Genomic DNA, 245,457 nt, shown 5'->3' with positions numbered 1-245,457 from the left:
TAATCAAAATTTCAGTAAGTACTAAAAGAGAAATAGAGGGTTCTATAAGATGCTATCATCTTAACTGAAGATTTAAGTGAGTCTGAGATGTTGAGGAAGGCTTTTCTGAGGAATATGTCACCCCAAATATGCTTTTTTTTTGCCTTTTCTAGGGCCGCTCCCTCGGCATATGGAGGTTCCCAGGCTAGGGGTTGAATCGGAGCAGTAACCACTGGCCTATGCCAGAGCCACAGCAATGCCAGATCTGAGCCGCATCTGCAATCTACACCACAGCTCATGGCAAAGCCGGATCCTCAACCCACTGAGCAAGGCCAGGGATTGAACCCGCAACCTCATGGTTCCTAGTCAGATTCGTTAACCACTGCGCCATGACAGGAACTCCCCAAATATACTTTTTTGACATATGAATTATTTTAAGCTGAAGGCAATTAAGAAGGAGCAAATGCAAGAAACACCCTCCTCTCTCCTTATTTGCCTAAAAGTGGGATGTAAATTTTGAAAGTGTCTCTCCTCCCCTCTCTGCCAGGAAAAACAAAGCTTAATCGCTGGTGACAACTTTAGACCCATAGCAACCTAGAAGTGGTACTGGAAAAATCTACACAACAAACTTTACTAACGAGTCTTTGTCTACCATTAATTTTCCCATGTATTTGCCTTCCCACAATTCGCCACCCATAGAAACTTAAGTTTCTTAGAGTTCCCGTCGTGGCTCAGTGGTTAACGAATCTGACTAGGAACCAGGAGGTTGCAGGTACGATCCCTGGCCTCGCTCAGTGGGTTAAGGATCTGGCGTTGCCATGAGCTGTGGTGTAGGTCTCAGACGTGGCTCGGATCCTGTGTTGCTGTGGTGTAGGCTGACAGCTACAGCTCGGATTCGACCCCTAGCCTGGGAACCTCCATATGCCGCGGGAAGCGGCCCTAGAAAAGGAAAAAAAAAGAAAGAAAAGATACTTAAGGTCTTTTTCCTTCACCTCATCACACCTCCAAAAATTTCTTGCTCCTTTGCTAAGACGCAATATAAACTCAAGTTCTAACCAAGCCTTTGAGTTTCTCATCTCTGAGTACTCCCATGTGTTACACATGTAGGTTAATAAACTTCTGTTTGCTTTGCTCTTGTTAATCTGTATTTCATCAATCCAGTTTATAGGGCCCCAGGCAGAGAACCTAAGATGGGTAATGAAAGAGATTTTTCCTCCCCAATGGGAATATTTTGAACAGAAATAATTATAAAGGTATTAGCTAAAGTAACATCAGTGTATATACAATTATATGTAATAGACATGTAGCAGTGTGTTTATATATATACACAATATGCAATGTATATTAGTATATAAATGTATCAATGCAACACATTGTATACTCTAAACTTATGCAATTACTCAATTATATCTCAATTTAAAACACTTTTTGTTTAAAATGTAAGAAGATAAAATAAAAATGTTTCAGGTGAAATGAACCTGTTTCCAAGTGAAATGAATTAGCCAAGGATAAAGCATTTGTACCTAAAACAACCAGAAATTGAAACAAACTAGAGAAATCATCCTTCTTTAAGGCAGAGGAGAGCTACTGAATCAATGAGAAATGGAGAAGCTGAGATACCAGAAAGGGAGAAACGTGGAGAAGGAGGGCTGAATTCTGCAGCTGCTTCATCCAGGAGTTTCATGTTGATTCTGGGCATGAGGCTAAGGCAGATAATCCCAGGCCTCGGACCCATGGAAGACCACTGCTGGGAGACATAGCAGCAAAGTTATAGGAGGAGAGCTATAGAACAGAACATCAATTAAATTCTGGGGATCCATGACTCAAGGGTTCAAAAGACAAAAGCAGAAAGCCTTTTTAAAGCAGAGCAGAGCCTTCTGAAATCTTGTGAAACAAAGATTAAGACTCTGGACTCACCAGGGACGTTTCTCTTGAAAATCCTAAAGAGACAGGAGTAAAACTGAGGTAGCCTGAGCCTTACCAAGGCTGCAACTCAGCCCCAACTCAGCATGGGATAATATTGGATTCAGGTGATCAGCCACTGATTAGAAATAAGATGCTTAATAGAATTAATGTGACTTTAGTTTTATGTGGAGAAACAAAGGGGCAAGAACATCAAAGAATATTCCAGATTCAAAAGGTGTCATGAGAAGAATTTGTCCCAGCAGACACTGAAATGTATTAGAAACCAATTTGAGATCCTTGGTACATAAGGATATCAATAATGAGAAATTTTTTTTTTTTTTTGTCTTTTTAAGGCCCCACCTGCAGCACATGGAAGTTCCCAGGTTAGGGGTGGAATCGGAGCTGCAGCCGCTGGCCTATGCCAGAGCCACAGCACATGGGAATCTGAGCTGCACCTGGAACCTATACCATAGCTCACGGCAATGCCGGATCCTTAACCCATTGAGCAAGGCCAGGGATTGAACCTGTATCCTTATGGATGCTAGTTAGGTTCGTTAACTGCTGAGCCATGATGGGAACCCCTAATGAGAATATTAAAAAGACCCACACTTTCTACCATGCTCTCCAAAAAATTTTAGGTGAATTGAAAGTTAAACACTTAAAAATCAAAACAAATACACTCCCATGTATATGAACAGACAAGCACTAGGGGAAATCACTTTTTGATTGTTGATGGAATAGAAATGAAAAAAAAAAATGGACAGGTTCATTACTTAGATGGAATGCATATCAATCACCAAAGCTGAGATTTAAAAATTCAGAAGAATGGAGAAAATGTTTGCACATCAACACAAAAGTTTAATAACTGAAAAGTATAAAGAGCTCATATAAATGGGCAAAAATACCAACTCTCCATTAAACAAATGATTAAAAGACAGTTCCTAGTAGAAGAAACGTGACCTTAAATCATGATTTTCAAAATATTCACTCAACTTTGTTGGTAAAATAACTGCAAATTAAACCTACTGTGAAGTTTCATTTTGTCCTTAAAAATAGAATTAGAAGGAGTTCCCGTCGTGGCGCAGTGTTTAACGAATCCGACTAGGAACCATGAGGTTGCGGGTTCGATCCCTGGCCTTGCTCAGTGGGTTGACGATCCGGCATTGCCGTGAGCTGTGGTGTAGGTTGCAGACGCGGCTCGGATCCAGCGTTGCTGTGGCCCTGGTTTAGGCCAGCGGCTTCAGCTCTGATTAGACCCCCAGCCTGGGAACTTCCATATGCCGCGGGAGTGGCCCAAGAAATGGCAAAAAAAAAGACAAAAAAAAATAGAATTAGAAGAACTTTTTAAAAGTGATAAAACCCAAAGCCTGCAAGGCTTCAGGAAAGTAGATCTCATGCATTAATGATAGCAATGTAAATGGAGCCAGTCCTTTTGAAACACAAAATGATATTTTATTGAAAGAATCATAAATATGCCTAACACCTAAGTAACAGAATTTATCCTGAGGAAATCAGGTTTAATAAGAAAAAAAAGTGTACATATACAATATTTATTTATTGATAGTAAAACATTAGAAGAAAGCTAAGATCCCAACAATGTCAAAATATAGAAGCTAACTGTAGTATATCAAAATGATCTACTCAAGTAATATACTAAAAATGCGAAGATGATGCAGGAAGTAGAAGACGTTTGGTTAAATCATATGACCTAAAAGGAAGAACAGTGAATTGTGTGTATGCACCCATTATAACTGTCAAAGAACCGTGAGATTCTTTATCGTAAAGATAAAGAAGGCAACAGGACAGGTGGAAGATGTTTCCAGCTGGGTTAAGATCAACAGACTTGGAGTGAATGATTCTGTAGGGTTGTTACAATTACATTTTAAAAGAATTTAATATTGCCCTAGCAAGAGCAGGATTTTCTTTGCAAGATGCTGAATTGACTTACAGAAATGCAGTGAGTTGCTGCCTTCTTGGCTGGATAGATGGAATGATGACGATGTTCTCATTTTTGTTATGTGAACTTTACTGAAGCTATATTTTCATAGAAAGAATAAAAACCCAGAACTAAATGATGGTCAAGTGACTTGCCTGAGTCCAGGGGAATGTTCTGGAGGGGAGGAAAAATAACGTTCCCTCTACCCTTCCGAGTTCTTGGTTAAGATCCCTGTGATAAAAGAGACAAGAGACAAACAGAAGTTCATTATATGTATACCGCACGTACACGTGGGTAATACCTAGGGAGAATGAATAACTACCCAGGTGGCTTGGCTTAGAAACCAGACTTAAATACCATCTTATAGGGAAAGAGAAGGGGGATGTAGGTCACTGAGGGGAGAGTCAATGAATTTTTGAAAAGGTGAATCTTAGAAGAATAGATGGGAAATGTGACAGTGTGTGACAAAGTGTTTCTGGGTGTGGTGTCCACTTCTAGTCTCCTTTTTCTGTGAAAAGAGTTGTATCTTTCCTGGCTGATGAAACCCGTGGGGAGGGGAATTTATGACCCAGTTCCTTATGGAGGAGCTGTCATTAGGCAGATAGGGGGCGTACAGACAAAGCCTTGCCCAGCATTTGCCATTTTCTATGTGCCTACAGCTCAAAATAAACAATATATCAAAGCAGCATATTTGGGGGGTGGCAGGTCCTGAACTCTTACAGTCATATTTTGGGGTAGCCTGTTCTGCTATCCTTTAGTTCTAACTGAGACTGTTAGTAAAGAAGAATGTTTCCTAGTAAGTGGACAGAAAGGAACTATTAGGTCCTCGCTACATGCCAGAAAGTAATTTGAAAAGTGGGACCACAGTGGGTAGAATTGTGTCCCCAAAAGACATGTTGAGGTCCTAACCCCAAACCCATAATTGTAGCATTTGGAAAGAGGGTCTTTGCAGATGGAATCAAGCTAAAATGAATTTATACTGGATTAGAGTAAAGCCTAATCTGATGGCTGGTGTCCTTATAAGAAGATGGAAGGCAGGTACCAGAAAGATACCATGTGACAATGGTGGCAGAGACTGGAATGATGCAGCCGCAAGCCAAGGGATGCCAAGGACCGGGGGCAACCACAGAAGCTAGGAGGGAGGCATGAGTTTGCTCCATCAGAGCCCCCAGGAAGAACCAACCCTGCCAACACCTAGATTTTGGATTTCTGGCTTTAGAATTGTGAGAGAATAAACTTTTCTTTTAAGCTACCCAGTTTGTGGTACTTTGTTTATAGCAGCCCTAAGAAATCAACACAGAAACTAAATGTGTATAGTCCAGTAGAAATACTAATTAAAACAAAAAAACTGACTGCAGCTGACTACCGGCTTCCAAGGCAATGGCAAAATCCATGGTTCATTGCTTTTAGGAAAGCACTTTATGTGGAACTCCTAGCCCTGTCATAGTCAAGGTCAGGGGTTGGTAAACTCTGATCTGCAGACCAAGTCCACTCCACTGCCTCCACGCCAAGAACGGTTTTTACATTTCTAAATGTTGGAGGAAAAATCAAAAGGAATAATTTGTAACATGTAAAGTTAAATAAAATTCAAGTTTCTGTGTCCTATAATAGTTTTATTAAAACACAGCCATACTCCTTTGTTCACGTACATTCTATGACAGCATAAGGGCAAAAATGAATTTAAAAATTAAAAATTACTTCGCTTGGGTGTTACAAAGGGAAGAAATCTCCCTTCTACTTTTTTTTTTTTTTTTTTTTTCCCGCGTCCATGGCATATGGAGGTTCCCAGGCTAGGGATCTAACCAGAGCTACAGCTGCCGGCCTATGCCAGAGTCACAGCAATGCCAGATCTGAGCCTCGTCTGTGACCTACACCACAGCTCATGGCAATGCCGATCCTTAACCCACTGAGTGAGGCCAGGGATCAAAACTGCAACCTCATTCATCCTAGTCAGATTCGTTTCCACTGAGCTGCAACGGGAACTCCTCCCCTCTACTTTCAACTTTAGAAAATTTGCAATTGTTAATTCTTTTTCTGCCCCTTTGAGATGTATATAAAACTTTGGGAAAACTAAAAAAAGGGCTCCTGGTCAGTTTTACAACTTAGTAGTGTTTTCTCAAGGATTTGAAAACCATCTCTTTGAAAGGCAATCATCAAAGAAGGTAAACCCCCATCTCCCAGTTTCCCTAGGAGGGTAGGAACCTAACTTCACCTGCAAGTAGCTCCAGGTTGTAACTACCTACCTGTCTTAGAGATAGGAGAAGTTGTATTTTTCTTTTGGATAAAGGCAATTAGCTAACACAGATGGACACCCCAATTATCAGATGAATTTAGGATGAACCATGTGTAACAAATGCTGTTGTCAAGTCCTCTTACTTGAGGACTAGTTATATTTCTTCAGAGCATGTGTGTCATGGACTGTATCTGCCTAGCTGTATATAAAAGTGAGATTTGTCTTCGCAATCTTTTTAGTGGATTGCCTGTGATGAGTGTCACATTCTAATTTCACACTTAATCAATCATAAAACTATGTTCTTTCTCTTTTTTATTTCCCCAATACATTTTTTTTCTACTGCACAGCGTGGTGGCCCAGTTACACATACATGTATACATTCTTTTTTCTCGCATTATCATGCTCCATCATAAGTGACTAGACATAGTTCCTAGTGCTATATTCTTTCTCTTCTACTTTGTGGAGAGGTTTTGTAGGTTGGCAGAAGATATGCTTTTTAATGATGTTTCCCCAACAGCTGCCTCTGGACCATGACAGCAGAACTGAGTAGTTGTAACAGAGACCATGTGGCCTGCAAAGCTTAAAATATTTACTATCTGGGTCTTAATAGAAAAAGGTTGCTGACCTCTGGTCTAGGTGACTAGGTGTGTGAGCAAGGTACAGGAAAAGTTGAAGTATTTAGTATTGTTAGGTAGGATAGGATAGGGATTTGGACCTGGGTGATTCAAAACAGGCATTTATCATTAGCAAAAACAGGAGGCCTGTGATCAGACAATGAGGACACATGCAGGTACCAGAGGAATGCTCTTCAGAGCATCTCCCTATAACCTTTTTCCCATGCAAATAAGGCATCCTTACCTGAAACCAATCAGAGGATCAAAATTCACCCCCCCCCCCCCCAGAGATCAAAGCAACACATGGAGTAGGCGGGTTTGGACAGGACACTAGTGGGCCTGGGGCAAGAGAATAGGGATTCCCAAGCAGGTCTGAGATATAGGGACATAAGGAAAGAACAAGCTGTAGCCAGGACCAGTCCCTCCCCAAAGGCGGCCCGCTCTCTCTGAGGGTGTAAATAAAACTTGCTGTTCACTGCTGCCTGACTCCTGATTGGGACCTCCAAGGCACCTGGCAGGAGGGATTTTCACTTGGGACAATGGACCAGAAGGGCTCGTTAAAAGACCCCAGGTCAGAGCTGTTACACTGGGGTGTCAGTGTTGGTTTCAGGGGGAAATTTCCTTTGACCCAGAACTGCTCCCATCCTGAGCTCATCTATCCTGCCTGTAGAGACCACCTGCCTCCATCCCTGTATATTAAGACCACTGGGTCTATCCTGGTGCCGCTGCAGCACCTCCTGGGTGAACAACCTCTTGGTGAACCACCTGGTTCCATTTTGGCACGACAAAGCCCGCTGGCTCTATCCTGGCACTGCTACAACGCTTCTCGGCTTGCACCTCCAAATCCTTGTTGTGTGTAGGGCAAGAGAGAGATAGGCAAGGACGTGGGTTTGTGAAGGGTGGGAGGAGCCTAGGAACATGAAGAAGGAGTGGAGGAGGAAGTGGATCTTAGGACAAGGGTTGCAAACTGCAACATCTAGAGGGGCTGGAGGGTCATGTAAGTGAATGATGTGGGCCAAGTGGAATTTTCAGTGAGCAGAAGCCAGAAGTCAGTTGTCCTTGGCTCCACTTGATTGCTGACACATGAGGAAGTAAACCAAGTGTTGGCAAGCTGGCAGTTTTTTCCCAGGAGAAGCTGGAAATCTAAGGTGTAATACTGGAAACTCATACTGTCACAATATTAGCAGCTAACTCAAATTTCTTTTTTTGCTGTTATTATTTTTTAATAGTTATTTCCCCAATACAATTTTTTTCCTACTGTGCAGCATGGCGACCCAGTTACACATACATGTATACATTCTTTTTTCTCACATTATCAGGCTCCACCATAAGTGACTAGACATAGTTCCCAGTGCTACACAGCAGGATCTCATTGCTAATCCATTCCAAAGGCAAGCGTTTGTGTCTATTAACCCCAAGCTCCCCAACCACCCCACTCCCTCCCCCTCCTCCTAGGCAACCACAAGTCTATTCTGCAAGTCCATGATTTTCTTTTCTGTGGAAAGGTTCATTTGTGCTGTATATTAGATTCCAGATATAAGTGATATCATATGGGATTTGTCTTTTTCTGACTTTCTTCACTCAGTATGAAAGTCTCTAGTTCCATCCATATTGCTGCAAATGGCATTATTTCGTTCTTTTTTATGGCTGAGTAGTATTCCATTGTGTAAATATACCACATTTTCCTAATCCAATCATCTCTCGATGGACATTTAGGTTGGTTCCATGTCTTGGCTATTGTGAATAGTGCTGCAATGAACATATGGGTGCATGTGTTTTTTTTTTTTAAGGAAAGTTTTGTGCAGATATATGCTGAAGAGTGGGATTGCTATGTCATATGGTAGTTCTATGTATAGATTTCTAAGGTATCTCTATACTGATCTCCATAGTGGTTGTACCAGCTTACATTCCCACCAACAGTGCAGGAGGGTTCCCTTTTCTCCACACCCCCTCCAGCATTTGTTATTTGTGGACTTATTAATGATGGCCATTCTGACTGATGTGAGGTGGTACCTCATAGTAGTTTTGATTTGCATATCTCTAGTAATCAGTAATGTTGAGCATTTTTTCATGTGCTTGTTGGTAATTCAAATTTCTAAAGCGGGTCTCAGGGCAGGCTTCAGTTGTTCAGTTTAACTGTTAATCCAGATAGTGGGGGAGGACCTCTTCCTGTTAACACTGAGTGAGGAGATGGTTTAGATAGGAAGTGACTGATAAGTTCCTAGAAATACTTAGGAGTGACACTGACCTGGGAATTGATTACTGCACTGAGATGTAACTAGTTCATAACTTCCGTGAATATGCTAGTGATGACTTGGGGGAAAGAAAGGGGATGGTGTCTCTTTTTAGGGCTGCACTCAAGGTATATGGAGACTCCCAGGCTAGGGGTCTAACTGGAGCTTCTGGCCTCTGGCACAGCCATAGCAACACCAGATCCAAGCCACGTCTGTGACCTACACCACAGCTCACAGCAATGCTGGACCCTTAACCCACTGAGCGAGGCCAGGGATCGAACCTGCATCCTCATGGATCTTAGTTGGGTTCGTTAACCACTGAGCCACACAGGAACTCCAAAGAAGCTGATTTCAGTGTGGACTCTGGAGAAATGTAGTCCTCTGTAAAAATCTATATTGCTAAGGGACCTTCCCACATTGCAATGGATAGGGACTTGAGATATTTTATTTGAATATTAAGTGAAGAATAATCCAAAACAGGTCAGGAACTTGGGGACTTAGAGTACCAGCACAGAGTAAACCCTAAATAAATGTTGGCTCCTGTAATTAGCTGTTGTTTTCTGTTATATATATGGAAACAGGATCTCTTGGCCAGGATGCAACATCAGCTAACAAAGAAAAAAAACTCAACGACTTTTCAGCTGAAAAGGAGAAGGTTTGATGTATATAGTGGCTTTAAAACATGGTGAATTCTTAGAAACATTCCTCCTGTGATGAAGTGGAGTCTGCTTCTCCTATACTTGAATGGGAGCTGGCCTGAGTGACTCCCTTCTACTGAATAGAACACTGGAGAAGTGACACTGCATAACTTTTGAGGGCAAAGTCATAAAAAATGGTACAGCATTGGTCTCGCTCCTCTCTTTGTCTCTCTCTCCCTGTCCCTTTCCACATGCCTTCACTGCTGAGCTGCCACTTTAGAAATCCAGCTACCCTGGGAGTTCCCTGGTGGCTCAGTGGGTTAAGGATCTGGCATTGACACTGCTGTGGCTTGAGATGCAGCTGTGACCTGGGTTTGATCTATAGCCCCAGAACTCTGGCTGCAGGTGTAGCCAAAAGAAAAAGAAGTCCAACTGCCATGCTGGAGAGACCACATGGTGAGCCTACATATTGATGGTGATGCCAGAGGAGCCCCAGCTATTCCAGCCCCCAGCTGTTGGAGTTGTCCCGGTCTGGGAACCAGACATGTGTGAATAAAGCAGCCTTTGAGACAACTCCAGCCTCACCAATACTCTGGCTGTGAACACATGAGAGACCATGAGGGAGAGTTCCTATATGATTCCAGTATATTTTTCTTTTTCTTTTTTTTTATGGCCACACTTGCAGCATATGGAAGTTTCTGGGCTAGGGGTTGAATCAGAGCTGCAACTGTGGTCTATACCTCAGCCAATGCAACACCGGATTCGAGCGCCATTTGTGACCTTCGCCACAGTTTGTGGCAACATTGGATCTTTAACCCACTGAGAGAGGCCAGGGATGACACCTGCAGCCTCACAGAGGCAATGTTGGGTCCTTAGCCCCCTGAGCCACAACCAGAATGCCTAAGCCCAAAATCTTGAGAGATAATAGTAATAAGGGATTGTCATTGTTTTATATCTCCATATTTTGGGGAGGGCTGTTAAACAGCAAAAGATAACTAGAATAATGCACTCAGCTCCCACTGTGCCAAGAATTTTTAAAAGTTAGATTCGGAGGTCTCTTGTGGTACAATGGGTTAAGGATCTGGCTTGTCACTGCAGCGGCTCAGGTCACTGCTGTGGGACAGGTTCAATCCCTGGCCCAGGAACTTTCACACTCTGCGGGAGTGACTAAAATAAAATAGAACAAAATAGAAGTTAGGTCTATTGACAGATACAAAAAGAGAGTAATTTATAGTGAAATTTCTTTACATTCATGCTTTGATTTCACTGATAGATTATGGGTATTAGGGGAAAAGTTGATATGTAGGATAGAGATTCAATTAATTTTAATTCAGGCATATGACCGACCTATAGAAACAGAAAAAATTTACCAAATCTCTTCCCTAGAGCAAAGACTTCTAGAATGTCTTGCATATGGACTAACTCATAAAATAGTGGTTTCTGACTGGTGGTAACGTAACATCCAAATATCTCGAATTTGAAACTGCAAGGAGGAAGTCCACTGCTGATTTCTTCAGAAGGGGCTCTGGTTGGGCTGTGAAAGACACATGGATTGAGCAGATGGCCCTTGTTCCCCGTTGCTGATCTGCCCTCATTCAGTGGGATGAAAAGATGTTTTAAAATGTCATACCCAGGGAGATCCCCCTGTGGCGCAGCAGAAACGAGTCTGACTAGTATCCATGAGGGTGTGGATTCAATCCCTGACCTTGCTCGGTGAGTCAGGGATCCCCTGTTGCCGTGAGATGTGGTGTAGCTCGAAGACGCAGTTTGGATCCCGTGCTGCTGGTGGCTGTGGCGTAGGTCTGCAGCTGTAGTTCTCATTCAACCCCTAGCCTGGGAACTTCCATATGCTGTGAGTGTGGCTCAAAAAGCAAGACATAAAATAAAATAATGTCATACCCAGTTATGTTATGGGCTGGTTTCTCCAGAGGTCATATGCTGACATGAAATGTAATATGCAGGTTGTCTCCTAGGGAGTGCCCTTGGGGTCAGCACCTGCACAAGGGAGACAAAAGAAGCTGGATTGAGTGAAGAGCTCAAGCTACAAGGTTGGCTTGAAGACAGCCTCAGGGGACCCCAAGGGGTGCCTGAACACTAAAATGGCCCATCAGAGTTGTCCCATGTTTGCTGGGAAGGCTGGACTTTTATACTCCCACTGAAATCAGTCATTGGATGGTGGCTGCCTCAGAAGGGGGATGCCCTTAGCCAAGGTGGCTCTGCCCCTGATGTAATCCCTAATGGGCCCAGTGCTGAAGTCTGTTGGCTGATAGCACTTCTGGCATCTGAGTCAACAAATCCCTCCTTTAAGCAGACCCTGCGTGATGCAGTGTTATGACCACCTCAACAGAGATTAAAACTGTGGCTGAGTACAGATCATCCATCCTGTTTCTAAGTAATGACCTTGGATGGCAAACTTCTGGATTCCACTCAAGCCAATGAGCTTCAAGTGGAACTGACTGGGCTATAAGAAAAGGAGACTCAAGACCGTGACAGAGTCTCCCTGGAGTTTGGGGGATAATTTTATGAATCTCTGAATTATCCTGAAATTTCTGGCTATGTGGCCAAATTCTGGGCAATGTTGGGTCAGCTCAAATCTATGAATACATTTAGTTTCTGGCTGTGAACTGCATTTTTATGGCTCTCTTTTTGGCTGGGAGTTTGGATTTGACCCCTGCTCACTGGACTTCAGAAAAATATTTAAAGTAAAATTGGGAAGGATATAGGATTTGATAAAAACAGATTTGGATGTTACATTGTTAAGAGTTGATTTTCTTGTACCCTATGACTTATTTAGTTGTAAAAAGCTTGGCATCCCAGGTGACCATATTATACTTCAAGTTACTGCTTTGAAGAACATGGTTTAATCCAACTGATTTGACAGGAACATGCTTGTGCAGAAAAGAGAGTTAATTAACATAGCAAGTCTGAGACTATCTTTGGAAAGGCCTTGCAAGGTTGGCTCCTGGCTGGCATCTGATCTTAGATTCCGGGAGGAATCCCACAATTCCCTTACTGATAAGAAGAGTAGATTACAGAGTATCTGTTTCTACAAACAACACGGTTTGTGCTGAATACCTGCTTTCCTTCAGGGAGTCTCCAGTGTTGGTATGTGCTCAAGAGGTTGCCTGCACCAGCAGCCCCAAATAAAAATCTTGAGCGATGCGTAATAAGCTCCCTCGTAGACAATGCTTCACATGTGTGGTCACAATTCAATGCTTGAGGAAGTCCGTGCATTCCACGTGACCCTAGTGGGAGAAACGCTTGGGCTGTCTTTCCTCCAGGCTCTCCCCATGCACCTTTCCCCACTAACTTTGCCCTGTAGCCTTTCACTGTAACAAGTCACAGCTGTGAGTTTTTTTGTATTCTGAGTCTTGGGAGTGCTCCTAGAGAATGATTGAGGCTGAGGGGTGGTATGGTGACCCCCAATGCAATGTCATTACTATACATGTAATTTTTATTCTTATTTATTTATTTATTTTGCTTTTTAAGGGTCACATCTGCGGCACATGCAGGTTCCCAGGCTAGGGGTCAAATCAGAGCTACAGCTACTGGCCCGTGCCAGATCTGAGCTGCGTCTTCGACCTACACCACAGCTGATGGCAGCGCCGGATCCTTAACCCACTGAGCAAGGCCAGGGATCGAACCCACAACCTCATGTTTCCTAGTCAGATTTGTTTCTGTTGTGCCATTATAGGAACTCCCAATATACATGTACGTAAGTCATATTTTTCTGTTTGATGGTCTACATCTATAAATTATAGTTCTCAATTATGCTTTTTCCTTAATTAAAGCCAGAAGAAGTCCCATTTTCTCATAAAGTTAAGTGAATGAAAGTTTTGTGCATAATACAGAAGACAAAGGATAGATTTTAAGGGTTAAAATTCACTATTAGCTATTTCCATAGAACGGATACAATCTGGGATCAAGAGTCTGTAACCATGTTTTCCAGTCTACTTTCTAAGCAGCCCCAGAAAGAAGCCTTCCCCTCGCCACTCCTCCTCATCCCTCCCTACCTTCTGCCTCAAGCAAAGGGTGGGATGCCACTCAGGCAGAACTCAGTGGGAAAATTATAATATTAATACTTACATTAAAAAAGGAAAGGTCTCATAGCAGCACTATTCACAGTAGCCAAGACATGGAAACAACCTCAAGGTCCATCAACAGATGGATAGATTAAAAAGATATGGTACATATACACAATGGAATACTCTTCAGCCATAAAAAAGAACAAAATAATGCCATCTTCAGCAACATGGATACAACTAGAGATTACCATACTAAGTTAAGTCAGAAAGGGAAAGACAAATACCATATGATATTACTTATATGTGGAATCGAAAATATGGCACAAATGAACCTACCTATAAAACATAAACAGACTTGCAGACATAGGAGACACAAAACATAACCCTTTTGTGGTTTCCAAAGGGGAGAGGGAGAGAGTGGGAAGGACTAGGAGTTTGGGGTTAGTAAATGCAAACTATTACATTTAGAATGGATAAACAATGAGGTCCTGCTCAGGGAATTATATCCAATCTCCTGAGATAGGCCATGATGGAAAACAATATTTAAAAAAAGAATATACGCATATGTAAGACTGAGTCACTTTGTTGTACAGCAGAAATTGGCACATTGTAAATCAACTATACTTTAATAAAGAATAATAAAAGAAAGGTCTTGGAGTTCTCTTGAGTCATTGTTGTGGCGTGGGTTTGATCCCTGGACCAGGAACTTCCACTTGCCCCCGGTGTGGCAAAAAAAAAAAAGGAAAGAAAAGAAAGGTTTCTAGTCAATGGTATAAACTCCTAAAGAAACTAGAAAAATAAGAGCAAGTTAAAACCAAAACAAGCCAAAGCCGATAATAGAGATTAAAGCAGAAATCAATGTAATCAAAATAAAGCTTAGAGAAAAAATCAGTAAGTCTGACAGTTCTTTGAAAATATCAATAAGTCTATAGACTTCTAACAGACATCTCACCAACTCACAAACTATAACAGCATAATTTAAACATGTAAGTCAGGTAGCATTTATCTTTTTACCATAAACAATCCTGAAGGAAAAAAAAAAAAAAAAAACTTTTCCTGGCAAATACTGTTATATAAGTACTTAAACAATAAGTATTAAAAAATAAGTTTTTTGGGGAGTTCCCGTCGTGGCGCAGTGGTTAACGAATCCGATTAGGAACCACGAGGTTGTGGGTTCCGTCCCTGCCCTTGCTCAGTGGGTTAATGATCCGGTGTTGCCCTGAGCTGTGGTGTAGGTTGCAGGCGCGGCTCGGATCCTGCGTTGCTGTGGCTCTGGCGTAGGCTGGCAGCTACAGCTCCAATTGGACCCCTAGCCTGGGAACCTCCATATGCCGCGGGAGCGGCCCAAGAAATAGCAAAAAGACAAAAAAAAAAGTTTTTTTACTTAGATATATTGGCAGCGTCCACTGCTGTGTTGAGAGTCAGGCCTCGAGCTCACAGCTGGGAGTTTGGGGCTTAGAGTCTACTGGCTCTGTTGCTTAATAAGTTTTGTGTTTTTTTTGTATTTTTTGTCTTCATAGGGCCACACCTACTACATATGGAGATTCCCAGGCTAGGGGTGTAATTGGAGCTGTAGTCACTGGCCTACGCCGCAGCCACAGCAACGCCAGATCCGAGCCACGTCTGTGACCTACACCACAGCTCACGGCAGCGCCAGATCCTTAACCCACCGAGCAAGGCCAGGGATCCATCCGGCAACCTCATGGTTCCTAGTCAGATTCGTTAACCACTGAGCCACGGTGGAAACTACAAAAATAAGCTTTTTTTAAAGATGAGAAAACCAAGATTTATTGATTTTGGTTAATTTGCTCAAGGTCACATAGCTAGTAAAATCCAGAATATTCTCCACCATGGGGAAACCATTTGTGGGAGAATTGAGGCAAAGGCAAGGCCAGTGAGGGCTCCTGGTGTGATCTGCCCATAGTCATAGGACCTGCAGCTGGGGAGTGGGTTTATTACCCGGTAGAAGGGATCTGAGAAGAACATGCCTGTGCAAAGCTGGGGTAATGCTGAGCTCTACAGCTTGACCTGTAACCAGCAGTGTGACCCTGGGGTAAGATATTTTACCTTTTTGTGCCTCAGTTTCCTCTTAGTAAAATGGAGGTAATATTAAGTTTCTTATAAGTTCATTCTATTAATTATAACACTTTGTCTTGTTAAACTCCCTTTGTGCTTGTTTTTTGATTTTCATTATACTTTTATTTCTTCCAGGGTGGGTTTCTCAAAAGTAATGAATAGATTCATGACTGTCTTGGTGACTAATCAGCTGTCGGAATGAAAGGACACAATCAGCTTTAAGGTCTCTTTGACCAGGAGAATATTAGTATAATGACTGCACTAAGTTGTGTGGGGGAGGGGTTGCAGTGGGCGGCATGGATCGACTGCTCCATTGGAAACTGCCACCTCTAATGGCAGAAGAGGGTGGTTTTGTGCTGGAGCCCTGGCTCACCAGAACTGATTGTTGCATTTTCAGAATTTTTGTGAGCCCGTTATTAACCACCATTATTTAGAATTACTTTGCATGAACTTGGGGTGGTAAGAGAAAGCGTGGCATGCCCACTTCTGAGGTCATATCTCATTTGGGGGGACCAGGCCAGGAGTTTCAGGAGCAAAGTGGGGCAGAAGCATGAGGGGCTCACAATGTGCTGCTTCAGCACAGATGGAAAAGCCACCCTTTTCCAATATACACACTTCAATGGGAGAAATAGGGAACCTGATGCTGGTTTGTATAGAAATTGAAAGGACTCTGATACCTGGTTATAGAAGTTCATAGAGAAGCTGAAAGGGGAAGTTGGGATGAAGCAGAGAAAGAGAAGTTCAGCCCCCAATGCAGATGTAGGTTGTTCTGTTAAGATGAGCGGTGACTGGAATTCCGGTCATGGCTCAGCGGAAACAAATCTGACTAATATCCACAAGGACACAGGTTCGATCACTGGCCTTGCTCAGTGGGTTAAGGATCGGGCATTGCTGTGAGCTGTGGTGTAGGCTGCAGATGGGGTTTGGATCCGGCGTTGCCATGGCTGTGGCATAGGCCAGCAGCTACAACTCTGATTCTACCCTGAGCCTGGGGACCTCCATATGCCACAGGTGCGGCCCTAAAAAGACAACAAAAACAAAAGATCAGTGGTTATTATGGGGGTGGAAGAGCCATGTCAACATGGCCACCTTTCCCAGGCCCGAGAGGACGCTTGCTTCCTTGGAAAGAAATGAGTTGCTGTAGGCAGATGGCCACTGGAGATAGAGAATTGAGAGTGGATAAGCACAGTGGGAGGGGGGAAGGTTCAACAAGTGAAAAGGGTCAAAACAATTAAGGAGAGAGGACAAACTACTTCAGGGGCTAACAACGGTTAAGATTTGCTCCTTCTAGAACTTTTTTTCCTTGGCTTTCAAGACCTGCCATCCTGACCCTCTGAGAGTTCCTTCCCAATCGACCCAGGAATAATGAGCAGACCATGTGTGTGACAAAGCACATTGCTGATACTTAAATAAATCCTGGAGAGAAATCCAGAAATGGCTAGCTAAAACTTACATAGTTTCAGTTTCACTCTGATTGTTCTTTTTTGTAAAATGATGGTGTGAGGACGAGAATAAACTGTTTGCTCAGTTCTGGACCTCCAAACTGGGGAGGGGAAGGTGCTGACTTAGTTGTGGCTTGGAGTTAAAGGGTGAGAACACCCCGATGAGAAATTCCAGGGTGTGGCTGAGAACTCTGACTGGGCTTTCTGCCTTCTCTCCACTTCCCCTTGCTGGGGTCCAGGGTGGTTTGAACTGATGATAAGCGCCACCTGCAGGAAGAAAGCTGGAGGCAGGAGAAAATACCTAGCTAGTACCCTTAAGCACTATTAGGAACCAAAATACAAGCCCAGGAAACTCTCTTTGGCCCATCTCTGGTTCTCTTCCTGAAATTTAGTTTCATTGTGACTAAGAGATAACAGGTGAGGTCCAGCCCTGCAGGGAGAAGCAGCTCTAATCTGGCAGAGACTAAGAGACTGAAGCACCTCCTTCACAGAGAAAAGACAATCCATCAGAAGAGAATTCTCACACTTACCCATCAGCAGTCATTCAAAATCACCTACTTCTATACCTCATCCCCTGTACCCAGGAGACAGTCCTTGCCAGATCCCTGGTCCTAGCTACCCTCATTTTTTGCCTGAGATGCTACAGTAGCCACCTGACTGGCCTCCTTCCTCTGCTCTGGCTACCACACAGCAGTCCAAGGGATCCTGTGCATGTCACAGGGAACTCCTTCTTCCCAACCCTCCAAGGTTATCCCCAACCACCCTTAGGCTTCAGGTTACAACTTGCCTCTCCATAAACGCTCCAAGCCCCCACACCTGGCCTAAGAGCCCCTCCTAACTTGTTCCAGGAACACCTGTATATTCCTTCCAAAAGCACTTATTCCTGTGTTCTAACTCCTCTGTCCTACAGCTTCTTGAGCCCAGTGAGGGCAGAGACTGTGTCTGTCTTTTGAATCCATTCTGAAGGCATGCACCTAGCAAATATTTCATTAAAAAATCGTTGTGAATGTACTGTTTTCCCCAGCATTTCTAGGCATATCATATTCACAGATCGGGGAACAAAATGCAAAAGGAGGAAAGTAAGGTTAAAAATATGCTAATAAATTGTTGAAAGAAGTCCCCAAATGGGCCCCAAACATTCTAAAGAATCAGTTTGTAAATTGGCCTGTGGCCAAAATGAAGCTATCTTTGTGTGTGCACAGGTCTAGTGACCCAGGGCTGCTGATTTCAGCTGTGGTGTGGGTGAATGGCAAATGGTGCGCTGAGCCGAGGGCCCTCCGTTCGGAAATAAAGGGAGGCTGCAAAGGCGATGCCAGCCTTTGGTGTGGTCCAGAGATGAAGGTGAAGAATTGGGGAGGGGGGGGTCTCTAGTCCAATCTCGGGGCGGCTCTTTACAGCCAAAGCTGAAAACTTAAGGGCAGGAGGAGTTTTCCCGGAAACGAAAGCGAAAGAGGCTTAACTGCCGGGAGTTGGGGAGGGACCGGCAGTCGCAGTTGAACCCGCGAAGGTGAGAATGTCTGAGCCTGGCTCCTTCCCGCTGCTGGTTGAAGGGTCCTGGGGCCCCGACCCACCGAAGAACTTGAGCACCAAGTTGCAGTTGTACTTCCAGAGCCCGAAGAAATCAGGAGGCGGGGAGTGTGAGGTCCTCCAGGAACCGGGGAGCCCATCCCGCTTCCTAGTGCTCTTCTACCCCAATGATGGTGAGGGGGACAAGGGTGCGGGTGAGTGGGGACAGGTGGGCTCGCCTTCTAGGGGAGACCTATGGCTGGGGCACGCTGCCTGCGGGAGAATCCAGCCTGTTCCGGCCGCAGCGTAGCGGGGGCGCGGGGGGCGCAGAATGGACAATGTGCATGCGTCGCGGGCGGTGAGCTTCCAGGCGCTCTTGGAGGCGGCGACGGACCACGCAGGTGAGTTAAATCAACATTTAGCTCCAGGACATAAAGGAGCCTCCTGAGAGCAGGTGCACCCGCCTTATTTTACGAGGCTACCTCGTGTGTTATTGGCAGAGTTGCAATGCCATTGCAATTTTGGACTTCCTCCTATGAAAGCATCAGTTCTGGAATTCCAGAGGTTTCTGGGAACACAGTTTGAAGGGAAGAGAAAGTTTCCAGGGAGAGTCACATCTAAACTGACTCCTGAGAGTGAATTCAGGTCTTGATATGCGAGATGAGATATTGAGCCAGGCTCTTCCGATGGGAACTGCAGTGCTGGAGGCTGGAAAGCGGGGGTGGGGTGGGGGCGGAGAGCGCCTTGCACTGTGGTTTGAGGAGTGAGCCCCCATCTATTCGCTGTGCACGAGTGAGGTCTGGAGACCAGCACTAAAAAAAAAAACAAAAACGTGTGGGTCTGGGAAATTTTATGCGATTATAAAGGGGTCCTTGTATTTAAAAAAGTCTTCGGTCTTCTCTTATTAAACCACCTTTAAAAGAATAAAAGGAAGTGGGGTGGGTGGAGTTCTCTGGTGGCTCATCAGGTTAACTGTCTGCTGTCATTTCTATGATGTAGGTTCAGTCCCTGGTCTGGGGATTTCCACATACCACAGGCATGGCCAACAACAACAACAACAAAAAAAATTAAAAATTAAATAAGTAAGGTGGGGAGTTCCCATCGTGGCACAGCGGAAACAAATCCGACTAGGAACTGTGAGGTTGTGGGTTCGATCCCTGGCCTCGCTTAGTGTTAAGGATCTGGCGTTGCCATGAGCTGTGGTGTAGGTCACAGCCACAGCTCTGATCCGGCATTGCTGTGGCTGTGGTGTAGGCTGGCAGCTACAGCTCTGATTAGACCCCTAGCCTGGGAACCTCCATATGCCATGGGTGCGGCCTTAAAAGGACAAAACACACACAAAAAAGTGAGGTGGAAATTAAGATGAGTAAAATGTTTGGTTGAGATGAAATAGGGCCTTATATGACATGCTAAGGAGTATGAACTTTCCTGCACAGGTAGGCAGGGGAGGGCCATGTCCAAATACACGTTAGGGAGATCAATTTAGTTGGAAATAAGTACATTGATTTCTATTGGGAGAGACCATGGACATCAGACCTTTGAAAAGGGTCATGCAGTGGCCAAGTGAGGGCAAGTGAGGCTTTGAACAAAGAAAGCCAGTGTGGGGGTGGAAAATGCATATTCTGGACTTGGTACCTGATTCTACTGGAAAGGTTGACGTTCCACTTGAGGGAGAGGGAGAGCCCCTGTGCCTTCTCCTACTTTTTTTAGATGGGGAGGTAGGGGTTTCTCCATGGGTCCGGGAGAGTCCCAGTGTTCCTGGGGTCACTTGGGAGAGGCACTACCTAGAATCTCACTGGGTGTAAATATAGAGGCTTCTTGGAGAGGAAAGGCAGGTCCTGTTGATCACCACAACAGTAGCTTTGTCGAGAGTTGGCTGGAACATCTTGATTTGATTTCTGGGTGGTCCTCAGACTGGGGGCGGGGGTGACATTCTGAGTTGATGGAGAGTTAGGAGTTTTGAGCTCTGGGGGGATGTTCCCTCCCTGTAGGCAGTTGAAAAGCTGCTCTTCCTCCTGCTGCTACTGTTAGGCAAGTGGGAGGACAAGTGCCCTCCAGTTTTCTCCTTGCTCAAGGCACCCACCAGGTCTGCACTGAGAGGCACGTACCTGCTATTCCCCAAGTACACACTTTTTCCTTTGGAATCTGGAAGGCAAGGATGTGGACAACCTCCAATCCTGCCTTCCTGTTGCTTGGTTTAGAGAAGCACTGGGATCAGAGGGAAGACAAGGAGGCTTATGAAGCCACTGGAACTGCCGTTGGAATGCTCCAGGGCAGAGATGCCAAAAGGAAAGAGTGAAACCCAAAGGAGAGAGGGGTGCATAGATAAGTGGGCAGGAAGCACAGTGGGCAGGGGACAGGAGACCTGCCCGGCCCAAAGCCTTTGTGAAAACAAACTGCAGAAAGTTTTCTAAGGAATAATTTCACCAAAGAATGCTCAGAAGGGCTTCTGTGCAATGTAAGACATTTCCCCTGGATTTCACTTTTCCTCAAAGGGTTTTACCCCTTTGATTCTGACTGTCAACATCTCCATGGGCCTGTTCCTTAGAGACACTTTTCTTTAGAATCCCGTTATCCTCAAGAGTAGCCCTCACATTGGGGCCACAGACCCCCCGCACCTGAATCACCCCTGATTAAATAGGCGTGTTCCCAGCTCTGTCCTAGAGATTCAGGTCCCCTGAGTGCAGAGGAGTGGGAACTGCCTGTATAACCAGCATCCCAGGTGACCCGGACGAACTAAAATGTGTGACCCCCTGTTGTTTGTTGAGAACCCTAAATGGACAGAAAGGGACATAATGATGGAAAACACAATCCTCGTAAAAATACACACTGCAAAAATATGCTTGTGTGATGATAACCCCATTCTTTTCTTACCCTCAAAGCAGAAATGATTTCAGTCTCCTTGCTGGTTTCTTCCCACCCATCTCCTAGCCCACTTCCTGGCCTGGACTGCTCTAATGCCACTCTTGTGGTTCCTCCAGGACAGAGGCTCAGAGCTTAGTTCAAAGCAAACCTTAGGTGGTCAGAGTTCTTAGAGGGTGGAAAGTCCCCATTCAATTTCGGTTTCCTATCAGAGGAATGGCTTTCTCTGAAACCAGTGGTCAGGAGTTTGCTAACAATAAACAACCTGTCCTGGCACTGCCCCTGGGGCATGAGTTCCATAGGGATGCCCTTTGCCCTCTACAACATGGGGTGGCCCCAGCAGGTGGCGGCCCATGGTGTAACACAACTTGATTCTTTTTTTCAATTGTTGATGTACACTGTTGTGCCAATTTCTGCTGTCCAGCAAAGTGACACACACACATATATATACACATTCCCTTTCTTATATTATCTTCCATCATGGTCTATCCCAAGAGACTGGATATAGTCCCCTGTGCTGTACAGTAGGACCTCATTGCTTATCCATTCTCAGTGTAATAGTTTGCATCTAATAACCCCAAACTCCCAGTCCATCCCAGTCCCTCCTCCTCTCTCCCCCTTGGCAACCACAAGTCTGTTCTCTATGTCTGTGAGTCTGTTTCTGTTTGTAGATAGGTTCATTTGTGCCATATTTTTTATTCCACATATAAGTGATATGCTATGGTATTTGCCTGTCTCTTTCTGACTGACTTCACTTAGTAGGATAATCTCTGGTAGCATCCATGTTGCTGCAAATGGCATTATTTCAAATTTTTTTTTTTATGGCAGGTAGCATTGTATATATGTACCATGTCCTCTTAATCCACTCATCTGTTGATGGGCATTTAGGTTGTTTCCATGTCTTGGCTCTTAGTAACACAACTTGATTATCATTCACATAGTAAGAACGAGGCCAAAAGCACACTTCTCTGTAGAAATTAGTGTACTACTTTAGTATAGCTGTACCCTTTCACATAGTTTGCTGAATTTCTGAAAAGTTAAGATAAATGTACATCCATCATCCTTCTGGTCATAATTTGGCTCTGATTACTGGCAGTTTCTTTGGGATAAGGGAACACATCTTCTCCTTCAATAAAGTTAAATGTGGATGTCTGAGACAGGTGCAGAAGAAAGCCTGTCCATGTGGGTAAGGGTGGTTAGACGTCAGCATTTCAGCTCTTTTTCCTCCCAGATTCAGCTTCTCCTTGTTGCGGATCACTTCCTTACGTTGCTCTTGAAATAGTCGTGTCCATATATATTACACACAATCTCAGAACAGTCTGGCACATTTAGGTGCCTGGATAGGACTGTGCCAAAGTATAGGGAATAATAAAAGGAATGCAACACAGAGGCCCATGCTCTAGAGCTTGGCTTACACAACTTAGCTTGCTCTCTGGGTTCAGGGGTCTGCTGCAGCCCTCAGTCCTCACTCTAGCTTGAGACAGCCTATCAGGATTCCATGCAGAAACATCTGCCCTGCTCACAAGGAGTGGTTAGAGTCTGGCATTCCTTCTCATATTGTCTCTGACGCATGCTTCTGAGGTGACATCCGGTTAAGGCATCACTTCCCTCACCCTCGTCATGGATGGTTGAGGTGGGAAAGCTATTCAAGTCTCTCTTGCTGAAAGATTCTGCCTCTGTCTTTGGCCTCTTCAGGCCATCGTATCAGAATGTAACATGGTAACCCAACATCATGGCAGAGCCACAGCCGTGAGCACAGGGCATTCTCAAAGTTCTCTGTCGCCTTTGCACGATCTGACCATGTTGACCGGGCCGCCTCCTCTAAACTCTCTCACTCCCTTTTCTCCGTGGTCTCAGATATACTGCTTTTCCTTAACTCTCTCTGGCTGCTCCTTCTTCCAATTATAACTTACATTTAAACAGCTCTTGGGAGTTCCCACTGTGGCACAGCAGAAATGAATCTGACTAGTAACCATAACGTTGTGGGTTCTATCCACCGTGGCTGTGGCTGTGGTGTAGGCTGGCAGCTGTAGCTCTGATTAGACCCCTACCCTGGGATCCTCCATATGCTGTGGGTGCGGCCCTAAAAAGCAATAAATAAATAAATAAATAAATAGCTCTTATGGGTGTTAGCAAAATTAATTCACGGAAACAGCTTCAAGTGAGGAAACTGAGACAAAAGAGAAGCTAAGATATTTTCTCAGTGACTCAGCATGTTTGTGGCAGAGTTGGAATTTGAATCCAAGTCTTTGGACTCATGTCCACTGTTCTTTTTTTTTTCTTTTTTTTCCCCCACTACAGCCCAGCTGTCTGATATGTTAATTCCTTTCTTCTTCTTCTTCTTATTGGAAAACTCTTTCCCATCCTTTCTTTCCTACTCTGTTTAATGTGGATCCTTGCTATTCTGCTCATGGTCACCCTAGTCACCTTCCTAAAATCTGGCTTTTACCATGCAAGGTCCTAGCACACTACTCACCGGGAGGGATGCTTTAATTATTTCCCTTCACTGTGGGATAAATATTGCTGCCTTTCTAAGTGCCTAGGGAATATCAGGTACTGTACAAAATTCGTTATAACGTTTCTTTGACCCACATAATACCCATATCAGACAGTCTTCATTAATTACTTATTAATGGACAATAATACTGACACTTTGGAAGGAAGGCTTATTAAAGAACATGTTCGAAGTAAAAAAAAAAATAATAAGTTTAAAGAGATAGCTCGGTTCATGCTTGTTTGCTAAACTTTCCCTGTTTTTACCACATGCACCCTCTCTTGAGAAACTGACAAGGCCCCTGACTGATGATGACGAAGCCTATGGAAATCATAATTTTCTTTTCTTTTCTTTCTTTTTTTTTTTTTTGCTTTTTAGGGTTGTACCCTCGGCATATGGGGGTTCCCAGGCTAGGGGTCGAATCGGAGCTGTAGCTGCCAGCCTACACAACAGCCACAGCAACACAGGATCCGAGCCATGTCTGCGACCTGCACCTCAGCTCACGGCAACGCTGGATCCTTAACCCACTGAGCGAGGCCAGGGATCAAACCTGCATTGTCAAGGATGCTAGTCAAATTCATTTACCACTGAGCCATGGTGGGAATCCTGGAAATCATAATTTTCGGTATAAAGATTGTTTAACTGATGGCTCTTTTTAAATTTCAGTTCGGAAGCAAGTTCTGGAGAGAGAGAAGCACGAGTTAGTGTGGCCAGGAGTAGGAAGATTCACATTATCTGTCCAGTTGCCCACAGCCCCAAATGAAGGCCGTGAGGGGAAAATTCCAACAAATGTAAGTAAACGAGGGAGTGCAAGGGAAGTGGGGTGTCCTCTGGAGGTGTGTGGAGTGAGAGCCACGAGGAGGAAAATAATGGTGGAATGAGGAGCGTGACTCAGATCGGAGTAAGAAAAGCAACCTTCAGGCATGCAGGGAGTGAGAGGAGTGGTGGTAGGGGAGGAGGAATCATGGGGGGGGAGGGGGTGGCGAGAACCACTTTTTGTTTGATTTTAGACATTTTTGGAAAATTCAGGACTGCGGGGTTACCATAAGGGTGGTTTGAGTTGTCAAATCTTGGGTCTCTTGGTCCTGGGTGCTTAATAATCTGGAACTTGCTATACTGGTTTCATGTTCGCATGGGTTTGTGGGGCCAGCGACCCATACTGCATGTAGTATTTCTTCAATTGTACAGTGGGATAGTGAGCGTATTCACCTCTTTGGATTGTTGGATTGTTGTGAGGGTTAAATGAGACAGTAAAGCACATGGCCCACTCCATAAATGTTAAACGGGGAAAAGAACACGAACAAAACCGTCTCTCTGATTTAGGTCTTACCCCAGACACTTGGTGTTCCTTTGGGGTTTCTGTTATGTGTCACTTATTCTTACCAGTGATTTGTATGCTGAGTAAGTGGACATGTCATGACATGTGAGGTGCATTCAACAGCATCATTGCCTGAACTTTTAGTTATCATTTTTGTGGGCCCTACATCTCCAGGCTGGTCCCAGGGACACTTTCCTAATATAAAGAAATTATTAGTAGTTTATTAATGCTACCTTATTGTTTGGGTTTCAGGGATCCAAGACCAAAGAACGTGCCAAAGAATCAGGTAACTTCTCATTCACTGGATAGTTTTGCTTTTGTTAAAGGCTTTGCATTGTGGAGGTCATCCCTCTCTTCCTGAATCACAAGGCAGGGTTGGCTCCGCTGAGAGATGCTTTGGGCTGCATCATCTTCATCTTCTTGGCCATCTGTGCAAGGGCTGCCTCTGGAGCTCTAAGGTCTCAGGTCAGAAGGATGGGACCAGCTCTCTCTGTGTGTGGTACTGGGAGATACCTTGCAATTGATGGCAGGATACAGAGGTACCTGGGAAGTGGATGAACTGACCTTTGGAATCTTCCTGTGTCTAACCAACTGTTGAGAACAAAGGAAATGATGTGACAGTAGTTGCTGTGTGTGGCTAAGTCAGTTAACGCTGCTTTCTGAGCACTGGATGCAGGATGTGGGTGTAGCCCTCCAGACCAGCAGCAGTTCTTCTCCTCCCATCTGCCGTAGGAAACAACTAGCAACCTAAAAGCTGTTATGGATTCTGCTACCTGACTCGTGTCTGGGTGTTGGGCTGTCTTGCCACCTGATTTTTACCAAAGAAGCCACTAGTTTTCCTGGCTAAACATGCTATTATAAAGGGCAGGTAATGATGGACTGGGCTGAATGACCAAGCAAGAGAGAGAAAAAGTGATACATGTATCCAAATCTTAGGGAAAATGAATTCCCCCAAAATGCTGAAATATTGTCCTCTAAAATTGAAATTGTTTTCAGTACATGTGTAGGTTTTTGCAGTTTTCTCTTTATGAAAATGCTACTAGGAGGAGAATTGTCAGTACTTGGCAAAATGACTAGAGAGGGATGTATAGATTATTTTTACCTAACATGAAATGTACTGTTACACTGTAGAAACTAGGTTTTCTTAAGAAGCTCATGATTCTTTTTTTTTTTTTTTGTCTTTTTGCCTTTCCAAGGGCTGCTCCTGCAGCATATGGAGGTTCCCAGGCTAGGGGTCGAATCCGAGCTGTAGCCACCAGCCTACGCCAGAGCCACAGCAACACGGGATCCGAGCCGCGTCTGCAACCTACACCACAGCTCACGGCAACAGGGGATCCTTAACCCACTGAGCCAGGCCAGGGACCAAACCCACCACCTCACGGTTTCTAGTCGGATTTGTTAACCACTGAGCCATGACAGGAACTCCAAGAAGCTCATGATTCTTACAAGACAGGAATTTTTGTTTGTCTCTCTAGACAAAAATTATGTTAGTCTCTTTCTAGAGACTTCTCTAGGAAGTTCTGCTTTCTGTTTTTCAGATATGAGACTGTCCCACCCAACTCCATTGTTCACTGTGACCGCCTAAGCCCTTATCTATTTCTTGGAAGATGCCTTACTGTACTTGTGCTGTACCCACAGGCTCCATTTTGGACCAGGAAGTGATTTTATATTTGTAGTACATTTATATCTGCACCATTTCCCACATCTGGAACTTAAGCCAGTCTGTGTTTCTTCTAGTTTCATAGATTGCGCCCTAACTCTGTCTTAACTGATTTGTTAGCACTATTTCAGATTTGCTTGAAACCCCACGTGTAATCTCAGGGAGAGCCATCCAGCCTCACATCACCCATGAACTTTTCATTGTCCTGGAGATTTTAGGCCCAGGTACGAACATGTTTTAACTGGAGCTCGACTCTAATGGTAGTCACCAGCCAGGAAGTTTGGTAGTCTTCAACAAGATACTTAAGTTGGCCCCTTTAAGAGATGGAAGAGGAGGTCCTTTGTTGCATGGTTGCTCCACACTGAATCATGACAAGGATCCTAAGGCTAGGACTCTTGAAATTAATTGGAATGGTGTAGAGAGTTTTCAGAACTAAGAACAATGAAGATGGTGGATAGTTCCCTAATAGGTTCCCAATTTCAGGGATGAGAGTAGAGGATGCTGCACCATGGATGCCCTAGGCATGTCTGAAAACCAGAGGTTCAAGTTGAACAAACAGTTGACAGAGCAGGGGAAGGTCAGTCAAGGCACATACCAACATCAGGGGATGTGAGCACTTAGCCAGTGGCCTGTTCTAGGCTAAGCTGAGAAGGGTAGAAAGCAGAAGTTGGAAGGAAAGAAAAAGGCAAGAGCAGAGACATACTGGTCATTTATGCAGATTCTCCCTGCACAGTCTGGCTTTTCCAAGTCTGCATGTCGAACCTGGATTCTCTTCTAAATTCCACACCTTGTGTCTGACCTTCCTGTTGGACAACGTGTTGGAGTCAACATGTCTGAAGCCACCCATGTCACGCTCCTCCCCAAACCAGCTTCCTCTTCTGGCTTCCTCATTTCTCTTGAAGTACACAAACAGCCTGCCCATCCTCTGCTAGAAATTTCAGTTCACTCTTTTCTTCCATCTTTCACATATGTTGTCCCAAAGACTTAACAATTTCTGAATGTTTTCCTTATCCATCCCTTTCTCACCCTAGGCCCTCATTATTATCTCATTACATCCAGTGTGGCAGGAACACCCTGCTTGGGCTCTCTGCATCTTCTCCTTAAATCTGACCAGTATGTGTACCATTGCTGACTGTCCTGTCACTCTTTGCACAGAAAACTTCTATGCCAAGTACAAGATAAGGTACAGACCACATGTTGGATGAAGCCAACATCTCTGGCCTCGTTTCTTCCACCTCTGCACAGGTGTTCTTTGAGCTTCACCTGTCAAATCACCATTTCCTAAATAGTTTTGGTGTGGTCCTGGCACTCTGTCTGTACTTCTGTTGCTAATAACACCTCTACCCCACTTTTCTCTACCTGAATTCTGGATAGCCTTCGAGATCTACTCAGCTTCCTCCTTTTCTCTGAAGCTTTTCCAAGACAGCCCAACTCCTTTATCTCTCTTTCTTGGATTCCTGACTTGATTGTTGATGTTCTTTATTTGGCAGTTAACCAAACCTCTCTTGTGATGAAGCTTCTAATAGTCATTCCTTATTGAAATTATAAAACTATATTCCTGAAAATGCTCTTTCCAGTCACTCATTCCAATACTCTAATTTTATAATTAAGAGACCTGGCAAAGGTCACATGGCTAAAGAGGGTAAAGTCAGGGCTTGAACTCATATAGCTCACCCCCAGCCTGCTGGTCCTTCTGGTTTGTCATACCTATCTCACTGAATGCTAATTCATGTTGTTGTCAAAGCCTTAAGCAATTTTTTATTTGGCATGAGTGTGTGTGCAGTGCAACATCCAGCACGTAACAGGAGTATTTGTCAGGGTGCTCAAATTGCTGTAACAAACAACCCCTCCCCCCTAATCATAGTCCCATGGAGTCAGTAGCCAGGGTGGTGGAGAGAGTCTAGACTGTTTTACAGAGTCATTCAGGAATCCAGGCTCTTTCCATCTTTTTGACACCATCATCTTTGATATGTGGCCTCCAAGGTCACTGCAAGGGAGAAGGGAGATTTGATTGGCCAGGTCTGGGAGTGGAATTCACAATTTCTACTCATGTTCACATGAGCTCTGCTGTAGGAACTAAACTATAGGAAGTCTAGGAAATGTTGCCCAAGGAAGAAAACAAAATGGATTTGTTGAGCACGTAGCATTTACTCTGCCATAATGAACATTTACAAATATCAATTCCCTCTCATTTTTTTTGATGCTTCTACTAGAAAATCTGTTAAGTTCCTTATGTAATGTTTTTTATATGTACCCCTCTGTACACATCCAGTGCCTTGAACATAATAAGGGCTCCAGGTGAATACTTGTTCACAGAACGTCTAAAGATTATAACGTACTCCGTGCTTCATTAGACAAGCCTAGAGTGAGACGGACCTTCTGGAGATAGCTGACTCGAACAATGTGGGTTTGAACTGTGTGGGTCCACTTATTTGTAGATTTTTTTCAATAAATCTATTTGAAAATTTTTAGGAAGTTTTTGTGACAATTTGAAAAAAAAACTCACAGATGAGCCGTGTAGCCTGGAAATAGTGAACAAATTAAGAAAAAGGTAGGTAAGTCATGAATGCATAAAATGCATGGTGATGTACACGTAACATACAAAATGTGGGTTAATCAACTGTTTTCAGTAAGGCTTCTGGTCAACAATAGGCTCTTAGTAGTTAGGTTTTTGAGGAGTCAAAAGTTATACTCAGATATTTGTGCAGGGAGTTGGCCCTCCTAACCCCCGTGTTGTTCAAGAGTCAGCTGTATACGTAACTCACTTATAGACAGAGATAAAGAGGAACAGTATGGCTGGAGTGGTTGCTATTCAGTGAGTCTGAGGGGTACACATAATTCTCCAGGCCATTTTATCTTCCATGTGTATTCGCTGTAAGTATCCTTTTTTCTCTTCATTGTAAGTATCCTTCGTCATTCTCTGTAAGTATCCTTTTTTGTCTTCACTGATGAGAAATTATTGCTTTTCAGAGCATAATGTGTTAGATGATGCTCATGTTTGGCCTAAGCAATAAATCTCCAATTCAGCACACATATACTTATCTACAACTGTATACCATGCGCCAGCAATACAAAGATGAATAAATATGTCCCTTGCTTTAGAGAAACTTGGTTCAATGTCTGTAGTATTGTGCTATGATAGAAATATATGTCAAGTGCTATCAAAAATAAGGCAAATTTTTTAGAGAAACAAGGCAGAAAATAGTGTAATAAAATTGAACAAGGAGTTCCCTGGTGACCTAGTGGTTAAGGATCTGATATTGTCACTGTTGTGGCTTGGGTCACTGCTGTGGTGTAGGTTCAGTTCTTAGCCTGGGAACTTCTGCATGCCCTGGGCTTGCCCCCCCGCCTCAAAAAAGGAACATAATCATTATCAGCATCATCATAATAATAATAGACAAATGGTATTTTAAAATTTTTTAATTAAATGAAGCAAAGTCTTCTAAGATATTTTTCTTTTCTTTTTTGTTTTCTTTTCAGGGCCACATCTGTGACATATGGAAGTTCCCAGGCTAGGGGTCAAATCAGAGCTACAGCTGCTGGCCTACACCACAGCCGCAGCAACACCGGATCCGAGCCACATCTGCAAACTTCACCACAGCTCACAGCAATGCTGGATCCTTAACCCACTGAACGAGGCCAGGGATCAAACCCGCATCCTCGGGGCTACTAGTCCCGCTTGTTACCACTGAGCCACAATGGAAACTTCCAAATCTATTTTTATTTGGGTTAACCAAGAGATCAGGAAGGGAAGAGGGCAGTGTATTACCTTATGATAATTTACTTTGCTAAGACCATGGTAGATAAATATAACATCTTGTACCCTTTTTGTCTCCCTAAAAGCAGATGTGTCAGAAGATCTTGATGAACATCTCTCTCTCAGTAAAAGATCAGAAAAAATGGAAGACAGCCCCAAAGAATGTGAAAATAGTTCCTCTTTGGTTGCATTTGAAAATCTCAAGGCAAACGTGAACGATACGATGTTCATCATGTTAGTGGAGAACGTAAGCGGCCTGACTAAGGATGACTTTCAAGTGGAAATAGTACGGGATTTTAATGTTGCTGTGGTTACCTTTCAAAAACATATCGGTAAGATCAAGTGAGCCTCCGTTTGGCAGCCTTCTTAGCACTACACTTTGGGATTTGGGATACGCAGCTATTGGAATGTCTCTGAAAGCTTGGCTCTTTCTCGTAGCTAGTAAGAGAGGACTCCAGGTTAATATAGATGCTTTCCTATTGTTTTGAAGCCAAATTCCGGTATGTTTAATAAATCAAATTTTATTGTATAAGGTGTGTGTGTGAGAGAGAGAGAGACAGAGAGACAGAGACAGAAACAGAGAGAGAAAGACGGAGAGAGGAGTTCCCGTCGTGGTGCAGCGGAAACGAATCTGAATAGGAACCATGAGGTTGTGGGTTTGATCCCTGGTCTCGCTCAGAAGGTCAAGGATCCGGCGTTGCCGTGAGCTGTGGTGTAGGCTGCAGACACAGGGATCGATCCTGTGTGGGTATGGCTGTGGCGTAGGCTGGCAGCTACAGCTCTGATTAGACCCGTAGCCTGGGAACCTCCATATGCCACGGGTGTGGCCCTAAAAAAAAAGACAAAAAGACACACACACAAAAAGTTCTATCCAGTGCAATAAGGTAAGAAAAAGGAACAAAAAGATCATAAAAGAAAAATATTTTTTAAAAACAAGAAAGATGGAGAGAGACAAAAAGACAAAAATAGCACACCCATGTAGAAATCTAAAGTCTCAGGTGGTTATACTCCAAGCAGAAGGTCAGTGTTTTTCCATGTGTTATCTCACTGGGAGGAGTAAATATTGATCTGTGCTATTAAACTGGACTTACTGGAGGGTGATAATAATAATAACAGCAAACACTCTATAGCGTTGCCATGAGCTGTGGTGTAGGTCGCAGACATGGCTCAGATCCCGTGTTACTGTGACTATGGCGTAGGCTGGTAACTGCAGCTCTGATTTGATCCCTAGTCTGGGAACTTCCATATGCCACAGGTGTAGCTGTTAAAAAAAAAAAAAAAAGAAAAGGAAGAAAATGAGTCCTCTTTAAGGGCTGTGTGAGGAGTCTGTGAACAGTTTTTGAGATTGGAAGAGCCATCTCTGGAAGACAAGGACATTTTCCAATTCCCAGCCCTTACTGTTCCAAGGCCAAGGCAGTGGAGTGGTTGACTGAGAGCACAGGTCATAAAGTCAGATCCCAGCTCCTCCATTTAACTAAGTACCTGCAGTTGGCCAAGGTACTACCCTCTGGGTGCTTTACTTTCCTCATCTATAAAATGAGAAGACTAATAACCGTTTCTGCGAGGATCAAATGAGATAGTTTATGAAAAGCCCTTACCATAGGCCTGAGACATGGTAAGGACTCCATCAAGGGAGCTATTCTTTTCTGTATGTGTGTCTTTTTTTTTTTTTTTTTTTTTGCCATTTCTTGGGCCGCCCCCTCGGCATATGGAGGTTCCAAGGCTAGGGGTCGAATCGGAGCTGTAGCTGCCAGCCTATGCCAGAGCCACAGCAACGCGGGATCCGAGCCGCATCTGCAACCTACACCACAGCTCATGGCAACGCCGGATCCTTAACCCACTGAGCAAGGCCAGGGATCTAACCTGCAACCTCATGGTTCCTAGTCGGATTCGCTAACCACTGCGCCATGACGGGAACTCCCAAGGGAGCTATTCTTATTTCAAATTTATGATTATTTCTTATAAAGGTAAAACTAAGTCAACTCATTGATCAAAAATCTTGAATACCTGAGATGTGCTAGGCTCTTATGGAGGTACTGTAGGCACAGAGATGAATCAGCCTTGGTTCCAACTCTTGAGGAACTAATGTGGAGCAGGAAGGAGACCCATAGGCAATGAATAATGAAGATGCAAGAGGAGAAGCTGCAGAGTTCCTGTAGTGGCTTAGTGGTTAATGAATCCAACTAGGAACCATGAGGTTGCAGGTTTAATCCCTGGCCTTGCTAAGTGGGTTAAGGATCCGGCATTGCTGTGAGCTGTGGTGTAGGTCGCAGACGCAGCTCAGATCCCGCATGGCTGTGGCTGTGGTGTAGGCCAACAGCAACAACTCCAATTAGACCCCTACCTGGGAACCTCCATATGCTGTGGGAGCAGCTCAAGAAAAGGCAAAAAAAAAAAAAGGAGAAGCTGCTTCCTCAGCTTTGAACGGCTGGCTACGGGGCGTGGGAGGAAAGGAGACCCAAACAAGTTTGTTTGGTTTTCTGTGAAGTGTATACTCCAGTGGTACCAGGCTATCAGATCTCAGATAGGCTGTGTTGTTATACGCCCCTGCTGGTCCCTCTGCCTGAAATGTTTCCTCCTCTTATCTACCTGGTAAACTCTTCTTCATCCTCCGACACTCAGATCAGTGACTACGTACTCGGGAATCCTTGGCTGACTCCTAGTATTAGTCTTCCTACCTCATTTGATCCCCAAATAGACCATTTGTTTGCTTTCAGGACTTCTTCCCTCCTGGATGGTGAACTTTCAAGGACCCCCATTATATTCATCTCTCTCTCTCCAGTGCCTGGCACATCATGGGCCCACCATTAATATTTATTAACTTAAAAGCGATAGTTGGGAGTTCCCATCGTGGCTCAGTGGTTAACGAATCCGACTAGGAACCAGGAGGTTGCGGGTTTGTTCCTTGGCCTTGCTCAGTGGGTTAAGGATCCGGTGTTGCCGTGAGTTGTGGCGTAGGTTACAGACGTGGCTCTGATCCCATGTTGCTGTGGCTCTGGCGCAGGCCCGCAGCTATGGCTCCGATTCAACCCCTAGCCTGCGAACCTCCATATGCCGTGGAAGTGGCCTCAGAAATGACAAAGAGACACACACACACACAAAAGCGATAGTTGGGCTGAGTCCTGAAGGAGGAATAGGAACAGGATTAAAAAATTGGAGAAGGGTACTTTAGGCACAGGAAATTGCACATACAAAGGCAAAGGAGAATGGAGTTTTCAAAATAATGACTATTTTTTATGGAAATATGGAAAATAACATGAATGGTAGGAAATAAATGAGTTTGGAGTCCAACAGCCAAGCTAAGCAGAAGTTAATAGTGAGCCTGCAGGTAGGTAATGGGGAGCTGGGGAGTGAGAGAAGTGAGAGTTGTATTGTAGAGAGCACTCAGGCAGTGATGTCTAAGAAGGGGTGGAGACGGCTGTGACTAGAGGCACGGACCCAACTCAGTGTCAGCAATCCAGAGAATTGTACATTGTACAATCCAGGAATTGTACATTCCTATGTACATTGTTGTTGGAGACTGGAGGCTTTAGGTGTGTAGATTCTCATGTGGGAATTAAAATCTTGCATTTAAAAATTGAGTGGGAGTTTCCATGTGGCTTGGTGGGTTAAGGATCTGGCGTTGTCACTGCTATGGCTGGAATCACTGCTGTGGCACAAGTTTGACCAAGGAACTTCCTCATGCCAAGGGTGCAGCTGAGAAAGAGAAAGAAAGAAAGACGGGCAGAAAGAGCTTAGCCTCACCTCATCTCAATTAATATTCAGTTTCTTCTGTATAGTATAAAGAGAGAATCATAATTTTTGATCGATTATGGTTTGTAGATGCCAGGAAATTTGTTGATGATTGTGCCAAGCACCATTCAGTGAAAGGACTTCAGCTTTCTGCAAGACTTCTGGAAGTGACAAAAACAGTCCTAGTTGAAAACCTGCCACCTGGTGTTGATCACGATGACTTGAAATGTTTGTTTGAAAATCCTCGGAATGGAGGGGGAAGAGTTGCCAGTATCAAATGTTTTCCTGAAGAGAGTTCAGCTCTGATTGAATTTTTCGACAGAGAAGGTAAGGTCTGTTAGCCTGATTTTGGAAAACTTACCTGGTGTAATCTAAAGCATTTTAGCAGATCTCAACAATGAAGATGACTTCAAACACATCAGCTGAATTCCTATATATTTTATTTTTATTCATATATTTTATTCAAAATCCAATAAGTAATTCTTTATAATTGATGTTTGATGTTGAATGGATCATGCACACTTTAGGGAAGCAATATCAAGTTTTTGAAAGATAGAGCCTTTGTGATGCCATATTTAAAAAGGGGTGATCTGTGTTTTTAGTTATGCCCTTGGTAGAGATTCACACGTTAATTTCAACAAGTTTCGGTAAGGAAATACTCAGAAACACACACAGTTCCTATCTTTACTTCCCTTTTCACCTGTCAGTGTCATCATTCAGAAATTAATAGGGGTGGTTTCACACGATCAGTGAATGCCTGCTGGATTGTTCTTTGCAGTGACCCTGTGAAAAACCACATCCAGCTGAATTCGTAGGGAAACACTTCTGAGGGTTCCGTCTGCATAGATTGCCAGCTCACTGAGGCATGTGCGAGGTCAGCTAGGAGATTCCACTGATGCTCAGGGGTCAAGGCTGAGGAGGAATTAGGGAGCCAGACTTCTTACGGAGGGAAGGAACATTGTGCTTGGGATTAACTGAAGGTGCATGAGACAGGATCATGTGGTCTGTCGCCCACTTAAGATAAACTCTTTCATGTGGGTACTTGGAGGAAGCACCCTTCATCTTTATAAGTTGGGGATATTGCAATGAAGGTACAGTTTGGATTAAAATAGAAAGACCTAGCGTTCCTTGGGCAAAGGGACAAAAGAGGAGCTTCTGTTATATATGCTTTAAATCTCTCTCAGCCTGGCCTTGGGCCCAGGGAGAGAGCAACATAAGGCTGACTGCTGGAGGAGTTAGCCTCCCAGCTCATGGCAGGAGTTGACAGCTACGGGGCTTTCGGGCTTTCGCACATCTTGAGGGTATCGGCCAGTTGGGTGTGTCCTCAGAATGTCTGTGTTGCGTGTGTACAAATAATAATAGGAAGATATGATTCAGGCTTATTTTATGCTAGAGCCACACCTGTGAACATGTGGCACTCTCAAAGGTTGCTCTTTGTCCTGACCTCTTGGCACCACGTGACTGTGTGGACCACAGCTCCTCCTCTAAATGGACCCATTCCCTGTTCCCCATGGTCTGAGATACACTGATTTCCCCTTTGTCCCTGGCTGTGCCTTCTAATGATTATGACTTAAATTTGCATTCTAGCAGAGTGCCACCAAGTACATTCACAGACACTGTTTGACGGGCCTTGCTATTATTGTAATCTCTATTTACAAATGAAGAAACAGAGGCACAGAGAGGTCAAAGTTGACCAGAGTTACACAGTTAGTCAGTGACAGAGCCAGGATTTCAACCTCGGTCGTCTGGCCCCATAATCTATGTTCTTCATTTCTCCACTTTTCCCATCTCTTGTACATCTATAACATTAATTTTTCTTGTAGGATATTTTACCACTTAAAATGAGTCATGAATAATGAGGCAAATGGTTGACAAAACTGTATTAAAAACAATTTACTTACCATATTTCTATAGAGATCATTTGAGAGGAATAAGTTAGATGCTTTACTCTGAAATTATTTGATTCAACTTCACACAATCTGAGTCACACAATCTGAAGGAAGGGAACTCTGAATGCCTGTTGTACATGAGATCTTTTGTTGTGTTTTCTGCTACAGTTTCTCACTGAATCCTCATAAGACCCTGCATGATTATACAGCTACTTTTTTTAACTGAGGAGGAAACAGGATGGAGGACTTAAGCCCCGTTAAAGTGACTGTGCGATGGTTCTTGGGTCAGACAGACCTGAGTTCAAATCCTGGCTTTGATGCTTGCTAGCTTTGTGATCTTGGGGAAGTGACTTTAACCCACCAGGGCCTCTGTTTTCTATCCGTAAAATGGGGCTCATATTACCACTTCCCTCAGAGGAATGTTCTGAGGATCAAGTGAAATTGTACCTGAAGAGTGCTTGGCATATGGCTGTACTCAGTGGGACTGCCCAGGCTCAGAGCCTGTTCCAGGCCATGGTGGGAAGTTGAAGCCACGTGTCTGGGCTTCTGAAGGCCAAGTTCTTTTTGTCAGGACTGGCTCCAGGCCTAGAAGCAATCATGTACAAGGTAAAGTTATTTTTAGCATCTTTTTGCAAGACACTACTTTAATCTGATTTATTATATAGTTTATTCTAATTCCCTTCCTGCTTAGACCCCTTGTATCTGTCTAATAACTAACACAAAGTGATGAAGGGCTTTGGGGAGGACAGTAGCCCCCCCCCCAGACTGTCCCAGTAAAAGTGGCAGGATAAGGATTAGATCAGCTATGAGGGAGGTACAAGACTTAATGAATCAGAGTCTCTGGGGCTGGGTCTCTGAGGACGGTGAGGGTGGTCTTGGTTTGGAAGCCCTGGTAGAGGGGCTAGACCATGGGCTTTGGGGTTAGACAGACACTGGTTTGACTCTTAGCTCAGAAGACATTTACAGTTTTGGGGACCCTATTTGAGTTATCTAACCTTTCCTAGCTTCAGTTTTCTCATTTGTAAATCGGGATGAAAATAATAGTGCTGCTACCGCAAAGCATTGTTGTAAGGGCTACACATATGTAAACCGCTTAGAATCTTGTCTGACACGTGGTAAACTATGATCATTATTATTATGTTCTTCCCCTGAGACGTATTCATGGAATCTAAGTCATCTGTGAAATCTAAAATTGTGTGACTGTACAAGATGAAACAAATAGCATGATTTCCTAGATGAGCTTTGGCTCTGAGCACAAAAATATTCTTCACACTGGAGCAAAATCATCCCTGTGCTTGTGACCAAATGCCTCGCTGTTTCTTAACCTGGTGGTGATTATATCAGTGTTATCAGAAAAACAGCAAATAGAGTTTACTTAACAGAATTTCAGCATAGAGTGTTCTCGGCTGGAAACCAATTATGCCATGAAACAAGAGATACCTATGCAGTGCTAATACATTTCAATTTATATTTGAACTTTCTGGGAGTAGCATGCTTCTTAATAGCATGTTGTAACATCGAAGTTCTGCAAACATTTTTTTCTCTAAAATAGGGAAGTTGTTTTCTTTTTTTTTTTTAAATTGGAGTATAGCTGATTTACAATGTTGTGTTGGTTTCAGGTGTGCAGCAAAGTGATTCAGTTATACATGCCTATGTATCAACTTTTTTCAGATTATTTTCCCTCATAGATTATTACAAAATAACATAGTTATTACTAATAACAATAATTATTATAAATAATATAATATAATAATAAAATTATAATCTTATGTTATAAATATAATAAATATAATATTAATATAATGTTATATTATAACATTATATTAATAGATCCAGTAGATCCATGTTGGTTATCTATTTTCAATGTAGTGATGTGTATCTCTTAACCCCAACTCCTAATTTATCCTCCTTTTCCCCCTTTGGTAACCATAAATTTGTTTTCTCTATGCGGGGGGGTCTATTTCTGTATGTTTGCTTGTTTTTTCATCTCAAACATATTTCACGGGGGTTACTTTATTTTATTTCTTTCTTTGAAGTGTTAGACACCATCATGACCAAGAAACTTGACTTCAATAATATGCCACTCTCTGTGTTCCCGTACTACACCTCTTTGGGCACAGCCTTGTATGGCCAGGAGAAGCCTCTGATCAAGCTTCCAGCACCATTCAGAGAAGCATTGGATCTTTCCTTATGGAAGTTCTTGCAGAAAGAGAGTCACCTGATTGAGGAGATAAATGATGAAGCGAGACGCTGTCACTGTGAACTAACATGGTGTCAGCCCAGTGGTGAAGTGATCATCAGACCTGCAGCCACCTTGGTCGATCAAGGAAGACTGAAAATCAAGTCCTGGCAGGAAGATGCTTCTGCAGTATTCTCTTCCATTAGGTCTAAATATACAGTGACCCCATTGAAAGTGGACCCAGTAGTGTGGGACACCATAAAAGACAATGTAGGAGATGATAGGATTTTGATTGAGCTCAATGAACTCACATGGATTTTAACTTTAGCAGGGAAATCAGAGGATGTACAGAACATTGAGCCACAGATCAAGAATTTAATAGAAAGCACCATTCAAAAAATTAAGAAAGAAGAACAAAGTCTGAAGCAAAAACTGGCCATTTCTCCAGCAAGGTACTCACTTCTCTTGCACAGCGGCATACAGAAGCATCTCCACAGGGAGTGCCCGGAGGTGGAGATGTTTTATGATGAAGCCTCTCAGCACATGTGCTTCAAAGGACTCCGTGCAGATGTGTACAAAGCAAAGTGTGAAATCCAGGAAAAAGTGTACACCATGGCTCAGAAAAACATTCAGTTTCCCCCTGAGATTTTCCAGTTTCTGCAACAGGTTGACTGTGCAGAATTCTCTAAGTCTCTTTTTATAGCACAGAACATTCTTGCAGTTTATGAGCTGGAGGGCACAACTGTTCTCATAACTGGCTCCTCTTCTAAAGTCCTCTTAGAAGCTGAAAAGCAAATGGTCAGTGCCTTACATTATAGGTGCATCGACGTGGAGGACAGAGAAGTTCTTAACAGCAAGAAATGGAAAGGACTAACTCGAAATTTGCAGAAGAAGCACAATTCCTCCTTAAAGACTGTAGCAATCCATGAGGTAACTTCAGAAACCACAACCCAGGTCATCATCGCAGGCTGTGTGAACGAAGTAAAAGAGATCTATGACTTGCTTTTTGCCTTTGTGGAAAAACACACAAAAATAGAGAAACTGATTGAAGTAAAGCCTTTCTTGGTTATTGATTTTTTAAGGACAGAAAAGTCATTCTTGCAAAAGATCAAGAAGATAAATGTGCAGGTAGTTTTCAATCCCGAGGACAAGCAAAAAGGTATCTTACTAACTGGCCCAAAGACCGAAGTCCTGGAGGCAAAGAACATTGTCATGCAAGCCTGGGATTCAGTCTGTGTTAAAAGTCTCCAGATTGATAAGCCAGGAGCCCGCCAGTTCTTCCAGGATAAATCACGGTATTATAAAAGTGAGGTCAAAAGGTTATTTGGTTGTGTTATTGAGCTACAGAAGGATGAAGAAAAGGAGGGAGGCAGCATGGGTGAGCAGAGGTGCTTCTTTCGGACAAATTTGGCCCCTGGAGTCTCGCTGATTGTGCAGCAAGGCGACTTGAGCCAGTTTCCAGTTGAAGTGGTGGTGAATATGACCAGTGAAGACCTCAAGCTCAGTGAGGGCCTGAATGATGCTCTTTTAAAAGCTGCCGGCCTGGAGTACCAAGAAGAATTTTACCAGATAATGAAGAGAGAAAGGGGCAAGGTCTCACCTGGCTGTGCCGTCATCTCGAAAGCAGGAAAGCCCCATGTGATCCACGCAGTAGTGCCCCCATGGAAGAGAAATGAGGCTCAGAAAAGCACATGTCAGTTAAAGATCGCTGTGAAAGAAAGTCTCCAGTTGGCTGTGAAACATAAGTACCAATCCATAGCCTTCCCTTCCAGAGCCCTTGGCTTCCCCTCTCCCCAGTATGTGGAGTCCACTGTTCTGGCAGCCAAGGAAAGGTTCCAAAATAACCAGGATGGATGCACCTTGAAAGAGATTTACATTGTGGATGGAGATGAGAGGACCATGAAGAGTGTTGCTGAAAGTGCAAAAACTATACTTAGAGACACCCTACCTGATACCGCTTCCCGGCTCAGTTTACCAACAGCGGTCCAGTCTGATTTGAGAAAAGATCATGAAAACGAACCAAGTCTGCTCTCCCCGGAGGGGCTGAGGATCCTGTTGGTGAAAGGAGATGTGCAGAATGCTGCGGTGAGTGCCCTTGTTTCTGCAACACCCGCCAAGGTGTTGGGACTCCAGTTAGGCTGTGGCCAAAGGGAGATTAGGATCAAGGGGAGAGTCCCACACTCTCCCTTCCTGCCTCAAAACAGGTTTCCTTAGAAAACTGGGCTGCTTCACCAGGGCATCATTAACAGAGACTGGCCAGTGGTCGGTGCGAGCTGATCATGTTTCCAGGAAATATGAAAGTCCATAGTAATACCTTCCATTTGCAAGGCTCTCTATGCTTCTTCAGTGCCTTCATGCCTGTCATATGTTGGCAAATCTAAGATTAATTTTCTGTCACGTGTACTGATAGCAGATGCAGAAAAATTAGAGCACAAGCTCGGGACAGAGGACTGGAATTATATCAGTGGACTTGGACCAGGGGGTGCTGAGTCGGAGGCACCATCAACACCCAACATCAGTAAGAAAATGCGGGTAGGAAGGTAGAAAGTGGGCCTGGCAAAGGTCTGGGTGATATGTAGGGACAATGCTTGCAAGGCTACCAGGGGGTGACATGATTTTTAAAAATGTATCTAGCTACCTTGCCCACATGGGCTCCAACTAATCAGAACAGCCCTGGAAGCCCCCTGCTGTGCCAGCTGTTGCTTCCTCAGTTGGGGGATTGTGGGCAGTGCTGGGGCAGGTGTTCCTAGGAAAGGCCTCTGCCGTATCTTCTTCAGAGAAACGTTTATTCACATCTTTTGCCCACTTTTAAATTGAGTTATCTTTTTATTACTGAGCTGTTAAGAGTTCTTTATATATTCTACATGCAGGTCCCTTAGCATATGTATGATTTGCAGTATTTTCTTCCATCCTGTGAGTCATTCTCCTTATTGTTCATGTCATTACTTTGTTTAAAAGAGTTTTTGTTTTAGTTTAAAATGTGGAAAGAGATTATAAAAAAAACACCTAGATTCCTACTTACAGTAAGCTTAAATAATAATTACAAGAATAATAGCAAACACTGGCTATTTACTATGTGCCAGGCACTGTACCAAGTGCTTGGCATGTGTTTTCTCATTTAATGCCGTGAGGCAGGTTCCAGGATCATTATTTTTCTCATTTCACAGATGAAGGGATGAGGTTTAGAGGGGTTAAGTTATTTGCCCAAGTCCTGTAGCTAACAAATGATAGAACCAGGATTGGAATGTGCATTGCTCTCTTCCAAAATACTAAAAATAACTGTGTTGCTCATTTAAAAAACCAAACAAATAAACAGAAACCTCTTTTGGCAAAGGCTCAGTAATTGGAATGAGTTCCCACCCTCATCCACCTCGAACACTGAACAGTAAGACTCCTTCCATGCCCTTCACTCCCATAGGTGTTTGGCTTCTGAAGCCACAGTACCTGCTTGTCATTACTCCTCTGCGACCCACGCAGGGCAACTGTGATGATCACTTGGTCACATTCCCCATGCTGTCTTCTCTTGGTGTCTTAGTCAAGCCTGATTCGTCTGCTCACATTACCTGTCCTGCTGAAAGAGCTTCCATGGTTCTCCATTGCTGTAGGAAGTCCAGCTGGCTTGGCCTTTGAGGCCCTCTGCCGTCTACCCCCATTGTAACATTTCTAGCTGCCTGGCACCACTTTGCTGCAGAAGCTGTCTATCAGGCCAAACTCATCTGCTTGCTGCTCACAACCTCCCATGCTGTTGCCCCTCCTGAGTGACTTCCTCGTCTCTCTCTGCAACTATCCCCATTTCTCAGATTCCACATCTCTCACGGTGTCTTCACCAGCCCCTGAAGGCACTTCCTCTGGGCTCCTTAAGGGATCCCATACCATTTATGTATTGCTCTTCGACAGTTCTCTTTTGTCCTTGAGTGTTACTTAAATAAGTATCTAATAACGTTTTGTTTGGGGGTATTTCCGTCTCTGAAAACTTTTATCATCTTTGTTGTCCCCCATTGTGCCAAGCCCAGTGGCTTGAATATAGTAATCCTTGATGAATGCTTTTTCTTAGAATTTGAAACCAATTGTTGATTTTGTCTTTAAGACCGATGTGGTTGTCAACTCCATTCCCTTGGATCTTGAGCTCAGCAGAGGGCCCCTCTCCAAGGCCCTCTTGGAAAAAGCTGGACCAAAACTCCAGGAAGAACTGAAGACAGTCGGACAAGGGGTGGCTGTTGAAATGGGAACAGTTCTCCAAACCAGTGGTTGCAATCTGCCTTGCCAATGTGTGCTTCATGTGGTGGCTCCAGACTGGGGAAATGGCAATGCATCATCACACAAGGTGGGGCCTGCTTTTAAATTCTCTAGGAAATTGGGTAGCTCTTTGGACTCTCCTCTCAGTAAAATGTAGATTGGCCCCTGTCTGATTCTGTTCTGAATAATGTCACATTCTTGGCAGGTTCCATCATTTTGGCCATTTCTTTTAGCCATAGCTGACTTTTCCTGAGAACTAGTAAATAATAGAAATTGATTTTAGTGCTCAAGCATTATTGGGGCTCGGGGGAAAAATTGTTGAAGATAGCACTCCTTAGTGAGGAAGGCAAGGCGAGGGCATGAAGAATGGAAGAGAATGAGAGATTATACCAGTAGTTGTTTGCAGAGTGAGTCTGGGGGATCCCACACATTCTTCTATCCTTTTCCCTGTCTACTCCTCTGATTTTCCTTCCCCTTATGACTGCCTTTTACCTGACTTTTGTTGAAAACAAAAAGGAGTAGGCAGAGGTCACAAAGTTGCTAAATTCTTGAGAGTTCCTTTCGTGGCACAGCAGAAATGAATTTGACTAGAATCCATGAGGATGGGGGTTTGATCCCTGGCCTTGTTCAGTGGATTAAGGATCCGACGTTGCTGTGAGCTGTGGTGTGCGTCACAAACATGGCTCAAATCCCACATTGCTATGGCTCTGGCATAGGCTGGCAGCTGTAGCTCCTATTCGACCCCTAGCCTGGGAACTTCTATGTGCCGTGAGTGGGGCCCTAAAAAGCAAAAGCAAAAAAAAAAAAAGGAAAGTTGCTAAATTCTTGTTCTTTTTGTTCAAACTCCCATTTCTAGGCAAAATGTGTAAGAATGTGTTTTGTGCTTTTCAGATCATGGAAAACATAATCAGAGACTGTTTGGAGATCACAGAGAGTCTGTCCTTAAAATCAATTGCATTTCCAGCAATAGGAACAGGAAATTTGGGGTTTCCTAAAAACGTTTTTGCTGAATTAATCACTTCACAAGTGTTCAAATTCAGTAGCAAGAATCAACCGAAAAGTTTAAAAGAGGTTTGCTTTCTGTTGTACCCAAGTGACCATGGAACTATTCAGGTACAGTCTTATTCATTTCTGGTTATTTTGGCAACTGAGCCCTAATACTTTCAAGTGTCTGCTTGGTCTACAGGAAAGTAAAAGAATAGTGTGGACTAGTTGTAGCATGGCAAATTTCAAGCAAATTTGTGGATATGGAAAAAAATTTTTGACTTCTTAAGAACAATTTCAAACATATACAAAAGTAGACAAAATAGTATATAATGAAGTCCCTTGTACCCATCATTCATCTTCACAATTATCAACGTGTGTCTAACATGTTTCATCTTTGTCTCCTTTTATTTCCATTCTTCCCCTATTTTTTTTATGATGATTTTTACTTTTTCCATTATAGCTGGTTTACAGTGTTTTGTCAATTTTCTACTGTACAGCAAGGTGACCCAGTCACACATACATGTATACATTCTTTTTTCTCACATTATCATGTTACATCATAAGTGACTAGACATACTTCCCAGTGCTATACAGGAGGATCTATTGCTTATCCATTCCAAAGGCGATAGCTTGCATCTATTAACCCCAAATTCCCAGTCCATCCCACACCCTTCCCTTCCCGCTTGGCAACCACAAGTCTGTTCTCCAAGTCCATGAGTTTCTTTTCTGTGGAAAGGTTCGTCTGTGCCGTATATTAGATTCCAGATATAAGTGATATCATATGGTTTTTGTATTTCTCTTCTGACTAACTTCACTTAGTATGACAGTCTCTAGTTCCATCCATGTTGCTGCAAATGGCATTATTTTGTTCTTTTTTATGGCTGAGTAGTATTCCATTGTGTATATATACCACATCTTCCTAATCCAATCATCTGTCGATGGCAATTTGGGTTGTTTCCATGTCTAGGCTATTGTGAATAGAGCTACAATGAACATGCGGGTGCATGTGTCTTTTTCAAAGAAGGTTTTGTCCAGATATATGCCCAAGAGTGGGATTTCTGGGTCATATGGTAATTCTATGTCTAGTTTTCTAAGGTACCTCTGTACTGTTTTCCATAGTGGTTTACCAACTTACATTCCCACCAACAGTGCAAGAGGGTTCCCTTATCTACACACCCTCTCCAAGATCTGTTGTTTATGGACTTATTAATGATGGCCATTCTGACTGGTATGAGGTGGTACCTCATAGTAGTTTTGATTTGCATTTCTCTAATGATCAGTGATGTTGAACATTTTTTTCATGTGATTATTGGCCATCTGTATATCTTCTTTGGAGAAATGTCTATTCAGGTCAATTGCCAATTTTTTTTTTTTTTTTTTGCTTTTTAGGGCCTCACCCTTGGCATATGGAGGTTCCAAGGCTAGGGGCTGAATCAGAGCTACAGCTGCCAGCCTATGCCCACAGCCACAGCAATGCAGAATCCGAGCCATGTCTGTGACCTACACCTCAGCTCACGGCAACGCCAGATCCTTAACCCACTGAGCGAGGGCAGGGGTCAAACCCACAACCTCATGATTCCTAGTCGGATTCATTTCTGCTGCACCATGACGGGAACTCCTTATTGCCCATTTTTCAATTGGGTTGTTAGCTTTTTTGCTGTTGAGTTGTATAAGTTGTTTGTATATTTTAGAGATTAAGCCCTTGTCAGTTGCATTGTTTGGAACTATTTTCTCCCATTCTGTAAGTTGTCTTTTTAAAAATTACTCAATGAATTTATTACATTTATAGTCATACAATGATCATCACAATCCAATTTTATAGGATTTCCATCCCACAACCCCAGCGCATCCCCCCACCCCCCAAACTGTCTCCTTTGGAGACCATAAGTTTTTCAAAGTCTGTGAGTCAGTATATGTTCTGCAAAGTTCAGATTCCACATGTCAGTGAAAGCATTTGATGTTGGTGTCTTATTGTATGGCTGATTTCACTTAGTATGATAATTTCTAGGTCCATCCGTGTTGCTAAAAATGCCAGTATTTCGTTCCTTTTAATGGCTGAGTCATATTCCATTGTGTGTATGTACCACATCTTCTTGATCCATTCCTCTGTCGATTGACATTGAGGTTGTTTCCATGTCTTGACTATTGAACATAGTGCTGCAGTGAACATCGGAGTACTTGTGTCTTTGCGAGTCATGGTTTTCCCTGGATAGATGCCCAGGAGTGGGATTGCTGGACCAAATAATGGTACTTCTATTTTTAGTTTTCTGGGGAATCTCCATACTGTTTTCCACAGTGGTTGTACCAATTTGCAATCCCACCAACAGTCTACTAGGGTTCCTTTTTCTCCACACCCTCTCCAGCATTTATTGTTTATAGACTTTTAGATGTTTGCCATTCTGGCTGGTGTAAGGTGGTACCTCATCGTGGTTTTGATTTGCATTTCTGTAGTAATGAGTGATGTTGAACATCTTTTCCTGTGTTTTTTGGCCATCTGTATGTCTTCTTTGGAGAACTGTCTGTTTAGATCTTCTGCCCATTGTTTGATGGGGTTGTTTGTTTTTTTGGTATGGAGCTGTAGAAGGTGTTTATAAGTTTTGGAGGTTAATCCCTTGTCAGTCGCTTCATTTGCAGAGATTTTCTCCTATTCTGTGGGTTGTCTTTTCGTTTTGTTTAGGGTTTCCTTTGCTGTGCAGAAACTTTTAAGTTTAATTAGGTCCCATTTGTTTATTTTTGTTTTCACTGTCATTACTCTAAGAGGTGGATCTGAGAAGATGTTGCTGTCATTTATGTCAGTGTTTGGCCTATGTTTTCCTCTAAGAGTTTTATAGTGTCTGGTCTTATATCTAGGTGTTTCATCCATTTCGAGTTTCTGTTTGTGTATGGTGTTAGGGAGTGTTCTAATTCCATTCTTTTCCATGTGGTTGTCCAGTTTTCCCAGCACCACTTATGGAAGAGGCTGTCTTTTCTCCCTTGTATATTCTTGTCTCCTTTGTCATAGATTAGTGGGTGGAGGTGCATGGGTTTAATTCTGGGCTTTCTATCCTGTTCCACTGATCTCTATGTCTGTCTTTGTGCCAGTACCATACGGTTTTGATGATTGTAGTTGTCTTTTTTTTTTTTCCTTTGCTATTTGAAAGCTTGTCAGTTTGATTAGGTCCCATTGGTTTATTTTTGCTTTTATTTCTGTTGCTTTCCTCCCATATTATTTTGAAGCAAAGACCATATATACATTTTGCCCATAAACAATTCAGTATTTGTTTTAGACGTTAGGATTCTTTTTATAAAGCAACCAAACTATAATACTGTTTCACATCTAAAAGAAATTCACAATCATTCCTTTATTTCATCAGTTATCAAGTTGATGTTAATATTTCCAACTATTTCATACTTTGTTTTTATAGTTTGTATAAGAATTCCAGTTAGGCCCAAGTATTTCAACGGCGTAGACATGCCCCTTAACAGTATCTTTTTTTTTTTTTGTCTTTTTGTCTTTTTGCCTTTGCTAGAGCTGCTCCTGTGGCATATGGAGGTTCCCAGGCTAGGGGTCAAATCGGAGCTGTAGCCACTGGCCTACACCACAGCCATAGCAATGCGGGATCCGAGCTGCGTCTACGACCTACACCACAGCTCAGGGCAACACCAAATCCTTAACCCACTAAGCAAGGGCAGGGATCGAACCTACAACCTCATGGTTCCTAGTTGGATTCGTTAACCACTGTGCCATGACTGGAACTCCAACACTCTTAAATCTATAGAATTTCCTTCCATATGAACACAGAATTTTTTTTTTTCCCCAGGGCTGCATCTGCTGCATATGGAAGTTCCCAGGATAGGAGGTTGAATCGGAGCTACAGCTGCTGGCCTACACCACAGCCACAGCAATGCAGGATCTGAGCCATGTCTGTGACCCACACCCCAGCTCATCGCAATGCCAGATCCTCAGCCCACTGAGCAAAGTCAGGGATTGAACCCATATCTCCATGGATACTAGTCGCATTTGTGTCCACTGCACCACAACAGAAACTCCAGAAATTTTAATACATAATATAAAAGCACAGCCATGGTCCTATAAATTGGAGGATGTCAGGATGAGATACAACTGAAGGTTTGCTAGAATGAACTCAGCACATCCCTGTAAGAGTAGGAAAGTTGGGATCAGGAATACCAGAGCTATCTTTGGTCATAGGGAGTCCATCAACCAGCTCTCATTTGCTGAGCATCAGCTGTGGGTGAGCTGCTAAACTTGGCATTGTGGGAGAACCTGAGGCATTTAGTAAGAGGCCGTTACTCCTGCCCTCCAGGTCCTTAGAAGTCAGGCCCCTGGAGGTCTTTAAGCCTGAGACCCTTTGTCTATAATCTCGCCTGGTCCCGCTCTCATTTTTCTATCAGCCTTTTAGCCAAGATGTTACTTTTTTTTTTCCCCCAATTCCCTATTTTTCAGGGAAGAAGAAAGTGGTGATTTGGGAGTGTCACTACCAGACAAAGAAATAGAATCCTAGCCTCTTGTTCCAGAAATGCTATTCCCCCAGCCATTCCTCTTCTGCTACAAATAAGTTAAAAGCGGAAGTGTTTGGATCTTTATGATTATCTTTCTTTTAACACTGTATTTTTAACAACATCAAGCTCTTTGCTCTTACTTACTACGAAAGTAATACATGTTCATTGTAGAAATTTTGAACAATACAAAATGCATACATTCTTTTAGTTGTATTTCATCCCAGGCTTCTTCTAAATATGTCGACTTTTTAAAGTGGGACTATATAAAGTAATTTAGCATCATTTTTTGTTTCATTTAATAGTGTAAAATAATCTTTCCATATTTCATTAACTATTTTTGAAAATGTAATTTTTAATGGCTGCTAAATGCTTCAACATACTAAATTTTATTTGTTTTTATTTTTTAAATTTTTAAGTTATAGTTAATTTACAATGTTCTGTCAATTTGTTGTGTACAGCAAAGTGACCCAGTCATACAAATATATATTCTTTTTCTCACATTATCCTCCATCATGTTTCATCATGTGACTAGATATAGTTTCCTTTGCTATACAGCAGGATCTCATTGCTTATCCACTCCAAATACAATAGTTTGCATCTATTAACCCCAAACTCCCAATCCATCCTATTCCCTTCCCCTCCCTCTTGGCAACCACAGGTCTATTCTCCAAGTCCATGAGTTTCTTTTCTGTGGAAAAGTTCATCTGTACCATTATTAGATTCCAGATATAAGTGATATCATATGGTTTTTGTCTTTCTCTTCTGACTGACTTCACTTAGTATGAGAGTATCTAGTTCCATCTATGTTGCTGCAGAGAGCACTATTTTGTTCTTTTTTTATGGCTGAGTAGTATTCCATTGTGTATATATACCACATCTTTTTAATCCATTCATCTGTCCATGGAAATTTAGGTTGTTTCCATGTCTTGGCTATTGTGAATAGTGCTGCAATGAACATGCAGGTTCATGTGTCTTTTTTAAGGAACGTTTTGTCCAGATATATGCCCAAGAGTGGGGTTTCTGGGTCATGTGGTAATTCTATGTATAGTTTTCTAAGGTACCTCCATACTGTTTTCCATAGTGGTTTGAATTTACATTCCCACCAACAGCGAAGGAGGGTATCCTTTTCTTCACAACCTCTCCAGCATTTGCTATTTGTTGATTTGTTAATGAAGGCCATCCTGACCAGTCTGAGGTGGTACCTCATAGTAGTTTTGACTTGCATTTCTCTAATAGTGATGTTGAGCATTTTTTCATGTGCGTTTTAGCCATCTGTATGTCTTCATTGGAGAAATGTCTATTCGGATCTTATGCCCATTTTTTTCTTTTTCTTTCTTTTTTTTTTTTTTTTTTTTTTGGTTTTTAGGGCCACACCTATGGCATATGGAAGTTCCCAGGCTAGGGATCAAATCAAAGCTACAGCTGTTGGCCTAGACCACAGCCACAGCAATGCAGGATCCCAGCCACATCTGCAACTTATGCAACAGCTCATGGCAGCACCGGATCCCCCTCACTGAACGAGGCCAGGGATCAAACCCGAATCCTCATGGATACTAGTTGGATTCTTTCCACTGTGATATGATGGGAACTCCTTCTCATTTTTCAATTGGGTTGCCAGTTTTTTTGCTGTTGAGTTGTATGAGTTGTTTGTATATTTTGGAGATTAAGCCCTTGTTGGTTGCATCAGTTGAAACCATTTTCTCCCATTCCATAGGTTGTGTTTTTGTCTTTTTTTTTTTTATGGTTTCCTTTGCTGTGAAAAAGCTTGTAAGTTTGATTAGGTCCCACTGGTTTATTTTTGTTTTTATTTCTGTTGCCTTGGGAAACTGACCCAAGAGAACATTTGTGTGGTTGATATTAGAGAATGTTTTGCCCATGTTCTCTTCTAGGAGTTTCATAGTGTCTTATCTTATGTTTAAGTCTTTAAGCCATCTTGAGTTTATTTTTATGCATGGTGTGAGTGTGTGTTCTTGTTTTGTTGACTTACATGCAGCTGTCCAGTTTTCCCAGCACCACTTGCTGAAGATACTTTTTCTCATTTTATATTTTTGCTTCCTTTGTCGAAGATTAATTGACCATAGGTGTCTGGGTTTATTTCTGGGTTCTCTATTGTGTTCCACTGGTTTCTATGTCTGTTTTTGTACCAGTACCACACTGCCTTGATTACTGTAGCTTTGTAATATTGTCTGAAGCCTGGGAGAGTTATGCCTCCTGCTTGTTTTGTTTTGTTTTGTTTTTTTCCTTCAGAATTGCTTTGGCAATTCTGAATCTTTTATGGTTCCATATAAATTTTTGGATTGTTTGTTCTAGTTCTGTGAAAAATGTCATGAGTAATTTGGTAGGGATCTCACTGAATCTGTAGATTGCTTTGAGTAGTATGGCCATTTTAACAATATTAATTCTTCCAGTCCAGGAACATGGAATATCTTTCCATTTCTTTGAATCCTCTTTAATTTCCTTGGCTAATGTTTTATAGTTCTCAGCATATAAGTCTTTCACCTCCTTGGTCAGGTTTATTCCTAGGTATTTAATTTTGGGGGGTACAATTTTAGAAGGTATTGTATTTTTATATTCCTTTTCTAATATTTCATTGTTAGTATACAGAAATGCAACCAATTGCTGAATGTTAATCTTGTATACTGTTACTTTGCTGAATTCATTGATCAGTTTGAGTAGTTTTTGTGTGGAGTCCTTAGGGTTTTCTGTATATAGTACATGTCATCTGCATAGAGTGACAATTTTACCTCTTCTCTTCCAATTTGGGTAAATTTATTTCTTTTGCTTGTCTGATTGCTGTGGTTGAATAAAAGTGGTGAGAGCGGGCAGCCTTGTCTTGTTCCAGATTTTAGTGGGAAAGCTTTCAGTTGAGTTTTACATTGGCTATGGGTTTATCATAAACGGCTTTTATTATGCTAAGGTATGTTCCTTCTATACTCACTTTGGTAAGAGTTTTGATCATGAATGGATGTTGGATTTTTTCAAATGCTTTTTCTGCATCTATTGAGATGATCATGTGGTTTTTGACTTTTCTTTTGGTAATGTGGTGTATGACGTTAATTGATCTGCATATGTTGTACCATCCTTGTGAACCTGGGACAAATCCCACTTGGAGGTGGTGTATGATCTTTTTTATATGTTGTTAGATTCAGTTGGCTAAAATTTTGAGAATTTTTTATCTATATTCATCAAAGATACTGACCTATAATTTTCTTTTTTGGTAGTATCTTTGTCTGGTTTTGGTAATAGGGTGATGATGGCTTCATAGAATATCTTTGGGATTATTCCCTCTTCCTCAACCTTTTGGAAAACTTTAAGAAGGATAGGTATAAATTCTTCTTTGTATGTTTAATAGAATTCACCTGTGATGCTATCTGGTCCTGGACTTTGTTGTTGTTGTTATTCATTTGTTTGTTTTTGTTTTTATTTTTTTCTTTTGAGGGCCACACTCATGGCATATGGAAGTTCCCAGGCTAGGGGTTGAATCAGAGCTGCAGCTGCTGGCCTACACCACAGCTGCAGTATCGCAGGATCCAGGCTGTGCCTGCAACCTACAACACAGCTCACAGAAATGCTGGATCCTTGACCCACTGAGCAAGGCCAAGGATTGAACCCACATCCTCGTGGATACTAGTCAGGTTCATTACCACTGAGCCACAATGGGAAATCCTGTTCTTGGACTTCTATTTGTAGGGAATGTTTTTTATTACATATTCAATTTCATTTCTAGCAATTGGTCTGTTCAATTGATCTATTTCTTTTTTTTGTCTTTTTTTTTTTTTGTCTTTTTGCTATTTCTTTGGGCCACTTCCTCGGCACATGGAGGTTCCCAGGCTAGGGGTCGAATTGAAGCTGTAGCCACTGGCCCACGCCAGAGCCACAGCAAGGCGGGATCCGAGCTGCGTCTGCAACCTACACCACAGCTCACGGCAACGCCGGATCCTTAACCCACTGAGCAAGGGCAGGGACCGAACCCGCAACCTCATGTTTCCTAGTCGGATTCATTAACCACTGCGCCACAACGGGAACTCCGAATTGATCTATTTCTTGATTCAGTTTTGGCAAGCTGTATGTCTCTAGAAAGTTGTCCATTTCTTCTAGGTTGTCAAATTTGTTGGCATGTAATTGTTCATAGTATTCTCTTACGTTTTTTTGTATTTCTGCAGTATCCATTGAGATTTATCCTTTTTCCTTTCTTATTTTGTTTATTTTACCTCTTCCTCTCCTCTTCTTGGTAAGTCTGGCCAGAGGTTTGTCAATTTGTTTACCCTTTCAAAGACCAGCTCTTGGTTTTATTGATTTTTTCTATTGTTTTTTTGAATCTCTACTTTATTGATTTCCTCTCTGATCTTTATGAATTCCTTCCTTCTGATGACTTTAGGTTTTTGTTCTTCTTTTCCTCATTCTTTTAGGTAGGTTAAGTTGCTGATTTGATATTTTTCTTCTTTTCTGGGGAAGGCCTGTGTCACTATGAACTTCCCTCTGAGAACTGCTTTTGTGGCATCCCATAGATTTTGAATGGTTGTGTTTTCATTATCATTTGTCCTGAGGTATTTTTTAATTTACCTCTTGATTTCCTCATTGACCCATTGGTTTTTTAGTAGCATGTTGTTTAGTCTCCATGTAATCAGTTTTTTCTCATTTCTTTTCCTGTGGTTGATTTCTGGTTTCATGCCATTGTGGTCAGGAAGATACTTGAAATAATTTCTATCCTCTTAAATTTGTGGAGGTTAGTTTTGTGCCTTGGTGTGTGGTTAGTCCTTGAGAATGTTCCATGTGCACTTGAAAATAATGTATATTCTGATTTTTTTTGGATGTAATGTCCTGAAAATATCAATTACGTCTAACTTTTCTATTGTGTCATTTAGGATCTCTGTTGCCTTATTGATTTTCTGTCTAGAGGATCTGTCCATTGATGTGAGTGGGGTGTTAAAATCTCCTACTATGATTTTATTCCCATCAATTTCTCCTTTTATATCTGTTAGTATTTGTTGTATATATTTGGGGACTCCTATATTATGGACATATATATTGATGATTGTGATATCCTCTTCTTGAATGGATCCTTTTATTATTAAATAGTGTCCTTCTTTGTCTTTCTTTATGGCCTTTATTTTAAAGTCTATTTTGTCTGCTCTGACTATTGCAACTCTTGATTTCCTGTCTTTTCCATTTGCATGAAATATCTTTTTCCATCCCCTTACTTTCAATTTATATGTGTCCTATAAGCACATATAGGTGAGTCTCCTATAGGCAACATATTGCAGGCTCTTGTTTTTTCAATCCAGTCTGCCACTCTGCCACTCAAAAAAATCAATTTGTAATAAAGAAGTTCTTTTGATAGGAACATTCAGTCCATTGGCATTTAAGGTAATTATTGATAAATATGTATTTATTGACATTTTAAACCTAGGAGGTCACTTCTCCCTGGAACTGACCTCTGGAGCCTGAGTCTCAGCACCAAGCCCCTACCCGAGCCTCTCAGGCTGTGGTGTCCAGAAGTGGTGGTATCAATGGTCTGTGTGGCTCTCCCTCTGCTTTGCCCTCCTCAGCTCAACTGCTGCACTTTTCTCTGAGTTTTGAGGTCCCTCTGTCTCAGCTGACCTCCCTGTTTGTTAGGTGGCTTCCCAGGATGTGAGTTCCTTTTCTCTTTCACAGCTCCCTCTCAGGAGTGCTAGTCCTGTCTTAATTTTTCTTTCTCTTTCTTTTTCCTCCTTTTGTTCTACCCAGTTATGTGGAGGGTTTCTTGCCCATTTTGGAGGTTTAAGGTGTTCTGCCAGCATTCAGTAGATGTTCTGTGCAAATCGTTCTACATGTAGTTTTTTTTTTTTTTATGTGTTTGTGGGAGAAGGTGAGCACCACATCTTACTCCTCTGCCATCTTGATCCCTTCCAACATACTAAATTTTATTTAATCATTTTCCTGTTGGATTTTTAAAATGTTATAATTTTTCTCAATTATAAATAGTATTATAATGAACATCCTTATATTTATGTTTTTTAAATTTGATAAATTTTAGTATATATATTTATAGAAATAGAATTTTATGTATTTTTTATAACTCAAAAATTATATAATGAAAATAAATAATACTTTCAGAATTTTCCTCCCCTTAATATTTGTGCATGCATGATCAAAACACCTGATGAATTGAATTCATTCACCTACTAAGGATTATAGTGGTCAAAACTGTTTTTGTATTTCTAGGCATTTTCAGATGAATTTGCCAGAAGGGCTAATGGAAATCTCATCAGTGACAAAATTCCCAAGGCTGGAGATACACAAGGTTTAGTAAAGCTTTTAAATTGAGAAATTTTTTCCAGTTGCTAAATAACTCTTCAGCGATAAGGGGAAAATGACAAGATAATTTTTATGAAAAAATAAGTTTGTGATAAAGAAGATATTAAATTATATTCGATACACCTGAACATGCAAGACACTGGCCATGTTTATTGATCTAAAGTGAAAGAGGAGGCAAGTTCTGCTTCCCCTTCTGTGTGGGCAGCAGTTCCACAATCAATTCCATTCCCAAGGGCTTTGTTGCATAGCTTGGTTCTGCTCCATGTGCACAGGTCCAGTGTGAGCTCAGGGTTGACCCCAGTCATACACACAACAGGGGGTCACCCTCTCACGCTCACCACTCTAGTATTCCCCTTACACTCTCTGACTTGCAGGAGCCCATTTTCCAGTCTTCTCGTCAGAAAGCCAAGGTCCTCTCAGTGTTGAATCTGCCTGTTCTGTTGCCTCATACTTTTTCGTGATCAGAGAGAAAAGAAATGATGGGGGGAGGGTGGGGGGTGGGGGAAGCAAATAAACAAAAACTCTGAGATTTCCCATACAACGCAGATACAGTTTTCAGACCACAAGTCCCTTTGTCCTGATTCTTCTGGACCAAAACACAGCATGTCTCTCAGAGTTTTAGTTCCCTGTGGTGCCGTCATGGAGTTCTGCAACAGGGGCACCTTGGGAGGGGGCTTGGATGTTAAAAGAAAAAATGCAGGAATTAGTGAGGCTTCTCTAGGGAGTTCCTGTCATGGCTCAGCAGAAACGAATCTGACTAGCATCTGTGAAGACACAGGTTCGATCCCTGGCCTTGCTCAGTGGGTTAAGGATCCGGTATTGCCATGAGCTGTGGTGTAGGTCGCAGACGCAGCTTGGCTCCTGCATTGCTGTGGCTGTGGTATAGGCCGGCAGCTATAGCTCTGGTTATACCCGTCCTGGGAACCTCCGTGTGCCATGGGTGTGGCCCTAAAAAGACAAAATAATAAGAATAAAAATAATAACAATGAGGCTTCTCTGCCCTACTCTTCAGCTCACAGGGACCCATTTTCTCTGTCCTCTGACCACAGAGACAGGGATTCTCTAAGGGTTTTGCTGCCTCTTCTCATTGTGTAGTTCTGCAGCCAGGGCCATGCTTGGGTCAAAAATGGGTGAGAAAAAGAGGTGAAATTTCTAAACAAAATGAGAAACTCCCCTCATACAAGCTGTGTCTTCAAGTTTTGACTCCCTTCTCCAATCTGCCTGCTGTTTGTATACTTCTCGGTTTTCAAGGAGTGGCTTTTTGTATTTATACCACATTTTAAGTTATAGTTAGTGGGAGAGAGGGGCTTGAGTGGGCTAATTCACCTCCGCCAGCAGCGGAAGTCCACTTTTGATATGTATTACATTTTATAATCCTTTCTCAGAGTCAGACCATCACTGGGGCTCGGGGCCAGGGCCCTGGCATTAAATGTCGGAGATCACACACACACACAAACACACACACACACATACACACACACACACACACACACACACACACACACACAGTGGGAGGGTGAGAGGTGGTGGTGTATGAGAGCGGCACAGGCAAAGACGAGGAGAGTTAAATCATTCTTGCTGTTGGCGATTTGTGACTGACTCCATTTTTTTTTTCTTTCTCATGTCAGGTTTCCCCAATTTAGGACCACATGAAATGAAGATTGGGCCTATCATTTTCCAGGTAGCCTCTGGAAATATCACCGCAGAGAAAGCCGATGTGATCGTAAATTCAACATCAAAGTCATTTACTCTCAAAGCAGGTACTTGACATGTAGAATTATGACAAGTGTGATATTCCCAGGAGAGCCCATGAAGGAGGGTTTCTAGAGCCAAACTGGTTTCTACAACTTGGCTTATTAATGTTAATTAGTAATTTTAAAATGGTTTCTCATAATTGGTAACAATTCTTTTATGAATTTTTCTTCTTGGTTATCAGAAATACGCAAGTTATAGGACTCCTTTGATGATGGGGAAAGTGTATAGATAATGGGCCAATCATCTTGATTCAATTGTCCTGCAATGACCTTTTTTATTCACGTGTGTAACCATCTTGATTTTCTCACGTAGGGGTCTCCAAAGAAATTTTAAAATGTGCTGGGGAAAGTGTAGAAATGGAATGCTCTCAACAAGGTAAGGCACAAGGCTGTTTTTTGGCCCTACATTTTAAATGGAAGATTGAATGCAAGAGGCTATGGAAGATGGGGAAAATTTTGGGACTGAGGAGACAATATATTGATCTCAAAATCATGCTTTAAAACCACACTTTTACTAAAGAATTCCAGTTGAGAATTAGACGTGAGAAGTCATCTCACGGTTAAAAAGAGAAACAAGAAAAATTCATCAAAGATAGTATTTCAGGAGTTTCTTAATCAGATAAAACATTTTGTTTGCCAATTCAGACATGTTGCTTTTTAAGCAATCAGAGTGGGTTCAGCATCCAATCTTGCATCTTTTTGTCTTGTGTTTCCCAGCTCAACAGGGCCACCATGAATATATAGTTACCGAAGGTGGATTATTGAAGTGCAAGAATATTATCCATGTCATTGGTGGAAATGATGTCAGGAGATCTGTTTCTTGTGTTTTGCAAGAGTGTGAAAAACGGAATTACTCCTCAGTTTGCCTCCCAGCAATTGGGACAGGTTTGTAGCCTCTGGCTGTCAAGGCTAAATCCCAAGGTGGCCTCTTTCCTTTGGGTTTGGCACTGATGGTTAGTGTACTTACTGCTGAGTCTGATGCAGGGAGGCTTCCTCAACCCAGGGCAGCCCCTGAGGGAAGAAGTTAAGGCTATGGGTAGTTTAAGTAAAAGAGAGAGAAACAAAGAAGACTGAGGAGGGTGTTGGGATAGTAGAAATTTTCTTTCTTTCTTTTTGTCTTTTTAGGGCTGCATCCGCGCGGCATATGGAGGTTCCCAGGATAGGGGTCTTATCAGAGCTGTAGCTGCCGGCCTACACCACAGCCACAGCAATGCCAGATCTGAGCCACATCTGTGACCTACACCACAGCTCACAGCAACACCGGATCCTTAACCCACTAAACGAGGCCAGGGATCGAACCCTCGACCTCATAGTTCCTAGTCAGATTCGCTAACCACTGAGCCATGAGGGGAACTGACGTTTGCTTTCCAATATGAAAGGGAAAGGAGGGGAAGAGAAAGCCCATCTCTCATCGCTTTTATCAGCTCCCTTCTCTTTTTCTTCCCCCATAATTTAGTCTTTAAGTTCCCCTCTATCCCCTCTCCAAAGAGACATCAGTGCAGAAAACCCACCTCCCTGTGGCTGACTCCCAGTCAGCATGGCCATCCCTCTTCAATCACCTCCTCAACAGGAGGCTGGTCCTAGGGCATCTCAGCCTCTCTGTCACCAGAACCCAGTGGGTTCTAATGGGTCAGAAATGCAGCTCTGCACTTTCCTCCTTTCAGGCTGCCCACCTCTTTGGAGTTTCTTGTTTTCCTCAAACTACTTACGGATTGTATGATTCGTCATTTATAAGGATGGTGCTTTGGGTTTATCCTTTGTACAGTGATGCTCTTTGAGCTCTTTCCACAGAAATCTGAGTCATGTGCATTGATCAGGAATTCCTGCATGGTCTCCCTTAAGAGAGCTACCTGCTCAAGGGAGACAAACCCTCTCAGGCTTGAAGTGGAATGAGGCTGACTGGACGCCGAGCCCTGGATTGATCATTCTGTGCTTTGTCTTGCTGTCTTTACTTCCTAAACATGTCCTCAGCGCCTACACCCAATTCTTCATTCTGGCCTCCTCTCTTTGTTCAGCTCTTATCTTTTGCCGAAATGTTTATAGTCTCCTATTTAGATCTGGACTTCCTGCTCCAGTGCCTTTCCCACTCCCCCGCATAGCCCTTGGTTTTTCTTTCTCAAAAAAAGATCTGTGCCCCTGAACACATCAGGTTCAATATATTCCACCTGTTACACGGTCCTTTGGGGCATAGCCTTTCCCTCGATTTTCCATACTTCTCCTGTCGAATACCTGTTCATCCCCACATGGCACATCCTCTGTGTCCTGAGTGCCTAGATAATTGAGAGTGATGAATGTATCTGAACACCCATTTAAATTCTACAGTCTTGCAGTGGAGAATTTCTCTCTTTCCCTGATCATCTAATCAAAGAAACTGCATAAATGCTCTAGGTTAGTTTTATGTGGGTATTGTCTACATTCCTACTGTTGTCTCCATAGCCAAGTGAAAGAGGTCTGCTCTCATTTCTGCAGTAAGAGTGGGTACCATCAACAGGCACAATCCAAGTGGCCTCTCATGTCTCATGCCAGGTTGGCCGGGGGACTTTCACATTGCCCCCTTCCCACATCGTGACTGCTATTCATTTGGGACTGCTTCCATGGCTTTTCATGAGCCTTTTCAAGAACTTTTCATGATCTTACCTAGGTGGTAGGCTTGAGAAACAAGATATGGAGCATGCTTAATAGGAAAAGACCTGCTCAGGTGGCAACCTTGAACCCTGCAAGTCAACTAAAATAACACTGCCTATGGGAGGAAAAACTTCTTGGAGGCTCATGGATAACTTGCATGCAAAGAATTATAGATTGTGGCAACTAGTTTATAGCTCCAAGTGTCTCAGAAAATTAGCTCAGATCCCCAAAGACATCTGAGAGAATAAGGATATATGCATCATCAAGAAATGACTGAACAACAACAAAAAATTGTTGTTCTCTATAAAGAGCATGATATATATATATATATTCTCTATAAAGAGCATGATATATATATATATATTCTCTATAAAGAGCATGATATATATATATATTCTCTATAAAGAGCATGATATATATATATATTCTCTATAAAGAGCATGATATATATATATATATATATCAAATTTATGTAAATTTGATATATATGGAGCAGCACATGGAGGTTCCCAGGCTAGGGGTTGAATCAGAGCTGTAGCCACCGGCCTACGCCAGAGCCACACAACGTGGGATCCAAGCCGTGTCTGCGACCTACACCACAGCTCACGGCAATGCCGGATCGTTAACCCACTGAGCAAGGCCAGGAATTGAACCTGCAACCTCACAGTTCCTAGTCGGATTCGTTAACCACGGAGCCAAGACAGTAAATCCCTTTTTAAATTTAATTTATTTTATTTTTTTATCCTCTGCTTTTTAATGGATCTTTTGAGGACACTAGTGAGCCAAGAAAGGTTAATTGTGCTTTGTAACATAGAGAAACAAAGTGAGCTGGGATTAGCTGAGCAGATAACATCAGACACCAAGTTACGCTTTTGGGTCCTTTATTCTTTGTTGAGCTGTTGGCTTTCTGACATTCCGGAACAAAAATTCTCCATTACATGCAAGGACTTCAAAAGTGTTTGCTGATGCATTGTTAGAAAAGTCTATGGTGACAGAGTTGGGGAGTGGAAATTTATTCTGAGAATTGGAATCCCTAATTTATCCCTCAGCCTTTTCCAATTGGGTCTTTAAAAAAAAAAAAATCCAGCTGGGTCTTTTTTTTTTTCCCCAGTCATTTTTATTATTTACCTTTCCAGGAAATGCCGGACAAGACCCAGATAATGTTGCTACAGCCATGATTGATGCCATTGAAGACTTTGTGCAGAAAGGATCAGTTAAGTCTATGAAAAAAGTTAAAGTTGTTATATTTCTGCCTGAAATACTGGACGTGTTTTATGCCAACCTGAAAAAAAGAAGAGAATCTCAGCCTCCTCCCCAGCAGTCCATGATGTCTAAGATTGCATGTGAGTTGTTCATTTGCATGAAAAGCATGTTCTTAAGATTGATGTCACATAAGAAATAGCAACCCTTTTTCCTAACTTCTTTTTGGGATAGTTTACTAGCTTTTTTCCAGGTTTATGGAGATATGATTGACATACATCACTGCATAAGTTTGAGGTGTACAGCATAATGGTTTGACTTATATGGTGAGATGAATGCCACCATAAGTTTAGTTAGCATCCATCATATATAAATATAATAAAAAAGAGAAAACAAACAAAAAAGGATCATTTTCCTTGTGACCAGAACTCTTGGGATTTACTCTCTTTACAACTTTCATATACATCATACAGGAGTATTAACTACAGTCATTAAAGGGTTCTGGACCCAATTCCAATGTGTGTTTAGAGGCCTCCCCATACCTACAAACAATTTTCAGACTGTAGCAGGGTGTCTGAGGATTCAACCCAATACTGACACCATCCACCCAGAGATGGAATCAGATTCTACAGGTCAAGGACTCAGTGCCGCAAGACTGCTCTCCACTTCAGACACCAGTATTTGGTCATCTGAATGACCAAATATATTTTTTTTCTTGTAAATCACAGTATTAGAATCATCATTTTGTACCTGTCATCCCTAGTGTTTATTTATCTTGTAACTAGAAGTTTGTATCTTTTGACCACCTTTCTCCAATCTTCTCCTACCCTTACCCCCCTTTGTGCTATATATTAGATTCCAGTTATAAGTGATATAATATGGTATTTGTCTTTCTCTTTCTGACTGACTTCACTTAGTATGAGAGTATCTAGTTCCATCCACGTTGCTGCAGATAGCACTATTTTGTTCTTTTTCATGGCTGAGTAGTATTCCATTGTGTATATATACCACATCTTCTTAATCCATTCATCTGTCAATGGACATTTAGGTTGTTTCCATGTCTTGGCTATTGTGAATAGTGCTGCAATGAACATACGGGTGCATGTATCTTTTTCAAGGAACGTTTTGTCTGGATATATGCCCAAGAGTGGGATTGCTGGATCATGTGGTAGTTCTATTTTTGGTTTCCTGAAGTACCTCCATACTGTTTTCCATAGTGGTTGTACCAATTTACATTCCCACCAACCGTGCAGGAGGGTTCCCTTTTCTCCACACCCCCTCCAGGATTTGTTATTTGTTGACTTGTTAATGATGGCCATTCTGCCAGGTGTGAGGTACTATCTCATAGTAGTTTTGGTTTGCATTTCTCTAATAATTAGTGATGTTGAGCATTTTTTTTCGTGTGCCTGTTGGCCATCTGAATATCTTCTTTGGAGAAAGGTCTATTCAAGTCTTTTGCCCATTGAAAACTATAAAACATTGATGAAAGAAATTAAAGAAAACACAAATAAATGGAAAGATAGTTCATGATGATGTACTGGATTAATATTGTCAAAATATCCATACTCCTTAAGGCAATCTACAGATTCAATGCAATATTTATTAAAATTCCAATTCATTTATCACAGAAATGAAACAATCCTCAAATATGTATGGAACCACAAAAGACTTTGAATAGCTAAAACAATCTTGAGAAAGACAAACAAAGCTGGAGGCATTGCACTTCCAGCTTTCAAACTATATTACAAAGCTGTAGTAATCTAAACAGTATGATATTGACATAAAACCAGATATACAGATCAATGGAACACCACAGAGAGCCCAAAAATAATTCCATGCGCATATTTCAGTTAATTTACAACAAAGGAGCCAAGAACATACAATGGGGAAAATATAGTCTCTTCAATAATCAGTGTTAGGTACTTGCTTCAGAAGCACATAAATTGGACATCTATATGCAAAAGAATAAAAACTGGACCACTATCTTAAACCATGCACAAAAATTAACTCGTAATGGATTAAAGACTTGAATGTAAGACCTGAAGCCACAAAACTTCTAGAAGAAAACATAAGGGTAAACTCCTTGCCGTTGGCATTGGGAATGATTTTTTTGGATTTGACCCCAAAAGCACAAACAGCAAAAGAAAAAATAAGTAAGTGGAACTACATCAAACTAAAAAGCTTCTGCATAGTAAAAGAAATCACCAACAAAATGAAAAAACAACCCACTGAATAGGAGAAAACATTTGCAAATCATATATCTGTTGAGGTTAAATCCAAAATATGTAAAGAACCCATACAATTCAACAGGCAAAAACTCGAACAATCTGATCTGAATAGATATTTGTTCCAAAAAAGATACACAAACAGCCAAGAAGCACATGAAAATGTATTCAACGTCATTCATCATTAGGGAAATGCTAATCAAAACCATAACGAGTGATCACCTCATGGCTATCATCAAAAAGATAAGTAATAACAAGGGTTGATGAGGATGTGGAGAAAAGGAACACTTGTGCACTAGTTTGGGGAATGTAAATTGGTGCAGCCACTATGAAAAACAGCCTGGAAATTCCTCAAAAGACTAAAATATATAACTCCCATACAATCCAGCAGTTCTACTTTTGGGTATACAACTGAAGTAAATGAAATCACTCTCTTTAATTCATGTTCATTGTAGCATTATTTGCAATAGCCACAACATTGAAGTGTTGAAAGATGAATTGTAAAGAGAATGTGGTGCATACACACACACACACACACACACACACACGTATATATGTGTATATGTATAAAATGGAATTATATACATAATGGAATATTACCCAGCCATAAAAGAAGGAAATTCTGCCGCTTGCAACAACACAGATGGACCCTGAGTTCATTATGCTAAGTGAAATAAGACAAAGACAAATAGTGTATGATAGTACCTGTGTGTGGAATCTTAGAAAAAACAAAAAATGAACTCATATAGAGGACAGATTGGTGATTGCTAAAGGTGGGGTGGGGAGTAGTGGTGGCTGGAGGGGAATGGGATGAAGGTAGACAAAAGGATAAACACATCCAGTTATAAGACAAACAAGTCCTGGCGATGTATAGTATGGTGAGAAAGAAAGAGGTGTGTGTGGGGGGGGGTGCGGAGGGGAGAGAGGGAGAGAGACAGGAAGAAAGAAGAATGGAGCAGGGTGGGAGGAAAGATGAAGGAAAGAAAGAAATAGCTAATCTTCCTTTCTTTTTTAGCATTTTTGGGCTTCTCAAGTAAACCTCCCCCAAAACAGAATCTTTTGGTTTTGGAAAAGAAAACAGAATCAGCCATTTTTCAGGTGTGTGGGGAAAATGTAAAATGCGTGGACCACGCCCTCTCCTGGATACAAGATCTCATTAAAAAGGAACAGTTGCCCTACTACAATGAAGATGAATATATCAGATACTTTGACGTAAAGGAATATCAGGAATTGAATGAGCTTCAGAAGAAGTTAAATATCTCCATTTTCCTGGAGCGTGAAAGACCTTTGGTTGAGGTTTTTGGAATTACCACCGATGTGATACAGGCCAGAAATGCAATTGAAGACATGATCAAGAGAGTTAGATCATCCAAAGAACAAGAATACCTGGCAGATCGTACCTATGATTATGTGGAATGGCAATATCAAGACAGTAACACTTTTCAGAGTTTTGACAAGATAACCAACATGCAACTGGAGGATGCAAAGAAACAAAAGAAAAAGACAATTGATGTCAAAATTAATCATGAGAGCTACACAGTAGACTTGAACACATGCATTGCAACAGACGCAAAGGGAAAGACCTTACTCGTTCAGCGCTATGCAAAGAGTGAAGGTAAATCAAACTTTCATGCTCTTTGTCCATTACTTTTTGCCTGCGTTGTATGTTTTACATACATCAAAATGTTGTCCAAGTGGATAAAATTCAAGTAACCCTTAATGAACAAAATAGACAACTTGGTCTCTATGCTTAAGGAGCTTACATTTTGGCCAGGAAAATAAAGCCTGGGTGCCCCCAACAGCTGATGGTGATTATCTTAAAGGTCATAATGGTCAAATATTGCGCTTCCCCCCCCCCCCATCTCTACAGTTTACAAGCTTCCCAGAGCAGGTTTTGTTGGGGGAGGTAAAGACTGTTTCAGTCAGGAAGGGCCATGGGCTTTAAAGAAAAGTAGCCCAAGACTTTCTAGAACAAAAGGCTGAAGACAGCCATCAGAGAGTGGGCAGACTCTGTGTCTGTAACTGATGACCCAGAGTGGATGGGGAGCCTGTAGGATCTTCTCCCAGAAGTGACTTCCTTCTCTGCCCTGAGGATAAAATGCCTTGACACACATATCAGGAAGTAGCCTTCAAGATTCCCAGGAAGGGAATGCTTGCCTTATGTAGACAGCCATTCCTGCCTTTGGACCACATCAGCACCCCATTCAAAACTACTAAATTGGCTCTCAGTGTATGGAAAGATCAGAGTGAATGACTTCCTCAGACTCTGAGCAACCCTGGGGCAATATCCAGTCAAGTATAGTATTCTGTCTAGCCAGAGGGGAGACAGAGCTGCCACCACAACCTGCCCCACAGCGAAACCTCCCACCCAACTCTTAAGGATGCTGTGAAGAATAATGAAAGAATAGATGCGGAGGGCCTTGTGGTGGTGGTAAGTTCTGGGGAAAAGCCATGAACATTTGTAAATAAAACAGTAGTGACTATTTATGAAAAAATGGTAGGGAAATCATTTCCTGTTAAATTATTAAATTACGACAAAGACTGAACAGAATATGCAGCTGAGTTATACGACACCAACAGTTCTCAAACCTGGGTGTGCTTCAAACATAAGATGCAGGTACCCAGATTTTATTCTCCAGAGATTTTTTTTTTGTCTTTTGTCCTTTTAGGGCAGCACCCATGGCATATGGAGGGTCCCGGGCTAGCAGTCGAATCGGAGCTGTAGCCGCCGGCCTATGCCAGAGCCACAGCAACGTGGGATCTGAGCTGGGTCTGCGACCTACACCACAGCTCACGGCAATGCCGGATCCTTAACCCACTGAGCAAGGCCAGGGATCGAACCCATATCCTCACGGTTCCTAGTCGGGTTCATTTCTGCTTCGCCACGACAAGAACTCCCCCATTCTCCAGAGATTTTGATTCAATAGATCTGAGAGATGATGATGATGATGATGATTTGTCATTCTAGGGCCGCACCCATGGCATATGGAAGTTCCCAGGCCAGCGGTCTAATTGGAGCTGTAGCGGTCGGCCTACACCACAGTCACAGCAACATGGGATCTGAGCCACGTCTGAGACCTACACCACAGCTCACAGCAACGCCGGATCCTTAACCCACTGAGCGAGGCCAGGGATTGAACCCACAACCTCATGGTTCCTAGTTGGATTCGTTAACCACTGAGCCACGACGGGAACTCCTTTTTTTTTTTTCTTTTTAAATAAGCATTACGGTTGGTTCTGATGTCGGTTATCCGTGGTCCACATTTTGAAAAACATTCTTCTAGAAAGATAAGGGGCTTCTTGAACACCTTGAATTCAGAGATTGTAAAGCAAGAGCAAAGATGATATTCAGTTTTTCAAAGCATACCAGGAATGTGAATGACATAGATGAGCCTTCCCAGGTGTGAGGATATTTTCAAACATCTGCTTTGCAGTTGAGATCCCCCCAAACTGGAGTGATATGAAGCAGCAGAATGTCTGTGTGGTTGAACTACAGCGTAACCATCCAGAATACAAAATGGTGGCAAGCAAGTTTAATGAGACCTGCTCAAACTTCACCATAGAGAAGGTAAGCCTTCCACTGACATGGAGCTTTGTACATGGTAGAAATAAAGGGTATCATAGTCTTGGATAAGTAAGTTTCTTTTCACTCACTTTCTATCACATTTTTTTACACAGAAGTAACTATTTTATGGCAATTCAATTTGAAATTCTAGATTCTCCTTGTGTCACCATGATTACTGAGACATTGATATTGTGTCAGTTATTACAATATCATATTAGATGACCATATGGTATTAGAATACTGAAGATATACATTTACTTTGTGAAGGAGGCTAATAGAAATTCCAAGATATGACTCCCAAGCTCGAGGTGATAACTAGCAAGCATGGCAGAGAGATACGCTGAGGTCCCTCCAATCAGGACTATGTGCTTCTGCCCCACCATTCACAGATCAGCAGTGCTCCCTTCCTTGATAATCCAGTGGGCCCTTTCTTTTCTTGTTCATCTCCGTTATTTTGGCATCTTCTGCTTTTAAACATTACTATCGCTTTTTGAAATTGTGTTCCCTTGACTTCTGGGCAATATTATTTTGATGCTCTTTCTCCTCCTTTAATTTTCATTATCCCTGGCATCTGTGTCTCCTCTAAACCCCCAATCCTAGCTTACCATAGATTGATTTAATTTTATTATTTTTTAATTTTTTTATATTTATTTATTTATTTATTTTGGCTTTTTAGGGCCACACCCATGGCATATGGAAGTTCCCAGGCTAGGGGTCAAATTGGAGCTGCAGTGATGGCCTACACCACAGCCATAGCAACTCGGGAGCTGAGCCAAGTCTGTGACCTATACCTCAGCTCATGGCAACGTTGGATCCCCAACCCACTGAGCAAGGCCAGGGATCGAACCCGCATCCTCATGGATACTAGCCAGATTCGTTTCTGCTGTGCCAGAATGGGAACTCCCTTATTTAATTTTATTTTTTAAGTGTGTGTTCCTAGGTGGGCTCAAGCTCACAGGATTTATATTTTGTCTCTGAACTTCACTAGGGAATGGTTTTACTCTTCGTGGCTGCAGCTCTTACTTCAATGTTGGTAGCCCCCAAGTCAACATTACCAACCTGGATCTTTGACTCAAGCTCTAGAACGTGCTCCCAGTGGCCTGTAAAAATCTCCACTCAAATATCTGCCCACTAAGTTGCGGGGAGCTGAGAAAATGCAGGGACTCAAAAAAAGGACCTTGCCTGATGGCAGAAAAACCTGAAGGCAGGTTCTTAACCAAGAAAGGGAGCCCACCCGAACAGTACAAGCCGAAGGTGGGCTTTTGGTCAGGAAAAAAGCTCACCTGAACGGTGCATGCTGAAGGTGGGCCTCTGGTCAGGATGAAAACCTGCCTGCACGGTACAAGCTGAGGGCAGGCCTCAGGTTACACAGCTCTCACTTTGATGTTGATGGGGAAGAATTGGGGCTTTCCTGGAAAACAATTTCCATGTTTGCACTGGAGAATATGGATTGTTTCTTGAGTGACTTAGTCTTTTCTGCTGTTTTATTTGTTATTCAGTTTTCCTCAGTCTTCCCTGATTATTTACTTATTATTCTTATTTCCTATTCTTATTGTCCTATGGTGATTTGTGACTTAACAAAATTATAACAATAGTATAATAAAAATTTTATTCTGAAGGGCTTTTCCCCTATTTAAATCCAACTTAGTTAAAACATATTAACTAGTTATATAGTAACTTTAGAGTTAGGATTTTAATGAGGTCCATAGAAGTTAGCCATATCTTATCCAAAAAACCTAGCTGTGAGTTTTGTCTTTGATTTTAAAAGCTTTTTAGTGATAGCTAGTTTAATTAAGTTGGTTTATATTTACTTACACTGTCTCCCTGCCATAACGCATTGAAGATAAACACCAGTCTACAAAGTTTGTAAATGCCAAATTCTTGTGTTTTATGGCCTCTTCAAAGTACTCACTAAGCTTAGTTAAGATAGAGATCTTAAAACAGGATGCATAGCTGCTACACCATGTAATAGTTAACCAATGTACTTTCAACACTGTAATGTAACCTGCAGTGAAAAACTGTCTATATAATCAACCACTGTTGCCAATAAAGTTTGAGCAGTCCAGCGCCCTGAAAGAAGGGACAAAGAGGCTGTCTCCGTAATTGTACATTCGCCGACGCCACATCCCTCTCCAATCAGGAAGTGCACGCTCCCTGGCCACTGGAGCAGGTCTCCGGCACTAAGTCAACTTCCCCAAAACCTAACTCATCATCTCTTCATTTCCCTTTCCTTTCCGCTTTCTGTCCTTGCTTCCACTACTTTCTGAGTACAGCTAGAGATCTTTGAGTATCTTCCCTTCATCCTTAATAACAAGTATGTCAATAAGGCCTGCATTTTCTTTCTCTGGAAATTTTTTCTATTTGCACTGCTACCACTGTTTATTCATGTAGTTAAGCACCTAATAATTCAAAGAAGATCTGAAGTGTCCTACAAGGATATATATCATACCTTCAGATAACATCAATAAATGAAGAAAATGGACAAAAAGAAAAGAAAGAAGGGTAGGGAAAATAAGATAACATAGAGGTATTGTTAGTTCACAAAAATACATCGCATGAGGTCCTAGATAGTTACTAGAGGAGGCCCTCAAGTTTGTCCCTGAGATTCCTAGTAGACTAAGCAAAGAAGTCAACACTCAGCTAGAAGATTTATAATGTCCATAAATCAAAAAGCAAAAAAGCATTTGATCAGAAGACTCACAGTTTTTCATAATGCTGCAACTGACTCCTGAGGGAATTTTCCAATGAATAAGTATAGAAAGTCCCAGAGAATATTTTCAAAATCATCCTTATAATAAATTCAGTATCATTTTTTTTGGGGGGGGGGATGTGGCATGATGTGGGATCTCAGTTCCCAAACCAGAAATTGAACCTGAGCCACAGTGGTAAAAGCACCAAGTCCTAACCACTAGACCACCAGGGAACTCCCTCAATATCACATTTGATACCATTTTTTTTCCATGTAAGGAGGAGAGGAACAGGTAAGAGATTAAGAGGTTAAAACTTCCATTTGTACAATAGCTGAGTCACAGGTATGAAATGTTCAGTGTGGGGAATATAGCCAATAATCACGTCATATCTTTGTATGGTGGTTGATCATAGCTGGACTCATCGTGGTGACCATTTTGAAATATTCGGAAGTGTTAAATTCCTACGTTATATAATAGGAAGTAGCACAGTGTCGTAGCTCAAGTATACTTCCAAAAAAAAAAAAAAAAACCCAAACAAACTAATTCATAGAAAAAGAGATCAGATCTGTGGTTATCAGAGGCAGGGGGTGCAGGGAGAGAGAAGTGGATGAAAGGTAGGCAAAAGGTACAAACCTGTGGTTATAAGATAAATGAGTACTGGGAATCCAGTGTACAAACATGATAAACATAATTAATACTGCTGTATGTTATATGTAAAAATTGTTGGGAGAGTGGATCCTGGGAGTTCTCATCACAAGGAAAAAGGGTCTTTTTCTATTTCTTTAATTTTGTTTCTATATGAGATGATGGGTGTTCATTGGACTTGTGTTGATCATTTCATGATGTACATAAGTCAGATCCCTATGCTATACATCTTAAACTCTACAGTGCTGTATAATGTAAACTATATCTCAGTAAAACTGGAAGAATAAGTAAACTTTGCTAAATTGATAGAGCGATCCCTCTGTATATACCAGCTGAGCAAAACAATTAGATGTGGTACCAAGAAAATGTAATTCACGTATGCAGCACTTTGGTGGCCTGGTTCTGAGATAAGTATCATTCCAAATACCAATTACAGCCCTCTGGTAGTGGCTGACTGGCACACTGGGATGAGATGCCAGGTCCAGATTGAGCAGGACTGCCCAGCTGACCCGCAATGTCTGCAGTGGGCCCTGGAGGCTTACCATGTATTGGCAGACCTTGGCCAGAGAAACGACTTCATTACCCTTTTGTAGTGGAAAGCCTTTCTTCAAGTTAAATCTTATGTGAAATCCCAATCTATAGCACCAGGAAAAGCAGAGCTAGGTTGTACTTAAGGCATCTCCACAGAGGTATCTAGTAGTGTGAAAATGCCAACATGGAAAATGAGTGGTCTGTCATCTTCCGTGACTGTTAAGTCTTGTTGCTAAGATTTTTGACATTCATAAACTTCCACCTAGATTCAGCAGTTTTGCAATATTTGCTTTTTCCCCTCACTCTCGTTTTGCTGAAACAATTGGAAGGTGCAGATATCCTGACACTCTTATATATTTTAGCATAAAATTGACATTCTCCTAAATAACACAAATAGCATTATCCTATGTAAGAAAATTAACATTAATTCAATGATATCCAGTAGAGAGTCAATATTCAAATTTCCCCAATTGTTCAAAACAGCTTTCTTATAACTTCTCCCCAATCCCTACCCCAATCTGGGCTCACACATTACATTTGGTCATTATATCTCCATCATTTCTTCTCACCTAGAACACTATTCTCCTGCATTTTTAAATATTATTTTTCATGATACTGAAACTGTAGAAGAGTTTAAGCTAGTCATGTTATAGAATGTTCCACCTTCTAGCTCTGCCTTGCCTAGATTTTTTTTAAAAAACCCAAGCAGTTTTCTTCTAGATTCTAGACTTGGCTGATTCTTCATGGTGTCATTTAATTTATTCCTCTATCCTCTTTATTTCTGATAAACTTAGAGTTAGGTTGGAAGGCTTGGGTAAATTCATATAAATATTTTTTGCAAGAATATTTTGTAGGTGATGCATCAAATCAGAAGCTTTTTATTTATAACTATAACGGATTTACAATATTGTGCTAGTTTCAGGTGTATAGCAAAGTGATTCTCATATATATATAATTTTTCTATACATATTTACCCTTTCACCCCACTGCTTTTCAGTCCTTCTTGTACTTCCATGCCTCCATCTGGGGTCATTTTCCTCTAGATGTAGTATTTCTTTAGGGCAGGTCTGGTAGTGATGAATTCTCTCAGTTTTTGTCTAAAAATGTATTTCAACTTCATTCTTTGAATAATATTTTTGATGAGTACAGACTTCTGAATTAGCTGTTATTTATTTTCAAGCACTTTGAATAAGTTATTCTATTATCTTCTGATTTGTTTCACTCTGCACTTCCCTTCTCTCCAAGAACTTAGCCCATCAAATCCTTTCACCTTCAAACTTCTTTCTTACTAGCTCTTCTAGTGGTTGTTGGCAAGAAGATTGGTCTGATAAAAGTAGTTTATCAGGAGTTCCCGTCGTGGCTCAGTGGTTAACGAATCCGACTAGGAACCATGAGGTTGCAGGTTCGATCCCTGGTCTCGCTCAGTGGGTTAAGGATGCGGTGTTGCCATGAGCTGTGGTATAGGTCACAGACGTGGCTTGGATCCCGTGTTGCTGTGGCTGTGGCATAAGCTGGAGGCTACAACTCTGATTTGACCCCTAGCCTGAGAACCTCCATGTGCTGCAGGAGCGGCCCTAGAAAAGACAAAAAGACAAAAAGACAAAAACAAACAACAAAAAAGTAGTTTATCATAGTCAGAAGACTGCTGCTAAAATAAACCTACTAAGTAAGGCTTAAGATTTATTTGCAGGGTTTTTTTTAACCTTAGAATTAATCCCATTAGGAATATAGAATCCGATTACCGTGTTCAAAATTACTTAATTGTTTTCTTTAAGTAGTTATTAAATTTAACTTAAATAGTAAATATAAAATTCTCAGCAGCATATATACTAAAAAGAGTGAGAAATAAGAGTGAAGAGATTAAGAAATTAGGTTTAAGAATAGTTTCCAAACTCTATATGAGGAAAATTTTAAGGCTTGTAAAAATGAATAAAATGAGTAAAATTTAAAGTATATGGAAATTTGGAGTTCCCTTTGTGGTGCAGTGGAAACAAATCAGACTAGGAACAGTGAAGTTGCGGGTTCCATCCCTGGCCTCACTCAGCGGGTTAGGGATCCAGCATTGCTGTGAGCTGTGGTATAGGTCTTGGAAGCGGCTCAGATCTGATGTTGCTGTGGCTGTGGTGGAGGCTGGCAGCTGTAGCTCCAATTGGACCCCTAGCCTGGGAACCTCCATATGCCATGGGTGGGGCCCTAAAAAGCAAATAAATAAATAAAATAAAATAAAAATAAAGTAAATGGAAATTAAATGGAAGTAGACAGTTTAAAGATTGGAAACTTAGTTGTAGGTAAAAGGAAAAATAAAATTCAAAAGTATAAACCAGATCGACAAAATACATGGGAATGCTAAGAATTTAAACTACAGGGCAAATTATATTTTCATTAAAAATGGGAAACCCAGCCAAAGACAGGTAATATTAGGGTCAGACTCAAGAGTTCTCTTGAACTGGAAGAAGATTCTGACCATATGGAATTTTCACTTTGTGCCTCTCCATGAGAGGTCTCCCCCACCCCCTACTCCCCCCCATCCACCCCTCACTCTTTCCCAAGTCAGTTTTATGAAACTGCCACTACTTGAGGATTAGGGGACTGTAGAAACTGATCTGCAGTCCAAGACCAAAGGAGTTTCCACTACCATCCTGGAGGCTGCTGTCCAGAGTATAGTCTAAGCAGGGCTGTTCTGATCTAAAACCAGACCTCTCCCACCAGGATGCATGCCCCACTCTTCTAACTGGTCCAGAGATGAATTTTCACTCATTTCCTTCATGCCTAGACACTCTAGGCTTTCTCCCACTGTTAGAACACAGCTCCATCAACCAGTCTCCCAGAAATGAGGAGGAGAGAGGCAAAGTGACAAATGAGGTAGACAGCAACAGGAATAGTGAGGAGCTGGAGGGCCTTGGCCAGCCAAGTTCATATAATGAGGACTTAATCCAGATCCTAAACATGGTTTGTGCTCATGTGGTACATAGAAGATGTTTAAATTAACATTCTTGCAAAGGCCCATTTCTGTGAAACACTGGATTGAGAAAGATTTCTGAATGCAGAAAGCTGCCATTTGGCATTGAATTTGTGGTTTATTGTAATCTGTACTTGTGAAAATTAATGGTCACATTTTGTGTCCTGTATCTTGACAAAGCCTTTTTGGCCTGAAAGCGAATTTTTCCTTATGGATTTGCAGATTGAGAGGATCCAGAATCCAGATCTCTGGAGACACTACCAGATAAAGAAAAGCAACATGGATGCCAAGAATAGCCAAATAATAAATGAGAAGCTGCTCTTCCACGGGACGGATGTTGACTCAGTGCCATTTGTCAATGGAAATGGCTTTAACCGCAGTTACGCTGGCAAGAATGGTAAGGAAGCAAGTAAATCATCTGGTTGCTCCAAGTGAGCTGTCAGCCACGAGAACCCAAGCTGGCTGGGGACTGTGTGGACGGCATGTTCTCTTATGGTCAGGGGCCATGTTCAGTCAAAGTTTTAGGCTGGACTCACCATGTTTCATCCCAAAGGGACTGACTGGATAGAGGAATGACTTTTTTTTTTTTTTTCAAATTAAACACACAAATGGAGACTTCCTATAGTGGCTCAGTAGAAATGAATCTGACTAGCATCCATGAAGACACAGGTTTGATCCCTGGCCTCCCTCAGTGGGTTAAGGATCCAGCATTGCTATGAGCTGTGGTGTGGGTCACAGGCGTGACTTGGGTCCTGTGTTGCTGTGGTTGTGGTGTAGGCTGGTGGCTATAGCTCCAATTCGACCCCTAGCCTGGGAACCTCCATGTGCCATGGGTGTGGCCCTAAAAAGACCAAAAGAAAAAAAAAAAAAAGAAGAACAACACACACAATTTTTAAAAGAGGCTCTAGAGCGAACTAAACATTATTTTAGCATTATTTGACATACTGGGTCAACATATCAAATTATAGACTTCATCGCAATCCATGATAAATGTTTTGTTTTCTTCTTCACAGCGACTTCATTTGGAAAAGGAACCTATTTTGCTGTCAATTCCATTTATTCTGCCAGGGATACATACTCTAAACCGGATGTGAATGGGAAGAAGTATATGTATTATGTGCGAGTACTTACTGGAACCTACACGCTTGGAAACACGTCATTAATTGTGCCTCCTCTAAAGGACCCTAAAAATCCTACTGACTTGTATGACACTGTCACAGATAATATACAAAAGCCAAACTTGTTTGTGGTATTTTATGACTACCAGGCTTACCCAGAGTATCTCATTACTTTTAAAAAGTAACATTTTGGTATCCTTTGCAAAAGATATTATTCATCTATGTGTATCTAGCTGTTAAACAGGTTGGAGCTTTTTAAAAAACCACGTTTGCTAAGGTCAAAGACCCTTACCACTGACATCAGACTTTGTCTAGCTTCTCTTCTGTAACTGTAATGCCCCTAGCTTGAGAGTAATCAATTTGAGGATTTTTTTAAACAGTTTTTTATTAAAGTATAGTTGATTTACAATGTTGTGTCAATTTCTGCAATACAGCAAAGTGACCCAGTGGTACATATATACATTCTTTTTCTCATATTATCTTCCATCACATTCCATCACAAGAGTTTGGATAGAGTTCCCTGAGCTATACAGTAGGACCTCATTGCTTATCCATTCCAAATGTAACAGTTTGCATCCACTAAGCAATTTGAGAATTTAAACCCAATAACTTAGTTACAACGGTGTGCTCACAACCACGGATATCGAAGCTGTAGAAGTGCAGGTGTGTACGTCTAGAAAGGAGAGAATGACCTCAATCTTAAAGGCAGAGGACACAGTGATGCAAATTCAGCTGCTATGGGGTATCTGTTATCATGTCAGGACTCCACACTGTGGTGGGGAGCACAGTATTACTAAGTGTGCGGGGCTGCTGCCTGCCCAGGCTGTGGGGATGGTGTCTGATTTTTCATCCCTGGGCTGAGGGCTGTGTGTGATATGCAATGAATGCTCCCTAAGTGTTCCATAAACCAATTAAGAATGAAAAAACCCGGTCAGATTCCTACCCAAAGCAGGGGCCAACTCTTCAACATTCTTGACGTCCTGTCACTTTGCCTCACATTGAAGAGACTCCATAGCAGGGAACTTTGTTCTTCACGAACCAGCCTCTGACATGTGGGACAGCTCCAGTCAGGGCTTTGGGACTGCAGTGCCGCAGTGCCCTGCACCATCCAGGGGCTGTGATCTAGCTTGGGGGCCAGGTGAATTGTGTCCCATGGAATTGTGCAGTGAAGCAGCCCTGTCTCCAGCTGGTCTCTTTTTAACGTTCCATTCATGGTTTTCTCCTAAGTTCTTACAAGTTCTGTTCATGGTCTTAGTTTTGCCAAGTGGCGGGGTCAGGGCATGGGCTAATGGCTGCTACATCTTCAGTGTGAAACCCTTCTACTCTTGTTGAGATTAAAGGACTCTAAGGATATTCGTGTATTTTCCCCGGCAGCCTAGCTTTTGATGATTTTAAAGCTTTGTGCGTAAGTGAATCAAAGGAATTAAGGAGTCATATTGCTAGTTTGCTAACTCAGCATCTATTGGATGGTAGTGGAAAGTTTCTTTTGTAATTTCCCCAGGTAAATATCAAACTATTTATTGAGGGCCTAGCTTATACCAGCTAGTGAAATAGGTGCTTTCACGTACAGTATTTATTTGCCCAAACATTCTTGTGAGGTAAGAATTACATCCCCATTTTAAAGTTGAGGAAACTAATGCTCTGAATACGAGAAGCTTCCCTGCCTGAGATCACCTGGGTAACAGCCCTCAGAGGCAGCAACTGAAGCTGGGTCTCTGTGTCATCAAGCCCCTTGCTCTTCCCACTACAGAACATGGCCTCTAGATTCATGTTACTGACTCAGGAACATCTCAGACACACTGTGAATTACCCTCATATTTTCTTGGCCTTGTCCCTTCTGGCTTGTGGTTTTCACGGTAGAGTTTATGTGAAGCTCTGTTTGCCAAGAGGCCAGAGGTATGGTTCTAGAGCAGTGCCCAGATATCTGACTTTTCGGCAAGCACCTCGGATGATTCTGATATCCCTAATATCCAGAGCTGCTTAGGACTTTCCTGGGTCTCTGGAGTTTTGCCTTTGTGGGCCCCTTAACTCTGTGAAAAGTATTAAAAATAGTACTTTGTTATTGCATTGGTATAAACATGAATGTAATCAAAGCTGGATTATATACCTTTTTAAAAATTTTTTAAGAAACTAAAACATTTTTTGCAGACCCTAAAATCTCAGGGACCCTAGCCACTGTGTAAGATATAGGTCGCCAAGCTAATACCTGTATACTGTAATTTTAGGCATAATGCTTCAATTCCTCTGGCCTCTGGAGAGTTAAAGTATTTACTTAATAATCAATTTCACTACTCAGGCATGCTCATCGGAGACATACAAGATGAAATGGGACCCATCTTGGTAGCCGACAACCTCACTGTCTTTTTTTCCCTCTCACACTCTGCTTGGCAGAGAGCCAGGATCTCTTGCTGCATCATAATCTCTACCTCTATAAATATAGGAAATTATCTCCCAACATTTAGTATGCATTCATACCAATGGCTTACTCTCTCCCCAGGTCTCTGATGACAAAGGCTATTACTTCTAACTGAATTCAATACTCGGCCTCAGAACCGCATTCAAACTTTTATGACGCCATCTATCCTAAGACACATTTTATATCAGCTGCCCAATACTCATAGATACAACGGGGGAGCTTTATGAAATACTTACCCTGAAAAAATGTTATTCCTGGACAGGTTCACAAAATGCTATTGCTGTATTTGCAGAGCCTTGACCATCGTCAAGCAAATGGTAAGTGCCGTTACTCTCGAATTCACTGAAATTACCAATTCTAACATTTTTAAAAAATGCAGCTATCAAACAAACCTGATTTGATACCTTGCCCAAAGGGTCACAATCTACAATGTGAAAAGCAATGGTCAAGGGAGTAGGAAAGATTAAAAGAAAATGTTTGGGAGGGAGGGAGAGGGAGCTCTGGGTGAGGGAGAGCATAAACAATATCTGAAGAGAATGGTCTACTTCTGCAAAAGGGATCTGTCTACTACAGGTAAAGGGCATCTTACCTGAGTCACAACATCCTCTGCCTCAATAGTTTTGATAGCGTAGTGCCCAAGGTCTCCTTTCAAAAATGATCCGCTCACACAGTTAACGGCACTTACCATTTGCTTGACGATGGTCAAGGCTCTGCAAATACAGCAATAATCAAAACGAAGTCCAAACCCTCATGCGTTGACATTCTCATTGGGAGATAATGATCACATAAATAAGTAGATAAATAGTGCTCAAATGCTGGTTAAGTGTTAACAGGGATTTTTTCCAGACCTTTCTTTTCCTGGTTACGTTCACCTCCCTCCTTTTCTCCCAGAAAGCACATACTTTTTTTTTGTGGCATATGGAAGTTCCCAGGCCAGGGGTCGAATCAGAGCTTCAGCAGCCGGCCTACACCACAGCCACAGCCATGCCAGATCCGAGCCGCGTCTGTAACCGATACCACAGCTCACGGCAACACCAGATCCCTAATCCGCTGAGCAAGGCCAGGGATCAAACCCGCAACCTCATGGTTACTAGTCGGATTCGTTTCTCCTGTGCCACGACAGGAACCCCCTAGAAAGCACATACTTCCTTTGGATTTTTTGATACCCTCAGTGAAGACTGAGAATCATAGTCAATTCTTCTTAAAAGGTGACTTTGTGTATCTTTTCTGTCATGTTTGTTTCAATCAATAGTTACTGAGATCAATGTTTTCCTAATTTTAAAATTCTTACTCAGACAGTAATAATAATTATCCCCACAGCCTGCAAATGTAATGAGAGTGGGATCAATTTCACCAAAACGTGCTTTTAGTTAGTTTCAGGAGTCAGTCACAGCTGGCCCTTTTTTATTCCCAGGGTTGGTCTTTCTAGATCTCAGTTTCTTCCACAAGGAGGCCTCATATTTAACCCCCAACTGCTTTTCTCCTGATTGGTATTCTGCACTGGTTGATAGGGGTTAACTAGTGAGAATTCTGCAGGTTTGAGAAGCGTGATCACTTCAGATCAAGGCGACAAACTCACCCAATAGATGGATTAGATCGAGAGTTAGCAAACTTTTACTATAAGGAGACATAGTGAGTTGCTTCAGATTTACAAGCCATATAGTCTCTGTGGATACTTAATTCTGCCACAGTAACCCTAAGGTCACCACAGACGATCTGTAAATGAATGGCATGGCTGTGTTCCAATAAAACTTTATTTACAAAAATAAGCGGCAAGCTGACCCCTGCTGGAGGCTGATGGAGAAACTATTTCCTGTTGAGAAACTAGGGGTTTGCATTTGAGATAGGCTGAAGGGATGAGATGGGAGAGGAAAGGCAAAGGCACTGAAGAAAGAGGTATACAAAGAAAACAAAGAGCCAAGTTGGCCAAAGAGTGATGTGTATGCAAGAAGGTGCCCACAGACTAAAATGTGACTAGGTAAGAACAGTACATGTATATGCATGTGCAAATTGACCTTTTCCTGTTCTATCTTTTGTTTTAAAATCCTATTATTTAAAAAGCTCTTAAAATATTATTTAAAAAGTCATTTTCTAGTAGAGTCACAAGCTTCTTCCTTGAATCAGAAGTTGTGCCACTATCCTGGTTACTTGTGGATTCACCAAGCAGTCCAGCAAGTCATCTGTAGAAATGAGTGTTTGGGAAGGGGCCACAGTACAACCTGCAGTGATTGGTTCCACAACTGCATCCTCACATTCATTCATCATGCGCTGCCTTTTGGTATAATGCAGTTTTCCAGAATGTTCTCCATTTTTGCCAGCAGAGTCTTCACCATCGCTTTCAAATATGCCTCCTCTTTCTGAGGTTGGTTCTTGGGAACTTGGTGTCACAGGAACCAGATCAGGGCCGAAGGGACTTGCTGTCTCCTGTCTCACTGTTCCTGAGGTTAAGTTGTGGCTACCAGTTTGTTGTGCCTGCAGGTGGTTGTGCACATTTGATGCTTCCTTTATTGTGTTCTCTCTATTTGTTCTCAGGCCTTGGGTTCCTGCTACCTTTGATGTTTGGTAATGATCCAAAAAAGCAGAAACGGCTCCATTCAAGTAGCGACAGTTGACTTCATGGGATGTTGCCTCAACCTAAGGAAAAAGATTAACACTTGAAAATGGTTATTGGCACTTACATTAATTGGAGAACATGATGAAAGCCAGAAGGGGCCTACCTCAGTTGGGTTTAACCAAGCTCTGGTATTATGTGGATTCTCTGCAGTCTTCAGGGCACACACAAGCATGCGGGTAACGGCCTCCTCCACCCGGGCTTGGTGGTCCTCTTCCTTGGTTGAGGTTAAAAAACAAAGAAGACATATTTTTCATTTGTTTCTTTGTCTCACTGCTGAAAACAAAGAGTAGAGTCTCTTAATTACAAGTTCTGTCCTCTTATTAACATAAGATTTGTTATTAAAGGAATGACTACATTGTTGGCAGAGCGCAATTTTTATGTATTCACTATCCTCTGCCATCTAGAAAGGTTGCAGAATATTTCGGCAACCAAATTTAAGTATGTATCCTGTCTCTAAGACATAGGTCTGAAGTGTGAACCACCTTGTGATGTTTTTTTTTCCTGTATTTGCCATCCTCTGACATGTTTAAAGTTATTTTTTTTAGGAGTTCCTGTGGTGGCTCAGCGGTTAATGAATCTGATTAGGAACCATGAGGTTTCAGGTTCGATCCCTGGCCTCGCTCAGTGGTTAAGGATCCGGCATTGCCGTGAGCTGTGGTGTAGGTCGCAGACGTGGCTTGGATCTGGTATTGCTGTGGCTCTGGCGTAAGCCAGAGGCTACAGCTCCGATTCGACCCCTAGCCTGGGAACATCCATATGCCGCGGGAGCAGCCCTGGAAAAGGCAAAAAAGACCAAAAAAAAAAAAAAATATATATATATATATATATATATATTTTTTAAAGTATTACATACAAAGAAATCATCCCTAGTTTGATAAGCTAATTTTTTTAGGAATGTACAAAAAATATAATAAACACACTCTGCCAACAGAATGAGATGGCCAAACATCTAAATATGTTTTTTAAAGATACAGTAAGTATAAACTATTGCATTTTATTAAAATCAATAACTTTTGTTCATCAAAAGATACCATAAAGGAAAAAAACCCAAGCTAGATGTAACATGTAATTGATGAGATGAATATGCAGAATATATAAAGAATCTACACACATCAATAAGACAAATGACCCAATAATTTTAAATGGGCCAAAATATGAAGACAAACATTTCAAAAAAAGATGGTATGGCCAATTAACACATGAAAATAAGCTTAACCTCGTTAATAATCAGGGAAATGTAAATGGAGAAACCCACAAAACTGTCAAAAGAGAGTCTGGTAATTCCAAATGGTGGAGAAATGTGCATTATGGTAGATGTGCAAACTGATAGAGCTATTTGGAAAACATGTTGGCATTATCCCATAAAACTGAGTATTGATACCCCATAGACCAGCAATCCCATTCCTAGATATATACATACTCTCTCGAGAAACTCCTGCACATGCATATAAGAATCTTCTAATTATAAAAGCGGAAAAAATGGAAACAACTTAATTATCCATCAAGAGATGAGTGAACCAATAAATTGTAGTACATCAACTCAAGAGGGTATTACCCCACAGTGATAATGAAAAGCTACATGTGACAACACAGATGAATCTTAGGAACACAACATTAAATTAAAAAAAAAAAAAAAAAAAGCATGAAGTTCCTGTTGTGGCTCAACAGAAATGAATCTGACCAGGATCCACAAGGATCCACGGCCTTGCTCAGTGGGTTAAGGATCCGGCGTTGCTGTGAGCTGTGGTGTAAGCTGGCAGCTGTAGCTTCAATTAGACCCCTAGCCTGGGAACCTCCATGTGCTGTAGGTGCAGCCCTAAAAAGACAAAAATAAAATAAAATAAAAAAGTAAAAAAAATAAAAAAAATTTAAAAAGCAAATACCCAAGATGAAGCACTACTTCACACCAGGATGGCTATAATAAAAAAGGCTGATAACAATAAGTGTTGGTAAATGCAGAGAATTCAGAACTTTTGTACACTGTTGGGAATGTAAACAGAGCAGCTGCTTTGGAAAACAGCCTGGCAATTCCCTAGAAGGTGAATGTAGAATTACCAGACGGTTGATTGTATAAATCAGGTTGGTTAGGTTACAGTGACCCACTGCATAGTCAAACACTAGATGTTGCTGTGAAGAGATTTTGTAGATGGGATTAACATTTATAATCAGCTGACTTTAAGAAAAGGAGATTATCCTCAGTAATGCTGACTTCATCCAATCAGTTCAAAGGCTTTAAGAGCAAAATTTAAGGTTTCTTAAAGGAGAAGGGATTCTTTTTTTTTCTCTTTTTTTCTTTTTAGGGCTGTACTCGCAGCATATGGAAGTCCAAGCTAGGGGTCTAATCAGAGCTGCAGCTGCCGGTCTACACCACAGCAACGCCAGATCCAAACCGTGTCTGTGACCTACGCCACAGCTCATGGTAATGCCAGACCAGGGATTGAACCTGCATCCTACTAGTCAGATTCGTTTCCACTGTGCCACCGTGGGGACTCCTGGAGAAGGGACTCTGCCTCAAGATTTTAACAGAAAACCTAGGTGAGTTTCCAGCCTGTCATACTGTCTTATATATTTTAGACTCCAGACTGCAACTTCAACTCTGGTCTGAATTTCCATTCCTACTGGCCTGTCTAGGCTAATATACCATACATGACCCAGCAATTCCACTTTTCGGTATACAACCAAGAGAAATGAAAGCCTACAGCCACACAGAAACTTGTGCACAAATTTAACAGTCCATTATTCATAACTGCCAAACGCAGACTCAACCCAGTGTCCATCAACTGATTAGAAGAAAAACAAAACGTGGTATATCTATACAATAAAATATTTTTTAGCCATTAAAAAAGGAAAGAAGTACTAATACATACTATTATATGGATGATTCTTGAAAACATTATGCTGATTGAAAGATGCTAGCCTTAAAGGGTATCCCCTTCAAATATTTAAAAAGAAAAAAATACTCTGTATGGTGTTAGAAGCAATGGGTATGGTTACAAGAAGGCAGATGACATCTCCACAGAGGAATGAGCTACCTTGGGAAGCGAAGCACCTGTCAAGGCTATTACAGATGTGACTTTGGAAGTGGACTCCATGGACTCTATCGTGACATTTGCTCTGACTCCAGTTCAGCATGTGGCAAGCAGAAATTTCTAACAGTGAGTCTACTGATCTCCTGTCATACCTCTCACCCAAGGGTAAACACTCTTTTCTAAGGCCACACAATAGAGCTTCCTGTCACAGTATTCCTGATGCTCCCCCTGTGCCAAAGCCCTCCCCACTACCTGATTGAGGGGAGGATGCTGCAGCCAAAGAGAGGAGAGAGACGCAATCAAGGCTTTGGGTACAGGAAAGGAGGGATGCATTCAAGGCCTCAGGTTAATGAGGACATGGCTGCCATCAAAGCCTTTGGTTAAAGAACGCACAGATGCAATGAAGCCTTAAGTTGAAGAGACAGACTTGAGCCATAATGGTAACTTTTTTTTTTGCTTTTTAGGGCACGTGTGGCATAGGGAAGATCCCAGGCCAGGGGTCTAATCGGACCTCCAGCTGCCAGCTTACGCCACAACCACAGCAACATGGGATCCACGCCCCGTCTGTGACCTACACCACGGCTCTCAGCAATGCTGGATCCTTCACCCACTGAGGGAGGCCAGGGATCAAACCTGTGTCCTCATGGATATTAGATTCATTTCCACTGCACCACAATGGGAACTCCCAATGGTAACCATTCTAATTATCAAGCAAAGCAGGCAACCAGGATTGAGCTTAGCACAATGAAGGGGAAAAGCCTTTGGCAGAAATGTAATGAGAAGAACCTAGCACTGAAAAACTGCTCTGAGAAAATGTGTAAGTCAGGTCTGAGAATTCTGCAATTAGTAATGAGGACCCTGAACCAAGAAGATATTTCCAGCCCATACAGTGTGGGAAGGGACTGCAATGTGGGACATATGCGACAGGTCCAGCCAGGCCTAACACAATTCTCCTAACAACACTGGTCAAGGGAGAAGACCTGGCACACCAACATCAGGGCCTATGAAGTGCTCAAAGAAAGAAAATAGTGTGTCACAAAAATCTGGTTTCCAACCTCACCATCCATCAACACAGCACAGAATAAAGAAGTCAGGGATCAGGAGCTCCTGTCGTGGTGTAGTGGAAACGAATTCGACTAGGAACCATGAGGTTGCAGGTTCGATCCCTGGCCTTGCTCGGTGGGTTAAGGATCCGGTGTGGCCATGAGCTGTGGTGTAGGTTGCAGAGGCAGCTCGGATCCGGCGTTGCTGTGGCTGTGGTGTAGGCCGGTAGCAACAGCTCTGATTTGACCCCTAGCCTGGGAACCTCCATATGTAGCAGGTGCGGCCCTATAAAGGCAAAAAAGACAAAAAAAAAAGTTAGAGATCAAAGTAAAAACAAAAGCAAAACTAATACTGGAGTGTTGGTTAAAATTAATCATCAAGTTCTATAGATAGGTGCTATATATCTTAAAAACAGGGAGATTACATTTTTTTAGAAAAAAAAAAAAAAGTACCAGTTCAATCCATGAGTTTATACTGACAGTGACAGGATCAATGGATTCCACATAATGCCACCAGTGTCTAGGAACAAACAGAACCTGAAACCCAAACAAAAAATGGTTAGCACAAGAACAGGATATTTTATTTTATTTTATTTTATTTTTATTTATTTTATTTATTTTTTGTCTCTTTGCTATTTCTTTGGGCCGCTCCCACGGCATGTGGAGGTTCCCAGGCTAGGGGTCAAATCGGAGCTGTAGCCGCCAGCCTACGCCAGAACCACAGCAATGCAGGATCCGAGCCGCGTCTGCAACCTACACCACAGCTCACGGCAACGCCGGATCGTTAACCACCTGTGCCACGACGGGAACTCCAGGATATTTTATTTTTTATGTCAGAATCAGACCTTGATTGAAGCTGCTAGGAAAGAGAATGAATACAAAAGAGTTTATAGCAATATTGCAATAGGTAAGAGAAATAAAAAAAAACAAAACCCACAATCCATTTATTTTTAATTAACAAGTTTCCATGTTCCACGAGGATATTACCAGCTTCTCTAGTCTCTACTCTCCTTAATCCTGGATGTTCTCCATCTGCATCCATATCTTAGTAAAGGATTCTGAAACTAATTTTTCTCCCTTTCCATCACAAAATATTTTTATGTGTTCTGAGAATGGGCATATATAAAAAAATACAGGCCATAGTTTCTGCCTTCTCACAGTGTAAAATTACACCAATGAAAAAATAATATGAAGAGGAGTTCCTGCTGTGGCGCAACAGGATTGGTCGTGTCTTGGGAGCACTGGGACACAGGTTCGCTCTCTGGCCAAGACCAGTGGGTTAAGGATCCAGTGTTGCCACAGTTGCAGCTTAGGTAAAAACCACAGCTTGGATCTGATCCCTGGCCTGGGACCTCCATATGCTGTGGGATGGCCAAAAAAATAAAGAAAAAAAAATATATATAGAAGGGAAGCATTATATTTAAGTATATAAGGAATAAATCAGCAGAGTGGATACTGGTGCCAGAGAACTTCAGAGATGGGAGAAGCAGCATAGACTAGGGAGTCAGGGGCAACCTGGATGGAGGAAGTGTGATGGAACCAGGATCAGGAGAGAAGGAGGACGTGCCAGGAGGGAGAAGTGGGCAAGCGAGGTGGCACCGTGGAGGGGCAGCCAGAAGACCAGTCTTACTACTGCACAAGGAGTAATGGGAAATAAAGTGAATTCCGAATAAACTATCTAGATTTTATCCTATAGGTATTCTTAGTTGCTGAGAAGTTTTGAGTATGGGGATGTGTTAAAAGAGTGACATCATAGGAAAATCTGGGAAGGACAGATTCTTGCAATGGTCCAATTACTAAACTAAATGTTAAGATTTAAATAGGAAGGGGCTCCACTGTGGCTCAGGGGGATAAGGACCTGATGTCTCCATGACAATGCGGGTTCAATCCCTGGCCTGGCTCCGTGGGGGTAAGGATCTGCCATTGCCACATGCTGTGTCATAGGTGTGGCCATAAAAGAAAAAAAGGGGAAAAAAAGATTTAAATAGGAACGTCCAGGAAACAAAAGCAGTGGGCAGATTCAGTACGTGTTGTACTTGTCTAGACTTAGATTTCCTAGGAAGGCTGAGCAGAGGAGGTGGAGAGGACCTAAATTTTCAGATTTAGGAAAATGGCACTTGCTCTGGACAAGGAGATGGGAAGAGAGATCCTTTTAGGAGAAGGGGCACTAAAAACAGCCACTTTGGCCACTGGATTTAGTCATTAGGAGGTCACAGATGTCCTGTCACAAAGTACACTTTCAGTAAAGTGGTGAGAGAGAGAGAGCCAGGTTATCGTGGATTCAGGAATGAGCATGATGTAAGGAAAACTAATACAATGGACAGAAACAGTCACATCTGGCTATTAAAATAGAAGAGAAGAAAAAAAAGACTTAGCAGAACCTTTCCCTTTACACTGAACGGCCACAGTGAAGATGATTATGATGAGGAGGATAATGGAAAATAACACACCGTGGTGAGTATGGGAAGAAACTCACACAGTGCTGGTGGAAATTTAAGGTGGTACAGCTGCTGTGGAAAAGTTTGGCAATTCCCCCAAAGTTAAACGACGCAGTTATCCCATGACCTAGCAATTCCACTCCTACCTGTATGTCCCAGCGAACTGAAAACATATGCTCATACAAAAACGTGTACACAAATATCCACAGCAGCATTATTTATAATAAACAAAGCATTTTATTTATCCATCAGCTATTCAATGGATAAATAAAATGCATATCCACAGAAAGAAATATACTCAGCCATAAAAAGGAATGAAGTACTGATAACATTCTATAGCATGGGTGAATCTGGAGGATATTACACTTCACGAAAGAAGTCAGACATGAAAGACCACAGACTGTACAATTAAATTTATGTGAGGGAGTTTTCGCTGTGGCGCAGTGGAAATGAATCCAAATAGTAACCATGAGGTTGCAAGTTCGATCCTTGGCCTCGCTCAGTGGGTTAAGGATCTGACGCTGGCATGAGCTGAGGTGTAGGTTGCAGAAGAGGCTTGGATCCCATGTTGTTGTGGCTGTGGGGTAGGCTGGCAGCTGTAGTTCCGACTGGACCCCTAGCCCGGGAACTTCCATATGCCATTTTTTAGGGTGTGGTCCTAAAAAAAGACAAAAGAACCCCTACAACTTATGCGAAATGTCCAGAACAGATAAATCTATACAGAAAGGAAGTAAAGAAGTAGCTGTCAGGACATGGGATGGGTGAATGGGGAGTGACTGCTCATGGGTTGAGGCAATTGAGGCCAACTGTTTGAGCTAGAACGCTTGCAAATAAAGGAAGCAGGAAGAAAGCCAATGAGAAAGGAGCAAAGAGAAGAGGGATAATTGAGGGAATAAAATCTAAAGAGACTACGAAAATCTTACAAATTGTAAATAAAATATCAGACAGCAAAGGCCAGTGTTGTAAGGGTGATTTTCCCCACTGGGTTGCAGTACTTAGTACTAAACCTTTGGAAATGTTTCAGAGACAGTCAGTTCCAAAAGTAATACATATCCTTCCTTAAAAGCAAATTATTATCAACAAATATTATATGTTTTGGAGTTCCCGTCGTGGCGCAGTGGTTAACGAATCCGACTAGGAACCATGAGGTTGAGGGGTTCGATCCCTGGCCTTGCTCAGTGGGTTAAGGATCTGGCGTTGCTGTGAGCTGTGGTGTAGGCTGCAGACATGGCTCAGATCCCTCGTAGCTGTGGCTCTGGTGTAGGCCAGTGGCTACAGTTCCGATTCGACCCCTAGCCGGGGAGCCGCCATATGCCATGGGAGTGGCCCTAGAAAAGGCAAAAAGAGAAAAAACAAAACAAAACAAATGTTCTATATGTGGAATCTAAAAAAAATACGAATGAATCTATATACAAACAGAAACAGACTCAAACACAGGAAAAAAATTATGGTTCAACAAAAGGGAAATGGAGGAGGGGGAGGAATATATTAGGAATATGGGATTAAAAGACATAAACGATTACACATAAACTAGATAAGCAAGAAGGATTTACTATTAGCGCGGGGAACTATATTCAATATCTTAAACTGTAATGGAAAACAATCTGAAAAAATATATCTGTATAACAATCTGAAAAAATATATCTGTATAACTGACTCACTTTGCTATACACCTGAAACTAACATAATATTGGGAATTAACTATACTTCAATTAAAAAAAAAAACCCTCCCCAACACAAAATCATTCTCAGTTCATTCTTCTTCTGTTGGCCCACTAACTGGATATATTTGAATCTGTATTTGTGTGTCTGGATAATAATGTTACAGAAGTGAAAATAAATGTTCCAGAGGTGCTCAAGTACTCATGTCTTGACACTTTCTCTAAACCTGAATAAAAATAACTGAGCTTTTGGATCTTCCTCTACAGTCCATTCTCCTCTTCACCAGCAGGGGGAGCTGTGTTCCCTCTTCCCATCTCCCTCCTTGAGGTGTGCGAAGCCTCCAACTGGGGAAGCTACTTTTCAGCAGCAAAGCAGCAGGGAAGGAACCATTCTTCTTTGTACTGGCAGGGAGGCACATGGCCTAAGGATCTCAAAGAAGCCATGGCCGAGTTGTTCAGTGACAGGTCACCAATATTTTAAAGCTTTCATTACCTGTCCTGGGCTCAGTGTAACCATATGCCTTCGAGCTTTCTGGAACTGAGGGAAACGTTTTAAATCAGGATTGACAACATTAATTTTGCTGAACACACTAGATTCTTCATAAGGGATTCTAGTCGGATAAAGAAAAGGAGTATCTTCAGGAGGAAAGAGATGCCATCTTTTCCTAAATTAAAAAAATAAGATACAAGTTGTTAGTACTCTAAACTGGAGATAAAACATGTAAGAAGGCAGCAGCTAAATGTTCATTTTCCTTCAATCCATAAAGGACCACCTCAGGGGTCACCAGGCCCATCTCGCACCCAGTATCTCCTGTGCAGACACCCACCTGGTGGAGACGGGGCAGCCACTAGTGCGTATCACATGATGATGCCCTGAGTAGTCCCTTTGCAGGGATAGGATCTTGTTTGTAAGATCATTCTTTCTCATCTCAAATCAAAGTCAGCCTCTTCATAAACTGTTTCTATCCCTGAGTCTAGATCTACCCAGAACATCATTCTTTCAAATCTCTATATTCCTTCTTTTTTTTTTTTTTTTGCTTTTTAGGGCTGCATCCATGGCATACGGAAGTTCCTAGACTAGGGGTCTAATTGGAGCTGCAGCTGCCAGATTACGCCACAGCAACAGCAACGCTGGATCTGAGCCATGTCTGCGATCTACACTCTAGCTCACAGCAAGGCTGGATCCCCAACCCATTGTGCAAGGCCAGGGGTGGAACCCACATCCTCTTGGATACCAGCTGGGCTTGTTATCACTGAGCCACAATGGGAACTCCCAAATCTCTGTATTCTTATTTTATCCAGAGTAACCACTCACGCTTCTATCCACTAGTTTCCAAACTTCTGCCTGTTTGGGTCATAAATTACTTACGTTAAACATTTGTTAATCCATTCAGAGAGAGAAATGCACAAATGATGGATGCACATAACTAAAAAGTAGTAAAATATAGGAATTTTCAAAGAGAAAACTGTAAAATGTTTCAGCAATTAAAACATTTTTTGAAAAGTGCAAGCGATAAATCTTAACTCACAAAACACTAGATACACCGATACTCTGAGCCAAGAGGGAGGATGTCGGAGGCAAAAGAGGGGAGAAGTGTGAAAAAGGAAGAGGCACACACAGACAGAAATAAATAGCTCGGGGAGGGGAGGAGAGAGAGAAGGAACCCAGATCTGAGGCAAGCTCTAAAGCCCTCTAGTGACCCCTTACAGTTACAGCAGGCCTGTCATATCCTTTCAAAATATGTCCTTTAAAAATAGCTGACCGCTGTTCTCAAACTAGGAAGTACACACTAAAATCTTCTTTTGCCTTAGAGATGATAAAACTGCTTCATTCCACTGGACCTATGGCTCGTTTGGGAGAATTTTTAGCATTTAGTATATTTGGAATGATAGAGCTAACAGGACTCTTAAGAGGTCAACTCATCTCAACGTTTAAAGACGTGGAAGAGGGAGCCAGGGTTGGCTCGGTGTTGTTCACTGGGCTTGTGTTAGCGGTGGACCCAGTATCAGGTCACAGATCTCCAAACCTCTACACCACAGCTGTGTTTCCCAAAGGAATAGCCATGATGATAACATCCCATACAATTTGCTTGGCTTGGCTTAAAATGTAATATATATGCATCCTTGCCTGGTTAATCAGAAAAGATAATCAATCACCATGTGCTCCAAAAACCTCTCATGGCCTGATGCTAAAAGAACAGAGAATAAGCAGTATTTGCCTGGGCATTGAGATCTTCTGGCTTGGAGTTCCCATTGTGGCTCCGTGGGTTAAGAACCCAACCTAGTGTCTCTGAGGATGCAGGTTCAATGCCTGGTCTCGCTCAGTAGGTTAAAGACCCAGTGTTGACGCGAGCTGTGGCCTAAGTCACAGATGCAGCTCGGATCCCCAGTTGCTGTGGCTGTAGTAGCATAGGCCAGCATGTGCAGATCCGATCCGGCTCCTGGCCCAGGAACTTCCATGTGCCTCAGGTGTGGCTATAAAAATGAAAAAGAAAAGAGACCCTCAGGCTCCATCCAGCCTTTCTCCCCAGTCCCTCTGTCTCTAATGCACGACTCACATGGAGGACTCCCAGGGCCCTCTATACACCCTAGGCTTTCCGAGGGCTCTCTCACACTAGTCCCTCTGCTCCTCCCACCCATGTCGTTTCACCTACCCCTCAAAGCCCATCTCAAAAGGCAGCTTCTCTCTGAAACCTTCCCTAATCTTTCCTAAGAACGTTAAGTTCTCTCTCCTACTTTTCAGTTTCGTGGCTCTAGGAAAACCTTCTCAAGGGTGTGTTCATTCTGCCTATGTATATTTCACAGAAATCTGTGGGCTTGCCCGCACTCTAACTGCACGTCCCTCAGGGCAGAGAGGTGTCTTATTCATGTACCTCTGTTCCCACTGTAACACATGGTACCTGCAAGACAGGATACTCAGTGAGTATTTACTGAATAGTTATTTATTACTCCAGTGTTATATGAGGCCAGAAAATATGGTCTATTTCAAATTAAAACAAAGCTATATTAATTTTGCATCATAGAAAGAACCTAGGTATTTTTTGGTGATGTTTTTCCAACTGCATTTCGTCGGCTTGTTTCCCAATTCAGAACACATGGAAAGCACTATTTAAAAGGATGCCCTCTCTAATGAAGTCTAAGATTCAGACTATTAACTCCAAAAAGGCAGGACCAGGCATACTTGATCCACTGGTGCATCCATCGTCATAATAATGCACCTAGATGGTCTGGGCTGTTTATTAAAGAGCCGATGAATCAAGGAGGACCTACCTCATGCCCTTTTACAGTTTTCAAAGTATTTCACACAGTTTAAGACAGCAGCAGAGGAAGGGCCTGGACTTAGCTCCTCCTACAGACACAACAAATACATGCCTACATATAGATCAATTTCCTCTGAAAAGAACCTGAGATCTAGCTGAGCACCTGCTCCACAACAAAGAAGAAAAAGGACTAACTACATCAAGATGGTATGAGAGGCAGAGAGATGCTCCTGCAAAAACCCCCACCACTGGCATGGTGGCACACAACAGGGAGGGACCTCACCACGCAGATGCTTTCTCCTAGAGTTGGCACCTCAGTTCAGGAGCCTCGGCCCCTGGGACCTACACTGCACAGATGAGCCCCCAAACACCTGGCTTAGAAAACTAACAGGGCAGGAGTTCCCGTCGTGGTGCAGCGGAAATGAATCCGACTAGGAATCATGAGGTTGCGGGTTCAATCTCTGGCCTCCACCAGTGGGTTAAGGATCCGGCGTTGCCGTGAGCTGTGGTGTAGGCTGCAGACAGGGCTCGGATCCTGCGTTGCTGTGGCTCTGGCATAGGCTGGCGGCTACAGCTCCGATTCAACCCCTAGCCTGGGAACCTCCATATGCTGCAAGTGCGGCCCAAGAAAAGACCAAAAAAAAAAAAAAAACAACTAACAGGGCAGATGTTTAAGGGTCCCAAACTGCTATAGGAAATAGACTCCCCTCTCAAAGGGCTGGTATATGATCTCACTTGTCTCAAAACCCAGCAAATTAACAGCAGTTTGGAAAGTGCTGATGAGAGTATATGTGAAGGAACATCATTTAGAATCTGAACGTATCCACCGAAGGGGCAGGGGATGGTAGAAATGCTCCCAGGAGATGGAAGAACCGGCAGATGCCATTGCTATGCTCCCCACCTAACCTGCATGCACAAGTGGACAAGCTTGGGCTTGAGGGTTAGCAGCTGTGGTCCTTCCTTGCTTTAAGGCTGAAGCCAGAGAGCTCCAGTGACTACAGCACCTCCCCATCCCTGGTGGGGGCAGGTGGACACAAATGGTCCCAGCATTCTTCTGCTCCATGGCTAAAGTCTGTAAGGGTGGAAGGCTGCAACACACCCCTGTCCCCTGGCTGGAGCTGGCAAACATGAGCAGTCAGAATATTCTTCTGCTCCCAGACTAAATAAAGTCAACATGCATGCACACAGAAGGCACTCTCTTGCTGCATTGCTGAGCCTATGGGCACGAGCAGTCATTTTCCTGCTGCCCTCCTGAAACAAGAGAGCAAGCCCCACTCTACAGCTACCTAGCTAAAGCAAGCAGGTGTGTGCAATATACACAGGGGACACCTCTTGACTGTATGATTCTGGTGGCCAAGGGGGCTGGTGATTCTGAGCTCCACAGGACTATAATGATTGGAAAAGACGGTTCTTGGCAGGTCATCTCAGTGGGTTAAGGATCCAGTGCTGCCGTGAGCTATGGTATAGGTCACAGACATGGCTCGGATCCCACATGGCTGTGGTTGTGGCATAGGCCAGCAGCTGCAACTCCGATTTGACCCCTAGCCTGGGAAGTTCCATATGCCATAGGTGCAGCCCTAAAAACCAAAAAAAAAAAAAAAAAGAGAGAGAGAGAGAACCATCATATGATGCAGCAATTCTACTTCTGGGTATTTATCTGAAAAAAAAAGATAAAAACACTAATACAAAAGGATTCATGCCCCCTCCCATGTTCACTGCAGCACTATTTACAAAAGCTAATATGTAGAAGCAACCTAAGTGTCCACCGACAGACAAATGGATAAAGAAGACGTGGTGTGTATACACACACATACACACACACGTACATACATACAATGGAACATTACTCAGCCATGAAAAAGAATGAGATTCTGTCATTTGTGATAATGTGGATGATCTAGAGGGTATTCTACTAAGTGAAATAAGTCAGACAAGAAAGACAAATACCATATGATTTCAGTTATGTGTGAAATCTAAAAAACAAACAAACAAAATGGAAACACACTCACAGAGTACAAATTGGTGATTTCTAGAGGAGAGGAGGTAGGAGAAGGAGGTCAAGGGGATTTAGAGGTACAAGCTTCCAGCTATAAAATAAATAAATCATGAGGATGTTTGTGGAGCATAGGGAATATAGGTAATAATACTGTAAAACCTGTATGGTGACAGATGGTAACTAGACTTACGGTGGTCATTTCACAATGTATAAAAATATCCAATTACTATGTTGTACACTTGAAACTAATATAATTATAATCCAATTAAACTATAATCCAATTTAAAAAATCCAAATAACCCAAAACACTTTGCATATGTAATCTATCTACCTACTTATTTACTATTTCTCTTAAGGATCTGGTCACAATCCTTTTTAAATATCTGAGAATTTGGACATGGTCATTTCTGCTTTTCCCTCTGTGCTGTTCTGTAAATGGCCTGAAAGGCCAGAAGAGGAGACTGGGACATTGTTAACTAGGGGAAAATAAGGCTGCACATACAACATCCTAAGTACATCCTCAAGTGACAGAAACAAACTCACATAACTCCTGGAATCAAAAGTATTGGCTGCTTCAGCCCTTAGGTCCCTTAGGGCCCAGAGGCAGATGGAGATAAAAACTTACCCAAGGTAATACGATCCTGCATTATGTCAACACGGAGGCACAAATTAAATTTTAGAGTTGAAAGGAGCCATAAATACCTTCTGTTCCAATAGTTCTCAAACCAGGCTCCCTGGCATCCCCTCAGGGGCTTGCAGGTAAGTAGCTAAGGCTTTTCTTTTCAACAAACTGCTCTGTTCTATTTTATTTAGGTTTGAAGAGAGGGTGTTTCTGTTTTAAAATAAAACTTTGAACACTACTCACAGACTCTTACATTACAGAGCTAGGCAGACAACAGTCTAGCTGAACTGAGAGTGGACTCCTAGCGTGTTAGGATCTGCTTTCTGAGAGTAATCCTGATCATGGCTAAGACACAGTACACAGAAACCACCATCTAAACTGTTCCCCTTACTTTCTAGAGGAGGGTCTGGGCCAGAGGTAAAGAGATCTGCCCTGTCATGAGACAGACTGACGGGATGGAGCAGGGTGCCTTGCCACCTACCAGGTACTCATTCCTCTGCCTGTGCAACACACTCACACACACACACACACACACTCTCTCTCTCTCATGCATGCACACGCACATGCACATTACCTTCCTTGTACCTGGAATACTAGGTTGCAACCATAGGTGTCCAGATGACAGGGTGTATGGGCCCCCATGGAGCCGATCCACAATGTACTTTGCTGTCCATTTCTTCCAGGAAACCCGAAGTCAGACCATTTCACATCCTGTTTTGAAAATAAAGTCACAGCCCATCAAGAACAACCAACTCTGCAGTATAGCAGTGTTACACGGTGCACATCCGGTGTGGGGCACCTGGAACACTTTCTTACAGAAAATGCTATGGTTGGAAGAGGTTAGGTTTCCAGAGCAAATCAAGCAGTGTTTTTAGGAGTTCCTGTCATGGTTCAGCAGAAACAAACCCGACCAATATCCATGAGGATGTGGGTTTGATCCCTGGCCTCGCTCAGTGGGTCAAGGATCCAGCATTGCTGTGAGCTGCTGTGTAGGTTGCAGACACAGCTCGGATCTGGCGTGGCTGTGGCTGTGGCAGAGGCCGGCAGCTGTAGCTCCGATTCGGTCCCTAGCCTGGGAACTTCCATATGCCACACCTACAGCCCTAAAAAAAAAAAATTTATAAAGTCTTTTTAACCAATAACCTATCAGAATCACCTCATTAATAGCAGTTATTTACTGCCTGCCTACAACAGGCCTGGCACTGCTCTAGAAGCATGGGATGAATCAATGAACAAGATGGACAAAAATGCCCATCCAAATGAAGCTTACGTTTTAGAGGTTGGAGACGGACAATAAACACTGACAAAGTAATGCATATACCTAGGGGAAATGGCTCAGGCAGCAGGAACGGTGACTGCAACGGAAATGGAAGTATTTTTTAAAAATCTCTAAAGTTCAACTCAGGAAGCCAAAAAGCCCTATTTAAGCAGTGCAGGCCTTCGGAGGCATAAGTAATGTATTAACTTTTTGCACTTCAAAGACCACATGAAAGAAGCCTTCTCCTAGGTTAGTGGAGTTATTTAAAACTACAGAGGCTGGAGCCTTAGTTCACACCTACTAAATCAGAGTCTCCAGGTGGGGGAGGCAGAACCTATTTTTTGAAATACTTTTGCTATGCTCCTCAAAATCATGAACTCCTTAAGTGTAAAGAACTTTAAAACAGAGACAACACAGTGCTTTGAACTTGGTATTCCTTATGTCTAATTCTGTGGATATATCATGGCCAAGTGTGACACATAAATACCATTTGATCTAACGGTTGTCAAACCAGACTCCCTGGCGCCTCCTTAGGGCCCTGGGAGGAGCAGCAGAGGCTCTTCCTTTCAACAAACGACTCTGCCTGATTTAACTTAAGTTTTAAGAAAGGGTGTTCCTGCTTTTAAATAAAATTTGGAAAACTACAGTATGTAGTTGGGCATAGGCTGAAATCCATGGAATTTAAAATAGGTATAAGCTAGAAAAGAAAAAGAACACATACCAGTGAACCAGACAAGAAGGTATGGCTTTGCTCTTTTTTTTTAAATCATGAATTTTTCCTATTGAGTTTTTAAACAAAAATCACTTCTATGTGCAGAACACCAGTATCTCCAATCTGTACTTTCTATTTTTAGAGGAAAAAACAGTAACAAGTATTCAAAGAGAAGATTCTGGAGAGACATTTTAATGGATGGTTTTGAGGAAAACCAGAAAAAGCATTTTCATTTTTGTTTTGAGTGGATGAAAATAGCGGAGTATGTGCATATAACTAATATCTGTTATAAAAGGAAGAGTTTTTGCAAGGTCAGCACTACTTTCAGTGCACATGGCTCATGTGCAGCAGCTCCAGGGGTGGCAAAAGTCATTTCTCCTTTGGATATGGCCACAAGCTCCATGCAGGGAGCTTACCTCTGTTCTCCCGATGCCTAATGCCTAACAAGATACCCGCTCTGGGTAAGTGCTTAAAACACTGGCTACTTGGGAGGGAAAGAAGAATCCATTTGTTTATTATGGGTAAACAGTTCAGGTCGAGAATATTTCTATTACATACCTGGTATGATGCTGAGTGTTTGGAATATGAAAATTAATACAACACAGGCCCTTCCTTCAAATGTAATGATGTGTGGTGCAGCGGGTTAAGAATCCGACTGCAGTGGCTCAGGTTGCTGGGAGGGCACAGGTTCAATCTCCAGCCCAGGACAGTGGGTTAAAGGATCTGGTGTTGTTGCAGCTGTGGCTTGTTGCAGATGTGGCTTGGATTCAATACCTGGCTGGGGAACTTCCATATGCCATGGGTGCATCCATTAAAAAAAACAAAATCTAATAATGGAAAACAGTCCCATAAATGGACGCTTCCAATACACTGCAGCAAGTGGTCTGACACCAGTAAGCAGAGGGCTCTAAGATCACAGAAGAGGGGCTCCTGGTCCAAGCAGGGAGCTTTGGGAGGCTTCCACTTAACCTGGTCCTTGTTGAACAATTCACCACAAATTTAACTAAAGGCAGTTGAAAGACATTGCAGTATTAAAAACAAAAAAACAGGGACCTGCCTTACCTAAGAAGAGACTGGTTTAAGTGACCCTTAGTCTTCTCACATATACCCTTTTTAGGAATTTAGTGAATGACAACACTTGTTTCCTCGGAGACATACACATATGCACCTTGAGGGAGTCAGGGAATGACCCCAGGAGAGGAACTGTTCTAGAGCACGGCTTCAGAAAGAATCACAGAAGGAAAGGCTTTCTACCGGGCAGTGGGTGACTATATGAAAAACTTAGGAGTTCCTGTCGTGGCGCAGTGGTTAACGAATCCAACTAGGAACCATGAGGGTGCGGGTTCGGTCCCTGACCTTGCTCAGTGGGTTAAGGATCCGGCATTGCCATGAGCTGTCGTGTAGGTTGCGGACATGGCTTGGATCCCGTGTTGCTGTGGCTGTGGCATAAGCTGGAGGCTACAGCTCCAATTCAACCCCTAGCCTGGGAACCTCCATATGCTGTGGGAAGCGGCCCCAGAAAAGGCAAAACAACAACAACAACAACAACAAAAAAAAAAGAAAAAGAAAAAGGAAGAAAAGAAAAAGAGAAAAACTTAAATGAGGCTTCCCTGACTTTTTATCTAACAGAGTAATGACTAAAGAAGGAAACAAAAAATTATTTTGGAATGATGAGATCAGCATGATTTAAACTACCTGAAATTCAGCTGCAACCTAGCTGGGAAAACCAGAGGGGGAAGCATTTGGGGGAAAGAGGCAGAGAGAAAGTCAAAGTAAATTGGTGGGAAAATAGACAGCCCTGAGTGCACCTATTAGACTTCTTTCCCCACAGGCTCTTGAGAGTTGGGACTTTCTGGCCAAGTGAGTTCGCCTACTCACAGGTAGTCAAATGCCTGAAATCAATGCAGGCCCAGGAAGAATCTGCCTAGGGTCTTGCTAGAAAAAAGTGATCCCGTTAGGTTAACAGGTGACCAGTGGGGGTGATCCATCCTGGAGTCTATTCCCACATTCGCCTCAAGAATTGGAAAGTCTTTTTGAAATCACCTCTGTCCATGAAATTCTATCCTATGTGATCCCTGGAAAGAACAAGCAAGTGTCTGGTTGACTACTTACTACAAAATCAGTATTTGCTTTCTTGTAACTTGCAGAACAAAGTCCTAGATTTCTATAAACAACAGGTTTGTTTTCTCTTCTGCCAAAAACTGCTGTCTTTAAATAATCTGAAAAATGGTCATGCCTTCTCCTTGATCATTTTTTTTCCCCAAATACCTAGACTCAGTAGCATTTACTTTTCCTGCCAGTTTCCTCTCCTCTTGACTACCTTTGTCAACAGCCCTCTTAAAGCCTGGCTCCCAGGAGTTCTCAGCGGAAATGAATCTGACTAGCATGCATGAGGACGCAGGTTCGATCCCTGGCCTCACTCAGTGGGTTAAGGATCCGGCATTGCCATGAGCTGTGGTGCAGGTTGCAGACGTGGCTGGGATCTGGCGTTGCTGTGGCTGTGGTGGACAGCTGCAGCTCCAATTCATCCCCTAGGCTGGGAACTTCCATATGCCATGGCTGTGGCCCTAAAAGACAAAAAATAAAATAAATAAATAATTTTAAAATAAAAATAAAAAAAATCAAAGCCAGGCTCCCCAAAAAAACCCCGGACACAGCCTATGTAGCACCTTGCTATGGGTCTCAACATTTGGTGATCTTGACATTATACTAATAATGTACCATCAGATAATGTTTTTTTTTGTTTGTTTTTCTTTTGTTTTTCAGGGCTGCACTACAGCATATGGAAACTCCTGGGGTGGGGGTCAAATAGGAGCTGCAGCTGCCGGCTTACACCACAGCAAGAGCAATGCAGGATCTGAGCTGCATCTATGACCTATACCACAGCTCATGGCAATGCTGGATCCTTAACCCTCTGAGTGAGGCCAGGGGTCACACCTGCATCCTCATGGATACCAGTCAGGTTTATAAGCCTGGGCTACAATGGGAACTCCTTGACTATCTTTCTCTTATGAGCCTAGCCATATCTCTTCATCCCTTTCTGAATCGATTTTAGGAAAAGGCCATGGGACCCTACTTTTACCCCTCTTAAACTGAATCTTAAGTTTCCGCCTGATGTTTTATAATATTTAAATCAACCTATGTACATGACTCCTAAAGCTTCATCGCCAGTCCTAACTTCTATTTATGACTAAAACTTTATTTTCGACTGCTAACAAATTATCACTGTTGGGTTACTGAATCCTTACAGTGGGACAGGCCCTGATATTAACATTTTATGCATCATCTCATTTAATCTTAAAGTGACAGAAGGTAGTTCTATCCACTTCACGCATGCAGAAACTAAGGGCAGTACTGTCGTTTTTAGTACTGCTAAAAAATGTGGAGACATTTTCAGTTGTCATAATGAACACCGGGGAAGTGACCTGGTGTTTAGTGGTTGGGGATCAGCGATGTAGATCAAGACAACAAACAATTCTGTGTCTTGTACGATTTTCAGAATGCTAAAATATCTGATCTTAGTTATCTGAGACTAGAGCTCCAACTCTAATTTCACATACCATCAAAGGATTTTTGCCTGGTTTTAACATATACTGAATTTTCCAGAAACACAATTACTAAATAAGTTGAGAGAGGAATGTCCTTTGGGATTCTGCAGCTTTTATCAAGTTATTCACCATTCTGAAAAATTAAAATCACCAAACTCATGACATATGGGTCAGCAATATTGACACCAATGGCAGTCTGTGTTCATACTGTCTTATCATGATGACTCTATATGGATAGACACAGAGATACTTAGTCTCATTTCAAAATGGTAAATATGTTACCATATTCTATAGAATTTTATCTTAGTTCTTCGAAACTGAACCTTTTGCTTATAGGTAGGGACCAGCATCTCATTATGACATCTCATAATGTCTTTCAGGGCAGTTGCAAGTGAATATTTACACATAAAATCACATATTTCTGCTTAAATTCTCCTGTATATTGGTTGCTTGGTTGTTGTTGCTGTTGTTTTTGTTGTTTGGCCACCCCCGCAGCATGGAGAAGTTCCTACGCAGGGACTGAACCCGAGCCACAGGTGTAACCAGAGCCACACAGTGACAACATCAGATCCTTAACCTGCTGAGCCACGAAGGAACTCCTAGATCTCTCCTGTATGCTATAGCTGGGGTATTTTAATAGCTTTAAAAAACTATGCATGGAGGTGATTACATCACCTGCGAACTGCATTTTAGAACAGAAAAGGCGATGCAGGTTCTGATACGAGACTACTCCTGCACCATCTCTACTGCTCTCCTAGTATGGACCACACCTCCCTGCCTTTGCTCCTGCCGCTCCCTCTGCCTGGCTGGTCCTCACTGCTGTTCCCACACCCCATTTCACATTTCTCTTTCAAGAATCTTGTAATGTCACTTCTTTGAACCCTTCCACCTCTCTATGGAACCTGGTCACTCTGTCTTGGTCTCGCTCCCAAAGAACTTTGATTCTCTGTTGTCTGACCCATCCTCCTCCAAGCAGCAAGAGTGATCTTAAAATATTAAGTCCCGTCCACCCCTTGCTCTGCACTCAGAATTAGAGCAAATGCCCTCTACTGGAGCCTGTACGACCAGGCCCCTCTCGCCTCCCCCACACCTCTAATCCTCTGCATCTCATTGGCCAAGCTTTAGTCACGACGGACTTTTTTCCCCCCCAAAAGGCAAACTTCTCTCTTCTTCAAGGGCTCTGGACGTGTTATTCACTCTGCTTAGAAAGCTCCTGACCCCCTTCACCTGGCTAGCTTCTCATTCTTTAGGAATCAACTTATTAACTATTATCTCCTCAGAGAAAGCTTCCCAACTTACTCTATCTACAAGAGTCCTTCTCCTGTTACCACTGACTTTGGCCCATTTTTGTTTACTTCATAATACTTTTTTTTTTTTTTTGGTCTTTTGTCTTTTTAGGGCTGCACCCGCAGCATACGGAGGTTCTCAGGCTAGGGGTCGAATGGGAGCTACAGCTGCCCAGCCTACGCCACAGCGACAGCAACGCCAGATCCTTAACCCACTGAAAGAGGCCAAGGATGGAATCCACGACCTCATGGTTCCTAATCGGATTGGTTTCCCCTGCGCCACGATGGGAACTCCTATTTCATAATACTTACAATTGGCCATTACTTGTTAGACTCACTTGTGTGACTTCTCCACTAGAATACGAGCGCCCCGAGGAGAGGGGACAAAGGCTGTCTGTTTTGACTCTCCAGCCCTAGCACAGTACCTGAAAAACAGGTGTCTGTGGAATGAATAAATAACCACTTACATTTGACAGTTATTATCTGTCCCTTAAACATGTATTCACCTCACAATGTAGCAGAGGTTTCAGCACACAGCAGAGTTTGAATCTAGTTTCTGCATTTATCTACCCTCAGCTTCGGCACTTTTGCTGCCTCTGTAATTTTCTTCTTGGGCAAATTTAGGCCTGGTGGGGATGGCCCTGGGGTTCCTGGGTCATCCTAGGCCAACACCCAAGTCTAAACAGTTCTCCTAACACAGCAGCAGCTGACCATGGCCATCTGAGACAGTCTCACAGAGAACTCAGCGAGCTCCCTTGGGGTCTGCAACATTGGAGGGGCAGCACCTCAGGCCACAGGGTGCATCAGGGTTGGGCCTGGTTTCTGGACTAGATAGAAGAGCCGTTCAAAACGATGTTATGTTGGTTGGGGGTCTACTTAACTACAAACCTGGACCTGATGACTTTGTTATGTTTCTAATGCAGTCACTGAGCATTAATACATCAAAATATATGCCGTTTATTATAAATCACTTCCTTTAAAATTCTCCTTTACATTATGGGGAATGCATTTTAACAATTTTGAAAAATGACATGTGTAGGTAATTAGATCACCTACAAACTGTATTTCAGGACCATTAAGGGAATGCAACATCTGGGGGAGTTGGGAATCATGCTTATACCACATCTACTTGAACCAACAAACACTGGCTGATAATATATGGGATATGCTTATACGGATAGAGACGCACAAAAAATGTGAGACATAAACATCTCTATTATCAAGAATTTACAATCCAGCTGCAAACAACCCATCTGCGATAACGACATAAATTATTCCCCGCAAATCCACCAGAAGGCAATTTCTATCATGATTACACAACGGTACAATAAATTAAGAAAGAGGTCAAGAATGGTTGATATTTGGAAACTATCGTGTGGTGCAACAGGTTAAGGATCCAGCATTGCTGCAGCAGTGGCCCACGCTGCAACCGTGGCACAGGTTCAATCCCTGGCCCAGGAACTTCCACATGGGAGTGGCGCAAAAAAAAAAAAAAAAAAAAAAAAAAAGTTGATATTTGGCTTTTGCCCTTCTCTGTCGGATCCCTCAACAAGGAACCAATGAACTTAATTAGAGATGTGAACTGGGTTCTTTTCTCTTCCACTGCTTCAGTGAGAAGTATAGCAGGTTGCTAATCTATCAACTTGTCCATTAAATAAAAACACCATCAATCATCCTGCCCCAGGCATTTGGCCATAGGGCCTCCCCTTGAAATTGTTAGCCCTATTGCTGCCTAAGAACTCCTTCTGCTTCAGAAGCCCTTCTTTCCTGTCAGCAAGGACATTTCTGGCCATGCACTACAGATGGCAGTACAGACTCATTCTTGGACCCCTCCCTCTAATGCTGTAATTCTAGTTCCTACACTGGCTGCCTGTAGACACCCTGGAATAATGGTATTTTCCTTTCACTTTGTCAATCTTGCTTCATTTTCCATGTCTTTCCACGAATGGAGTGTGGCTGAAATTGCTCATCTTTCTTAATATCTCATCCCCAATTTTATTCAGAGCGATAACAGGCGCAACCAAAAGACATCCTATTTTCCAGCCTCCCTTGCAGTTAAGTGGGGCCCTGAGACTAAGTTCTAACCATTAAATAGAAGTTTCTGGGTGGGACTTCTGGGAGAGTTCCTTAAAAGAGAGGCAGCGAGCTGAGAGTACACTTTTGCCCTTCCTTCCTCCTTTCTGAAACGCAGTGCGATAGCTCGCTGGAACACAAGGTGGCTTTGAGGATGGAAGCCATATGCTAAAGACAGAGCAGAAAGACAGGAAGAGGTTGAGTTGTTTGGGAGGATAAAGCCTCCATTCCAGCCCTGGCTAGGATACTTCCAAACTTTCCTTACGTGAGGAAAAAAATTACCATTATGCATTTATTAGGCAGCTTCTATTCTGGGGTTTCTGTTGTAAGCAATTAAGCCTGAGCCAAACTGATTCAGGAGGTTAACCCATGGAACCCTGTCTTTCCCCAACAATCCCATTCTGTCAGAGCCTTTATCTCAGGTATGCACTTTATGCTAGTGCTAAATTCTATATCAGAGAAACATATCCTTGAAGAAATACTCCTGCAGACACTATGGGGCATAAGTAGGGAGAGTTCCATGGTACAATTCTTCAAGCGTATTATAAATATTGTAGGCTTCCCTAGGATGGTCTGCAGAACTAACCACCAAGATGTGAATTGTCCCTCCAGGAAAAAAAAGTTCTGAGTCCAAACAACTGATACACAAATAAAATGTGCAGAACACAAACAATGAAAAATGACAAAAGACAACAAAAGAGTAAAAGAGCCAAAATGTCTAGATAATCAACTCTTTAATTAAAGAGTAAGACCATGGTTATTATGGAAGTGCTAATGCAGGGCTGCAGCATTGTAATTTAGGAGTCCATTAGACACTCTAGTGGTTAGGGGTAATTCTAGAAGAAAATAACATCAAATGTTACACCAGTACTTAAAGGAATTAATGAGGAATTCAGTTCAGCTTTTTCATCCTTCCCTCCATCTAAACCCAATGGTTTCCTATCAGCCCCAACCTGGCCTCCTCCTAGATTCTGGGAAATTCATCTGAAGTTTAAAGACACCTAAGAGAAATGGGATGGAGATAAACACATTACAGTGTTTCAGACTGGAAAGAATATAAATATCACACAGTTTCTGTAAAGAATGAGCATTATAAGCAAAATTCATCATTTACTCATAGTTGAAAACTGGCTGGCCAATGAAAATGAACTTGGTTCACAACACAAAAACAGGACAGACACTTTCTTTGTTCTCCTCTTTCCTTTGGATGATCCTGTCTTGTCATGGTGTCCTGAACATATATATAATTTATAAATAATAATGATTTCATTTCTTGTATACATGGCATAGTTCCCAAATAAAAAAACAGGACACAAAGGATGACAAGGCAATTTTGGGGTACTTTTGAAAATAAGAGTTAGTCTGGGGAGTTCCTGTCGTGGCACAGCAGAAACGAACCCGACTAGGAACCATGAGGTTGCGGGTTCCACCCCTGGCCTCTCTCAGCGGGTTAAGGATCCAGCGTTGCCGTGAGCTGTGGTGTAGGTCGCAGATGCAGCCCGGATCCTGCGCTGCTGTCGCTCTGGCGTAGGCCGACGGCTACAGCTCCGATTGGACTCCTAGCCTGGGAACCTCCATATGCCACTCGAAAAGACAAAAAGACAAAAAAAAAAAAAAGAGTTAGTTTGGGAGATACTGCTTAAATACCAACCTAGGGAAATATTTAGAAACATTTTCCACTAATTTCCTATTTTCTGCCTAGTTTTCTTTTTAAATCAATTCTAATGAGGAAAAATTTATATACAATAAAGTGCATCCACTTTTAGACTATAATTCAACAAGTTTTGACAAATGAATATACCGGTGTAACCACCATCATGATCAAGTTAAGGAATAGTTCTGCCACCCCAAAAAGTTCCCTCTTTACTCCGGTGCTTTCAATCTGCCGGCCTCCACCCTTAGCCCCAAGCAACCACTTATTTAACTTCCGTTATTCCCAATATTTTGAAACTGGATTCCTGAAGGCACATGAAACAGCAATGAGGATCAATTTAAAAAACTATTTTATGAAACTATCTCCAACATTTTATTTTTATTTATTTATTTATTTATTTATTTATTTGTCTTTTTGCTATTTCTTGGGCCGCCCCTGCGGCATATGGAGGTTCCCAGGCTAGGGGTCCAATCGGAGCTATAGCCACCGGCCTACGCCAGAGCCACAGCAACGCAGGATCCGAGCCGCATCTTCGACCTACACCACAGCTCACGGCAATGCCGGATCCTTAACCCACTGAGCAAGGGCAGGGACCAAACCCGCAACCTCATGGTTCCTAGTCGGATTCGTTAACCACTGCGCCACGACAGGAACTCCCTCCAACATTTTAAATAAGAGAGTCTAAAAATCTGGTTGTAACTTAAAAAGCTCAAGAAAATGTATATGCTTCAATGTTCTTGATTATGTATGATATTCCAAAACTATTACAATAATTTAAATGATAAAATAATGTTAGAAAAAGTACTAAATTCTAATAGCACATTTTATACTTTTCTGCCTTAAGGCTTGGTTCCACATTCAACTTTAAAGTCCCACGGGTACTAAGTCTTTTATTCAAGTTGGCCTTCCTGGTACCTAACAGAGCACAACAAATGTCCAAAAACTGCTGAGTTGCTGATCTAGGTAACTGGATGTACTATGATGCTGAAACTGAGTAGCTCCTAAACCTGTTCCAATTAACAAGTTAAATAATTGCTGCAGATGCAAACACCATTGTAAAGATGCTCTACAAGTAACCAAATCTTCTACAATTTTACAGTTTTAACCAAATAATTTAAGAAAAACTGGTAAGGTAATATGGGAGAGTGGCTTTTAAAAGCCTACTATTACCAAAAAATAATTCACTCCTAAGTTGTTTAATTCTAAAAGATAGTGTATTTTGAATTAGAGTGTTCTCAGAGCCTAGATTCAGTATGAGCCAGTGTAAGCTCTAAGCTCTAAGAACACCCCAGCTCAAAACTATCTGTTCTTGGAGTTCCTGTTGTGGCTCAGTGGGCTGCAAACTCAACTAGTATCCATGAGGAGGTGGGTTCAATCCCTGGGCCTCGCTCAGTGGGTTGGGGATCTGGAATTGCCATGAGCTGCTGTGTAGGTCTCAGACACGGCTTGGATCCTGCATTTGCTGTGGCTGTGGTGTAGGTTGGCAGCTGCAGCTCTGATTCAACCCCTAGGCTGGGACCTTCCATATGCCACAGGTGCAGCCCTGAAAAGCAAAACAAACAAAAAAACCTATTTGTTCTTTTACCTATACATGTTGTTTGGGTGACTTATGGTCATGGTTAATTTGAGTCTGTCATATTCAAATCACCTCATTCTGGGAGTTTCCTTGTGATGCATCGGGTTAAGGACCTGGCGTTGTCAGTGTAGCAGTTCAAGTTGTAGCTGTGGCATGGGTTCGATCCCTGGCACGGCCAAAAAAATAAAAGTCATCTCATTCTATTTACACTCCATGCCCAGATCATAAATTTAGGAAAACTGAGTCGAACTTACATCTGAGTAAAAAAAGAAAAAAAGGTAAAAATGGAACTTTAAAACAATTAACTATAATTGCTATGTACAACTTATAACAGGATAAATATTTCAAACAGCCTTTTAAATGAACATTATAAATTATTGAGTACTTAAGGTGTTTTTCCGCTTGAGAAAATTATCTTCAATAACATAAACAGAAAAGATGTAGTTAACTCTAGCCACAGACAGGCTTGGATAAATATCCAAATTCTTAGATTCCAATTTGCCTCATCAAAAAGTATCAGTGGCCATCAAATTCCTTTAAACATTACCAAACCACTTGGCTCAATTTCAACATATTCTCATGACTATGTTATAAAGCCCCAAACAAGCTGAACTAATCTTCCATGTGTTGCATTTTGAGATTCTGTGCCCTGGTGACTTAACTAGGCTCCTAACCCCTCAGCAGTCAATCTGAATCACAATAGAAAATGGATACTACCTGGGGAAACATTCTTGGGGCAAATCCCTTTTGCTGTATGTTGATTTTTAAAACATCTTCAAGTAAGATGATACTTGTTAATGATTATAGAATGTGACACCTGTCATTATTACCTTAAGAGTCAGAAATAAAGAAATTTTATGGTATGGTCACAAATTCCCTACCTTCCTTTTAAAGTAGAGAATAAACACCCTCACACCATGCACAAAAACAAACTCAAAATGGCTTAAAGACTTTAACATAAAACAAGACACAGTAAAACTCCTAGGAGAACATAGGCAAAACATTCTCTGCCACCAACCATACAAATGTTTTCTTAAGTCAGTCTCCCAAAGCAACAGAAATAAAAGTAAAAATAAACCAATGGGACCTAAACAAACTTCTAAGCTTTTGCACAGCAAAGGAAACCATTAAAAAAAAAAAAAAAAAAAAAGGACAACATACGGAATGGGAGAAAATACTTTCAAATGATGCAACTGACAAGGGCTTAATCTCCAAAATATACAAACAACTCATACAACTCAACAGCATAAAAACAAACAACCCAATTGAAAAATGGGCAGAAGACCTGAATAGACATTTCTCCAAAGACATACAGATGGCCAACAGACACATGAAAAAATGCTCAACATCACTAATTATAGAGAAATGCAAATCAAAACATACACACCTGGCAGAATGGCCATCATTAACAATTCAACAAATAACAAATGCTGGAGAGGGTGTGGAGAAAAGGGAACCCTCCAACACTGTTGGTGGGAATGTAAATTGGTACAACCACTATGGAAAACAGTATGGAGGTACCTCAGAAAACTAAATATAGAACTACCATATGACCTAGCAATCTCATTCCAGGCGATGTATCTGGACAAAACTTTCATTGAAAAAGATACACATACCCCTATGTTCACTGCAGCACTATTCACAATAGGATGTGGTATATATACACAATGGAATACTACTCAGCTATAAAAAAGAACAAAATAATGTCATTTGAAGCAACATGGGTGGAACTAGAGACTCTTAAATTAAGTGAAATCAGAAAGATAAATACCATTATGATATCATTTATATCTGGAATCTAATTCATGGCACAAATGAACCTATCTACAAAAAAGAAACAAACTCATGGACATGGAGAACACACTTGCAGTTGCCAAGGGGGAAGAAGCAGGGGAGGGAGTGGGATGGACGGGGAGTTTGGGGTTAGTAGATGCAACCTATTGCATTTGGAGTGGATAAGCAATGAGATCCCACCGTATAGAACAGTGAACAATATCTAATCACTTGTGATGGAACATGATGGAAGACAGTGTGAGAAAAATAATGTATATATATGTATAACTGGGTCACTCTGCTGTACAACAGAAATTGACAGAACATTGTAAATCAACTATAATAAAAAATTTTTTTAAAGTAAATAATAAAATGTTCCAAATAAATGCTCTACTAAACCCTAAAAAACAATGAGACATTTCATTTGCCAAACATGAAAGTCAACAATCATGATTTTTGGCTATCTTTAAGGCTAAAGGATATTTTCCAATAATTCCAATATATTTACCAGTGTATTTATCATTACATATTTATCACCGAGTGCATTTAACTTGTGGAAAAAAGTATTGATAGAAACTTTAAGTAAAGACTATAAGTAAAAACCTATAAAACTAGTAGAACCTCAAACAGAGCTAAGAATTTCTTATTAACAAATGCTACAATGATTACTTAGAAGCCACAGAAAACTGGACAAAGGTGAAGCTGGGGTTTAAGCTAAAACACTCTCTGAAGGGCCCTGAAGACCAAACAAAGATCAAAACAAGAAATGCTAAGACTAGGGAAAAAAAATACACTTACGTAATCATTCAAATAGTCATTATGTATTCAGCACTCTATTAGTAGTTGGGGATAATAAAAAATTATAAAACATAGTCCCTATTTCCAAGGAGCTTACAATGTTGTTAGAGGAACAAGACACAGGTAATTCTACGTCATGCATCATTTAAATAACAATCCAAATAAAACATATGGGAATGAAGGCAAGGGATGGATGGGAGTATAAGTGGTTGAGAAGGCTTCACCTTCTGAACTGGTGAGCTGGGCCCTTAAGAGCAGGGGCAAAGGCCAGAAGACGAGAGCGTGCCCAGTGGTCCAGCACTCTGCAAGGAGACGAGACAGGGACTTAGGCAGAGGAGATGAATTGTGTCAGTCACACTGGGGAAAGTCTTGAATGTTATTATCCTTATACAATTTAAAGTCATGGAACGTGAGTAGAATGAACGTATTTCAGTATTTAATCTGGAACATGCCTTCAAATGTATCTTCTTAAGAAACTGTTTTAGAATTAATTAGTGGAGGAGTCAGAACTAGAGCAATAGAGATTCAATTTCAGAAGTAATGATGTAGATCAGAGGGTCTCAAAGTGGCTAACATAGAGCTGCAGAGATCCTTGGGGATCTCTGAGACCCCTTCAGAGAATAAGTGAGGTGGAAATTACTTTATATAACTACTAGGATGCTATTTTCCTATCACCGCGTTGACATTGCATTGACGGCACAAAAACAATGGTGAATAAAACTGCTGCTGTTAAGCTGTGCAACCAAAGTGTACTAGTAGTATTTTATCTATATCTATATCTATATCTATATTTCTCTTTTGTCTTTTTAGGGCAGCACCGGCTAGGAGGTTCCCAGGCTAAGGGTCTAGTCGGAGCTACAGCTGCCAACCTACACCAGAGCCACAGCAACGCCAGATCCGAGCCGCACCTGCAACCTACACCAGAGCTCACGGCAACTCCAGATCCTTATCCCACTGAGAGAGGCCAGGGATCGAACCTGAAATCTCATGGTTCCTAGTCAGATTTGTTTCTGCTGTGCCACACTGGGAGCTCCAGTATTATATTTTTTAAATAGCTTTATTGATGTATAACTGATGTACCATAAACAGCATATATTTAAAATGTAAAATCTGGTGAGTTTTTACATATGTATATAACTCCAAAACCACTAGAACCAAGATGACAACTTGATCATGTCTAAAAGCTTCCCCGCGACCCTCTGTAACCTCTATCCACTTCCCCATTCTCGGACAACTACTGATCTATTTTCTGTCACTACATATTTGTTTGCAAATTCTGCAATTTCCCATAAGTAGAATCATAGAGCAAGCACTCCTTTTTCATGCTAGCACTAGCCAAGGGCAAACTAAACAAAGCAGACTTCAAAGTGGACCTCAGAAGAAGGAAGAGCTCAGCAAAGAGAGGATGATCACATTTTGATAAAAGATCAATGATAATAATCCTAAATGTGTATGAACCTAAACAGTTACTAGTTTCAAAACAACAAAACAAAAGCTGACCAACCTTAACTGAAAAAGAAGCAAATCCACAATTATAGTTGAGAAATTTCAATACCTGTCTCTATATAGCAGGTAGAACAAGGGTACAGAAAATCAGGAAGGAGATAGGAAGGAGACTTGAACAATCAACTTGACTTATTTGACATTTATCAAACACAACAACAGCAGAAAACACATTATTTTCAAGTGCACCTGGGACATTTATCAAACTGACTATATCTGGACCATAAAACAATACATTTAAAAGGACCGAAATCAGAAGTTCCCGTTGTAGCTCAGTGGAAACCAACCCAACTAGTATCCAAGAGGACATTGGTTTGAGCCCTGGCCTCATTCAGTGGGTTAGGGATCTGGCGTTGCAGGTTGCAGACATGGCTCAGCTCCTGCATTGCTGTGGCTGTGGCCAGCAGCTGTAGGCCAGCAGCTGTAACTCTGTTTTGACCCCTAGCCGGTGAATTTCCATATGCTGCAGGTGTGGCCCTAAAAAGAAAAGAAAAAAAAAAAGAAAAGAAAGAAAGAAAGAAAAAGAAAAGGACTAAAGTATATTCTCTGACCACAATGAAATTAAACTGGAAATCAATAACAGAAAGATAGCTGGAAAATCTCCCAATATTTGCAAACTAATTATTATACTTCTAAATAATCAACAAGTCAAAGAATAAATCATAAGGGCAGTTAGAAAATATTTTGAATAGAATAAAAATGAACTTGGAAACTTATAACTTGAAACACATGAGCTTGGAAGCTTCCTAAAACTCAAAAAAAATTTTTTTTTGGCTCATCCATACCACACGGAAGTTCTAGAGCCAAGGACGGAATCTGCGCCACAGCAGCAACCCGAGCCACAGAAGTGACAACACTGACTCCTTAATCTGCTGAGCCACCAGGAAACTCCTCAAGAGACTTTTTTGATGAGAATGGTGATATAAAGAAATGTCACTTTTTTCTAATAATGAAGTATACAAAAACACATCCATGGACTTCCCGTGTGGATCACAACAAAAACACATCCACATTTGGAAAATCTACATAACTTAGTAAACCAATGTGCAAGAGTGACCAATGGATTTTACTATAAGAGTACAAAGGGTTCGTTGATTATGGCTTCATATTCTGTATTACAACAAACGAACCTTTAAGAGACTACCCTAGTGGTAGAAACAGCTCAAATTTGGCAGACTATTAAAAAAAAAACCCTCAATTATCTAGAAAGGCTGTCAAAATGCTCTTTTTCAGCTGCATATGCGTGTGAAGCAAGGTATTCTTAATACGCTTCAAATCAAACAACAAATCGCAACAGGCTGAAGCAGCAGCTAGAAGAAACCAGCTGTCTTCTATTAAGTCAGACATTAAAGAGATTACAAGAATGTAAAACAATGCCCCTACTCTCTTAACATTTAAAACATCGAATACAATCATTTTTGTTAAAATGTCATTTATGCTCACATACAATGAGTTAATTTTATTTTAAATAAATGAAATATTTTAAAATTTTATCAGGTTTAACATTTACCCACCATTTTAAGACATATGGAAGAAAGTTTGAAACAATAAGCAGTAAGACTTAGTGACTGAATGAATTACAGTGGTTGAAGTAAAACAACTTGGGTAACTTTGATGTAAGAAGACTTGGAGCTCAGAAAACTTTGAGATAAAAAATGACATAATCTTAATGGACTCAGCTGTTCATCGCAGACTCGCCTGTTCTAATCCAGAGAACTGATCACCATAATGTGAGCTGACAGAAACCTCGTTCCACGAAAAATATCCGATTTTATAAGGGCTCAATCAGAATTCCAGCACATCACCAAAAGGCTGCCTTTTATGTCCCCACTTAATGAATAGGTTACATGTCTGCACAGTGCTGTCGGGCCTGGGCTGAGTCAGAACAACAGATGGGGTGAGATGAGAGACTCACCCAAGGCAGAGTGAGCCTGGATTCCACACAGACGGAAGTCCTTCATGCCATGAGCTGCCGCGTCCCCAGAGAACTCAATGCATGGGGACCCTCTGAAGGCGCACAGGGCAGCAGGTAAGGCTTGGGGGGCAGACTGCGAACGTCACTCTTTTCTCAGTTGTGTAATTGCAGAAAACATTTACCTAACCTTTCTGTGCCTCTTTTTTTCTTAAAATAGGGAGCATTATTCAATCATAGATGATTGTGAGGATTATACAGCTAAAGCACTTAGAAGAGCACCAAGTATAAGCACTTGATAAATATTACCATTATAATGTTTTTACCTAAAATATGGAGTAATACAGTACTAGTCTACAGAGTGAGTTCAGGTATGAGAAATATAATAAAATACTCTAAAAGTAAACTATAATAGCTAAAAAGTCCAGGGTTAAGGATCCATAAAATAATCACAATTAAGGTTATTTAAAAATTACCTCAAAATTATCATTTAAAAATGAGTAAACAGTAAGTTTGGTATAGACTCTGGATTCAGAAAGCATCTACTGAATGTTTTCAAAACCCACACATTACTTTCATCATTGTGAGGGTGAAGAAAAGTATCCTCAACTAACAATTATGGGGCAAGTGATATGTTTCTCCTTTTTTTTTTTTTTTACAAAAAGCAAAATGTAAGTAAACATTAAAAAAATTAACAAGGAAAATTATAGTCTTGATAGCTATATTACAATAACTATGAAAACACCAACCTCTAAACCTCGACTCAAAGTAAAAAAGAAAAATATACGCAGAATGGAAAATGACCCAAGACTATCAGCCTGTATGGGAGGAAAGTCCAGAGTCGAGTCGGGGCTGGCAGGTGGGGTGGTGACCAGCAGGAGGAGAGGGGTGGGGGTGAAGAGTCTGCTGTGATGGCAAAATACTTCTCTCCTCAACAGATTAGGGGCGGGAAGAAGGACTCTGGAACTCTGACTTGAATATGTGCAAGGCAGGGCCATTTAAAGTTTCCTGGGACTACTCCCATTCCTGGTCCACGCTTAAGATACACACACAAAAAAAACCCAGAACAGGGAGTGAGCAAAATCACCCCACAAAATGAACGGGCAGTTTTGAGGTAGCAAACACTTTGAAAAGAGGATATGGTAGTCTGCAAACTATTGTCAGTTATGTCAACACATGGCAAAGAACTTCCACATTCTTACTGCAAGCACCCCCGTACTTCTGCAGAATCAGTACCATCAAATACTGGGAGCCCAGCACTCTCTGCCTCAGACCATAAACCTGTACTGAACGCCTCCCCTCAGAGCTGGGAGAGATGCCAGCAGCGGTGGGAAGGCTTCGAGGAGTCTAGGAATGCTTCTGCACGTAAACTAGCTTTGTACCTCCATCTGTCTCACGGATAGAACTCCAACTTAGGCGTAGGTCAGGAGGAAATGAAGTTGTAATACAATCTACATATCTGATGTCCTCCAAAGCAGCTTAGATACTTTAAAGGCAAAGGAGAGAGTGTGCAGGAAGTTTGGTGAGTAGGAAAGCAATGAGAAGGCTACTCATCTGTGCAGGCTGAACATTACATTTCTTTGGAATAAATCTGTGGGCTTGAGTGGACAGGATTCTCAGGACTCAGAGAGACTACTTTTGAGGAAAAAGGTACCAAGGAGATCCTAATTTGTGATCTTTTCTCAATAACAAAATATTACCCTGATTAAAAGGAATATATTTAAAAAAAAAAAAAAAAGGAATGTATTGACTTACCTGGAAAATATCTGTCTTGTCTTCAAACAGACTGACAAAATATTTATAGTCAGCATAAGCCCAGAATTTGGAATGATCATAGTCTCTAAATGGTTCAGAGGTAGTAGACTGGTCACAGTTCCAGGTCAGAAACTCTTCAAGTGTCGCTTCTACGTAACTACACGTGGTTTCAAACTGAGGTGCTGCAATGTAAGAAAACCCAAATTTAAACGTATCCTGAACAGTGTCCAATTATTGTTGGTTTTTTAAATGAAGATTATTTCAACTAAGAAATGTTAACTATTATTTAACATTAATTAGAAATTATTGGAGTTCCTGTCGTGGCGCAATGGTTAACGAATCCGACTAGGAATCATGAGGTTACGGGTTTGGTCCCTGCCCTTGCTCAGTGGGTTAACGATCCGGCGTTGCCGTGAGCTGTGGTGTAGGTTGCAGACGTGGCTCGGATCCCGCGTTGCTGTGGCTCTGGCGTAGGCCGGTGGCTGCATCTCCGATTGGACCCCTAGCCTGGGAACCTCCATATGCCGCAGGAGCGGCCCAAGAAATAGCAAAAAGACCAAAAAAAAAAAAAAAAAGAAATTATTTATGTACTTGCTAAATAATTCGACCCATTTACAACACTTACAATATTTATGATTAAATGAAATAGTTTTAACCTATAGATTAAAGATGACCTTGACTATAACCTGCTGCAGTAATCCAGTGGCATACTTCATCAATTCTCCGAGACCTTTTCAAGGGTCTGTGAGGTCTAGGGTATTTCCATAATAATACTATGATAGTATTTGCCCTTTTCATGCTTATTCTCTCACAAGAGTGCAGTGGAGTGTTCCAGGGGCTAAAAGACATGTGTTGATGTCACTGCTCTGACAGCCAGTGGTGGATGTGCGTATCTTCTTATGTTTTATAAGAGCATGCTTTTCATGTTTATTCTCTCAAAAGAGTACAGTGGAGTTTTCCAGGGGCTACACGACATGTGTTGATATCACTGCTGTGATAGCTAGCGGAGTGTGTGCTTATGTTCTCACATTTTATGATATCTGTAAACAAAGAAGAACAAGGCACACTGCTCACCAACAGGTTCTACAAGGATGAAGCTCTAACCTGCTGCAGTCACTAACAGTGCACTGAGAGGAAACTCAGGCCATAACAGAATGAAGCACTGTGTGCTTCATATAGAAAACTAAGACCGTAAAAGGATGTTCTGTGCTTTGGACAAGCAGGCCTCTTAGAGAGTTAGATGACTATCTCAGGAAGAATTTCAATGACCCCAGATTCTTGCATCTTCCTAGAGAAAAGCATTCAAACCATAACTTGAGATATTTGTTATTTGTGACAAGCAGTAATCTTTTACCAAGATATCTGCTTGACTGCATGTGTTCCTGAGCCAAAAATCATATATAAACTGGCTTCTCCCCTATCCCTTCAGAGCAGCTTTCTCAGAGCACTTGAGAGGCTGTCCCCCAGGCTAGAGTCCTCATTAAGACCCTGAATAAAAGTTAATCTCACAGCTCTCATGTTGAGTTTTTCCTTTAAGTAGACGTCTCAGTTTTAATTTCAAATAACGGTAAGTATCACTAAATATAACTCATATCGACAAAAGCTCACCAGGGCACTCAATGGTGTTTGCTTGTTCGTTTCCTTTTTAGGGCCACATCTGCAGCATAGGTAAGCTCCCAGGCTAGGGGTCAAATTGGAGCTGCAGCTGCCAGCCTATGCCACAGCTGCAGCAATGCAGGATCTGAGCCAAGTCTGTGACCTACACCACAGCTCACCAAGGATCCTTAAACCACTGAGCAAGGCCTGGGATTGAACCTGCAACTTCGTGGATGCTAGTCAGGTTCTTAACCTGCTGAGCCATGACCGGAACTCCACGCTCAATGGTTTCTAAGTGTAAAGGAATCCTGAGAACAAAAAGTTGGAGAACTATTTCTTTAACTTGAAAAAAAAGAGGGGTGGGGGCGCAAAGCCAAAAACTGTCTTTTGAAAATTTTTGACTTCATGATGAACATTTATCATACAGAGCCCCTCAGAATCACTAAGTGGACAATGGCAATTTAAAGTCTGCTCATTTATTCATAACTCATTTATTTCAGAATCATTTATTAAGTACCTGATTTGTAACTAGCATTGTGCTCAGACTTGTGGGAACATAAAAGAAATAGAAAATACTCTTGAGTTTAGACTATATTTAGAGAAAGATAAGGCTTTAACTAGAATAATAGGGAATTTGGCGAATCATATAATTAGATACAAAATTTTGTGTCATAGACACAGGAAAAGACAAAGACCACCAGAGATGAGGACAGATCAGGAAGGCTTGGAGAAAAGTCTACTGTCTGTCCACAGTGGTTTGTCCATAGGTATGACTCATTTATACAAGAACTATTCTTCTAAATGGTGATGTCATGATTTTTTTGCAATTAGCGGAATAGTTTAAATACACATTGGGATGTTGATATTCAAGAAATTTGATTACAGTCTCCACTGCAAAGCATGAAATCCTTTAAGAGGGAATGTAGACCTTACACATGTCATCAGTTAGCACAATGCTTGACACCTAGCAAATGCTCAGTTAAAGTACTTATTATTATTCATTCATAATACTTACTTGGGGCACTCTGAAAGAATTAGTAGTAGAAGGAGAAGGGTATTCAAATTCTTCTTTCAACAGCTTTTATTGTTTCCTTCCATTTCTGCCTAAACTGTTTAGGATTGCCCCAATCACTTTCTCCCACCTCTCTTTAGCCTAAAACCTGAGAATGGCAGGAATTCCCGTGGTGGCTCAGTGGTTAACGAATCCGACCAGGAACCATGAGGTTGAGGGTTGGATCTCTGACCTTGCTCAGTGGGTTAGGAATCCAGCGTTGCCGTTGCCGTGAGCTGTGGGGTAGATTGCAGATGCAGCTGGGATCCCTCATTGCTGTGGCTGTGGTGTAGGCCAGCAGCTAAGCCTCTGATTCGACCCCTAGCCTGAGAACCTCCATATGCTGCGGGAGCGGCCCAAGAAATGGCAAAAAAAAAACAAAAACAAAAAAACCAAAACCTGAGAACGGCAGAGAAGTAACAGGGGATGGTGTGTCATTCTTAATTCATCTCTTTCATCAACTTGTCACCTGATTTTGAGAAGGAAAAATGTTAGACATTTATCTAAAATATAAAAACCTGCATATTTAAGAACTCTTTAAATTTGATAACTTGGGGGGTGGGCTTGCCTGGAGCATATGGAAGTTTGGGGGCCAGGGATCAAACCCATGCCACAGCAGTGACAACTGGATTGTTAATCTGCTGCACCACCAGGGAACTCCAAATTTGATATTTTTTTATTTTTTATTATTAAGAACATAATATTACATTCTTAATAATATAAACATCATCATCAAGAATTTACCACAACAGCATAGAAATACACAGTTTTTTTAACAAATAAAAATCTATGTAGCAAGAAAGCTGCACGGTGCTGGGATCATTCCTAAATCAATTCAGTAAGCTCCCATGTAGGTCTGAAGACCTTCCATTGTCTTGTGAGTTTTCACTTCATAGATTTTTTTTTACATTTTTTATTAAAGGATAGCTTAATTTACAGTATTGTACCAATTTCTGCTGTACAGCAAGGTGACCCAGTCAGACATATATACACATCCCCTTTCTTCTATTATCTTCCATCATGGTCTAGCCCACATATAATCCCCTGTGCTATACAGTAGGACTTCACTGCTTATCCGCAGAGAATTTAACCCACTGAGCCAAGTGAATACTAAAGCCATTGCTTGAGCCACCTGTGCCTGGGGTGGACTAGGTAGGACTGACCTTTCAGTCAAGGCTACTTTTCATGGGCAGCCCCGTCAGAAGACTTAATTCTCTGCCACAGCAAGCTCTGTGATTTAAAAATGAAAATCTGAGAAAGCAAAAAATTAACATATGAGAACTGTTACTGTCAGGAGAAAAGCACAATGAATGGAATGAATGAAAATGATAAACTTTTTCATTTACATAGTGATTTCAAAATAGACTCTGTTCACTCCCTCCTGGTAAGAGCAGCACCAAAGGCTTGTTTTCAATCTATTATTATGACAATTTCTTTCTGAGCAGTACAGTTGTTTTTCTCGGATTATTCTATACAATAGAATCATTCCTTTCTACCTTGATTATTTTTTTAAATTTTTTTATAATCTTTTTACCTTGATTATTTTTGTTCTTTCACTTAATAGGGAAGTAGCCTATGTAGCTGTGACTTTTATGCTGCTTACTGACAAAGAGGTTAAGAAGAAGCTCAACTGAGTTTAGGATTTGGAAATAGAGTAGAAATTGAGTTTGCTTTTATCTCTTATAAAAGGGAACCCCCCCTAAAAAATAAAAAAATAAAAGGGAACCCTAAAATTTTTTTTGCACAGCAGACAAACAAATATTTCTCCATTTTGTCAGATTTCATCACTTCACAAGCCAGAAATACCTGGGATGTGAGTACTGAGTATGACTTTTGATTGTCACTCTACTCCGTATCCACAAATGTTTAGGGTTATTTCTACATCTGCTTGTCAAATTACTGCCACCTGAGGTATAGTGTGATCATTGAGAACACATGTTGGCAAATGAATTTGATACAAAATGGTTTCAAGGAGCCATGTGATGTCATTATCTGCTTCCTAAAATAAACTAAGAGATATGTTACAGTCAAATATGCTTTATACCATTATTGCAAGCATTCTACAAAAATTCTAACCAAGACCTAAAATAGAAATAAGAAATATGTTCAATAGAAATTACCACTGCTTATGTGATATGACTGGCCTCCTAAAAAAATCCCTAAGAATAAAAAACTACAGACATTATCAAGTGGCTATATAAAAAATAAACATACAAAAAAAACTGGCTTTTATTTATGTACCTATCACAATGAGCTAGAAAAAGAAAAACATTTGCTTCAGCTGTAAAAATTTTTATATATATATATATATATATATATTTTTTTTTTTTTTTCCTTTTCTAGGGCCGTACTTGCGGCTTATGGAGGTTCCCAGGCTAGGGGTCTAATCCGAGCTATAGCCACTGGCCTACACCAGAGCCACAGCAACGTGGGATCTGAGCCGCGTCTGCGACCTACACCACAGCTCACGGCAATGCAGGATCCCCAACCCACTGAGTGATGCCAGGGATCGAACCCGCAACCTCATGGTTCCTAGTTGGAATCGTTAACAACTGCGCCACCAAGGGAACTCCAAAAATTTATAAAATTTTACAAAACTGTAGACTTACATGAAAATTCCAAACCCTTTTACTGAGATAAAACAAACTTGGTAAGTGAAGATTACATGCTCTTGGGTAAGAAATCAGAGTATTGTCACAAGGTAGATTCTTTCCAAATTACATAATTTATAGCACTTAATGAATTTTCATTTAAAATCCTGAAAAGAAAAAAAACCCTAATGGTTGTGAGTTCTGTTTTTATTGGGGATCTTACTGAGAACCAGAGCCTGGGAGACAGCCTCTCAGCTACCTCTGAGGAACTGTCCTAAAAAGGAAAGGGAGGTACTGGGACAAAAAACAGAAATAGAGATCAACAGAATAGGATAGAAAGCCCAGAGGTAAACCCATGCACCTATAGTCAATTAATCTACAACAGATGAGGCAAGAATATACAGTGGGAAAAAGATAGTGTCTCTTCAATAAGTGGTGTTGGGAAAACTGGACAGCTACATGTAAAAGAATGAAATTAGAACATTCTCTAACATCATATACAAACATAAACTCAAAATGGATTAAAGACCTAAATGTAAGGCCAGATACTATAAAACTCTCAGGAAAGCATAGGCAGAACACTCTTTGACACAAATCGCAGCACTATCTTTTGGGATCCAACCTCCTAGAATAATGAAGATAAAAACAAAAATAAACAAATGATACATAATTAAACCTGAAAGGTTTTGCACAGCAAAGGAACTCAGAAGCAAAATGAAAAGACAGCTCACAGAATGGGACAAAAACCTTTGCAAATGAAGTGACCAACAACGGCTTAATCTCCAAAATATGCAAAAATCTCATACAGCTTTATATCAAGAAAGACAAACAACCCAAGCAAAAAATGGTCAGAAGATCTAGTAGACATTTCTCCAAAGAAGACACACAGATGGCCAAAAAAGCACATGAAAAGATGCTCTACATCACTAATTATTAGAGAAATGCAAACCAAAATTACGATGAGGCATCATTCACACAGGTGAGAATGGCTATCATCAAGAAGTCTACAAACAGGGAGTTCCCATCGTGGCCCAGCAGAAACGAATCTGACTAGGAATGATGAGGTTTCAGGTTCGATCCCTGGCTTCGCCCAGTGGGTTAAGGATCCAGCATTGCCATGAGCTGTGGTGTAGGTCACAGACACGGCTCGGATCCCGAGTTGCTGTGGCTGTGGTGTAGGCCGGCAGCAACAGTTCCAACTAGATCCCTAGCCTGGGAACCTCCATATGCCAAGGGTGCAGCCCTAAAAAGACAAAAAAAAAAAAAGTCTACAAACAATAAATGCTGGACAGGGTGTGGAGAAAAGGGAACCCTCATACACTGTTGGTGGGAATGTAAACTGATATAACCATATGGAGAACAGTATGGAGGTTCTTTATAAAACTAAATACAAAACTACCATTTGATCCAGCAATCCCACTCCTGGGCATCTATCTGGAGAAATCCATAATTCAAAAAGATACATGTACCCCAATGTTCATTGCAGCACTATATACAATAGACAAGACAAAGAAGCAACCTAAATGGCCATTGACAGAGGGATGGATAAAGAAAATGTGGTACATATACACAATGGACTATTATTTAGCCATAAAAAAGAACAAAATAATGCCATTTGTAGCAACATGGATGGAGCCAGAGATTATCATACTAAATGAAGTCAGAAAGAAAAAGAAAAATATATCACTTTCATGTAGAATCTAATTTTTAAAATGATACAAATGAAATTATTTACAAAACAGAAGCAGACTCACAGATTTCAAAATCAACTTATGGTTACCAAGGGGGAAATGTGGGGAGGAGGATAAATTAGGAGTTTGGGATTAACATATACATATCACTATATATAAAATAGATAACTAACAAGCACCTACTCTATAGCATAGGGAACTCTACTCGATACTTTATAATTACCTATATGGGAAAAGAATCTGAAAAAGAATGGATATATGTATATGTATAATGGATTCACTTTGCTATATACCTGAAACACAGCACTGTAAATCAACTATATTCTAATAAGATTAAAAACAAAACAAAAACAAACAAACAGAGGTAAGGGAGGAATCAGGATATATAGGAGTTTTTGCAGGAAAAAAAAAATGTAGCCAAACATCAAAAAGTTATTGCTAACTACAAAAAAATGGGACATCCTCAATTAATATTTTTAGTGCTTTTCTATGTATGGGAAGATGCAATAGTCTGGGCTCACTGACGTTACTACTTCAACATGCAGCTTAACTACCTAGGGCCAGGATCCTGTTTTCTACACTCCTAATGCCCCTCAGGGCTTGCCATGGGATGAGGGGGGTAAGAAGAGCTGTAGTGGCTGATGGCTTGATAGCAGGTAACCTTCACTGCGTAATGTGAGCACATCATTTCACTCTAAAATTCTTTCAGATGAATGAAATTGAATAATATCTGATAAAATACTGAGGAAGAAGAGTGTTTGGGAAGGATGAGTTGTTCTTCCAAATATTAAAATATATACCAGCTGCTAAAATAGTTTTTACAAAGTGTTTTACTAGCCCCCAAACTGATAGCTCAATACATGGTTCAAAAACAGATGCTGGAATATATAAAACTATAGTAATAGAGTGGGTTTCAAAGTCAGTAGAAAAAAAAAGGATTACTCAGTATAAATAGTAGGACAATAGAGATGTTATTTCCAGCTTAACTACTTGGGAAAAAAGTCAGTGAACACCCTATGTCAAGATAAAGTTGGAATGGATAAAGAGTAAAATGAAAAAACAAATCATTATGCAATTAGAAGAAAATATTAATTTATTGTCGATACAGAAGGAATTTCTAAACAAAATAAATAGGTAGTTCCCATTGTGGCTCAGCGGGTTAAGAACCCGACTAGTATCCGTGAGGATGCAGGTTCGATCCCTGGCTTTGCTCAGTGGGTTAAGGACCTGGCGTTGCTGCAATCTGCAGAGCAGGTCACATAAATGACTTGAATCCAGCGTTGCTGTGGCTATGTTGTAGCCCGGCAGCTGCAGCTCTGATTCCACCCCTGGCCTGGAACTTCCATATGCCTCAGGTATGGCCCTAAAAAGAAAATAAATTTTAAAAATAAATAAATAAAAATATTAATGAACTATTATTTGATTTTACTATAAGAAAATGTAAATATATTTATAGTATTTATGTTTATTTATTTTTAAAAACTACAGGAGTTCCCTTGTGGCCTAGTGAGTTAAGGATCCTGTGTTGTTACTGCTGTGGCTCTGGTTGCCTCTTTGGCACATGTTTGATCCCTGGCTGGGGAACACCCATATGCTGTGGGCACAGCCAAAAAAAACCCCCCCAAAACAGAAAATCAAAACACCCTGGAACTCTAATAAGGATAAGTGAAAGAACAATTGCCAGACAAAAATACAAATTATTAATAAACACGAACATGTGTTCAACATCAGCAGCAAAGCAACGTTAAAGTCATGAGACACCCATCTTTCACCATCAATAAGATTTTTTTTTTTTTTTGTCATTTTGCCTTTTCTAGGGCCGCTCCCGCGGCATACGGAGGTTCCCAGGCTAGGGGTCGAATCAGAGCTATAGCCACCGGCCTACGTCAGAGCCACAGCAACATGGGATCCGAGCTGAGTCTGCAACCTACAGCACAGCTCACGGCAACGCCAGATCTTTAACCCACTGAGCAAGGGCAGGGATCGAACCTGCAAACTCATGGTTCCTAGTTGGATTCGTTAACCACTAAGCCACCACGGGAACTCCAGTAAGATTTTTTTAAAAACAAAAATTTGAGTTTGAGCAGCAGAGTGGCAAACAGGCACCCTCGCACGTCCTGAAAGAGGAGTAAAAGTAAAGCACTCCTTCTGCAAAGCCCTCCGCCTGATGGATCAAAGGTCTGTCTTCCCTCCGCAGGTATCTGACTAACCCTGAGACGCCACCCTGGTCCTCACAAGGTAACCCTCTTGTGGGAAGAGAGACTTTAAACAGATCATTTCTTACCCAACTAATCATGTGATTATAAATGTGCTAAGTGTTACTAAGAAATGCACGGTGTTCTGAGATAACTTCATAGCTGCATCTGATTTGGGGGGTGGGGGAGGGAGAAGTGGTTGGGAAAGACCTCCGTGAGAAAAGGACACTTGAGCTAAGATCTAAAGGAAGCAGTAAACCTGGGGTGAGGGGAAATGGGAAAGAGAGAAGAACAGCTAGACAGTATATGCAAAGGCCCTGAAGTAAGAAGCAAATCTCTGGAAATACAAAACCTAAAAAAAAAAAAATGCTTGTTTGGCCCAAGATCAGAGAGAGGAATTAAATTGATGAGGTAAACAGAGCTTCCTATACTAGAGCAAAAATGTTGCTCTTTAGCCTAAGGGTAAAAGGAAGCCATCAAAGGGTTTTAAATAGAGGAAAATGCTGAAATTTTTCTTTTTAACTGGTTTCAGTTCAAAGAAAAAGAGCAGCTGAGGAAGGAGGTCAGAGGTTGCAGAGGGATTAGGGACAAAGGAGGTGAGACAGAGAGTAGGAGCGAGCAAGCAAGTAAGCAAGAGCAGGGCAACCCCGACTGGAGGATGGCCACAGAGAGAGGCAGGTGGATGCTGCATGCTTAGGGTATAAGTCACCGAGTCACCAGACACCACTTAGTGAGGCCATCAGAATGACTCAGCTTTCTGGAGTAAGAAGCTCCATGGATAGTGCTGCTGCTGCTGATAATGTTCATAGCCTTTGACCTAGGCGTTCTCCTAGGAATCTATTCCTGGGAAAGAATCAGAAACCTGTACAAGATTTATTTTCCTTTTTTTTTTTGTCTTTTTGCCTTTTCTTGAGCTGCTCCCGCAGCATATGGAGGTTCCCAGGCTAGGGGTCGAATCGAAGCTGTAGCCACCGGCCTATGCCAGAGCCACAGCAACACGGGATCTGAGCCGTGTCTGTAACCTGCACCAAAGCTCACGGCAATGCTGGATCCTTAACCCACTGAGCAAGGGCAGGGATCGAACCCGCAACCTCATAGTTCCTAGTCGGATTCATTAACCACTGAGCCACGATGGGAACTCCCAAGAGTTATTTTCAAACGTGTTCACCACAGCATTCTTTATAAATTTAAAACTTCTAAGCCATCTGAATAATCAAAATAGGAAAAATTTTAAAATAAACTATGATACTACCATGCAGTGAAATAGTAGGCAACCATTTAAAAGCCACATTTAATGTCAAGAGAAGCTGCTCAGGATGTTAAGTAAAATAAATAAATAAAGCAGGCTATTTAACACAACCTTATTTTTAAAATATAAAAAGGTGGAAAAAATCATTATAAATAAAAGAGTAAAAAATAAAACATAAAAATGCCTGCCTGGACATATATTAAAATGTAAATAGTGATTATCTCTTGGTAATTGGGCTGTTTTTTGAATTTCTGTGGATCTTCCAAATTTTTCAATGTTCTCTAAAATGAGGAAGATATATATTTATTCTTAAATTATTTCTATTTTAAAATAACATTTGTTGGAGTTCCCGCTGTGGCTCAGCAGTTAACAAGCCTGACTAGTATCAGTGAGGATTCGGGTTCAACCCCTGGCCTCGCTCAGTGGGTTAAGGATCCGGCGTTGCCATGAGCTGTGGTGTGCAAATACTGCATTTATACTCAAAGAAATAACTTTAAGAAGAACAAATCATTAAGATAATTCACATAATGGTAGAAAATATTTGCATGTCATATATCTGATAAGAGTCAGTATCCAGGAGTTCCCATCGTGGCTCAGTGGTTAACAAATCCAACTAGGAACCATGAGGTTGCGGGTTCAATCCCTGACCTTGCTCAGTGGGTTAAGGATCCGGCATTGCCATGAGCTGTGGTGTAGGTTGCAGACTCAGCTCGGATCCCATGTTGCTGTGGCTCTGGCGTAGGCTGGTGGCTACAGCTCCAATTGGACTCCTAGCCTGGGAACTTCCATATGTCGCGGGAGTGGTCCAAGAAATGGCAAAAAAGACAAAAAAAAAAAAGTATCAGTATCCAGACATATGAAGATCGCTTTTACCACTGAATAATAAAAAAATACATTAAAACAAAGAAAAAAACTCAATTAGAAAAAGCAAAGAATTTCAATAGACATTTCGCCAAATCAGATATACAAATGGTCTATAAGCCCATAAAAAGATGCTCGACATGATCAGTCATTAGGGAAATGCACAGCAAAACCACAATGAGATAATACTTCACACCCGCTAGGATGGCCAGAATAAAAAAATGGAATAAGTACCGGCAAGGATGTAGAGAACCTGGAACCCTCATACACTGGGGTGGGTCTGTAAAATGGTTCAGCTGTTGTGGAAAACAGTTTGGCAGTTCCTCAAAAGGTAAAACAGAGTTGCCATATGACTTAGCAGTTCTATTTCTAGGTTTAACTCAAGAGAAATGAAAAAACATGTCCACACAAAAACCTGTACATAAATGTTCACAGTAGCATTATTCACAATAGCCCCAAAGTGGAAATGACCCAAATGCCCATCAAACGACGAATGGATATTTTGTTCATCCATCTAATGGGATAGTATTTAACAATAAAAAGAAAGTCCAGATACATGCTACAACATGGATACATCTTGAAAACATCTGAAAAAAGCCAGACATAAAAGGCCACATTTCGATGCTTCCACTTACATATGTCCAGAATAGGCAAATTTATAAAACCAGAAAGTAGATTAGTGGTGGCCAGGGGCTGGAGAGAAGGGTGAATAAGGAGTGCCTGCTAATGGGAACCAGATTTCTTTTTAATATGATGAAAATGTTCTGGAAGTAGTGGTGTGGCTGCATAACATTGTAAATATGCTAAAACTACTGAATTGTATACTTGAAAATGGTGACTTTCATGTTACATGAGTTTTGTCAGAATTTCAAAAAAGGGTGAATTATCTTTAGTGAAAACTCAGAGCAGCTGCTCATAATTGCAGCGACTCTACTTCCTTTTTCTTTTAGGCTTGAGTATGAACTTTACAGTGTCAAAGTACTGTACCTCCTCTATAAAACAGGACAATAACAGTACCACTCTGAGCAGTTTTAAGATTAAGAGAGTTCATTTGTATAGAGCACTCAGAACAGTGCCTGACACAATAGCTCTCAATAGCTGTTAGTGGTAGTATTGCTATTTGGAGTCTCATCAGGAGGGAAAAAGATTACAGTTCCCATTTCTCTCCAAATTATTGTTTAACAGACACTGCAATGAGTAGAAGATTTATTTGGCTAAAATCAGGAAGAAAAGTGCACATGCTGATTTTTAAGTGGCTGCTACTGGCTATCATTTGATTTAAAAATACAATAAACATTTTGGTCTGTGACTAGAATGAGGTGCCAACAAGTTTCAAGTCTATTAATCCTGCTCTTCCTGCCACTGGAGTACAAAGGGGTTCTAGACACCAAAAACCAAATAATTCTATGAGATATACCAGAAGGTCAACATGAAAGAAAGAAGCTTGGAGAAGCTGGAAGAGAAACTGGGTGATCTTCTAGTTCCCTCTGAGCTATTAATAGATAGTCAAAGAGCCACTTCATAGCAATGCTTAAAACACTATGGATTTCTAGACTAGGAAACTACCCCTATTTAAAGAGAACTTAAACACATTTACTGAAGCCAGTCAACAGTCATGGACTTGTGTAGATTAGAAATAGCACCATTTATTTTCTCTAAATTAACTATTGTTAGAGTTAACAGTAATTATTTTATCTGACTAAGGCAACAAGTCAAAAATGTTACAATCCTTCAGGAAGAAAAGGGAGCTGGCAAAGTCTAACTGCTTAAGAGGATGAAAAAAACACCTTTACATATGTTTCACATTTACGAAAGGCAATAGCAGTCAGTCAGCTGATAAAGCAGACAGATAAAATTACACCAAGACTAAACACTATAAATAGTGCCTGAAGCCACAAATAAAAGGACACATTCTATATGAGTCAAAAGTGGAAGGGACTGCTGGATGGGTAGTGGTCTTCTTTCAGTCACATAGATAACAGCACATGAACAAATATTTATGAAGCGTCTACTATGACCAGTGAACTAGGATCTAGGAACAGATACACTTTATAGGGGTTATAAATGACCAACTATTGAGTTTAACAAAAAAAAAAATCATCAACTATCCTTTTAAAACTTCTAATAATAAAATTCTTATCTGCAAAGGGTCACAAAGAAGATTAGAAATAAAGGATTCCCTAGACATAAAGAAACCAGGGCTGAGAACGTGGGAATTCTACTGGAGACATGATGATGACAATGATTTGCAGTCCTACCTGTACCTGTGCTTTTCATTCCCATCCTGAATCGAATCTGCTTGCCTTGCAGGACCTCTGAGAGATGTTTCGCAGTCCAGTGCTGTGCTGGCCAATCAAAAACCATGTTACAGAAGACTGCAGGCTGTTGTAAAGACATTATAAGTTCTTTTGCTTTCTCTGGTGTAAAAGGTTTGACATGTTTACCTACGGAGAGAAACAGGACAACAGATAATAAGACAACCAAAAAGTTATTTCCTATAATACGAAAGATAAATAGCTGATATCGTTTCTATGATGGCAAATCTTTCTGTGTAATCACACTGCATTCACACGTCACTTACTACTGTTGACATAAATATTTGGCCTCAAAGAGCCAAAATTCTTCAATTTTTCTCAAATATTAAGTATTGGAAAATATAATTTTCAATGTCAAAAATCTTTTTTAAATCAGGCTTTCCAAATATTTACGTCAATTTCGAAAGATACAATTTTTGGCAAATATTATTTCCTAAATAGAGGAATGTGTAAGAAATGTTGATGGGAACCACTCCTGAACGACTAGGGTTGCTGGAGTCAGCAACAATTCTACTTGATACATCACGTGCTTATGCCAAAAAGACTACTGAATTCATACAGCAGTCAATGGGGAGAGGGGATTATTTTTATTGCAAGATTTAAAAAGATAAAAGATGTGCCAAGGATTAACTAGTGTTAATCCTTGACTTCCACTGCATCTATCAATAGTATAGGGGCTATGCAGAAACTAACACTGAGACTTTCTGAGGACTTCAATAAACTTCAATCATAGAATGCTAGTCCCTGATAGAATAGTAAAGATTAATATTTGTTAAATAAAAGAACAAGTAAGTTTCTCTTTAAAGACATTTCTTTTCTTTTCTTTTTTTTTCTTTTTTTTTTTTTTGTCTTTTTAGGGCAGCACCCACAGCATATGGAAGTTCCCTAGCTAGGGCTGAATCAGAGCTATAGCCGCCATCCTACACCACAGCTACACAGGATCTGAACCACATCTGCGACCTACACTACAGCTCATGACAACGCAGGATCCTTAACTCAAGCAAGGCCAGGGATCAAACCCACGTCCTCATGGATACTAGTCTGGTTTGTTAATCACTGAGCCATGACAGGAACTCCCTAAAGACATCTTATGATGAAAATGTGGGAGGGAAGTTAAAAAGTATTTCATACTCTGACCCCCAAAACATGCATTTATGATTCGCTAGAACAATCAGCTAAACCCTCTATTTCAGTTAACTAATCTATAATTACACTCACTCAAAAAATTAAAAGCTCATAAATAATCCAAATTCCCTCATCAACCAACTTCTAAATTTTCTGATAAAAGGAAGAAGGAAGGGGAAGGCCTCACTGAGGAAACAGTAATTTGTACTTTGAATGTGAGGCTTGTTTTAAAGAAAATGAAAATGTAGGTCAGTTTGGTCTTCTTTTTCTGATAAGGGCCAAACTCAGAATCCTCTCCTAAAGCAGTGGTGAAATCAAGCAGGCTCTAAGCTCTCAGCAGTTGACATCTGAGAACAATCTGTCCCTTTCCACGTAGTCTGGGCTCCCACATGAGATCAGTGTGGATGCTTCCAGGAAAAGGGCAGGTACAAGAGATGGGGGTCCCGTGGAGGGAGAGACAGAAGGTACTCTTAGATCTCCATGTAAAAGAGGCCCCCAAGTTTATCTTTAAGTGACCTTTAAATGCTGAAGAGCCTTGTTAAGGAAAATGGGCTATAACCAGTAATTTTTTTAAAAGGTCTTAATCCATGCCAGCCTACAAATATCAACATAAGTTCACAGCTACCTAGATTGCAAGGCACCAGTCTTCTTGGACTTGGGAGTGCCTGCATTCCCCTGCATATGACAATGGACAAGCCATGTTTCTTACTAATATTTTTAAAGTTCTGCTAGACCATGAAAAGTATATTACATTCATGATAATACCTACTGTCTGTGACAAACAAATTAGAACTATCCTTTGGGAAACAACTGGGAAAATGAAGTCTCAAAGAACCACCCACTAACTTAGTTAACTTGTGTTATAGGAATTTGTTCTTAATAAAATAAGTCATAAACATATTCACATATACTATATATATATGTGTGCGTGTGTGTACACACATATGCACAACATAATTTTTAAAACCCTGAAAATAGGAGTTCTCATTGTGGCTCAGCTGTAACCAACCCGACTAGTATCCATGAGGATGCGGGTTTGATCCCTGGCCTCACTCAGTGGGTTAAGGATCTGGCATTGCTGTGGTGGCTGTGGTGTAGGCCAGCAGCTGTAGCTCCAATTCCAACTCTAGCCAGGGAATTTCCATATGCTGTGGCCGCAGCGCTAAAAAGACACGCACACACAAACACACAACCCTGAAAATATAAACAACCTAATATCTAAAAGTAGAAGAACAACTTAGCAGCTATTTCTCCCATGGTACAGTCTCCTGGTACATTCTGTTCATTAACAATAAAAACGAGGGCTCTGTAGAAACGTGCAGAGCTGGAGGGACTGGAATTGACTCAGAGAGCTATTGCAACCGCCAAGGGAGAAGTGTGGGAATAAGGCTCTGAACAACAAGGGGTGGCAGTGTGGAAGGCAGACCTGGTAGAAATGGAGAAATACCAGGAGAATAACATCTAGGACTACTGCCACCAAAGAGATGTGGGGTGGGAGGCAGATGCAGCTACAAGGAAGACTGAGGTTTCCAGACTTTGTGACCTGCCATGAGAGAAAAGTTAGGAGCAAGAGCCTCTTCTCTTGGAAGGATGAGAGTTTGGTTTTGAACATCATCACCATCATACCCTAGAGTTACTTAAACAAGGCTTTACTATTCGCCATACACCTTTATAAACATCAACATAAAAGTGCTCAGCTGATCCTCTAAGACGCCTGTAAAACACAGGCAGAGAAGGTATTTTATTCCCATTGTCCAAAAGAAGAAAAGGAGGCTCAGTTGTCAAAGGTCAAAACACCAGTGAGGGACGGAACTACAGATCATGTTCCCTGATTCCCAGTCCAGTGCTCTTTCTACTGCATAATCCTGCTCCCAGAGAATTAAAACTGTGGGACTTACACGAGCACTAAGAAACTCAGAAAGATGGTATAGCCTGAAAAGATAAGCAGGTACAGGGAAGCTTTAGATGGATTCATGGATAATAAACCCACGTATGTATGCTGCTGGGGAGAAAGGAATGTTCTGGTTTGTGTGTATGTTTGTGTGTGTGGTGGGGGGGGGCAGTTAACACCTGTAGTAGAGACTACTAGTTGCCTACCTTACCCGGTTCCCGTTCTCTTTTTCCTTACTAACAGAACTCTGGGCAATGGGAGTAGCTAAAAAGCTACATTTCCTGGTCTTCTTTGTAGATAGAAGTGGTCAGAGGTACCTGGAAGTTGCTGAGTCAACCTTTCCCCATTATCTCCTCTCCTGCATTCTGCCTGGTAAACAGACGTCATGGTTAGCCACCGTGAGAGATAAGAGAAAGGCTGAGTGATACTGCAAACACAGGTTGGAAGAATGGAAAGATGTCCATCTTTGAGTCACTGAACCCATACCAGCAAGATTCTACCTCCTGAATCCTTCCACATTAAAAAAACACAACAAAACAAACCCTTATAGCCAGGACTCTGTTATTTGTTATAACTGGTGTAAAACCTTGCCTCCTGAGGCTCTTGTTTTCAAGGACAACGATGTATTCCTGAAGAGTGCTCCGTGGCTTAGGTTGGATGAATCATGGCTGGTGTGACCCACTGTAACTTTCTTTCAGTTCTAAGGTTGTAAAATATTCCAGCTTTGAACATTTTGCCTCTGGAACTTTAAAGGACAGAGGAAAAGAGCAGCACAGTCCTTTGGGGGGTAAGGATTTATTTATTCTGCTTATCTTAAATCAGAGCCAATAGAGGACATGGCTTTGAATGTTCCCCAAACCCCTGTCATATATGGGTAAAATAAGTCAAGCCACCCTTCCACAACTGAAGTACAGAAGCACCAGTAACACATGAGTAGTGTTTTGATAGAAGAGCTTCAAAGAAGGAAATATTTTTCTCCTTTAACCTAATCTTAAACTTTTTAAAAAGTATTTAATGATCTGATCTAAAAATCCTAGACATCCCAGAAGTTATTTAATAGGAGACTCTAAAAACTAAAATTTGCTGAGAAAGCACTGGGCCCAGTGACTGGAATATATTAAATTCTTAAACATCCGTTAAATGAATGAAAAGTGCTATAAAGTGTGCGTAGAACAGATCAGTAGGAGGTTCACCATAACACGAAATTAGCATATTTACAGAACTCCAGGCCTATCAGTGAAATAAAACCATCAGCTGGTTGTGAGATAAAACTAATTTGTTTTCAGATACTTTAATCAACAATGAACTGGGCTATTAAATTAGCAAAGTTGTGTTACAATTTCCTTTAATGAAGAATGCAATCTACACTGTATTAATTAAATAGCCTAGGGATGCACCCAGTTATTCCATGCCAGGGATATTCACAAAGAGCTATAAAAATTCTGAAGCAACCTCAAATAAACTTTAAAGGATAAGTGTATTTAGGTCTAAACTTGCAGCAAGCAGCAACTTCTAATTAAATGACTTAGAAATTGCTGAGAAATCAGATTAGTGATCTAGGTGTTGCACAGTAGTCTTTTCTCCCTCTAAATGTGGCCTGTTATTCAGACAATTTATTACAGCATTGGTAACAGCTAATTCTCTGGAGATAGAGAAATACCATCCAAAAGCAATTTGCCTCTTTCTCAGTTATTTTTTCTTTAATTAATGCAAAGCGCAAGATAATGTGAAACCTCATTTCTATGAATTTGCTAGCAATCTGGCTTCAGTCGGTTAATATCTGGCTTGGATTTGGATCTGAGATTTAGAATTCAAGACAAGAATAAGGAAAATTTACCAAGCTTCCAGAACACTTTACTAACATTAATAGGATACAACGAAGATGGTGAAAGTGAAATTAACTTACCTGTCATGTCAAGTCTAATTTTAATAACTATGAATTTTAAATGTTTTTTTTTTAACTCAGTGAATTTTATTACGTCACAACTGATTTGATGGCATTTCCATCCTAAACCCCCAACCCATCCCCCACCCCCCCAACCTGTCTCCTTTGGAAACCAAAAAAGTCTGTGAGTCGGTATCTACTCTACAAAGAAGTTCTTTGCATCCTTTTTTTAGATTCCACATGTGATAGCATTTGACGTTGGTGTCTCACTGTCTGACTGACCTCACTTAGCATGATAATTTCTAGGTTCATCCATGTTGCTGCAAATGCCATTATTTCCTTCCTTTTAATGGCTGAGTAATATTCCATTGTGTATATGCACCACATTTGTTTGATCCACTCCTCTGTGGATGGACATTTAGATTGTTTCCATGTCTGGCTATTGTATATAGTGCTTCAATGAACACTGGAGTACATGTGCCTTTTCAAGGCATGGTTTTCTCTGGATAGATGCCCAGGAGTGGGATTGCTGGATCAAATGGTAGTACTATTTTTAGTTTTTTGAGGAATCCCCACACTGTTTTCCACAGTGGTTGCACCAATTTACATTCCCACCAATAAATTTAATAGTTTTTAATTTTATTTAAAAACTTCAGAGGGTGACAAAAGATTAAGCCACAAGTTACAAAACAGAGACTTACCATAGTGATAAACTGTGAACAAAACACTGGGTCCTAGCATGTTGAGCTAATTTACTGCTAAATATACACATGTAAGCCTATGATGGTATCATCAATCTGATGACTGTCATATGTACACACAGGAAATTTTGCGTAGATTCATCTACCATCTGGAATGTACATATGAGGGTAAAAAATAATGAATACTTAAGCCATGTCAGAAAAAAACCAATGTATTCATTCAAGTACTATTTAACAAAATGACTATGTTTAGACTAAAGATCAAATTGTAAAACTCATAGCAAAGATGATTTTTTCACTTTATAGTCACTATTTTATTTACTTATTTATTTTTGGCCACATCCATGGCATGTGGAAGTTCCCGGGCCAGGGACTGAACCCGTGCCACAGCAGTGACCCAAGCTGCTGCACTGACTCATCGGTACCTTAATCAGCTGCACCACAAGAAACCTCTCTATAGTCACTATTTAAAAATGTCAATACAAACTAAGAAAGTTCTCCCAAAAGTTAATCTTAAACGATGAATCATCACAAACCCTTTGAATTTCAAGATCTAAAGGTGGTGCCATCTAAAGAAACCACAAAGCCTTGAGGCTGTTGTAACATAACCTTGCTTAGTGTGGTGGTGAACGCTCCAGCAGGTTCAGGCTGGTGACCTGAGACATTTACATGCTGGACATTTACAATCCTCTTCTGCCCATCTTCTCACACCTGTACCTCTGACCCAGCTAACCCAGAAAAGTGTATTCTCCTCCTCAGCACTTTAACACATTTGTGAGCCAGAAAATGACTCACATAATGCTTATAAGTTCCTAAACCTAAGGAAAAGTAAACCTATATTTCAACTGATGTTAACACTGGAAAGACTGGTGTCTTATAGAATAGAGCTCTTTAAAATGCTGCAAAGAGGAGTTCCCTTCACGGCGCAGTGGAAACAAATCCATCTAGTATCCATGAGGATGCAGCTTCAATCCCTGGCCTCACTCAGTGGGTTACGGATCTGGCATTGCCATGAGCTGTGGTATAGGTCGCAGACCTGGCTCGGATCCTGAATTGCTATGGTGTAGGTTGGCGGCTACAGCTCTGATTGGACCCTTAGCCTGGGAACCTCCATATGCCATGTGTGCAGCCCTAAAAAGCAAAAAAAAAAAAAAAGCTACTACGAACCTTCAAAATTTTTACTAAAATGGTTCCACTTCATCAGCTTCCACTAATTACATTTTCCGTAATTCAGAATAAACTGGTTATTTCATCTCACTCTTCATCAAAAATATTCAACAGTGTTAAAGAGATATTTGCACACTTCTACTCATAGTAGCACTATTCACAGCTAAAAGATGGAAGCAACCCAAATGTCCACTGACAGATGAAGGGTTAAGCAAAATATTTATACATGCAGTTTAATACTACTCATCCATAGAAAGAATGGAAATTCTGACACATGCTACAATAGGGGTGAACCCTGAGGACATTTTCCTAAGTGTAAAAGGCCAGTCGCAGAAAGGCAAATATTATTCCACTGATTATGAGGTATCTATAATAGTCAAATACAAACAGAAAGTAGAATGGCAATTACTTGGGGCTGAGGAGAAGGGGAAAGGGGGAGTTGTTTCCTCGGTTCAGATTTCAGATTTGCAAGATAAAAAGGATGTGGAGATCTGTTTCGCATTAATGTGAATATCCTTACTACTGAACAGTATGCCTAAAAATGGTTAAAATGATACATTGTATGTTATTTGGTTTTTCATCTCAATTTTTAAAATATTCAACAGTACTGCTTTTCTAATATTCATAATTATCAAATATGAAGTATTTTAGCTACATGTGAATTACACACATGGTCTAGCATGGGGATTTTTAACTTTTTAAGATCCCACAGGTTTTTGCCATTTTTCAAACTCCCCTGCTTCCTCCTGCTCTTTTTAAAAATGAGATCAAGGTTGGCATCTCTAGGAGTTCCTTCTGTGGCACAACGGGATTGGCAGCTTCTTTGCAGCACTAGGCCGCAGGTTTGATCCCTAGCCTGGTGCAATGGGTTAAAGGATCTGGTGTTGCTGCGGCAGCGTAGGTTGCAACTATGGCTCAGGTCTGATCCCTGGCCTGGGAACTCCATATGCCATGAGGCAGCCAAAAGAAGAGGAAGAAGAAGAAGAATGGCATTTCTAACTGAAAAGGAGTAAATCCAGTCCTGTAGGAGTATCAGCTGTATATGAAACTCAAGTCCATACAACTCTGGAATGAGGCATTTCCTTGGGCAGAACTGGAAGAACAATTACAAAGGATGCACTCTTCTCTTCATCAAGGCACAAATCTGGCTAAAACTAAAACTATGAGATTAGGGGTACAGGATTATGTATAAAATAAATAAGCAACAAGAAAATGTTGTATAGCACAGAGAATTACTGCCATTGTCTTGTAATAACTTTTAATGGAGTATAATCTGTAGAAAGACGAATCATGCTTTACACCTGAAACATAACATTGTAAATCAATTATCCTTCAATAAAAAAAAAAAAATCAGAGAAAAATTTAAAACTATGAGAGCCCAATGGGAAGAAATACAGTCTTAATCTGAAAGACAGAATCAGGTTGAAAGTACTACTACTTTTGGAGTTCCCATCGTAGCTCAGAGGAAACAAATCTGACTAGTATCCATGAGGACACAGATTTGATCCCTGGCCTCGCTCAGTAGGTTAAGGATCCGACGTTGCCGTGAGCTTTGGTGTAAGTTGCAGTCACTACTTGGATCCCGCCTTGCTGTGGCTGTAGTGTAGGGCTGCAGCTGCAGCTTCGATTCGACCCCTAACCTGGGAACCTCCATATGCCACGGGTGCAGCCCTAAAAAGACAAAAAAAAAAAAATTACTTCAACTTTTAATTTCACTGAAATGCTTCAACCAAAGTATGACCTGGGAAGTAACACCTCACATTTAGATTTAAGTTGATTTTTGGTAAGTAGTTTCATATTTGTTTGTCTGTTTAAGTTTAGCTTATAAGAGTAGTTTTAGGTTTGCAACAAAATTAAGAGGAAGGTACAGAAAGTTCCCATATACCTCCCTCCCCTCACACATGCATGGCTTCCTCATTATCAACATTACTCACCAGAACTGTACATTTTTTAGAATGAACCTAGACTGGCATCCATAATCACCCAGAGTCCACAGTTTATCTTAGGGTTCACTCTTGGTATTGTATAGTCTACGGATTTGAACAAAAGTATAATGACATATATCCACCACTATAATATCATATGAAGTATGTTCACTGTCCCCCAAATCCTCTGTGCCCTGCTTACTCACATTTGTTTTAAGTAATTTTTAAGCTATTACCTCAAACAAAAAATCACATCTTTATGGTACATATATATACAATGGACTACCACCCAACCATTGAAAAAAAGGAATGTTGCCATTTGCAACAACATGGATGGATCTAGTATTATGCTAAGTCAGACAGAAAAAGATAAATAACATGTGATCTCATTAATATGTGGAATCAAAAAAAACAAAAAAACAAAAACAGACTCATAGGCAGAGAGCACAAACAGGTGGTTGTCAGAGGGGAGGGAGGTGGGGTGGGCAAAAAAGGTGAAGGGGAGATTAAGAGGTACAAACCTCTAGTTATAAAATAAGCCACAAGGATATAATATACAGCACAAGGAATATACAGTTGAATATCTCAATAGCTTTGTGTGAGGGCAGATGGTTACTAGACTTAGAGTGGTGATCATTTCAAAATGCATGCAAGTATCAAGTCACTTCATAGTATATCTGAAACTAATATGTTCGTTGTATGCTGTATGTCAGTCGTACTTCAATTAAAAAGAAATCACATCCTTGAAGGCAAACTTGTCATTTTGATATCCCTAGAGTTTAGCACAGTGCTTGGCATAAACTAAGACCAAATAGATGTTTTTGGAATTCACACCTCATTTTTCAGCAATGTATAAAACTTTATTAAAGAGAAAAGGTCTCTTCAATAAGCGGTGTTGGGAAAACTTGACAGCTACACGTAAACACTCTCTAATAACATACACAAAAATAAACTCAAAATGGATTAAAGACCTAAATATAAGACCAGATCTATAAAACTCTTAGAGGAAAACATAGGCAGAACACTCTATGACATAAGCCACAGCAATATCTTCTCCACCTTTTAGTGAAAATAAATACAAAAATAAACAAATGGAACCTAATTAAACAAAGGGTTTTGCATAGCAAAAAAAAAAAAAACCATAAACAAAATGAAAAAACACATAGAATGGGGCAAAATCTCTGGAAACGACTGACAAGGGATTAATCTCCAAAATATACAAACACCTCATACAGCTCAATAGCAAAAAGACAAAACAACCCAATCAAAAAATGGGCAGGAGATCTAAATGGACATTTCTCCGAAGAAGACATACGGACAGCCAAAAAACACATGAAAAGATTCTCAACATCACTAATTATTAGACATGTGCAAATCAAAACTACTAGGAGGTACCACCTTAACACCAGCCAGAATGACCATCATGAAAAAATCAACAAACAATAAATGCTGGAGAGGGTGTGAGGAAAAGGGAAGCCTCTTATATTGTTGGTGGGAATGTACATTGGTACAACTATTATGGAGACCAGTATGGAGGATCCTTAAAAAACTAAGAACGATCATATGATCCAGCAATCCCCAAATCTCCGGCACTTATCCAGAGCAACCCAAAATTCAAAAAGATAATGCACCCCCAATGTTTACTGCAGCATTATTCACAATAGCCAAGACATGGAAGCAGCCTAAATGTCCATCCACAGAGGAATGGATAAAGAAGATGTAGTACATATATACACTGGAATATTACTCAGCCATAAAAAAGAATGAAATAATGCCATTTGCAGCAACATGGTTGGACCTAGCAATTATCATACTTAGTCAGTGAAATTCAGACAAACATCATACGGTATTACTTACATTTGGAATCTAAAAATAAAATACAAATGGACTTATCTGCAGAACAGAAATAGACTTAACAGACTTTTTTTTCGTCTTTTTGCCTTTTCTAGGGCCACACCCATGGCATATGGAGGTTCCCAGGCCAGGGGTCCAATTGGAGCTGTAGCCGCCCCCCTACACCATAGCAACGCCAGAGCCGCAGCAATGCGGGATCCGAGCCGCATCTGTGGACCGCACCACAGCTCACAGCAACGCCGGATCCTCGACCCAGTGAGCAAGGCCAGGGACCGAACCTGCAACCTCATGGTTCCCAGTTGGATTCCTCAGCCACTGAGCCATGACAGGAACTCCAGACTTAATAGACTTTGAAAACAAACTTATGGTTACCAAAAGGCACTGATGAGGGTAGAGATGGACTGGAGGTTTGGGATTGGCATGTGCACACTGTGGTACACAGAATGACTGGCCAGTGGGGACCTGCTGTATTGCACAAAGAACCCTACCCAATATTCTGGAATAATCTATGTGGGAAAAGAATCTGAAAGAGAATGGCTGTGTGAACACGTATAACTGAATTACTTTGCTGTACCGCAGAAATTATCACAATATTGTAAATCAATCATACCTCAAAAAAACTTTAAAAATGAAAGAACTATATTAAAATTAACCTTTTTCCTCACCATTTTTGGATAATGAACTATTGAGCAGACTCACAATCTCAAAACAGAGATCAGTTTCACAATTCCATGCGGTTCCCGCTCCTGCTCCCAATCACAGTTTATCACTAATTGACTCCAAACTGCCCTCACTCCTACAGCAACTTGACAAAGCACCTTTACTCTGAAATCCTCAAAACCTCTCTTCACTTCCTCATGCTGCATGATGCCTTGCTCTGCTTTTCCGAGAAAACCGAAACCCACGATTTCCCTCTTCTTCCCATCAACATTGCTGGTTCCCCCTGCTCCTCCTTGGTCTCCAAGGACACAATCTTCCCCCTTTCAGTAAAGCCTGTCAGTCTCCTGTCTTTCCCACCCTCTGCCCCCTAAGTGCCTGCCTAGGATTTTTCTCCACTTACTTCCACTCCAGACCTCTCCTCACCAGAAATTATTTCTTCCATTCATTTCCACATGCAAACTACAGCTGTCCCTCCGGATCCAGGGAGATTGGTTCCAGGTCCCCGAAGGATACCAAAATCCTTGGATGCTTGAGTCCCTTGGAGTGGTCCCAAAGGACCTGCGGCTGTGTGCGGAGAGCAGACTGTATGCCAACCCTTCAAATCACTCTAAGTCCAGACTAGTCCAATTTGTATTCATTCTTTCTCCTCTCAAGCCCAAAGCACTTAATGAGGCATCCCATCTGACTGCCTCCTGCCGTGTGAATATGTATCATACTACAAGTCTTTTTGCCTGTCCTCTTCCCCTGAATTATATTTATAGGCTATTTTGGGGCAAGGACTGTCTTCAATCCCACTGTACAAAAAAGTCTCCTGTATATAGTGTACACGCAAATGTTTTTTGATAATGGAGTAGCAATAAGTTTGCTGAAAAATTAACTCTTCTATGACTTTAATATTCATTACTATACTAAAATAGTGAACCTTTCACAGGCCTTTATTTAATGCGTATATTTTTTCTTACCCTTTCTTCACATAAGCCTTATCTAAGTTAAAGCAAAGTCTTCTCTTCCGGTAGGATTTTGCCCCATTTAACTTACTTTGTAATGATAATGAGCAGTCACCTCAAAGTGGTTTTTCTAGGGAGGATCACAGTTTAAAACAGGGTTGAGGAATTCCTGGTGACACAGAAGTTTAAGGACTTGGCATTGTCACGGCTGTGACTCCAGTATGATCACTGGTCCTGGAATTTTCATATGCCGTGGGCACAGCCAAAATAATAATGATAATAATAGTAGTAACGAAATAAGGTTGGAAGATCCAAAGTTAGCATTCAGAAAATCCTTTAATACAAAAATATGAGAGTTCCTGTCATGGCTCAGTGGTAACAAACGTGACTAATATCCATGAGGACACTGGTTCAATCCGTGTACCTGCTCAGTAGGTTAAGGTTCCAGTGTTGCCATGAGCTGTGGCATAGGTCACAGACATGGCTCAGATCACACCGTGCTGTGGCTGTGGTGTAGGCTGGCATTTGCAGCTCCCATTCAACCCCTAGCCTGGGGATTTCCAGGCGGGTGTGACCCTAAAAAAAAAAAAAAAAAGCCCGAAGGGGGTAAAATTTGAAGCCACTTACAAAAAAATGTGTACACATGCTATATTTTTCCAGGGGAGCAAATCCATACTTTCATCAACTTAGGTCTTCAAGATTAAGAATCACCAGTTACCTCAAAAAGCTAAATATGGAATTACCATGTAGCCTATGTAGCCCAACAATTCCAATCTTAGATATATGGCCAAGAGAAACTGAGAACATATTTTAATAAACTTGTAAACAAATGTTCATAGCAGTATTATTCATAACAGCCCCAAAGTGGACACAACCCAATGCCTACTGATGAATGGACACACAAAATGTGGCAAATCCACACAACTGAATATTATTCAGCCACAGAGAGTAATGCAGGACTGACACATGTGAGAACATGGATGAATCTTGAAAATATTATGCTAAAGAAGCCAGACACAAAAGGCCACGTATTGTATAGTTCCATTTATGGGAAATGTCCAGAATAGGCAAACCCATAGACACAGTAGATTGGTGATTTCCAGGAGATGAATAGAGAGTAAATGGGGAGTGACTGATAATGGAAACCAGGTTTCTTTCTGGTGTGATGAAAATGTTCTGTAATTAAGAGTGATGGCTGCACACTTTGTGAACATACTAAAATCCACCGATTGTATACTTCTTAAAAGAAAAGGGAATTTAGAGTTTCTGCTGTAGCAAAGTGGGTTAAGAATCTGAATGCAGTGACTCAGGTTGCTATGGACGTGTGAGTTCAATCCCTGGCCAGGTGCAGTGGGTTGAAAGACACAGCATTGCCACAGATGCAGCTCAGATTCAATCCCTGGCTCAGGAACATCTAAATGCCGCAAGTGTGGCCATTAAAAAAAAAAAAAAAGCAAACAGGTGAATTTATGGTATTCAAATAAAGAATAAAAACATCCTTTTCCCTAGTTACATACTTGACAGCTTCTCTTGCATCATCCTTCTAAACTCAAACATGACACATTCCCATTAAAACTCAACAGTGCTCCCTCCTTTTCCTCAGGTTCCTAATTTACATATAGTTTCTCAGGCTGGAAATTTTCAGAAATAACTCCAATTTCTTTTCTCTCAGTTTCAACCGTTACCAATGCCAGTACTTTTTATTAACAATAGAAACGGTTACCATTCTTGACTATGTCAATCCTGACAGAACTATGCTAGACGATCTACAAGTAATTGTAATTTTCACAACCGACAGGCATTTTACAGAGGAAGAAGCTGAGGCTAAGGGGAATTAAGGACACTGTGCTTCGGGTTTTTTTCCCTCCAATCTATCCTCCAGCCCTCAGCCACAGTGATCTTCCTCAAACCAGATCTTATTGTGTTAACTCCTCTACCTAAAGTTCTTCCAAGGCTCTGCAAAGCCATAATGTCCAGACTCCTTAACTTGGTAGAAGCTGCCCCTCAGGATCCCCAGCTCTTATATTCCTCATACCAGCTTCTTTCAGTTCCTGGATCATGCCATGCTGCCTCCTCCTGCCTCTGGGCTTGGCACTGGGTTTCTTTATTCATTCACTCAACAAATATGTATTAAATGCCCACGATGGGCCTGCTATTGTATTTGCTGCTTAGACAAATGTTGAATAAAACAGAAACACATCCTACTCTCAAGGTACTTAAAGTCTAAGGGAAGGAACAATAATAAACTAGTAATTACAGATTATGATATGTGAAATGAAGAAAGCAGAAGGCTGTATTATAGAACATCTAGGGTCAGAGGTGAGGAGAAAACCCGCAACGACTGTTTTAGATAGGTTAAGCTGGTGAGGTCTTGGGTGATGACATTCTTTAAAACCTGAAGACTAAGAAGCCAGCTATATGAAAGTAGGGCAGGTAAGGGCAGAACAGGTGAAGAGGGACAGAAGATGATCCTTGAGACATGAGCAGAGTCCAGACCAAGGATTTTTGTAGCCATGGTTAGGAGTTTGAATTCTAATCTAAATTCTTCTGTCCTTCCTTCCTTCCTTTTTGCTTCATAGGGCCACACTTGCAGCATATGGAGGTTCCCAGGCTAGGGGTCAAATCAGAGCTGTAGCCGCCGGCCTACACCAGAGCCATAGTAACGCGGGATCCGAGCCCCGTCTGCAACCTACACCACAGTTCCCAGCAACGCCGGATCCTTAACCCACTGAGCAAGGCCAGGGATCGAACCTGCAACCTCATGGTTCCTAGTCGGATTCGTTAACCACTAGCCACAACGGGAACTCCTCTTTCTTTATTTTTTGAACTCGCCCACAGCATGTGGAAGTTCCAAGGCCAGGGACTGGACCTGCACCATAGCAGTGACCCAAGCCACTGCAATGACAGTGCCCGATCCTTAACCCACTGCACCACCAGGGAATTCCCTAATCTAAGTTCTTACTGCAATGGATTTCACTGAAGAATTTTAAGTAAGAGAGTGTCCCTTTTTGCCACTAACTGGAGAATGGATTGGAGAGGCACAAGAGGGGAAATGGAGACATGGGGCCTGAAGATACAGTCGTGGTTTAGGTGAAAAAAAAATGTGGATGATTTGATCAAAGGTGTCGTATAAAAGGAGGGAAAAAAGGAGACAGACTAGATGCAGAGTTGACCTGACCTGCAAAGTCATCAGCTGAAAGTGAGGAAGAGATGAAGAGAAGATATACAGAGTTTGGGGAATTGTCCTTGGAGAAAGAATGTAAGCTTACTACAGAAACAGAGGATCCAAAGGATTGCAGGCCCTGCTAAGTAAGTACTCAAGAGTTTGACCATTTTCATTTTTCTAATGTCACCAATTTGCCCAGGACTTTTTCCAACAGAGTTCAGCCATACAGGTGCAGGTGCAGAGAGTGAAAAGTTGGGTTCATCTAGAGTATGGATTGTGCCCGAGAGTAAAAGGCAAGGAGGGACAAGAGAATACTGTATTTTTGAGGGAGAAATCAGAATAAACTGTATAAAGGGGTACAGATGGACAGAAAATGGATCAATGAATTGGAGGAAGGGATGAAGTTCAGAAATTGCCTCTTTGGGGTACATAAGCAAAGGAGTTCTAAAAGCAGGAGACTGTGGCCAGGTAGTAATTTGCTGCTTCTGCTTGGAAGGGTCATCTCCCCTCTAGGCAAACATGACTACTGGATCTCCAACCACATCCATCCTGTGCTTTTCTGCTCCCTGTCTTCCCACGACTCCCCCTTTCCCACCCAAGTTTGTCACTATCTCATCCAATCATAAAGGCCCACCTCCAACTGTTCTCTCCTGGAAGCATTTATGTTTTCCTCACTGGCATCTCTCCTGGGGACAGCTCTCACTGTGTGCAGTATTGAGTGCAATACAGTGTGCAGTATTCACGCGTTACCACCTGTTCCTCATTCTTTTTCCTTTCTAGGCCCCTTTGCTCAACCGGGAAAACGCAGTGTTATATACAGTCAAAGGTGTCTGGATCCGGTGGCAGTACCCAGAATCATGCCAGGCAGGGAGCAATCATTCAAAAAATGCTAACAGGGATCCTTAGGCTCGCTGGCCCTCAATTCTCATCTATTCTCTAAAGCAATATTCTACTATAATTCTCTTCACAAAAGTCCCAGATATTTCCATTTATCTCAAGGGTGGGCTCCGACTTCACAAATTTAACATTAATCCACTGTAACATCCACAACACCCTCACAGGCGAAACAGCACGGTTAGGATGAAGCGATATTGGACCTGTATGATGATCAAAAATCTGCATGCCACGTTTGAAACAGTTTTTCTCATAGCTTACCGCAGGGCCACAGGAGAAGTGCCAAGAGTCACTTGGCACAGAGTCGTACTCATGGTCTGACTTCTGTCTAGCACCCACCTTCCTCCTCTCCAGCTCCAGATACAGGGCTCGCATCAGTGATCGCTCCGGAACCTGCTGCCATGGCCAGCATTACCGGGCTCCTCCCGAACCCAAAAGTGAACTGAAGGCGGACCGGGGTCCCAGAAAGGCCAAAATCAGGGCTCTGAAGCCGCAGCACAGGAAGCAGTTGCCGGGGTTGCTACCGGGCTCTTCCGGGAGCTGCAATCGCGTGAAAGTCACGTGACGGGCACTGGGCGGAGCCACGCAGGTTTGTTTTGATTCTCAGGTGCTACAAACGCAAGCACATGGTCTCCTTTGTGGTGCTTTTTACCTCCCTCAGACCGCAGTCTTCTTTCAGTGTAGTCTTCCCAAGGCTGCGTTTCTCCTCGTTTTCCAGTCAAGGTCTTCCTTTTCGCCTTGAGACTTTCCTCCTCCCAACAGTATTGGAGTTTTAGGGGATGGTGTGCTTTCTTCCTGGGGCTCGGGGCAGTGGAGTGTGGTTCTGCGCTTGCTTACTCTGCAGTCGCTCTGACTTGGATACCAGGATTGCTCAGCTTCTTTTTCCCTTCTCTTCCCGCCTCTCTTGCCCTTCTGGCAATAACACGACTCCACCTGGTTTTCGTGGCTGCCGGGGAATGCGAACCTCCGGCAATTGTATTTAATTGCGTTCTCCGTGACTCATGACCAACCCAAACAACCCAAATCGCTTGACTTCAGGTTTTCAAAGACACTAACCCCACAGCTGTCAGGCTTTTGTATTTAGGTATCAAAATAAACAACCAGACTCTAGAACAGGAGATCAACAACCTCCACTCTTTTCGTTTATTCTTCACCTAGGGCGTTTGCGGGCAGAAATTTTCCCGCTTTAATCGCCATATCTTTATTGCTCGCCTACTAATGCCAGGCAAAAGAGTAGAAAGAGATCTGTATCATATATATGAACGAAATTTACTAGTTTATAATGTCCTCATTGGGTATGTAAAGCACAAAAAAATATTTGATCAAACTAGGCAGTATTTTTTTGTGCATAAAAAAAAATGATTTTCATTGCGGCAATCCTCTGGGTCCCTACTATGCCTCAATCTTATCCTATCTCCCCCTCTAATTTTTGAAGCTATAAGCCCAACAAAAATTGGGATAAATCCAATTTAGAAGCAAACATTAGCCTAAGTGACCGGAGGTCCCTGAGTTGCTTATTAGGCACATGACGTAAACTTGGACACTTCCTCCCGCAATCTCGGCTTCCTCGCCCAACCTCAATTACAGCGTCTCCGGGGGCGCGGGGCGGGGGGGGTTCTTTTTCCCCTGACTCTGCCGCGCTCCTCCTGCCTTTCCAATTCTTCCCGGTGCCTGCTCAGAGACGCCGGCTCCACTAGCTCCCTCGGCTAGATTTCCTCTCCACTACCCGGCGCGGAGGCGGCCCGGGCAGCGCACCCCAGCCTTCTCCCAGCAAGTCACAGCTGCCCCGCCTCCCCGCCCGGGACCGGCTTGCTCAGCGCAGGCGCACCGACACGGCCAGGAGGCCGAGAGCGACCAAAGCAACCTCGGCCTCCGCCTCCTCCCGTAGTATCCGCGCGGGGCTGGTCGGCGGCCACCGGGACCGCGCCGGGCAGGGGCCCCGCGGGCCGCGCGTTGTAATGGGCTCGAGCTGGAGTAGTGAGGAGGAGCGGCAACCGCTTCTAGGGCCCGGGCTCGGGCCTGCGCCGGGAGCTGCTTGGAGAAGCCGGGAGGCGGCGGAGGCGCTGCCCGGGGCCGCCCCGAGTCCCGGGCGAGTGTACGGGCGGCGCTGGCTGGTGCTGCTGCTCTTTTCGCTGCTGGGGTTCGCTCAGGGCCTGGTCTGGAACACCTGGGGCCCCATCCAGAACTCGGCGCGGCAGGCCTATGGTTTCTCCAGCTGGGACATCGCGCTGCTAGTGCTGTGGGGGCCCATCGGCTTCCTGCCTTGCTTCGCATTCATGTGGCTTCTGGACAAGAGAGGTGAGGGGGTTCTAGAAGTGCCGGCCAGCGCTGTCACTCCTGGGGGAGCCGCCTCCCTTGGCTTCTTCGTCGGGGTTGTGTGAGGTGATCCGGTGTTGCTAGCATCCCATTCCTGACTAAGAACCCTCTGTCCCCAAAGCGACAAATATGGGAGGGCTTCTTTTTAGGTTCTGTTTTTATCAAGGCCCATTATGCAACAGCAGGGATTAAGAGATCTCTAAATGTTCAATTTTTTTTCATATTTGAACATCACAGCATCCCGTGCACGTGCTGTGTGTGGTTTTTACATCTGACAAAAATGACCACTGCTTTGTCTTCAGAGGAATTTGAGGATGTTGAGGGCGAAAGGTCGGAAAATAGACTGATGCCCAGATACAAGGAAGTAATGAGTTGGCTTTGCATAGTAGATGACTCCAGCCCAGGAAGAGCTGTTGGGAAACTCAGATCTGACGCTTTGGTTTCTGGAAGATGGTGCACAGCAGCTTTAAAATGTGTATGGCTAAGCTTGCAGATGAATGAAAACTTTTTTCATAGAGAACACTCTGGACAGACATCTCACTTTACTGCTTGCCAATGTAATTCCATGAGTGGAAAAAAAGGTCATAGGGTTGAATTAAATGAATGATATGGCACTGAATTATACCACACAGGTATGAGTAAATGATTCATGAACAAGGTGATATAGCTGCTAAAAACGGGGGACAGTTCTAGGCGTAGAAGTGTGATGTCTAAAACAAGAAGAGAAAGGAGTTCCTTGTGGCACAGTGGGTTAAGGATCTGGTGGTGTCACTGAAGCAGCTCCGGTTGCTGCTGTGGTGAGGTTTGATCCTGGGAACTTCCATGTGCCACAGGAGTAGCCAACAAAATAAAATAAATGATAAATAAACAAAACAAGAAGAGAAAGCTTGAAGTGCCTCAACTCTAGTGTTCCATTCTTAACATTAATTTTAAGATGGCCATTGGCAAACTGGAGTACTTTTTCACAAAAAGTTGTATGACAAGAATTTAAAGGATGTAATAATCACAATGTGTCAGATAAAAGGGATTGGGTGTGTCAGTCTTCAAAGAGTAACTTAAGGCAGAATATAAAATATGTGAAGATCAAATAAATGAGCAGTTACACTTAATGTGAGTAGTTCTAGAAGGAATAACTAAACTGAATGAAGTTATGAAGTGCTGTAACTGAAAGCGATACAAGGAAGAACCTTCTAAGAATGAAAGTGTCCAGCCCTGGGAGGTATGTCTTGATTACTGTGGAACTTCCAGGTAGAGCAAGGACTTAGGCAGATATGTGCTATTTGCTGAGAAAGGGTTTCTTGTACCAAATGGAGGTTTTCTTTGTTTGGATTTGTTTGTTGGTTTTTAAACTAAATTTAGGCTTTATTTGGATTTCACTAGTTTTTGCACTAATGTCCTTTTTTTTTTCTTGTTCCAAGATTCAGTCTAGGGTCCCAAATTGCATTTAGTTGATATTTCTCATTAATCTCCTTCAATCTGTGACAGTTCCTCCATCATTCCTTCCAGGGTTGGCTAACTTTAGAGGAAATGCTGTGCTCTTGTTTGTTTTTATTAACTTTCAATCAGGAGCACCTTGCAGCATCATTCCCTAAATATACCCAATTTTGTTTTTATGGTAGAAAAATGTTAATTTTGACCATTTTACTGTAATTACATCTACTATCTATAGCCAGGTAAATTAGAGGCTAAGAATTCTCTTTACAAAATAAGTTAGTTTATGCGTTCTTTCAGAGTTTCTATGACTATATGGTGAATTCGGTTTTATATTTTCTGTTGGTTGGAGCAACAAAGAAAATGTTTTTTAAATCCTCTTGATTAGAAAGTGGTTTCCTTTTCAGTAGGAGAAAGCCAAGACACTTTCATGAAAGCTGGCTGTCCTGCTGCAGGTGTCCTATCTTCATACACAGAAGTAAGTTCCTGACATCTCTAGGGGACTACTTTCTCCCCAGAGTGAAGGTAGTTATCTGGTCTTCGTGCTGCCATGAGTTCCACCTAGCTTAGTAGAAGACTAGTTATCTTCCTGAGGTCAGTTTTGTACCCTCTCCCTCCTTATCATTTTCCAGCACGGAAATAAAAATGGACCACCTAGTGCGTCAAATAATAGGCGAGTCAAAAGTCAGTGTGCCCTAGAAGCCAAGTAAACAAAGTTTAAAAGGATTTAGCACCTGAATGTGTGCTAAGCTCTAGGGAGAGAGCCCTCATGGAGCTTCCATTCCGATGAGGAGGTCCAGGCACCAGACAACAATACAATTAAATATTTAGAGTGTCAGATGATGATAAACGTTTTGGAGGAAAATGAAGCAGGGGAAGGGAGAAAGGACATGTGACTGGGTGATACTCTCTCTAGATTGTCAGGGAAAGCTTTGCGGATAATGTGTGTGTGAGCAGAGACCTGAGGGAAAAAGGAAACCTGACTTGGCAGTTGTGGACAAGACTGCTTTGGACATGGACGTAGGTCCTAAACTTGTTTGGCATATCTGAGAAAGCACTGAGGCATATGTGGCTGAATTGAGCCATAAGGGAAACCACAGTAGGAGATGAGAGCAGAGCACTGGTGGGAGGCTCAATTCATGCCAGGGCCCTCATGGGCCACTGTTGGGACTGTAGCCATAAACGAGTGAGGAGCGCTCACTCCTCGGGAAGGTTTAAGCAGAAGAGTAAAATGATGACTCTGCCGTTGTCTTGAGAACAAGAGTTAGAGCAAGGAGACCAGTTGGGAGGCTAGTGGATCGACTCAGATGGGCCCAATGGTGACTTCCAACTGGAGTGAGGATAGTGGAGGATTTGAGAAGTGGTTGGATTCCAGACATATGTTGAAAGTAGACTCACCGATATCTATTGATGGATCGGCAGAGGTGGAGTGTAAGGTAATGGGAGGATTCTAAGATGTTTCTCAACTTTTTAGCATTAATAATCGGGAGAATCAAGCTGAAGTTTGCTGAGATGTAGAAGACTGCAGAAGGAGCATTTTGGGGGTAGATGGCATGCACATCAGGAATTTGAAATGCCTGTTAAACAGAGGGCAGGCTCAACTGTCGGTTTATTGCCTAAGCAATACATTTGGGATTTGTCAACCTGTAATGGTATTTAGAGTCTTGGAGCTGAGTGAGATCACCTGTGGAGAGAGATGTAGCTTCAGAAAACTGAGCCCAGGGGCATTGCAGCATTGACAGCTTGGGAAGATAAGACCAGCTAGTGGGGCCTGAGAACAGAACCTTAGATTTAGCAACAGGGAGATCTTTGGTGTCCTTTAAAAGAATATCCCTGAAGTGGTGGGGGTGAGCTCAGGAGGGTACACCTTTATATCAAGCACTTATACTGTAAAGGGCAGCAGAGAAACGGGGCAGTAGCCAAGGGGAATGTGGCTACTGAGAAGGTATTTTTAGAGATAAGAGATATTAAAGCCTATCTCTGGAATGCAGTATCCTAATGGGTTCAGTAGACGGGGACATTGATAATGCTGGAGTAAGGGGGAGGAACTGCGGTGGCCATGTGTTTGAGTAAGCAAGATGGGTGCAGCCCTCCAGAGCAGGTACAAGTGTTGACAGCTAATTCTTCAGGAGTAACAGAAAATAGAGCATATGGATACAGACGCAGATGGTGAGTGGTAGGCGCTTGTGGGATTTATCTTTGTTTATAGTTCGCAGAAAATAGGAAGCAAAATTATCACATGACAGTGAGAATAAGGGGACCATTTTTGGACATTTGAAGAGAAGGGATGAGTTATGACACTATTTCCTAGGAGAGCAGAGAACACATGGACTAGGAAATTATAGTGGGATTGTTGGGCAATCCTAAGGGTCTGCTCGAAGTGACTGGGCATTACTTTCAAGTGAGACCCATTAGTGTGGTTGTGTGTTTTCTTCCAGTCAGTTGTACCGGGCAAGCACAGACTGGGCAGAGATGGCAGAGGGAGATATCATATACCAGAGTTGTGGATTGCCAGATGGGTAGGACTAAGAAAGTGTAGGCCCAAAGTAGAGGATTATATAGAGAGGGATAAAACAATGGGCCATGGAGTCTAAACCAGGTGAAGGAGAAAAGGAAACCCATGAAGTGGATGAGAAAAAGTAGTAGGCACTAAAATTGCTGTTCCCAATTGGATGAAGAATTTAGAGTCCTAGAAGGAATGAATGGGAAGGAGAGGGGTCATGGTTGAAGAATGGGATGCTTATTAACATTGGAAATATGTCATGAATGCAATTATGGTAAAGATAAGGTCAGAAGTATAACCAAGAGAGTGGATGACTTAAAGGTCATGATTGTGAAATAAGAAGTCAGGGGACTGAACTCTCACCACTGCTATTCAGCATAGTTTTGGAAGTCCTAGCCACAGCAATTAGACAAACAAAAGAAATAAAAGGCATCCATATAGGAAGAGAAGAGATCAAACTGTCACTGTATGCAGATGACATGATACTATACATAGAAAACCCTAGGGACTCAACCCCAAAACTCCTTGAACTGATTAATAAATTCAGCAAAGTAGCAGGATATAAGATTAACATTCAGAAGTCAGTTGCATTTCTGTATACCAGCAATGAAATGTTAGAAAAGGAATACAAAAATATGATACCTTTTAAAATTGCACCTCACAAAATCAAATACCTGGGAATATACCTGACCAAGGAGGTAAAGGACCTATATGCCGAGAACTATAAAACTTTAATCAAAGAAATCAAAGAAGATGTAAAGAAATGGAAAGATATTCCATGTTCCTGGATTGGGAAAATCAGTATTGTAAAAATGGCCATACTACCCAAAGCAATCTACAGATTCAATGCAATCCCTATCAAATGACCCATGACATTTTTCACAGAACTAGAACAAACAATCCAAACATTTATATGGAACCACAAAAGACCCAGAATCGCCAAAGCAATCCTGAGAAACAAAAACCAAGCAGGAGGCATAACTCTCCCAGACTTCAAGAAATACTACAAAGCCACAGTCATCAAAACAGTGTGGTACTGGTATCAAAACAGACAGACCAATGGAACAGAATAGAGAACCCGGAAATAAACCCTGACACCTGTGGTCAATTAATCTTCGGCAAGGGAGGCAAGAACATCAAATGGGAAAAAGAAAGTCTATTCAGCAAGCATTGCTGGGAAATCTGGACAGCTGCATGCAAAGCAATGAAACTAGAACACACCCTCACACCATGCACAAAAAGAAACTCCAAATGGCTGAAAGACTTAAATATACGACAGGACACCATCAAACTCCTAGAAGAAAACATAGGCAAAACACTCTCTGACATCAGCCTCATGAATATTTTCTCAGGTCAGTCTCCCAAAGCAATAGAAATTAGAGCAAAAATAAACCCATGGGGCCTCATCAAACTGAAAAGCTTTTGCACAGCAAAAGAAACCCAAAAGAAAACAAAAAGACAACTTACAGAATGGGAGAAAACAGTTTCAAATGATGCAACTGACAAGGGCTTAATCTCTAGAATATATAAACAACTTATACAACCCAACAGCAAAAAAGCCAATCAATCAATGGAAAAATGGGCAAAAGACCTGAATAGACATTTCTCCAAAGAAGATATACAGATGGCCAGCAAACACATGAAAAAATGCTCAATATCGCTGGTTATAAGAGAAATGCAAATCCAAACTACCATGAGATACCACCTCACACCAGTCAGAATGGCCATCATTAATAAATCCACAAATAACAAGTGCTGGAGGGGCTGTGGAGAAAAGGGAACCCTCCTGCACTGTTGGTGGGAATGTAAACTGGTACAGCCACTATGGAGAACAGTTTGGAGACACCTTAGAAATCTATACATAGAACTTCCATATGACCCCGCAATCCCACTCTTGGGCATCTATCCGGACAAAACTCTACTTGAAAGAGACACGTGCACCCGCATGTTCATTGCAGCACTATTCACAATAGCCAGGACATGGAAACAACCCAAATGTCCATCGACAGATGATTGGATTCGGAAGGTGTGGTATATATACGCAATGGAATACTACTCGGCCATAAAAAAGAATGACATAATGCCATTTGCAGCAACATGGATGGAGCTAGAGAATCTCATACTGAGTGAAATGAGCCAGAAAGACAAAGACAAATACCATATGATATCTCTTATAACTGGAATCTAATATCCAGCACAAATGAACAACTCCTCAGAAAAGAAAATCATGGACTTGGAGAAAAGACTTGTGGCTGCCTGATGGGAGGGGGAGGGAGTGGGAGGGATCCGGAGCTTGAGCTTATCAGACACAACTTAGAATAGATTTACAAGGAGATCCTGCTGAATAGCATTGAGAACTTTGTCTAGATACTCATGTTGCAACAGAAGAAAGGGTGGGCGAAAAAAAATGTAATTGTAATGTATACATGTAAGGATAACCTGACCCCCTTGCTGTACAGTGGGAAAATAAAAAAATTAAAAAAAAAAAAAAGTCAGGGGACTGAGAAGCCAGGCTATTGAAAGGATCATCTAGTGGATATTGAACTCACCAGATTTATGAAAGAAACCGTGAGGGTGAATGTAATATGAGTAGAATATGAAAAGATAGAGGCCATGGGCAGGTATGTGGTGGTCTGCAGACAAACTGCAGGAACTGGTGAGTATGAAAGTTGGATAGAATTGGATCAAAGGTGGAGTTCCTGTTGTGGCTCAGTGGTTTACGAATCTGACTAGGAACCATGAGGTTGCGGGTTCGATCCCTGGCCTTGCTCAGTGGGTTAAGGATCCAGCGTTGCTGTGAGCTGTGGTGTAGGTCTCAGACACGGCTCGGATCCCGAGTTGCTGTGGCTGTGGTTTAGGCAGGCGGCTACAGCTCCAATTCGACCCCTAGCCTGGGAACATCCATATGCTGCTAGAGCGGCCCTAGAAAAGGCAAAAAGACAAAAAAAAAAAAGAAGAAGAAGAATTGGATCAAAGGCTGTTCTGGGCGTGATGGAGTAGCAGCTCCCGGATTTATCCTTCCCACAATAACAACTAAAAACAAAATCGAAGAATAAGAAACCATGGTTTTCAGGCAATGAACAACAAATAAAGCAGAATAGTAGTCACTACAATTGCTTCAGCTTGCTCCCTGGAAAAAATTTCCAGGCAGAAACACTGAGATGGGGCATTTACACAGAGTTCTGCTTTTCTCCTACGCTGAGGAAACAGTTGAAAATTCTAAGAGGCCAGCATAGCTAGAATTCTTAGGGTAGAGTACCAGAGAGGAAACGGGCTCAGAGAGAGAAGTTTCTAGATCTGCAAGGAATTCTTCTTGAGTCTTCAGCTGAGCACTGATTAGCAGTTTACACTTGAGGAAACTACCCAAGTCTGGAAAAAGGACTACCAAAAAGGAGCAGGTAGAACAATTCTCGAAGTTCACACAAGGCTGAGAATGCTTCGCATTCCAAACAGCCAGAATGGGAAAACCTCATAATACATAGGAGGTTGGGTTGAATACTCAGAAAGGTATTTTCAGCAATAAACACAAACAAGCTCTAGATTAAAGGGTGCCGTGGTTCCACCTAATAAAGCTTGAAAGTACTGCTTGGAAAGATCAAAAGTAACTTATTTGTATCCCAAAACATTGTTCAAAAATATTTAAAGGAGTGAAAAAAAAATCCATCATCCAAGGAAGTAAAATTCAGAATGCTTGACTTCCAAATCAGAGATTACCAAGCTTGCAAAGAAACAGGAAAATATAACATATAACCAGGAGAAAAAGCAGTCAGTAGAACAGACCAAGAAATGGCACAGACAATAGAATTAATAGACAGGGATATCAAAATAGCTACTATGAATAGTATACTACATAGGTTCAAGAAAGCATGTTAGGAGTTCCCCTCGTGGCTCAGCAGAAACAAATCTGACTAGCATCCATGAGTATGCAGGTTTGATCCCCGGCTTCACTTAGTGGGTTAAGGCTCCAGCGTTGCCTTGAGCTGTGGTATAGGTTGCAGTCGCAGTTCCCACCTTGATGTGGCTATGATGTAGGCTGGCAGCTGCAGCTCCCATTCGACCCCTAGCCTATAACTTCCATATGCTGTGGGTCCGGCCCTTAAAAAAAAAAAAAGGAACTCTTGAGAATAGGACAGTTTTAAATGGCCTAATACACATACAATTAGAATTCCAGATGAGAAGAGATTGGTAAGGAGAGGGGGCATAGAATGAAAAGAAATGCAAGGGGAAAATTTTTTTGAAGAAATAATGGCAGAAAACTTTCCAAATTTGACAGTATCTATAAACCCAAAAATCTAAGAAATTCAGGAATCCCCATAGTAGAAACAGCATGAAGAAAACCATACGTAGCAAATCTAAGCCTGAATAAAACTATAACAAACTGCATCATAATTATATTGTTTTAAACCAGAGAAGATCTCACAAGCATGGAGAGAGACGAGACTGGTCGCTGTAGAGAGGAGGGAGTAATAATGATCTGGAAGTGGCTGGGGAAGCAGTGTCCTCGGGGAAGAGGTTCAGAGGAGTAAAAAAAAGTAAAGGCAATGTTTAGAAAAGAGCTTGGAAAGATAGAGATTCCACTGAACCGCTGATAGCACTCTAGAAGGCACAGTGGAAAGATTTCAGGGCTGAGGAGGTGGCTGAGATGAGGTCAGATTATGGGATGCATGAAGCCACATTGGGATAAGGATGACTGGTGACTCTTGGGTCTCTTGTGACCAATGAAAACAGGAAAAATAGGCATGATGTGATTAGTCCTCATAGTCTCCAAAGCAGATTGGAGTGGGAAGGCTGTGGCTGTTTGGGGTGGGGACAGGTTGTCTTGTCAGGGGCAAGCAGAGCTTGTCTTCACTGCACCTGATGGAAGTGGAGCCTGAGAAGGACAGTTTTACCACGCAAAACTGATTTCCGTGTATCCACTATGCACAGATGTGTGTGTGTGGTTGACTCCCCACCCCCCCCATCAACTCTGAATCATGATTTTAATTTTTTTTTTCTTTTTATTTTTTGGTCTTTTTTGTCTTTTCTGGGGCCGCATCTGTGGCATATGGAGGTTCCCAGGCTAGGGGTCTAATTGAAGCTGTAGCCACCAGCCTACACCAGAGCCACAGCAACTCAGGATCCAAGCCACGTCTGCAACCTACACCACCGCTCACAGCAACGCTGGATCGTTAACCCACTGAGCAAGGCCAGGGATCAAACCCACAACCTCATAGTTCCTAGTCGGATTCGTTAACCACTGAGCCACGACGAGAACTCCGAATCATGATTTTTAGGCCCCTGTTGTGGACATTCTCTTCCTGTACCCAGTAGGTTCCCAGCAAAAGGAGTTGGTTCCCAGCAAAAGGAGTTATCTCATGTGTTAGAAGGAAGCTTCCTGCAGAGTCTGGAGGCCATATTTAAATAGAAATTATTTTTATTTTCAATCACGTTTGATTTTTTTTGAAATTACTCCTGTACCATTCATCAGATGGTTTTTACACTTTCATCCTAGTACTGTAATCACTTGGAATCTATTTATATGATGATCTTAGATGTCTCATAAGCATATTTTCCCAGGGTCCTCATATCTCTCCTTCCCGAAGTTAGTTGAGGTCTTTTTGATTACATGGAACTGTAGAGTCCTGCCTTGTCAAGATCTGAATGACATCAAGAAAGCATTCTATTCAAAACTGAGCATCAGCTGAGATGGATTAAATAATACTTGCAACAATTAAAAATAAAAAAGCCACAAGTTGTACCTGCAGGGTTGCTTTATAATAACCAACTTTTCACAACTTCTTATTTTTTTATTTTTTTTAGGTAAGAGGTAGATTTCCTAACATAGGATTCTTGTGAAGGATACAAGCGAGCAGGCAGGGGTGCTCTGTCCTGAGAACTAAGTGGGCTACATTTTTGTGTTTTCTTTTTATGGCTGCTCCTGTGGCATATGGCAGATCCCCGGCTAGGGGCAGAATCAGAGCTGCAGCTGAGGCCTGCGCCTCAACCAGGGCAACCTCTGGGACCTATTCCACAACTTGAGGCAATGACGTATCCTTAACCTGCTGAGCAAGGTCCGGGGTCGAACCCACATCCTCACAGAGACAATGTCAGGTCCTTAACCCACAGAACCACGACAGGAACGCCTGCATTTTTATAATCAAAGGAAAAGTGGGGTGGGAAAGAAGACCACCTTCTTTCTCTTCCTATGTAAAGATGTTACAGGAAAATGGGGCATGAGAGGATGTTCATGTCCCAGGTCTTGGGTGAGTCCCTGGGGCTGGCTGCCAAGTGAGGGTTCTTGACTTTACACAGGAAATTCAATAGTGAAAGTAAGCTTATTGAGAGAAATACACATTCTGCAGGCCGAATGCTGTCCCATATCTCAGAAGGCAAGAGGGGTCCTGGAGACACACACTCCGCAGAGTGGAGGCTGTCTCAGAACATGAGAGTGCACGAGGTCTTTTTTTTTTTTTTTTTTTTTGGCCGCCCCTTGTCATATGGAGTTGCCAGGCTAGGGATCAGCTCTGAGCCTCGGTTGCTACCCAAGTCACGGATGCAGGGATGCTGGATCCTTAATCCACTGTGTCGGGCTAGGGATCAAACCCACATCCCAGTGCTCCCACCAAGACACCCCCAATCCCATTGTGCCTCAGCAGGAACTCCTATTCTTAAAAGTTTGTGTTAACTGTTATATTGTCATATGTTTGATAAAAGTCATAATTGAGTAGAAGAGTGTGCTGGCTTTCAGCCGTAGTGATAGGAAACTAGTTATTTGGACCATTGGTCCATAAACAATGCCCCACTGCCCACTTGGTGGCTGTTTACCTTAATTACAAACCAAATATTAGGACAAAATAAACATCATGTAGAATGTAAGCCTTATAGTCCCAAATCTATAAAAATTGTATCCACTATCTCATAGGGCATCCAGTATAATCTTATAACAGCAACATTTTGCAAGTTGAGGATATTTATGACCATGAATGTACTTTTTATTAATTACACTCTATATCCTGTGGCTATGATGTGGTTTTTAAATCTGTGTTCTGTTAGTAGAAGCAGTAAATGAGCAGTATGTATGCATTACTTGTTCCCGAGAAGCACGATTTTCTACGGCATTTCTTCTGCCAAATTATATTAATCATATTCAGATCATACAAGAATATTACAAAGCTTACTCAGTTCATATCACAAATTATCCTCCATGTAGCGAGTGTGCGCCTGATCTGAATATCAAGTTTATTTTCTCTGCTGTGTTTGATCTGCATAATTACAGTTTTGTTGATTTTCAATTTCCTTCAAGCAGTGAAGCCCTTTGAAAACCAAACGTTTAACTATCTCCCCTCTGCCAAAAAAAGAAAGGTCTGGGGGAAAAAAATAAAAGAAAATATGCATTAAACAGCTTGTCTAGTCACTGTGAAATGGTTTTAAGGAGGTGTTGAGTTTGGGAAAATTGGAAGAAATGTTGCCGCGTTTGCCACATACTCTGTAGGAGCCACCTGTGTGGCGTGGCTGCAACAAAAAGTAAGGCAATATTAATTTACTAGTAGGAAAAGTGCAGCATTCCGACTGTAGGAAGATAGAGCCCCATTTATTATTCTGCCATAGGTAGACTACTGTGTCTGTCTTTATATTTTATATTTTGCTCTGTTATCCACATAGCCGATCATTGGCACACGTTTAAAAACAATTGATTATATTTGGGATACAAAGGGAAAAGTCGTCTGATCCGTGTTATCCTCTAAAATCCCAAATCATGCTACTTTTTAACAGCATCATTCTATAAGTTGAAAGCCATCTGCTAAATCAAGAAAAATTAAGACTATGATTGTAATACTAACTGAAGCATTCTAATGGACCACCTCCTAAGACTCTAACAAACTTGTCCTGATTATAAGATAAAATAAGTAATCAATGACTTGTTTTTGGAGAAAACTTAAAGCAATAACCTATCATCTTAAAAAACTTTTTAGGGGCAGTTTAGAGGTTTTTTTTAATTAACAACTTGAATTTGAAAATTAGAAATTTTATATTTGAGATGTAAAAGTAAAATACCTTGTCTTTTAAAATTATTTTCTGTATTCTTCCTGTTCTTTCTGAACAAAGCATTCTAGACATTCATTTTGAAAAATCGGAGCTAATAGAACTTTTTCCTCTATTCTTGATATAATCATTCAAGTTTTCTATTAAAGTTAGAATCATTTCATTTTCAGTGTGTAGAGTTTTTTCCCCCACGCTGGGAATTATAGAGGAAAGCTGCATTAGAATAGAATACCAGTATGGATGAATAAAAAACTCTTTGTTCTTAACATTGAACTTCCTTGAAGAGAAAATAGAAAGTAATCCAAATATCTTTGTTTCCTTTTAGGTCTTCGGATAACAGTGCTTCTAACATCCTTCCTTATGGTTTTGGGAACTGGTCTAAGATGCATACCTATATCAGACTTAATGCTGAAAAGAAGGTAAACACTATAAATAACTAAATTTTTCTCTATGTTTTTCTCTTTCGTTGTAAGTAAATTATATATGTTTGGCTATAAGCTTTCAGTAAACAATTCCATTTTTAAGAAGATCAGTGGAGGGTCATATTTATAGTAGCATTTTTTTCCTGACATGATGCTTAATTCAGTGGACATTTAGTAGTTGTTATGTGGAAGACACTACACTAGTTATTGTATAGATAAAAAGAGAACAAGTTAATCTTCATGTTATGCAAGAGCTATAATAACCATGGAAAAATAGTGGTGTAACATAAGGAAGAGTAATGTAATTAATGCCATAAAATATTTATAAAATTGCCCCAAAAGACTGAGAGAAATTTTGGCTGAGGGTGTCAAAAAGAAGGGTTCACGAAGAAGGTGATAACTAAATTAGGCATTGAGGGGTAAATGGAATTTTGATGATTGTAGTTAAGGCTATTCCACGGTAAAGGAACAGCAGGAACAAAGGCATGGAGACAGGTAAGCATAGGCCTCTTCTGAAATGGGTAGGTAGTTTCATTTATGTACAGCAGCATTTCTGCACCCGGGGTCCATGATTTATTCTTGGGGAGTGCAGGGTATATGGAGATTTTTTTAGATTTTGTTTTCCTTTTGGTTATAGTATTAAAAGATTTTTAACCAAAAAGTAATCTATAACTAAAACACATTTTTATTGCCAGAATGTCAGTTTCTTAAATTAGTGTTCATCAAACGGGGATCCTTGGATCTGACCTTAAGAGCCATTGAGAAAAAAATTTCCTCCTTAAAAAGGACCTATAAATTATTCAAGTTTGGGAGACACTGGTCTACAGAGTAAGGCCTAAGAATGGAATGTGAAGAGATGAGCTTAGAAAAGGATATCCTGATTATGAAGGATATTGATGCCATCCTGTAGAACTGTAATTCTTTATTGGACGGTTGGGAGCCACTTAGGTTCTTCATCTGAGCAGCAATAGGATCAGAACTGTATTAGGTAAACTATTGATTTGAGGTAAGTAGGATTGATTACAGAGGGTTGAGACTGCCAGCAGGAGACCAGGAAAGATGCAGTGAGAGCCCACGCTGGAGGCATTCTTCTGTTTTGTTTATTCATTTATTAGATCATTTATTCAACAAAATTCACTGAGCTCCTTCTACGTGCAAGCTTTCTTCTGTTTATGGGGAATACAGAGAACACAATAGAAAAATCCCTGCCTTGTGGAGTTTACTTTCCACTTGGGAAGACTGGCGATAAACTAGATAAATAAATAAGTATTTGTATAGGGAAAAATATAGGGAAGAAGGATTTGAAATGTTAGGGAAAGGGTGGTGAAATTTGAGAAAGAATGGGCCAAAAAACCCTCACTGGGAAGATAACTTTTGAGGGTAAAAGCCTGAAGGAATGAATGGATGATGCATTATGTAGGGGACAAGCATTCCCAGCAGAGAGAACAGTAAGTGTGAAGGGTGGGAAGAGAAGAGCACGCCTGGCAGGGAGGATGGTAGGGCTGGAGCCGAGCCAGAGACTTTATGAGAAGGGTGGTATTCATGAGACCAGCAAGATGGGAGGTGGCAAGAATGTGAAACCAAGTCCTTAAAGACCTTATAAGGACTCCAGCTTTTTCTGAGCTAGCAAACCACTGGCAGCTTTGAGCTGAGGAGAACATAGTCACAGGCTTCTTTATTGAGAATAGACTAAGGCTGGAGGTCAAGGGCAGGTGTTAGGAGGAGACCAGATAGGGAACCCGTGCAGTAAACCAGGTGAAAGATGATGGTGGCTTGAGCCATAGTGGTGGCAGTGTTGGTAAGAAGTGGTAATTCTGATTATACTGAAGGATTTCCAATGTGTTGGATAAAGGGAATAAGAGAAAGTGAGGTGTCCAGAATGACGCCCTTGCCCTAGGATGTTGTGGGAATGGAAAGGATAGAACCGATGTGAGACAGAACATGAGAGAAAGGGATTGGAGGTGATATGTTTGAGGCTGCACTCTGGAGACTCTGGAGACTCGGTGATTTCATGACGCAGGTCACAGGAGGAGGAAGGAGTGATTTTTTATTTTATTTTTGTCTTTTAGGGCTGCACCAGTGGCATATGGATTTTCCCAGGCTGGGGGTCAAATCAGAGCTGTAGCCACTGGCCAACGCCAGATCCAAGCCACGTCTTTTTCCTGCACCACAGCTCACAGCAATGCCAGATCCTTAACCCACTGATCAAGGCCAAGAATCAAACCTGCAACCTCATGGATACTAGTCAGATTCATTTCCACTGAGCCACGATGGAAACTCCAGGAGTGAATTTTAGGTACAAGATGCTCTCATTTGGAACAGAATTTTTCATTTTCAAAATACTGTTCATTTGCTGTTCATTTTCATATTTTCAAAATAGGTTCTCTCCAGAAAATTTAGAGGACAAGTGTTTTATATTTTTTAATGATTTTTATTTTTTCATTATAGTTGGTTTATGGTATGCTGTCAATTTCTACCGTACAGCAAAGTAACTCAGTCCCCCCCATATAAATAAATATGTATATATGAATATATATATGAATATATATAAATATATATGAATATATATACGAATATATATATATATGAATATATATATATATTCTTTTTCTCACATTATCCTCCATCATGTTCTGTCATAAGTGACTAGATAAATTTCCCTATGCTATATGGGAGGATCTCATTGCTTATTCACTCCAAGTGCAATAGTTTGCTTCTATTAACCCCAGACTCCCAGTCCATCCCACTCCCTCCCCCTGCCCCTTCCCTTTGGCAACCACAAGTCTGTTCTCCAAGTCCATAAGTTTCTTTTCTGCAGGAAGGTTCATTTGTGCCGTATGTGTTTCATATTTTAAAAGGCAGATAGCAAAATCATTGGGGTTCTTGTGGATCACTGGTCTTTATTTCCTTTTTTTTTTTTTTTTTTTAATGGCCGCACCTACCTCATATGGAATTTCCCAGGCCAGGGATTGAATCGGAGCCACAGCCATGGTAACACTGGATTCTTAACCCACTGCACTGGGTCAGGGATCAAATCCCCAGTGACCTGAGCCACTGCAGCCAGGTTCTTAACCCACTACGCCATAGCAGGAACTCCATTTCCTATCCTTTTGAGTGAGGTTTTAACAGATGAGTTTCCTTGTGTTTGAGATGTTCTTAACATAGATTTTTTCAGATATCCAGTTGGGATTATTTTTTTAAGCATCCAGTTTTTAAGTACAAATTTCAGTAGAAGTTTAAATTCGACAATGCATTCTTTTAAAATGTCCTCGAATATTGTTAGCTTTTCTTCTGTTTGGGGCCATCCATTTCTATTGCTTCTCTATTGTCTTATATCCCTTTATCCTTTCCAGATACAAAGTTATAGGAATATAAAGAATTGACTCTGTGTTGGTGGAGAAAATGGTATGAAAAAGAAATAGAGTTCATAAAGAAATGTAAACAAAGATAGGAAAGAAAAGGAGAAATAAAGAATTCTGAGAGATTGAACCTTTCATAAAAAAGGTATAAATTGAATTTTCAATCTTTGTGTGTTCATCCACAAGGAATGTGAGGATATTATCCCCTTGAAATGAGACTTCATCGTATGTCCATAAAGTATTTCTTTAGAGCAGTTTTACTAGCAGTGCAGATGTAGCTATTAACATGAAAATGCTATAATTGAAGTACATACTTTTGACTAATAGGTTCAATAGATCACTGCTTTTAAACTTCAGGCTCCATCTGACACTCAGCAGGAAGGGATAAAGACCTTTAATATGCATTTGGCCAGCATTGAAACAAATATTTGGCAACCTGTTTTTGTGCCCCTGTTTCACTTGGAGTTTTTCAGCTTCTGATCCGGCTTTCTGAATCTTGTGCCTGCACCCTTCCTGTCTTTTAGCTTCTGTAAGTCTTAAGACATGAGGATAGCAGCTTTCTGACAAGCCCAAGCCCTTTCCTCAATCACAACTATTATTATCACCTTCTTAATGATAAGGTGTCGTAACAATATTTCTTTTATCTGCATAGTACCAGTGAAAATTCAGGAAAAATTATTTCGCCCTTTTTTGTTCTTAACATTACAAATAAATAAGGAACTTGGAATAATGAACTACAAAGCATTTCTTCTATGATTGGAAAGCAAATCATACCAAAAAAAATTGCAGATGACGTTACCTTATAGGACAAAATACAATATGACATGCTCATTAAACAATTTGCGACCTCTAAAAATGAATTTATAATACGTTATATCTACTTTTTTAAAAAAATTTTTATTGTTTCCCCAATGCAATTTTTTTTTCTACCGTACAGCAAGGTGACCCGGTCACACATACATATATACATTGTTTTTTCTCACATTATCATGCTCCACCGTAAGTGACTAGACATAGTTCCCAGTGCTACACAGCAGGATCTCGTTGCTAATCCATTCCAAAGGAAATAGTTTGCAGCTATTAACCGCAAGCTCCCAATCCATCCCACTCCCTCCCCCTCCCCCTTGGTAACCACAAGTCTGTTCTCCAAGTCCATGATTTTCTTTTCTGTGGAGTTGTTCATTTGTGCTGTATATTATATTCCAGATACAAGTGATATCATATGGTATTTGTCTTTCTCATTCTGACTTAATTCACTCAGTATGAGAGTCTCTAGTTCCATCCATGTTGCTACAAATGGCATTATTTTTTTTTTTTAAGGCCAAGTAGTATTGCATTGTGTATATATATAGGACGCCTTCCTAACCCAATCATCTGTCGATGGACATTTGAGTTGTTTCCATGTCTTGGCTATTGTGAACAGTGCTGCAATTAACATGCGAGTGCATGTGTCTTTTTTAAGGAAAGTTTTGTCCTGAGATATGCTGAAGAGTGGGATTGGTGTGTCATATGGTAGTTCTATGTATAGATTTCTAAAGTATCTCCATACTGTTCTCCATAGTGGTTGTACCAGCTTACATTCCCACCAACAGTGCCAGAAGGTTCCCTTTTCTCCACATCCCCTCCAGCATTTGCTATTTGTGGACTTATTAATGATGGCTATTCTTACTGGTGTGAGGTGGTGTCTCATGGTAGTTTTGATTTGCATTTCTCTAATAATCAGTGATGTTGAGCATTTTTTCATGTATATCATGCCATCGGTATATCTTCCTTGGAGAAATGTCTATTCAGGTCTTTTGCCCATTTTTCCATTGGGTTGTTGGCTTTTTTGCTGTTGAGTTGTATAAGTTGCCTATATATTCTAGAGATTAAGCCCTTGTCAGTTGCATGTTTGAAACTATTTTATCCCATTCTGTAAGTTGTCTTTTTGTTTTCTTGTTGGTTTCCTTTGCTGTGCAAAAGCTTGTCAGTTTGATTAGGTCCCATTGGTTTATTTTTGCTTTTATTTCTGTGTCTTTGGGAGACTGCCCTGAGAAAACATTTGTAAGGTTGATGTCAGAGAATCTTTTGTCTATGTTCTCTTCCAGGAGTTTGATGGTGTCTTGTCTTATATTTAAGTCTTTCAGCCATTTTGAGTTTATTTTTGTGCATGGCGTGAGGGCGTACTCTAGTTTCATTGATTTGCATGCAGCTGTCGAGGTTTCCCAGCAGTACTTCCTGAAAAGACTGTCTTTTCCCATTTTATGCTCTTGCCTCCTTTGTCAAAGATTAATTGACCAATGGTCTGTAAGTCTGTTTTGGTACCAGTACCACACTGTCTTGGTGACTTTGGCTTTGTAATATTGCCTGAAGTCTGGGAGAGTTATGCCTCCTGCTTGGTTTCTGTTCCTCAGAATTGCTTTGGCAATCCTGGGTCTTTTGTGGTTCCATATAAATGTTTGGATTTTTTGTTCTTGTTCTGTGAAAAAATGTCATGGGTCATTTGATAGGGATTGCATTGAATCTGTAGATTGCTTTGGGTAGTCTGGCCATTTTTACAATATTAATTTTTCCAACCCAGGAGCATGGAATATCTTTCCGTTTCTTTACATCTTCTTTAATTTCCTTGATTAATGTTTTATAGTTCTCGGCATATAAGTCCTTTACCTCCTTGGTCAGGTATATTCCCAGGTATTTGATTTTTTGGGGGTGCAATTTTAAAAAGCATTGTATTTCTGTATTCCTTTTCTAATATTTCATTGTTAGTATACAGAAATGCGACTGATCTCTGAATGTTAATCTTGTATCCTGCTACTTTGCTGCATTTGTTGATCAGTTCAAGTAGTTTTGGGGTTGAGTCCTTGGAGTTTTCTATATATAGTATCATGTCATCTGCATAGAGTATCAGTTTTACCTCTTCTCTTCCTGTTTGGATGCCTTTTGTTTATTTTGTTGGTCTGATTGCTGTGACTGGGACTTCCAGTACTATGTTGAATAACAGTGGTGAGAGTGGGCATCCTTGTCTTGTTCCATATTTTAGTGGGAAGGCTTTCAGCTTTTCTCCATTGAGTATTATATTTGCTGTGGGTTATAATAAATGGCTTTTATTATGTTAAGGTATGTTCCCTCTATACCCACTTTGGTAAGAGTTTTGATCATGAATGGATGTTGGACTTTGTCAAATGCTTTTTCTGCATCTTTTGAGATGATCATGTGGTTTTTGACTTTTCTTTTGTTAATGTGGTGTATGACATTGATTGATATGCATATGTTGAACCATCCTTGTGAACTTGGGATGAATCCCACCTGGTCATGGTGTATGATCTTTTTTATGTTGTTGGATTTGGTTGACTAAAATTTTGTAGAGAATTTTTGCATCTATATTCATCAACGATAATGGCCTATAGTTTTCTTTTTTGTTGGTATCTTTGTCTGGTTTTGGTATTAGGGTGATGGTGGCATCATAGAATGTCTTTGGGAGTGTTCCTTCTTCAACCTTTTGAAAAAGTTTAAGGAGGATGGGTTTAAGTTCCTCTTTTTATGTTTGGTAGAATTCACCTGTGAAGCCATATGATCCTGGATTTTATTTGTGGGGAGTGTTTTTATGACATATTCAATTTCATTTCTAGTGATTGCTCTGTTCAGTTTTGGCAGGCTCTAAGTCTCTAGAAAGTTGTCTGTTTCCTTCTAGGTTGTCAAATTTGTGGGCATGCAATTGTTCATAGTGTTCTCTCATGGTTTTTTGTATTTCTGTAGTATCAGTTGAGACTTCTTTTTCTTTTCTTATTTAGTTTATTTGGGTTTTTTCTCTCCTCTTCTTGGTGAGTCTAGCCAGAGGTTTGTCAATTTTGTTTACCTTTTCAAAGAACTAGCTCTTGGTTTTATTGATTTTTTTCTATTGTTTTTTAATCTCTGTTTTATTTATTTCCTCTGTGATCTTTATGATTTCCTTCCTTCTGCTGAATTTAGGTTTTATTTGTTGTTCATTTTCCAATTCACTTAGGTGGTGATTTAAGTTGTCAATTTGAGATTTTTCTTCTTTTTTGAGGAAGGTCTGTATTGCTGTGAACTTCCCTCTGAGCACAACTTTTGCAGCGTCCCATAGATTTGAGTGGTTGTGTCTTCATTATCATTTGTCTCGAGGTATTTTTTTTTTATTTCCTTTTGATTTCCTCATTGACCCATGGGTTTAGTCTCCATGTAGTAAGTTTTTTCTCATTTCTTTTCCTGTAGTTGATTTCTAGTTTCATGCCATTATGGTCAGAGAAGATACTTGAAATAATGTCTATACTCTTAAATTTGTTGAGGTTAGCTTTGTGCCCCAGTATGTGATCAGTCCTTGAGAATATTCCATATGCACTTGAGAAGAATGTATATTCTGATTTTTTTTAATGTAATGTCCTAAAAATGTCCATTAAGCCTAACTTTTCTATTGTGTCCTTTAGGATCTCTGTTGCCTTATTGATTTTCTGTCTAGAGGCTCTGTCCATTGATGTAAGTGGGGTGTTAAAGTATCCTACTATGATTGTATTCCCATCAATTTCTCCTTTTATGTCTATTAGTATTTGTTGGAGGTATCTGGGTGCTACTGTACTGGGGCATATATATTGATGATTGTAGCATCCTCTTCTTTTTTTTTTTTTTTTGTTGTTGTTGTTGCTGTTGTTGTTGTTGCTATTTCTTGGGCCACTCCCGTGGCATATGGAGGTTACAGGCTAGGGGTTGAATCGGAGCTGTAGCCACCGGCCTACGCCAGAGCCACAGCAACGCGGGATCCGAGCCGCATCTGCAACCTACACCACAGCTCACGGCAACGCCGGATCGTTAACACACTGAGCAAGGGCAGGGACGGAACCCGCAACCTCATGGTTCCTAGTCGGATTCGTTAACCACTGCGCCACGACGGGAACTCCAGCATCCTCTTCTTGAATGAATCTTTTAACCATTAAATAGCGTCCTTCTTAGTCTTTCTCTATGGGCTTTGTTTTAATGTCTATTTTGTCTGATGTGAGTATTGCAACTCCTGCTTTCCTGTCTTGTCCATTGGTATGAAATATCTTTTCCCATCCCCGCACTCTCAATCTATATGTGTCCTTTGCCCTAAGGTGAGTTTCTTGTAGACAACAGATTAAAGGTTTTTGCTTTTTTATCCAATCTGCCACTGTCTTTTGATTGGAGCATTCAGTCCATTGACATTTAAGGTGATTATTGATAGGTATGTATTTATTGCCATTTTAAACCTTATTTTCCAGTTGCTTATATGTTTCTCTTCTTTTCTTTTTTTGGCTGGATGGTTTCCATTGATTTTATGCTTGAGTACTTTACTTTTCAGTTTTGTGAATGTAATGTTCAATTTTGATTTGTGGTTGCCCTGTTTTTTAAGTATGTTAACCCCTTCCTATATCTGCTTGCTTTAGCCTGATAGTTATATAGGCTCAAAACCATCATTAAAATAAAAAAGGAATCTATATTTTTCTTACTTTCCTTTCCCACATTGTATGATTTTGATGTCTTTTTTTTTTCAATATCTTCATGTTTAAATCTGTATGCTGGCTTATTTAAGTGACTGCTTTCCAGTTGTGGTTTCCTCCATTGTAGTTCTTCCTTTTTTTTTTTTTTTTTTAAATTTAGAGAACCCCTTTCAGTATTTCTTTTAGAATGGGTTTAGTATTGCTGTACTCTTTTAGCTTTTGTTTGTTCGAGAAATTCTTTATTTCCCCTTCTATTTTAAATGACATTCTTGCTGGATAGAGTATTCTAGGTTGCAGATTTTTTCCTTTCAGCACTTTAAATATATCTTGCTACTCCCTTCTGGCCTGTAGTGTTTCTGTAGAGAAATCAGCTGATAGCCTTATGGGGGTTCCCTTATAATTAATGCTTTGCTTTTCTCTTGCTGCCTTTAGAATCCTCTCTTTATCTTTAACTTTTGCCGTTATTATAATATGTCCTGGTGTGAGCCTGATTGGGTTCAACTTGTTTGGGGCCCTCTGTGCTTCCTATATCTTGATATCAGTATCCTTTAGATTTGGAAAGTTTTCAGCCATAATTTCTTCAAATTATTTCAATCCCCTTTTCTTTTTCTTTTCCTTCTGGAATTCCTATTATGTGTAGATTGGCCTGCTTTATATTATCCCATAGGTCTCTTATATTGCTTTCATGTTTTTTCATTTGGTTTTCTGTCTGCTGTCCTGATTGAGTGATTCTTCTATCTTCCATGTCATGAATTCATTCCTCTGCATTATTCATTCAGTTTGTATCTCTGCAAATGAATTTCATAGTTTTTCTTGGTTCCTCATATTTTCTAGTTCCTTTGTGAAGGAATCTGCATTGCTGTTCGTATCCTCTCTTAATTCCTTTAGTATTCTCACTGTCTCCCTTTGAACTCAATGTCTGTCAGACTGCAGATATCTCTTTCATTGTTGACTGCTTTAGGTGAATTCTCTTGTTCTTTAACTGGGAATGGTTTCTGAGCTTCTTCGTCTTGCTTGTGTTTTTCTTTTTCTGTGTGTTTGGGGAAGTCAAACTGTAATCTTGTAAGGCTACTTCTATCTAAGGATACTCCTTTGTATTTTTTACGGGGTTACTATTTATTTTTGGTGTGGGAGTTTGAATATTTGCTGTCTCTTTCTTCAGTGTGAGCAGGCTGCTATTCCCAGGATGCTCAGTGTGTTTTCAGGGAGAAGGAGGCAATGGGTAGGGCCAGCAGGCAGTGCCTGGTTGTTCGGCTCTCAATAGCAGCAAGGACCTGCAGGAAGGTGGCACAGCCTACTCCTAGTTGAAGGACCCTGAGAAGTGGTAATAAGCTCTAGGCTGATCTTCAAGGTGACCAGAGCATTTGGCAGTAGCAGCAGCAGAGTGTGTGATGCAACCCATATGTCTTCAGCAGAGGACTGGTGATAGAGCAGTATATAGCCATGACAAGGAAGTAAAAGGCCTATAACTGCTGATTTGGAAATATCTCTAAGCTATATTTTGTTGAGTTTTATAAAAAGACAAAGTTTATACCATTATGTTTAGTACATTCTTACTTAGAAGAAAGTGTGAGGGATTCCTTTGGCAAGGACTGTTTATGAAAGAAACCATTGCCATTATTTGGTTCTAGGGAGGAAACCTTGGGAACTAGAAGTCTGAGGTGGAAAGAGATTTACTTTCAGAGTTGCTGTCATGGCTCAGGGGTAACGAATCCAACTAGTATCAATGAGGATTCGGGTTTGATCCCTGGCCTCACTCAGTGCGTTAAGGATCCCATAATGGGTCGCAGACGTGGCTTGCACCCCAAGTCGCTATGGCTGTGGTGTAGGCTGGCGACCAGAGCTCCGATTCGACCCCTGGCCTGGCCGCAGGGGCAGCCCTAAAAAGACAAAAAAAAAAAAAAGGGAGAAATTTACTTTTTATTTTATACTCTTTCCTCTTGTTGGGAATATTTTTACCATGTGCATATGTCACCTTTTGGACTAAAAACACCAGTTAGGAGAAACTAAAATGACTAAACTATAATCAGATCTTCAACAATGAGAATAAGAAGAGGAAAGGCAAAGAAGGATTATATGTTAATTTCCCCAGTACAGAAATATAAACTCTTTGATATAAAAAGGAATAATTGATAGATTTAAGACTTTCTCTGTAAAATACATAGGATTCAGGTCATTGTGTTGTAAAAGTAGGGTCCACAGACTACCTGATTAGTAAAAACACAGATCCCTGGGCCCCCATTCAGTCCTACTCATTTAGTCTTAACAAACTCCTTTAGTTAATTTTATGCTCATTTAAGTTTGACATGACTGTCCTAGGTGCATAGCATCCTCAATTAAAAAAGTAATTAAGCAAATTGTACTGAGCTAGCCCATCCTACAATATAATCACATAGTATTTTTAATTTCTTATTTTAAAGCAGATTAAGATTTGTCTTCTATTTAATAATTTTATTTGCCCCACTTTGATTCTTAAAACTACAGAGGTTAGGTTTCAGAAATGTATTTCTGCCTGATGGTTAGATGGGATAAAGATTGGTAGGAGAAGATTAACTCTTCATAATAGTAAGCATTTAACAGGGGTAAAGGGGAATAGAAAGATATGTAAAATGCTCTTTAGAGTTTTGGAAAATACTTTTTTCCTTCTTCAGTTGTCTTTGAAATATAGTTATTTCTGAGACATTTCTTCTAAGGACACATAATTTCATATATGGTTTTGTTTTGTTTTCTTTTCTTTTTAGGTCCGCACCTGTAGTATATGCAAGTTCCCAGGCTAGGGGGCGAATTGGAATCAGAGCTACAGCTGCCAGCCGTAGCAATGCCGGATCCTTAACCCTCTGAGCAGAGCCAGGGATCGAACCCACACCCTCATGGATACTAGTCAGGTTTGTTTCCACTGAGCCACAGTGGGAAATCCTGAATTTTTAAATTTACTTTCTTTGTTGTTCATATAGAAAAGTACGTAAGACGTTTAGGTACAGTTTACTGAAGTAATCATAAAACAGACAGCCCTGTATCCATCACCAGGGTTAGAACTCCAGAAGTGCTGGAGTTTGCACTAGGGCATAGGGGGTTAAGACTCTGACTTCAGCAGCTCTGGTCTCTGCAGTGGCTCAGGTTCTATCCGTAGCCTGGCACTGTGGGTGCAAGTATCCAGTGCTGCCCTCAGCTGCAGCTTGAATTCATTCCCTGGCCCAGGAACTTCAGTCCCTGGCCTGAGAACTTCCATATGAAAAAAATCAATGAGTAAATAAATAAAATAGAACCCCAGAAGTCCCAGGTTTATAACTCTCTCCCTCTCCTTATTGTACATAATCACAATTACAAATATTGATAGGATTTTGAGAATAAACTAAGTTTAAAGTTATGAAGAATATATTCAAAGTCTGCTGCAAATGCCTGTTTATTCTTTTATTCCAAATGAAGATTTGCCAGAGTTTTTTTTTTGTTTTTTTGTTTGTTTGTTTGTTTTTGTTTTTTGGCCATGCCCGCGACACATGGAAGTTCCCAGGCCAGAGCTCAAACTGCTACCACAGCAGTGACTCAGGCCGCTGCTGTGACAATGCTGGATCCTTAACCCACTGTGCCACAAGACATCTCCACCGTAGTTTTTTGGGTTTTTTTTCCCTCTTAATACCGAAAGGAACACACGAGTAAAAGATTATTTTATCTGCACCAAAATGATTATAGGAACAAAATAGGCCAGAAGTAGATGATAATAATTTAACACATAATAGTAAACACATGTCAGGATTACTAAATCATATTTTATTGAATAGATTTATCTGTTATGTGTTTGGGCAGAATGGTTACCTATTAGGAAAAAATTTGTATACTTAACCATACAGCATGCACTAAAATGTATTCTAGATGGATTGATGAGCTTCAGATTTAAAATGAAATAGTGTAAGGGAAAATGAATCTTATCCCTAAAGAGATTGCCTTTTTTTTTTTTTTTTTGTCTTCTTAGGGCCACACCCGCAGAGGTTCCCACTCTAGGGGTTGAATTGGAGCTGCAGCTGCCAGCCTATGCTACAGCCACAGCAACACCAGATCCAAGCCACATCCTCGACCTATGCCTCAGCTTGTGGCAACACAGGACCCTTTAACCCACTGAGGGAAGCCAGGAATCAAACCCAGGATGCTAGTCAGGTTCTTAATCCAATGAGCCACAATGGGAGCTCTGAGATTGCTTTTTTAAGTATAAAAACAAAGAAATCACAAAGGGAAAGATACATAGGCTTGACTACATAAATATTTGAACCCTTATGCTTTTAAAAGAAATTATAAAATTAAAATGCAAACTAGGGAAATATGTCTTGCAAATACAATACCTAATTAATAAAATAAAAAATATAAGCACTTTTGAAAAGAGAATGGGAAAATGGACAATGTCACAGATACACTTAACAATTACTGGTTCCCAAATTTCATTATTTAAATTCATAATATGGTAGTTAATATTTATTGACAGCCTGTGTATTAGTAAAAAATACACAGGCTGGCGTTCCCGTCATGGCGCAGTGGTTAATGAATCCGATTGGGAACCATGAGGTTGCAGGTTCGATCCCTGGCCTTGCTCAGTGGGTTAAGGATCCGGCGTTGCGGTAAGCTGTGGTGTAGGTTGCAGATGTGGCTTGGATCCCTCATTGCTGTGGCTCTGGCGTAGGCCAGTGACTACAGCTCCGATTTGACCCCTAGTCTGGGAACCTCCATATGCCGCAGGAAGCGGCCCTCAAAAAGACAAAAACAAACAAAAAAAAACAAATACACAGACTCAATAAGTAGAAGTTTATTCTTCTCTCCCCCAAACGTTCTAAAAGATAGTGGGCTGTTCCAGGCAGGTTGCAGGTCTGTTCCAGGGACCCGAGTTACTTTTCTATTGTTCTGACACACCTTGGGGTGAGATCCTTGTCCTTTGCTCATTATCATGCTTTCATTTTAGCCTGCAGGAAGGAGAAATAGGACATCCAGGTCAAGTGACTACATCTTTAGGTGATGACTGGAAGTTTACATATCAATTCTACTCACATCCCATTGGTACAGACTTAGTCACATGGCTACACCTCTCTGCAAGAGAGGCTGGAAATGTGACTCGGTAGCCACTCCCCCAGTTGAAATGCAAGGATGCTATAACAAAAGAAAGGGAGAATGGATGGACGGAAACTGTAGTCTCTGTTATCAAATGCTTCCATGTATTCATGCACCCCCATCTTCCCATGCAAAGAATATATTCATCCTTCCTCAATGGAGAAAGCCTACACTCCTGTCCAGTTATTGTATCCAACTCAAGATCCAGAAGCTCTGACTTCTGTCAGATCTCTGTGACTCTCTGGGAGTTACTCCTTTGATCATTCTTTGTGATTTTTGGCTTAATCCTCGGGAAGGCTTTTGCTGGTCCATTATTCTCAGTGGATACACCTAAAGTGAATGTTGGCTCCCATGCCCTTCTAGGGGGCCACGCAGCTTTTGTGTTTCACTTTCTTGTGGTACTGATTTTGAGACATGAGGATTGCTTTAGGAGTCAAGCAGTCTTAAACTTTGGTAGAGCCATTTTGTAGTACCTTAGGTAATCCACTTCCCTCAAATGCATAGTAAGCATCTGCTCTTTTTATATCCAGTACCTTCATGTAAATGTAGCCAAACCCAGAGATTTTAAATGCTGACTGTGGTTCTAACAGGTGCTGAATTTCCTTTCCTTTACTAGCTTTTGTGCTCAACTCATGCCTTTCCCCTCAATTTTGTGGTGGCTACCTGGATGCCATCTGAAGAAAGTCAGCCCTGGAGTTCCCATCATGGCTCAGTGGTTAATGAACCCGACTAGTATCCATGAGGTTGTGGGTTTGATCCCTGGCTTTGCTCAGTGGGTTAAGGATCTGGCATAGCCATGAGCTGAGGTGTAGGTTGCAGAAGCAGCTCAGATCCTACATTGCTGTGGCTGTGGTGTAAGCCATTAGCTACAGTTCCAATTCAAAACCCTGGCCTAGGAACCTCCATATCCCTTGGGTACAGCCCTAAAAAGATAAAAGATAAAAAATAAAAATTTTTTTAAATAAATAAAGTTAGGCCTGAGTAGGAAAAGAACTTTCATTTGATCTTTTCTCCTGGACAGGCTCTGAAGAACCTTTTATTTCCTGCCATTTAAGGATACAGAAGCAACCTGTGGCTTCAAATTCCTGGATTCTCCTTAAATCTGGATTGTAGGCCTTGAGCAGAGAGAATTCTCTCAACAGAGCTCTTGTCCCTTCCACCTATGCTTGCAAACCAGCTAACACTTACCTGCCTCCCTCTGTTGTGGTGCCATCCTAAAAGCTACAAGGCACAGGAAACAGTAATGTTGTGATTTTTTCCAGCCAGTTCCAAGAAATCATAAACAGTGGTTTTGCTGCATCTCACAAGCCTGCAGCCTAACCACTAAGTTAGTGCCTTTCTGAATGCAGAATCCAAATTCTGGAGCTAATTTCTCAATCAGGGAATGGTTGAGCTTTTATGAGGAGCCTCGAAATGTAATGGCTCAAACAAGATAGGATATCTTTCTTATATGATAGTCCAGAATTGGCAGAGTGGGCCAGGGCATAGGCTACTCTGTTCTAGAAAAGGACCTAAGTTCCCTCTATCTTGTTACTCCCCTAGGGAGATGACTTCAGCAGGACAGTCCAAATCAGATTCATCAGTGCTTGTAGTCACATTTCATCACACAGGAAGCAAGAAGGGAAACCAGGGAGAGCATTTTTGTCTTCATGGAGGTGACCTTGAAATCCTCCCGCACTCATCACATTAGCCCAAACTTGGTAACAGGGCCCTACCTTCTTGCAAGGGGAGCTTGGAAATACACACTTCAGCTTACCCCAGCAAAAACTTGGGGTGCTCTGTAACTAAAAGTGAATAGAATAGGCACTGGGGGATAGTTTATTGTCTCTACCACAGGCAAACTGGCTCTATTTTTAGGAGAAAAGGGTCATTTTAGAGCCTCATTTCATAGCATGCATCAAAATCAATTCAGATGAACTAAATGGTTAAATATTTAGTTGGAAAACAATATATAGGAATATTTATCTGTTCTCTACATAGGAAAGATTTTTTTTCTAAACCATGAATAACAGGAAAATCATAAAGAGAAAAAAATGCTAGATTTGACCAATTACAAATTGTTATACTTAAAAAAAAAATTGACCAACAGGAAAAAAAATGTTTGTTAAAATAAGAGCAAAAACAAGTACATAGTACACATATTTTAAGCACTTATTCAAAGTAAGAAAAATTGTAATATACCAATAGAAAAAAAAAAGACCAGTTGTCAAAAAAATAAATGCAAATTAAAACAAAGAGATGCCTTTTGGCCTTACCAAGTGTGGCAGGCAGAATAACTCCCCCACTCCCCAAAGATGTCCATGTTCTAATATCCAGAACCTGTGAATATAGTGTTACATGGCAAAGGAGAGCTATGATTGCAGGCGGAATTAAGTTTGCTAATCACTTGACCCTAAAATAGGGAGATTATCCTAGGTTATCCGAGTGGGCTCATTGTCATCGTAAAGGTCTTTAAATGAGCGAGGGAAAGAGGAAGAAGTCAGAGAGATGCAGTATGAGAAGGACTCGCCCACTGTCGTTAGCTTTGAGGATGGAGGAGGGTGCCAGGACCCAAGGCATGCAACTGGCTGCTCGAAGCTGGAAAAGACAAGGAACAGATTATTCCCTAGAGCCAGAAGGGAATGCAGACATGATACACCTTGATTTTCGCTTACTGAGACCCATGTTGGACTTGGATTTACAGAACTGAATTGATAAATAAATGGGTGCTGTCATAAAGCCTCAGCGTTTGTGGTAATTTTCAATAACAGCAGTGGAAAAATCAACACACCTAGTTGTGTGTGTGTGTGTGTGTGTGTGTGTGTGATTTTTCAAATAGTGGTACTCAGTGCTGGTGAGGCAGGCACTGTTAACCACAACCGATAGGAATGTAAATCACGTCAAATTCTTCTGAGATACAGCTTTGCAGTGTATTTCTTAAGGCCTGAAGTGTTCTTATCCTTTGACTTATTGACCCTAAAGAAATAATTTGAAAATGACAAATGTCTTCTTTTAAATTAAAATACTTGAATACATAAAACTGTGTATTAAGTATGCTATCTATGATCTCCTCTGCCTAAGTCTTGATTGAGAGATGCATTCAAAAAAAAAAAAACTGAAAGAAAAAAAGACTGAAAAGTCAAAATAGTAGTGGTCATGTGAGTTACTGGCTTATTGAATTTAGGGATTTTTTTCTTTCTCTATACACTTCTTTTCTACTTCGAGTGTATATACTTTTAAATTAAGAGAACAAAATAAAGGTTATGAGATAAGAAAAATGTTATGAGACAGAATGGGGGAAGGTAAATCTCTATCAGACCAGATCTAAATCCGTTTTTCCCCTGTCTTGCTGAGAGATTATCATATTGGCCTTTATAAAAATCCTATAAGATAAAGTACCCTTGGGAAATTGGAACAGAAAAAGTGATTCACCAAAGATTATACCATTAATAAATTCAGCTAAAACTAGCAGCCAGGTCTTGATATCTAACCCAATATTCTTTTCACTGTTTTTTTTAATGAATTTTTCTATAACTGGTATTTGATATGTTATTATTCTAAGCTTATTTAGGGTCAAGAGTATACTACTTATCTTTATATTCCCTTTAGTGTTTAGCCGCAGGTGCCTTGACCATAGTAGAAATGCAATAGATATTTTTAATTGGACTATAAGTGGCCAAAATCATTGAAGGATACAAAAATGAAATAGATTTTCATAAAAGAAAACTGAAGCTATGGTAAAAGTCTTATAGAAAGCTCATTCCTTTTTGCCATTTCACTCTGTTTCTCCCTTCCTAACTCCTTTTTCCTGTAATTAATTCACAACATCTGACCCTTTTAATTGTTTTCTTTTCTTGGGCTAAACCAAAACTATTTCTAGCACTTTTGCCCATTTTCAATATCCGGGAAATCTTATAATACATGAGTTTATTCTGATATGGAATGATTAAGAATTAGGAATTGGGAGAAAGCTTGTAAACCATTGGCATATCAAGTATTAGAGCTAAATATTTTTATGGGTTCTAAATCATTTCATATTAAATAAAAATACATAGACTTTAAGAATCCTAGACTTGGGAGTTCCTGTCATAGCTAGTCAGTGGTTAACAAACCCGACTAGCATCCAGGAGGACACAGGTTTGATCCCTGGCCCAGCTCAGTGGGTTAAGGATCCGGCATTGCCATGAGCTGCAGTGTAGGTTGCCCTTGCTGTGGCATATGCCAGCGGCTACAGCTCCAGTTGGACCCTTAGCTTGGGAACCTCCATATGCCCCGGGTGCAGCCCTAAATAAAAAACAAACAAACAAAAAAAAAATGCTAGACTTAACACTTAATGCTTAGTCTCTAAAAAGCCTACTCTATGATGTTATCAACAATAGTATTCATTATAAAGGTTTATAAAGTACATCTCTACACAGAATAAAAACATGCCAACTGGTGCATACCTTTGGATCTGAGAACCTTGGGTTATCTTAGCAATCCATGATTTTTATCATTACTGTTATTAACAGAGAACCTTCAGAAGGAGGCCATGTGGAAGAGTAGAAAAATCTGTGAACTGATGAAATCAGGTTTAATTTTGATTTCTAGTCCTGGCTTAGCCATTAGCTAGTTATGTGATTTTGGACCCTTCCTACCCCACCAAAACTTTTTGGAGGAAGGAAAGTTATAAATAAATTATAAATGTGATTTAAAATGTATTATTAACTTTTCTGGAACTCAGTTTTTCTGTTAAATGAATAGGCTCAATTATCTGGCAGAGGTTTGAAGTCTCTTCCAAGTATGAAACTTCTAATTCTAACCTATCATATTATATTAAGTAGAAAATAATTTAAGAACCATGGGTATTTGTTCCAGAAAGCCAGAAAGCCAAAGGTTGGGATACCAGAATATCATTACATACAAGCTAAAATGTCAAGTACACAAGAATGTGCACTACAGGTTGTCAGTGTGAACTTTAGCTATTGGCATTTGTTTGAAAAGCTATCGTATGTTGAATAATATGAAAGGGAACGCAGCTTTGCGCAAATGCCACACAACATGCCCCTGAGCCTCAGCCTGTCCGTGGGCAGGAGTAGTGATCGAGGGCTGAGATGCACAGGCCAGAGCAGACGTGGCCAGGCTGTGTTCGGTGCCCCTGGGCCTAACACAGGCCAGGGAGCTTCAGCAGTACTTAGGCTGATGGGTGCATCCACTTCTCATTTCTACCACAGGGTCCGGCCGATGCTGGGGGAACTCCCAAAGCTCTGATCTACTCGTCCTCGTAGCTCACTAGGGAGATTCCCCTGTTTTCCACCTGGCCTATGGGGACAGCACAAACTAGGCCTCAGATGCAGGCAAGAGCTAGATGAGGAGAAAAAAAAGGGACGAAGGAAAAAGACCCAAGCGAGAGAAGATGAAAAAGAAGCTGGGTGGGGGATGGAGAGACAAGGAGAGGCAGTAAATGAAGGGACCAGTGAGACTGGGATGAAGGAGAGCAGCACCCTTGCCCCTTGGCATGACTGGCACAGTTTGACCTGCAAAGGTCAGGACACCTGCAGTCCGCTGTGACTGTGAATATGCATGTACAGCTGTCTTCATCAGGTGTGAAGTTTCAGGGGAGGAAGCAAGAATTAGACCCCCTGAATTAACTAGTTAGCTTCCAGAGCACTCCCTTTATGCTACAGAGCCTCATGCCCAGGAGATAAAACTGTATCCTCAGGCTGCTAACTTGGGCCTGTGCTCCCCAGGTGCACTGTCCTAAAGCCTTGGCCTCACACTTACCATCCTCAATGCCTCTTTATAAAAGCTTTGTTTCCCAAATATTTGTTAATCTCTTTTTTTTTTTTTACCATTGTATTGAATGTAAGCTTTTGAAAATTTACACAAGGAACTGATGTGATGTGTATAGTGGAACCTCGGGGGGTTTTACAACACAGGTTAGTTGTGTATTTCAGTAACCCCACTTCCGTGTGCTTGGACCCTGGAGAGCCCTCGCACTCTGGAAGGCACTCTGGGGAGTTTAGAAGTCACCGTCCTTACCCTCAAGGAATTTACCTGACCTGATACATACAAAACAAAACTGAAACATGTAATGATGACACAGAACAATTAACATTAGGTGAGCTACTTCACTGGACAGAATATCACGCATCACTCCCTCTTTTGTTTTTCTCTGTTGTTTTTAATAGTCAGCCCAGATCTGGAAGCCAACTTCTCTCAGGAGTGCTTCGAAAGCATTAAGACAGTCACAGCAAGTTGCATTTCTCTTTCAGCATGTGAAGGCCTAGAGACATTTCAGTTTGGGCTATTCCTTTAAGCTGGGTGTTTTTCCCTTTCACACTGTCCAGCCTGTATACCTAATTTTTGTCTTAGCATCTGTTTTTGAAAACTAGAAGAATAGTCTAAATCTAAACTTCCATTTTCTCGCGAGTCTGTCTTCCATCTTCAGCAGTCTCCTGAAACTATTTCTGCTCAGATCACCAGAGAACCTCCTTGTTGCTAAATCCAGTGGTTACATTTCAGTTAAACTCTTTTTGTTTGATTTGAAACTGTTAGCACTTCACTTTCATCTTCTATAAACTCTTCTCTCCTTAGTTACCATAATACTAGTCCTTCCTGTTTTTTTTTTTTTTTTTTTTTTTCAGCCTCTATAATCACTCTTCCTCAATCATCTTTCTAGACTCCTCTTCCTCTGACGATTTAGAAGATACTGGTATTCTACACTTTGTTCCCCGGCCTCCACATAGGTCTCTCATCTCAAACCTTTTTCTTTAACTTGTGACCACCATTGTAATCCCACCATTTATTGGACGTTTTTAGAGGGATGGGCTCCCCCTGCATCCAGTCATTTCACTCAGCCGTATCTATTGTATCACCTTACCGAAGCATCCACACCATCCTCCTCTCTACCCCACTGTTTTGGCAGTACTGCCAGTGGGTCCTTGAGGTAGGCTCCATGCCTCATAATATTCCATTCTGCTTTCCTTCAGCTTTGCCATTACCTATGGGGTGAGGAGCCTCTAGGGCCAAAGAGATGTGTCTGCCCTGCCCATCAGTACTTTCTAGCAAGACCCCAGGAATCCCTGCAACATGCCTTTTTCCCAGGTCTGTCCCTCCAAGAGTGAACTGTATCCCTGGGATGTGCTCCCTGGACCCAAGCAGCACCTACAGGACAGCAGTTTGGAAGGGGATAGATGGGCCTTCAGGTCCATGTGCATATATGCAAAGCCCCTGATGTTGTAGATCAGAGCCAGAGGTCAGAAGAGAAGGAGGGCATGCAGGGACACCCATTGGTACTCTTGTCACAGACCTCACGACCTTAGGCTAATTATTGCCTTATTTTTCTTTAGATTCCTGGTACAGTGCTGGTAGGTGACTCTTCAACTAATCTTAGGGATACTTAAGGGCAAGAGCTTTAGCTTTTTAATCTTATAACCCCATGTACCTATTTCTATCCCAGTGCCTACCCAATAGACAGTGAATACTCAATGCATGTTTGTTGGATGAGTTAAATAATATAGTTTGTATTGAATAATTTATTCCATCTCCTTAGTTGTCATTTTAAAACATTTATGGTAATGTTTGTGTGATTTTATTGTAGCTTAGGGCTAGAATTTTTCCAGAAAAACCATCCCTCTAACTTTGCATTATTATTAAATGAAAAAACTAGATTTTATACATAACTGAATTTTATTTTAAAATATATTTTTACAAACAATTTTATAACATCGGGTAAGTTAATGGTGACAGAAAATAGTGTCAGGCTAACATGAAAATCTTTATATACAGATTGGTGTTTGCCGTGATTACCAGACAACAGTGCTTGTATAACCAGTTATATTGGTAACTGCTGAGCCCTGAGGGACTCTAGGATACACATGCAAGAAGGAACAGGACTAAATTGTGGGAAAACGTAAAGGTGCTTGGAAGAGCCTGGGGCTGGGTTTCCCTGCCAGGTTTCCCATGAATTCAGAGGACAACCCAAGATCCTATGGGCCCCATTTCTCCAACTCTGCTCGTTCATGAGGAATGCATTTATATAAGGTGACTTCCAATGCAAAAAACATGTCATTATTTAAATTAGAATAATTTTTAAATGCCAAATCAGCATGTTTTTTGCCATGACTTTTCACATTGATAATGCATGTTTTAGGTTGGCCCTCCAAGTTCGGTGACCCTTTAGACTTAGAGCCCATCTGAAATGTCCCGAGCACCATGCTGTACGTGCTCTGGGTTCTCCTTTAGCAGGGGTGTACAAGTTGCAGGTGAGAAATAGTCTGATCTGATGTTTGAGTAAACAGGACTTGGATGATCCTTAACGTTAGCTCAAGCACACAAGTTCTGTGACTCTGTTTTCTGCTTAGAAAATAAGCTATTCATGATTCCACTGAGAAGTAGCAAAGAGCTAAGCCATGGCAATAATTTGCGTCTTACACCTTAACTTTCAGGATCCATATTGTTTTATCAAGTGTTTTTTAAAAATAGATTTTTTTTCTTCCATGTTCTCCTTCTACTCTAGTTTTTAGGCAGAATAAAACTTACTGGTTTCAATCCTTCTCTTTCTAGATGAGATGAGTCTTTCAGGAACAGCTCATTAAAGGTGTTAAATATCCAAGCAGTTACCTTTATGAGCCATCATGCACTGTCTGATTGTTGTATCATCATGAGGCGTGATTAAGGGAGTCACGATCAAAACCACTTAATGACACTGTTTTAAGAATATTTCTGTGATGAAGTTGCTGTGTGACAGCTTGGGATCCTCTGGCATTTGGAGGAGGTATCTGGTTTATAAACAGTTTAATTGTTTTTGTCATCTAGAAAATAGTTCCCCTACGCAAGAAGATTTTTAAATGTCGTTAGTTTTCTTAATTTGGGAATATTAATGATGCTTGAAGCTATTTTGCCTTGGAATAATTTTTCCCAGCATTTACAAAGATTTCAGCAAACCTGATTCACATATTTCACTCCCACTCACTTATGCCTCTACAGTAGGGTCCTACCCCCCCCCCCAAGTGCCTGTTTATTATTTCCTTCTACAGTCAAAAAACTTTTTCTAACTAGCTTAAGGTGGAACTTGTTAAAAAGAGGATTTGACACCCACATGGTGATTAAAGAGCAGAAGGAAAAGAAAGAAAAATTAGCATCAGGTGTATGTCACATGCACTAGTCCTACCCTTTTCTCTACCTCCAAGACAGAAGAGGTTGACCCACCTCCCTTTCTTGTCTGTGCTTATTGGACTCCTGACTTCTTTTTTCCTTCAGGGCACCCTTGAATGTGAATGTCTGTGTTGGGGTGGAAGAAGAAATGTGGGAAAAGGGTTTTCAGGTTCCCTGTTCAGCAAGGAACAGGTAGAACACTGATTAGAATATAGAGGAAGGACGAGCAAGACAGCAAATGGAATGGAAGCAAGAAACTGCTCTCCACTAACCCTTAAAGTCCCAGTCAGAGTATTAGGACTGGAAGTGACCTGGTGTTCCTGGGATTACCTTAACCTAATGGATGCTCAAGATGTATATTGAACTTAAACTAAGCTACTCATCTTATAAGAGAAGACATGGAATCCCACAAAGACATATGGGACATAAGGGACATTCAACTAGTTAGATGCAGACCACATCCCTGATCCCTCAACCAATTCCTCTTCTATTAGAAGATTCTGTAATGAATATATTTTTTTATTGCCATCAAATGGCACGGAGTAGGTGTGCAATGTTGAGCTCAACTAACTATATTATATGTAGGCCAGTGGCACTTCCTAGGTCTCTTTGTGAATGGCAGCCTCATGGAGTATGGATTTGGGAGTCATTCCTGGGTCTAAATCTCAGTTTGCTTCTCAACACTTGGGCAGATCTCTTTGTCTTACCAAGCTGAGGCTTTCGCATCTCTTTAAATGGGGATAATAACAGCTTCCACATAGTGTTGTGGTAACAAATGAAACAAGTTTTTTGAGGTATTTAGTTTGGTACCTGGCACAAAATCAGAGGCTTCAGTAAATATTTGTGAAGTGAATAAGGGGTAACTATGTTGGTATTTGATCTCCCTCACAGAGTCACCGTGCTTTACCTTTCAGATGTGTCATATTCTTCACAGATATGTTTTCTCATTGCCATAGTTAACCACTCTTTGGATAACTTCTTTTTGTCTAGAAGATGGCTGTTGCAACTACCTCATGGCCTTTTCATGTGTTTGATTCCAGATTAATCCATGGAGGACAGCTGCTAAATGGATTGGCAGGTCCGACTGTAATGAATGCAGCTCCATTCCTCTCAACGACGTGGTTCTCTGCAGACGAGCGGGCCACTGCCACAGCTATTGCATCAATGCTCAGTTACCTTGGGGGAGCATGTGCATTTCTAGTTGGACCACTTGTTGTTCCAGCTCCCAACGGGACAGCGCCTCTTCTTGCTTCGGAGAATAGCAGGGCCCACATTAAAGATCGCATAGAGACCGTATTATATGCAGGTATCTTGAGGTTTATTCTTCTTCCCATATATTTTCTTTTATCTCCTTCATCCTCACTCTGCTTTTTGTATACCAGATCACTTCTTATGATACAGAGGACTAATACATGCATATGCATGTATGTGTTTTCCTTTCACATAATATGGAGGTGCCTATTTAAAATTTACCCTTTCTAGGAAGGTATTAAGTTTAAAATGTATTATTGCTACTCGTCCCACCCATGTACAGTTAAGTATTTTATAACATATTGTCTGGTGTCTCTTCCAGATATCTTTTCAGTGTAAAAACTTAAAAGATCATGATCCACAATAAATATTTGTGAAGCATCTGTTGGTAGGTGTTAAGCCTATCTTCTCCCTTGCAGTTCCCTCATTATTGGTCATGTTCTCTAACCTTACAAACTTATATCACACGGGGGTGCAGTGGTTAACGAATCCGACTAGGAACCATGAGGTTGCGGGTTCGGTCCCTGCCCTTGCTCAGTGGGTTAACGATCCGGCGTTGCCGTGAGCTGTGGTGTAGGTTGCAGACGCGGCTCGGATCCAGCGTTGCTGTGGCTCTGGAGTAGGCTGGCGGCTACAGCTCCAATTAGACCCCTAGCCTGGGAACCTCCCATGTGCCGCGGGGAGCAGCCCAAGAAATAGCAAAAAAAAAAAAAAAAGACAAACTTAGATCACACACCATTTGTCCGTTTCATTTCCTACTCTCTGCATGTTTAGTCCCTTAGTAAGGAATATTGAGCTTTTCAAAACATTTTCCTGGGTCCTTTCTCTTTATTTCTAGAGTCAGCCCTAGTCTGCTCTTCAGTATCCTTAAATATAGCCCATCTGCCCATATTCCTGTTTATTTTCTTCTGCACTTAGAACACTTTTTATGAGTATTTGCTATATACCAAGCACCTTGCTAAGCACTAGGAATGGCTAAGATCACTGACGATATGTTTTGGTCTTCTTAGGTCAGCACCCACGGCATATGGAGGTTCCTAGGCCAGGGGTCAAATCGGAGCTGCAGCTGCTGGCCTTCACCACAGCCACAGCAATGTCAGATCTGAGCAGTGTCTGCAACCTACACCACAGCTTACGGCAATGCCGGATCCTTAACCCACTGAGTGAAGCCAGGGATTGAACCTCATGGATGATAGATTCGTTTCTGCTGAGCCACGATGGGAACTTCAGATAAGATCATTTTAATACAAATAAGGATATTCAGAGGTTGGGAGGCATGACTGGCCTGGCTTTGGAGAGATGCTTTAGAGTCAGCGGAAGTTTCCCTAGGAATGTGATCATTAATATTAAGAATTTCATAGGATTTCACCAAATGTTCAAGAGAGTTAAGGTATTCCTTATAGAAGGGACAACAGCTACAAAGGCAGAGAAGGTATGAGAGAGCTCACTATGTCCAGGGAACTGCACATAATTTGGTGTGGCTCGAGTAGTGTAAATATGTGTTTGGTGTCAAGTGGCAGAAAATGAGGCTAGAAAGATAAAGGATAGATTATGATGAATCTTGTATTAGTGCATGTATTTGCTTACTAATTTAGCAGATATATTTTGTGCTCCTGTGTGTCTGTCGGCGTGCTAGGCACTGAGGTAGACATGGTTCCTACCTGGGCAGAACTTAGTATCCCGAAGGATGCAGACAAACAGTTGTAAGACAGGGTGGGAAGGGCTGTAACCAAAGGCCTATAATTGCTGTATAAGCTTGGAAGAGAAGCCTGTAGCCCAGATTTTGGAGGTCAGGTAGAGCTTCCTAGAGATACAGCACCTAGGTTGGACCCTGAGGGATGAGAGTTAGCCAAGTATAATGGATAGAAGGAAGAACATCCTAGAGAGAGAAAGAGAAAACCATGGAGGAGAAGCCCAGGATGAAGGGGAGAGCCTGCTACGTTCAAGAGACCGAGAGCCCAGATTGGCTTAGATCTGGTGAGACTGGTGATGGCTGGAGCTGGAGAGGTAAGACTTCTCAGCAGGGTGGAAGGCTTTGAAGTCCACTATGTTGTAGATAAAGGCCACACTCTGGAGAATTTTACACTGGAGAGGTTTAGGATGGAATTTACATTTCAGAATATGATTTGGAAGGAATAAAAGTGAAATTAAAGGGGGTGGCAGCAAATAAAGCATTTAACCCCCTCTGCAGACAGCTCACTCCTTTTAGAGGAAAAAGTTGAAATGTTAAGTAGGTAAATAAAACCGAAAGTAGGTAAAACATAAATTTTACATTTTATTCTGGTTATCTCATTCTTTTTATTGAAAGGTTAAGCAATCATTGTGACTTGTAAATGGCTGGATTTTAGACACGAGTGGCCGTGTATTAATGCTTTACATCTGCTGGCTTATAGTTCCCAGGCAGTCAAGCTGAAGTCACTCCTCAAAGCTTCCAGCTATGGCTTTGGTGCTTTCGTATTTTCCATTTTGCCTCCCTGAAGTAATGTTCCATGATCCTTCATTCCATTAAAACTATTTTGCTTTGAGTCATGACCTTAAAAGATTAATGACTTTGCAAACATAATTGCAGACATCACATGTAAACTTAGACCAATGTATATAGACCCACAAGTTCTGAGCAGAACACCAGCAAATCAAATCCAGTCACATAAAAAGGATTATATACCATCACCAAGTGAGCTCTATTCCTGGAGTACAAGTTGGTTTAACATTCAAACATCAACTAACGTAATAGGCCAAATCAATAGAATGAAGGGGGAAATAAAACCTATGTGATCATCTTAATAGATGAAAAAAAAGCACTTGACAAATCCAGCACCCTTCAAACATAAAAGCTCTCAACAAATTAGAGGTAGACAAGTTCCCTCAACTAATAATATTAGGGCATCAACGAAAATCCCATAGACAAGATCATATTTAATGGTCAAAGACTGAATGCTCCCCCCACCAGAGGTCAGGAACAAGACAAGAATTCCATTCTTAACATGTCTACCTAACATTGTGCTGGAGGTTCTAACTAGGATCACTGGGTAAAAAGAAGAAAAGCTATGTCTGTTGAAAATAGCATGATCTTGGATATAGAAAATCCTTTGTTAGCTAGTAAAAAAACCCATTAGATCTATTAAAGCAAGTTCAGCAAAAAATGAACAAGCTTATCCTAAAGAAACAAGTCTTAGAATGCAAGATCAATATATAAAAATAAACTGTATTTCCATACATTTGCAGTCAACAATGAAAACATGTAATTAGGGGCGTTCCCTGGTGGTTAAGACTTGGCATCTTCACCACTGCAGCCCGGATTCAGTCCCTGGTCTGAGAACCAAGATCCCACACCAAGCTGCTGCACACCCCAGCCAAAAAAGAAAGAAAAGAAAAACAAATATGTAATTAGGAAAACAATACATTTCCAATAGCTTTAAAAAGAGTAAAATATTTAGGAATAAATTTAACAAAATAAGTATAAATCTTGGTGTTCCCATCATGGCTCAGCAGTTAACAAACCCGACTAGCAACCATGAGGATGCGGGTTTGATCCCTGGCCTTGCTCAGTGGGTTAAGGATCCCATGTTGCCATGAGCTGTGGTATAAGTCACAGACTCAGCTGGGATCCTGTGTTGCTGTGTGTGGTGTAGGCCAGTGGATCCAATAGCTCCAATTGGATCCCTAGCCTGGGAACCTCCATATGCTGTGGGTGTGGCCCTAAAAAGACCAAAAAAAAAAAAAAGTATAAAACTTGCACACTGAAGGCTATAAAACATTATTAAAAGAAATTAAAGAAGACCTAAAGAAGTGGAAAGACATCCTGTTCATGTGTTAGAAGATTTAATATTATGAAAATGGTAATAGTCCTTAATTTTATCTACAAATTCAGTGTAATCTCAGTTAATATTCAGCTGCCTTTGTTGCAGAAATTGGCAATTTGATCCTAAAATGTATATGGAAATGCAAGGGACTCAGAATAGCCAGAACAACCTTGGAAAGGAACAAAGTTGGACAACTGACAATTCCCAAAGCTATACTAATCAAGCCAGCATTATACTAGCTTGAGGATAAACATAAATCAATAGAACAGAAGTGAGATTCCAAAAAATAAACCATTGCATTTATTGTCAATTGACTTTTCACAACAGTGCCAAGACAATTCAGCGGGGAAAGGTAGTCTTTTCAACAATGATATTGGAATAACTGGATATCCACATGCAGAAGAATCATTTTGAATCCTTTCTTTATACCGTACACAAAAATTAACTCAAAATAGGTCCCAAACCGAAGTGTGAGAACTAAAACTATAAACTCTTAGAAGAAAACATAGGAGTAAATCTTCATGACCTTGGGTTAGACGAAGCCTTTGTATAAAGGACACCAAGAGCACAAATGGCAAGAGAAAAAATAGAAAAATTGGATTTCATCAAAATTAATAATGTGTGTGCTTCAGAGAACACAATTGATGAAGTAAAAAGACTGCAAGTCATGTATGTGATAAAGAGCTTGTATCCAGAATATTTAAAAAAACTTACAGTTCAATAATAAAAAAACAATCTCATTAAAAGATGGGCAAAGGACTCAAGCAGACGTTTCTCCAAAGAAGATATACAAATGGCAAACAAGCACATGAAATGATGCTCATTGTCTTCGGTCATTAGAGAAATGCAAGTCAAAACCATAAGGAGATAAACCTCACACCCAGTAGATGAGTATAAATAATAAAAAGGAAAATAGCAAGTGTTGATGAGAAAGTGGATCCCTCATACATTGTCAGTAGTAATATAAAATGGTACAGCCACTTTGGAACCAGTTTGGCATTTTTTCAAAATGTTAAACATAGATTACCATATGATGTACCAATTCTATTTCCAGATATAGCCTAAGTGAGATGAAAACATACATCCATGCAGAAATTTACACTCAAAATATTCATAGTAGCATTATTCATAATAGCCAAAAAGTAGGAACAATCCAAATGTCTATTAACCAAGGGGATTTTAAAATGCAGTGTCTATTTGAAGGACTATTTTTGGCAAAAAAAAAAAAAAAAAAGTACTGATACATTCTCCAACATGGGTGAATCTTGAAACCATTAAGGTAAGTGAAAGAAAACAGTTACAAAAGACTACGTATTTTATGATTCCATTTATAAGAATTGTCCATAATATTCAAATCCATAGAGATTGAAGGTAGATTGTTGGTTTCCTAGGTCTGGGAGATGGCAAAAAAGTTGTTAAATTGTGGTGATGGTTGTCAGATTCTGTGAATATACTAAAAACCATTGAATTATGCAGTATGCAGTTAAAATGAGTGAATTATATCTCAATTAAGCTGTTTACAAAAATGCCAGTAGGAAAATGAATGAATGCAAATAAGGCAATCACAGAAGAAGAAATACAAATGGCCAGTGAGCATAGGGAAGATGTTCATTCATTGTTACTAATAATTAAAAGAGCTGAAAATGAAAACAATTCATTAATTTTTTTGTTGCTCCTCAGATTGACAGAGAATCAAGACATGATCTATGGTTTCGTATCTTATAGAAATATTGTACCTTTTGCTAAGAATATAGCCCTGGAATTACATTACTGAATGCAAGAACCTCTATAGAAATCACTTAATCTATTGTTCCCTTTCTTGTCCTACAAAGAGAAATGATTCAGTTTATAAATTAATGGCATAGGCAGGTCTGTACTCCAACGGTTCCTGACTTTTCTACTAAAGTCATGCTTTTCTGCTAAATTGGGCGCAGTTCAAAGCCAGAACTCTGGAGGGATGATCAGGACGCCTAGGAACCTTCACTCTGTGATGATACCAAACTATGGTTGTTCACATGTTCATTTTACTTCTGATTGTTCAGTCACCTATGTTAGCTAGTCTTGTGTTTATTAAATTTTCCTCTCTGTTTCTTGATTTCTTTCTTTCTTTCTTTGGATGCTTTCCTGTTTTGCTCAAATTGCCCATATGACCTATAATTGAGTCTGTCCTATATCATGCATCAGAATATCCAATTATTGATCAAACAAACATTCTCCTATCCTGTTCCTACCAATTTTCTATCACATTATTTCTGAGGACCATGCTTATTAGACAGTCATCCTAGACCTGTTTAAAGTTCCCTGGTGGCTCAGTGGGTTAAGGATCCAATATTGTCAGTTCTGTGTGTGGTTTCAATCCCTGGCCCAGGAACTTCCACACGTGCTGTAGGCACAGCCAAAAATAAATAAATAAACGAAGATCTCTTATAATAGTACTGTTGGTTTTTAATGTATTTTCTCCATAGAGTAACATTTGTTGACTGCCTCAATCCTTTTTCTATGTAGTATACCATAGTACTGCCATACTCACTTGCTTACTTAGAGTTTGATTTCTTACCTGCTAACAGTTGTATCTTTATGTGACACTCTTTCTCATAAGACTGAGCTATTTTGGCTAGGCAGGTACTGTGTTTTGCTTATCTTTATATATCCTGAATTTTGTTGATGCTCAATAAATATTTGTTAGATAAATAAATACTTAAAATACTGAACTTTTTGTGTTGTCCGATAAAATTTTACTCTTTTTATTTTGTTTTTCAGAATTTGGAGTTGTCTGCTTACTATTTTCTGCAACACTAGCTTATTTCCCACCCCGGCCTCCTCTTCCTCCCAGTGTTGCTGCAGCTAGCCAGCGGCTGAGTTATCGGCGGAGCTTTTGTAGGTTATTAAGGTAAATAGACTTAGAATCATTGAGTGCTTTTGACTAGGACTTTTAAGATAATTCCACATTTGTCTAAGATAAAGTAGTAATTTTTCAACAACCTGTTAATCAGGTTGTAAATAATTGATAAAATACTGATTAAATATTTTAGGGGGCTTTTTTTAATGATTTTTATTTTTTTCCATTATAATTGGTTTACAGTGTTCTGTCAATTTCTACTGTACAGCAAAGTGACCCAGTCTCACACACACACACACACACACACACACACACATATACACACACATTCTTTTTCTCACATTATCTTCCATCACGTTCCATCATAAGTGACTAAACATAGTTCCCTATGCTATACAGCAGGATCTCACTGCTTATCCATTCCAGATGCCATAGTTTGCATCTATTAACCCCAAACTCCCACTCCATCCCACTCCTTCCACCTTCCCCTTGACAACCACAAGTCTGTACTTCAAGTCCATGAGTTTCTTTTTGGTGGAAAGGTTCATTTGTGCTGTATATTAGATTCCAGATATAAGTGATATCATATGGTATTTGTCTTTCTCTTTAGTATGAGAGTTAGAGGGACTTCTTATCACAAGTCTGTCTTTAGAAATTGACCAGGATTTCCTGCTGTAGTGCAGTGGGTTAAGGATCTGGTGCTGTCTCTGCAGTGGCTCAGGTCACTGCTGAGTCACAGGTTCAATTCCCAGCCCAATACAGTGGCTTAAGGATCCAGCGTTGCCAGAGCTGTGGCATAGATTGAAGCTACAGTTCGGGTTCGATCCCCAGCCTGAGAACCTCCATACGCCACAGGTGCAGTCAAAAAAAAAAAAAAAAAAAGCCCAAAGCAAAAACCTATAATTTTTGCCTTTTCTGTGTACCACTTATACAATTACTCACTTAATATTTTAAAAATCAAATTTTGTATTCAAATGATTCTTCTTTATAAGCTTCACAAACAGTATCTATGGAATCACAGGTTTTATCTGTTATGTTTTCTTAACATACTAATTATTTTTATTCATTATGTATTTCTTAATACACATCAAAATAAACAGCACTAGTCAACACAAAGATAAAATAAATAATGTTTATTTATATATCACCTAAAATCATCTTGAACCTCCAGTGGGCCCATACTCTGAGAAACTTACCATTATATTTTACTTTATATTATTGTTATAGCTTAAATGTAATTGGATTAAATTCTACCCTTGAATGTGCAAATGTCCCAGTAATGAATTTGATTCTTTGGCTATATTGACCATTGCTGGTGTTTATGATTTATAATTGGGCCATTAGAACTTTTGAATTTTTCCTCCAGTTGTGATGAATTTTTACTGATTCATCAACAATTCTCCCTAGTTATTTATTTTCTAGTCTTCCTTTCCCACTAGATGGTACAAGAGCTATCTTTGTATCCTCTGTATTAGTAACATCCAATAGGAATATAATGTGAGCCACATGTGTAATTTTAAATTTTCCAGTAGCCTTATTTAGAAAACTAGAAACAAGAATAATTACTTTTGCTTTTTAGGGCTGTACCTGTGGCATATGGAAGTTCCCAGGCTAGGGGTCAAATCAGAGCTATAGCCGCCAGCCCATGCCACAGCCACAGCAATATATGATCTGGGATCCGAGCCACATCTCCCACCTATACCACAGTTCACAGCAATGCCCGACCCTAAACCCACTGAGTGAGGCCAGGGATCGAACCAGCATCCTCATGGATACTAGTAAGGTTTGTAACCCACTGAGCCACAAGGGGAACTCCAAGTGTAATTAATTTTATTAGCCTATTTTATTTAACTCAGCTTATCTAAAGTATTATTTTTAATATAATCAATATTCAAAATTATTAATAAGATACTTTGCACTCTTTTATTCATACAAAATCCTTGAAATCTAGGGTGTATTTTACACTTGCAGCACATCTTAATTTAGATGTTAAATTTGCATTAGAAATACTTGGTCTGCATTTAAATTTCATTAAATTTACTATTTAAAATGTTTTTATTGAGCTCTATCTCCCATATTGCACTATTGATCTGAAGTTAAAAATAAGTACTTGCCAAGTCTTCAAATTTTGAATCAATACATCTTTGATATTATTTGAAAGGTCTTATATTCTGCAGATAATTATTTGGACCTTAATTGAAGATCTTTCACTTCCATAGAATATGTTTTCTTTTCTCTTCAGAATTTTAAATGAAACGTCCATAGATAAGATAATTTCTTTTACTGTCTCTCCATCTAAAACCATTTCTCTTTTTGTTCAGGAATACAAACCATTTTATAGCTGACCAAAAGTAGAAGCTCAGATCTGTTAAAAGTTGTTTCAAATGTTAATTAAATGAATAATTATCCACTTATTCTAAATTTTTTTTTTACATAACAGACATTAATTTTACTCTGCCACAGTGAGTTGCATTTACCATTCGTTGTGAAATTCGCAACATGCTTCCAGTTTTTTTTTTTCTGCATAAAATAGTCATAAACAAATTACAATTTTATATCGGTGTATAAAAAAACAGATTGAATTAAGTTCACTGACACCAGGAAAATCAGTGACAGGTTGTAATGCTAAAAACAATATATTCTACCATGTGCGCATTACAGTAATATGTTACCCAGTGCAGCAGTTAAAGTGAAATGTCATTCTGCCAAAAAAATAAAAGTATGTTTAATGGAAAAATATTTTCACTGTTTCCGTTTTTTTAATTGGATTTAAATTATAATTTGTTTAATTTAAAGTAAGAATTTGTTTTTGGATTTCCGATTGTGGCTCAGCAGGTTAAGAACCCAAAGTATCCATGAGGATGCAGTTTTGATCCCTGTCCTCACTTAGTGGGTTAAGGACCTGGCGTTGCTGTGAGCTGCGGCATAGGTCACAGGTGCAGCTCAGATCTGGTGTTGCTTTGGCTGTGGTGTAGGCCTGTAGCTGCAGCCCTGATTTGACCCCCAGCCCTGGAACTTCCCTGTGCTGCAGGTGTGGCCCCAAAAAGAAAAAAAAAAAATTTTGTTCTTCAGTTACACTAGCCACGTTTGATTAGTGGCAACCATGTTAGACAGCATAGCTATGTAATGCTGTTTTTCAAACTTTGATTTATAGCCAACCAATTTAGTAAGTTGACCACCTTTTTTTTTTTCCAAGTAGAATGGAGTAAAGTAGAATAGAAAATATTATTGTATCACATGTAGTAATGATACATATTTTTGTGAGACTTTTGGTAGCTCACTAAGTAAGTATTTCTTGATCTGAAGTGCAAAAAAAAGTTTTTGAAAGCCACATCTCTGCAGCACCCAGTAAATTTCCCTCCACGTAATAGGCCAAGAAATAATATTAGTTTAATTGAATTGTAATCAGTGGCACACATTTGTAAGATAACAGTTAAAATGATAGGGGTTTTTTGTGATGCTGTTTCAAGTTTTTCTCCATGCAGAGCTAAAGGATAGAGCAATATATAAGGCTAGAGAAGTAGGTTAGACTCAGACTATGCCATACTAATAATTTTATTCCCCTCTTCTGTGGGGAATGAGGAGTTGTTGAATGGTTTTCAGGTAAGCAGTCATGTAAAACATAGTTCTGACAGGGGAAAAAGAACAAAATGACCACTCTGACCACAGTATACCCTGGGCTTGCTTCTAAGTACCATAGAGTCAGGATCTTTATTCTCTGTTTAAGCTGTAGAATTATAAGATCTTTCCTCTTTACTAAAAACCCTTGATACCGATCCTAACATTCCACTGTCTCTTCACATATCCTTTTGTTTATTCTGCAAGATTGGCTACTTCAGCTTTGGGCTCTCGAGGGGAATTCTTTGGACCTTCCATGCCCCATTCCCCTAACCTATCATGTAATTTTCCCTGGTCCTTCAAAGAACTCTTGGCATCATTGCTTCCTGGATTAACTAGAATTCGAATTCTATTGTCTGGGCAGGAAAAAAAATCAGTGGTTATGCTCCAAAGTTTCCACGACCATTATTTATTTACTATCTGTATGATTCCCATCTCTTACTACACATTTTACTCATGTAACCTAATGTAAACATTCCTCTCCCTTTGTATATCAGTTTAATGTTTGATGAAGGCGGTTTTTGGTTTTGCCTTTTAGACTTAAAGACTATAGAATTGAACTGAATGTGTTCCTTACCTCAGGACACATGAACACATTTATTTGTTTATTTAGTCATTCTTTTATTTGTATTTCCTACTCCCATTCCCTTCCCTCTACACAGGCCACCTCTCAAAAGCACTTAATGTGTATCTCTTTGTCTCTTTGCTTTTGTGACATTTGTATTGTTTCCTATGTGTGTATGTTTAATTTATCTAAACAGTAGCACATTATGTATCACATTCTCTTTGACCTTTTTCACTAAATTCCATGTGGTTTTTTATTACTTTTCATTTTAGAAATAAGAAGTAGAATAGTATAATCTCCATATCCCCATAACTCAGTATCAACAGTTACCAATTTATGGCCAATATTGTTTCATATCTACTTGACCCTCTTCCCCCCTTCCTGTATCATGAAGCAAATCCCAGATGACAAATCATTTCATCCATAAATATTTTGATAGGGACTCTTTTTAACATAAATATGGTACCATTATCACCCTAAAAACTTTTTAACAGTAGTTTGCTACTATTAAATCAATGTTTAAATTTCCCAAAAAAATAAAAATTAAAAAAAAAAAAGGAAGTTCCCATCATGGCTCAGTGATTGATAAATCTGACTAGGAACCATAAGGTTGCATATTTGATCCCTGGCCTTGCTCAGTGGGTTAAGGATCCGGCATTGCTGTGAGCTCTGGTGTAGATCATAGACGTGGCTTGGATCCCGAGTTGCTGTGGCTGTGGCATAGGCCAGCGGCGGCGGCTACAGCTCCAATTAGACCCCTGGCCTGGGAACCTCCACATGCCGCAGGTGCGGCCCTAGAAAAGACAGAAAGAAAAAATTTTCCAATTGTCTGAAATGTCATAGTTTTTTTTTTTTTTTTAACAGTTTGTTTGAATCAGGATCTAGATTGGATCCATGCATTGCAAAATTGGCTCAAGTGCATTGTAGTCTATAGATTTCCTTTCCATCTCTCTCTTTTTCTCTTGCAATTTATTTGCTGAGGAGCCAGCTCTTTTGTCTCCAAGGCCTGGATTTTGTTGATTGCCTCTTTGTAGTGTGCCAGGTTCCTCTCTCCTTTGTATTTCCTGTAAATTGTTAATGAAAGCTATGTTCTGATTTGGGTTTTGGTTTTGATATAAGACTGCTTCATAGGTGATGCTACCTTCTTCCATCAGGAGGCGCAGGACATCTAGATAGCTCTCATTTTGTGATCTTAGTTGCTGTTTTCAAGAAGGGTCCCTGTGTACACCTAGTTCTCTGTATTCCCTGGTATGAAACCATCACACTTTATCTCCCCACTCCTATTGTGTACCCAGATTGCCTCCAACTCATTGTCACCACAAATACCACCACAGTGATACCCTGCTACACATCACTGTAGACCTAAGAATCTTTGAAAAACAGACCCTATAATAGGATTGCTGGGTCATTAGATATTTTTAGATTAATTTGCCAAGTATTGCCAAGTTGCTCTCCAGAATGCCTGCACTCGTCTATACTTCTATCAGCAGTGCCCATTTCCCTGTATGCCACCGAATTTGTCATTGTGCATCTTTCCAGTTTTTACCAGTCTAATAGGTATAAACAAATATATCTTTTGTTTGACTTGCATTTTCGGGTTATTAATAAGTTTCAAACTCTCATGTGGTTGTTTGCCATTTAGGTTTCATCTGCTGTAAATTCCTCTTTATAGCTTTACATATTCTTTAATGATTTACGTATTCTCAATAAAAGTTCTCTGTTGATTTAAAAATTTTCAAAATATCTATTCCCATTCTGTCATGTGCCTACTAATTTTGTTAGTGAATTCCTTATTTATCAAATTTCTGTTTTTTTTCTTTCACATTTAGGTTTTCAGCCCACCTAGAATCCACCTTGTTGTATGATGTTAACTAGTGATGCAGGGTTTTTTTTTCCTCTCCATGAAATGAACTAGCAGCATTCACTAAAAGATCCTTAGACTTTTGATTTTTATGATGCCACCTTTATTGTGGTTTGAGTTTCTGTGTCTTAGTTCGCTATTTTCCTTCATTGTTCTCTTTGTTCTTAAACCAATACCATATTTTTATTACTCTGGACATGCAATTTATCTTAACATCTGATAGGACAAAGGTCTCCTCTTTCACATGTTTTAAGGCTGAGTTAGCTTTCCACAGACTTTTACTTTCCCATATGAACGTTAGACCAAATTGCTTGAGTTTCTTAAAAAAAAAAAAAAATTCAACTGGAATTTTAATTGTGATCACATTGAATTATAGATTAATACAGGGTAAATTGACAGCAAGGACTCTGTCTCCCTTTATTTCAGTCTGCTTTCATGCCTTTCTGTGCTTCCCCCCGCACCCCACCTTCCACCTCTAGGTCTTGGGTCTTCCTGGTTTATTCCTAGATACTTTATAGTTTAAAAAGCTATTGTGAATGATATCTAATTTTTATTACTTTTTTTTTTTTTAAGGCCACAGCTGTGGCATATGGAAGCTCCTGGGCTAGGGGTCTAATCAGAGCTGCAGCCAGCCTACGCTATAGCCATGGCAACACAGGAATCCAAGCCTCATTCTTGACCTGCACCCCAGCTTGCAGTAATACTGGGTCCTTAACCCACTGAGGGAGGCCAGGGGTTGAACCAGGATCTTCACAAACACTGTGTCAGATTCCTAACCCACGGAATCATGATGGGAATTCCTTATTACATTTTTCAATTAAACTTTATTTTGAGAAAATTATAAATTCACATGCAGTTGTAGGAAATAAGAAGAAATAACATGGACTCTCTACTGACGTTCCCCCAATGGTAGCATCTTTTTTTTTTTAATCACATCTGTAGTTGTATAATGATCATAACCATCTTATTTCACAGGTTTTCCATCCCACAGCCCAAGCACATCCCCCCAACCCCCAAACTGTCTCCTCTGGAGACCATAAGTTTTTCAGTGTCTGTGAGTCAGCATCTGTTCTGCAAAGAAGTTCAGTCTGTCCTTTTTTCAGATTCCACATGTCAGTGGAAGCATTTGATGTTGGTGTCTCATTGTATGTCTGACTTCACTTAGTATGGTAGTTTCTAGGTCCATCCATGTCACAAGAAATGCTGGTATTTCGTTCTTTTTAATGGCTGAGTAATATTCCGTTGTGTATATGCACAACATCTTCTTGATCCACTCCTCTGTCATTGGACGTTTAGGTTGTTTCCATGTCTTGGCTATTGTAAATAGTGCTGCAGTGAACATGGGAGTACATGTGTCTTTGCAAGTCATGGTTTTCTCTGAACAGATGCCCAGGAGTGGGATTGCTGGCTCAAATGGTAGTTCTATGTTTAGTTTTCTGAGGAATCTCCATACTGCTTTCCACAGTGGTTGCACCAATTTACAATCCCACCAACAGTGTACTAGGGTTCCTTTTTCTCGACACCCTCTCCAGCATTTATTGTTTGTAGACTTTTGGATGATGGCCGTTCTGGCTAGTGTAAGGTGGTACTTCATCATGGTTTTGATTTGCATCTCTCTAATAATGAGTGACGTTGAACATCTTTTCATGTGTTTCTTGGCCATCTGTATGTCTTCTTTGGAGAATTGTCTGTTTAGATCTTCTGCCCATTTTTTGATGGGTTTGTTTGTTTTTTTGGTATGGAGCTGCAGAAGTTGTTTATAAATTTTGGAGATTAATCCCTTGTCAGTGGATTCACTTGCAACAATGTTCTCCCATTCTGTGGGTTGTCTTTTTGTGTTTTTGAGGGTTTCCTTTAATGTGCAGAGACTTTTCAGTTTGAGTAGGTCCCATTTGTTTATTTTTCTTTTTATTGTCAATACTCTGATAGGTGGATCTGAGAAGATGTTGCTGTCATTTATGTCAGGGAGTGTTTGGCCTATGTTTTCCTCTAAGAGTTTAATAGTGTCTGGTCTTATACCTAGGTCTTTAATCCACTTCGAGTTTCTGTTTCTGTATGGTGCTATGGAGTGTTCTAATTTCATTCTTTTCCCTGTGGCTGTCCAGTTTTCCCAGCACCACTTATTGAACAAGCTGTCCTTACTCCATTGTATATTCTTGCCTCCTTTGTCATAGATTAGTTGGCTGTAGGTTCTTGGGTTTAATTCTGGACTTTCTATCCTGTTCCACTGATCTATATTTCTGTCTTTGTGCCAGTACCACACTGTTTTGATGACTCTTGCTTTGTAGTATAGTCTTAAGTCCAGGAGCCTGATTCCTCCAGCTCCATTTTTCTTTTTCAGGATGTCTTTGGCTATTCTGGGTCTTTTGTGCTTCCAAACAAACTTTAACATATTTTGTTCGAGTTCTGTGAAAAATGTCCTTGGTAATTTGATAAGGATTGCATTGAATCTGTAGATTGCCTTAGGCAGTACAGTCATTTTGATCATATGAACTCTTCCAATCCACGAGCATGGTATATCTTTCCATCTGTTTGTGTCATCTTTGATTTCTTTCATCAGTGTCTTATAGTTTTCAGAGTAAAGGTCTTTTGTCTCTTTAGGTAGGATTACTCCTAGGTATTTTATTCTTTTGGATGTGATGGTAAACGGGATTGCTTCCCTCATTTCCTTATCTGCTCTTTCATTGTTAGTATATAGAAGTGCTGTCGATTTCTGTGTATTGATTTTGTATCCTGCGACTGCCAAATTCATGGATGAGCTCTAACAGTTTTCTGGTAGAGTCTTTAGGATTCTCTAGGTATAGTATCATGTCATCTGCAAATAGTGATAGTTTTACTTCTTCCTTTCCAATTTGGATTCCTTTCATTTCTTTTACTTCTCTGATTGCTGTGGCTAGGACTTCCGGAACTATGTTGAAGAGTAGTGGCGAGAGCGGACATCCTTGTCTTGTTCCTGATCTCAGTGGGAATTCTTTCGGCTTTTCACCATTGAGAATGATGTTTGCTGTGGGTTTGTCATATATGGCCTTTATCATGTTGAGGTAGGTTCCCGTTATGCCCACTTTCTGAAGGGTTTTTATCAGGAATGGGTGTTGGATTTTTGTCAAAGGCTTTTTTTGTGTCTATTGAGAGGATCATATGGTTTTTATTCTTCAGTTTCTTAATGTGGTGTATCACACTGATGGATTTGTGGATATTGAAGAACCCTTGCATCCCTGGGATAAATCCCACTTAATCATGATGTACAATCCTTTTACTGTATTGTTGGATGCGGTTTGCTAGTATTTTGTTGAGGATTTTTGCATTGATGTTCATCAGTGAAATTGGCCTGTAGTTTTCTTTTTTTTGTGGAATCTTTGGTTTTGGTACCAGGGTGATGGTGGCCTGATAGGATGAGTTTGGGAGTATCCCTTCCTCTGCAATTTTTTGGAATAGTTTCAGAAGGAGAGGTGTTAGCTCTTCTCTAAAAGTTTGATAGCATTCGCCTGTGAAGCCATCTTGTCTTGGACTTTTGTTTGTTGCAGGTGTTTTAGTCAGAGTTTAATTTCAGTTCTTGTGATTGGTCCATTCATCTTTTCTATTTCATCTTGGTTTAGTCTTGGAAGATTGTACTTTTCTATGAATTTTTCCATTTCTTCTAGGTTTTCCATTTTATTGGCGTATAGTTGCATATAGTAGTCTCTTACGATCCTTTGTATTTCTGTGATGTCCGTTGTTACTTCTCCTTTTTCATTTCTAATTTTATTGATTTGAGTCCTCTCTTTTTTGCTGGATAAGTCTGGCTAGGGGTTTATTAATTTTGTTGATCTTTTCAAAGAACCAGCTTTTCGTTTCATTGATCCTTTCTATGGTTTTCTTTGTTTCTATTTCATTGATTTCTTCTCTGATCTTTATGATTTCTTTCCTTCTACTAACTTTAGGTCTTGTCTGTTCTTCTCTCTCAAGATGCTTTAGATGTAAAGTTAGCTTGTTTATTTGGGCTTTTTCTTGTTTCCTGAGGTGGGCTTGTATTGCTATAAACTTTCCTCCTAGAACGGCTTTTGCTGCATCCCATAGGTTTCAGAGTGTCGTATCTTCATTGTCATTTGCTTCTAGGTATTTTTTAATTTCCTCTTTGATTTCTTCAGTGATCCATTGGTTGTTTAGTAGCATGTTGTTTTGTCTCCACATGTTTATGTTTTTTGCAGTTTTTTTCTTGTTGTTGATTTCCAGTCGTATAGCGTTGTGGTCAGAAAAGATGCTTGATATGATTTCAGTTTTCTTAAAGTTACTGAGGTTGGATTTGTAGCCCAGGATATGATCAATCTTAGAGAATGTTCCATGTGCACTTGAGAAGAATGTGTATTTTGTTGCTTTTGGATGAAATGTCCTATAAATATCTATGAAGTCCATCTGGTTTAACGCATCATTCAGAGCCTGTGTTCCCTTATTGATTTTCTGTCTGGTTTATCTGTCCATTGCTGTCAGTGGGGTGTTAAAGTCTGCCACTATGATTGTATTATTGTTGATTTCTCCTTTTAAGGTTGTTAGCAGTTGCCTTATCTATTGTGGTGAACCTGTGTTGGGTGCATAGATATTTAAAATTGTTATATCATCTTCTTGGATTGATCCTTTGATCATTATGTAATGTCCTTCTTTGTCCCTTAAAATATTCTTCATTTTAAAATCTATTTTGTCTGATATGAGTATTGCTACTCCAGCTTTCTTTTGATCCCCATTTGCATGAAATATTTTCTTCCATCCTCTCACTTTCAATTTGTATGTGTCCCTAGAAGTGAAGTGGGTCTCTTGAAGACAGCATATATATGGGTCTTGTTTTTGGATCCATTCAGACAGTCTGTGTCTTTTGGCTGGGGCGTTTAGTCGATTCACATTTAAGGTAATTATTGATATGTAAGTTCTTATTGCCATTTTATTAATTGCTTTGGATTTGTTTTTGTTGCTCTTTTTTCTTTCCTTCTTCTCTTGTTCTTTTCTGCCTATAGAAGTTCCTTTAGTATTTGTTGTAAGGCTGGTTTAGTGTTGCTGAATTCTCTCAGCTTTTGCTTATCTGTGAATGTGTTGATTTCTCCTTCAAATCTGCAAGAGAGCCTTGCTGGGTAGAGTAATCTTGGTTGGAGGTTTTTTCCTTTCATCATGTTAAGTATATCATGCCACTCCCTTCTTGCCTGCAGAGTTTCTGTTGAAAAATCTGCCAGTGGCCTTATCGGGGTTCCCTTGTATGTTGTTTCTTTTCCCTAGCTGCTTTCAAGATTTTCTCTTTGTCTTTAATTTTGGTCGGTTTGATTAATATGTGTCTCAGGGTGTTCCTCCTTGGGTTTCTTTTATATGGTACTCGTTGTGCCTCCTGGATTTCAGTGAGTGATTCCTTTCCCATGTTAGGGAAATTTTCAGCTATTATCTCTTGGAATATTTTTTCTGTCCCCTTCTCTCTCTCTTCTCCTTCTGGCACCCGTATAATACGGATGTTGGTGCATTTCATGTTGTCCTAGGGTTCTCTGAGACTCTCTTCATTTGTTTTCAATCTTTTTCCTCTTTTCTGTTCTGCATCCGTAATTTCCACTAATCTGTCTTCCACCTCACTTATTCGTTCTTCTGCCTCCTGCATTCTGCTGTTAGCTGCTTCTAGTGAATTTTTTATTTCAGTTATTGTATTTTGCATCTCTTCTTGCTTAAGTTTTATATCCTGTATCTCTTTGTTCAGTGTTTCCTGTAAGTTATCCATCTTTGCCTCCAGTTTATTCCCAATGTCTTGCATCATCTTCAGCATCAACAGTCTAAAGTCTTTTTCCTGGAGGCTGAGAATATCCTCATGGCTTATCTGTTTTTCTGGGGTTTTTCCTTTCTCCCTCATCTGAGTTATAGTCCTCTGTCTTTTCATTTTTATAGGTTTTTGGTGTGGTGACCTTTTTACAGATAATAGAGTTGTAGCCTCTCTTACTTCTGGTGTCTGCTCCCCTGTGGCTGAAGTGGGTATGGGGGCTTGCTGTAGGCTTCCTGATGGGAGGGGCTGATGCCTGTCCCTTAGTAGGAGGAGCCGATTCTAATGCCTCTGGTGTGTGGGGCTTAGTCTCTGGATGGGATTAGAGGCAGCTGTGTGCCTGAGGGGTCTTTAGGTAGCCTGTTTACTGAGGGATGGGGCTGTGATCCCACCTGGATTGTTGTTTGCCCTGGGGCTTCTCAGCAGCTGGCTGATGGGTGGGGCCAGATTTTCCCAAAATGGCCCCCTCCAGAGAAAGGCACTGCTGCTGAATATTCCTGAGAGTTCTGCCTTCTTTGTCCCTCCCTCACAACAAGCCACATTCACCCCTGCTTTCCCAGGATGTCCTCCAAGAACTGCAGTCAGGCTTGACCCAGATTCCTATGGAGACGTTGCTTTGCCCTGGGATCCAGTGCACATGAAAGTCCGTGTGCGCCTTTTAAGAATGAGGTCTCCGTTTCCCCCAGTCCCGTGGAGCTCCTGCGCACAAGCCCCACTGGCCTTCAGTGCCAGATCCACACATGAGAGTTTGATGTAGGACTCAGAACTCTCACTCCTGTAGGTGAGTCTCTGTGAACCAGTTAGTTTCCAGTCTGTGGAGCTTCCCACCCCGGAGGTATGGGGTTGTTTATACCGTGAAATTGCCCCTCCTACCTCTTGATGTGGCCTCCTCTTTTTCTTCTGGAGTAGGGTATCTTTTTTAAGGTTTCCGGTCCATTTTGGTGAAGTGTGCTCAGTCTTTAGTTGTGAATTTTGTTATTTTTAGGAGAGAAGTTGAGCTCCAGTCCTTCTATTCCGCCATCTTCATCCCTCCCAAGCCCCAATGGTAGCATCTTATGAAACTACAGTGCAGTATCACAACCAGAAAATTGACATTGATGTAATCAAGATAGAGAACAGTCCATGGTCACAAGGATCCTTCCTGTTGCCCTTTTATAGCCACACCTGCTTCCCTCCCACTCTATTCCTTAACCCCTGGCAACCACTAATCTGTTTCCCATTATTGTAATGTCACTTCAGGAATGTTATACAAATTGAATCAGATATTACATACAATTTTGGAATTAGCTTTTTTCACCACTATAATTCTCTGGAGAGCCATTGAGGTTGTTTTGTGTATTTGTAGTTATTCCTCTGTATTGCAGTAACATTCCGTGGTATGGATGTACATAGTTTGCTTAACCATTTACATTTAACTTTTTTTCCCCTCTGTCTTATTTGTCAGATGAAACAGTAATTTATCCTTTCAAATAAGAGCTTTTTTAAAAAAAAATTGATCCTGCCTACTCATTCCATAAAATAATGTTAATAATTCATCTGTATAATAAACATTGAAAATTTCAAACAATGCAAATGAAGATTATTCTTATAAAAATTTTAAGGATCTTTGAATTTATTAACAAACTGACAAATATTTTCTGTTTTTGATTCTGGTGTTCCAATTTCCAAATGACTTACTTTTTTATAAGTAAGAGTATAAATTCTAGATTTTGAATGTATAATGATGTCTTCTTTTACTTCTCTTTTACAGCAATTTGAGATTTTTGATGATTGCTTTAGCATATGCCATACCACTTGGTGTATTTGCTGGCTGGTCTGGAGTTCTGGACTTAATTTTAACACCAGTGCATGTCAGCCAAGTAAGCATTTTATTTCGTATATGTTGTAGGTAATTTTAGCTCACTGAAATTATAAATTATTGTATACTTGTTCTTTTAGCTTCAAGGTCTGGGTAAAACATTATCTTGTACTGTTGTTGCAAAAACAACATCCTTATGAAATAGTTATAAACAATATTGATTTTCTTCCTAGATTTTGTTATCCACCATGAATTTCGCATTTATTTAGGTATTAATAATGATGCTAATAAACATAAAAATAAAAAAGAAAAATTTTAGAGGTCCAACTGGAGGGGTCCAACTGGAGCTGCCACTGCCAGCCTACCCCACAGCCACAGCAATGCAGAATCCAAGCAACTTCTGTGACCTACACACTGGTTTATGAAGGTTGAAGTCCCATCGTCATTGGAGTTCCTGTCGTGGTGCAGTGGAAACAAATCCGACCAGGAACCATGAGGCTGTGGGTTTGATCCCTGGCCTTGCTCAGTGGGTTAAGGATCCAGCGTTGCTGTGAGCTGTGGTGTAGGTCACAGACGTGTCTCAGATCTGGCATTGCTATGGCTGTGGTGTAGGCCGGCAGCAATACTCAGATTGGACCGCTAGCCTGGGAACCTCCATATGACGCAGGTACGGCCCTAAAATGACAAAAGACAAAAAAAAAAGATCCCATTATCAGCTATATGATCTTTCTTTCTCCATCTAATCCCACACTTTCTCTTTAGTCTCACTATATCATTTCCTTAAAAATAACCACTTCAGGAGTGTCTGTGGTGGCTCAGTGGGTTCACAGCCTGACAAGTGTCCGTGAGGATGTGATCCCTGGCCTTTTTCAATGCATTAGGGATCTGGCATTGCTGCAAGCTGTGGTGTAGGTCACAGAAGTGGCTTGGATCCTGCATTGCTGTGTCTGTGGGGTAGACTGGCAGTGGCAGCTCCAGTTGGACTCCTAGCCTGGGAACTTCCATGTGCTGCAAGTTCAGCCCAAGGGAAAAAATAATAACAACCATTTCATCTATATGTTTGATGACATCCATTCCTTCTTACTTCCCAATATCCAGAGGGGTAGAGAAATTTATAAGGCCAAATGGAAGAAATCCAGCACACTGATAGGATAATCCACTGTGTGAATAAATAACAGTTTTTCCAATTTTGCCTTTGATAAATATTTGGAATGTCTACACTGAGCTCTCATAAACAGTGCTGTATAGATATTCTCATGTTTCTGGATGCATGTCTATATGTTTCTGTTGGATGTTTATCTAGTATGGAACAGCTAGTTATAGGGTATGCCTAACTTTCCCAAAATGGTTGTATTTGTTTTTAGTAGTGTTTTTAGTCATGTTTTCTTGTCTTTTTAGGGCTGCAGCCTCAGGATATGGAGGTCCCCAGGCTAGGGGTCTAATCAGAGCTGTAGCCACTGCCCTACACCACAGCCACAGCAAATCCAGGTCTGAGCCGCGTCTGCGACCTATACCACAGCTCATGGCAACGCCAGATCCTTAACCCACTGAGCAAGGCCAGGTATCAAACCTGAATCCTCATGGATGCTAGTCAGATTCATTCCCACTGAGCCATGATGGGAACTCCAGGGTTTTTTTTTTAATTTATGCTAAATGGATAAAGATGTGGTGTGTATATATATTCATATACATATATGTAAATACATATGTATACACACACCTACATACATACACACACACACACACACACACACACACACACAATGGGATATTACTCAGCCTTATAAAAAAAAGAGTGTAATTCTGCCATTTGCAGCAACATGGATAGACCTAGAGAATATTATGCATAGTGAAGAAGTCAGAAGAGAAGGACAAATACTTTATGGTATCACTTATATGTGGAATCTAAGAAAAGAATACAAAACAAAACAGAAACAGACTCACAGATTAAAAAAAAACAAACTGGTGATTACCAAAACAGAGAAGGAATGGGGGAGAGGCAAATTAGGGGTATGGGATTAAGAAATACAAACTAATGTGTATAAAATAAATAAGCAATCAGGACATATTTTATAGCACAGGGAATCATAACAATTATCTTGTAATAACTTTTATTGGGGTATAATCTGTAAAAATACTGAGTCACTCTGCTGTGCACCTGAGACTGATATAATACTGCAAATCAACTCTACTTCAATTTAACAATAAAAATAAAGTAATTCAAAATGAATAAATAAATTTATTTTTTAGGTTTATAGGACTTCTTGAATCTATGGGTTGATATCGTTCATCAGTTTGGAAAATTCTTAACCAATATCCCTTTGAAGCTCATATTCATTTCTCTATTTTTCTCTTCTTCAGGAACTCTAACCATATATATTATACTTTCAGTGTCTTTCCTATGTCTCTTACTCTCTATTCTAAATTTTCCATTCTTTTGCCTTTCTCTCTTTCAAACTGGTATTTCACCTAGCCTTTCTTCGAACTCACTATTTCAGTCTTCAGTTCTGTGTAATATGCTTTTAAACTCATCTATGAGTTATTGATTTTATGAGTTATTTTATTTTTAAATTACAGAATTTTTATTTGATGCTTTTTCATAGTTTCTAAATTTCTGTAGAAATGCTCGATCTTATCTTTTATTTTTTGAACTATTAAAAATAGTTATTTAAAGTCTCTATCTCTGAATCCTTTGTGGGTCTGTTTATATTTGTGGGTGTCATTCATATTTTCTTATCTCCTTATATCTTCAGTTATTTTTGACTGAGTGCCCAATATAGTATATGAAAAGTTGTAGAGATAAGCTTCAAATGATGTTCTTTTCCTCCAGAAAGAACTTACCTTTTTTCTTCTAGGAGTCTAGGGATCACTTAATCTAGTTTCAAGTACTGAGATTGTTAAAACTGGTTTTTAGTCACTTAGAAAAACATTCCATTTCTAATTTACACTGCTTTTAAGTATAGCTCCTCAGGTAGTAAGAGTTAAAGATAACTTAGAGTTCACATTGTGCCTCGGCGGAAACAAACCTAACCAGTATCCATGAGGATGTGGGTTCGATCCCTGGCCTCTCTCAGTGGATCAGGGATCTAGCGTTGCTGTGAGCTGTGGTGTAGGTGTCAGGTGCGGCTCAGATCTGGCAGTTGCTGTGGCTAAGGTGTAGGCCAGCAGCTGCAGCTCCGTCTGATTCAGCCCCTGGCCTGGGAACTTTCATATGCTTCGGGTGTAGCCCTAAAAAGACACACACAAAAAAGATACATGAGTAATGCAGTAATGTGGGCAGCATTTGTAGATTGCTCTAAGTTTGTCCATGAAGGTGGAAAAGCAATAAGATATTAGATGATGGAGAAACATCATCAGCTAAAAATAACAACTCTAACCTTTATTGAGTACTTCCTGTATGCCAATTGCTGATCTAAATTCTGTATGCAAAGTATCTCATTTAGTTCATTTTATAGGTAAGAGGACATAATTTGCCCAGAGTCACAAAACTAGTAAATGGCAGGACTGAAAATGTTTTCTCAAGAGTGTAGCAAGGTATACAATTGAAGTTCAGCTCAAATTATTTCTCTATCTAGTCTCTTCACGTGTTCAACACATACCTCTCTCTCCATCCTTCCTTCCTTCCCCCCTCCCCTTTTTCCCCTCCACTTCTATTTTCTCTCTTTCTCTCTCTCTCTCTCTCTTTTTTTTTTTTTTTTGGCCATGCCTGCAGCATACAAAGTTCCTGGCCCAGGGACCTAACTCATGCCACAGCAGTTAACAATGCCAGATCCTTAACCCACTAGTGCAGCAGAGAACTTGTTCTTCTGTGTTCTCTCATTACATTTGTAGTTGTGCCAGATATTTTATTTGGCACTAAATTATCTCCTAGTAGTTTCCTGTATGTTGGCTGTATTTAAACTTTTTAGGGCAGTGACCATCTTTTCTCCTTTTCCTGGTATTCTTAAGAGTTCCTGGTACATAGAGTTCCCTGGCAGCCTAGCAGTTAAGGACTCAGCACAGTTACTGCTGTGGCTCAAGTTCCATCCCTAGCCCAGGAACTCCCTCATGCTGTAGACTCGACCAGAAAAAAAAAAAAAAAAGGGTTCCTAATACAGTGTCCGGCATATGGAACACATTCAAAAAATATTTGTGACAATGATTATTTTGTTGATTTAAATATTCCAATAAAAACTAATCAATGATTATTTATTTAGGTAAGTTTCTATTAATTAGTCACACATGAATCCTTTCATTTGATTCATTTTCTTAAACAGTATTTTCCCAGATTTGTTGCCATTTAGCTATTAACGTACTGATTATAGAGAATTTTTTTCCTTGTCTTCTAAACTTATAATATGGTAATCTTGTATTAAATGTGTCTACCACTTTCTTAACAGGTAGATGCTGGCTGGATTGGATTTTGGTCCATAGTTGGAGGCTGTGTTGTTGGAATAGCTATGGCAAGGTGAGAATATTTTACATTGAACACGTGAGTGGGCAGAACCATAAAAAAGCCCAAAGGGAAAATCTGCTTCCCCTTGATAAACATTAAAATTCAGGGAAATGTAAAACCGGTCAGAGAAGGGCACTTGTTCAGGCTCCAAAAAAAATTCACATGGAGCAGATAGAATTTGCTGCTATAAGAAACCTTCTCAGGAATAGTTCATCTTAAAATGTTTTTGGAGTCTGGAGATGTATTTCCACTTAATTAAGCTGCCTCTCTCCATATTATTAAAGAACAAAATCTACAAAGAAAGGTGATACAATAATAAAGGCAAATTGATAGTTACCAAGATTAGAAAAGCATTGAAAGGCGTCATTCGTAAGAGCATCTTTAGAGCTTTCCATAAAAAGTCAGTATCCTGATTAGGAGATATTTATTTCTGGCCTTTTTTGGCAGGTGTGACCCTATGGTTTTCCCATTTGATGAAAAATGTCCATAAAGACTCCCAACTCCATCAGATTCCCTTTGATCTTAACCCATTATGACAACACATTTTTAGAATGAGTCAGAAGAAAAAAGCCTCATTTATTCTGAAAAAGAAAAGAATGAAAATGTCACTCATGTCGGTGACTGCCTATAAAACTACTCTTGGTGTTTCCAAGGAGGCAATATTCATTCATTTTCCAAATCATTTTACCCTGTTTAATCAAAAACAAAATTGGACAGCCAACTTTACCAGGAAGAGAAGAATCTAATTACATATTTGGGGAGATCAAATAAGATTTGTAAATCACCTCAGTACCTACATACTTAAACATAATTGACAAAGGATAATGTTATATCTAGACCTTAACCGTTTGCAGTGTTTCTGGGATAATGAAAGAAAAAATTGACACTGTAGTTTCTAAATCACTTTATCTGAGGTTTTTATAAGTTAGGAGAATATGAGAATAAAATCTAACCACTAAAGAAGAATGGGACCATAGCTTTTTGTAGGGAACCACTACACTGGCCTTTCATATTTCTTAAGAATCATGCCTAATTTTTCTAATTAAATCTTTAAGCTGATTATAGTACGTCATCATTTACCAAATCCTGTTCTGAGCACCAAATAGGACACATTATGTATCAGAAATGACATGTCATATGCTCCTTTCTCTGTATTTTTTTTTCCCTACAAACCCTTGATTTCAATTATATGGAAGTACAACTAGGGGAAAAATTAGAATGAGGACATTTCTGTTTTTAAAGTGTTGAAGTGGCAGTTCTAATAAGTACCGCCCTTACTCTGGGATCTGAAATCAATTGTAGGTATCTCCGAGGCCTCGAATCAATTTTAAAATTATGTTCAAAACCCTTTTTGGGATCCCTAGAATGGAATCTTCTTATAGACACGAGTGCTTTGGGTATTCGTGTGTGTGTGCGCTTATGTTACTAAAGGTTACTACTAAATATACTGCTTTGGTCCTAACAGTACACCTTGAGGGTATTAGCCCATTTGAAAGGACTGGGTCTCCAAAACTGGGAGACCAGAGTGGTCACTTTACTCTTATACGATCAGGCCCTGGAAAACTTAGACTGTTCAACTTCACTCAACTCTGATTTTACCAGAAAAGTGTTTTATTCTCTCATGCCTGGCCATCTGCCTATCTGACAAGTAAGTTCATGCAGCATAGCAAAATATAAATAAAAAAAGTGAGCGTATGGAATTAAAGCATTTGGGGAGTTCCCATCGTGGCGCAGTGGTTAATGAATCCGACTAGGAACCATGAGGTTGCAGATTCGATCCCTGGCCTCGCTCAGTGGGTTAGGGATCCGGCGTTGCCGTGAGCTGTGGTGTTGGTTGCGGACGCAGCTCGGAGCCCGCATTGCTGTGGCTGTGGCGTAGGCTGGTGGCTACAGCTCTGATTAGACCCCTAGCCTGGGAACCTCAATGTGCGGCCCTAGAAAAGACAAATCAAATAAAATAAAATCGTAAAAAAACAAAGCATTTGGATTTTCTTGAGGGACATTTCCATCAATCTGTAGAACCTTTTTCAGAGGACTTAAGAATTTTCTGTTTGTGAACTTCATAGTGGAGAACAAACCTAAGTCACTGGGCAAAGGTGCATCTATTCTTCCCACCAAAAGATGGCAACAGTTTTCATAAGGAAAGTCGGTTTAGTATAGGTAACACTTTGCAAACATGATTAACCACATCATGTTAGACAAGTGCAAAACAAAAGGTAGTATTCCAAGTCATCTAATGATGATAGAGATTAAAATCAGTTTTTAAAAACTTCAAAGAGAAAACATGATAAATGTTACAGTTGAGATGGGATCAATTTTTCTACAATAAGAACAATTCTGAAGGACAAAGTAAATTGTGTACAGGCACAGCCAGAGGATTGTGCTTATACAGTTGATAGTTAACCAGCAGATGAGGAAAAACTGTTGGCAAATGGAAAAGATTTTGATCATAACTCAATGGTAAGCATCTCAATCAGAAGTTTCGTGTTAATTCAAGACAAAGCAGGTATTTTGAGAACTTAAAATGCCATGAAACATTAGGTACAAACTTTGTAGAAAAAATTCAGTCCTAAAGCTATGTTCTTTTTTTATTATTAAAGAATAGTCGACTTACAATGTTGTGCCAATTTCTGCTGTACATCGAGCTATGTTCTTGCTCTTACAAAGCTTATAGTCTGATAGGGAAGATGAAAAATAAATGCAAAAACAAGAGAAGTGTCAATAGAGATAAATGCTGTGAAGAAAATAAAGAGTGTAGAGACGGCGCGGAAAAAAAGAGGATAGAGTCCGGATGGGGTGGGCTTCCTCTGAGAGCATGGAGAGCCTTCAGTAACTCAAGAACAAGCAGGAGTAAGTCATGTGATGATCTGAGGGTACCAGCATTCCAGGCAGACAGGACAAGGGCAAAAGCTATAGTTGCTGTAGGAAACAACCTTAGCATGTGTGAGAAGCAGCAAAAGGGCTGGCTGTCCAACTGGAGAGTCGTAAGGCAGAGGGAAGGTAGGGGCAGAGACCAGATCAGATCTTACAGGACCGAAAAAGCTCCAGTGTGAGCATTTTGTATTTGTTCTCTAAGGGAGTTTGAATTTGGGGAGAACCATCTTTGCAAGTTTCTGTCAGCAAGTTAGCCTATTTCCTAAGACTAGAACAACATATGCTTATTATAGGATGTTTGGAAATTATTGAAAAATAGGGAAAGTGAAAGTGGCATTTAAAACTCAGAATTCTTTCTGTAACTTATAGATGCATAACAGAAGTCACATTTTATGTACGTTGTAAGCGAAGAAAAAACATGTCACAAAACAATATTTACCTCACACACACACAATGCAGGGGTTTAAAAAATCAAAAACCTTGCTTTTAAAAGAGTACATCAAAATTTCTTCAAGAAATTATTGTTTAATAAAAGTGTGTGTCATTGATTTAAATGGTATTGAAAAATCCAGCTAGGATTAATAGAACGTTTTTTCTTTTCAGGTTTGCAGATTTTATCAGGGGTATGCTGAAACTAATTCTTCTCCTCCTGTTTTCTGGGGCTACACTGTCATCCACGTGGTTCACACTGACCTGTTTGAACAGCATCACACACCTGCCTTTAACCACAGGTGAACACAGATTGTTTTGAACTTTATGCTAAATATTTTCAGTTTATAGAAGTATGTATGCACTAACAATAGGACTTTTCCCATATGTAATTATTAAATATACAAAAATGTCACCTTTGTCCAGCCATTAAACCATGGTCCCTTTTTTTTTTTTTTTGGTCTTTTTGCCTTTTCTAGGGCCGCTCCTGTGGCATATCGAGGGTCCCAGGCTAGGGGTCTAATCGGAGCTGTAGCCACCGGCTTACGCCAGAACCACAGCAACTCGGGATCTGAGCCATGTTTGCATCTGCAACCTATACCACAGCTCACGGCAATGCTGGATCCTTAACCCAGCTGAGCAAGGCCAGGGATCAAACCTGCAACCTCATGGTTCCTGGTCGGCTTCGTTAACCACTGTGCCACGAAGGGAACTCCCATGGTCCCATTTTAAAAGAGCTCAAAAAGTAACTAAAAATATTTCCATTGGCATTTTACATAGGGAGAAGAAGTAAAATCTTCAGCCTAACCTCATATAGCATAGAAAAGCTTATATTCTTTTAAAAATTGTCAGAGCATAATACAAAAACTTTTTATCTTTATAGTTATGTTGTAAACAGGAAGGAAAATGGACAAAGGTAAAAAGCTATGATATTTCAAGTACACACCAGTAAAATTCTTTAACCAGCACTTATAGGTTTATTTTATATTTAGTCTTTTTTAAAAAAAATTTTACTTAGGAAATTTCTGGTAGCCTAGAAGGTTAAGAATCCAGCATTGTCACTGCTGTGGTGTGACAGGCCCCTGGCCCAGGGGCTTCCACGTGCTGCGGGTGTGACCAAAAAAAGAATTGTATTCAATTCTATTTAACTAAAAATCAAAACAGTGCACCATTTCTTCCACCCCCTATCTCTTGCAACCACCAATCTGTTCTATCAGTGAGCTTGGTTTTTTTGGGTTTTTTGGTTTCGATTCTGCACATAAGAGAGAGCATGTAATATTTGTCTATCTTTGACTTACTTCAGTCAACATAATATCCTCAAGGATAATATTATTATATTATATTATATTTGTCACAAATGGCAAGATTTCTTCTTTTTTATGGCTGAGTAATGTTTCATTGCATATATATTCCACAATTTCTTTATCTGTTCCTCCATTGACAGATATTTAGGTTGTTTCTATATCTTGGCTATTGTAAATAATGCTGTGGTAAACATGGAGATGTAGGTATCTTTTCAAGATAGTGATCTCTTCAACTAAGAAATAGGATTGCTGGATCATACGGTAGTTCTATTTTTAATTTTTTGAAGAACCTGCATACCGTTTTCTATAGTGGCCGCACCAATTTACATTCCCACCAACAGTGCACAAGGGTTCCCTTCTCTCCACATCCTTGCCATTTTTGCATATGGTGTAAGGTAGCAGTCTAGTTTCATTCTTTTGCATGTGGTTGTCTAATTGTCCCAAAACTTGTTATTTTTTTTTTGTCTTTTTGATAATAGCCATTCTAACAGGAGTAAGGGGATATCTCATTGAGATTTTGATGTGCATTTCCCTGTTGATTAATGATATTGAGCTTCTTTTATCTGTCTGCTGGCCATCTGTATGTCTCATTTGGAAAAATGAGTATTCATATGTTCTCCTCATTTTTTAATATGTTGTTTACTTTTTGGAACTTAATTGTATGAATTCTTTATATTTTGGATGTTAGCCCTTTATGAGATATATGGTTTACAATTACTTTCTCCCATTCAGTATATTGCCTTTTCATTTTGTTGATGGTTTCCTTTGCTGTGCAGAAGATTTTCAGTTTGATGTACTCCCAGCTGTTCATTGTTGCTTTTGTTGCTTTTGCTTTTGGTGTCACATTCAAGAAAGTATTGTTAAGACCTGTGTCAAGGAATTTATTGCATATATTTTATTCTAGGAGTTTTATGATTTCAGGTCCAACATTAAAGTCTCTAATCCACTTTGAGTTAAATGTTTGCATATAGTATAAGATGGTAGTCCAGTTTCATTCTTTTGCATGTGGTTGTCCAGTTTTCCCAAAACCATTTATTAAAGAGGCTGTCCTTTCCCCAGTGTATGTTCTTGGCTCTTTTGTTGTAAATTAATTGACCGTAAGTGTGTAGGTTTATTTCTGGGTTCTATTCTATTCCATTGATCTATGTGTCTGTTATTATGCCAGTACCACACTATTTTAATTACTGTAGCTTTGTGATGTAGTTTGAAATCAGGATGAGTGATACCTCCAGCTTTGTTCTTCTTTCCAAAGATAGCCTTAGGTATCAGTATCTTTTGTGGTTCCATACAAATTTTAGAATTGTTTGTTCTCTTTCTGTGGAAAATGCCATTGGAATTTTTTTTTTTTTTTGAAAATGGCATTGAATTTTATTTTATTATTTTTTATTTTTTATTTATTTTTTGCTTCTTAGGGCCACACCCGTGGCATATGCAAGTTCCCAGGCTGGGGTCCAGTTGGAACTACAGCTGCCGGCCTACACCGTGGCCATGGCAGTGCCAGATCTGAGCCGTGTCTGCGACCTACACCACAGCTCATGGCAAAGTTGGATCCTTAACCCAATGAACAAGGCCAGGGAGCGAACCCACAACCTCATGGTTCATAGATTCGTTTCTGCTGCGCCATGACAGGAAGTCCCCCATTGGAATTTTGATAGGGATTGCATTGAATCTGTAGATTACTTTGGTAGTATGTATAGGCATTTTAACAATAGTAACTTCCAATCTACAATTACAGAACATCTTTCCATTTGTTCATATCTTTTTCAGTTTCTTTAAATAGTATGTTATAGTTTTCAATAGATGTCTTTCACCTCTTTTGGTAATTTTATTCCTAGGTATTTGATTCTTTTTGATGTAATTATAAATTATATCTTTTGATATAATTGTAAATGGGATTTCTTTTTCTGATAGTTCATTATTAGTGCAAAGAAATGCAGCAGGTTTTTGTGTTGATTTTGCAATCTACAATTTTACTGAAGTTATTAGTTCTAACAGTTTTCTGATGGAGTCATTAGGATTTTCTATGTATAATATCATAGGATTTTCTGTATATAACATCATGTCATCTGCAAATAGTGACAGTTTTGCTTCTTCTTTCCCAATTTGAATGCTTATTTTTTCCTTACCCAATTGCTGTGACTAGGACTTCCAATCACTGTGTTGCGTAAAAGTGGGGAGAGTGTCTTATTCCTGATCTTAGAGGAAAAGTCTTCAGTTTTTTACCATTGAGTATGATGTTAGCTGTGATCTTGTCAAATATGTCCTTTATTATGTTGAGATATGTTCCTCCCTCTGTACCCACTTTGTTGAGTTTCTGTCCTAAACGGATATTGAATTTTGTCAAATGCCTTTCCTCTATTGAGATGATCACGTGATTGTTACCCCTTCATTTTGTTGACATTGAATATATCACATTAACTGGTTTGCAGATGTTGAAACAGCCTTGCATCCCTAAGTAAATCCCACTTGATCATGGTATATGTATTTTAATGTATTGTTGAATTCAGTTTGCTAATATTTCATTGAAGATTTTGCATCAGGGATATTGGCCTGTAGTTTTCTTTTTTTGTTGGCATCCTTGTCTGGTTTTGGTATCAGGGTAATGTTGACCTTATAAAATGTGTTTGGAAGTTTCCCCCCTTCTCTGTTTTTTTGGAAGAGTTTGAAAAGAATTGGTATTAATTCATCTCTGAATGTTTGCTAGAATTCATCAGTGAAGCCATTTGGTCATAGACTTTTGTTTAAGAGATTTTTGATTTGATCCAATCTCCTTGTTAGTAATCAATCTGCTCAGGTTTCCTGTTTCGTCATAATTCAGCCTTAGTATGCTTTGTTTCCAGGAATTTATCCACTTCTTCCAGGTCTATTTTGATGACATATAATTGTGTCATACTAGTCTCTTAACCTTTGCACTTCTGTGGTATCAGTTGTAGCATCTCTTTCATTTCTGAATTACTTGAGTCCACTCCCTTTTTTCTTGGTGAGTCTAGCTAAGAAGTATATTATAGGCAGTCTGCTTATTGTCACTCATTCAATTGACCTGAAACCTTCCTAGCTACTATTGTTTTTGTTATTAGTATCAGTTGGGGATCCATATTAGTTTTTCTGTGGCTGTTAACAAGCTACTGCAAACAGTATCTTTAAAAAACACAAATTTATTATCTTATATTTCTGTAAGTTAGAAGTCCAACTTGAGTCTCACTAGACTTAAAATCAAAATATGGGCAGGCTCTAGGGAAGAATTCATTTCTTTACCTTCCCTAACTTCCCTAGGCTGCCCACCTTCCTTAGCTCGTGGTTCCCTTCCTCCATCTGTAAAGCTAGCAACAGCAGGTCAAGTCGTTCTCACACTGCGTCATCTATTCCTTCCTTCCAAGGTCATATATTCCTCTAAACGTCATATTCTGCCTCCTCTTTCTCCCACTTCTAAAGGTCCTTATAGTTACATTGGGCCTAACCAGATAATCCAAAATAACCCCCCAATTTTAAGGTCAGCTGATTAGCAACCTTAATTCCATCCACAGCCATAGTCCTTTTCACCCTGTAAGGTAGCATAGTCATAGTTTCCAGGAGTTGACATATAAATACCTTTTAGGGGAAGGAGGGGACATTATTCTGCCTACCGCAGGATCTTTTTAAAATTACTGTGGCAGATTATTTTATAAACCAAGAGGGCTCTGTTGTTGCTTCTTTAACAAAAAATTGTTTAATATGCACATACTTTATTCCATTTGCAAGTTGCATTCAGCCACCTTTTGGATTATGTGTTTCATTATTATTTGCTATAAAGGTAGATTGTAGGATTGTAGGATTATCTGTTATAACAAGCACTTCTTTGGGTAGGAGTATAGACAAGAGTCTGAGAGTGACTCTCCTGGGGCCTGTTACCCAGTGACATGGACATTCGATGGGACTCCATGAGATGAGGGTTCCTTTTGGCTGCATATGATTAAAGAAGACTACATATCCCAAGTTGGATTTATATGCTCTCTAATAAAAGGACCAGCAGTTTGCACATCAGAGGCATCATATCTTTCAAAGACAGCCATTTATTTGAGAGTAATTACAGTGATCATAGATAGGGTAGTGGGATAAGGTTGCACTATTCCCATGATTACCAAACTGCACCAAGCCAGCTGCCCTGGAGTGTCACATCAAACTCCCAGGGCAACATGGGTTATTTTAAATTTCTGAAGGAAACAGGGATATGCCGCGTGAATCAGACACTGCAAACCTGTAGTTCAAGAGAGTTCCCAGTTTTATATTTAGATCCTGCTACATTCTTTTGGATGATGCCATATCTTTACAAAGTTAAGTTTTCTGCCATTGCTGTAGGAGAAAACAATACCACACAATCATCAGTGTGGAACAGGAAACGAGGGTGGTGGTTTCATTCTGATTACAAGATTTGAGAAGTTGTGCAGGGCCCATCAGATGCACACATCCCAGCAGTAACTGTGGTTATTGAAGAGTGAAATAAAAATATGTTTTTTCATTATATGGAAATTATTTTTAATGGCCACTAAATTATTAGGAGATATATATATATATTTGTTAAATTTTTTAACTTGTTAAATTTTTTGGACCTAACCATGTAGTGAACAGAATTACTAGCTATTTTCTTTGGCCTTGAGGCACCATGAAAAAATTACTGAGATCCTAAGAGTGCCGAGAAGGAAGATTTGGAAACCTCTATTCTAATTATCCTGCCAGGATTCCCTCTTTTTAGTTCTTATTGCTTTGCCTCTAAATCCCAGTTGTCCCAGTTGTCCACAGGAATCTTTTTTGGATACTGTGCGCTTTTTTATATACTAACATTCCCTCATTAGGGTTTTGAGCGATTTTGGCAAGTATTCTGAGCCAGAATTTTTTTTTAATTTTATTCTGGTATAATTTCAAATTTAGCAGTTTGTACAACGTTCTGGTGGAACAGTTTTAGTTTACAACTCTTCTTGTTCATGGCATTACACTTAGATTTTTTGTATGATACTGTATGTCAAGTATGCATCTGTTAGAATTTACAAGAACACACTTGTGAGTACATGCTGAACAGATTTTTTTCCCCTTGAATTAAGTGTAGAATGATCATTATAAGATAGTACATTCATTAGATTTCATGTATTTCTATTTAACATGATAAAATTAAGTTTTGTCTCTGGATGGCGGCATTATGAATTCAATTTTTTTACCTCCTTTTTGTCTGTATTCATAACAATGGGCATGTTTTACTTTAATAATCAGAAATATATATATGTGTATTTGAAAAACTATACATCTTTTTAAATCTCTAAAGAAAGTTCATGAAACTGACGCTGGTCAAAACTGTTTTCCTTTTTTTTTCTTTTCTTCTTTCTTTTTAGAACTGCGCTCAAGGCATATGAAATTCCCCAGGCTAGGGTTCGAATTGGACCTACAGCTGCCAGCCTACGTCACAGCCACAGCAATGCCAGATCCGAGCCATGTCTGTGGCCTACACCACAGCTCACAGAAACGCCAGATCCTTAACCCACTGAGCGAGGCCAGGGATCAAACTCACATCCTGTGGATACTAGTTAGATTTGTTTCTGCTGTGCCACAGTGGGAACTCCTGTTTTCCCATTTTGTCCTTGAAAATAATTATGTTAGACAAAAAGGAAAGTAGAATTCTAAATTAAATCATGACTAGAATTGAAAGGTTGAGTTTGATGTGAACATCTTAACAACCACTAAGGTTATAAATGCTGCTGTTGTTTTCAAATATAAGTCAGGTTTTTAATGTCACTTAGAAACTCCTGGAAGATGCATTGCTAACTTACATATACCCTGGGTTAAGTACTATGTTTGTTCACATACTTTCTTTGAATTATCATAGTATTTTCTTTTCTCTTTTCTGATGCTTACCACTTAATAGTTACTTACGTATATGTGTTATCTCCCCTACCAGTCTGAAAATAAGAAGCTTGGACTTCTGCCTTATAAATTCCAACCCCTAAACCCATCCCAGTACCTAGCACAACCCCTGAGTAATGAATGAATGAAGTATTTTATCTCTATTTTAAATCTCGGTAGATGTGACTTACTGACCATAATAGGAATCTCAGCCACTCTTCTTTATTCAGCACTTGCGATAGGAAGGCAAAAGGGCATATTTAATGGAACAAAGGGGAATTTGAATAAATCAGTCACAGATACTCCTACTGCTTTTGTAAAAATCGGACCTAATTCCTTTTAAGTAAAAGGAAGTGAACTTACTACAAAATCTAATTATAGACAAATCTAGATCTTGAGGCTGATGTTTAAAGTCAGTAATGGCAAATTTACGTTTCTTTTCTTTTTTTTTTTTTTTTTTACCAGAGTCATTCTTCTTTTCAATCAGGAAAATATCTAGTCTTTTTCCAGTTTCTTACAAACTTAGTATTTCTATTATTACTTTTTATAAATCAGAAGAATATACATGTGAAGTGTTTAAAAATAAATGCATTAATTATAACTGTTACTGTAATAACTTAAAAGTTACTCATTTTGTTCAACCCATACGTTATAAGTGCTACTACTGCTAGAACATTCTAATGCAATCTTTTTGTAGTCCACTGATCTTGACATTATTATTGCCATCTCTACAGAAGAAAAACTGGATCATTCCATTATATCTGAAGGTGTACTATTTGATATATGTACTTGCTTACATACATCCTCTTGGAGCCTATCAGCTGTACGCCTTTAGTATTACATTTGGGAAATTCAATATTTAAAATTGTGTTATAGCCTCATTAATTGAATTATAGGGCAATAAACTCACACTAGATAATAGGAATTTTCAAAATCTTGAAGCTTATGCTCTAAATAAAATTATGAAAATAACACTATTCACCTTCTCTGAGAACTAGATGTCTAGCCATGCTAGTCACAATTCACATGTCATTTTTCACCAAACAGATGAATACTTTGAAAATGAACACTGTTTCACCAAACACACAGAGGAATACTTTGAATAGTTTCAAATGAATATTTGAAAAATGTTAGCAATTTGGTGTTGAGTTTGCTGAAATGATATAATTTGTTTAACGGAAGATGCTTTGGGAGAGGCTCTTCAGCTAATGCAGGTTACTAGAATGCCACAATGGTGCTTTCAGAAGCATGGTGAAGGGAGTAAGGAAGGATGATTAGCTAAACATAAGCCCCTCGAGGGTGACAGCTGACCACAAGCTGACTTTAAGTGACAATTGAAGAAAGGAAGTATGTTTGGTTGTATTGAAAAGCATGTGATATGTATAGGCTAAAGAATAATCTTAATATATTCTCATATTTTGCCTTTATTAAAGTAATTATATCCCATTTTAATAGCATGCAAAAATAAAAGCATACAGTAGCCCTAAAATAGGGAGAAATGAGAGATTTCAGAAAAAGAATAATTAAAGAAATGCACATTATTAAGAAAATGAGGGATTTTAAGCCCTGAAGAAAGCAAGCTAAGGAGTGACTTAATTATGTTTACAGTTTTATGAACTAAAAATGAATTACTTATGTTCATGACTTATCAGGAGGCAAAAAAAAAAACAAAAAACATGGACTAAAAGACAAGAATGGATTTGTGGAAAACCTTACATGTAAGAGTCACAAAATGCTCAGAGAAACACTTCTTATTGGGGAAGGTCCTGTAATGTTTATCCAGATTTTCAAGAAGCAAACTAAGTCTTCAAGCAGAATCTGCGTTTCTTGAAGGTAGAGGGCATGACGAGGGGATCAGTCGGTGTTGCATGATTTCATAGCACATTGCCTCTTGCAGAACCATATTGTTCTTTGGGAGCTTAAAAGTTACTGGTAACAGCCTGTACCTAGGACATCTGATTTCACAACCAATCTCTATTCTGGGCCCACTGTTTCAAAGGGTTAGTAGCTGTGCTTCATTTCTGCAAAATAATAACTTTGTCTTCCAGCCATAAGGGACTAACCATAACTGTCAACCTTTATGGGACTAAACTATGCCAACAAAGAGGCTAAACAAGGGACACCCGCAGATCAAAAACATGCAGAAAGAAAACCATCACCATTAATGAATATTTCAGCAAAATAGGCCCCTTCCTCTTTTGAACCCCATTTTCATGTACTGCATATTTTAATTGGTGATAGATCATGAAAGCCACAGCAGTCATTTTTTGGGACTATGAGGCTGAGAAGAAAGGCACAGCTCAATGATATAGAAATCTACATTGGTATGTGTGTATATATACATACATATGTATTTTATATATTCAACATGCCCAAAACCTATGAAAAACTATGTAGTTAACAAACTTTTGAATGTTTACTATTTCTCTTTACATCTGTATTTCCAAAAGGTATATTTTTATTTGCAATATCCAATGTAATTTAGATTATAGAAATATTTTTAAGAAAAGTCTAATCTAATAATTCCCAGTTAACTTTCCTAAATTTTATCATAAAACAAAAACTTAGTATGCACAATAATAAATCTTACCCAATAAAGTATATCATTATAAAGCTACTCTTTAATGAAATTTCCTGATTCCAATCTTTAAGATTATGATGAAATGTTTTTGTCTTAGTTTATAATCCTCATTTCTTTTTCTGATTTCTATTTTATATTGGAGTATAGTTGATTTACAGTGTTTTCTTTCTTATTTGTAATGCTTCTTAGTAAACTATTAAAAAGTTATTTAAGGGGGAGTTCCCATTGTGGCACAGCAGAAACAAATCCAGCTAGTATCCATGAGTATGCAGGTTCAATCCCTGGCCTCGCTCACTGGGTCGGGGATCCAGTGTTGCCTTGAGCTGTGGTGTAGTTTGCAGATGCAGCTCAGATCCCACATTACTGTGGCTGTGGCATAGGCTGGCAGCTGTAGCTCCCATTCGATCCCTAGCCTGGGAACTTTCATATGCTATAGGTGCAGCCCTAAATTTAAAAAGAAAAAATTACTTGATTCCTGTCCACCTAGAAGGAACTTTAAGGCTTTTGTTTCTCATATCCTAGTTAAACTCTCTCCCTACATTATTTAAATGTGTTATTGATCTGCTTAAATGAACCTTAGTCATCTGATGTAACTTATTATTTGATAAATTCATCACTTCCGTTACAACCCACATATAATGTTCATATGATTGCAACTTGAATGAACATCTCCCTTGTTAGTCAGCTCTGGGTCCCAGGAAATTCTTCCTCCTACAGAGCTATAACTGATTTGGAGCAGCACTGCTCCCACCAAGAAAGTCAGTGCCCTCCCTCTTCTGGTGACAGCCCTCAGAACATTTGAAGATAATGTCATGTGTGGACCCAGCCAGTCATCTAAATGTACCCCACAGCCTTTCCCCATCAGATGTGGATTCCACACCACTGAGCAGCACAGTCACTTTTTTCTAAACCTACCACAGGCCATCAGAGTCCTCTTTAAACAGAATTTCTAGCATTTAGCACTTTCTCTGCAGCACTTGGCACCTTTTGCTACGAGGCTGTGGCTTCTTGTGACTAGACAGTTTTTCTTATTTCTTTTAAAGAATGAGGTATAATTATATTCTTAACACTCTGCATATGAATGGCTGCTAAACCAACAGAGATTCATCACATTCCTTTAGATTAGGAGTGATTAGAGGGTGGAGTGTGTCCTATTTACTGTTTCAGCATAGCTGCTTGCATGTAAGAGGCACTTAATAAAATGGTTTTGAAGAAAGACTTAAGCTACGTTTTCCCTGTTAAATACCTAAGGGAGAATTCTCATGCCCATTTCACATTTATCATAATTAAAGTTCATCTTTCTGTTTATAAGCTTTTGGTGGTTTGTTTTTGATTCTGTCCTCTATCTTAAGTACAGTTACTTCCAACTTTTGTGTGGAATGCAGATTTGTGAAATGTGCCTTTTGTGTCAATACCACTGAGTAAAAGAAAGAAATGAAGAATTTTTTTTTTCAGTCTGATACAGTGGCTTGGTGGAAAATATGCTAGATTCCTTCGGCCTTAATTGTATTATTATTAGCACTGCTAATTTACATTGTGTCTACATAAATCATTTTGACTTTTAGAACTTCTGTCACTTCATCACACTTTGCCTGCCTCAAAGTATTGATAGAATAGTCAAAAACGATAATATAGTTCCCGTCATGGCGCAGTGGTTAACGAATCCGACTAGGAACCATGAGGTTGCGGGTTCGGTCCCTGCCCTTGCTCAGTGGGTTAAGGATCCCCTGTTGCCGTGAGCTGTGGTGTAGGTCGCAGACGCGGCTCGGATCCTGCGTTGCTGTGGCTCTGGTGTAGGCCGGTGGCTACAGCTCCGATTGGACCCCTAGCCTGGGAACCTCCATATGCCGCGGGAGCGGCCCAAAGAAATAGCAAAAAGACAAAAAAAAAAAAAGATAATATACTTCTAAAGTTTTAAAAATTGTTTAAAAAATTATATAAATATGTTTTGAAGTTATTATTTTTGATATCTTGAGAATCTCATTAGACACTGAGTGAAAATAGTTCTCTGAAATTTTATGATTTGTTTTGTAACTGCTGAACCACCTAAGGTTTGAGTGTTTTGATTAATAAAAATGTGTTCATACATAATTCTCCTTCCCTAAAGTTGAGTAATTTGGCTTGTCACTGAAAGCAAGGATGGAGAGAAGAGTCCTTTCAGGCTTATGAATCCAGTTCATATTCTTGAAATGCATCCATTGTAACTATATTTTGTAGTACACAGGACTTTGTTTTTTGCAATTTAAATCATGGGCCTGTGAAATTTTATTAGCTGCTTTGAAAAAAAAATTCTGCATCAGCATTGTGTGTGTTCTGCTAAATTACCTTGACTTTTTTTTTTTTGTCTTTTTTGTTGTTGTTGTTGTTGTTGCTATTTCTTGGGCCACTCCCGCGGCATATGGAGGTTCCCAGGCCAGGGGTTGAATCGGAGCTGTAGCCACCGGCCTACGCCAGAGCCACAGCAACGCAGGATCCGAGCCGCGTCTGCGACCTACACCACAGCTCACGGCAACGCCGGATCGTTAACCCACTGAGCAAGCAAGGGCAGGGACCCAACCCCCAACCTCATGGTTCCTAGTCGGATTCGTTAACCACTGCGCCACGACGGGAACTCCTACCTTGACTTTTTAATTGAAAGGCAGTTTATTTTAATTTTAGTATCAGTACTACAGAAAGTCATGGAAATATTTAATGATCATGTAGTTTGAACCCTCTCTGACGAACAGGAAATTATCTTGTCTGCCTGACTTTTGTTAGCTGACATTCATCCACTGGATCTGCCAAACCAATGTGTTAAAGATACTGTTTCAGACTCTAAACTGGAAATTCAAGTGGAAGTCAAATTCAGACTCATAATAATTAGCTTTTACTCTATGCATCTCCCAGAACACTGGGGAAAATATTAAATCAGTCCTGACACAGCTACCTTTCCCCCGTTCTGATTAGGAAGATTTTAATTTAACCCTTGATTCTTGAGTAATTTCAGCATATCCAGCCAGTATAAAACAACCTTGTGGCTACCATTTCTATAGTAATAAAATAAGCAAACACCAAGAGCGAGAGAATGGAATGAAAATACCTGATTTTTTATTTCTGGCCTCTGAAGTTGTATCTGTAGTCTCACCCTATTTATCCTACCTATAATAGGAATTCTGTAAAGGAAGAGGGAATACTTAGGTCGAGGATCCTGGACCAAGGCTGGCTTATATAGCTCCTAACCAGAGACATCAGTAGTGCGGGTCAGCTCATCCAGGGATAACCATCTCTGGGTCAGGGAGCTAACCGTCTCTGCACAAAGTGGAACTGGATCAGCTGCCAGTTCATCAGTTTAGAATGACATTTCTCTTTTTTAATTTTGTTAACTAGGTAAGACTCACAAATAGTAAAGACTAAATTCGTATAGTAGGAGAAGGGTATATAAAGAAAAATGTCTACTGTCCCATGGCCCCCAGTTACCTGGAGGCTACACCTAAATGTCACTTTCTTGGGTATTCCCCACAGAATTTTATACATTTACAAACAAGTGTTTGTGTGTGTGTGTGTGTGTGTGTGTGTATGTATTTTTATCCCTTAACTTTTCTGTACCTTTTCCATATAGATATATATATCTTTGATGGCATTAGTATCAGCATGTACAGAGTTCCTTCATTTTTTTATATTTTACTATAGTTGATTTGCAATGTTTTGTTACTTTCTGCTGTACACTAAAGTGGCTCATATATATCTATATATATACATACACACATACATATATATAGATATATATGTATTTCTTTTCCATATTCTTTTCCATTGTGGTTTTTTACAGAATTTGAATATCATTCCCTGTTATACAGTAGGACCTTATTGTTTATCCATTCGAAATATAATTATTTGCATCTGCTAACCCCAGACTCCCAATCCTTCCCTCCAACCCTCTTGGCAATCACAAGTCTGTTCTCTATGTCTGTGAGTCTATTTCTGTTCTGTAAATAACTTTATGTGTGTTCAATTTTAGATTCCACATATGTGATAGCATATGGTATTTGTCTTTCTTTTGCTGTCTTGTATGATAATCTCTGGGTCAGTCCATGTTGCTGCAAATGGCATTATTCCATTCTTTTTATGGCTAAGTAGTATTCCAGTGTATGTGTGTGTATACATATCTTCTTTATGCATCTGTCAGTGAATACCTAGGTTATTTCCATGTCTTTGCTATTGTAAATAGCACTACTGTGAACATAGGAGTGCATGTGTCTTTATGATTATAATTTTTTTTTGTTTTTGGATTTTTTTTTCTTCTTGTATTTTTAGGGCTGCAGCTGCAGGATATGGAGGTCCCCAGGCTAGGGGTTAAATCAGATCTGTAGCCACTGGCCTATACCACAGCCACAGCAAATCCAGGTCTGAGCTGTGCCTGCGATCTACACCACAGCTCATGGCAACGCCAGATCCTTAACCCACTGTGCGAGGCCAAGGATCGAACCTGCATCCTCATGGATACTAGGCAGATTCATTTCCACTGAGCCACAATGAGAACTTCTCCAATTATAGTTTTGACTGGATATATGCCTAGGACTGGGATTGCTGAATCATATAGCAATGCTATTTTTAGTTTTTTGAGCAACCTCCACACTGTTTTCCATAGTGGCTGCACCAACCTAAATCCTCACCAGCAGTGTAGCAGGGTTCCCTTTTCTCCATTGTAAATTTACAAATAACAGATGCCTCTCCAGCATCTGTTATTTGTAGACTTTTTAATGATGGCCATTCTGACCAGTGTGAGGTGGTACCTCATTGTAGTTTTGATTTGCATTTCTCTAGTGATTAGCAATGCTGAGGATCTTTTCATGTCCCTGTGGCCATCTGTATGTTTTCTTCAGAAAATTTTCTATTTAAGTATTTCTATTTCTATTTTTCAATTGTGTTGTTACTGAGTTGTATATATACTTTGGAAATTAAGCCCTTGATAGTCACATCACTTTCAGATATTTTCTTCCAGTCCATAGGTTCCCTTTTTTGCTTTGTTTTTGGTTTCCTTTTCTTTGCAAAAGCTTATAAGTTTGATTAGGTCCCATTTGTTTATTTTTGCATTTATTTCTATTACCTTGGGAGACTGGCCTAAGAAAACATTAATACGATTTATGTCAGAATATTCTGTCTATGTTCTCTTCCAGGAATTTTATGGTGTCATGTCTCATATTTAGTTCTTTAGAGTTGCTTCATTTTTAATGGTTACATGTAGCTGTTTGATAAATTTTTAAACAACCAACCCTCTATTGGTGGACATGTAACTCGTTTTTAATCTTTTCATACTACGGAAAATATTGCAGTGAGTGTTCTATATATACTTGTACCTGCACAGCTGTAGGATAAATTCCTAGAAGAGGAATCAAAGAGTTAAGTGCATTATTTGATAGACATTCCCGAATTACATGCCAGAAAATGAACTATTTACAGTTCTATCAACAATGTCTAACCACAGTAGAAGTTTTATCTTTCCAAAGACAAAAGATTTCCTCTTCCTTTCCCAGAATTAGGATACCTAGGAAACCAAAATTAGAAGATTCTTAAGGAGCAGGAAATGAAGCCAAGAGAGTTGTGTGGCCTTGAGGGGTTTTCAGACAGGGCCCCCTGCTTTACCAAGCTCTACTTTTTTGCAACATCCCATGTCTCTCCTTTTTTTTTTTTCATACCGTGCCTGATAAAAATCAATAAAGTCAAATCTCTTTTCAAGACGCCATGCCAACAGTCCCCTTTCAATATGTTCTCATCCTTATTTTGTCATTCTTTCTTTTACAGCATGCAATTATTCTTTCATATACAGATTATGATTACTTTGCGGTTAATACAATTTAATTTTCCTGATTACACATTACAAGTGAGAGTATATCTCCTTCCGAAATATAAAAGTAAAAAGGATTCTTTCCAAACATATTTCCTAAAAGCAGCTGCTTTCAACAGTGGTTTGTGGATCTTACTTAAAAATAGCACTTGATCTTAAGAGTTTGCTTTTTCCTATCATTTATTTCAGTGATTTCTTGTCTTAAAACTCCTAGGCTCATCTGTTTTGGGTCAGTGGCCACCTCTGCTCTGAATAATCTGACTGACCAGTAAATTAGTATCAAGTGTTGTATAGATAGACTACTCCATAAAGCTATAGTAATATTCCATCCCTAGATTTCCTAATGGACCACAAATGAGTCGTGTGTAAGGAGAATGTGTTGATTGATTTGCATGATCTATGTCCAGCAAATATGCAGTGAGCGTGAGGTGTGTTGGGTTTTGTTTTGTTTTGAAGAAACAGTTGCTTCATGCTTTAACTGTATTTATTGCATCTATCAGATGCATCCCATTCAATAATGAATAATTCGGTCACTGCTTTGGTTCGCAGTGTTCTTTATTCTCATCATCCTTTTGTTCTCTATCTTCATATGTGTCAAAGAAAGTCACAGTAACACCAGCTATTTGTGATACCAGAATGTGCTAAATGTTTGATAATCCTAAAGGCTAGTGTAATTGGAGGAGAAGGTGGGAGTTGAGATTAATTAGAGAAATTCTATTAGAAAACAATGAATACTGTTTTTTTTTTTAACCTCTTCAACAATGTTAGGGACTGTTAATGACTGCAGTCAGTTATGGTAAATTTTGGTAATTCGGTATGTTTTATGAATAATGCATAACAGACTTAGGATAATTCCCTCACTTTCTGCAGTTCCTATACAGAAATTTTTTTCCTTAATACTGTTTTTAAAAATATTTTCCTGGGAACTTTAAGGTTAGAATAAATGCTCCTCATTATCATCAGTGGGCATGATATTATCATCACGGGATATGTTTTAGGTTTCCAAATAGGACATCGTTTTTCCTTATTAGTTCTGTTTTCACCTTCAAATTAAACTTATGAAAGATTTGTATAAAGACAGTAGCATTAATATATAATTATTTGGGGAGTGCATTTTTCTAAACATTCTTCTAAGAATAAGAATAGTGTCCATGGAGTTCCCGTTGTGGCTCAGTGATTAACGAATCCGACTAGGAACCATGAGGTAGCGGGTTCGGGTTCGATCCCTGCCCTTGCTCAGTGGGTGAAGGATCTGGCGTTGCCGTGAGCTGTGGTGTAGGTTGCAGACGCAGCTCAGATCCCGAGTTGCTGTGGCTGTGGCGTAGGCTGGTGGCTACAGCTCCGATTAGACCCCAAGCCTGGGAACCTCCATATGCCGTGGGTGCGGCCCTAGAAAAGGCAAAAAGACTAAAAAAATAAAATAATAAATAGTGTCCTTATTCAAAGATTTCACTACAAGTTAGGTTAATAGGCTATTTATTCGCTAATCTGAGATCCTAGCCACTATTATACATTTCTAGGTGGTAACTTTTGTCTGTGTTCCAAAAGCCATGTTAAAAAAAAAAAAAAAAAACTCTTGACACGGAACTCACTTAAAATTGGGGACTTGCTATTTTAAATGTTTCTCCAGGAATTACAAAGTAGATAGCTTTTATTTGGTGTTTAAAGGCTGTTATTAACCAGTCTTAAAATATGTAATTTTTCGTAACATTAATGTCTCAACATTTTTTTCTTAGATATAAGTTCTCTTTAAAATTATAGAATGAGTCTAGATTTTGTATTAAGTTGCTATATTTTATCGATCCATCCCTATACCAGGAGTGTGGCTAAGGGGAAAGAATCTTTTAAATTACAGTGCTTTGGAATAATCCACCAAAATTATAAAGCTAATAAACTGATAATCATCCAGCAACAAAAGTTTTTTCTATCTACTCCACAAAACCTGAGCGAAAAGCCAACAGATGTGTGAAGTTGTCAAACTTTATTAGCTAACATTGAGAAGAGATGAAATTCCAGAGTTTGTACTTATGAAAGAGAACACCCAGAAGGTCCATCTGCTGTGACTAACTGCTGCTTCTGTGAAACTGAAATATTTGTGTTTTTATTTTAGTGACACTGTACGCCTCCTGTATTCTCCTGGGAGTGTTCCTGAATAGCAGTATACCTATATTTTTTGAGCTTTTTGTGGAAACCGTCTACCCAGTTCCGGAAGGAATTACTTGTGGAGTTGTCACTTTTTTAAGTAATATGTTCATGGGAGTACTTTTGTTTTTTCTCACCTTTTATCACACAGGTAAGAAATCTTTTTATTCACTATCTCAATGTGTTACGAGAGAGGTTTGTAGCACTGATGTATAGGGAGTTTATGTGGAGAATTCTCACTAAGGCAAATTGCTTTACTTGAGCTTTCACATGCCAATAAAAGAAAATATCTTCAGTTGCTTTTCTTGAAATGCAGCCTACCCCGACCTAATGCACCCTCAGCCCACCCTTAAGAGTCTCTGATTTAATTAACTTGGACTGGGGCCAGCATTTCTAGTTTTAAAAGCCACACCCCACCCCAGGTTATTCTAATATGTAGGTTCTCATTGAGAGCCACCAGTGTCTTGCTTTTTAAAAATACTTAGACTCGGAGTTCCCATCTTTGCGCAGCGGAAATGAATCCGACTAGGAACCATGAGGTTGCGAGTTCGATCCCTGGCCTCGCTCAGTGGGTTAAGGATCTGGCGTTGCCATGAGCTGTGATGTAGGTTGCAGACACTGCTCGGATCCCAAGTTGCTGTGGCTGTGGCGAAGGCCGGCAACTTCAGCTCCAATTAGACACCTAGCCTGGGAACCTCCATATGCCTTGGGTGCAGCTCTAAAAAAAGAAGAAAAAAAAAAATACTTAGACTCTACTGTCTTTATGTAAGGGAGAAATTAAGGTCAGGGGTATACATGTAGTTTAAAGCTTTGGGGATGAATGAGAGGTCATCCAAGGAGTGGATCACGTATAAAGGACAGCTCTGTCCATCGGAACACTTTAGGGCAGTGGAGATGCACTTTGCACTGTCCGACACAGTAGCCACTTGCCCCAGGAAGCTAGTACAACTCAGGAACTGGCTTTCTAATTTTACTTCATTTTATTTAAGTTCACGTTTACACTGCTACATGTGGCTCGTGGCTACCGAATTGATCAGGGCAGGTTTAGAGTAAAGTGAAGGTTGAGGTGAGAATCCAGTTAGAACCTCTGAAGAAGAGGGAGGTCCTTACGAAAGAGAAAGGGTTAGGGTGCTGAACTCCATTGGAGGAGTTAGCCTTGGATGAAAGGAGGTGGACAGAGGCAGTGTCCCTGGGCACAGAAGCAGAGGCCTCCGCCACATGCATTGTTGGGGAAGTTCCTTCCTGAGGGCACCAACCTTCAGCTTTGAAGCCAGTTCATCTGTGAAGAGTTGGCAGAGAGACAGTGGAGAAAGGGCTTAAGGAGGGGATGAAACTTGAAAGCAGCCTTTGAGGGTGTGGAAGAGATGCAGGGTCTGCTGCAAAGATTGCCAGGCACAGCGAAGGCCGATTCTGCTGGTATCGCGGATCTGCGGGTTTGTAGTGGCTCTGCTGTGCCGTTGTTTGGTTTTCTCTCATAATTCTCTTGTCTGTGGTCCAAAGTCTGTTTTAGAAAATTGGGGCACAGTTATTGAGGCTTCTTTTTGTGCATTAAAATAAGGATTCATACATATTTTACATTGTATTTGTAATTTTTATACTTGTCTTTATAAAGCTTTTATTAATTTCTACTAGGTTTGTATTCCATTTTATACCCTTGTCTTAAACAATTGAATATTACTACCTTTCCCTCCCCCTCTGGTTATTTTTTTCTTAACTACTCATCAAATATCAGTAAATTTGGATAATTACATGATAGAATCTAATTGGTAAGATTCAAATATATTTAACAATGCTCTAAAATGTGACACTCCAGGAGACCTAATTGTTTTTGAGGAATTCTGACAGGCTTATAATTGAAATAATGTCCACAATAACCCTAACTGGGAAATAAATTTTTGAAACTTTCAAAGCTGATGAAACAATCTCCCCGAGTTTTGGGCAGCTCTCGGCATAGCGCTTTGGCCTAACAGCAAAGAGCATCCAAACAGTATTTTAATTTCTTAGTAATTAGAGCAACAAACTAGATTATTTCTATGGATCAGTAATGCAAGCAAAGAAGGTTTCAACTTTGCTAAACCTGATAGACGTTTGGTTTATCATATGAAAGAGGATGATATAGTCAAAGGAGAGTGATATTAATGAAGTCAGACCACTCTTCACTGTCCTTCTGGAAACATCTGTTGCCGTTAAAGAAAATGCCATCACCGGGTGTCAGAGTGAGGTCTTTGCCTCCAGACAGTTTTCTAAACAAAGTCATCTAACAGCTATTACATTATCAGCTTGAATGCACTTCAGCTGTGTCACAGTTGAACTTTGGAGGCTCAGCACCTCTCTTTTGCCCCATAAAGTATCAGAGGTGGCTGTTGCCCTTAGGGGGGTAGAAACAGTTTTCCAGCTCATGGTCACAGCGGGGCTGAGTGGTCCTTGCAGCCTGGCTGAGCATGTTTTGCTCCTGTCGAATGGAAATTGTTTTGTCTTCCCAGCATTTAAAGCCAACAACAGTAGAGGGCTGATCATGTTATCCTCCAATACACCTTTGCACGTGGTCTCTAGACCATAACAAGCAGATATCTGTTCATCAGTTTAAGGCAGGGACTTCTCCTGTGCCCTGTGACTCTGGAGGAACCCAGTGCCCTCCGACCACTGAGCTCAGCCAGCACAGTGTTTCTGTCACGCTCCTGGGTCCTGCGGCAGCTTCAGTTTGTTCAACTGTACATCAGTGGCCACGCTTCATTTTGCAGATTCAGAGTGACCAGATACAAGCAGACGTTTTTGTTTCTTTGGCACAGGCAGCAGAAGAGACGACAGACACCACTTCTACTAATTCTGTCTCCCTGATACAATCGATGATTTATCTAGCTGGGAATCTTTGGGGTTTAGCTTCTGGGTTGGTTTCTAATCACATGTTCTTATACATAACTTTATAGATGTTAAAGGTTTCTGCCTAAATTCCATGAGTACTGTGAAAAATAAAATTAAAAAAAATAATCTTAAACAGGATGATTTTCAGGAAAAAAAAAATTGCCAGTATGTTCTGACATTTTAGAGTTAATGAGAAGATGGACGTGAAAGAGCCTAGACCAGGGCACTCACCAAATGTTTTGTTTCCTTTTGGATAATTAGCTGTTAATGTTAGAAATGCAAGCACCTAGGCTTCTATTTATTTATTTGTCTTTTTAGGATCACACCCACAGCCTATGGAAGTTCCTAGGCCAGGGGTTGAATCAGACAGAGCTACAGCTGCCAACCTATACCACAGCTTGTGGTAACACCAGATTCTTAACCCACTGAGTAAGGCCAGGGTTTGAACCTGCATCTTCATGGATACCAATCGGGTTCGTTACTGCTGAGCCACAGTGGGAACTCCTTAAGAGCTCAATTTTTAATCATCTTAAAGATCTGTGGGCTTTTCTCAAGGAAGTACTAAACTTCCTGACTAGATTTCTTATTTCCCCACCATGTGCTGTCTGGGAGATGACTACATCAGATATGGTTTTTCAGGGCTGTACAGACTCACCCCAAGATGACCAGGCTCATGTGCCCTGTCTGGCAAGATAGGCTCCACTGGTGATTTGCTTGCAGATTATGGCCACTGCCATCATTGATGACAAATGTCACACAGGCTTCTATACCAGTGCCACTGGCTTATTTGGAGCCCTGAGTCGCAGAGTTTCCTGTTACCTGTTCTGATTCACCTTTGGGAATCTAGGACCCTGTCAGAGATTTCTTGGAGTTTTTCGAACTCCAAGAAAGGTCACTGTCAAAAAAAAAAAAAAGTTACTTAATATAAGCATATTTGAAAAACTGAGTTACTTCCTATAATGTCTGCTTTGCAAATTTCAGTGAGTTATTTCAGACAGCAGTGATGCTTTATTCTACTACACATACAAAATCAATTTGGAAATGCTCTTCTATTCTTTTTTTTTTTGGTCTTTTTGTCTTTTCTAGGGCTACTCCTGCAGCATATAGAGGTTCCCAGGCTAGGGGTCTAATCAGAGCTGTAGCTGCCGGCTTATGCCAGAGCCACAGCAATGCAGGATCCGAGCCTTGTCTGCGACCTACATCACAGCTAACAGCAACACCAGATCCTTAACCCACTGAGCAAGGCCAGCAATCAAACCCGCAACCTCATGGTTCCTAGTCAGATTCGTTAACTACTGAGCCACGACGGGAACTCCTAAAAACATTAAAGATTTTTACCTCGGTCCTTTCATTTTGAAGTAGCTGACCATGAATTTGAGGCTGCATTGTGTGCTGAAGGAGGGAGGCACAGACCAGTGGTTACAAGGAGAGCACATTCAGCAGATGTGGCCTCATGAAAGGTCATCTTATATCTAAGAAAATAGTGTAGTGATGGTCAGAGGTCTCGGGTAATTAACATGGAATGAAGGGACTAGGGCATTTACACCGTGAAACCATGGCGTCAGATGACTTCGCTTGAGAGGCAGTGGAGACAGTTTTGTTAAATTACCATAATTTCAGTTAAATCCCCAAAGAAAGTAGAAGGCTGGTTCTGGAGGGTGATGCCTGGAACCAGACAAGTATTCAAAGGGGGTAGAAACCAAAAGCATGGCACCCAATTGCAGGGAAAGAGATGAGGTGAAGAGGTTAATACTGCTTTGTCCTACTTGCTTCAGTCCCACCAGAGCCTCACCTTTTGGTGCAGAGCCTGGAGTGCAGTTCAGCCCGTCTCACTGTGATTTGGCAGAGTCCTCAGGCTGTGGAACAGGAGGTGATCGAGAACCAGCAGAAACAGAGGCGAATCGTGGCACCTTGGAGTATGGATTGATATTTTTTCTAGTGAAAGGCAAAGGGGAGGAATGTTGAAAAGCCGTGCTCATTGTGGAAGCTGCAAAGAAAATGTTGATGGATCAGGACTCTTTGGGTCATACATCATGTGACACCAGGCTCCGAAGGGACTGCAGCACCTCACTTCTCTCCCGCTGAGGCAAACTGAACTTTTCGGCAGCTATTTCCTGCACACTGGAGCCCCTTAGCTATGCTCTGTGTGAGTGGTTTTCAGTGGGAAGTGCAGAGGTTTCCGCCTCTGACCAATTTCTTAAAAAGCTACTAATTTCAAAGAACACTGGTAGTTGGTACTGAAGGGTGGATTTGACTTTTCAGAGAGAGGCACAATAGTGAAAAACAACCAATGAACCATGATCCCAAAGAGCAATTTTAAGGCACTTTTTTGGAAATTCCCCAGGTAGAAGGAAGCATTTTATAACTGATAAAATAAAGGTCTGCATTGGCAACATGTGACTCATTCTAGGTTTAAGGAGACCTAGGACAAGTTGATTGTTGTTATATGTGTGTTGCTCTAGCTAGCTCTCCGTGAAAGACTTAGAAAACGTCTTTTTAGACTTAGAAAACGTCTTTTTTTTTTTTGGCTATGCCCATGGCATGTGGAAGCTCCCAGGCCAGGGACTGAGTCCGAGCTGCAGGTGCGGCAGTGCTGGGTCCCTAACTCTCTGTGCCAAAAGAGAACTCTACACTGTGCTTTCTTTTGAGTAAAATTCGATCTTAAAGTCAAAAATGCTCACACTTAATATACGCATATTATATGTCTTATTAAGATATACATTACTGGCTTTTCTATTTTTTCACTGCATCTTTTTGCCTGTTAAAATTATCAGAAATTCAGAGGCTATATGGCCAATATAAAAGCAGAACACGCCTGGTGTATCATTTCAGGGAGTATCAAAATAAAGACAGGATCCGAAAGACCACAGCCTTCCTGAGTATTTGGATTACAGTCAATCCAAGTAAAGGACAGAAAACAGCTCTGCCTGCAGATACCCCTGAAATGCACATCTTTGTTCCATGCTATAGAATAGCATGTCTGACTTTTAAAATGTAGAAATTGAAAGGAAGGGAGGCTGCTTTTGTGAACCTATTACACGGGGAAAAGGGGGAATATTTCAGCACCTTTTCTTAGCAGTTGGTTTTCTGATTTCCATTCCTGCGCATAAATTGCACTTTTAGCCACATGAATTATGGATTAAACTAAAGTAGCAGCAAAGAAATCTTTAGGATGATTTTTGAAGATTAAGGCAGTATTAGCATGCTGTGGAAGCACAGAGGGAAAATATAAACCCCTAGCAGTGCCCAAAGGAAAAAACGTACCAGGGAGTGTGTTTCCCTCATTTTTTTAATTGAAATAGCCAATTGGATATTAAACCAGAGAAATTATCCCCGCACCCCACCACCACCTCGCTGCCAATAACAACCTCTTTGTGCCAAGCTGCTGCTTACTTCTGTGCTGCTACATCAGGACTGACAGAGGGGTCAGGACAGAAGGAAGATGAACAGATGTGCCGCTCCAGGGCCCCAGAAGCCAAGGAAGCAGCTAGAGCAGCACAGTCGGCAGAGGGCAGCAGGTGTTTGGGTAGCAGGAGGCCTACTGGAGAGTCCTAAATTTGTGAATGGGCATTTTTGAAGAAGCACATTGATTCTTTGATTACATCAAAAACCAATGCTGTTTGGGAGTTCCCCTGTGGCTCAGCAGGTTAAGGATCCTGCGTTATCACTGCTGCAGCACAGGCCACTGCTATGGCACAGGTTCAGTCCCTGGCCCAGGAACTTTCATGTGCCATGGGCATAGTCCAAAAAACAAAAACAAAACAAAAAAGTATTTGAAGTGCCCGTTTAGATGATTCCTATAAATTCTGCTAATTGGTATCATACATAACCATCATGGTTAGTAGGAAAAAAGCTAGAAAGAAACCAAAATATTCACAGTAGTTTCTCTGAGGGTAGAATTAGGATTCTTTTTTTATGTTTTACTTGTTTTATATTTTTTTTTCCTAATCTGTTTTACAGTGATCACTGCTTGATTTCTTTTTTTTTTTTTTTTTTTTTTTGCTATTTCTTGGGCCGCTCCTACGGCATATGGACGTTCCCAGGCTAGGGGTCGAATCAGAGCTGTAGCCGCCGGCCTACGCCAGAGCCACAGCAACATGGGATCCGAGCCGGGTCTGCAACCTACACCACAGCTCACGGCAACGCCGGATCATTAACCCACTGAGCAAGGGCAGGGACCGAACCGGCAACCTCATGGTTCCTAGTTGGATTTGTTAACCACTGTGCCACGACGGGAACTCCACTGCTTGATTTCTTGCTGAGAATTCAAGAATTAGGGAATTTCTTCCTACCTGAGTATTAGGTATTTTCCAAAAATATATGTGTTACTTCAAAATTCAGGTGATTGTTATTTGTCTTTCTAATCCATCAGATATTTCTGAATAAGGACAGGAGTGGTGGTGATAAAGGGCACTTTAAAAATAGTTACTAAACTCTGAGTTCGATTGTGGCTCAGCAGAAACAAACCTGACTAGCATCCATTAGGATGCTGGCTCGATCCCTGGTCTCCCTCAGTGGGTTAAAGGACCCAGCATGGTGGCAAGCCACAAGCTGTGGTGTAGGTTGCAGAAGGGGCTCAGATCCACCGTTGCTGTGGCTGTGGTGTAGGCCAGCAGCTGCAGCTCTGATTCCACCCCTATCCGGAGAACTTCCATATGCCCTGGGTGCTGCTCTTAAAAAAAAAAAAAAAAAATCACCAAAGGAACATTTAAAGGTGATTGATCTTTCCTTCTTTGAAGTAATATTTTTTTGGCCACAGTCAAGGTGGATTAAATTGATGAAAAGTCATTAACAATATTGTCTAAAAGTTTTCCACAGGAAGGCCCTGTAACATATTACATACATCACTCAGACTCCAGGTTGCCGCTGTTTGTTTGTTGAAAGCCGGTTTTCGGGCCTTCCAGGGTACACTTAGCTTTTGCACGCTAAGCACATTGCACCCGGGCATACAGGTGCTTGTCTGTTAGTGACACATGAATGCTTACAACTGCATGTTTTTGTCTTACAGAGTTGTCTTGGTTCAACTGGTGCCTTCCCGGGTCGTGTTTGCTCAGTCTCCTCCTCATTCTGTGCTTCAGGGAATCCTATGACAGACTCTATCTTGATGTGGTTGTCTCAGTATAATAGCACAGACTTGAAGGAGCTTAAAAAGAGACTGGAAATCAATACTGCACACTGCACAGTCGCTTGGAATTGCACATCTAACAGGAAAAAAAAGGAGAAGAGAGAAACTTCATTCAGAGGTTTTGTTAGGTTACAGATGATGACGTTAATTTCATTACTACGAGGTAATAATAATGTGGAACCTGAGTGATAATAGGGGACTTTTAAAACCGTATCAATGGCATACCTGTGCCTGAGTCTGGGGTTACAAGTGTGATGTCTTACACAGAAAGCACTGAGTAATTCCTTCTGTGTTTTGTGCCAGTGCTCAACTACTGATTGATTAATTATGCAAAGAAATCAAGGGTGTCTGTCATGAAGATAACTCCTTCCCTAAGTCACCTATCAGAATAGGAAGAAATGCCACTAACTTCTAAAGAAGTTTAAACCCTATATCAGATTTTAATTATAAAATAGCCAAGAGGCATATCAGTGATAGAAATTAGCCACGTGTACACTACATTTTTTTCTAATAAAGCCATTTCTTATACGACTCCTTATTTTTAATTAGGGCGGAAACCTTTGGCCATCCTACTCTATGACGATCAAGTGCTTTTTTCCAGCAACTTCAGAGCGCATACTTTGCGTCTCAGTCTTAACTTATCCTTGTTTCTGTGAAATGCAGTTTCATCTACTCGGCTCTTAAATGGTTATATTAAAGGTGACTAAATGTTTCATATAGTCGCATTAAATACTGTAGAAAAAAATGTAATTCCGTTCCGACTTAGCACTTTGTTAAAAGTGAAATGACAAGTTCCACAGAACATCCCGTGTCTTCGGGCAGATGTATATGCGGTGGCATGGGATGGAAAATCCAGCACCAGCTGTTATTTGCCAGGGTGACCTTTTATTAAATGACCCTTGTTTGAAATTAACAACTTATAGCATTGAAACTTTCACATCTCTTGCGTGATTTCTGAATTACATTCTCATATCTCTGAATTCAGGTTATAAAATATTCGGTTCTGGTATGGAGTCAGGATATTTGAAAAGGAAGTATTTTGCCAATACCTGCCTTCTTTCTGTGGATGAGAGCTTTTTCAAAAATAACACCCATTGGCTAGCTCCCAGACATGTATTTCACTTTGACATAAAATACGCTCTGCTGGGGTTATGGCATTACCACTATTCTCATTTCAGTAATTCCCCTCCCCGCAGCATCAAAACAAACACTTTCTCAAGACTATTTTACCTTCATTGTTCTCAGCTTCCTCCAACCCCCTCTCCTTTTTTCCTCACTTGAAATTATATCTTCATTGATATATATTTTTGTCTTTTTCTGGACAGGCAGAGTGTGAGCCAGCTCCTTCCATTACCCAGGGTGGTGAGGTGTGGTTAAGGAGACCTGGCCAGCACACACCATCACACAGTCCCAGATACCCCTTCTCCTTACCCTCTGGTAAGTTGAGGCTATGTGTTAACTCACCTCAGTCCTAGAGAAGGATTGTACTACTGCCAAGCCGCCTAAGATCCTAAATTGTGCCATCTGGAAAGTAAGAAACCCCCCAAATGTAACATCTGTCTTTAGTCACCTTTAGACCATCCCCCTTGAAAACCACCCTGCTAAAATAACTTAGCAGCAAGAACTGAAGGGATGAAGTCACTTGCTAAAGAGAAGAAAACCTAAGAAAGCTAGACCTAGTTCCAGTAAACTGTCATTCTCCTTAAATAAAAATACGAGGAAAAGGAAAGTAGAATTCTTAAAGATGATTGAAAGCCAGCCAGTCCAGATATCAATAGTCTGTGACCCAGGTGCTTAAATAACCACCACCCCTTCCCCTTCCCATTTAGAATGAAGACAGAAAGGTGAGGGAAGAATGATCATGTATTTGGTTTCAGTCAGAACTGTTATGTCTGAGGACATTGCTATATAAAACTTTGCTGTGAGATATCTCATACAGAGCATTTTAATTATGGTTAATTCTGCTTTTAACACAAAGTAAAAAATAACAGTAAAAAATATTACCTAAATGACTCATTAGTTCAAAGACATCCCAAGTGGGTAGTGATTTAAAATGCTTGCGCTGGAGAGTTCCCATCGTGGCTCAGTGGTAACGAACCCGATTAGTATCCATGAGGACATGGGTTTAATCCCTGGCCTCGCTCAGTGGGTTAAGGATCCAGCGTTGCCATGAGCTTTGGTTTAGGTCACAGATATGGCTCCGATCCCACGTGGCTGTGGTGTAGGCCGGTGGCTACAGCTCCGATTGGACCCCTAGCCTGGGAACCTCCGTATGCTGCAGGTATGGCCCTAAAAAACTAAAATAAAATACTAACCCCTGTTTTTAGTACATGAGATGAGACGCCTCCCTCTCATTTACATTGCTTACCCCTCCGCAAATAATTTTTCTAGTCACAAACTGCAACTCTTTTAAGTGATCAAAATTTCACATCCCAGGAGTTCCCATTGTTGCTCAGTGGGTTATGAACCTGACTAGTATCTGTAAGGACACAGGTTCAATCCTTGGTCCCAACTCAGTGGGTTAAGGATCTGGCACTACCATGAGCTGTGGTGTAGGTCACAGGCACAGCTTGAATCCCAGTATTGCTGTGGTGTAGGATGGTAGCTACAGCTCCCATTATACCCCTAGCCTGGGAACTTTCATATGCCACAGGTGTGGCCCTAAAAAAGAAAAAAAAAATTTTTCACATATCAAACCTGGTAGGAAGAGAAGTAAAAGACTCCAGGGGTGGGGGGAGAGGATTCCATCATTATTTACTTACCTGTATATCTTTTTTTTTCACTTTTTGTATTTCTCACATGCATCAAAAGACCAGCTGTTAACTGAAAAAAAAAAAAAAAAATCTTAACCCTCCACCCATCCAAGTGCCCATCCAATGTATAGATGCAGTCCCAGAGAAGTAGAAAGGATCTTGCCCAAGGTCACAATCCTGGTTAGTGACACAAGTAAAACAAACTGAAACCCACACCTTCTGACTCCCAAAGCAATGTTTTTCTCTACCTCACAGAATTGCAGCCGACTTTGGACATTTTGGGATGTTCATGAATACTCTTTCATGTTCAAAATCAGTGGGGCCTAAGAGTAAAATGCCATTAAAATGAGATGATTGTTTGGTTTCTAAGTGCAATCCATCTTTTTTCTTCATCGCTATCCTGTTGGTGCTCTAACATTTCAAAGTCTTAGCTCCCAGTGACATGCTCTGAAAAGTTTCTAATGAATAATTCCATCCTCATTAACCAAGTCAGCAGCATTATTAATTGGTAAGGACATGTTATAGTGAAAGTTCCCTGTGTCTTATCAGCGAATACTTCACAGTTTGTACAAAGAAGCATTTTTTTTTTTAACATGGTCCATGGTGGAGGCACAGGAACAAAACAATTACATATACAAATGCATTTCACTGAAGGATAGAGTTAATAAAATAATTAGAGGGAATCAAGTACCATTTTGTATATTTAAGCACATATGGCCTAAGGGCCAAGTTTTAGCATAGATCATACATTCGTGTTTAATTATTGAGAATGTTTACAGCTTGTCTTTATGAAGCCTTTCTAATCAAGGATTCAGGCTAAGAGATTTTAAATTGAGGAAATTAAATTCTCATCTACTCATCTTTTAATGTTTTTATTTTTCCTACTTTTACTGAAACACAGGCATTCATCTTGCTGCTTGTATAAGTACAAGCTTCATTTTAAACTCAAATCACATGCAAATGCAGCGTAAATTTGCTTTAAATTAATGCTAATCACATTAACTCTACATTTTCCCCTAAAACAATAAGTAGGGGAATTGCTGAGATTGTATTTTCAAGCAAGTGCAAAGGCTGTGTGATATGAAGAAAGTGTCATATGAAAAAATATATAAAAACTTGAGATTTCATTGGTCCTATTTCATAAATATAGGAAAAACAGAATTCCCCTTTCATTTGTATGATTGTACTTACACAGAAAAGAATGAGATAAAACATCTCAGCAGTGTGCTAGTCTGTTGGGAAAAATAAGCAGTACTGAGGTGGGGGGAGCATGTGGGACCATCCTCGAGGAACAAACCTGGACAGAATTTTAGGTGCTTTTTTAGCAGCATCCACCGGGTAGTTTGTGCTCAGTGGCCGGGAGGGGTCTGCTCGGTCAGCAGACATCTTCTTGGCCACCCTGAGCCCTCATTTCCTTTCAGGCGCCCTCCCGGTTCAGGTGGAACCTCAAACTTAGGAGATGACCTCTAGGAACTGATACCAAAGCCCTCAAGAGACCCTCAGGCCAGGAGATGGGATGATAGAGGCTGGAGGCAGAGTACAGGCAGTGGCATGGCCCTAAATCCCTCCCCAGACCTACCCCTCTTTCGAGGACCAGTTCTGGGTTGCTCTTGGTCAGGACTGAAACACCAGCCCCTTGTTTCCCCTACCAGTTCCCTGAGGCTCTTCGCTTGTCCTCACTGCCCGGTACCAAAGCTTTCTGAACCTTTCAGCTCCATCCTGATCTCTGCTTCCTTGAACTGACTTCCTGGGCACAGGCTTCTTTACCATCAAGTTCTCCCCAAGCTCCAGGGCTGAAAACCCACTCTCCCTCCTGAGCAGTAATAAGGCCATATGCCCAGACCTCCTCCTTCTGAATACGATGGTGGCATGAGCAGAACATAAAAAAGCAAATCCAGGTACTCTAGAAAGGTTTAACAATTCGTCTCACAACCAATTCTTTTAAGTTAGAATATTCCCCTGAAACGGGAAGGGAATTAACAAAGGTCTCTACCAAGTTTCTGTAGCTATTATTTGTTATACCTTTAGGATATGAACTGACTGACTTGATGTATGCAGTCTTGCTGTTGTGCCTTGGAACCTAGTAGGCCTCAAACAATAGCTTTCCATCTCAGCCCACACTCAGAGCAAAAAGCCGCCCCACCCCAGCTAGTCAGTTCATTTAACAAACAGAATTAATTAAAAAAAAAAAAAAAAAAAAAGCTTAAAAGTGCAACAAGATTCCATTTCAGCAACCTTGCTAAAATGATAAAAACACATCAATCCATCTCAGCTCTACATGTGCCAGATTTGGTATCTCATGAGGCTTGATGTACCAAAGGGGATGCTGGAAGCTCAGCCCTAAGTACTTTCAGCTCTTCTGGTTTATGAGTGAGGCCTCTGCAGTCTTGATCAAAATAGCAAGAATGACTTGGAGGCACTTTTGATGGCAACTACAATTTAGATTTCCCCTGGTTCCGATTGGCTTTCTTTCCATTTACCTGAAGGGATGGTAGCATCAAAGATCACACCCAAGCATCCCATTTTACAAATAAGCCAACAGAGAACCGTTTAGGTTAAAGGACGCAGCTCGGATTTGCAAATCACTTGACTCCTAGACCACCCTTCCTTCCATTAATGATCAATGTGTTAACCAGAAATAAATTGTTTCTTTCTTTTAAATTGTTGAAAATTAAACAGGTACATGAATGTATACTCATTATAAAATATCCAGTACAGAAATACAAAGTGAAGTCTACCTCCATACAAATGTGCCGCTTAATCCATTCTGCTTTCCAGAGGTAATCCCTGTGAGTCCTTTCAGAAATCTTTCTATGCATTTACATACATAGATAGAAAACCTCGAGAGGATTTAAAATCGGGTCATCTCAGGAACTATTCCTTAAGACTTTGTTGGCATTAACACGTTGGGCAGGGCTTTCTGAGCTCCTTTTTTTCCAAGATGAGTCTGTATCAAATGAAGCCATGGTTAAATGGAGACATTTCACAGACCTTGTTATATGCCATCAAGCTCTATCATATTCTAAAGTGTAACGGTGAATTCCAATATGCAATGTTTTTCTTATTGGAAATAGACTTTTTATGCCACCAACTAAGGTCCATGCACTGTGTGAGAAGAAAATGAATGTCTCACCCCCAAAATTCAAATAGGTTTTCTTGACAGGGTTTCCTTGGTCTCAGCAGAGGCACAGCATACTATGGAAAGCAGAAAATCAAGAGGGCAGTATATGCAATCCCGTTTTTAGAAAAACAATAGTAATAGCTCTTGAATATTCTGGTAATCCTATTTTTCTGGCCACCTTCCGTAGCTACTAGTAAAGTCGATGAACTGCAGTAGGACGAGAACTTAGTTTCCCCTGGTCACTTTCTCGCCTGCCCTCCTTCCCATCCAGCTTTCCCCTTCTGGTTTTATCTTCCTACTTATTTCTGACTCTGCATGGAAGCAAGCTATGTGAAGCCCAGATTTTTTGAGTTGCTCGCATTATTAAGAGAGCTGACCAGTTGTGAACTAGACTAGAGAAGACTGAAAGAGCCCTAGCTGGCATAAGAGCTCCAGAGCCCAGCTTGGCCAGGTCTGATGGCTTCAGCTGTTTGCTCTCAGGCAAGCCCCTTCATTCCCACTTATCTGCAACTCTGAAGTGAAAGAGTGTTCCCTAAGGTCTCTTCCAGTTCAGAAATTCAGGTCCGTCCTATTTAAGTACTAGAAAATGACTGGCATGCATGCACCTATTTGTGCCGTCGTCCTCCCCCGAGAGTCCCTACCCGTGAACAGTGGGCTCTGCCACCACCCACACTCAACAAGAAACAGCTCTTTCATTGTCTCTGCTAGGAGATAAGCAGCAGGTGCTGTTTATTTCCCCAAAGGACTTTATATATGAAATGCAGGGTTTATTAAATGTATCATCTGCGATAAGAGAAACTGTCTGCTGTGAGAAAGCATCCTGGGAGCCAGGTCAGACTGCTGCATTTGCTCACTGGAATCAGGCAAAACCAGAAACCCGTCCTCTGATTTGCTTTGATTGATAATGAGTTAGCAGTGGGTTTGTACCTGTAGAAATCAAACTGTCGGATCAGATGGTAAAGCTGATCCTTGAACTTGTGTTTCTAGAGTTATGGCAGCCAAATATTTTAAGTTGCTCTGTAACAGTGTCATCTCCAATGGCCAAGTTCTGCCAGGTGAGCTGCACAGATCTTTTATCGAGTGAGAGCCTAGGTTCAGTACGTTAAGATCTGAGCTGCACACCAGTGTTAGGAAACAAGGCTTCACTGAGACTCTAATGTGGGCACAAAAGCTGTCAGAGAAATAAACCAAAAGACCAGCCGGGGAGTCAGGAAGCCTGAGTTTCAGTCTCTCTCCAGGCAGCTGCCGAGCACCCTTGGGGCTTTGGGAAGGTCACATTTCTAGACCCCTGAATCCTTCACCTCTAACATAGGAGGGTTGAGTAGATGTTCCTTTTTGCTGAAAAGTTTTCTTTTTAATTTTTTATTATACTTGATTTACAATGTTCTGTCACTTTCTGCTGTACAGCGAAGTGACATGTACATTCTTTTTCTCACATCATCCTCCATCAGGTTCCAACACAGGTGATTAGATAGAGTTCCCTGTTCTCCACAGCAGGACCTTGAAAAGTTTCATAGCATCTGATATACACCTTTTAGGTCACAGACAGACCAAAAACAAAGTAGAAAACAACATGAGGGCAATACCTTTCCACCTGTACTTCCATTTACGTATTATCTTTTTAAACTAACATGGAGCTTTTAAAAGAAAGGCCCCATCAATTATGTGTTGTAGGTGCCAGGCAGTTACGGGCACTCTCGTGCCATTCGCATATTCACTGTACTTTCCTTCATTCATCCTTTTATGTATTCTGTACACAGAGTAATTATATGTGTGCAATGTGTGCCTATGAAGGAGAATCAGAAAAATAAAAGATGTTTTTGCATTTCGGGACATATTAGACAGATTATTATTATTTTTTTTTTAAAGTACTCAGGAGTTCCCCAATGGCTTACAGGTTAAGGATCTGGCATTGTCACTGCAGTGGCTCAGGTCACTGCCGAGGCATGGGTTCAGTCCCTGGCCCAGAAACATCCACATGCCACAAACAGCCAAAAAATAAATAAACAAATACTCTCCTAAACTAACAATTAAGACGAACAGTGAGGGGTTCCTGTCGTGGCTCAGGGGTTAACAAATCTGACTAGCGTCCATGAGGACGAAGGTTCAATCCCTGGCCTTGCTCAGTGGGTTAAGGATCTGGTGTTGCCATGAGCTGTGGTGTAGGCTGCAGACTCGGCTTGGATCCCCGCGTTGCTGTGGCTGTGGTGTAGCCCAGCATCTACAGCTCTGATTAGACCCCTAGCCTGGGAACCTCCATATGCCGCAGGTGTGGCCCTAAAAAAAGCAAAAGAAAGAAAAAAAAAAGGAACAATGAGCAGAAACTTAAATTTTTTCTCATGCCATCATTAACCATAACTAATTTCAGGGAAGGATATTCTGCTCCATTGGAATTTCCATCATAGACAGAACCTGTATCTATCTGGGAGAACTGAATCAGCTTTGGCCTGAGGCATCCCAAACCTCAGCATCATTCAGTGACTGGGGAGTGGGTTACTACTCCTTTAGAAAGTTGGGAAGATTGTTGGCACCTCTGGTTTCCTTTGAAGACAAAACTTAGCAAATACATGCATACCAGGGTACACGTTCTCATAAGGCCTTGAGAGTTTCTTTCCTAAAAGGAATTTGAATTTTAACACAGGACAATGACTAAACACCAAAAGAAAGGGTTTCTAGTGATAGAACTTGGGACATCAGCCCATCAGAGAGACGGGCTGCTTGGGGACGTGGGAGCCCTTCAGGTGTCTCCACTTGTGGGTATTCACCACCCCTGATGCAGAGCTAGTGCAGTCCTGGCCTTCTAAGCCTTTGCAAAAACTCAAATATGCTAAAAGAGGCAGATTTTAGTTCTGCAGATCGGTGTATACACTACCTATTTCTGTTTAAGTCTGTGACTGAGGGAATGCCAGGACGAAGTCAGGAGAGGTGACTAATCCCACCCCTCCTGCCAGAACAGGGCTGCCCACTGGAATCCAGGCAAAACCCAGGCTGTGTGTTAGGGTGGCCCCTCCCCGAATTCCCTAACTCACATTGCACTGCTTCCAGATCGATAAGTTATTGCTGAGAAAATCCTTTCAGTGAGTGACATCCGTGTCTCCAGTGGAGCCGTCCTTCTCCCAACCCCACTGTCCTTTCAGCCTGTGCCCCAGAATCCTTGCTCTGTGTCCTGGAGAAATGCAGTTACCCTTGTCCTTTTCAGGGAAAAACATATTGACTGATATCTTGGCCCTGACATTTCACCCTGTTTTATCTCAGGACACAGAAGCCCCTTCATGTTTGTTGTCGTTTTCACTCAAGATCAGTATAGATCCCCGGGCACAGGCAACCTGCTGCATTCTCTTGCCTATAATTGTCCTTCCATCTAATCGGGGAAAGGTTGCTCTAATGAACCAGCTACAGATTCCTTCACCTAGTCACTCTTTCATCACTATACCTTTATCAGTAAATTCTTTGTTATGTAGGTCCTGAAATTTATTTCATTTTTTTAAACTAATTTTTTTCTTTAAAAAAATGCTTCCTTTATCTCATAGCAGACTGTGATCTTTTTCCCTCTGAGTACTGTATAATACAATTTGAACATAATAGAATTCTAAAATAAAGCCAGGCAGGGATTTCATCATAACCAATATTAAATACTAGGAGAGGCAGATCGTATTTTAAAAGAGAGGTGGGCTGAAGGAAGCTGGGTCTCATAATTCAACCAGTATATCTGGGGCTCTCAGTGCATGCTGAGCACTGCGCTAGGCTCTGAGGATGCACACACAAATAAGACAGCATCATGGCTCAGAGAGTTTCATATTCTGATGAGTCCATTTATAAAAACTGTAATTCAAAGCTAGGAATAAACCCTTCCCGCCCCCCGAGGCACACACACCAAAAGTCTGTTGGAAATATACAGAGCTTTCACAACTGGCTCTGGGACCTTAATCTGTTTGGAAAACTCTGTTCTAAATCCTATTTTATTGGGCCATTCAAAATCCATGCTTGTCCACAGTCAATGTATACAGTTATGTGTAACCTTCACAGAGTAAGAAATGCCTCGGACAGCTTTTGAAGGGTTAGGCAGAGAAATCTGTTCTGATGGCTTGAAAAGAAGTAGAAAAGTTTTCAGGAAAGCCAACAAGATTCCAGAGAGTTCAGCTCTGCTTGTGTTCACACAGGGGATTCGGCCAGGGAAGAGCCTTCTAGCAAGAGGGATACAGGGTTGGGTAAGCAAAGAGACCCCACTGCAGGAGCAAGCAAGATCTAAGCCAGACTACAGGCATTTGTTAATGTGTCTGCTGGGCCAAAGCAGAGAAGGAAATTTGGAGGCAGGAGTTGTGGTGGAAGCAGATTCTAGAAAACAGAGCCCCCCAAACTGGCTCATTCTCAGAGGCATCTGGCCCAGCCTCCCGCCTCCAAGCACATCCCGCCTGCAGTATGTCTGGCCA

At 40.6% G+C, this 245,457-nt stretch overlaps 3 protein-coding genes across 7 annotated transcripts; 2 read left to right on the top strand and 1 right to left on the bottom strand.

Moving 5' to 3' along the window:
• The first annotated feature begins 18,539 nt into the window (after positions 1-18,539).
• On the top strand, positions 18,540-74,220 carry PARP14 (poly(ADP-ribose) polymerase family member 14). Of its 3 annotated transcripts, none has more exons than XM_047790805.1 (17): positions 18,542-18,782; positions 24,611-24,735; positions 25,515-25,548; positions 30,769-31,011; positions 34,502-34,738; positions 38,337-40,564; positions 42,567-42,803; positions 43,607-43,828; positions 54,407-54,485; positions 56,128-56,259; positions 56,567-56,629; positions 56,971-57,138; positions 60,015-60,221; positions 63,319-63,918; positions 65,738-65,871; positions 72,916-73,090; positions 73,707-74,220. In XM_047790805.1, exons 1-17 carry the CDS (start codon positions 18,596-18,598, stop codon positions 73,994-73,996), a joined length of 5,361 nt encoding a protein of 1,786 aa, XP_047646761.1. In that variant the 5' UTR covers positions 18,542-18,595; the 3' UTR covers positions 73,997-74,220. The 3 variants fall into 3 exon arrangements, with proteins under 3 accessions (XP_047646769.1, XP_047646761.1, XP_047646752.1); XM_047790796.1 differs by having other exon boundaries at positions 30,766-31,011; XM_047790813.1 differs by lacking the exons at positions 65,738-65,871; positions 73,707-74,220 and having other exon boundaries at positions 18,540-18,782; positions 30,766-31,011; positions 72,916-73,020.
• Positions 74,221-77,823: 3,603 nt separating this feature from the next.
• HSPBAP1 (HSPB1 associated protein 1) lies at positions 77,824-144,024 on the bottom strand. Of its 3 annotated transcripts, none has more exons than XM_047790775.1 (8): positions 142,764-144,024; positions 126,231-126,416; positions 112,739-112,920; positions 93,465-93,601; positions 87,506-87,677; positions 83,367-83,450; positions 78,945-79,055; positions 77,824-78,861 (listed from the first exon to the last, which is right to left on the bottom strand). In XM_047790775.1, exons 2-8 carry the CDS (start codon positions 126,367-126,369, stop codon positions 78,328-78,330), a joined length of 1,359 nt encoding a protein of 452 aa, XP_047646731.1. In that variant the 5' UTR covers positions 126,370-126,416; positions 142,764-144,024; the 3' UTR covers positions 77,824-78,327. The 3 variants fall into 3 exon arrangements, with proteins under 3 accessions (XP_047646731.1, XP_047646716.1, XP_047646724.1); XM_047790760.1 differs by having other exon boundaries at positions 142,842-144,024; XM_047790768.1 differs by having other exon boundaries at positions 126,237-126,416; positions 142,842-144,024.
• Positions 144,025-144,040: 16 nt separating this feature from the next.
• On the top strand, positions 144,041-236,088 carry SLC49A4 (solute carrier family 49 member 4). The gene is made up of 9 exons (XM_047790783.1): positions 144,041-144,800; positions 157,100-157,193; positions 181,254-181,519; positions 188,028-188,157; positions 201,662-201,770; positions 206,089-206,156; positions 209,622-209,749; positions 227,135-227,317; positions 235,037-236,088. Exons 1-9 carry the CDS (start codon positions 144,461-144,463, stop codon positions 235,150-235,152), a joined length of 1,434 nt encoding a protein of 477 aa, XP_047646739.1. The 5' UTR covers positions 144,041-144,460; the 3' UTR covers positions 235,153-236,088.
• The last annotated feature ends 9,369 nt before the right edge of the window (positions 236,089-245,457 follow it).

This window comes from Phacochoerus africanus, chromosome 1 (assembly GCF_016906955.1).
Source record: "Phacochoerus africanus isolate WHEZ1 chromosome 1, ROS_Pafr_v1, whole genome shotgun sequence".
NCBI lineage: Eukaryota > Metazoa > Chordata > Mammalia > Artiodactyla > Suidae > Phacochoerus > Phacochoerus africanus.
Note: the sequence above shows the minus strand (reverse complement) of the source record. Positions and strands in the feature narration are given on the sequence as shown.

Excerpts from the sequence above, each read along its gene's own strand:
- PARP14 (XM_047790796.1), top strand. The coding sequence starts at position 18,596 with ATGTCTGAGCCTGGCTCCTTCCCGCTGCTGGTTGAAGGGTCCTGGGGC. Across the intron at positions 34,739-38,336 it reads TGAATTTTTCGACAGAGAAG|TGTTAGACACCATCATGACC; the intron begins GTAAGGTCTGTT and ends CTTTCTTTGAAG. Across the intron at positions 56,630-56,970 it reads AATGGAATGCTCTCAACAAG|CTCAACAGGGCCACCATGAA; the intron begins GTAAGGCACAAG and ends TGTGTTTCCCAG.
- HSPBAP1 (XM_047790760.1), bottom strand. The coding sequence starts at position 142,914 with ATGCTGGCCATGGCAGCAGGTTCCGGAGCGATCACTGATGCGAGCCCT. Across the intron at positions 93,602-112,738 it reads ACAAGACAGATATTTTCCAG|GATGTGAAATGGTCTGACTT; the intron begins GTAAGTCAATAC and ends TTTTCAAAACAG. Across the intron at positions 79,056-83,366 it reads TAAACTCATGGATTGAACTG|GAAGAGGACCACCAAGCCCG; the intron begins GTACTTTTTTTT and ends ACCTCAACCAAG.
- SLC49A4 (XM_047790783.1), top strand. The coding sequence starts at position 144,461 with ATGGGCTCGAGCTGGAGTAGTGAGGAGGAGCGGCAACCGCTTCTAGGG. Across the intron at positions 188,158-201,661 it reads AGCTTTTGTAGGTTATTAAG|CAATTTGAGATTTTTGATGA; the intron begins GTAAATAGACTT and ends TCTCTTTTACAG. Across the intron at positions 206,157-209,621 it reads GTTGGAATAGCTATGGCAAG|GTTTGCAGATTTTATCAGGG; the intron begins GTGAGAATATTT and ends TTTTCTTTTCAG.